The sequence below is a fragment of the Triturus cristatus genome, chromosome 6, assembly GCF_964204655.1.
Source record: "Triturus cristatus chromosome 6, aTriCri1.1, whole genome shotgun sequence".
Classification (NCBI taxonomy): domain Eukaryota; kingdom Metazoa; phylum Chordata; class Amphibia; order Caudata; family Salamandridae; genus Triturus; species Triturus cristatus.
In genome coordinates, this window is record NC_140589.1 from 715,276,272 (window position 1) to 715,509,579 (window position 233,308).

Here is a 233,308-nt window from a genome sequence, read left to right on the forward strand (position 1 = left end):
GAGAGAGAGTGGAAAGAGAGTAGAGAGAGAGACTGACTGACTGAGAGACTGACTGACTGAGAGAGAGACTGACAGAGAGAGACTGACTGAGAGACTGACTGACTGTGAGCGAGAGAGACTGACGGAGAGAGACAGAGAGAGAGACTGACTGTCTGAGAGAGACTGACAGAGAGAGAGAGACTGACTGACTGAGAGAGACTAACAGAGAAAGACTAGGAGAGACTGACTTAGAGAGACTGACTGACTGAGACTGACTGAGAGAGAGACTGACTGACTGAGAGAGACTGACTGAGAGAGAGACTGACTGACAGAGAGAGACTGACTGAAAGAGACTGACTGATAGAGAGAGAGACTGACTGAGGAAGAGAGAGAGAGAGAGAGAGACTGACTGACAGAGAGAGAGACTGACTTAGAGAGACTGACAGAGAGAGAGAATGACTGACAGAGAGAGAGACTGGCTGACAGAGAGAGAGACTGACTGACAGAGACAGAGACTGACTGACTGAGAGAGACTGACTGAGAGAGAGAGAGAGAGAGAGAGAGAGAGAGAGAGTCTGACTGAGAGAGAGACTGATAGAGACTGACAGAGAGAGAGAGACTGACACATAGAGAGAGAGACTGACAGAGTGAGAGACTGACTGACAGAGAGAGAGAGACTGACTGACAGAGACTGACTGGCAGAGAGAGAGAGAGGCTGACTGACTGATCAAGAGACTGACTGAGAAAGACTGACTGACAGAGAGAGAGACTGAAAGAGAGACTGGCTGACAGAGAGAGGCTGACTGACAGAGAGAGACTGGCTAAGAGAGAGACTGACAGAGAGAGAGACTGACTGACTGAGAGAGAGACTGACTGAGAGAGAGAGACTGACAGAGAGACTGACTGACAGAGAGAGACTGACTGACAGAGAGAGAGAGACTGACTGACTAGGAGAGAGAGACTGACAGAGAGAGAGACTGACTGACAAAGAGAGAGACTGAATGATAGAGAGAGACTGACTGACTGACTGAGCGAGAGACTGGCTGACAGAGAGAGACTGACTGAGAGAGCGATTGACTGACTGAGAGAGACTGACTGCCTGACTGAGAGAAAGCCTGAGAGAGGGACTGACTGAGAGAGAGACGGACTGAGCAAGACAGAGAGAGACTGACTGACAGAGAGAGACTGACTGAGAGAGACTGACTGACTGAGAGAGAGACTGACTGACAGAGAGAGACTGACAGAGAGAGAGAGACTGACTGACAAAGAGAGAGACTGAATGACAGAGAGAGACTGACTGACTGACTGAGCGAGAGACTGGCTGACAGAGAGAGACTGACTGAGAGAGCGATTGACTGACTGAGAGAGACTGACTGCCTGACTGAGAGAAAGACTGAGAGAGGGACTGACTGAGAGAGAGACGGACTGAGCAAGACAGAGAGAGACTGACTGACAGAGAGAGACTGACTGAGAGAGACTGATTGACTGAGAGAGAGACTGACTGACAGAGAGACTGACTGACAGAGAGAGAGAGACTGACTGACTGAAAGAGAGAGAGAGACACTGACTGTCAGAGAGAAAGAGACTGTGATGGAATTGGGGTCAAAGTGTGGATGAAGCTATGCAATGCCTCTTAAGATTGCTATTGTCTGCTAATAAAAATGTATTAGCAAAATTTGCTCTTTGCAGTTACATCAGCTTTTGAAATACAGCATTGTTGCATTGCCTAATGTTTTGAAACAGGTTTGATTTTTTTTACTCTAGCCTGACCCCCCCCCCCCCCCCCCCCCCGCTGACCCCACCCCTACCAGTGCGGCCCTTGGCCACAAACCACACTGTAATTTTGGCCCCCGACAGAAAGTTTGTGAGCATTCTTCAACACTGATTAGGTAAAGGTGAAAGTGTACCCACGTTCACATCGTGCAGCTTGCTGCTGCACCTCAACTAAGAAGCTGTTGCCTGAGGTGCTGGAGTCTGAGCACTCCCACAACACAACCCTATTTGTTGTATTGCTGAGAAGCTTCACTGGAGATCGGTATGCACTTTAGTTTTTCGATCGCTGCAGCCGCCATGAGCTTCATAGAAGAGCCACAGGTGATGACCTTGCCTGACTTGCTTTGGCTGAGACATGCTGATAGTAAACCATATGCCACATAACAGACCTGTTGCTACAGACCGCCTGGTCACTGCAAACATTGTGCCTAAACTCACTGAGTGTGAGGTCGGCAGCCGTAAAACAAACCGGGTATACAGAGCTCATTAGACCTCCACCTTACTGAAACTTTCCCAGCATTGTGGTGGTTAAATAAACAAAGTGCATGTTGTATTTACTGGGAGTCTGCTCCTCTGAATATCGCTCAATGGGTTTTAAGAAAATGTTATTTTTGTCATTCTGTGACCTTTTCTTGTTTTCAAAATTAAACGTTCTACACATTAGCCAATAAACAAAATTCTTTCCACAAAGCATAGAGTGCAAAACCATGTTTACCCTAAATTTTATATGAGGGTCCTGATTTTATTCCTTACTAGTACGGCCGCCTCCCCCCCCCACGATTTGGAGACACGAGACCCCCACTTACTGTTGAGTATGTAGAGCCCTTCCATTTCTGGTGCTTTGCAGCGGTAAGATCTTAGAGTTTCTTGTTCCTCAAATGGGTGTAACTTCTGATATTTACATGCTTCCCTCATCTTCGTTGCTTAATTTTGCCAGCGTGAAAGTGTCACTCATAGTCTTTGAATGTCACTCATAATTACAAAAACAATTATGAAAATGTCACACGTAAGCAATCTGAAACCTTGGCAGCTATGTGATGAGGACAAGATAGACTAAGGGTAATGAAGATTACTAGTAAGTAACCGAGGCATTCCAGTACCAGCTCCTAGACTTTCCATGACCACAGAACACGCACAATTGCCCGGTATTTTATACTGATGAAGGGGCCGGCCCCGTATGTTCTAGATCTGTTCTAGAACCGCAAGTCAATGGTACTTTTTCTTAGCATGAAAGTGTGGAGGGGAGAGAAGTTGTTAACAATGTCAATCAATTCAATCACAGTTTCTCTAGACCCATAGTAGCCACAGACCACCAAGTAAGGTTAGTTGATTTATTACAAAGCTAAAAATAACTGTACATACAGACACCTCAAAACAAGGGTGTAGAAATTCATTGCAACCAACATAAAGCTAAATCTGCGAATAAATTTGAGTTGGTGCAAAATACACAAAACCATTAATTCAAGAAATAGGATGCAGAGAATCGAAAAGCATGAGTCCTAGTTCCCCTGCATCGAAGGTTGATGGAAATAAAGCATTAATCTATCCCTTCACTAACACTAACATGACATCCCTACTTAAGCATTCTTCGGGGCAGGATAGGTAAAGGTGTCAGCATGTCGAGTCTTCCTTAGAAGTCTCTCCACTACAATGGATCAAGTAGCATGAAGCTACTGAGACAGAGCTTGTTCTAAGATGCTCTCTCTCCAAAGGCAAAGAAGAAGTGGGTCTCTTTCCCTACTTGCAACGTTCCACTATTACAGGTATCTTCCCAGGATTCCTTCCGGGGCATGCCATCCAATCAGACCACGTTCTCATAGGTTGTTTTCCACAGGACGGCGATGTTCCTGAACAGCAACAAGATGACCTTGATTCCCAGGCCTTACCTGGTGAGACAATACAACAGTTCTCCTTATCGGCATTAACTCCCAATGCATCCTCTTCTCTCCTTGCCTAACTCCTTAAACAAAGACTATTCTAACTAACAAAGGCTCTTCTTCCACCTACAACACAGACGAGAGAAAGAAAAAAATCCACCATAGACATGAAATTCAGCACTGTTAATTCTAATACGAGAGCTTCCGGGAAAATGTATTTCAGGCCTACAAGATTCAGCTAACATTAGAGAAATTGAACATTAACTTTACGAAACTGATTAGAGAATAAGGCATATTCGGTTATTATGCCTACCTAAATGTAAAATGGCACGATTAATACACACATTCAATAATAAATAGTTGTAAGTTGCACAACATGGGTGCTTCTGTTAGTGTTTTCTGCTGGTTATATTTGATTATTTCACATGAATTCTTCACATATTCTATACAGTGGCCTAAATAGATAACGTTATTACATTACAAGGTCCTAACACTTAGGTTAACACAAAGGATTATATGTGGATGTGTTCTACGAGTGTGATTATAATGCATCCCTACAAATGAAAATGACGTTTGCATTACATCACGGACAAAGCCACATAAATGCCAATAGACCCAATTTATGAAATTGCCTCTCCTTCAATAGATGTAATTGGGAGAAACGCAGTCTCCTGATAGTCTTTTTTAATCTCTCACTTTTCTCTTTTAAAACGTTGACATGTATGTGAATGATTGCAATCCTTGCCGTTAATCTGCCTATTGTAAAAGTTTGAGAGGTACACTTTATAGATTCCGTGTTAAGTGGAAAAAGCGTCGTGTCACATTGCAGAAGGACTCATATGAGAGATTCCTAGGCGTTAGCCTTTCAAGAGTCAGAAAAAATAAGATTTTGGGAAAGCAAATACTGCAGAGCAACAAGTGGGATATTTTAAAATCTGCTCCTTGCCATAGCGGCGCGTATTTCAAATGTTCAGCTATGCACAGATGTTTTTAATTTCATAGGACCTCTCGACCTTTTGGGACTCAAACCGCCGTAGTTGTAGAGCGGAAACCTAAACACCACAGACAGCAGTCTGCAAACTCGGGCCTCAGCGAACCTCTCAGCAGACTCTCTCCTCCCATGATTCATTGTGAGAATTTAATGTACATGAATCAGCTGTACGATCGTCACCAAAGAAGGACTACAGTTGCACCGTTATGTTAAGAGGCTAAATTAAACGTAGTGGCGATTCAAAATAAGTTCTCCAGAGACGGCTTTCAAATAACATAAATCATATGTTTTTTGTGTAGTTCAATTGTTTTATATAAAATCAACAATAACGATTCCAACATAAAAATGTAATTCAAATTTATGAAAAAAAATAATGAATGCTATTTAAGGTATTACTCTTCTCTGCAATTGTTTTAGATGTATTTTGTTTATACGTATCGATGTTATAAAACGAAATGGGCTAATTGATACTCCAAGATGGCCGCCATTGCGGTGTGCTTTTGGATAGGGATTTCTCCGTCCGCTCTCTTCCAAGACCCAGTGTGACTGTGGGGTGGGAGGAGGTGTTGACCGCATTGTCGCTGTCAGTACAGCTATCCGCAGGAGTCGAGGCCGCCGAGGTAGAAGCTCTTGGTGCGGGGGAGCGCCGGGCGGCGAAAGAGGGCAATATAAGCCGTGACAACCATGGCTGAGACCATCGCAGATACCCGCCGTCTGATGAGCAAGCCTCAAAACCTGAACGACGCCTATGGCCCACCAAACAACTTCCTGGAGATCGAGGTGGGAAACCCGCAGACCGTAGGGGTTGCCCGGGGCCGCTTCACCACCTATGAAATTCGCCTCAAGGTGAGTAGATGAGCTGCAGGTTGTTAACTTACAGGCGGCTAAAGGAGCACACAGTCAGAGACACAGGATGGCAGGGTAGGACGGGGCATAGGAAGTATGAGATAAATTGGACAGCTCGAGAATGTGTGCATTGAATGAAAAAGGTTTAGTGGTTTGTGAAAGGTGCTACATACAGCCCGCAAGCGGTTGTAGTGATGGATGGTAAGAATGGGGATGCTAAGCTGTTAAATGGTTAAGGCAAAAGGTAGCAAGAATGGTGGCACGGGCAGTAGGGCTGTGCCTCTGGGGCTTCGATGGCGAATGCAATCAGTGAGGTGTGGTTGCACGGACGTTAAATGATGAGGCACTTAATGAAGGTGGAGATGTGCAGACACCCTCGAGAGACCTAAGTTGTTTGCACAGACAGGGTAAAGGAATAATCATAAGGGTGGGAATTGGAACCCAGCAAACATCTATGACGTCTGTAAGGAATTCGGGTGTTACATCTGACATTACAGGCCCTTTTATTTGCGGACAGCACATTGTTTAATTCACATTCTTAGTTCTATACTTTTTTGTCAGATGGTGGTGTTTGTCAAAGACCAAATTGATTTATCGTGGTGAATAATCAAAAGTCCATTAAAATCAATTGCAAAGCCTTTCAGGAATTCCTGAATACTCCGGCATTCCAGAACGGCTTTGCTATTGATTTTGTGTGGCTAAAATCCATTTAATTATTGCGGCCTACTGTTTTAATTAGAAAACTGGGGAGAGAATATATTGTCTTCCAAAGGACTCTCTATCAACCAGCCCGTTCGTTGGCATTAGAGTCTCGCTATGGGCTTAGAAACCATGATCCAAAATACATATTAAGTGTTAGTTAAAATTTGCCAGATGAGGCTCTGTCCGAGGTGAGGGCCGGTAGCTGTGGAAGGCAGGAAGTCCACTCTGCTTCCTGCCACATGACAGTGGGAGTGCTCCCTGCAGGAGATTCCTCAGCGTTCTTCTTTGAGTCAGCACTTTAGTCCTTCGGAAATCAGTACTACAGTGCGCTACGGTAAGCAATTCATGTTGCTTTCTGGCTCAGCAGCGCGCAAATCTTTTTCTAGATGCAGTGTATACATTTCATTGCAACTAGTGTGGTCCATCCTGTGGCTTTCTTGTCAACGACGTACTTTATCCCACCTATCTGCAGAAACGTTTGCACAGACTTGTTAAGGAATGTTTTAGGTTAAGTTCAAATCCCACAGTTCTGTAAAGTGTGCAATGTTGTCAAACATAGCAGATGTTTCACTCGATTACAAAACACGTCATAAATAATTCAGGTGTTTGAGACAGACAGGGGTGTTGATTCGGTAACACATTGCTTTTCCCTATTATTTCACAAATGTTGAAGGTTTCTTTAAATGGAACCTATATTTACTTAATAATTTGAGCCGTTTGCAATTGAAACGAAAAACTTATTTTGTATTAAAAAAACTGATTTTATTGCCTAGTGCCAACTAGGCCTCAGTTACATACTTGTACACATGACTGTTGACTTAATAAGAATCACTGCATGTTTTTATTTCTCATTGACGCTGCACACAGCAAAATGTGCTCTGTTTATTTTGTATGACCTGTTGTACTTGAAGAAACCTCCGTAGGAAGAACCTTTGCTACTTTCCCTGGCCATTCCTGCTGGCACACTGTCTTTAATTCATTCATGATTTGTTTCGATTATGTATCCAGTTGGTTCTGATACCTCCGGATGCCATTAGGTCAGAAGGAGCGAATCAATATTCATGTAGTGGGATAGTGTTAGGATGTTAGTGATATGATGGTTTAAAATGTGATTTCCCTAAATAATTATACTTTAGCTCACACCATGCTGACATTGCTGTTTCTTTCATTTTCTATAGTGGGATTGGCAGTAAAAATCTTCAAATTTTGGTTTGAGCCATATACTTGTGGGTTTTTACTATTGATGTGGTCCGATTGTCTATTGATTAGCTGACGTTTTGGGACTGTTTTTCAGATTTGACTTAATACTGTATTTTGCGTAAGCTATGAGAGCCTCATGGCAAATGATTTATATGCCCATTGCTTGATTCAGTCCGCTGCTGCCTTTTCTTTTTCAATATTTTAAATAAATGTTCTTGGTTTTTGTAAATTAATGATCTTGAACTCACTTTTTGAGTCATTTTTCATTATTGAATGTACTTTGAAATATTGTTTTGAATCTTGTCTTTAGGGACATATTGCCTAATTTATTTCTGAGGACAACACCGTCCCTGAACCCTCACCCGTTCGCTAGATTCTTTTACTATGTTTTTCACCCTTAATAAACAAATCATAATGTTGGAACCTGTAGAGTCTTTCTCAGGCTCCTGAATTGTCCATCTTTTAACTGAACAATTTTAGCGGTAAAGACAAACTACATTGCTGTGAACCACAACATCCTGATCACTAGATTACAGAAATTCAGGATAGAATGTAGGGGACTCGAGCAGCTCATGTAATGTCTTAATGGAAAGACAGCAAGGGTGAAGTTGACAAATTTTAGTCTGTTAGGCCACTTCTTTTGACTCATGGGAGCTAAGCTGTGAAACTGACTACCTCCAGCTCTAAGACAAATTGTTCCCTATCTTGCCTTCAGAAAAACTGGTAAAACCCATCTATTTCAATAAATGCCTACCTTCTTGGATTGTTTTTTCTTGGGGCTTAGCACCAGGAAACCATTGGTATCAGAACGCTTTATAAGAATCTAAATCAAATTATGAAGAAGGAAACGTTAGCCAACCTTGCTAATTAAAAGGGCGAAGGGCCTCTTTATTACATAGTTCTAAGAGGTGGGACTGTAAGCTTTGGGCTGTTTTTTCTCATAGTTTTGTCATTGGGAAGACACAGTAAGTCTAATGACTGCAATGGTTAGGAAAAAGAGCTGAAAACCACTTTAAATAGTAGATTTCTAGCTTGTTTTCCGAGGCTTTGAACTGCCGACATCCATTAAGGGATGTGAAATATCAAGACATTGGCACCAGCCTCGGCAAGTTTTTTTTTTTTTTGGGAGGAGGGGCTGAGGGGGGCGGGGAGTACCTGTTAGGTACTTCTCGGAATGAGGCCCTGCCCCCACCTCGCATGGTTAGGTTTTTGTTCAAGTTGGCAGGTCTGTTGCCTGCATCAAAGCACTTTTGCTCATGAGCTCCGGGATTGTACCACATTACTTCCTCAATAAAGCACTAAGTTGTCCATCCTCAAAAAGTAGCTGATGGCTCGTGTGGTGTTAATTAATTCATGACAAACTTTGCAACATTGTTAAGGGATTTAAAACAACACTTTTTAGGTCTCGGCTGGTGTGGGCTGCGCACATGCGCAGTCTCGCTGGCGAGATGTAAAGTTTTTAGGCCTGTTTCAGTAAAGGGCTTTAAGCCCCGCCCCTCTTTTCCATTGGCTGGCGTCACCGTTTATGCTGAACAGTGGCCAGCCATTGGAAAAAAGCTTGTTGTGACGTTTACTTTCGGCTTTTTCGCCCTTCCCACTTGGACGGGCTCGTCCGCTTTCCGGCTGAAGTAAAAGGTTTCTTATCTTTATGGGGCCATGTGTCTGAAACACATGGCCCCATAAAGACAAGAAACCTTTTACTTCAGAAGGAAAGCAGGCGAGCCTGTCCAAGTTGGCTGGCCGATGCAGCACGGTCCTCTTTCGCTTTCCAGAGAGCTCGTTTAGCACCACGAAGCTTCGCTTGTTCACAAGAGTTCATTGTGAGGTTTACTGCCCAGCTTCAGTTCAGTCTACTTCATCAAGCTACCGGCCCCCTAAAAACTCACCACAGAGCAGACCGTTTTCCACCCTGCTCTCCAATTCCTTCAGGTCGAGTTCGGGCTATATAAAAACAGAAAAACCTTTGTAATGTGACACAGCAGAGTAGCTGATGTTTGTTTAATTTATGATTTTGTATAGTGCTGCCTCTCATTTTGGACGTCGGGACGCAGTTTGAAGATCCAAGCAAAACATTTGTTGTGTACACTAAGGCACATTTTATTTCTGTTTACATATAAATACATATTCCCAGACACCGAGTCAGTGCCTATACAGCTTGGCGTGAAGTGTCATCACTCGCATCAAACGTGCCCTACTATTGACGCGCAATATGTACATAAAAGGGCAGCGTTGTTCTCATTAGCAGCCTACTGTTTCTGGGTGAGTGGCTGGAGACAGCCCCGTGTGAACCTGGACGCACTCAAAAGAATGGCATTGATTGGGTCAGCAGAGTCACGCCCTTTACACGAGGCTGCTCCCAAGTGTTTGTTCACAGACAGTTCCTTAATTTCTGCTGCTGTGAATGTCAGGATGGCTTCACCCCCCCCCCCCACCCCTTCGCAGGCCATAAGATTCGCCAGGCACTGGAAAAGCCGGAAAAGTGGGAGGGGCAAGGGGGGGGTGGTAGGGCGGCTGTATCTTAAATTCAGAGCGTGGAAGGGAATGGTTGTGCCCTTTGTACACAAACATACCAAACACCAGCATTGTATCATACTGTGTTAACAGTTATTACCATAGCGCGCTTCAGCTCCCAGCGAGGCCTCTTGTCGTCGCGTGCTGCTCACCTAGGTGAGAAGATTAGCACAAGAATATAAATACTGGCGCCTCTAGAGGGGAGGGGCAGATGGGGCTTGTGTTTTACTCAAAATGTTTAAGTATGTATGTTGGTATATATGGTTCTATACCTACATATATATTTAGCTATAGATGTATACATACAAAGGCCGGTAGTCGTAAAGGTTTTAAGAAAAATTTCGCTTTCCAGAGAGCGCGTTTAGCACCACGAAGCTTCACTTGTTCACAAGAGTTCATCGTGAGGTTTACTGCCCAGCTTCAGTTCAGTCTACTTCATCAACCTACCGGCCCCCTAAAAACTCACTACAGAGCAGACCGTTTTCCACCCTTCGCAAGCAATACCGCAATTATGTCCCCTGCTCTCAGTAACGAAGGAGCTCCTCTGAACCACAAGTCCGCCGCAGGAGCCCTTCTGCCCCCAAGTGCGGGCTGTGCGTGTACTCGGCGCTGCCCAGGATATCTGAGTTCCAATTTGTGATCCTGAACACATCACTTCATCTCTCTGTGCCACACACCCCATTTCAGCATAAAAACAGGGGATGCGTAGAAACGTGCTAAATACGTACTGTAAAGCGCTGTCAACGCGAACATCCAGATTGTGGTATAATTTTGAATTGAAAGAAATGGCTGTATATTTCAAACATGTTTTTCGAATGCCCCTCGTTGTTTAAAATGTCATAATGTGTATTGAAGCCCTTCCATCTTCGTTTCTATACCGTTGAAACACTGACTGACTTTGTACTGGGATATCTTTTACTTTTCAGACTGTAGATTGTGAAATATCACGCTCTTGTGTTTGATGTTGCAAATTACAAAATGCCACCAAGCTTATGACTTCCACTATTCTAGTGCAAATCAGAATTGCGAAGACCACTGTGTCAGGAAATTCTATTTTCATCGGTGATATATTTTTGGGAAGCACACATTGCACATTGAATGCCTCTAAGCACTATGGTAAATTAGTAAACTTGCAAAGTTCTGGGTTGAAAGTTGACTCTCGTCCTCACAGTAGTGCAAGCTCCTCACTCCGCTCACGTCTGTCAGCCGTTGACAACTAAATAATACTGATCACCAGTGCCCAGTCTTCACACTACCTACCAGTGCCAGCTCTTAACAGCGTCTCCTCGCGCTGTTCACTACTGCAAACTTCTGACACTGTTCACCAGTGCTAGCTGTGTGTGCCCGTCTGCGTGTGCCTACCAGTGTCACCTTCTGAGAGTTCCCACCAGTACCCAGTTTCCCACACTGCCCACGATGGTCAGCAATGTGGTTGCTGATGCGGCCTACACTAGCGCCAGTTTTTCACGTCAGCGCTTTGGAGCCACAACTGTGGTATGACGTGCTATACACATGCTGTTATAGCAAAGAACACTACATTGCCCACCAGTGACAACGTATCGCATTGCCATCACTGAAAAGATTTCTCACCTGTGACAGTTTCTTACATTCCATTCTCGTGCCAGGTTCATTGATTGCCATCTGTGCCAGACACCACCTACTATGCTAGCTTCCCCCAATTTCCAGCAGTGCCAGCTTTACACACTACCAGTGTGGTTTCACACACCGCCCACTTGCACCACCTTCTCTCGCTGCTTAATGGTGCTTACACCTACTGAGGCGTGTGGTGTAGTCAGCCTCCACGAACACAGAATCCTTGTTATCGGTGTTAACACTGCCAATAGCAGTGGCAATTATAATGTGGATTAAAAAAAAAAAGAAGTATGTTAAAGTTAATGGAGAGACTGTGCAAGAGGGAGAGAAAGCTTGTTTGGAGGAGGAAGTGTAAACGCTTTCTTAGCACCTGTAGAGATCCTCATTCTGGTGGGGAGGGGAGGGGGCACTGAACTTTGGTCGTTCATCATTGCAAACGTCATCTTAAAGGACATGTTGGAATAGACAGTGCTGCTTTTTGGAAAATGTAAAACTGACCTGGCACTGTTTGAGATGACATGCAATAGTCAGATTCGAGTTGGGAATCTATAAATGGTTTCTCCTTTATCCAGCTGGTAGAATGTGGGGAATTGCCATCTAATGTAGCGCTACAGATAAAAGTGCCGTTTCTTCCAGTTGCTTCTTGGTGCCTAATAACCTATATTAAAGGTGGACAAGCCTGTCAACGGACGAGATAACTCACACTGCCTGTTATCCTTTGCTCTTAGAAGCCAGCTGTTTTTATGGTCTGGCTATAGTCTGGCTTGACAGCGCAGCTGTTGCCAGACAATTATGTGAGCACTACCAGGAGACCAGGAGAGGGGCTTTGGCTCCACCCACCTGTTCGGTGTCAGGAGTACATCTTTTGATTGGGCTGAAGACTTGTGCTTCCACAAAAATGTGCTTGCCCTCCACACGGCTGGGATTCTCTACTACTCTCTACTACCCACCCTCTACTACTCACCCTCAACTACTCTCTCTCTACTACCCGCGCTCTACTACCCGCGCTCTACTACCCGCGCTCTACTACCCGCGCTCTACTACCCGCGCTCTACTACTCGCGCTCTACTACTCGCGCTCTACTACTCGCGCTCTCGCTCTACTCCTCGCACTCTACTCCTCGCGCTCTACTCCTCGCGCTCTACTCCTCGCGCTCTACTCCTCGCGCTCTACTCCTCGCGCTCTACTCCTCGCGCTCTACTCCTCGCGCTCTACTCCTCGCGCTCTACTCCTCACGCTCTACTCCTCACGCTCTACTCCTCACGCTCTACTCCTCACGCTCTACTACTCGACTCTACTCTCTCTCTCGACTCTACTCTCTCTCTCGACTCTACTCTCTCTCTCGACTCTACTCTCTCTCTCGACTCTACTCTCTCTCTCGACTCTACTCTCTCTCTCGACTCTACTCTCTCTCTCTCTACCTCTCTCTCTCTACGCGCACACATATGCAGATTATACATACACACATCTGCATATCTATATAAATTTAAATGCATGCATACATATATGCATGTTATGTACATCAAAGTTTGAAAAACACTAATAAAAGCAAAGCTAAAAGGCCACCTACTTACAAATAGAATTGCTTTAATTTAAACGAGGGCGAGACCTATTGCATTTTCAATGCTTGTTAATTGTTGCCCACAAGTCCCAATGGCTTTAATGTGAACCAGAATAAAATTATATTTATGCCTGATGCCTTATGTTATAAGTAGGATCTGTGCTTCCCTTTTAAGCAGTTGATTATCTTTATACGTTCCAAATAGCTCACACAATACTCAGTTGTAATCTTTAAGCTGAAGGTGGCCGAAGAAAACCTTACAGTGGTTTACCTTGGAGAGTCCTGAAGGATTCTTTTTCTTAAGGTGGTTTAAGTTACTCAGTGCCCTCGTAACTATGAACAGCTTCTAAATACTTCATACCATGTTAGACCATATCGCTCAGGGTCTGCAAGTTTATGCTTCTAGCTGTTGCATCCTTCAAATCGTTTAGCCTGTGTGACTGTATAAGGAACGACCCAGTCGTGTGTTAATATTCCGTGAATTCCCATATTGCCCTTCTTCTTGTTTATGCTTATTGTGATTACTCTTCTCATTCATGCCGTTTTTACTTCTGTTCCTCCATGTGTGTTACATAGTTCAGAAGGGTGTAGTGCGTCTGGAAATATCGCAGACGGGATTACAACCGTTTCTGCTTCCCCTAATTGCACTGTGTAGTATTAAGTTATTCTCTGTGATTAAAGCACCTTCTTTTAATTCAACAGATAAGAACTGGGCTGGACAGTATTATCTCAGTTGACTGTGGCGTTCTAAACTCTTGTCTCCCACATTACAGCTCCGAAAAGCCTTTGACTGCTTATCCCCACTACCCTGAGAGTTGCTTGCGAATACTACTCTATTCTTTAAACCCAGACCTCTAGTTCTGACATTGCCTACAATGGGCATTTTAGAAGGATAGCTTCTTTTGTGATGTCAGTGGAGGTTTAGTGATCTGTTGTGACATCATGCATCAGATGGCCTCTCTATTGGGAAAAGTGGTGCTAGATTCTATACCGGCTCTTTGGTCTTGAGGTAATCTTTGAAAGTTAATATAATTGTTCATCATCCTCCCATACTCCACATTCCGGCTTTTTCGAAAGTAGACATATTTCACAGGACTGCTGACACAATTTGTGCCTGTGTCAGGCAAAGTGACAAATGTCTTAGTTGGACATTGACAGGAACATAGACTAGAGTGTCACCAGAACAGGTGAAAAACAGGCCCATTTGAGTGCTTAAACAAAAAGAAAAGTAGCGCCTGAAAATAATTAGCCGTGTAAGGACACAAGTAATGTGCATCCATGCTCCAGAGGAGGGACGAACACATGGAGATGAAGGAACTGTGGGAGCTGACGAATAAAAATTAAGCAAATGAGAGTAACAGTGAAGCTAGTCAATGGTAAGCAGTGGACAACCTCTAATCCCCTTTTAAGGTAACAAGAGGTCTCACAAGACACTTTGCATGCGCTTTCTTTGGCTAGACCTAAAAACCGAGGTCTGTTCAGAATTGTAACCCAATAGTGGCAGTGATGAGCCCCCCACTGGCCACGTGAAGGGGTAAGTGAGGTGGTTGGGGTGCAGATACCTCCTACCAATTCAAATTGTATTCACAAATTTGTATCCAAACCCTATTACGGCTCCTAGAGGCCTTCTAAAACTCCTTATGGTGGTATGTACCGCTCAAAGGTGGAAAGGAAAAGACTTCCTTTTGTTATTTAACCCTCACACACTCTATTGGTGTCATGCTTCATCATCGGGTTCACCCTGACTCCTAAAGGTCAGGGTGGGCTCAACCTTATTTAAGGGAGCTCTTAGGAAATGTAGGCCAGGGGGACTTAAAGATAAAAATCCTACTGCACCTCCAAGGTATCCCTTTATTGGTGGTGGTGTAGTGGATATTAAAAAAGGTAAAAACGGGTCTTCTTTGGATGTTCTGGTCCTAAGACCCTAATAGACTGCCAACATGTTTCAGCCCAAAATTGAAAGGCCCAAAATTAGTCCTGGGCTTTAGTCCGGATTCAATGAATATTCCCTCCCTGGAATTGGTCAATAAAGGTATTCTTTGCCTATATATACATGTTGAAGGAGCAGGAAGCTGCAACCTTTGTAATAAAAATGAAAGTGGGGAGAATACTTATCTCCCTTCCTCTGTTATTGGAAAAATCCGCCTGTCAGGAGAAAAGAAGGTGGGAAAACATCACATTATAATAACAATTCCCATGTGAAGAACCTTTATCATTCATAGGTGCTTATGTCCGTCCTACACCATGATCCATATCTGTTAGATCATACTGGCGGAGCCTTAATGGATCCAATTTCCAAAATTACCTTTTTGGTAGTGTGCGACAATTAATAGCTTTCACATTCGTACTTATAAGTGAAAAACGCTTAATCCTAGTACATCGCTTGTCATTTACAAATCACATCATATCGCAATGCCTGATGCACTCTTAAATGAGTATACTCTCGTTTAAAGACCTCATACACTATGTCTGTATTCATGTCCACAACATTCATGTCACACAATCTGCACATGTACATATTTCCTTACTCAATTTGGGGGAAATGCAATTTTCAACGGGATCATGTATGGGTAGCCTTGTAGTCACACTCTATATTACGAGGGTGAGAAATGGAAGTAAAACACTTCCGCGTTAGAATCCGTTTTGCAAAACACATTCCAGATTACCTCTTTCGCTGATGTGCCATGCTCTACTTACTACTCCAAAGGGCCTGCCCCGTAGTTAACCTATTTGGTATGTCGTGATCCCGGCTCCTGCGCCGAGTTGTTTGAAATGCCCCTCTATTTGTATATGACTCACTCGGTTTTGCCGCCGAACAATGGGTGCAGCGTGAGGTGGGCGTCACCTCAGTGCGCTAACAAAGTGTGCAGAAATGCTGGGAACTGTAGTTCTCAGTCGGAATGTTGTTAAATTTTAGAACTCTGTTTGGAATACAATTTCCTCATGCGCGTCTCACATGCGCATGGTTTGATGGAGATAGTAGTTTCTTGGATCTTAGTAGCTCAGGAACTCATTTCAGTTACTGTAACTCACTTAATGTTGCTGCCGTTCAATGGGTACGGCGTGAGTGGCGGGTGCTTGTGATGTGCGTCACACGACACGACGACCAAGGAGTGAGTGGTGGATACACCCAAGGCTATTACCCACAACCATTCCAATGGCAAAATCCCTACAATCAACAGTCCTACCAAGGCCCACCTCAATTCTACGGAATGCCCTTCTACCAACCCAACCAAAATCAACAGTATTTTTTAGGACGAGGCGGAAAGAGGCAGACGTGGAAGAGGCACGAAACAAGGTGTCCAGTGGGACGAGGACACCAGAATGAACACAAGGAGCCAAACAAAGGAGCAAGTCGCGGGCCTGAGCACAAAGTAGATTTGGTGGTTAACCTCACTGAAGAAGTATTAACCACGGCAGAGCATCAGGTACTTAATAAAGGCCTTGGATTCGTTCCCACCACACATATTGATAAGTTCAGAATATGCTGTGAACTTGAAGAATTCTTCTGAAAGATCCGTGTAGAGTTTTTTTAATAATCCAACCAGCTCAAGAGAAGAATACTGGATATACCACACTACGTGAGAAGTCCACCTTTTACCAACCACCATCCCTGATGCCACCTGAAATCATGGCCTTCGAACAAGCAGTCAGTAGAGAAGTTGAGTTACTCCAACCTAACCACAAATCTTATAACCATCTCAGCAAAGTGGAACGCACTGCTTTGGAGTCGCTAAGCAAACGGAAAGAACTTGTAATCCAACTACAGAAAAATCCAGCGAGATCCCACAGTGCGATTACAAAAGAACGATTACCGAAATCACCAAGAATGCGCTGGAAAGAGATTGGATGACAAAAAACAAGAGAGACTAACTTAATAACAAAGAACCTAGAACCTCTTTGTTCTATACTATCCCAAAGATACATAAAGGGAAGACACCACCTCCTGGGAGACCAATAGTATCCGGTATTGGCTTGGTCCTTGTCACAATATTCTTCCTACGACCACTGGTACCGAAAATCATGTCCTACGTCAGGGATACCAAACACTTACTAAACATAATATCAGAAGTCCAATATGACCCAGCAGAAAAGATAATGCTGTGCCTGGACGTAGAAGCTTGTATACAAGCATTCCGCAAGAAGAAAGAATCCAATTTAATTTTTTTTTTTTTAATTAGTTTGATTTTAAACCAACAATGACAGAAACAGCAATACAAGAACAATAGATTGTCAATAATACAGTATATCTCAAGCCGCTTCTCTCAATACCCTCCCCCCCCCCCTCCCCCCACCACCACCGGTGCGCCTGTAGATCTGCACTATGACCAATAAAGTGTTTCTGAAGTTAGTACGATAACCGTATTGAACAACACTAATACGGTACAGGGGATAAATGGCCACTAGAGATTACCATTCGCCACCTTGTTCCTGCATTGGTTCAGTCTTCTTGCTCCAATGCGTTAGTTGGATCCCCCGATCCTCCAAGATTGACCCCTCCTCCGAATCTGTGTCTGGAGCCTGCAGTATTGCAGCTAAGGCCTCCCACGCCATCGCCGCCTCTTGTGCCTTTTTATTATTAGTACGTAGGGCTTGCTGCAACCTAAGTGTACCTTCACTGGGCGCCCATTTGAGTAATTCCGCCTGCCATCTCCCCACACTAGGCCCCCTCCGTGACTTCTAATACATTGTGAGCTCCCTTTTGGCTAAGACGAGGCCCAAGTCGAGGAACCTACTGGTCACTTTCGTTTTAGCGGTATGCGAGAACCAATGCAGTAAACAAGTACCCAGCTCTAGGTCTAATGTACAGTCGGTTATACTACATAATAGTTCCAGCACTTCCTCCCAATATGTTCCCAAGCTCGTACATCCCCACATCGTATGCTGGAACTGAGCCCCTTCCAAACCACACCGCGGACACTGAGCAGCCGCCGCCTCGAAATATTGGTTAAGCTTTGCTGGCGTTAGATATGCTCTATGCACGATGTAAAAATGTATCAATTGAAACCTGGCATTCCTCGTGGTCTTCCAGGCCCTCCTAACCAACTGAGCCCATGTCTTCTCAGGAATTTCCCTGCCAAGGTCCACTTCCCACTTTCCCTGCAACGCTCGCAATGGTTTCAGGTTCTCCGTCCACATACGCCTGTATAGGCACTTAATAGCCTTAAAGGTCCCCGTAGCCATCACCACGTATTGGCACGCCATTGAGGTTCGTGGTTGCGACAGTCCCGTCCTCCAATAGCGTTGTATGGCCGAGAACAAGCGCTGAGTGCAGCAAATAATACCCTAGCGGGAGGTCATATCTGTGCTGTAGGGCCTGGAATGACAACAGGGTTTCGTTTTCGTAGAGGTCTCCTAGCACTTGCAGTCCCAGGTCCTCCCAGTTAGCCAGTGCCGTCCAATCCCCGCCATGTGGGAAGGCCGTGCACATACCCAGCGGTATCTCCGGGGCATATGGGCGGGTGAATCCAGCCTGACGCTGGCTCCGGTTCCAGCACATCCTCAGCATCTGCTCCTCAGCAGTCAGCGGTTCAAGACGCATCTTCTGCTGGAGCACTATGAAGGATAAGATCTAACGCGGGTTCCAACGACCCTCTGGGCCATCCGGGCCCAAAAACTCTCCAGCCACAGCTTGCGTGAACCACTGCAGCTGAGCTGCCAAATAGTACCACTCGAAGTCCGGTACTGCCATACCCCCATCCGCTCTCGGTCGTATCATTGTAGCCATTGCAACCCTTCTCCTGCCCGTCCCCCCAGAGAAACCCGCCAGCCATCAAGCAGAGCTGTCGGAAGATGGAGCCCGGCACCCAGAGCGGCAATGTCCGAAAATAATACAATAAGCACCCCCATCTTCAGGAGCGCCACCCGCCCCGCTACCGATAACGACAACGTACTCAAACGCCAAACTGCCCTTAAGTCCGCGTATAGCCAGACCCAAATTACCCTACAGCAAATCCTCGGGGTGTGATAAATGTTGGTGCCTAAGTAAGGTAGACAGTGGGGCTCCCAGCGAACACCCGCCATCTGGGAAGGGTTCATCTCAGTCGGCACTACCGGAAACAAGCAGGTCTTTGCCCAGTTCACCCTCAGCCCTGAGTACTTTCCAAACATATGGAGCAAGAGCCGCGCGCCCTCCAACGCCGCAGATGTGTTCGCGAGAAATATTAACAAATCATCCGCATAGAGGGCAAAAAATTGCATGTCCCCGCGGAGGTATAAACCAGGGTAATATCTCCCCAACCAGGCCAGAGGCTCAATGGCCAAGGCAAACGACAACGGAGAGAGCGGGCATCCCTGTCGCGTGCCCCGCCCTATCCGGCAGGCCGAGGAGATCGTCACACCCGTCCGCACACGCGCCGTCGCCGATCTATATAGGAGCTCCGTCCACCCTACGAAAGAGTCCCCAAGTCCAAACGCATGAAGGACTCGGTACAAATACGGCCATTCTAGGCTGTCAAACGCCTTTTCAATATCAACAGAGAGAACCGCTGCATCAGGGGTGTCGCCATGGTCCTCTCCTAGAATCCGTAGGAGGCGTCGCACGTTGGTCGCAGTAGTTCGCTTTGGATGAAGCCCACCTGCTCATTATGGACCAAGTGCGTCATATAGGGAAGAAGCCGGGTCGCAAGAATCCTACTTAAAATCTTGTAATCCGTTGTTAACATAGACTACGGGCGATAGGCCGACCTAGACAATGAGTCCTTACCTGGTTTCAGCAGCGGGATAATGATAGCCTCTCGAGTGGAAACTGGCAATTTCCCTAAATCCCAGGCCTCCCGACAGTCCATCTGCCCCCGGGCTTTTTTGCGCGCCATATGTTTTATCGCACTACGTATTTCCCCCACCGCGATCTCCTGTCCCAACATAACCCCCTGGTCCTCCTCAAGGCGCAACAATCTTAACCCAGCTAAGAACTCGCTCAATCCTTCACCCGTATCCCGCAACTTACTTTCATATAGCTCCGCATAGTATGCCAGAAACATCCCATTAATCCCCCGCTGGGTATATTCCGGTGCTCCCGTTGGGGTGGTCAAAGCCAGGATGGCCTTGCCCCTCAGAGCTGGTCTGGCCAGCCACGCCAGGCGGGAGCCCACCTTATCTCTCTCCGCGTGTGCTCGTGCCAAATACACCTTATGATCAAAGCAGCGCAACCGCTCCACTTGCGTCGCCACTCCCTCTCTTGCGGCTAAGATCTCAGCCTGAATTCTCGGGTTCTCAGGGTGGGCCCTTTCCGCCCGACGCAACCGCTGCTCCTCCCTCTCTGTATCCTGCAAAAGCGTTCTCCGCATTCCTGCTGTTTTAGCAATACATAAGGCCCGCACCACCACTTAAATGCATCCCACTCCAGAGCCAGGGTCGATGCAGTCCCCTCTTTCTCGAGGAAATACCCTTGTGCGAAACACCGGGTCTTCCAAAGCCTCCGGGCGTAGACGCCAGGTGGGGATAGCAGGCCGTTCCCGAGACCATGTCAACACCAGGAGCAGCGGGTTATGATCTGATATTGTCTTCGCCAGGTACTCACTATAGCGTACCAATGCATAAACATCTGGGGAGCACAACATTGCATCCAGTCGCACATGTAAGTCATGCAGGGCAGAATAATAAGAGTAGTCCTGTTCCCCTATATGTTGCGCGCGCCACGTGTCTATCAGTCTCCACTCGGCCTGCCAATCCCTCCGGATTCTCGAAAGCTTATGTATGGGTGTCTGGGGTAATGGCGGGTGCGACCTATCCAGCTCAGTATCTGTGACAGAGTTAAAATCACCCCCCAAGAGCACTGAACTGGTCAGGAAGGACGCTAATTTCCCTGATAGCCTAGCAAAATAGGACTTCTGTTCTGCATTAGGGGCATACACACTACATAACGTCACGTCCCTCCCATCCAACCGTCCCATAACGGCCACAAACCTCCCTTTGGGATCCACTAGTTGCTGGGTCGGCTGAAAGGGAGCCCCCGCTCTCACCCAAATCAGTGCACCCTTAGCAAAAGCATAATACGTTGTATAAAAAAGCTGCCCCCTCCAACGGTGCTGCAGTGCCTGGCCTTCAACTCGGTCCATATGGGTTTCTTGGAGAAAAGCTATCTGCACCCCTCTACGCACCAAATAAGCATGAACCCTATGGTGTCTTATCATCGTATGCATCCCCCGTAATACATTTTAACTCTGGTAATGACCCCATTATGGGGATTATCCCTGTTCCACAACTGCACTCCCTGCATTGGCGCACCGGTGGCACTAACTACCCCAAAAACAACCCCCCAAGTCTCCCCAACACCCCTCCCCCAGAACAGGCTCTAAACAGCTTGTACCCAACCGAATAATCCACTAATAGTTCCTATGGTAGCTACCAGATATTTGCTCTAAGTGCGAAACCATGGGGGGAGCCCAACGCCAAGAAGATCTGGTCTATAGCCTCACTGTACTCAGACGCCAAACCCCACTATAAAGGAACCTCCAACCCCCCTGGGAGAGTGGACAGCCACATATCCTGAACGATCCCCCATCTAAGCCTGCCGAATCATTTAATGTCTCCCAATACCCCCCTCTGAGGGCAACAACACCAGGATCAGCCGACCCCTCTTACTAGTCACTTGAGCCACTGCATAAGTTTAGGCATCAATGATCTTGTCCGCTGTCCCCGGTGTGATGTGCGGCAGAGCAACACTCCCTGCATCTGTTCCATCAGAATCCGTCACCGCTGACCCCTTTTCGGAATCTGTCATTCTTAGCAGCGTCGTGCCGCTCGCCTGCGAGATCTGTCACGGCCTGCAGCGCTGCTGACCTCTCTCTCTCCGTGTGAGTTGTGGAAGGCCTCTGTGTCCCAGGGCGTCGTCTTCTGGAGCACCTTGCACGGCGCGGTTGCGGTACCTCCGCTGTCCGTCCCTCAGTACCTCCTGCGTCGCCCGTTTCGGCTCGGTAGGATTCCAACCAGCTCCATGCCTCATCGGGATCATTATGAAAGAACGTTTTGCCATCCAATGATACCCGCAGTCGCGCTGGGAACATCAGGGAGTATTGAATGCCTTCATCCCGGAGGGCCTTCTTGACCGCCAGGAACAAGGCTCGATGGCGCTGTACCTCAAAAGTTTAATCCGGGAATAGTGACACGTTGCTATTGTCCACTCTATGTGGGCCGGCTGTGCGTGCTTTATGTAGCAGAAGGTCCCTGTCCTTTTAGTGGAGCAGGCCAGCCACCACAGGCCTGGGCAGCCTCCCAGGGGTCGGCGGGCAGGCACCCTGTGCGCTCGCTCTAAAGTGTAGAATGGCGTCAGGCCCTCCGGAGCAATCTCAGTGCGTAGCCACTGCTCCAGATAGTCTATCATACTGTCTCCTTCAACTCCTTCCAGAAGGCCCACCACTCGTATGTTGTTCCGCCTATTACGCCCTTTGGCATCTTCTGCCCTCTTCTCCAACACTTGGAGCCTACGAGTGACTCCACCCATTTGAACATCTAGTGCTTTCTGAGATGGTTCTAAGACCACCAACGTAGTCTCGGCCTGCTTTACCCGATCTGCCCGTAGGAACCCCAGTCCCAGCGATACCTGAGCAATTCACCTGTTGAAGCGCTTCCTTTGTGTCCGTGATAGCTTGGAGGATCTGGTCCACCTGTTGTTGCATCAGCCCCTCAGGGTGCGGGTCAACCACGACCTGTGTCCTCTGCTCCGCCGAGTTGCTCTCCGGTTCCGGGTGCGCTCCCCCCTGCCGGCCGCGTGGTTTCCCCATGAATGTGAAGCTTCCTGGTCCCCAGCCCTGGTCACACCACACAGCACCGCTTATGTTCCGGCAACGTGGGTCCCCCGGCAGTCAGGGACGTAAGCACTGCAGGTCACCAGCCCCCGCCGTCCGTCGGTCCCTCGGAGGCACCACACCCGCCCCTACTTCCTGCAGGGGTCCCAACAGAGCAGGCCAGTATCCAGCGAATCTTCCAGCTCCCAAGTGAAGGTGCCCCAGTTCCACTAGATCCACTGCGGCCTGGATCTCATTCCCCGAACCCGATCTGGTCCAGCGAAGCTCCCTATGTCCATGCTCCCAAAAGCCAGCTCACACGTAGTAGGCCCCAACCAACAGTCATCCAGCTAATGACAAGCCCAGCTCTAGGCCACTTCAAAGTGCAGGAGGCGACCGCCCCGGCCTGTCAGCGTTATCGCTCCTCCCAGCTCCACAGATTGTCCAGCCGTCCACGTCCCCAGGCCAAAGGCCTCCAAAGCGCTTCAGCCCGTACCTGGGTCGTCCGCTGGGTAGCTGCGCCACTTCCAGTTCCCACCACTGGTACTGGAGGATGGTCTCAGGTCCCGAATCAACTCTGCTGCAGCAGGTCCCCCAAGCTGAAGCGCTCGGCCAGTCCTCGCTTTAAGCCACTGACCACACTTCAACTGGCCCGAGCGTCATCCCGCAACCCTGCAGCCAGGGTTCCCCAGCACCGCGCGGTGGTCTATTCTGCCTCCTCCAGGCTGTGGGGCAAAGCAGGGCTGCGCTGCAAACCGGTTCGGACCTCCAATCACCAGGCAACAATACCCCCAGTTGCCTGCAGTCGAGTCTAGGGTCCTATCTCACCCCGACATCAGTTCAGCACCACAGGGTCACAGGCGTCGGGACAGCCAGTCACCAGGGCTGTACGGCCGTCCCCGATTCACCTCCGCTGCAGCTCTCGTCACCGCCGCAGGGTGCTCCCGGGACCACCCGCGTGCCGCACCGCTGGGAGCCGCCGCACTTATCGGTCAGCGTGCTAGGAGAGAGCAGGGGCTTGCTGCTGGTGCTCGGCCCTCACCGCTCTCAGGGGGGAAGTGCACACTCCTCTAGGTCACCAGCTCGCACCTCCTCCAGGCCGCTTTCCGTCGATCAAATCCAGAGGACAGCCGCCATTTTTCACATACGCTGATCGGGTCTCCCCCTTCCCGGAGTGTAAACTCTGCATCCGGGGGCAGCGGAGCACCTGGTCTTGCTCGGTGCAGGTCCCCACCTCTGAAGGAACCCCCCCAGGGTCACCGGTGTATCAACCCGGTTCTTGGTGCAGCATAAGCGGTAAGGTCGGCGCGGAGCTCTCCGCTCAAGCGACCGTCTTCATCGGCGTCCAAGCCACGCCCCCCAAGAAGAAAGCATCCAAGTCATCCATACTATTCTGAAGAAAGCAGATTGGCCCTGGGAGGCATCGATTTAAATTTGTCATTGAACTGATGAGAATCACCCTCCCAGAAATTCTTTCAGGTACGAGGACCAACTGTACCTACAGGTCCACGGGACTTCGATGGGCAGTACTTTTGCCCCAAGTATTGCCTGTCTCTACATGGGACACATTGAGGACGAGTACATGAAACCCACAGACCGATACGGACTTCTGCACTTCAGTAGTGCACATCCCCGGTCCTTAAGAGAAAACCTTCCGGTCGGACAATACCTTAGGATATGGAGAAACTGCTAAAATCTGCAGGATTACAATGAAGAGGCCAAGATCCTGACAACCAAACTGGCGGAGAAGTGTTACGCCAGAAGAGTGATCGAACAGGCCAAAAAGAGATCACAAAATACACCTCTGGAGGCACTGTTGGATACAAATGTGAAGAAAGATAACACCGCACTCATCTACGTGACCACTCATAATTCATCCTCTGATGCTATTAAAAAAAATCATCAAGAATAACTGGCGCATCCTGACGTCAAACAAACTAACATTTTAACAGCCCAAGTTTTCGTTTAAGAGGAATAAAAGTATCAGGAATATGCTGGTCCACACTGACAATTGGGAACCAACACAGAATACCCAGATGACCCTATGGAATCACCCACCTGTTCATGGACACTGCCCCTGTGGAAATTGTACAGTGTGCCCTTTCACAAAACCAATTAAGAACATTGACTTGGGCATGCGATCAGAGTGGGTCAACGAGGCCACACTAATTGTAATACCTCCAATGTGGTGGACCTGATCGTGTGCCCTTGCGGATTAAAATATATCGAAATGACATCACGGAAAGTGACGCGCCGCATAGGCGAACATAGGAGTACAATCAGAAGGGCAATCACTGCCACCAAACTAACAGCACATTACTTGGAAAAGAAACACAGCGACAAAGATCTAGAGTGGACTGTGATCGAAAAAGTAAAAGAAGGTCCCAACATTTCCAAAAGACTTCTTAAGCGTGAGCAACGCTGGGTATACAGGCTAGGCACTGACAACCAGGGGTTAAATGATTCTATCCCGTGGAATACATTGAACAGGAACTGAAATAACCGATATGTTGCCAAATACACATAACCTATGCAGTAGTAAATAGACCACACTGTATAGAATGATCTTGCAGGGTGTACCTACATTAGCATCAGAACTAGACAAACTGATCCTATTTCTCTACACATAGCCCAAGCATACAGGACTTATGAGTGAGAATTGTAGCGACACATTTACCTACGCTATTTTATGAGCACAGGTCAAAATCACATATCTGAATGAGATATATAAAAAGCTGATTACTATTTAGCCTACCCAAACTTGATAATCCATTTTTGGTTTTCTAACATAACCGAGAACGTTCATCCCTACACGGGCTAAAATAACCGAAATGAGTTTCAGAGCTACAAGGATTTAAGAAACAACATAGATTTAAGAAACTAGAATCCCCATCAAACCATGCGCATTTTGAAGGTGCTTGTGGGAAATGATATTACTAACCGTGGTCTACAATACTATAACATTCCAAGTGGGAACTTCAGTTCCCAGCATTCCTGCCCACCAATTATAAGCGCACTAATGTGACTCACATCACAAGCGCCCGCCACTCACGCCATACCCATTGAACAGCGGCAACATTAAGTGAGTTACAATAACTGAAATGAGTTCCTGAGCTACTAAGACCCAAGAAACTACTATCTCCATCAAACCATGCGCATGTGAGATGCACATAAGGAAATTGTATTCCAATCAGAGTTCTAAAATATTACAACATTCCGACTGAGAACCACAGTTCCCAGTATCCCTGCACACTTTCTGTTAACGCACTGAGGTGATGCCCACCGGAAGCGCCAGTCACTCACGCCGCACACATTGTTTCGGCGGCAAAACCGAGTGAGTCATATACATATAGAGGGGCATTTCAAACAACTCTGCGCTAGAGCCGGGGATCACGACATACCAAAAAGGTAAACTACGGGACAGGAACTTTGGAGTAGTAACTAAAACGTGGCACATCAGTGAAAGAGGTAATCTGGAATGTGTTTTACTTCCATTTCTCACCCTCATAATATAGAGTTTGACTACAAGGCTACCCATACGTGATCCCGTTGAAAATTGCATTTCCCCCAAATTGAGTAAGGAAGTATGTATATGTGCAGATTGTGTGACATGAATGTTGTAGGCATGAATACAGACACCGTGTATGAGGTCTTTAAACGAGAGTATACTCATTTGAGAGTGACACAGGCATTGCGATATGATGTGATTTGTAAATGGCGAGCGATGTACTAGGATTAAGCGTTTTTCACTTATAAGCACGAATGTGAAAGCTATTAATTGTCGCACACTACCAAAAAGGTAATTTTGGAACATTGGATCCATTAAGGTACCGCCAGTATGATCTAACCGATATGGATCATGGTGTAGGAAGGACATGTGCACCTATGAATGATGAAGGTTCTGCACGTGGGAATTGTTATTATAATGTGATTTTTTTTTTTTCCTACCTTCTTTTCTCCTAACAGGCGGATTTTTCCGATAACAAAGGAATGGAGATAAGTATTCTCCCCACTTTCATTTTTATTATGAAGGTTGCAGATTCCTGCTCCTTCAACGTGTGTGTGTGTGTGTGTGTGTGTGTGTGTGTATATAGGCAAAGAATACCTTTATTGACCAATTCCAGGGAGGGATATTCATTGAGCCCTGGTGAAAGCCCAGGACCAATTTTTGGCCTTTTAATTTTGGGCTGAAACATATTGGCATTCTAATAGGGTCTTAGGACCATAACATCCAAAGAAGACCCGTTTTTACCTTTTTTAATATCCACTACACCACCACCAATAAAGGGATACCTTGGAGGTGTAGCAGGAATTTTATCTTTAAGTCCCCCTGGCCTACATTTCCTAAGAGCTCCCTGAAAAACAGTTAAGCCCATCCTGACCTTTAGGAGTCCGGGGGAACCGATGATGAAGCATGACCCCAATAGGGTGTGTGAGGGTTAAATAAGAAAAATAAATCTTATCCTTTCTGCTTTTGAGCGGTACATACCACCATAAGGAGTTTTAGAAGGCCTCTAGGAGCCATACTAGGGTTTGGATACAAATTTGTGAATACAGTCTGTTCAGAATATCTTGTTTTCAAACGCATAGCAGATTTTTTTTTTAATGAATTTTCACATGTAATTGTCTTAATGCTAATTTCTTTAACACAACGGTTTTACCTAATGATGCTGTCAATTTTTATTCGAAACCTGGCGGCTCAAGCTCATTTTATTGCCGGGCAGAGTTTCAAAGTTGTATTGAGTACAGTTTGGCCAACATGCAGAATCACTAAACAGCAGGAATAAAAAGCAAATTATTAAAAAGAAAAATAACGGGTTTGCGATCAGCTTCTTTACGTAAGCTTAAAAACAAGTTTTGAGCACCTGCAAAAGTCAGCGGAGGATAATCGGGATGACAGAAAAATAGCACCTTGTGCAACGGAAAGAAGGCTGCGCAGTTCATTTTGTTTCTCGAAGTTCTTAAGTATGCAGATGCAGATTAGCAAAAAATGCAATTGTGATCTTTGACATTTGTTATTGGGCGCCTTATGTTTATTTCTGTATATTCTGTGTCAAGGAAACACTACTTAGTATAATTCAGTGTGTATTTATTTGCATTATTATGTCATGTACCATAACTCTCCGTAATGCAGATTTAGATAATGCACCCGAACCCTAAAGTATCTTGTTTTTCTTTTCTACCATAAATAAACTTATTTACGTGATGACCTAAACCTGGCTCTGTTATGCAAACACAGGCGTACCTCTCATGTCCGGTTTTCTAGGATACTGCTTTTTCTTCAGCACTTACACACACTTGGTGTCGGGGGCTTCTACTCCTCACCCTATTCCTCCTCTCGCCCGATGGTTGCCAACTGGGCGAAGGTCATTCAGGATCCCCTTTATCAAGTCCGGCCGACAATATTTTTCATGCTGTCATTTGTAGTTTATATTTAAAATTGAAAAAGCAAAACCGGTTCTAGGCTAGGGTGCAGTATTGTATTGGCGAAAAAAGTCAGAGCAGTGTGAATTTGCTTTAGATGACATTGAGCACTTTGGCGCCTATTGAGAGCTAGATGCTTGAACATGGCATGAGTTCAATATCGTTTGAAAAACTATTGGTAAACCGGAAGGTACCGTCTTTTTACTTAGCCTCTGATTTGGTGAATTTTTGCAAAGAGACGGAGCATCGGCAATGCCAGTAGGCTTGCCAATGTTTTTCCCCTTTAAATAGACACTGCTCTTACAGTGGCCATCTTGTAATGTTTTTTCTCAAAAACAAAATCTTTCAAACATGGCTTAGAGTATGCATGTTTCTTTATTTTTAATTTTTTTTATTCAGTTTTTGTTGTATTTGAAAATAAAATAAACATTACCTCATTTAGTATCAAGCAAAAATACATTACACCTATAGGGAAGCCAATATAATACACCTTCCGCCAGACCATACCAGCCTGGTTTAAATGTCTTGGTGTTTCATGAGGCATACTCAGGTGTGAATGTGGAAGAGGGAAGAGAAAACCAATCCCGTTGTGCATAGTTGGTAAGAGTGAACGGTTCCCAAGTGTCCTTTGGGCGAGCAATGGGATGTATGTCTGTCACATACTTCTCCATCATGTCATAGAAATAGGTTATGTCCTTGAGCTGTTGTGGGCGATGTCCTCGGCATCCATGCCTTTGCCACTCGTCTCCTGGCCAAAATAAGAACCACTGATGCCATTTTGAAGTTCTATGTAAGAGACAGTGTTGCATACATGTTATAGAATGGTTGTTGAAGACATTTAAATTCCTATGAGCTCTTCCTGTAGATATTGTGTAGGCATAGGATGGATTCTTGCTCTACAACAAAGCGATTGCAGGTCCAACCTGTAAATTAGTACCATCCTTTTTATGGGCTGACTTGACAGCGCAGCTGTCGCCGGACACTTATGTGAGCTACACTAGATCGGGATTTTGCTCTGCCAACATGTTGGAGCCACGATTTCATGTTTTGACTGGAAAGAAGTTTTGTGCTAACACAAAAAGTGCTTGCCCTCCACACAGCTGTGATCATTTTGTGTATTTATCCAGCTGCCTGAGCTTGAACTTTTAGGGACACACACATGACATGGTAATACTGTTAACGTTTCTTGGGTAAGTAGATAATGTATGGTGTTTTTCTCTGGCAGCTGTACAGATGGGTGTAGTGCTGTAATATGGCTGTTTAGCTCAGTTTTGACAGTGCAACTGTCATCTGACCTCCTTTTAACGTACACCAATATTAGTTTATATTTCTTTGCCTCCACACTAATTCATATCCATTCCCATGCCATTTACTTGTAATGCTTCACATTAACATAATGCGCAAACAAATGATGAACGGAATGCTGAACAAATCAAACATTCACTCCCAGTCAAGGTATCTTGGTTAAATTCACTGTTATTTTGCTCACCATTCCACCCCAGTTTGGACCCAGCCATATGCAAGTCAGTCTTGACCCTGCTCCTCATGGGAACAGACCAGCCCGAACTGCCAAGCCAGGTCCTCCCTGGATCGCAAACCAGCATCCTGGGACCGGTTTCAGGGTATCACCCCAGTCAGCCAGTCTGTTGCTTCCCTCCCACTAAATAGGAATAGTACCGGTTGAATAGCAGAATTTAAAAAGATGAGCTAAATATCTTGACCATAAATCTTTCTTCAACTTATAACGGTCATTGGAATTTGGTCAGGTCTTTTCGCACCCACACTCTGGGATTATGTATGAAGTTCCTAATCTGAGTTTCACTTGGACAGTATATATCTAATGCCTCATGACTAGAGGAATGGGCAGGGAACTAGGACATACCAACTGAGGAGTAAGCAGTGTATATGTTCAAAAGACAGTTTGTCCACTCCTCACTATTAATCTTACTTTTCCTGGGTTTTACACGGCTTCCACTGGCTGTTGCAATAACCCTCCAGAGGTTGGTTCCATTGTTTCAGGTAGGGCAGCAGCATTAGGACCAGTCATCTCCTGCTTTTTCAGACTGTCTTGAGATCGGTAGAGGCACAGACACATGTTCCTTCACTGTGTTGCTAGGGACTAAGGAATGATTGCATTGCAGTTTATAAAAGGAAACCTCACCACATCGACTTTGGTTTCCATCAGTTCAACTTGTCCAGACTTGATGCGATGGAAATGGTGTTAAAAGCAGGAGCCTTACGGCAGTCTTGAGTGTTGTTTCATCTTGCTGCAGCACCCCATAGTTGCTGGCTGGAAACGTTATTGTGGGATTAAAACAATGCACATTTGGGGAAGAGGTGAGTGGACATAGGACTAAGACAGAAAATTGGCGACTTGGATCGAGAGGTGCAGGATCCCCACTCTGTGAGAGGGATATCAAATTTGGAAAACGCAGGCTGTGGGTCTCATAAAAATGGATGTGTGGTTGTCCAGTGTCCACTTCCGGGCTTAAATAAGGTGTGTCCGTTTGAAGTGCAGGCAAAAACAAGAAGAATATTGTCTGTAGTTGTGCACCCTGTCTATGTCTTGTTTTTATTTTTTGTAGTTCATCATATGTACAGCATTTATTTACCAAAAATATCATAGTTATGCTCCAGTCATTCTATGATCTCCTCTTCCTTTTGTGTACGAAAGATACCTCAAAGAAAAAAATCATGCTGTTTAATTGTGTCCTTAGATTGCTTTAGACGCTTGACTTCTTTCATACAGACTTCTTTCATACATTTATGTTGAATTTTTGTCAACACAAACATAAAACGCATGCAGTGGTGGTAGAAGCGTATAATGATGTAATTTGTGCAATGGGTAAATTAAGCCACACCATATTCTTATGACACCGATAAGCTTGCTGCAACATCCTCAAATTTGTCAAACTGACAATTTGAAGACCGCATATGCCAATCAGCTGCAGGTGCAATGTAAGAGATTCAAATATGGCATGTGAAGGGTTAAACGTCTCTAAAGTCGAGCCTGGTAGTAGTATCTTCTACTTATTTTTGTGTGGGTTTTTATTGTGTTAATGCCCATGACCTTCAATTCTATAATGCGTTAGGTCACTATAAACTAACATTTGAAAAGATTAAAGGCCAGCGGGTCGTTTGCGGCCGCATAAAAAGCATTTTTTAATGTACAAAGCCCAATTTGTTATTCGGTAACCCATTACCGAATTGCAAACTGGGTGTGCGATTCGGTATTAGGAAGGGGCGTGTTTAGGGCAATCCTTCCTAATCCCGAATAGCAATTGTATATGTGAATGTTTTGTGACAGAAATGCGGTCACGGAACATTTGCATTTTACCACCTTTAAAAGTAGGTGGTAACCCATTCGCAAATGGGTAGGGACCACTTCTCCTCTGTGAATTTCTGTAAAAACATTTTTAAGAGCAGCCAGTGGGCCCACAGACCACTGCCTACTCTTAATAAAATGAACAGAACTTTTCATTTTTCTTTTTGAAACGGGCTACATTAAAAAAATGACTTAATTGAAAAGCAATCACTGACATGGACTGGCCACCATCCCTGTGATTGCAATTCTCAATGGTCGCAAACCCGAGACCTACCTCATGAATATTAATGAGGTAGGTCTATAGGCGACCCATTGGGAATCGCAAACTGTGTTAAACACACATTTGTACATGGGTGCTTGCAATTATCGCTATTTGCAAACACTTTCTTATGTACTTCTGGCCCTTCGATTTTTATGTTGTAAACTGCATTTGGTTTACACTGTAGACTTTTTTTTTTTGGCACAAATCATGTCATAAACTGATATAGTCTTACTTTTGTAATTGTTTACTTGTAACGTTTAACTCTCCTAGGTTTCCTGACTATGAAGGAGTAGTACATTCCTGCTTTGGTACAAACAAGCCTGATGATTTGCTTGAGTTGAACACGATCACGTGATCATCCAACATATTTTTGCTGCATTCTTTAGCCTTCTTAAGTGGTGCACCCATATTTTATTAATTTTAACAATATGGGCCTCTGCGGGCAGCACGTGGTGATTCTGTGTTCTCTGCTGTCGGAAGTTCTGTCTTTTTGAAGTTCTGACCACAGGTGGTGCCGCTTTGTGCTTAGAGCAACAGCTGCAAACCACGTGTGCATTAGATGTGTAGAACCGCACAGATGAGAATCTTTGTGCCCTATCAGGCTCTCCCTCTGGTTCACTTGGCAGCTTGTTGTCGTTCCGGCACGGCCCTTCGTGCCCATTTTATTTTATTTTTTTTATTTTTTTTATCTGCATTTCTTTTGAAGATCTAGTTTGTGGGTTTCTTCCTTGTTGTGCATTTTCTTAACCCCATCACTTTTCTCTCTCATTTAGACTGTGCTTACACGTTTTGGCCGTTCGGTTTCTTCTGATAAAAAATTGGCTCGTATATGCGTCCAGGCTTGTTCCTTTTCGTCTTTTTTTTACTCCTACCCTCTTGTTCCCTGGTTAACTACCTGATGGTTGCCATTTTCTGATCATTGTGAGCACCATCCTCAAAAACATGGACTTTGGAGTTTCTTACTTGATATTTTATATACCTGTCCTGGAAGCAAGGCCAAGGTAAGTATCTGGGCTGTTGTTAAGGCACTACTTATGTGCTTGGTAGTCATGATGACACGGTGATTGGTTCCGCACTGCTCAGCTGCTTCCTTGAAGGCTCAGGTAGAGGTTGTATACGGGCGTGCTTTGGCAACTTCTTGCTCTAAGAGTCCCCTTTCCCGTTACAAACTTCGTCGCCTGTCAGCAGTGCTTGTCTGGCCGCTCTTTCGAGCTAACTTGATCCGTGTGACGTTTGCACATGCTGGACGTTAAGGACAGATTAGCCATTATTTAATTATATGGTATGTGCACGTGCCCAGGGCTGTGGTTGTCATCGGAGACACTGGAAGCGCGGGTAGTGTCACGGGGATTTCTCCAGCTTGGAAAGGCGATATTCAATATTAACCATTTTTATATCGCTTCTAGTACTCCACGTGCATTCAAAAGCTGTTTTTTTTTTTTTGCAATGGGTATCGATACCAAACTGCGTGCATTCAAAGGTGGTAGCTATTTTTTAAATGGCTCACGGATTGCCGCTGGCCGCTTCCCACGCAGGGGGACATTAGCAGGTCAGCCTTCTAGTGGCCGCCTGTCGGAGCCTCCCCCCCCGGTTCCACCTATCTCAGGATGCCGCGCCTTGTGAGGGGAGGCCCCCCCTATCATTGGCCCTGCCGGGGGAGGCGGGCGGGGCCAGGCCTACTTATGCCTCCCGCCCCTGCAGTTCGCCCTCTGCTTCCTGTTTGCTCCTTCCCGCGCGAGATCCCACCCTTTCAGCTTACCCTGCGCGGCGTAGGCAGCGCACTACTGGAATGTTATAATGTTTTTTCTTGCGTTGCAGGCGGAGTTACAGGGCGATCTGGAGGCAGAAGGGTACAGTAAGGGTAGCTCTGCGACAGTCGGTACAGTAAGGGTACCCCTGTCCGGCACAGTAAGGGTGCCAGAGCCAAGGTCCGGGAGCCGAAGGAGGTTCTGGGAAGACCGCGACGGCGCCCCGTTAGTCCTTCGGGCGGTTGGGGGGCCTGACCAACCGGGGGTGTGCCATAACACTCTCCACCCCCCGTGAAAAGGGGGCGGGAGTATTAGATCACGTGATTCAAAGGAGGATCTGAAAAGTATGTGCCGCGCTGTCGGGCATCGACCCACCGTGCGTGCTGGCTCGTAAGGCGGGCGGAGCAGCGAGGGGCTGCTTGCCCTGGATCGCCCGTAAGATAACCCACTCTATCGTCATACTTATGTTGTATGAAATAAACCTGCAGCAGTTCTTCACCCATAACAAATGTGTCAGTGTAATCCTTGGGTGACGTCTGTGCATGCGTGTTGAGTGGAGCGGAAGACGGTGCGGTCACTAATATGTATCTAAGACTATGTGGCCAGTGCTTAATTTGTAAGTGAATGAGTGCCGGTGCCCAATTCTCTTAAATCCGCGGCCAGCGCAATTAAATGTCAGCGCGATGAATACCAAAGCCACATGTGTTGTCTTCAATTCACCTCGGGCCTCTTTTTCAGTCCACTAACACACTGGCTATGCCTTTGTTACAATTGCAGGTTCCCGCTTTCTTCCTTTGTGATGGTTTTTCTATCTTTCTCTACCTCCGTTATTCCGCTTTGTGTATTTTCCTTTTTTTGATATCTGCAAATGTCTGATGAAGAAAAATACGTACTGGTCTCCCAAAACAAGTGCTGTGCCTCCTACCGGGAACTACCGACCCAAGTTAAGCCTATGTTTTAGGCAGGCGATGGGGAAGCAGGCCGACCTGTGTAACAAAATTCACCGTTTTCTCTGGGAGAGTTAAGGGTCATCGAGTAATGCCGCTGGTGTGGTGAATCTTGACAGTTGACTTCATTTCTTTGCTACTCAGTAAGTTGCATCAGCTTCTTTGCTATTCAGTGAGTTGCATGGGCAACCGATGACAGGGTCTCAATCGATCAAGCCTCAGACTACCTACCAATACGGCTCGTGGTTTCCCTCAGCAGCCAGAGTTTGCATCAACATCCTGTTGCCCAACCGTCTCAGATGCGCACGCAGCCTAGAATTGGGAAGAACGCTAGAGGCCGACGCATTACCTCAAGCAGTCGAACAGGGACTGACGGTAGAGAAAGCGATTGCTTGTAGAGGTGGTGAGACGGTGCAGTCCAGTGTTGAAGTGCAGTTGAGTTTTGTTTAAAGACGTTTTTATTTTTACCGACTCTGTTTGATTGACGCCTGTGTCAAGCTTGATTGAGAATAAAGAAAACACAACTTTTTTTTTTTGTGCCAGTCAGTCGGAAGAAGCTAGCATAATATATAATGTTTAGTTCTTAGAAGCTAGAGGCTACTTCTACTATAGTGTAGGTAGAATAGTTCACTTGGGTCACTGGGACCTTCCTTGTACTGCATTAAAATGTAGCATATCCTCTTGACTATCTATGTAGTAAGTTGCTCTCTTGGGCCATTTTGGCCCTTTATAGTTATGTAATGGTGCCTGTTACATGGAACAGGAAAGTGTGTGCTTTATGTATGGCGAGAGCGGGGACATAGTGCGACATCGGCTCTTAGCAACGAAAAAATGCAGATGTAGCACTACATCTCAAGCTGTGCAAATACGCTTGCATGCCTGTTCCATGTACATGCTTCCTATGTCAAAATGTTTCTGTCCTGGTAGTGGTATCCAAGTATTTTTATAAGCTATAGAACCGTGTGTGTGTATGCATATATATATATGTCTGCGTGTGTGTGTATATATGCATGTGTGAGTCTCTGTGTGTGTGTATATGTGTATATATATATATATATATATATATAATGTCGCTGCACAAGAACTCTGTCCCATGCATTTTGTTCGGTGAGAGTTTTTCTTCTTTGTGATACCTTTCTGATTGCAGGCTCCGCTGTTTTGGCAGCAGTTCGATTCGCGCATGGTGACTTCTTGCTGGCTAATCTGATCCTTGTGACATTTGCAGGCGCAGGACGGTGATGTCGATGTGCAGCCAGTCCAGTCGCTGGAATGTGCACGTGCCTAGGAGCTATCATCTGTGTAGAATATGTCTATACTATGCTAGTAACAGCCGAGAAAGCCAGTATGGACATTTTTCATTTATGCATTGCTGTTTGTTCCCGGCATACTTATTTTAGTAATGCTGGCTTAATTTATGTCAAATAAAGTATTATATCTACATAGCTCTTTAGTTAAATTAATGTCACAACTATTGCAATGGCGTACGTAAGGGGTAAGAGTAAACCGTTACTTATTGACGGCTGTTGTCAAAGCAAAACTAAGTACCAGAGCTGTGACCTTGTTTTGTGTTATCCGCAAATGTAGCTTTAGAGCACAAGGTGATTAATTTATTAAAGGCCCTTGCTTCCTCTTGGGCCTGATGCCCGAATTACTTCTCAACTACAGCACTCCGTTGTAACACCACGATTGAAGCACCAACTGAGTGTTAAATTGGGGTATTATTTTATAGCATACGTAGACTTATAGAGCCTCATTGTGCATAGCGTGGGATACCGCTGTGTGAAAAATGTGAAATGTTTGTGGAAGTAAAAGTGTCTTTAACTCTGTTGAAAGGTCGGATTGTTTTTGTTTTGTATAGGCAGAGAATGTGTCACTGAGTATTGTCATCTAGAGAAAATGTCTTGCCTCCCAACCTTGTTATAGACAAAATGGTTTGCTTTCCAACCGTGTCTTCTTTTTAGGTCTCGCCTGCGAATGCAGCGCGGAGCGCTGCTTTCGGCGAGATCTATTGTTGCTGACTTGCCTCGGAAGGGGGACAGGAGATGTGCACGCGCAGGCTTTTGGCGGATTTGAGTTGGTGTACGCGCCTACAGCCACGCGGCGTGCACATCTCCTGTCCCTCTTCCCTCGCAAGCCAGCATTTAGTTTCACTTTCTACATATGGAGAATCCCACTCACCCAGTCTGCGGGGGGAATCCTTCTGAACGGCGGCTTCCGGAGCACTCCAGCTCCACTACTGCCAGCACGACGCGGGGCTCTCTCCTTATGCATGGGAGCCCCGCACTGCTATCTGCCGCTCTTCACCCGGGCCCCCTCCTGGGACCCGGGACTTCAGCTCCCACACCGGCTGCACGCGAAAGTAACAGGTACTGCGCATGCGCGGGCAGCCCTCGCCTCCCAGGTCTCCTCCCCAGCCCGGAGCTGCTTTCTGTTTTGCTTGTTTTTTTTGGCAGTGAAGAGGCCCCGGCGACTGCCACGTTTTATCTGTTTACGCACGCAAGGGCGAACGTTAAAGGGAAGGATAGGAAGTGCTTTTTTGCAGGCTCCGGCCAAGCTCGCGCCAGCGACAGGACCCGTGCAACAGGTGATCTCTCCGCGCTCGAGGGTGGCAGTGCAACGCGCTTCTTGTGGTGTTTGTTAATACAAATAAGCTGCTGAGCCGAACTGTAATGAAGCAGATGTCAATGGGATTCGCGCAATTATGTGTTGTGTGTAGCGCTGTATGGAAGCCGTTTTAAATGCTATTCCGAAAAAATCTAGCACTGTACGGCTGCCAGCCACTCAGCCAGGTATATGTGCAGATCGCCAGCGGGAAGCTGGCCTGGCGTGGACGGGAACTAGGAGAGATAGCCGGAGAGGCGTTTGGCTGTGAGAAGGAGGGGAGAACTGGGGTAGAATCGGGTGTCTCAGCCACGCGTCTGACCGTGCCCCATCCCCGGACTTTTTCACAGGGCAGTCACCCATGTGCCGTGCCCACAGGCGAAGGGGCCCGCCGTATTTTTAAATGTAATATTTTGGAGCTCTGCTCGTGGGGTAAATAGGGTTTACGTAAAATGTTTAAGGTCCATCAAGTTCGTTTTTCCCCCTCCTTGTCTGAGAAGTGGGTGAGTGTCTGTGGCGCAAAGCGCACAGTGTTCCCACTTTCTCCAGTATGCTTAGGTAACCGCTGCATGCTTTTTATCACAGCTGCGCGCATGGTGTCAGTGGCTTGCAGTGAGTTTTCAAATAACTCACGTTTTCAGGATGCGGGTTCTTCTTGATCTTTGTCTTATTCCATGCATCCTGACTGCCAGACTCCCCAAAATATGGCATGGCTGTTGCAAATAACGCGTTTTACATTTAGCAACTCAACTTTGTTACAGGATCTGTCAAACTTCAACGGGCGAGTTTGCACGTTATTGTCTCTGGGGGCTTATTTACAATTGAGAGTCAACTCCTAATGGTCGCGAATGGCCTCGTATCTCAGTTAAATACCTCAATTCGAATCTGCCCTAACTCTTGAGAGGTTAATTTTGGCACTGTCAATACTTTCAAGGCAGAAACCATGCACTTTGGCAGCTCAGACGACTACTGAAAAATACAAAGCGGTTGTCTAAAGGAGCGGGGATTGAAGTAGTTAAAACTAATATCTGGGTAACCCCCAGGAGGAGGCTGGGTCGGGGAATCAGCGTCAAAGGAAGGCATCCAGCTGGGGCTTAGTGATGATGAAGACTTTAAAAAAACATTTTTTGTTTTTTTTTTGTGTTGGGAGGTATTCTGTTCATCCTACAATGAAGGCACACATAGGTGCTCGATACAGTTAGTTTAGTTACGGAGAGGTCAGGTGTGCCCGGTTATAGATCGGACTGAGGGGAAGACTGGTGAATTGTCCTCTCACCCTTCATTGACTCGTTTGCTGCCAGCTGTATCCAGTGAACGAATGCACAGGAGCTTCATCTTGTATGCTGGGGCTCTGCATTTATAGCGGCACCCCAATCTGCCTGGGAAAGGGTTTTTTGAAAGTGAAAGATGGTTATGAGAATGGAAGACTCTCTTACATAATTCGGTCACTTGATGGTCTCGAGCAAATTCGATACACCCACTCTGTTCCTCTTTTCTAACATTCTACGCCTTACCTTTCAAAAAGCATTTGCTGCATTATTTTGTTGTTTGTTTGCTTGGGTCCTGTCTCGGTGACTACAAGGATGAGTTCTGATTCACATATGGAAATACACGAGGGAATGACCCCATACCTCGTAAACACACGAGCAATGGACACTAGAAAATTGTATTTAAAATAAATTACGAATGGGAATGTTTGCTACCCTGCACCACAGAGGTATTTAAAAACACATTGCTCAATGACAAACATTTTTGTCTCTGTTGAATGTATGGAGCTCTGTTCAGTTTGTAAAGTTTTTCTGACCCGTGCTTCACGTCGCCAGAATCCTATATTTGCATAATAGTACAAATTACTGATGATCGGAAATTTGAAAAGCTTGTTTACTGTGGTGTTCGGTGCTGACTTCTTGTCTGCTGCATGCAAATAAATCCAGCTAATAATCCAGTAATTTACTTGACACTTCTATTTCCTGTTAAATAGATAGGCTGTTTCTAGATTGATGATATGAAGTTACAAGCCCAGCTGGCACACTGTTTCCAGTTTCCTGTCTCAGATTTCTTTATCAGTACCTCTAGTTGGTAAGGTTTGGAGGTCTGACTGATCTATCACTATCTGAGTTTGATCCCTTTTGGCTCTACAGCACATTGCTCATTGGCTTAGCTTACAAATTGAATACGTTCTACTCCTTCCCTGCCAGTATAGAACCCAAGCTAAGGGCTGTGCACAGTGACTGACCCATCTATTTGCCATATCCCAGTAGCATCCTGTGGGACATATTAGCTTCACAAAAACTTTAACTGATCGCAAAAGACACTGAGCCTTGCAGTTTCTCTCAGAGTATGAAAGCATGGGCATGCACTGGCCATACACTTACCAGGAGGAATCGGATACTACCTGTACTTGCTGTTTGTTTTTTACAGAGTGGGAGGTTAGAAGAAACCGAGGCCTCTGTACATAGAATTATCTGTTTACCAAACATCAGAGAACGCACTGTACCACGCCGTGCTGTAGCACACAGCAGGAGAGGTCTTACCAGCCCATGTTTTGGCAAAATTTACAGTCCTCATAAAATCTTTAGTCTGTAATTCAAAGGCACCAAAAAAGTACAACATACATTAATAAGCATTTGCAATGCAATAGGTCTCGCATTTACGAAGTTTAAGCTACTGACATTGTAAATGACAATGCCTTTTTATGTTTTGAAAAACAAAACATAAATAAAAGGCGTTGCCATTTACAGTGCCAATAGCTCAAACTTGCGTAAATGCGAGACCTATTGCATTGCAAATGCTTGTTTAAGATGCTTCCAGGAGAGAAACATCTGACAATTTCAAAATGCAAGACACTTTATACTAAGGCAGACCTGCTTTGGAAAATATTGGGTCAGTGGAGAGCATTTTAAACTTTAGAAGGTTGAGGCATGCGGAAATCATGCATTGACATGCTCGCTGCAGTTTAGACAGATCAGATGTTGTCATCTCTACACTCTTCAGATGTTTGACTAGATAAAGGAGCAAGATTAAATAGTTCCCTTTAGCAGAAACCAAGCTGGCCACGACTAGAGGAACTAACACCCTCACTCTCTCTAAGCTTCTGTAGTGCTCACGAATTAAAGAATACATTATTATTATTTTTTTTTTTTAAACGAGTGAACTCTGAGTAATATTGTTATTCTTGGTAGAACAATACGTCAAAATTTGTCACAAGTGGGGTTGGAGTTGGCCATTGTCCCAAACCTGCAGGCCAGAGAGAAGCTTGCAAAAGTTGTGGTTGGGAGCCCATTACCAACACTTTGGTTTTTATTAGATTTAATTTCAGACTACAATGCTACATGCACATATTGATGCTATGCATTAATTCTTCAAAGTTCTCTTATTTTGGAGCTATCACTGGAATGTTGGCAGTGAACTGGTTATCAGCATAGCTGTACACTGAGAAACCAACATAAGCACTGCAATGTGAAGACTTACACACCAACATTGTTATCACAAAAAATGCATTTAGTTTACAACTGTATATTGCCTAATGTTTGTATGATAACAGGGTTCCATTCACCATTTCCTTAGTAGTTGCGCATCGTGAGTGCTAGACCTGTTAAGGAGATATTTTGGCAATTATAGCGTAATTTCATTTGGTAGAGATTGGAGTAAGGAGTGGTAAAGGTCTTTTTGCCAACAATTGAATAGGAAATTTGGGTTCACCAGGGTACTCGGACACTGGTAACTGAAGATTTTGAAATTGATTCAGTAATAAACACAAAGTGACACTTTTGGCTAGTTACAGCTTGAGAGGTCAACCTTTATGTTACATAACCACAACGCATCTTGAAGATATCAGATATCTTCTGACCTTAAGAACAAGTAAGCTTTTCTTTTTAAAACTCATTTTATTGAATATGTGACTTGGAAGCATCATTCGACATACAGTTGGGTACATGTGTGCAATAATCCGACTTTCTGTGCCACAACCGATTTTTCTAACATACGTGTTCACTTTCGAGGAAACTTTAATTGTTAATTTCTCCAGTATTCAGTACAATGCATCCTTCAGCTATCTTCCAGTAAGAATACCCTTGGCTGCAATGTACAAATATTCCCCCTGAAGTTGTTACGCCCTCCCCACACCCGTTCCCACTTCTTGGGGCATCCTCTATTCACATAAACTTCCTTTTCGACCACCATGACCCAATCCATATCATTACACCATTCTGTATATGTTGGTGCATTTTGCACTCCCCAGTGTTTGGCAACATTGCGTTTCGCTATCGTCATGCCCAGTGTCACCCAATCTTGAGCTTTACAGTTGAGGCCTGTAGCTTCCCATATGTTAGGGAGGCATCGTTTGGGTTCTGGTGGTACCGGAGCACAGCTGACCCCTGTTATTGTGTTCATGATTCCTTCCCAGTATGTTTTGATGTTCGGGCACTCCCATATTGTATGGAAGAATGTACCTGTGGCCCCACATTGTCGCAAGCAGAGCTGGGTGTCGGCTCTCTCCATTTTGGCTAATGTTACCCTAGATAAATATATCCTGTTGAGCACCTTGAGCTGCACCAGTCACAGTCTAGAGGGTATTCACACGTCCCGTGGGGACTCTAGCGCTTCTTGCCAGTCAGTGTTGTCTACTTCCCCAATGTTTGCCTGCCATTTCTCACAGAGACTCCATGTGGGGTCTGTTTGATTGTTAATTCATTTCTGGTAGGTTAGGGAGATAGCCCTCCGTTTAATACGTTTAATGAGTAACCTATCCTTCAGTGGTGAAGTCTCTGGGAGGGTAGTGTCTGGTGGAATGGTGGCCATGAGTGCGTGTTTAATTTGGAGATAGTGGAACTTTTCAGTTGATGCCATGTCATACTTTTCTTGAAGTTGTGAAAATGAGATAACTTTCCCCTTGACCCAGTGATCACCGACCCTTGAGATTTCTATTAAGTCCCCCTGTTTGAAACCTTTACAGGTGCTCAGTCTGCCTAATTTCTTGGTCTCCTAGAGTGGGGTAAACTGTGTCATCATGTTATACCAACCCAGTTTCCAGAGCACCGTGAGCCATATGTGGACTGTGTGTGCAGTGGGTCCCGAGAGGCATGCCCTGTGAGTCTTGTTATAGAGTGCCCTCATGACCCCTCCTCCTAAAACGTATTGATCCATGCGGAATGCGGGTTCAGTCTGGGGAGAGTGAATCCACTGGTTGAGAACGATGAGCTGGGAGGCCCAATAGTACGCCTGTATGTTTGGGAGTGCTATACCACCATCGTACCATCCTCTGACCAATTTGTTCATGGCTATTCAGGGCAGCTTTCCTTCTCATAGGAGCCTGCGCACTTCAGTCTCTATCGCCCTGAAGTACGATGGGGGGACCAGAAATGGAGTATTCTGCAGGGCATAAAGAAATCTGGGTAGTGCCATAATTTTAAAAAGCGTGCTCATCCTAATAGAGTTAAGGGGAGGGACTGCCAGTGTTTGGTCTCCCTTCGTAATCGTTTCAGGGGATCCTGAAGGTTCTTATTCATAAAATCCTCTGGATTTACTGTGATGAAGCTACCGAGGTATTGGAAGCGTCCACTGCCACTCTCACCTCACAGACCCTGGGCATGACTGGAGGGGGACCGCCCAAGATCTATAGGATGGACTTACTCCAATTAATTGTATATCCAGAGTACCTCCCATAGGTCTTGAAGATGTTCAGTAGTATAGTTAGGGAGCGCATCAGGGATGCCATGTATAGCAGGACGTCATCCGCATATAGTGAAATCTGGTCCTACCACTCCTCCGTCCATCAGAGTCTGCGGATAATGGGATCTTTCCTGATCCAGGCTGCCAGCAGTTCTAGCACTAGGGCAAAGAGAAGCGAGGACAATGGGCATCCCTGTCTTGCACCTCTTCCCAGGGGGAATGTGTCAGAGAGTCTGCCATTCACCGCCACCTGCACCAATGGCTTTATGTATAGTAGCCGTACCCAGGATCCAAAGAACAAGTAAACTTAATGCATTGATTAACAGTAGAGCCCTGAGAGCTGTACCTTTCTACATTATTCACATTTGACTTGATTATGTACCCAAGCCTCTTAGTCTCAAAAGGAATCTGCTCTTCAAGACGGCTTTGGTTTTTTAAGTGGTTGATCATATCTGACTTTGCTCTTTCCAGCGTTCTGAGTAGAAGCCTCTCCTATGTGATCCGTCTCATTGTAATGGCTGATTCAGTTCCTATAACTTGATCGAACTCAAATGAGATTCAGTTGCACATACATTTATGACCATTTTGAAAGGTTGTTGATGGTAAGTCTGGCTTTTTCTCCAAACATGCAGTATCAATAGTTCTGATGTAGTTGTGGGAGTGCAACAGCATAACGATGTGCTTGCTGCTATGGTTTGAAGTTCGAAATATCTAGCAAGGTCTGTGTGAAACACCCGGCTTGTGCATCACTCTGTGGACAGAATTGAGTAATTCTTATTTTATTGATTATTCCTCCCTCTCCTATCAATATTTTTGCAGTGAAAAGGCTCTTGAATGTTCTCTTTTAGTAGAGATGCAGTCTTGCTGGCCATCCTGAGTGCACAGAGTATTTATCCCACAATACATGGACTGCTCTAGATCCTTCCAAATCGTTTGAGCATCTGTTGTCTGGTGGAGTTGAGATAAAGATGATCCTGTACCAAATTCATTAATCCTTTTTGTTTTCCAAATGACTCACCAGTACAGCGCATTCTTGAACAAGATCTTTGGGACAGGTGACTAAGTACTTGTTGTGCAGTATCACTTAACATTAGTATGCGGTTTGTTCAACTAGAACAGCCTGTAGATCAGTTTTTCCCGTCTTGTTGGTGAACAACTCCTCCGTTCACTACTAATTTGTTTCATTGCTCACTTGGGACTTGTTTCTCCAGGTTGATGCCACCTAAAGGCAAGGTTCGATTGTTCAGGTTCTTGACATAGATCACTGCAGAGAAGCTGGCGCTGTTCATCTGAGCTTATCATGATGCAAACTCTGCAAATGTATAACAACCATCTGGGTGGATTCCTAAACTTGAAGCACAGTGCGGATGTTTAATGATAGCGTGGCATGGTTAACGTCTATTGCCACTGGATAATGGTGCTTTAGCAAGTCATCAGCGTCATTCTTAACTAACCCAGGGTGGAGTGTAACTCCAAATTTGTAGACTGATAATGGTATCCACCTATACATGTTTCTGGCTTGGCGTTCTGAAGCAGTGATTAGTGCTTAGGTGATGGCGATCTCTTCTCCATTAAAGTAACCTCTACCAGCTTGAGAGTTAGACACTTGTGAACTGCATTCTTTAATTTAACAGGATATTTTATGTTCTGCAGATTGCACTAACACCCTGGAGGGTATCATGCTGCTAAGAGGAGGAGCCTCTTGTGTGTAGCAGCAGTTTGTTCCATGCTTTAGGAGCAATGTAGCAGAAGGCTCAACTGCCGAATCTGGCTTTCTGTATGCAAGACTGTGCCAAACGCTGCAGAGAGGTCCAGGACCATGAAGACCACAGCATTTCCTCTTTTCCTAAGTCACGCGGAATAATCTTTGGTGGCAATGAGGGCAGTTTCCATGCTGTGATTGTGTCTGAAATCAAACTGAGTGGTGTCAAGACGTTGGTGGACGTTGAGGTATTTGATGAGGTGTCTAGTAATGATTTTCTGTAAGACTTAAAACTAGGAATGGTAGCAGGGGGATTGTTGAAGGGTCCTCAGAGGGTTTCTTCAGCAAAGGGAGAACAATTGCATATTTCCAAGCATCTGGGAAGGTTGTGTAAGAGGTGGAGGAATTCAGAATATGTGTGAGAATGGCCCTAATGTATTGCAGTCCTCTGGAGTAAGCGTGGTTTGATGGGACTCCAGAGTGGATAGACTTCATGGTGGAGGCGGTTTCTTCTGGGGTAAGGACGGGCCATGTGGCTTGCATTAGTCTTTTTGGATACGATCGGGAGGTGTTTTGATTGGTCTGTCTGGTTGGGGTGCGTGCTGAAGTTGCTGTAAATAGCAGTTTCTTTGTTGCTAAAGGAAACAGACCTTATCTGATGTTGGGAGCTGGTGGGCAGCTTTCTCATCTCCTTAATCAAATACACAGTACCTTCGAGACTGGAGTCCACACATAGATGGTGGGGTTCGACTTGAATCTGCACTTGTCAATTTAAGAGTTAGAGCTTTGCTGGTCTTCAGAACTCTAAGTAGTACATTATATGTGACAATTTGACTACAGGGAATTGTTATTGCTTGGTTGAAAAAAACATTCATGTTGGCGTCTCATGCTGCAGTGGAGCCATCAACACTCTTATGGCAATTTTGGTAAGCTCTTTGAGACAGTTAATGCATACATAGGAACGATTATTGGATAGGGGTAGTATACAAGTGCACCATTGTTCCTTTGTTGTAAAATTATTTGAGACCCTCTATCAGCTCTCGTTACAGTTCTTTCTAATAATAATGTTTGTAACTAGTTCGTATGTTAGCTACCCTTGCTATTTAAGAATCCTTGACTGTATAGAGTTGTAAATATAGTTTTTTTTTCTTCTAATAAGCGGATGCAGAGAAAAGCAGCTTCACCCTAAAGAAATGACGCCTTAGAGTTTCAAGGTGTTATGCTTTGCCAGAAAGATGTTAGGAGGTGTGGCTTCGAAGGGCATCATAAACCATGCCTTGTTAAGCCTTCCAAGCTTTGTAATCTAATTCTGTATTGAAGGGTACAGGGGTACCTACAAGGGCCATTTGAAAAGGAAATTAAGGAAAAGGTGTAGTATCCAATTCACAAATAAAAAGTATGCTTGAAAACTGCCTGCATTGTTTGAAGGTACATTTTCACGATTTTGTAACTCTCAAACATTCCCAGTTTTAAGCCCAGACAGCTGTGTACGTAGCAGCTTGTCGGGCCTACTACTGGAAAAGTAATTTGACTTTATTCGATGTTGGTATGCACAGTACAAGCTTTAGGGGATGGCACCTGTGCGCAATTGGACAATTTAGATATTTTACGGCGATAATTGTTTGCTTGCAAAAAAACTCCTTGCCTACTGCCCAAAAAGTTTCAGGTTTAAAGTCCCCATTTCCACCGTGGGAAAGGCTTTGTCGTGTCAAATCTTTGATGATTTTTCAGGGTGGGAAACTGATGGACAGGACTGTATGAATGCTCATAAACTCATGAGTTTGTTGGGTACACAAACTACAAAGGTATTGGAATACTTACAACACCGTGCCTTGGAGTTAATCCTTCGTAATCATACGCTGTTGTGATGTACACTTATGGTTGAGTAAATTGATTAATGCCTCCTAAATATATTTTTGAAAATATGTAGTAAGTATAAACCTGCCGTTTGGCCATGAATGCTGTTGTGAATTGGGCCCAAATGTGTTTGGAAACCCACCCTAGCCAAGTGTTTAAAATTCAGTTTCAGATCCGTTGATCCAGCCAGTCATTGTGTAAATCTTCTAATCCTTGTGTGGTGCATACCAGACAGTTCCTCATCCAGGGCTTTATGACTGAGGAACGTAAACACTATTCAGCATATCTGTGAGTGTAGTCTCAAGTCTAAGATTTAGGGTGAGCTCCCACGTTGCCATGTAGCTCCCTTCTTTCCTTTCACATTACTGAAAGTAATTTCTGAACAGTGCCGGGCTTGAGACATAGATACCAATGATAAGAAACCGAATTTGTAGCTTATGGTTTGTGCACGTGTAAAACATCAGTTTATGATTTTATTTCTTTGGGATTGGATATATGAAGTCGGGCTAGAACGTAGTAGCTGTTTTCTCCCTCCTGTTCCTAAAACCCATACACTTCTAACATACATGTGTGCTAACTGAGACCATACATGACTATGGGTGGATTGCCGTAGACCACAATGTGGAATGTCCAGCACCAAGAACAACCATTCCACCCTATCTCTCGCAACTAAATAAGCTTCTGTTGAAGGTCAAAATACAATGCGAGCTTAGGAATCGGAACATTTTTTTAAACGTTGCAGATCCACTGCAAAAACACAATCCTAATGTGCAAAGCATCAGGGAGGAATTTGAAATAAAATGACATTGTGTAGTAGGCAATGGTTGTAAAGACGGAGATTGTTTAAAAATAGACAAATCTGGCGCCTCGCACAGTCCCTCCACGTGATATGGGTTCCCTTCACACAGTAGCCTGATGACGAGCCAATATTTCACAATTGCAGGCAAAGCAAGTTGCAAACCTTTACAGAGAAGTTGGTTTCTAGCTAGTGTTAGGAGGCTCTGCACAGCTTATTTCCATTGGGAATTTTGCAACGTGCCCAGGACATCTGTTGCAGCCTCACAAGATTTTGTTTTTTAGGGGACAGAAGAAAGAGTAGTAATGGCTCTTAGGCTGTGCTCAGCACAGCCCTGCCCTTTCTCGTGGCCCATCCCCTTACGGACCCCTGCACAACTGACTACACAGTACCTACTGGCTAGAGGCCCCACCCCTCACCAGAGCCGACCCGCCTCTCACACGATAGAGATCTTATGGAAGTTGGCATGCCTGTACACATCAATGATGTGAATTCGAGTTATTCTAGGCTAGATGTCATCAGTAGTGTTGTGAGAAATGTCCTTTTTAGGTCTCGCCTGACCAGCGCTTTAGCGCTGCTCTGGCGAGACTTATAGTAAGCGCGTTTTGGAAGTGCAAACAGTGGCTTTGCAGGCCTCCAACTACAGTGCATGTGACCCGTCCGGGCGCGCGCACCATTTGGAGTCCTGCAACCACTTGTTTGCTTTCACTTTAGCCGTGATTCATCGCACCATTTGGCAGCCTGTGTGCCCGCCCCCACTCCCCCTCCCACTTCGTCAGCTTCAGTGCGCGCTTGTTTTTTTTTTTTACTTTAAGCGCGTGCGGCCAATGCTTGTTTAATGCTTGTTTTTACTGTTTCGGGGGTTAGTTTCTTAATCTTATCTATGACACCATCTACTGTTCGTCGTGAATTATTCTAAAAGCAAAGTGTTGTGGATTGTAACAAGCATGCTGCCACCACTTTCATGTCCGTGAAACCTTTATTTATATTGCGAACAGGAAGAGAGCAGACTGGAAGGAGCCTTAGCTGCATCTGTCCGTTAGTTTTTAGTTGTTTTCAGTTCACTGGCTTCAATCTGCCTGCTTTCATCTTCATCTTGCCCTCTTTTAATACATCATGGCGGTTCTTACTTTTTAAAGTGCATTTTCGGATCTTCTTGGCGCTTTTACTGGCTCGTATCGCAGCGTTTTATTTTAAGTGTGTAGGTTCTTAAATTTTCATGGGACTTTTGCTGTTGCGACATTAGCCCATTGTGTTAGTTGTGTAGAGCGTTAACCTGGAACAAACAGCCCCCGGGGGCCAAGCACTTTGCCAGGGCCGGTTTTGGTTCCCAGTCCGGCCCTGGACTTTAGGATCCTGCTGTCATGCATTTGTATCCCACAGATGCTGCAGACGGATAGATTCCTATCTTTCTCAGTTGGCTTGTTTACGCTTAATTAGCCCGGCCTGGTTTCCTTTCTCAAGTGTCGGGCATCTCACAGAAAGTCACACTTTAGCAGACTTTCAGGCGGCCTTTTTTCACAATACATACGTTTATTCATTACATTATGTTAACCCAGTTAATAAAGCAATGTGCAAGTTATTTTAAAAAAAGATTGTAGCCTATTTTTACAAATTGATTTTGATTTTATTTCACGCTACTAATTCTTGTTGTGTGTAGCTGCAAACATGCGGCTACAGATGTTCTGTTAGACACGTATCTACTGCCGCATTCCTAGTTCTTAATTTGCAACAAAGAAAATATGCACTAAACCTTAATTAGTGTTTTACCTGCTGATGTTTCCGAACTGCTTAATTTGTGACGTAACACATGCTGTGTTCCTAATCAGGTAGCAGCTTTATATTGTGCATATTTTAGAAGTTTCACTAACATCCAGCTAATAAATCCAAAAGTAGGAACGGATATTTTTGGGGACGAGCTTTAATGTCTAATTCTCTCAATAATTGTTAATTGATAACTAACGCTAATTTTGGGGCTTATGTTTGTTGCGTCTGAATTATTTGGCACAAAATCAGTCCAGCTGAGCACGCTACTTATTTTTTATACGTACCCTTATTGTACATTTTTGTGCCGTTGCTCTTATTTGGCGGCTGCTTTCTATAACAATTTTTAGGTGTTACCATGCATAAGAAACAAAATTGAGCCTGTATTATTGGGGAGGGCATGTTCTTGAAAGGCGAAAACTGTAAAATTCAGCACTTTCTGTTCAATACATTTTTAAATTAATTTCTCTCTTTATGTAGGTGTGGTGTACCCAGCTGCGCTTCCTTGTTGTTTTTGGCTTAGCTACAGCCTCGTTAACAATGCTGGTTACAGCTGCTTTCAATAAGCTTAATTTGTAAGGTGATAGGTGCCGGAGCTGTTATTAGGCAGCATTTTTTAATAATTTGTTTTGTGTTACCCTGCCTACGGAACAGCACAGAAAACGTACAGTTTGGAGGGCATATTGTTTACAGGCCAAAAGCTGACACGTTTAGCACTCGTCTTTATTTTACTTTAAAAGGCAAATCCAGCCAGCTGCAGTTCCTTGATTGTGGCTTAGCTACATGCACGCTTTCACAGTCCTGGTTACAGACCCTTTCTTAGAGCTTAATTTGTGAAAATAGAGGTGCTGGGGCTCTTATTGGGCAGCAGCTTTTAAAAAAATGTTTTTGGTGCTAGCCTGCCTAAGAAACAGCACATAAACCGTGCAATTGGAGAGTGCATGTTCTTTGAAGGCAAACAGTGAGAAATTTAGCAGTTGCATATATATTAATTTTAAAGGAGACTTAACACAAAATGCACCTGTGCCCAGCCAGCTGCAGTTCCTTGTTGTTTGTTGTCTGTGAGTGAATGTACATAAAAACATCTGACATTACGTTTATATTAATTTTGAAGACAACTTATCACAAAATACACGTGTTTTAAAATTTTAATCAGTATGCGTTTTTTACTTTGTGGTATAGGAGTTAGCTGTTCCATATGACAACGACAATGCCCATGTTTTACATAGGCAGCAGGCCTCGACTTATTGGCTCGTTGTATAACTTACAATAAAATTCAAACTGTCCCTTTTTTTACACAACCTTATTCCACCAGAAAATGGTGTTGCTTGGGGACGTGAGGAGGCAAAACATGTACTTTTTTCGTAATATGTAACTTTTATTTCCCCAGTTGTGCCTTTTCATCACCATTTCTGGCTTAAAAGCGGCTCTTGTGCAGCCTTTGGAATCTGTGCAGCTTCAGCTGCTTTCACGGTGCTGGTTACATCCGCTTTCCAACGGTTTAATTTGAGATGACAAAGGTGCCGGGGCTTTTATTAGGCATTAGTTTTAGGTGGCAGTTTTCGATAAAATGTTTTTTGTGTTAGTCTGCCTAAGAAAGAGAACAGAAACCGTATTTTATAGGAGGACATGTTGTTTAAAGGCAAAATGCAGCACCAATCAGCACTTAAGTTTTTTTTTACTTTTACAAGCAACTTCCATCACAATGCAAGTGTACCTAGACAGCTGCAGTTCCTTGATTTTGCTGGCTTAGCTTCATCCGCTTGCACGGTGCTGCTTTTCACGTTTTTAGGTGTGCACGTTAAACTTTATATGTGGCTTTTTTCAGTGTCTAAACTTTTGATTACATCGCGTTCACTTTTCTCACCTCAACATTTTTTTTTACTTCTGTGTTTTACACACTGTACGCGTATCTCCCTTCTGTGCAAGCAATCTATATGCATTGTACAACACATTTGTATAAATTGTTCTTTATATGTGTATCACCACTAATGTGTGTCTTACAACTTCCACATGTATCCTATTACAAACGTAGCTTTTACGCCCACCTATATGTAATCCAAACGGCCATATGTGCTTTGTATATTCTTTACATTCTATTGTTCATGAGCGCATTTTACTTCACATATAATGTTTATATGTTCACTTAGCTGAAGTTTATTTTACTTTGTTGTCTATCAGTTAAAGTACATAAAAACTTGAGACAATTACTATTTGCTTGTATATTAATTTTAAAGGGAACTTCCCACAAAATGCACGTGGTCTATGCAGCTGCAGATACGTGTTGTTTAGTGGTGACCTCTGTTGCCTTAACGACTTTAGGATCCTGCTGTCATGCATTTGTATCCCACAGATGCTGCAGAGGAATAGAGTCCTGTCTTTCTCAGTTGGCTTGTTTACGCTTAATTAGCCCGGCCTGGTTTCCTTTCTCAAGTGTCGGGCATCTCAGAGAAAGTCACACTTTAGCAGACTTTCAGGCGGCCTTTTTTTTCACAATACATACATTTATTCATTACATCATATTAAGCTATTAGCTAATAGTACTGTAAATAACAATGCCTTTGAATTATGTTTTAAAACCCAAAACATAAATAAAACGCATTGTCATTTACAATGGCATTGGCTCAAAATCGGATAAATGCGAGACCTATTGCATTGCAAATGCTTGTTTCACTTCGCATTATACTGGGAGGACAATACTTAGAAATACCGATGGTTTGTGCAATTAATGAAATCTATCTGGTCAAAACACTTTGTGGGTTCCTTAATATTGATACGATCTCCTCAAGCTGAAGTATCACACCGGGGTGTTCCACTGAAAACAAATACATTTTGATTGTAATGTGTAGTGGAAACTTTCCATCTTCTGTAGTACCACATAGTTTCCCACTTATCAAATAATACTTCACACCCCCTGCATTGCTTTACAACACACTAGAATTAAAAACCGGTGGCCCTCAGATTGCACACTGGTTGCTGCACTTGTGTATTTTTATGCACAAACATTTCACATGGGATTTCGTTTTAGCTAGTAGGGGCAATTTAAACAACTTGTTTGTTTAGAAGGCAGCATTGGTTCAGATATTGACACCTGGTGTATGTCGCAGTGCTCTCAAAGTTTTATAAACCGTTTGCAGGCTTGAAATCAAAATATAAATGTAGGATTTGATAAATTGGTTTAGCAACCAGTACTAGCAGTGTGTGGACCGTTACATGGGCTCAGACTAAATTAGGTTCCCTGAAGGTCACTTTTACACTTTCATCAGATAGCCCATATCCATCACATAGTGCAGAAATTCAGGGATGGCTTTTTGAAATCTCGGCCATAATTTCCTTCTAAACGTTGTACATTGAAACCTATTACGTGCCATGGATTACTGAATCCACCGCAAGGTGCCATGTGAGGTTTCACAGTGTGATTCGAGCTGTCTGTCTGGTTCATGTTTTAAAAAAAATGTTTAAAAAAGCAATGAAAATCTTCATTGAAAAATTGAAGTAAAAATCTTTGGAAAATTGTAATAAGTTGGAATATTTTGGTTTAGCATTCTGTATATCAAACTGAGTTGTGCATGTCCAGGTTTGCCTAGGGGACTTGGCCACTTCACAATAGTTACGTCATATGCTGGGCAGGCATAATCCTAGCATAGTACACTGATCGGAATAAAAGTACAAATAAACAGGACTACTTGAGAACCCTTGAGTGCACAATCCACACCACTGTTCATGTTTTTTGCAGCCATGAACAATCTTCGAAGTTTCTCTGACTTGCTCCCCTTCCCCAAAACCCGGTTGCATTTCTGGCCCCAGCCCTCCATGTTCAGAATTCAGGTTGGAACACTATTTTCCCATCCTACTATCGATCACAGCATCTGTATGCCATCATTGACTTTGAGGAGATGTAGTGAATACATGGGTTTCTCCACCTTAGACTGGTGAATTATCACATTTTTGTTACATTTATCCCAGCTCCAAGGTGGATATGGTATTGCTCCTGATAATGTTACCTGATGAAAGGGCTTGGCTGGATGACTGTGTCTGCATTGAAAATGTGATTCCCTTCTTTGGCACCGCGGCTAGCCGGTAGTAATCTGTATTCATGGTACAGTACGGCATTTGGTATTAATTTAATGCCATGACAAATTGCAACTCTTCATTTCTGAGCTGATTAAGACAAGTGTGAATGGGCACTGATTTTAAATGACAGCTGCTGTTGTACTGAGGTTTACATATTTTGGATGTTTATTATTCGTTAAGTTGCAGTCTACACACAACATTGTTATTGCCTCTAGAGATGGTGAGCGTACTGAATTATAGTCTAGCCTGGATCATAAAGGTCAGGTATACAGGATTTAATGTACTCAACGAAAGTGCTTTCCACCCCTGCCCCATGGAAAAGAGTCCCTTCCTTCAACCTCATTATAAAACCCAACATGGTTTGTCCCATAAACATTATAGCATACAAGGCATACACCTTTACAAAAAACAAATACACTATAATGCAGTTTTACCTTTTTATGGGCTTTGTTTTCTAGACTGAATTTTTACTGCGCACAAGCAGTGGAAGTCGGCAACGATATGAAATAACTTCTGATGAAAGCACACAAATATGTATGAATTCTTAAGTTTTATAAAACGTTATGTTTCCACTGTCCGTTCTTCCATAGAGTCCAGTGCAGTCAGTTAGTGGCATCATTTCAGGATTAGCATTTTTTGCAAGTGTCAGTTTTTTATACACAGCAACTCTCCTCAAAATCGTGGCAGGTGTTACACTTGATTTGTTGTGTGCCGGAAGCCTCATATACGTGTAAATTGACATCGTAGCCAATCGCAATGCATTGCTGATGATCCAGTATGCAATAGTATTTAATATTGCTTTTCATTTACAGATGCTTGCAGTCAATTCTGGAGCAGCCAGTACCTTTACTGATTTTCCTCTATTGTCTATTTCAGCATTCATTTGCATTGCTTAGTTTTGAATTTGCTTTACTTATTCTCAGACCTGTCCCATAGACTATGACCTCTGTTAACCAACACAACTCCGAGTAGTTAAATTATCACCTTCGATAGTTAGAAACTCAACAGTGCAGAGCGTGGGTGATCAAGCGAACACTTAAACCAGAATAGAACTAATACAAAAAAAAAAAAAAAAATGAGAGCAAGGGACAAGAGGCAGAAAACACATTGTCTTCAATACCGTTCCACGCGGGTTAGCGGTTAGGTTTGGTTTGAAGGTGTTGCGTGAACTGTATGGTTTTCATTGGTGGTTTGTTCCGCCCTTCACATTTAGTTGTAGTGGTGGCATGCTGCTCCGCGGGTCCCTGCTCTCAAACATTATCTTTTGATCTTACTCTGCAGACCTCGTGCTCTTACAAGTGATTTGCTAGGAGGATTGGCACTTTGTCCCTGGGTTATCTAAAAGCATGATGTTAAATGTATCACTATAGTAAATTAATACCTGCAGTATTTAAACAAACCAGAATTTCCAATGCAATAGGTCTCGCATTACTTGATGGTTGAGCCATTAGCGTTGCTAATAATAATGCAACGCCAGTAGTTCAGACTTTCAGTAATGCGAGAGCTATTGCCTTGCAAATCAAGCGTGCTTTAGCTTTAAACATCTTAAGCTAAAGCGCGGGAGCTGCAATTGCTGCAAAAGTAAAGAAATAGTCAAAAACATTTATTTTTTCTATTGCTTTACTTTTGAAGCAAATGTGGCACCCACACATTAGCTTAAGATGTTTAATGCTAAAGTGCGAGTGCTGCCACTGTAACAAAAGTAAAAACAGAAAAAAAGGCATGCTCCAGCATTCTTCGAGCACAACCAACAAAAGAAAGGCGTGGCCACCATTAGTCCAGCTGAGGCGTGCGGCGCTGGTAAGATCATAAAAAAACAGCCTTGCTGGAGAGCTTGTACTGTCTGCAACAGCAGACAGGAGAGAGCCAGCAACAAAAAGAGTGCTCCGAGGCTGAAATTAAAACGCACCGAGTAACACATGTAACGGGGTGTCTTCATGGGAGGTTGCAAGAAGAGAAGAGGCAGTACTAACAAGGGACTACTATGCCTGTTGACCAATGAAAAGCCACAATTTACAAAGGACAGGACCCAAAGGAAAGTGGTCGGAGCTTCATGCCCATATCCTGAATACAGCGTATCTCGAAGAGACAGCACAAGCGCTACCTAGGCGAGACCTAACAAAAAAGCACAAATAGGATCATGAATTGGTTTGGGTTAGTTACCAGCAGGGATGTGCAAAATCTTGTAATATTGTTTAAATCTATTTTTGCAAAATTATGCTTTCAGTAAGAAATGTGGTGTGCCTCTGTTGCTGTGACTCTTTACACCGGAGCGTGCTTCCTGTATAAATTAAAAATCGCACGAGATACTGACAGGATACTCATTTGAGTAGAAAATGTCTCACAGTGAGTCCTTTTATTGTACAAAATGATTCTCCAGCATTCACAAGTTACGTGAACTTGTATAGTGCAAAAATGTGGGGAATTTAACAAATTTAGCAATAACGCAAAATGTGGGAATTTCTCAAGTTTTAACAAATGTAATTAGATTTTGCCCAGACCTTCTCATAAAATGTTGAGTGTCGACTGCTTCACCAAGCCACAAATATCGTACATCCAATCACCTTCGTTTATGCCAAACATTGTGCACCTGATATCTCCATTTTTAAAGTTGAAAAAGTATACATTTTGGGATACATGGAGTCTTTGAAGTAAAGTTACGTATTCATTTTTGATGTGTCACAGATTGCGTACAAGGCTCTTATGCGGATTGTTTTTGTTGCATTTACTTTTGTATAATACCCATTTCTTTCACCTAATCTTTCTATACCTCTGGTTGCTGGTGCCAGCGTGACAGTCTGGGCTCCGCTTTATAAACATGCCTGTGATCACTCTCTCTGCAAGTTTGTCTTCCAACTTGAATGTCAATTGTGGATGCAGGGTGGTATGTAATTTTGCCCGCAGATGCATGCCAAAGGCAAGTCCGCCTGCACTAAGGCCATGTGAATGGTGGGACCAGCTGCACCACTGGACACAGCACTCAGTATCTTCTGTTTGCCTAGTTGTAAGTGATCCTTTCCTTCCACATTACTTAACCTCAAACCTCCAAGCATTTCTTTGCAGCCAGATTTCAGCACAGCTGATATTCCGACAGCTTCTCCTGCTGTTCTGATTAAAAGGGCAATTCTTAACTGTTCTGTAGTCAACTTACAATATGATGAATGGCAACAACCCTGACATGATGGTCACTATGCACTCCTTAAAATTCTCTTCTGGCCCAGATATTTTCCTTGGTCTTTCTCCATCACTTCGTTGTAGAATGATGTTACCATCACTGTAATCAGTCTTGCAAACCTTATAGCAACCCCCTCCCTCACTATTTTAGGCTTTGGTCTGTATAGGCAAGCATGTTCTGTGAGCTTCATCGATTAAAGTATAGACAACCTATGTGCCTCATTTATGGTAATTGATTCCAAACAGTTCCTTTTGGTAGTTTTAATATTTGATGGAACCACATTCAAGGCCAGAAGTTGGTCCCCCCCCCCCCCCCCCTAGAACCAATATATAATTTTCATTCAACGCGGTGTGTGTGCAGTTCCCCCCCCATTAGGCTAGTCAATCCCTCAATTTGATTTTCACATTGGCCCACACTGTGACAAGTTAGCCGCAGTACAGTTTATTCAATTTTTTTTAATTATTTTTTTTTTAACATCAGTCACCTGAAACAGCTGCCACCAAAAACTCCCTTTGGGTCTTCAGAGCGTTGTTCCTGTGCTAATCTATCTCCTGTCACCTTTTAGAAGTTAGCTGCTATCAACATTCCAGTTTCCTCACTGGCACCAATCATTGGTTGTCCCCAGCTTTTGATATTTCTTACCCTACTTTTACTGTGCACCCATCCTTGCTTAAAAGCCTCCGCTCCCTGGTCACAGTGGAGCACCACGCCTTCAAAACAACTTGCAACTCGTTCAGCGCAATTGTGCTTCTGTAGATGGATGTGCTTAGCAGGGTAGCTTTTTACAACACTAAAAGAATACATCAATGCCACACTCACTGCTTATTTCCTTAACTGTATGTGTGCATTGTCTTACAGTTTCAAAACCATCCGTGAGGTAGTCGGTGAACTGTCCGATCTACCTGCAATCTTTATTTTTCACAGAAACTCTTGTTAGGACTTAACCTTGTTGTTTCAGTCTAACATTTGGGGTCAGTCCTTTTAAGGCGTGTCTTTGTCATTCAAGTGCTCTCCTCTCTACCTACGCACAGTGAGTGGCTGTGATTGTTCATTCTTCTCTCTCCAAAGAAACCTTGATACAGAGCATTATGACAAGTAAGTATGATCCCATGATGACCCTAAACTTCTGGGTTAGGTAGCTGACGTTGTTACCCCCGTATTCCCGCATGCTCTTGGCAGCCTCCATCTCCTTGGTTACTGACACTCTTCTCACTGCTCTTAAGTAGGCAGTTGTAGTTATTCTATTTAAAGGATATTCCTGATCCTTCAGTTGTCTGTGAATCCAGACCTCTAGATTTGGTTTCCTTTACAGTCTAAAATGCTAGCAAAGGTGGTCAATGCTCAACTTAGTTTTTTCAGTATTTTCCATCGGCCTTGATCCTGCGCAATTCGTTTTCACTTCTCTCCTTGAGGCGGAAACGTTTTTAGCAGCAGTACTGTACAACAATAGGAGGATTCTGTATCAAGGAGGGGCTTCTGTCTTGATCACCTCAGCGGATGTTTATATTGTGCATCACAAGGTATTTTGTAAAGAGCTACATGACATGGGCATTAGCTGCTACCATTTGACCGGATTAAACCCTTTCTGATTGGACCTTGTCTGAATTCCTCTTTTTGCCAAACATCCTTCCGGTTGGTCATTTGCCTTGTCTCTGTCAATATAGGAGCCACCCGGGCTCCTGCTGACAAATCATTATTGACTCCTACTTGTCCTTTATACTACATATTAATGGCAGAGCCTCTGCATGCTTTGGGCTGCTCAGGACACTGAAAACTAATCTTTATTTGTTTGCCCAAGGAGGGTCGAAGAATGGTAATCCAGGTTACCATTTTATCACTCCTTGATTTCGATTGTTCTGTCCTCTCTGGTCTCGCAGTATATCTAGTTACTAGACTTCTGACTGTGCAACAAAAAACGCACTTTTTCTTTGATAGTACTAGCATACACATTTATTTAGATGTGCCAAAATAGTGTGTTGACTCATGGAGAACATCTAAGTCCGCCACCAGACTCCTGTTGAGATTGGAAATGCAGCCATTACTTATACAGATCTCCATGGTCCGATGTCATCTGGTTCCCTGCAATTTAAGTCATGGATCAACATAGTATTTTACGGCTTGACAGGTGAGCGACATAATTCAGACGAGGCTTCCTGCAATTAGAAAGAGTTCCAGCTTCCCAAAACAGAAGTACAAATTCTCAACTTTTCACCTTGTACAGTGATGCTGCAAAAGATGTGTAATTTAAAGCAGACGTCTCAAAGCAGAAGGAGCTTGCTCGTAAATTTCCTGGGTCAGCACAGGATTAAAGGTGACCTGCACCTGTATTATTAGTGTTGGAGAGGCGCACGGGTCACAGGACACAAGTTTAAATCTGCATATTTCTTTCCATCATCGGTGCAGTATTTTTTTTTCATTTATCGTTCACAAGACTGTTTAAAATCCTGCTGTGCTCCTTTTTCTTAATTTAACCTCTGGCTCATCTGTGAGTTTGCCTCTTTCCAGTTTGCACTGATTTTTACTCTGTAAACATTTTACCTTCAGTGCTTTCTGTCTGTTGTACAGAAATAGCCTGCAGTACCTTATTTCCTGGTTCCAGCTCTACTCCTTTCCATAGTTTGTGAGATGTGAAAGTTTTGTGGTTTTTTTCCACTTTTAGGTTCCTAGATTTAATGTTACGGAGTCAGGTAGTCGCTCCTTCTGTGTGCTGGCGGCATCGCATTGGAACAATCTTCCTCTGTCCACTGCACAAGCCATTCAGCTTATCGCAAAAATCGAAACACCTACTAATTCTAAAATTAATAATTATTTATTTAGAAATGATGTATAAGATTGAGTGCTTGTTTGGGAGTACCCTTAATTAGCTTCTTAAATGAGCAAATACATGACTAGTCTTGCTTATATCGTATCTTGGCTTTAGCATTTTTTATGTGTGTTTTTTCAGTTGATGAAGTAATGATCATCAATGCTCCTCTTGCACCTTGATCTCCAAGGTTTTAGTGCATCACTGTAAAATAATAAGTTAATTCATTGTCACTTCGTAACTCCCTAAATATCAACACCTTAATGTGTTCTCTGGTCCATCTTCTTAGTGATGTTGTAATACTGAGATTGTAATACTTTTGCGATACACTTCAAATGCTAAACTCAATATTAGCATTTCAAATCATAAGACTTCCATTGTTCGACTGGTGCTTGCGAAAGGTAAACTTTTCAAAGTTTACCTTTAATCAGTCCTATGTTAAACGTTGCATAAGCTAGAGATACTCAAGCCCAAACAACAGTACTGCAGGTGTCGTGCTTGTATACCAATTTTAAGGCAGCAATCTTTGTTTACCTAAGTGAGAAAAAAATCTCGAATGCCACATATCAATCGACGTGACTCAGCAACTTGCTTCTCTATGTGTGGATTCCAAGAGAGTGTGTTTGAAACTGCGTATCCTCGTATTTGTGTCTTTGACCTAGTTCAAGCATTTGATCATACAGGATCAATTAAAAATAATAATTTTTGTGAAGTTTGGAGAAAATGAGCGCATTGCTTTCTTTGTTAACGTTAGCTGGGATCCCCAAATTTTAATCGATAGCTACTGCTATTCAGATTCTTCACTGGCTCCCGTTGAATACCGCATTCAGTTTAAGGCTCTCTGTGCCGCCTACAAGGTACTCCACGACACAGGTCCCCACCACCTGAAGTATAATTTCACATGGTACGAGTCCCAACAGAAACCTTCCTATTGTTTCTAAGACGTGGATTGTTCCCAGATTCAATCTAGCCAACTGGGGTGGAAGATGTTTACTTACTTGTACAGCTAAGGCTTGGAACCAACTGCTCTTATGCATCAGGTCCTCTACAAGTCTGCTATCCTTCAGGAAAGAGCTAAAAACTTCGCTTGTCAAGAATTAGACCTTGTCTTTTTCTCTTCAAAACCAGAGCTAGTGCCAGGACACCTCCGGGTAATCAAGCGCTCTATAAATATATTTAACATAACAATGTCCCACTTTGATTGTTTGCACAAAGCTTATTAGTTTTCCTTTGAAGACTAATTTGAGCTTAGTCTAAAAGTGCAATGTTGCATTCACAAAACATAATGGAAAGGTTACGAGTTCCCAACCCTCGGTCAAAAACGAATGATCTTAGATAAACCTTCATGCAAGCTTGCTAGGAACAAGGGGAAAAGGTGCAGGGTCAGAACACACCTCTGTCTTAGCCTACTCTCAACCGGACTATGATGCATATGTGCATACGTTTGTTTCCACTACTACCCTTTGCACTTGTACGTAGATGTTTGCTAGCAGCTCAACAAGGCATGCTGTTGAAGAGAAATGCCCCAGAATATTACTAATACCGCTTAACTTGTGTTTTTTTTTTTGTCCTTTATATATTTTTATGTGAAAATCTGAACAGTTCATGGTATTATTCATTGTTGAGGAGTTATCAGGTCTAGAATATATTAGCACTCAGGGAGACTAAGTAATATTGTGACTTACTGAGCCTCTCCAAGAAATCAACCATTCTAAATCTGTCTGCACAAAAGCAGTTAATGACTGTTAGTCATTTGTTAAACTTGTATTGTGTCCTAGAATTCCACACAATTACGGTTTATGGACTGAGAATTGACCAGCTAGTCTAGACAAATGGTTTAATTGCTTTTCTAAAACATTACATTAATTGCAATGGCATATGCTTGTTATGTTCTGGATGCAAAATGTATTGTGTGAGAGAGTAATAAAACAGATGCCTGCAAAAAATGTAGTCCAAGGTAGAAAATGAGGATCCCTCCACCCTTGTTGATTTCTCTGGAATATCTCCAGCTATTTGCCCATTTTATCAGGCAATATTCTGGCCCAATAGAAAAGCAAGATTACTCTACCATCTTTGTTTATTACATTCCTATTTATTCCAGCAAGTCCCAGGTCTGAACAGTTGATATTATCTCTAATTGCTGCGTAGTTGGATATAGTAACAAAGCCATAAAAGTCCAAAGTTATGACCATATGGTTTTCTGAATTTTAAAATGTTGCCCAAACCATTGTAAGTGGAGTTGTGCTGTCTGTCTTGAGAAACTTATACATTGGATCGTAATAGTTTTTAGTGGGTGGACTTATCCACAATTGAACACTATCTGTTCTTGCATCAAGCCATTCCATAGACTGACTAATGTTATCATTGGGCCAAGTAATAGCAATATGAAACGCCCTCCTCTGGAAATGCCTTTAAAAATGGTACTGCTGGGGGGTGCAGTATTTCCTAAAGGAAAAAAATAGCAAGTTACCATGACCTCTGGAGCCATATAATTTATCGATTAGGGAACAACACTTTGCCAGAAATTGTATAGAAAACATGAAAACATTGAAAGTCCGCAGCAGCAAACGCAACAGCCTAGTAGATGTGCATACTGTTAAACTTAGTTGGGAACATTAAACCTCCTGTAACTCACCCAAACTTAAAATTGCCTCTTAAAGGATGTCCGTTTTAGGGCTGTTATGACTGCTGGTGCCACCCACTGTTCTGACACGAGCACTATATTGCGTTTTAATTTGATGTGTCCTACACTTTATTTCCTCACATAAAGTACATTTGCGGTTGGTTCATTTAAGTTAGAATATGTTCAAAGAAATAGTGGCGAAGTGAATCGACTTGGCAGATCCCTTGGGGGGACTAGGAGTAGTGGAGAGGTATATGTGCCCCTCTTAAACACCTTTGTGGGGATGTTGTGAGGTTGTGTTTTATGCCAATGTGAATATACCTGTCGGAACCCATAGTGGGTTCGATTTTGTGTTTTATGCCAATGTGACTATACCTATGTCAGAACCCATAGTGGGTTTGGATTTTTTGAAGTGTGTAGATAGTTTTTACAGTGACTAATGCGTTTGATGTTAATCCACAGCATGTAGACATTACAATAGGTTGTGTACTTTGTTGTTCTGTTTTTCCTTAGACCAAATCCCATGAACCTGCATCAAAACTGAGTGAGCAAATGACAAGCTCGGCAAATGATGCGTTAACCAGTTTTTAGCGCATGCCCCCCATCTGCCAAATTTTAACCACTTTAATGTGTACTACCCCATTTCAAGCTCAGTGAACCGTAGTTGAGGCACAAGTCTTGAGAGTTGCTGCTCAGAAGAATCCTTCTGCGTTCGCTGTTGTAGCCTTATCAGCACCAACCTTTCTTCTCCTGAAATCCTCCAACTTTTTTAGGTCGAGGACTCCCGGTCTGCCGAAAGGCAGAACCGGAAGTCGGAGATTTAATGACTTGGAGAAGAGGGGCTTGAACCAGCCCCTCTTCTCCCCTGTTCTCCATTGGCTGGCCTCGTAAATGCTGGCCAGCCACTGGAGAAGAGGTCAGTCACTCTGATTAGGCCCCGTCCTTTTCGGATCGGGGGGCGTGTTTTTTGCGAGAAGTCTCAAGGAGGACACAACAGCAAAACACGCCCCCGAATCTGAAAAGGACGCTGCGTTTCTCCGAGGCATTTCTGCTCTGCCTCGGAGAAAGGCGGTGGTGTCTTCCGGTGCCCTCGGCTTGTTTCCACATGTACGCGCGCTGATCAGCTGTAAATTTTGCGCTGATCAGATCCGAGCAAGTGTCTGCGCCGGCAATTTGCGCACATGTAAATGATACGAGTGCCGCCATTGGATGTTGAGCGCTAGCCGGGCACCTGCCTATTAAAGCATGAATGATATCTCCTCTGCACCTATAGCGCTTCTTTCTAAAGCATTGCCCCTTCTCCTCGAGCCCAGCCCACGCACCCCCTTTCCCCACTGGCTGCTGAGGGTCCATGTCAGGGAAAGGCTCCACCCGTGTTCTTACCCTTTGCCAGACGCCACTAATGACCCTACTACCTCCTTCCTGACAGTTTTCAAACCCAATCTTGCGACAGACATTGTGGCATGACTGCACGGGATACTTGGAATGAATCCCCGTGCTCCTTCTCTGCCCCCCCGCCCGCGCCTTGGGGCCATCCCACCAAATAAAAAAACACAAGAATGCTACGTTCTTCAGTATTCTTAACACCACCCGGCCGCATCGACACCCCCTGGACTGAGTGGAAATAAACTACCAGGTGCACGAAACGCAACTACGCACGACGCACCCATGCAGGGAACGCGCGTCCTAAGCATCTGAAGAATCAGATTCTTTCCATTTCTACACCCAGCCCTCCACAGCGCCCTGAGTTTAAAGCATGCCCTTCGATGCGCCTCCTTTGGCGTGAAATCGCCCTTTACTAAAGCAGCGCGCTGACGGCAAGGCGCGCAGTTACAGGCGCTATACCTGATGTATACCTGAAGTTTCCTTTAGGAGCACCGAGTGCGTGAGGTGTCCGTAGAGGGCTGCGCGGCTCTCTCAGCCGTCTCCGACTGATAAGATGGGCTAAGAGCCCTCACCGACCCATAGCCGCGAGCGGTAACCCCCTGCCTGCTACTGCTAGTGTTTACACGGTCCGGAGTGTGTGGGCGGCCTTGGACCTCAACAAGACAGGCTCAACGATGTGCAGATTATGGGTGCTTAAATTAGCAGGTCCTTGACGTTGTTTTTGTTGCCGAGAGATGGGTCGCATTTAATGCTACACGTAGACTGTTGCATTTTACTCCCACACCATTTGTGTGATTGTATTGTGGACCCCGAGATACTCATCGTTTTGTGTATCTCCAAATTAGGCAGACAAGTCAGTTTATTTCATACAAGAATCTTCATTTTCACTCCCTCCACCGCCGTGTTTGTTTGGCAGGTGTCTACTACGTTAGATGCTCAGTTTACCTCTTGATTTTAGGTTTAGTCAGTCGGGGTGTGGAGTGAGATTGGTGCAAGCACACGGTTGCATTTTTCTCCGTGGTTGATGGAAGCGTGTGCTTTTTGTTTTGCTTCGCAGTGGGCTGGCTGGCTCGCCAGACGTGGTTTGCAGGCCAGCAGTGCGTCGTGTTTATTGATCGCCCCACCCCCAGTGTTCAGTGAAGGGGGCTCTGCAGACCAGGTCTGCAGCTTCCTACCTGAATTTTTGGTAATTGTGCTTGGGGAGGGAGTGGGGGCGCACATATATCCCCCGGGGTGTGGCGTTTCTCGCCCGTGCCCTTTTATTCTGTGTATTTGCTGTTACGAATGCAGCGAAATCGAGGAGCACCCTGTTCTAACGTTTTGTATAAACGATGATGCGGGCATCTGGGAGCCAGTGTTTTCTCTCCCAGACCGACAGTTCAGGTGCACGCTGGAGTGCTGGCCATAAATGCCGTAGTGTCCCGAGCAGTGGGACGCCAGACAGGGCGTGAGCAATGCCAATGGCTCTAACTTTAACAATGCCGAGACCGTTGCATTGTAAATGCTTGTTAGTTTTAGCATACGTGAGTGCTTTCTCTAAACGTTACTTAATTTTACATCCATTTCAGTCACCCTGGACCAGTAGAGTAAGTTATGAACCTGTCCGAATTTAAGGAGATTGGAGAGGTTTTATAAAGTTTTTAGTAGTATAAGAACTACCCATTGAAGGTGAAATCTTATTTTTTAAAGGTTACAGCTAGACCGTATTTGAATTGGGCTAGGTAACCCTCTTTAGAAAGATAGGCATTTAAACCTTCCCCGGAGTTCTTGGCATATCACTTTAGTTTGTTCCGATGGTCCCTCCTTTGTTCACCAAATGCCTCTCAAGTACTTCACTAAGGGAGTACAAGAAATGTTGGTTGTTTCTGACCTTCAGCTGCAACTACTGTTCTGTGCCTGCTTCATACTGCACAACAATAGCTACTGCCCACCTTTGTCTATTTTTTTCAATATAAAATACTCCAGATACTACCTCGAGGAATGACGGTGCATATTGAAAACCGTATGATTCATCGCACTATTGCATTTATTATATTTTCCCAAATAACGTATCATTGCCCCTGGTGCAGAACATGTTTGAGGACATCCTAAAATTAAATATTCAGGATTTATTAACTTCATGCTGATTTTTTTCCCCTTTGAAATTCGTCTGCTACTTCAAATGAACTCTTCAGTATTCTTACCAATCACTCAACTCTGTGCCTAGTAACAAGACTTGTTGGCTGCAAATTACGGGAGGAGGAGTAGCAATCTTCCATGTTGAGGAGCGCATGCCTTTGAATGCCTCTTGTCTAGGAGAACAATAATTACTATTTCTATGAACTGTTGTATTGTTGTGGCAGTGCTGACAATCAGAACCATTGACTGCACAGAGTGTTTAATGTCACTGTCTATTCAGACTTTTTGTTAGCTCATTACTTTTCCTGCAAGAGAATATGTTTCATGTATTTGACTAGTTTATATAGTGCCAATTGATTGACCAAATTACCCCAGAGCTCTTGACAAAATGCATTAATGCAGTCGAAGCTAGAGTGCATTAACCCTTCCAGCGCAAACGGTGTTTGTGCATCTTTATGCAGATATTTTTACAAAATGTTGCAATGTTATTCAAACCAGTTTTCCGCCTTTGCCGAAGTCAAGCAAATTGGGATTTTTTTTTTTTAGCACACCCGTGGTTTTTAATAGTTTCAATGCCATGTACGTAACTGTGCACATACTAAGGAAAATATGAATACTTTGTAGGTCTGGCATGACAATGCAGCGGTCTTTATACATTATATGATCAACAGGAAAAAAAGATGTAAAAAGCACTTCAGAGAGAATATATTTGGCTCAACCTTCATGATCATCTTCTGTACCTCTGCTGAAAAAGAGTGCTTGTATTGCAGTGTGCGGTTAATGGAGTAAGCCTGAATTGGTTATGGGGATGTGTCAGTAATCAAGGCTGTAGGTCATTATCTGCTTATTATGATAATATGACCAAGGTAGTAGGCCTGAATTATTTATTGTGAAAATCTTATGTCAAGGCCAATAGGCCTTTTTGAGTGGATTGTTATTGCACTGTTTTAAAGCCTGTAAACAAGAATTGTGTAACGTGGACCAAAATAGATTACAGTTCTAGGGAAGGGGTTTGGTTACCCCTTCTGATAAACCTCGTTTTTGGAATTTTATTGGTGCTTACGCCTTCCTCTGTTGTTCAGCTCTCTGCAAACGATGGCCACAAGAATAAGAGCAGAGAGAAAGCAAAACTAAGAGAGGGTGGGGTTGTTCCTCTACCTACGTTGACCCTTCTCTCTATAAGCATTTTTGATTGAAAAATAGTTGTTTTGATCTGCCTAAGAAATAGTTCAATTTCTCATAACTGATGTGGACTATGTTAATCCGACCTAAGGTCAAATATAGTCGGAAGGGACTTTGCATGGTGCAACTCTGTGATCAATATATCAGGGATGGTTTTCATATTGTGATCTCCCTGACTAATACAATAAGAAAGTGTACTTACTATATTCTGAACTCCTTCCTAAACACCACATGCATGGGCTTTACATTGTGATTCTTCTGACAAATGCAGGAGGAGGATTTATATTGTCAAATCTGAAAAATGCAGTTATAAGGAGTTTCATGTTGTCAATTCTCTGAGAAATGCAATAGGAAGGTGTTTAGTATAGAGTTCACTCTATTAAATCTGGCCACAGTTGATGCTTGGTGTTTATGGACAAAGAGTTTAAATTCATGTTATTTCGTATGCCTAAATGTCTGATTGGCACTATATAGGCAGAGACCACATTGTCATGTTTATGTTAATGATAACCTGTTAGCTGCTGATGCTTTTCATGTTCCAGTGCATAGCCCTTTTTTAATATATGGGACACTTTGCACTTAAACCTTCGTAACATTATTGTTTTATCTTTTTTGTGACTTTTTTTTTCTAAAAATGGAATCCCTGCTAGTTTTTGTGTAATTTTCATCTTTAGTGCTGTGGACATGCCATTCTCATCCACAGTACTGTATGAGTCCTGCTGCCCTCCTCTGCTTTAAAGAGGTTAAAGTCGATAGGCTTAATTTGAATTTTTTAAATGTGGTGATAAAGGAAGTAGGCCTCTCATAATATAGTGCAGCCAAGGAATACAAGAGATATGATCCAGACCCAAACAGTTCCTTAATACAGAGTTATTAAAATCAAGTTAATCTTTCAGCCAAATCGAGAGCCACGGGAGCAGAGGACAAACTCCTAGCAAATCTAAAATGTGTCGCAAACCAAATTCCTCATAGATGATTTTGGAGCGGAATACATTTGTCAACCTGTAATAAACACCTCAGAAATGTCTTTTCTGCCATTTGAATGGAAGTGTAGGACTTCTATCTCCAGATGTCACACCCAAAACTAATAGTGGGAATGCATTAAGTTTTGTGTATAGCCATAATAGACTCAACCTGGGTACGCCCCAGGCGTCGGGAAAAGTCACCCACACTGTGCACGACTAGTAAAGGGCAAGATGCTATTATCTATCGGGGAATGCCAGTTAAATTAAGAATACAGCAGAATACCCAGATAACTAAACAGTTCTAATGCAATTGATGCAGTACCCATTTTTAAGGGCTGGGGTCACAGCACAACTATTGAATATATCCTAGTGTCTGCTAGGGAATCGCACAGTACATTTCACTCATTAAACATTCAAGCTTCCAGAGTTGACCTTCCCGGGGGGCCTCAAGCTCCAGCGTCCTCAGTGTGGGCTCCTGCCGACACGAGACACTGGGGGCAGGAAGGGTCGATGGAATCCAGCAGTCTATCAAAGTACGACTGTACAGTGGGCGGCGTAGGTGGGTCAGTAGACACTCCCTCTGCTGAATTGCCGTCTGAATCGTCATCCCCATCAGTGTCATGGCTGTGCAGTTTATTAATCAAACTGCCTGGTCTCTTGATCCCGCTCTGCATTGTTGTCTATGCTGACTCTTCGGAGCCTGCACTCCTCAGCCACTGTCCGCTCTAGGAGATCTGCCAGCCATTTGGTCCATACGGTCACCTTATTTTTGAGTTGGGCATAGCTCTTGGGATAGTTATGTTTTAAAGGGGGGGACTTTAATCATTACAAGAACTTATGGTGTTGAAGCAGGGGGCAAGTGAATGGCCTCCTTCGACATATTGTTGAGATAAAGATTCCTTGGTGTCTATCATAAAGGGCGGGGAACGGTGACACCAAGCTGAGGGCTGCCTGCAGCACGCTGTAGGAGGTCGATAAACAAAGTATTGTGAGGTGAATGACTGTTCCCTCTATGGGTCGTTGGCTGAGAATCTGGTCGCTTTTGGTCAGGGATGGGGGGAAAATTCCATTAGAGGCTCCTTAAGAAGGCAAGAGTGCCCAGCTTTGTTACAAGTAACAGGAGGGTCTCCTGGTGTAGGGATCGATGGAGCCCCTAAGTGGCGAGTTATACAAGCTACTTGACGGGCATAAGGCCGCAGATCTATATGTTGCAGGCCACTCTCAATTTTGTCCATAACTCATGAATTATGGTCCATAGTCCTTTCCTCCCTCCCTTGGGCATTTAAAGCGCCTAAAGCTGCTGTTATTGACGTTTCCAATCCTTGTAAATTTGCGGGACACTTGCATGCTATTGTTGGTACTGGTTCTGAGGAGTTCGTTTTTTTACTTTTTCCTCTAATTTACTGTCTAAGGTGGTACTACTGAGAGATACAGGGCCTCTGCTTAATGCTTTTCAGCCGACTCCAACTGACCCAATATATTCAGGCCCACAATTTGTTGGATGAGACGCAGTTTGGCTTTAGGAAGAGTCATAGTACAGAAACAGTGCTCCTCAAGCCACGGAGGAAATAAGGTCTGTGTTGGATAAGAGTGGTGCAGCGGTGTTGGTCCTTTTGGACCGATCAGCAGCCTTTGATACGGTTGATCATGGTCTCCTGATCAACTGTGTCTCCTCCTTAGGCATCAGGGACAAGTCCAAAGATCTGTTGGCGTCTTTCCTATCCAACAGAGCCCAATCAGTTAAGCTGGGAGTTTTTGAATCCCCTCATTTTTCTCTTCCACGTGGAGTCCCACAGGGCTCCTCCATCAGTCCTACTCTTTTTAATATTTATGTGACTGACCTGGCACGAGTGATCAAATCGGCTGGCTTAAGTCTTACATCTTATGCAGACAATACTCAAATTGTTTTCGTCATCCATAAGGATGTAGACAGTCTTGTCTAATTTTCATGATGGTATGTAGGCGGTGAGTACCTGGATGGCCAACCACTTCCTCAAATTAAATTCCTCGAAGACCGAGGTGATTGTGTTTGGTAACCTCTCTCCAGCATGAACCGCTCGTTGGTGGCCAGACAATCTTGGACTACTTCCTGTCCCAGTTACCAAGGCACGTAAGCTTGTCATCAAGTATGACCCCAATGGGGTCATTCTTGATGACAAGCTTACGTATAAATACCATGTCAACCCAGTAGTCTGCTAGTCTTTTTACATCTTCAGAATGGTTAAACTGTTTCCTTTTATCCCCATTTAAGCCAGGAAAACTATTTTATCAGCCTTTGCTCTGTCCAAGGTAGACTGTTGTGATGGTCTACTGATTTATGCTCAGCAATCAATGTTGAACAAACCGCAGCTAATTCAGAATGCTGCTGCTAGACTGTTGTATGGCACACCGAAATTTCATTCTGTGTCGGAAGTGATCAGACAACTGCACTGGCTGCCTATCCGAAATGGAATAAAATTTAAGGCGCTGTGCATTGCCTATAAAGCCACAAATAACATAGGGGCCGAATTTTTGAAGAAATCGTTGAAGATTTACGCCCCGAACAGGTCACTGCGCTCGGCCGGCGCGCATCTATTGGTTGTTCCCGGAACATATAGAACCAAGTGGGGTGACAGAAGCTTTGTGACGCTACTGCTAAGCTATGGAATTCTCTTCCTGGTCAGGTAAGCTTTACCTTCATTTTTATGTTAAGGAAATAATTAAAAACTTGCCTTTTTAATAATTAGGTCTTTTTTAACTGTCTTCTTTCACTCTGTTCTGCTCAGGAGTAGCTAGCGCTGAGACACCTTTGTTGGTATTTGTGCGCTCTATAAATAGTTATAACATAACATGTGTAGAGACTGGATTTTACATTCCGAATTCGCAGACAATAGTAAGTGCTTTTATGTTGTAAATTCATACAAACACTATAGGAAGGAGCTATACATTGTGAACTATCTGTCACGTGCAGTAGGAACAGGAATTGGAACTATTGAATGTCGGGAGCTCCTTTGAGAACAGTGGAGCAGCAGCGGTCTATATAAGCTGGTATAGGCCTGCTGCCCTCAACATTTTAATATTCTAATGTCCTCTGCCTTTCTCTTCACCCTGCCTCTCCAAAATCTATAGATTTGGCAGGGGAAGAGAAAGACCGAGGATGTGCAGCAGGACGAAAATAGCTTTCACCTTTCTCTCTTCCTGTAGCTCAGTGTCACTGGGACTTCAGAAGAAGGGAGGGGTGAATGCTGCTCGGGCTCCTGGGTCTCCCTGGCTTGGCTGAACTAAAAAAAAACAGTTTAGCCAAGCAGGGGCGAACCAGAGACTGACTTCAACTTGCTTTCTTAGCTTTTGCTGTGAATGCTCAACCGATAACAGCCTTTGCCCTGCACGTGGCTTTTTATGGTTGAATATTCACAGCAACCGCTGGGAAAGAAAGGCTTCGGAGCCGAGGGGGATACTAACCCCCTCAAACTCCGATGCCTTTGTTTTCTCTATTAGGACGTTATACCCTCATAGGATGGAATATTCTAATAGCTTTATAGCCCGCTGTAGCTGGGCTATACCGGCCATTAAAGGCCCGCTCCCTTGTTAAAGGCCCTCGCCTTCAGCTCTTGCCTTTAACGCCAGAGCGGGCCTTTAATGGCTGGTATAGCCTGCTTCAACAGGCTATAAAGCTATATTGTATTGTGAACTCTGACAAATGGAACAGTAAGTGGTTTTACATGTTGAACTCTGGCATATACAACAAGAAGAGTTTTACATTGTGAACTCAATGGCAGACACCATAGCAAGGTGCTAGACGATATTTAACTATCTGACAAATATAATGTGTAGCGCATATACATTATGACCTCTCTGGCAAAAACAACGGGAAGGGGTTTTGATACATATTGCAATTTCTTTGTCTTGCACTGGAAACTGTTTGATGTCTTCAGGAGGAGATACAGGATGTATGTCAATGTTATCTTCAGGTCTTCCTAAAATGTTTGATGGGTCCCTCTACCCAAAGACCATATGTTTTTTTTTATGTTCATGCTAAAACCATCAGGCTTGCTTTATTTATTAAATGCTGTGTCAAAGGCAAAAGGCCTTTCTTTACATTAATAACGACTAAATAAAACTTATAAGCTAAACCTTTTTTATTGTGAAAAGCTTCATATTTTCCATTAGGCCTTTCTATTACTGTTTTTAGGGTCGAGTCTGTGAGAGCATGCACTAGCACATGCGTCTCGCTGGCGAGACACTGTTGGGTTCAAAGAAAAGGCTTGGAGCCGACCCATCGATTACCATTTGTTAGCTTCACGTCACTCTTCTTTCAAGCCTCCTTAATTGGCCACTGCAGGCGAAACGCCATTTCCTGTCATTTCTATGGAGCAGGGACCAAGCACAGATTGATTCAAGTTAATCTGTTCCCATCCGCTGCTACTGACTGATTGAGGAACTATATCTCCCCCCTCCCCCCACTCCTCTTGCCTGCTACTCCCTCCATAGAGCTTGTGCTTTTTTCCTTATTTTTTTCTTGCTTGTAATTAAAGAGCATGAGTTGGCTTCTTATGGCTTCAGTATGTCTCCATCTGGTTATGTAGAGCATGTCCCAAATACTGATGGTTCCCTTGATTACAGTTCTTCAGCGCTGCTTGCGCTTTGCGCTCGGATTTAGTTAATTTGCTGCCCCCTGTCCTCCATCCCTCCCCATCCTTGCTGCTTGCCTGTACCAGCATCATCTTCTACCCTCCTTGCTTGCCCGTCCCGCCCACCAAAAAAAGCTATCTCCGCTTACTCGTTAATACAAATGTGTATTAATTTGGATAGAAAATCTGTTTACTTATTTATCCACTACTTTCTAGTTCGGAGGAGGAGGGCAGAATCAATGCTGCTGCTCCTAATAAGATTAGGCTGTAATTAAAATTACCTTTTGACATCTAGAATTCTCTGTTGGCCTTTTCAGTGGGTCCATATCAATTTTCTCGTCCCATCTAATTTGCGTGTGAAGCTGGAGACAACTTTTAAACACATCACAGACGCGCACATAAACTGATCTCACAGACACACTCGGAAACAGGCACACACCCACAGGCTCACTGGCAGACTGAAAGAAGCACACAACCAAAGGTTCAAACAAGCACACACAGAAAACCACTATCACAGATGCAAATGATGCAGCGGAAGCGGTGGGGGGATTTTATTATCATTAGGGCTCCCGGTTTTATGATATTTATATTTGTCATTTCCGTCTGTATCCATATTTATTTTTTGCTAATTTTGCCTGTATTTATCCATATTTTTTTTAGGGTTTGTGAAGAAATGAAGCTGAAATGTGTATATTTCTGCATTTATTTAACCAGTTAAAGTGCTCTCGTGCCAGAATGCCTGACAGGTTTCAATTGTATATACACACTCGGATGGTAAAATATGCACTTGTAAGAAAATATGTAAATTTTAGTATCAAGGTTGTGCAAATCTACTGCTGTTTAAGGCTCTTTACTAAAATCCCTATATTTTTTTAATCCCCTTGCCTGTCAATCTGCACAGCTATTGGCCTGGCAGTCATGATTGACAGCATTTAGAATCACTCAAAATAACCCAATTTCCGTTTTTAGCAACATTTAAAAATAAATACAGACAGGAAAATAAATGGTTTTCTGTCTGTATTTATCTGTAAAAATCTGTAAAAACGGAAAACAGGGAGCCTTAATTATCATTCAACCTAAACCAACCTTTACAATAATAGTGGAAACGCAACTCTAATGACGGGCCCGTAAGTCATTATCATTCCTTGTAACAATATCAAAGGTCCTCAGACGGATCTTTGGTAGAGCTAAAAGAGACTAAGTAATGAAAATTGGAGAGCTATTCCCTCATGTGGATTATAATGAAGAAACAGCTATATAACAATATTAATCATAAATTTATTAGAAATAAACCAGAACACCTAAAATAATGACAAACCCTAATCTTTCTATTATTTCACTTTGTTATTTTCGGGAATGGTCAATCACAAGTACAAACTGTAAATCATCTTTTAGTTCTCTGTTACCGATTAAATCACCACAAACATTACAAGATAGATGATTCAATTTCATCGAACAAATTAGGTATAGAGGAGGGAGTGGGAGAGAAAGAAAATATTCAGTAAATACAGTTTTTGATGGATACTTCTGCCTGTGGATTGCTCACCTTTAGAATAACCCCTGCTCCAGCATTCCGCGGGAAAATTCTTTCCTAGCTCTCCCACGTCGACGAGGACGTCACAATGAACAGGCTCCGCTCGCGGCACCGTATGACGTCATCGGAGCCACAAAAGGACCTCGTTGGCGTGCTGACGTCAGTTCCCTTTTTTCCGCGCCGTTGACGCTTAACGTTTTTTTCAGGGCTCTCCATTTTCATCGAGGAAAACTTTGTATCTCTTAAATTGTTTCATAATGACTACTTCCAGGAAGACTGGTTTCAAACCCTGCAGAGAGTGTGGCGGGCACATGTCGATTACGGACCCGCATGATGACTGCCTTTGGTGCTTATCTTCGGACCACGACGTCGAGGAATGTAGAAGCTGCAGGAAAATGAATCCGAAGACGATTAAAGAACGTGAAGCCAAGTTGTTTATGGCGAAAGCCAAGAAGGAGAAGAGCGGTAGGAAGAGAGCGAAGTCTTCGTCTTCTCACACTTCGAGGTCGTAGAAGCACAAGAAATCCAAGAGAAGACATACCTCTCGTGATCGTTCTTCGAAGGCCAGGGTCTCGAGGTCGCCTACTCCGGCTGAGCGACCTCGGAGAAGGGACTTTATCTCTCCACCTCCTTCTCCTCAAGTGACGCCAGTACCATATCCGGCTGCGGCGTTGCTGGTTTCAGAGGCTTCTTCGCTACATGAAGATTCACCGGCTCCAATGACGTCACCGGCGGCGGCTGGGTCCTCTCCAGGCCGTGTAGCTTCACTTGAGCGGGCGCCGTCCCCGGCTCCGCAGGCTCCAGTACGACCTCAGGTGACTGCCCTACAGGAGGAAGTGAATATAGATAAAGATAAACAATCAATTAGGTACACTGTTGTTTAATCACAATGTGCCTGTGGATTCTGTTTGTCAAAGAACATTGCATCATTTATTCAAAAATTATTTGTGCCCCAACAGGTGAGGGTGAAGGGACAAGGGGGGGGGGTGGGAGGGTGGGTGTCACTGAATTTGCGTGCACGGAATTATCAACAGAAAATACTAATAACTGGCTTCAACACAGAGCCAAAACTAAATGCAACAGATGTCTACAATTTCTACAGAGCCATGCTTAAATAGTCTTCGTGAATATCTTCTGGTTACGGCATAAGCTGGCAGATATGCAGGTTGTCGACATTTCGACCCCAAAATTTTCTAGGTGTCAATTAAACCTTAATGGGGGTCTTCCTCAGGACAAGGGTGACGTGGGGGTGCAGGCTTCCTAAAGTATTAGATAAAAACGAGGATTCATTACTAAGGACACATGAAAGTGAATTAAAAAAGAATGCGCAAGAGACAAAAGGTTTACCGTGAAAGGTTTGTCACAGTGAGTTAAGCATGAACAAATGGGCTCGTGAGCTCCATATTGAAGAGCACGGATGAGGCAAAAAATTAAACCTATAACCAGCAAAAAACACCAGGCTCCAAAACTCGGAAAAGCAATAAGCAGTGAGACAAGACACGAACTACTGGTGTTAACTTACTGGGGCAGGAAGAAATCACTCGTCCCTGTGAAGTGAATAATCACTAGAGAGCCGCCATCGTCTGTCAGCTACATACGTTCTAGGAATACATAAAATGGGGACCCATCATTTGTAAACCAAACACCCTACTGTTTAACCCCGAGTCATGCTGTTAAGTCTTTCCTCACTGCTAGTCCCCATTACAAACATGCATCCAGCGTGGGACTACGTGCACGCGCTATGCACCCTGTGTCTCAGCATAAAACCGGCCCTGACCTACATACGGCCCTCTGCCCCTGAACGGTCACGGCATTTGGGGTTCTCAGGACGTTTGAGCTGATCGGCTGACAAGTCACCGCCTGCAGGTATTTTCAGCGCGGCAACCGAGCTGTTGCTTTTTTCATTTTGTATCTCGTTTAGTTAAACAGTTGGGTGTTTGGTTTACAAACGATGAGTCCCCATTTTATGTATTCCTAGATCGTATGTAGCTGACCGACGTTGGCGGCTTTCTAGTGATTATTCACTTCACAGGGACGAGTGATTTCTTCCTGCCCCAGTAAGTTTAACCCCAGTAGTTTGTGTCTTGTCTCACTGCTTAATGCTTTTCCGAGGTTTCTGAGCCCGGTGTTTTTTGCTTGTTACAGATTACATTTTTTGCCTCATCCGTTCTCTTCAATATGGAGCTCACGCGCCCATTTGTCCATGATTAACTCACCGTGACGAACCTTTCACGGTAAACATTTTGTCTCTTGTGCATTCTTTTTTAATTCACTTCCATGTGTCCTTAGTAATGAATCTTCGTTTTTATCTAATACCTTAGGAAGCCTGCCCCCCACGTCACCCTTGTCTTGAGGAATCACCCCCATTAAGGTTTAATTGACACCTAGAACATTTTGGGGTCGAAACGTCGACCACCTGCATATCTGCCAGCTATGCCGTAACCAGAAGATATTCATGAAGGCTTTTTAAGCATGGCTCTGTAGAAATTGTGGACATTTGTTGCATTTAGTTTTGGCTCTGTGTTGAAGCCAGTTATTAGTATTTTATGTTGATAAGGGTCATATGACCTGCACTGTGTTCCTTTCACATTCCTTGCACGCAAATTCACTGACACCCCCCCCTTGTCCCTTCCCCCTCACCTGTTGGAGCACAAATGTTTTTTGAATAAATGATGCAATGTTCTTTGACAAACAGAATCCACAGGCACATTGTGATTAAACAACAGTGTACCTAATTGATTGTTTGACTTTATCTAGGTTTCCTTTAACTCTTGCACCAACTTTTTTTCCTATTTTTAATGAATGTGTACTGGGACCCCTTCTCTAATGTACCGCTATACACCCAGGTCCCAGCGACACTAATTGGGTATACCCTTCTCTGTAATCTCCCCTACAGGAAGGCACGGATCCACATCCTCCTTTTCCTGCCCCTGGGGCTGACTCTTCGCATTTTCTCAATGCGATGTTTGGTTTATTTACCAGAGCCTCGACTCCATCTGGCACGTCTTCAGGCCCCGTGGGTCCTTTGGCTTTTAACCTGGATGTTCCTCAGTTCTATCCCCAGGCTCCTTTCATACCGTTTTTGCAGTTGACTCCGGCTTGGCATTTCCCGGCGCCGAGATCGTCGACGCCGGCTCCCTGGACACCTTAAGCTGCTGAGTCGGCTCCACCTCAAATTCGATCGACGTCGAAGTTAAAAGTCCAGGCTTCTCCATCGACGCCGTTGGTGTCTTATCTGGCGCCGCATGTGGCTCCACTGATGCCGTTGCCTAAGCAGCGCTCCAGGGGAGAGGCTCAGAGATTGCTTGAGGAGGAGGAGGAGTATTTACAAGATCAGGAGGAAGGAGAAATTGTGGACTCTGTGGATGAGTTTGAAGGCCTTCAAGAAGCTAGTGGCCTAGATACTTCCCCTGAGTATGACTTACCATCTGCAAGTGGATGTGTTGTACAGGACGTTGCACCTTACCATGTGGTTATAAGGAAGGCAGCTGATTTGTTGGGCCTTAAACTTGCCTCTGCGGAGATAAAGTCTAACATACTAACGGAAGTTTTAAATACTTCATCAACTAATGAGCCTTTACTTCCTTTTACAGATGCCTTAACAGATCCAATTCTGGAGGAGTGGCAAAAGCCTTTGTCTGCTCCGGCTGTATATCTCGTCCTATCTCGAGAAGGAACAGGCCTGCCCCTGGTGATCCGACTTTTTTGTCATCTCATCCGACACCGGAGAGTTTAGTTGTCCAAGCTTCTTGCTCAAAGCAGTCTTCTAGTGCTTTTCCTACCATTTTGGGTGATAGAGACTCGAAGAAGATGGAGCAAGCTGCGAAGAAGGTGTTCTCTTTTGCAAGTATGGCTCTAAAGTCAAGTAATACAAGTTGCCTTCTTGGACGAAACATTGATGCATTGATGGACTATGTTGTTCAATTGGCTCCTATGTTGCCTGAGGAGGATCGTGCCAACTTCTTGGAAGTCCTCTCCGATTCGCAGGCCGCAGCACGTCGAGTGATTCAGTCAGGCATGGACACTGCTGACTCTGTGGCTCGTGTAATGGGGTCTTCTGTGGCTATAAGGAGACAGGCATGGCTCAGGTCTTCTGGTTTTTCAGCTGATATTCAGGCGACTTTGCTGGATTTGCTCTTTGATGGGTCAAGGCTCTTTGGTTCAAAGGCAGATTCGGCCTTGGAACGTTTCAAAGAAAGTAGGGCTACCGCAAGATCTTTAGGCCTCCAGGTGCAGTCTAGAGGTTATGGTTACAAAAGATATCGGGGATTTGGAAGATCTGCTTCCTTTCGTGGCCGCCAACAATTTCAGCAGAGCCAACAACAGCAGAATCCCTTGTACAAATCATACAGAGGGAAAAATAAGAGAGGCCTCAGGGGTGCAATTCGACAACAGACTTCCTTCTCTTCCTCTACCTCCCCTCCCGCCACCGTTGGTACATCAGGCAAGCAGTTCTAGATCCCCCATCTTAGAACATGTTGGTCCAGTTGGAGGTCGGGTGTCCCACTTTCTACAAGATTGGAGACTGATCACATCAGATCGTTGGTTCTTGAATCTTGTAGAGAATGGGTACGCCCTCCCATTTTTGGAGTTTCCTCCTCTTTACCCTCCTCGCCAGGGTGGTTGTTCAGAAGACCACTTGCTGCTTTTGCAGCAGGAGATTCTTGCATTACTCCAAAAAGGTGCGATAGAGGTGGTTCCGGAGCAGAAAAGGGGTCAGGGTTGCTACTTCCGATAATTCCTGATCCCCAAAAAGGATGGTCGCTTGAGACCAATCTTGAACCTTTACCTCAGGCAGGAAAAGTTCAAAATGTTGACCTTGGCTCAGGTTCTCCTTGTGCTGCAACAGGAATACTGGATGGTGTCCATCGATTTGCAGGATGCGTATTTTCATCTTCCCATCCTGGTCGCATCGGAAGTATCTCTGGTTCACGGTGGGATCGCAACATTACAAGTTTGCAGTTCTTCCGTTCGGTCTTACTTCCGCTCCTTGAGTCTTTACAAAGGTGATGGTGGTGGTTACGGCTTATCTCGGAAGATCAGGGGTTCCTGTTTTCCCCTACTTGGACGACCGGCTGTTGAAAGCGGAGTCTCCACAGTTGGTTTCGCGCCACTTGCAAGTGACAACTCATCTGTTGTTCAAATTGGGTTTTTCGTTAAATGTACACAAATCTCACCTGGTGCCTTCTCAGCGCAGCCTGTTAATAGGGTCAATATTGGACACTTCTGTGTGGCGAGCATACCCGCCTCCGCAGAGGATTCTCGACATACAGGAAATAATTCCTTTATTTCACGATGGAGCGGTTGTTCCAGTCCTAAAGGTTCTTGGCCTGCTCGGTCTGTTCGCTTCCTGCATTCTGTTGGTCAACCATGCACGCTGACACATGAGGGCACTCCAGTGGTGCCTCCGCAGGCAGTGGTATCAGCACAACGGAGATCTTGGGGAGAATATCAGAATCTCCAGAGAAGCTGCAGCGGAGCTGTCTTGGTGGAGTGTGCAGGGTAACCTGTCTCAAGGAAAGCCCTTTCAGCCTCCTCCGCCGGTGGCCACAGTGATCACGGATGCCTCCACTCTAGGGTGGGGTGCTCATCTGGGGGATCTGGGGGATCTGGAGGTCAAAGGTCTTTGGTGTCCAGAGGAAAGGTTGCTTCACATCAACCTTCTGGAATTGCGGGCGATTCGTTTGGCACTGAAGGCTTTTCTCCCTTCCCTTCGCGGTCAGTCGGTTCAGGTCCTGATGGACAACACTACCGCGATGTGGTACATCAACAAACAGGGAGGTGTAGGGGTCATATCGCCTCTGTCGAGAGGATCTGCGACTCTGGTCCTGGGCTCAGGGCCAACAGATTTGTGCGTTTGCAAATCATCTGGCCGGTGTGCTGAATGTTCGCGCGGACTGTCTTAGTCGCCGTTACTCGGCCGATCACGAGTGGCGGCTTTATCCGGAGGTGGTCCATCGCATCCTTCAGATGTGGGGATCTCCTTGGTTGGACCTGTTGCCACTCACGAGAACGCGCACTGGCCGTTATTTTGCAGTCTCCAGTATCCCATTCAGGGATCTTTGGGGGAGGCGTTTCAGATAGATTGGAGCTTGCAACTCCTTTACGTGTTTTCTCTCATACCCTTGATTCCTCGGGTTCTGAGGAAGATTCGCCAAGACTAAGCCCAAGTTATATTGATCGCCCCGGATTGGCCAAGAAGGGTGTGGTACACAGACCTACTTCACCTCTCGTCGCACCCTCTGCTCCGTCTCCCTCTCAGGGCAGACCTCCTCTCGCAGTCGCTGGGGCAGGTTCTACACCCCCACCTCCAGAGCTTGCACCTTCATGCCTGGAGATTGAACGGGGCAACCTGAGTTCTTTCTCTCTCCCGCCAGAGATAGTGGATGTTATTTTATCATCCAGGCGACACTCCACTAAATCTGTTTACTATTCCAGATGGTCCAGATTTGTTAAGTGGTGCAGAGAGAGAGACATTGACCCTTTTGAAGGCCCGCTTGTCCAATATTTTGGAGTTTTCTCTTTCTTTAGCACAGCAAGGTTGTGCTGTAGCCACTGTTAAGGGCTATTTATCGGCTTTGTCGGACTTTTTATGTTTCTCGGACCAGCCATCTTTATTTAAGTCCCCCATTGTCATGAGGCTCATTGAGGGCCTTACAAATAAGTTTCCTCCCGCACCTTTCATTATGCCTCAGTGGGATTTGAATCTCGTACTCACTTTTTTAATGGGTTCTCCATTTGAGCCTCTTCACTCTTGCCCGTTGAGGCTTCTTTCTTTTAAAACGGTTTTCTTGATTGCCATTACCTCGACTAGGAGGGTAAGTGAGCTTCAAGCTCTGTTCGAAACCGCCTTTCCTGACCATTCATGCGGATAAGTTGGTTCTAAGGACCAGGGCTGCTTTCCTTCCCATGGTGGTTACCCCTTTTCATATGGGACAATCCATCACTTTACCCACCTTTTATCCTCCCTCTCACCCTTCCAAGGAGGAAGAGAGACTGCATCGGTTGGACTCCAAGAGGGTTGTCCGCTTTTATTTGGATCGGACTAGAGATCTGAGGCTGGACGATCAGCTCTTCGTGGGCTATGTTGGGAAAATGAAAGGCAAGGCAGTGCACAAGAGGACACTTTCCAGGTGGATTATCTTGTGCATCAAGATTTGCTACACCCTGGCTAAGAAGGAACTGCCTGAAGGTATCGGAGCTCATCCCACCAGAGCGAAGTCTACTTCTTCTGCTTTGGCTAGAGGTGTTCCTGTTCTTGATATCTGTAAGGCAGCAACTTGGGCCTCCCTCCACACCTTTGCAAAGCATTACTGCTTGGACTCTGAGGTTAGGAGGGATGGCCATTTTGCTCGCTCTTTTTTGCAGGATTTTTTGGTCTAGTCTGGTGGACACCCTCCTCCGGGTGAGGTATGGCTTTGGGAATCTACTCAAAAGGTGAGGAATCCACAGGCAGAAGAATCCATCAGAAGAACAAGTTACTTAACTTCGGTAACGCTTTTTCTGGTGGATACAATATCTGCCTGTGGATTCCTCACTCTCCCACCCGCCTCCCCGTTGTCCACCTGTATCTACCAAAAAATATTTTATTTTAATGTCTTGATCATGTTTATATTTTAATAATGAGAAATGCTTATTCTGTTGCTATTTCTCTATACCTTTATTGATTATGCATTTGTGAATATATATATATATATATATATATATATATATATATTTGGTATGCTATGTTTGCATTTGAAAATATGTCGGTCCGTTCGTTTGCCTCGGTAAAAATGGGTGGAACTGACGTCCGCACGCAGACTAGGTCCTTTTGTGGCTCCGATGACGTCATATGGTGCCGCGAGCGGAGCCTGTCCATTGTGACTTCCTTGTCGATGTGAGAGAGCTAGGAAAGAATTTTCCCGTGGAATGCTGGCGCAGGGGGTATTCAAATGGTGAGGAATTCACAGGCAGATATTGTATCCTCCAGAAAAAGCATTACAGAAGGTAGGTAACTTGTTCTTTCTCATCAACATGAGGGTAAAGTAATGCACAGCGTGCATTTAGTTTGAAAAGCAAACCCCACGGCCGTTAGGATATAGCATGGGCAGCACCATCAGCCGATGATGTGCAAAGTCTCTACGAAAGTTCTCAGGTTTCCAGTCAAGTACTCCAGCCAGAGTTCTCAGGAATCAGGACGACATATAGCAAACCACAAATGCACGACAAGTCCCCAGTCTGTGAGCAAGCCGACAATCATTTTCCCATCAGCATCTTTTTAGTAGAATTCCTACTTTGTTTCGTCTAAAAATTTTCTATTCTAACCCTCTTCAAGCCTTTCTATTGGTCAGTACTACAGTGAGGTAAAATCTCCTGACGATGATTTTACAATTTTCTCTAAACAATCTTTGTCTAAAGTTACACAATTTCCTAGAGAGGAAGAGTCAAAACTACAGTTTCAATTATACATACTTCTTGCAACTGTTTCACTTCTGACTTTCTACAAACTTCACCTAGATAGGAAAAAATGCTACTGGTTTCTAGGCCTGGGGGTAGTTCGCGGAGTTTTGCTATGCGGAATTCTACGAAGTTACAAAAAAACTCTGCGAAGTTCCGCGAGTAGCGGAGTGCAGTGCGAACAACACATCGCGAAGTGGGGTTTTCTGCACTCCGCGAGCTTCGCGGAGTGCAGAAAACTCTGCGAATGGAGCGAAGTTCACTGCCCAGGCCTACTGTTTTCTACATTTCTAAGGAAACATTTGCAACTTTTACAAGGACATTGGGAAAAGGAGCACCTTAGCACATCCCCTAACAAATGCATTTACTGAGGCCTACATTTTCCAGCAAAAGAAAAAGAAAAGGAGAAATCAATTTTCTAAGGCCTACATAGCTTTCATGAAGAATAAAAAGCTTTTTCTCGTGTTTGCAGTTGCTTATTCCTGCAGTTCAGGAGAGATAAAAACATTTCAATTAGACAGACAATAGTAATTTCTCTCTCATTCTTTGATTGTTTCATTTTCCCTTAATGTTAATTCCACTACTTGTATGTATTCCGACTTTCAAATACGTGCACATTTGGCACATTTCTCTGTCGTACTTTTAAAATTCGCACGTTAGTAATTTATTTTAAAAACACACTCATGGGTGGATTTTCTTGAGCAGATTTTATTTGCAAAAATCGTGCTCCATCACAAACAAAAACCCTGGCTCACACGGACTCACAGGGAAAGATTAACATGCATAAGCACATAGTAGGACAGAAATGCACACTTGAATATCGGCTAACAAGTACACACTCGAACACACATACTCCCAAACATTCATAGAAACAAAAAAAAATGTGCGTAACTGTATACGCTCACAAACGAGATTGCTTACTCAGTCATAGAAACACACATGTGAAACAGTGGCTCACATGTTTACGCACCCAAACAAAAACAATAACAGACAGAATTATCAGCAATAACCAACAGACACACACAACATTAACTAACATCCATTTGGCTCACACACGCAGGACACAGACAATTGACTTGCATGCAAAGGCATACACAGAAATACCCATACATGCTGTGTGCAGCCCATCTATTCTAGGGGCCTTCTGTTTACGTGCAATAGGCTGACGACACACAGCAGAATTTACCTGGCAGGAGATGAGGAAAGACCCTAATTCCCTGATACCATACACTCCTCTCATAATAGTAGTTAGCCTCCTCGTCCTTGTTTTTAAGAGTGCTAATAATGCTAATCAACTGGTTTCTAACTGCTCCAGAACCGCGGGGTGAGATAATGGGATATGCCCAAAATCACAGACTAGTCACACGTGGTTGACGGGGTTATACTTTTGATCTCTTTTATTTGTTAAATATGTCATGCCAGTTCATGTTCAATGAGACCTTTAATAGATTTATGTTGATAGATGTGGTGGTTGGTTGTGGTCGTTTTCTATCTGCTTGAAAGGTCGCAGCTATTTCTATGTAATATACAGCCTGTGCTTGTATTATACAGGATATGTTTGTAGCAGTTTGATAGAGCTTTGTCTAAGTAAATTTATTATTGAAATCTATTTTCACATATGATGTATTTGTCCTTTTTCACAGTCCTTACTACTGTGATTTGGCAGTCCGATAAGAAACGGGCACTCTAGATTTACCCGAATTGCATATATTAACCTTGAAGGATGAAACCCAAAGCCAGCCCTGCTGAAATGTTAACGCACATGCCCAGTCATGGTTTGTACAGTCGTCAAACCTGTGTCGTGGCAGGTACAATCAGTCCGTTCTGGCTTCTCAGGCGTCCTCTCGAATGGGAAAGTGAAACTACAGTCTTGCACATTTAGTGTTATTAAAAAAACTATCTTCGCATCATGGGGGTGTGGTTGCGGCGGCGGGGAAAGTTGTGCAGTTTTGAAATCGGAGGTTAGATATGTTCGTAGCTTTTACACATTGTCTTCTATGTCATGCAGATTTGATGTGATTGTAAAGTATTTGAAGGAATATTTGCTCTGTGTTATATCCTTCCCATTAGGCGTCTGGTACAGAAACCGCATCATAGAAATTCATAATCCAACCGAGTCTCCAGCGTAATTTTTTATTCCTTAATCTGAGTAATTTTAGCTACTATTAAAGCGCAGTTCGGTTATTTTTGGGCGCTATAAAAGTGCTCTGCTATACCATTGGTTTTGTTGTTGTTACTAATATTATCCATAGTTCCAGTGTGATTTAAGGAGGTTAGCATCGATTATCTGCCTTTTCAGCTAATCCGGGGAGAAGGAGGCCACTATGGCTGGTGAGTTCAAAGTACCACCAAAAACCACAGTTGGCATACACAGTCCTCCCGCCTTCCCATAACACTCGCTCCCTCTCTGGAACCCCTCTCTCAAGGTGCCCCGGCTTTTGCATTTACATTTTGCAATCCATTTTAGGTCTGGCATTAGCCAAGACCTTTTGAATTTACTAATACAATATTTAATTTATGAGGGCTTCTAACTTGCTTTCTTTATCCATTGCTCTATTATTGTCATTTACATTTTTGTAAGTCATTGGCTAGCTTCGCTTTGAGTGACAGTTTCTTCTCTTTCTCTCTCTCTCTCACACACACACACACACACACACACACACACACACACACACACACTCACTCACTCACTCACTCACTCACTCACTCACTCACTCACTCACTCACTCACTCACTCACTCACCCCCTGCTACGGCGGCCTATAAGGCTATGGTAACTCCCCTTCCCCCTTCTGGATTATGGAAGGCTCGGTGGTGGTTCAGTTGGTCGTGACTGCTAGGTTAAGTTGGCTGAACGTTGATAGCCAGCGTTTTTAACTATTTGCAACTGCACAACGTTCTGCTTTATGAAACCGTTCAAGAGGGGGACATTTTGGTTAATAGCAGTGCTTAATTTGGGCCGGAGCTTTCTGGTGCTGAGCACCGGCACTTAATTGGTTTCCGGTGCTCGGCACCGGCACCTGATTGTCAAGACCACACTTAGGGCAGTCTGCCACAAGGTGGCGCTGCTCATATAATTTAGAGTTGAGAAGAATAACAGTTGTGTAGGAAAACAATATACATTAAAAAATTACTAATACCTGCCTCCCCAGCCATTCCTTTAGCTTTGGGGACCTGGAATGAGCTGAAATGTCGCATGCACATGCAAGAGAGATGGTTAGTAGTTGTTTTGGCAGAGATGACCGGGGCGATGGGTGGTGCAAGCTGCAGTGGCCTCCTGGTTAGAGCCCTGGCACCTCATATTTTACAAAATAAGCACTGGTTAATAGTGATTAATCTCGTTATGGTTCTCTCACATTACTTGATACATTGAGCTTCAGATGCTTACTCTAAAGTATATGGTAGGGACTTTGCTCTTATTTTGAAGCCCCGTTTTGAGTGTATAGTGTTGAAAATCCTTCAAAATGTAAAAACTACACTAAAACTGGCCAGTTTAAAGTTCTGCCAGTTTTTCTTTTTTTGTTCGGCTAATGTTCTATTAGCAATATAATTAACAATGTTTAAAAAAAATCACAGATGGGTCTGGAAGTGCCACAATAATTTATAGAAGAGCAGCTATCTTTCGCTGCCATAACCTTTGGATGCAAGTAACTAACTACCTGTAGACAAAAAAATCCTCTACAGGCAACAACTTTGAAAATAAATAAAAGGAGGTTTTATCCACGCTTCCCAATTTTTATTACTGAACGTGTTATCAATGAACGTGTATTGTAAGTGGAAACAAATATTACATTGAATCAGACAAATTGTGTAACTCGTCAAACACGTATCAGTGCAAGACCTATGGCTCTTTGTGAGACTAATTCATTTTTAGCGATGGTGATTTATAAATGTTTCAGCGTCTTATTGCATATTATGATTTTTGGTATTTATAACTCGATGAAATGCATTTAGTCTACTCTTTGAGCTAATTAGTAAAACAAAAATTAATTTGAGAATCGTGCTTGTTATATTAAGTTACATTTCGTTTTCCTTTGTGAGTTTTGGCGTTCTTTTGCCCTCCGGTCATTGAAATGTGGTCTGTTTTCTTACACGTTACATTAAACTGTTTTATGAAACTGGAGTACAATCCACATACTTTAAACTTCACTTTGCTTAGGGGAAAATAAATGTTTATTCCTACATTATAAAATTGTGCTCTATTAGTAGCTATCTCTTGTATTGTCTTTTGTAAAGTTACTAAGTTTTGAGATGTAACATAATAGCTAACTTTAATAATTACTATTATGAAATTACTTTGACCATTGCACATTTCTTTCTGTTTTGTATGTTTAGACGATCATTCGATTTTTTTTCCCTGTTTCATTTTCCAAACTTTTTTTGGGGGGGGTAAGAGGTTGTTGTTGGGTGTCAATATGCAGCTGCCGCCAGTGTTAACATATCTATTTTCAGCTTGGTTTGTTAAGATTCATGTAAAATGTGGAGAGTATTGAATAAGAGTATCACAAGGGCCGAGCTTCATCGGCTACAGAATGCCCCTGCCTCGTCCTTGATTAATTTTTTTTATACCAACTGATTTTAGCATAAATGTGTGAAAGTGCCCTCAAGATGCTGTTGTGCCTTAAGTAAGTGCTGCCCTAATTTTGAGTTGATTTTTAAGAAGCTGTAATGTGGTTGGGGCTTGATTGTACGTCCTATATGCTCGTCTGTAGGCCTGGTCTTTATTGCATCTCTTCTGGAGTTGAAAGCGCCATACTGTGGATTTGTTAACCTGCTTTAGTGTTGCTAAATGACTAAGAATGTACTTCTGCTTAGGAATGTCTTGGCACTGTCAGCCCTGTAGTGGTGTCCTGCTGCTGGTACATCTAAAAATTGAGGAATTAGTAGTCCATGCCAGTGCCATGATATGGTTTCTTTAATGGGAGGGTCTTTCTTGCTGCTGTGAGCAGTACATTTGGTCATATTTTAGGACTACTCAGAAATTTGCCCACAATTACCTTTTCAGGTTGATGTCATTATATGAGCACCATGGATCATCATTGCAGTTCTTGTTGGATGCTAATAACAGTTCTTTCGCCATATTGTGCATTAACTAATTTCAAAGCAAGCAAGTGCGTTGTTCCACGAAAGTACATTTTTTGGCTACATTTACACGAATACTAGTATAGAGAAGTAATTTCCTGCCTATTAACACTAACGAATCTCAAGATAGATTTTGTCTGGTATGGAGTTGAAAATGTATTTGCAAATACATATGGTCATGTCTTTTGTTTTAATGTAAAAGCTCCAGATATTCTGGCAGCAGTGGGTGTGACATTTCTAGCTGGTGTGGACATTACATCAGTTGGGAGTGAACAGTCCAGTCCATGTGCGCAGAACCAAAAACTCAGTCTAAACTTGCCTATGGCGATCTATGAGTGTTAGGAGAAAAGAGGGAAACATAATGAAGGGCTGCAAATAATAACCACATCTTGTAATACAAATGCTGGAAATAATAGCAAGGACCCTGTGGACAAAGAAGAAAAGATTGTAAAGGAGAATGCACAAAGAACTGGTAATGCTCACCTCAAACCATAAACATCTAAAGATGGGTGTATTTTCCAGCTGCAAAGGCGAGCCAAGCACAAAATGGAGGATGGGGGCTAGTGTGCTGCACCTTAGGATAGCCTGAATTTTCTTTTTAAGAGTCCATTTAAAACAGTGAGAGGTGAAGAAATTCATAAACATTTGAGCACCTGGACAAGACTACAGTCCAACATGGGCTTGCGATTGTTTCTTTCCCCTCCATCCACCTTATTGTTCACAATCGATGGGTTTCTAGGTTTCTAGTCCTACACCTGAATTCTTAATGCAGAGTATATGGCCAAAAACAAGTTAGTGTGCCACTATGTCCATCTACTGTAAAGTGAAGGGTTTAGGGAGCCTCTTCATTGGATGCAAGTTGGAAAAGACCTGGTGAAATTAAAACAAGGATATGTTTGACTGCACTAAATGTCAGTTTTTTTTTTGTTTTTTTTATAAATTTTTATTGAGCAAGATTCAGCACAGAAAATACATGGATACATATTCAATCAAGAAAGTCTTGTTATACAATCAAGTACACAATACAGCCAGCAAAAGAAAAGAAAAAAAAAGAGAAAAAGAACATCAACCAAGTCAGGGGGGGGAAAAATCATTAAGCCTCTGATTTAAGTACCATTGAGAGATAGGAGCCCATATCTGGGTCCCAAGAAGTCTAGATTTATTACCTCTAAAACTATATATTGAAAGCTCCTGTTTATATATTGCTAAAAAGCGGCTAAGCCACATCTGAAAGGTAGGTGGTTCAGGATCCTTCCATCGAGCCGCAAGAGTAATTCGGAGGATAGCAGTGCCCAAGAAGAGTACCCGTTGTTCTTCGATACTATGGCCAAGAGAATCATCATGACCCATTAAGTACAGAGTTACTGATTCTCGGATGTCACGTCCAAAAACCTGAGCCCAAAATCCCATAATTTCAGTCTTTAATACAGCTAGTTTAGAACAATCCGCGAACATGTGTATTAAATTCGCTTGAGGTTGGCTGCATCTAGGGCAGTAATCATTAGCCCGGAAACCCCAAGAAAATAACTTTGCAGGGGTAAAATTAAGGTTATAAAGAACTTTATAATATTGAGCTTTGAGGTTCAAAGCAATAAAAAATTTAGAGGAAAGGGCCAGACAGAGGTCGATATCAATGTTTGGATTAGATAACCTTATAGCCCAGGCCTGCTCAACCCGCTCTAGATCGTCGGCAGTGTTTTGGATAAGCAGTTGGTAGAAAGTACCGATTCTAGATGAGCTTTTTCCAATAATTGAAAAAAGATTGATATTATCCCGTTTAATTCTGGGGGTACAATTGCGAATACTTGTAAGAACCTGGAAGTACTTCAAAAAGTCCGTGTTGGGAATAGAGTATTTCTGCTGCAGCCATCCGAATGACAAAGTGATTTCCTGACCAAGAAAGTCATCCACTGTATTAATGCCCAAGGATTCCCACCTCCGAGAGGTGGAGTCGTTAAGAGTAATAGAAATAATGGCACTACGCCATAAGGGAGTATATTTTGTGAATTTTGGAATATCTAGATGTTTAGATACTGATTTCCATACCTTCCAGGCATCTGTAATTATCTTTAACTTGATTTTTTTATAATATGAAGGTTCGACCTGCCTTAAAAATAGGCCTTGACATTTAGTCCCAAGGCTCAGCTCATAGATGGATGGAATATAAGATTCCGTAGTGAGTGGAGTAGTTGTTTTACAGCTCAGTAAAGGGCCCATCTGATGTAGTAGAGTTGCCCATAAGTAAAATGTTAAACTGGGGATAGCTAGCCCACCCCTCTCCTGAGGTAGAGTCAAAAATGGTAGGGCTCTTCTAATTTTTCCAAAACTCCACATAAACTTAGACATGGAGGAATCAATGATCTTGAGGAAACTACCTCCTGGCAAAATCGGAATTGCTCGAAACAGATAGAGTATCCTTGGAAAGATATTCATTTTTAGATAGTTAGCCCTACCAATTATAGAGAGATGTAAATTATCTACTCTCCTAAGGTCAGTCTTTATTTTATTAATCAAGGGCGAGTAATTAATATGGTCAATTTGCCCTATATCAGCAGAGAGGCAGACACCTAGATAAGTAGCTTGCTTCACTTTAAGGGGACTATCCCAAGCCGTGTTACTTGTACAAAGAATCATAGTTTTATCCCTGTTAAGGGAATAGCCTGAAAAGGAGCCAAAGGACTGGGTAATTAATTCAATTTCATGGACTGCATCAGCAGGATTTGTTGTTAAAACAGCCAAGTCATCGGCATACGCCAAAACTTTGGTTGAGTACACTCCAATATCCACTGGTCGGATACGGGGAGAAGAAAGCAATTTTACAATTAAAGGATTAATATAAAGGGCAAATAATAACGGGGAACAGGGGCACCCCTGCCTCGTCCCCCTCTGTATCTTAATAGAGTCCGACTCAACACCACAAATGGAAATCTTTGCCTTAGGGTCTACATATAGAGCCTTTATAGCACCTATAAACTTATTCCCAAAGTTATTAGATTCCAAGATACTCCAGAGAAAACTCCAAGAGACACGATCAAATGCCTTCTCGGCATCGAGGAGGATCATCGACATCTGCCCCCCCGTGGATCCCATGATGTCAAATAGGGTAATAACCCTCCGGGTGTGGTCCGTGGTACCCCTACCGGGGATAAACCCGTGCTGCCACGGGGAGACAAGATGCTCGACGATCCCACTCAGCCGATAGGCTAGGATCTTGGCATAAAGTTTTGAGTCGGAGTTTATTAAACTTATAGGTCTATAAGAGGATGGAAGATGCAGGGGTTTGCCTTTTTTCGCAAAAATTGCTATATTTGTATGTTTCCAGGATTCAGGTGGTATTGAATGATACTGAACCCCCAGAAACAGATCCAATAAGTAGGGGAGTATTTGTTTGCCTAGCACCTTATACAAATCGAGCGGGATTTTGTCAGGACCTGCTGCTTTACCGTTTGCAAGATCAGAGAGTGCAATCTCCAACTCGATAATTGAGATTTCCCTTTCGAAATCTTCTTTGATAGTCTCATCAATCGATGGAATGAAATCTTGGTCCGATAGCCAGTTATTAAAAAGTGTTTTTATAGCGTCATCAGTATATAAGTTATCATTATGATATAGCTTCTGGTAATATTTTCGGAATACCTCCATGATGTCGAGTGAGGAGGAAAATTCTTGGCCCTCATATTCAATTCGCTTGATCTTATTCTGAGCTAGTCTTTGGCGTGTACGAAGGGCTAAATATCTACCAACATTCTCTCCTTATTCGTATAGTTTGTTTTTATTAACTTCATATAGTTCAGCGGCTTTTCGGGTTAAAGTGCTATTAATTTCGGCTTTTAGCACTAATATTTTTTGGAGAGTATCAAGAGTTGGAAGTCCCAGTTGAATTTGCGCAGCATGATGAGTCTCAAGTTTAGACAATGCAAACATTAGATTCCCATTAATATTGTCCTCCGCCTTTTTGTGCCTAGCCACAAACGAAATAGTTTCCCCCCCTTAGTGCTGCTTTAAAACAGTCCCATACAATCAGTCTAGGAGCGCTAAACTGATTGTAATCGAAAAACTCCTGAGCCCATGATGTTATATGGGCTATATATTGGGGATTAACAAGAAGTTTTCTATCAAAGGACCATTGCGCTCTTGGCTTCTCATAGCTTGGTAAGTCAAAGGTAAGGGTAAGTGCGTTATGGTCCGAGATAGTTTTAGGAGACTTAGTTATATCGAACAGAAACTGTTCCTCTAATGAAGACATAACATAATCAATTCGAACATACTTATTATGTGGGTATGAAAAATAAGTGAATCCCTCGTCATTTCTCTTCCTCAACGTCCAAATATCAAATAGATTGTAACTATCCATCAAACGGCAGAGGGCAGTATATACCCTTGGCTTGCGTCCTTTATAGTTTAAGGGTGATTGAGTATCAAAACACCTCCCTGCGGCAATATTAAAGTCTCCGCATATAATTAGCGGGCCAAGCCAAGAGGCCAGTTCTAACTCAAGATCTACAAACAATTGGGGGTCATCAATATTTGAGCCATAAATTACGCAAATTATAAGACCGGAATTGAGTTGGACTATAGCCCATCTTCCGTGTTTATCGGCCAATGTACGAGTAGGGTTACCTATTAAAGGCTTTGCAAGAATAGCAACTCCTCGTGTTTTAGAGGTTTGTGATGTAGCTATGATAACGTTGAATCCCGGAATATTTAGCAAATCTTTATTGCAATCTGCGATATGCGTTTCCTGTAAGCAAAGTATATCAACAGGGTCTAGACGCAATAATTGATATAATTGTGCCCTTTTATTTTTGTCATTAAGGCCTGCGATATTCCAACTACGAAGTTTTAGTCTCCCCATCTAGAAAAAAGAATCCTAGTCCTAGCCGTCGGAGAACAGTAAATTATGTGAGAACAGAAAACAAAACAGGATTCATAATCTACATCTCTCTTGTTACTACAATACATTATGTACTCCATATAAAAAAAAATCGACATTAACTTATTTGTGCAAAATTGCTCATTTTTATGCTTTTCAACCCGCCCCTCCCACCCACCCTCCCCAAACACCAACCACAGAGGCATTTAGACTCAAAGTGTCTATGATGATGGAGAGATATTCCCTAACCAGTACCAATAAAGAATAAACTTAAACGGTAAAAGCCAATGAGACTGAATAGGTGCAGAACTATGAGTTGGGAAACAGAAAAGCAAGAACGAGCAAAAGAGCAGGTAAAGGCATTTCCTAACGTTTCCTAGTAAGCAAGAAGATTAAAAGTTTAAGGTTTCAGGTCAAACTATCCAAAAACTCCTTGGCTTTAATTTCTGATGAAAAAAATTTGGTCTGGCCGCTATGGATAACTTTGAGCTTAGCAGGATTATTAAGATATGCCTGAGCTTTTTTTTCCTGAAAAGGTTTAATCAATTGGCGAAGACGCCATCTCCTCTCTACCGTGGTGTGGCAAAAATCAGGCCTCACAAAATAAATAGTGTCTCTGCTACGCCGAGCTTCGGGTCTTGCTTTTCGGCGATGACCTGACGGAGCAAAAAATGTCCAAAGTACACCAGAACTGCACGGGGGTACCCCCCTTGTGATAGGGCCCTTGTAGTGAATGGGATTCTGTGGACACGTTGAATTTCCAGGTCCCAGTTCCAGGATGCAAGCTCAGGGAGTGTATCCTTGAATAGCTGGATAATAAAAGAGCGTATGTCATTGCCTTCAATTTTTTCAGGAATTCCTAGTACACGGAGGTTGTTACGGCGAAGGCGATTTTCCATGTCCTCCAGCTTCCATCTAACGTCTTTCAGTTCAGCTTCATGGGCTTCCACTTTCTCCTGAGTCACCACAGCTTCCGCTTCATTTATTAGTATTCGGCCTTCAACCTCCGTCAGTCTTGAATTAAATGCTGCGACATTTTTAGAGAGTTTTCGGACTACGCCCTGTACCTTATGCAGGGCTAATTGTGCCCTGCGGCCATCTCTTGAGGTCTGATCCCGATGGGAGGCAATAGCCTGCAATACTGTATCCATCACCGAGGTCAGTGTAGTACTTTGCGAATCGGTGGCGGACAGCTCAGGGTGGCCAATGGAGGTACGATCCTGTGGAATTGAAACTGTTGCTGGTGAATAATCCCAGGTGAGCCCGGAAGCGCCGTACTGACTCCTTTTCTTCCTGAGGACTGTTCTTCTGCTTTCCCTTAACTGGTTTGGATCATGATCGCTTTCCGTTAAGCTGGTGTCGAAGCCAGTGTTGACTTCTGAGTCCAGGTCGGAATCTAATGGCCACCTCTGATCTTCCGGGCCTTCAGATATCGAATAAAAATCCGATGGGTCTCTATCTGTGTCGAGTGAGTCAGAAGCAGCACGGCGCCTACAAGCTTTCCCTCTAGGATCCAGAGACCCTTGCAGTATAGATCCCGGAGAGATTGACGCGAGATCCTTCAAAGGTAAACTAATAGCATCCCCTGGTTTAGAGGAGGAAAGGAGCACCGGTGGTTGGGTTGTAACTATGGCTGGAGCTTCACCTGCAGACCCATCATTGGCAACATCAGTCGAGCCGAATACATCCTCAGCAGCAATTTGAAGAGGCGCTGAGCCATTGTCAATCATATCCAAGTTAGATCTTTCCGATAAAACAGATGAAGATGTAGCAACATCAATCACGGAAGAAGGAATAGAGATAGGGATGGAAACGGCAGAAAATGGAGAGTCCGCAGAGGGGGGACATAAACCTTGTACATCCCTACCTTCATTACCATCCCGATTTTCAGTCCTTTGAGCTCTCGGCGCTTGGGGGTGAATAATTTCCTGGGCCCCTGGGCTAGCCGATGCACACTCTGCCGGCTCGCCATCATTCAGCTTCCTCGCTGCTTTCTCTCGCTGAACTTGCACGTGAGCGCCACCTCCTGGCAGCAACTCCGAGTCCGGTGAAGCCGCTTCAGTGGGAGCCGGCGATCGAGTGAGGAAAGGAGCCCTGGGAGTTTTTTGTAGGAGCTCCAACACTGAGGGGGCTGGGGTGGGCGGCAATCTCTTCGACGACCCAGCCAGCACAGGTAGACTATCCAGACCACCGAGCCCATCCAAATCAGGCGCTTCTCCACGCTTAAGCGCCAGCTCCCGGTCTCTGAGAGCCTGCTTCGCCGCTCGGGTTTTAGAGACGGCTGTTGCGGCATTCTTTGGTGCCATTGCCTCGCTACACTCTGACCCAGCAGCGTCTGGAGAGAAGGAGGCGCTTCGTACACTCTCTACAGCAACCGGGAAGCCGACGGCAACGGGACCAGCAGCAAAGGCTCCAGCCAGCCGCGAACGCCCGAAAGCTCTCAATACCACGAAGCCGATTAGCGATGCCAGAGCATGCAGGTGAGAGCGAGGGCGACTTATCGGGGCTACAGTTTCAACCTGTGGGGGTGTAATAAGTAACCCAAGCCTCTTCATTTGCTCCTTCATTTGCTCACAATAATCCGCCTTTTCATATTCCGTTTCATACCAAAGAGAAAAGCACCCTACAGTCCATGAAAATATCGGTACTGGTCAGGAAAGCGTCTCACAGCGGTCAGGGCACCGCCGCCATCTTGCCTCGAGAAATGTCAAAGTTTGAAGGGAAAATAAATGAGTAGTTGGAAGAGAAAAGGGCAAGTTAAAAATCTACTTGTAACCTCCAATGTGGGGCTGTAGGGAAGATGAGGACGAATGGCGTCCTAGAATTGATGCAACCAAAAATCCAATATAAGCTGGCAAAGCCCATTATAGGTACTGCCGTGGAGCCATTCAAAAAATTAATTGAAGGCTAAACTCTCAATTGAATGTCCATTAACTAATTTTAGATTAAACCAGGGCGTCTTATTCATAAAACCACATTAGGTGTCGGTGATGAAAAAAGTCTGAAAAAGTGGTGCTATAGGTTACATATAGTGCCGCTTTTTATTGAGTTTATTTACCCATTGAACACATATTTGAGAGATGGAAAAAAGTGCACAAAATTATTGGGGAAGCATGAGAGAAATTAACAAACAAGAAGACTGAAAAAAGATCCTATACATTGACTAAGATTATACATTTACTAATGAATGAACCATAGTTCATATAAGTGGAAATAAAATAACAGACATGCCTTATGCCTGTCTACTAAACATAAAATAGAAATGACCAGGAAAAACTTTTGGTAAGAAATCTGATGTATAGTGATTATGCGATTGAAACGTAATAGAGTAGTTATGGTGCAAAAACCTGGAAACTCGAAGTACAGGGTCATTTGTGACACAAAGGCGACCTTTCCCCCTGCCCCTCTAAAAGAGAGAAATCAAACAGCATCTTGATTGATATGATGAAAACAAATTCCTCTGGCACAGGCGATAGGGAAAAGCAAAATCCAAATGTGCCATAGGTCAGAAAAAAGATGTCCCACAAACCCCTGAATGAGTAGCCTATGTGCTGTTCTTCTAATCGATGCCACGCCGATGCCAGTGAATTTAATCTTCCACTAAAAATGGGAGTCTGTCACAAAGCAGTGTGGCAATAAAAATCCTCAAAACCACCATCAAGGGGTTCAAGAATGTAGTGAAGTCCAGAGTGCATTAATCGTTATGGAAGAACACTGGAGAATACCTTTTCCTCGGCAGGATCTGAAATTACTCATCTTGGGTAGAACTGGTATACAGCTGAAACACTGCATTATTGTAGGAAGCTGAAAGTGTTGTCTTATCAGCCTTAAAAATAAGAAGCGGGACTGGATGAACGCTTAAAACTGTGTTTTTCATTGTATTCGTCTGGCAGAAATCAAGCAAAGCTCAAAATCTACCCAAATATAGAGGCAACTGCACAAGGTACAGAAGTGATGCACAAAAAAACCAAATGGCACAATTAATAATGCAGAAAAGAGAAGGAGGGACAGAAAACTCAATTATTGAGTGGAACATTGTCGTAGTTCTATCATTACTTAATCACATGAAAATTCTCTATGATCTGGCTACAAGAGACCATATCAATGGAAACCCTACAGCTCATAGAATTCAAGATTGGTAAATGAGAATTCCTCCCTCAGAAAAGAGCTTTCTGCTGCCATTCATCTAATTTTCCGAGTTATATATACCTCAAAGGCCCAGATTGTATGCACCCGTATTACAAATAGTCACGGCATGAGGGTGATGGAAGATAAATTGGAGGAGCTCCTATCCCTTCTGGAACCGAACACAAGGAGTTGCCTGACTTAATAAAGAGTGACATGAATATGTACAAAGAAAGTGCACAGGGCGCTGTAGCAGAAATAGAGTATTTTCGAAGCAGTAAGGGCAGGGCATGAGACTTTCAGTTGTGTAACACTTGTGTGGAGTAAAGAACAGATTCGGGGAAACAATTGCAGATATTCTCCGCAGCTCTAAATCCATAGTCAACCTCCACAGTGCACCCCACCCCAAATTACCTCAGCCCTCCTAGAGCATTGAAACTGCCATTCAGTCTTATTCGCCCTCACCGCTGAAAGAAAATCTGAGTATCCCTAAGCCTTGTCTGCTTGGACTGTGGCATTATTAGAACAAGTTAACCAGGAATATTTAAGAAGCACCACCAGAAGCTCAACATTCCACCTCAAAGAAGTAAACCTATAACTGTGCCTCATTTGAGCCGGCGGCTTCCAGTGCTTGGCACCGGCACTTAATTGTCCGGCACCTATGACAGTCTGCCACACAGGGGCGCTCTTTATTTTATTTAGAGATGTGCGAAACAACAGTTGTTTATAAATTCAATATTCATTACAAATTACTAATACCCACCGTCCAAACCATTCTAATAGCTTTAGGGACCTGAAGTAGTCTGAACTGAATTGTCATACTTGTAGGAGTGTGATAGTTGTTGTGTTTGTATTGTCATTGGCAGCGCTGGTAGGGGCAATAGGTGGTGCAAGCTGCAGGGGCCTCCTAACGAAGCCCCTGTCACTTTTTGTACTACAGATTAAGCACTGAGCTGTAAAGTGTACTTTCTGAACTGCTGATACCTCATTTGCAGCGCACACATTGTAAAACTGCCCAACCGATTTAAAATCTAGTTTATAATTCACATAATACGATTAAACCATTTGCAAATAGAAAAGGAAAGGCCCTACCTAAAGATCGTTTGTTTCTGTTGCATTTTAATATCCCATGCGAAAGAAACAAAGTCCTGTTGTCTTCAGTCAAGATTTCAAACGTTGGCTGATTTTACTGCGTCACTCCTAAATTCTGGCCTCACACGTTTCTCTCTCGGGATAGAAGGTTAAAACCAGCATTGAAAATGCAATAGGTTTCGCCTTTGATCAAGTTAGCCATTTGCTTCGCTAATGGTATTGTATAACAAAGCAAATGGCTTTAACTTAATAAAAGGCGAGACCTATTGCATTTTTAATGCTTGTTTTAATCCGCATTTGCAATACGATAGGTCGCGCCTTTGGGACCTTGTAATTATTTAGCCATACAGTACATCCGTGCTTTAGCCTATAAAAGGCAACGTAACCCAACATCAAAGTAACATAACCTCATATCGCAACTTAACAAAACATAACACATGAACCTGTAAAGCTTCCGCCACCCTGTGAGATATTTTGGCTATGTTACTGTTTACTGCTAACTCTACTCAATGGTTTACTGTTAATCTACTCAATACATATAATTGTATCGACCTTGGAAGGATGAGAGGCTGAGTGGACCAGCCAAGATTTGGACATGAGGTGAGGACAAACCATATATATAGCTGCATGCACACAACTATAATATGTATGTGCACAAACGTACAGACACCCACAAAAATATAGACCCATAAGTTGTAAAGAATAATGGTAAGAAAGAACTCGCGTTTCGAGACGTTAAAACAACCCACCTTTGCAAACCCAGAGGCGATCCAGCACCCTCGCAGCTTGTTTTAGAAGTGCTCGAAATCTGAATGGTTGCTTATTGATGTCTCTCTCAGCCCTGGGTGCCTCATACCTGCCAAAATCAGTGACATCAAAGTACTAAGCTTGAAGGGTGCCCCTCACGCTGCCCTACTCAGATACCATCGACTTCTGGGGGTATCACTTACTGCCAGAATGAGTGTGTACAGCGCTCCGCTGCCAAGTGTCTAGGCTTGCGCTGTCGAAATACCACACATACACATGACTGGAGAGCGTGGAAGGAAACACACAAACACATGCATGATCAAACATGTGGGTGCAATTTACTATAACTGAAGAAATGCACGTTTTAAATTCATGCAAATAAACTAAATCAGATAAAAGGGTGGTGCTATATGGACAATGGGGCTACTTAAGAAAAGTCAGAGGGCAGCTAACTACAGAAAAAGTCAAACGATAGTTCGCTGTTGTCAAACCTAGAACTTTTGATCTCACTTGTGGAGTCAGCATGCCCCTCCCCCACACATACCGCATTACCTTCAATTTGTCCCAAAAATATGGAAATTATATTCCAATAGAACCTTTTGAAATCCTAAATTTCCCTTGTCAAGATTGTATTCGTGTTTTTTGCCAAGAATGGAAGGACTCACACAAGCAGGGAAGTATATTGTCTAACAACACGCTTGGAAGCAATGTTTATTTTTGCTATCAGAATTTCGCAAAATCTACAGAACACAAACCAGTAAGAGCAGTATTGTAATTGCCACTCTGCAAATAAATGAGTCTTAAAACGGATTTATTTAGGCCTACTCTGGAGAGGAGGCTTGCTGGTTTGTGTGCATTTCTGGCATGGAAGTGTGTTATTCTGACTATATCTTGTTTTATAGGCTACAGCTAATTTTAAGAATCTCCCAATAAACTAAAGAAGCTTTAGTCCTCGATATGTTGCTAATGTCCTTATGATGGAATGTAACATCGTGCCCTTGGGTTGCCCGTTTTCAGCCAAAACAAATGCAAGTGGCCTGTTTAACAGCTGCGTGAAGAGGCTCGCGACAAGACCTGCGTGTTTTCCTTTTCCGTCATAAAACGTGGGCTGAAAGGCAGAAGGCCGGCAGAGAATGAATGTAGCATACAGTCTAAAGGCAATGCTACAACGGTGATTAAAAAGAAAAGCTAAAAGTCTCGCATTGTCCACAGCCTCACTGCGTGCAACCCATCCTGTAAAGAGCTGACCGGCCTAGCCTGTCAGCTCCATCAACCTCTCCAAAGGCTAAAGCGCAGTGCTGTATCCCAGTCCATGAAATATTACCACAGATCAGACCAGCGGCGTCTCTGGGCAGATTTGACATTCCTGAGGCCGGGTGCCAGAAGAATCCAGGGGGAGCGGGAGGAGTGCTATAGACTTTTAACCGATGCACATCTTCATAAAGGCAAAGGGAAGAGGAACCGGGAAGCATGTAAAAATCGCATAATATCCAAACGTTTTGCATAGCCGTAGCCTTACTCAATCAAGTGAGCACTCCTTGCGCACCCAGCCCCAAAAGATAGGTGTACTGTGGAGGGGGGGGGAAGGGGGGGAAGGGTGCCACCCACCGTCACCACCCCCATAGCATAGTAAGAAGCCCCCCCTGATTTAAGGACTCCTGGCCGAACCATCGACACCCCCAGGGGCGAGAGGGCTGTGCTAATATTTACAGAGGGACCCCGAGCAACCGTTCCACAACAGCCCTTACCACCCACAAGAGGTGGGGACAGGCATCCGCAGGCCAAATGCCAACCGTCGTTACCACTTATAGCGCGGGCGTAGGAGCTGCGGTCGGTAGGAGGTGGGGTACCCGCACCAACCACCCTTGCCATGCTCCAGGTGGGGGCTATGCGTGAGGGCACGGATATGGTGGTTAGAAAGCTGTAGCTGCCTCACGCCTACATGCCACAAACACAGATCTGCAGACCGTATCGCTAGTGTCATGACAACATGCCCCAAACCTATATGGGCACACTTAACTACTGGAGTGCATCATAGAACAGAGACAGGCTTCTTCCTTCACCCGTGCCCTGGGCAGGATGGCGAAGGATGCTCTGTCCAGCGGTGCCCGTAAGAGCGACAGGAGCAAGAAACCATGTCTCCAGTTGCCCTAAGTACAGAGGTTATCATTCAAGTTTTTGTGTAGTCAGCCGTGAGCTGCTAATAATTTTTTTTTTTTTAAACGGAAATGCTGTGCCACTGATGTTTTTTCTGAAGACCCCTCCGCCATAGCTACGGAAAGCCAGTTTTGTGAATACCAAAGCGCCCTACTTATGATTCTACCTCATACCTCTTGCTTCCACGACAATTCTCAACGGCCCGGCGTACACGGTACAAGGCCAATTGCCGCCACAAACAAAGTTGCCCCTGCAGGGCTCACGAGGACATCCGATGACCGCGGCGTGCGCCCACCTTGCCCCCTCTCCCGGAACCGTGCTCTTGTGCAGCATGCCCCCTATCCTAACAGAAAAAAGCCTCACACCCGCCCTCCTTATGGAGATGCCAACAAGCCTTGGGTGTCTGACGGTGGTCAGCCCCCCTTAAACACAAAAAAAGGGGGTGGGTGGGGGGCAGAGGGGGGATTCGGGAGAGCTTGTTAATAACCTTAGACTGAGGTGGGCAAAACCACCAAACGCCACTGAGGACTAACGGCCTTGTCCTTCGAACCCAACCCTACAGCAAAACGCAGTACAAACGACGGCGTGTTCAAAGGTTGAACAACCTAACAAGACTGCAAGCCTGGCGTCCTCAATGGAAAAAAAAAGTGCCCACTGTCCTTTAAAGGAAAGAGTGTAAATCTGCTGGTAAAAGATCCATTCCCGGTGGGCAGGTCCAAATGGGGAAGGGTGGTAACCAGGAGGTACTAAAAAGCCTTCTGAACAATCAGTATACCCCGTTTAGCATAATTGGTGACGTCAAATGACACACACCAATGAAAATTACGGCCGGAACCGAAAGTGAAATTCGCAAACTGTATCCATTCCAAAAGCCTTGCATGGCGATGCAGCGCATGCACGCTGCTAACGCCAGCCGAGACCTAAAACAGTACTGGACCATTTCAAATTAAATGTGTTTCTCTCTTTAAAAAAAAATTGGACTGTAACATCGTGCTGGCGGGTGGAGGTCTTTCGGTTCTGTCCGTGAGTGGGTTCGCTTCGTCCTGTGTATGGGGTGGGCGGGTGGGGGGGGGGGGGGGAGGCTTCTACGGTATGCTGGTGGGATATTGTTCGTTTTTAACTTGTGTTGTAATTTGGTGACCTGAGTTCAGTATGCTACAGGTCAGGCGTGGAGTAGTTAGGAGTGGGCTTGCTGGCCTCACACAGTTTGAAGCTCTGTTATACAGCTGTGCTGCACTACCTATGTACAGCCACTATGAAAGTTTGTGTGTAGCTGATAAAAATGTCCACTTATTTTAAATTGCGATTAAAAAACAGTGTTTAAGAAACGGTGACGCAGAGTTCAAACGCCTGTATTACTAAGTTAGATGCCATTCATAAACATAAGCCTTCAGTACATTTATAAAATAGTTTAATAAAGAATCAAGTGGGGAACAGCAAAAAAAACTTATATTGCAACAAATGTTAGTTTAGCTGGCCTACTTGCTGTGCTCAGAGGTTCTAAATGGGAGTCCGGCGTTAAACCAGCATGACTGGATCCTTGCAATATTTTCAGGATTTCCACTCCCCCTGGAAATGGAGTTCAATTTAGATTAGTTGTATGTAAATGTATGTTATGTGCATATCCTAAATGCCTGACATGGATCCGGCCCTCCTGGTTTACATAGAAGCCTCTTGATATAAAGGGATACCTACTTGGTCTTTTTTGTCCGAAAGGGCCTCATTTTTTTTTTGTTTTACAGAATTTTTTTATATTGAACGAACTTGACCCAAAGGTATCGGGTATCAGAGCGCTTTACATAGCCCTAGTTGGTATACATGAGGACACATCCATTTTTATTAAGCGGGGGAGATTAAGTGATTTGCCCAGAATCACAGGATGTTCAGAGTCATTGCTGAGACTATAACCCCGTTCCCCAGATTCGAGGTTGAACGCCCTAGCTGTTAGGCCAACTCCTCTCCCCTCAGGAAGTCCTTCATAGCCTGAACTGTCCGTAATAGATCCTTGCATCCTGTAATAGTGCCACTACAAAGGTTTGTGACCAAAAGACTTCTTTCTGTGAAAACTTATTTAACAATATCAAGAAACCCTTTCTTGAAAAAACAAGCGTTGGCAAAGCCTGTAGGTCTAGCCTGTGAGCGTAATGGATTTGGCAATGTTTTGCAACCATGCTGTACAGCACCACAGCTCCTTTGCAGTGTGGCTAAAACTAATTTTGAAAAGTGCTGTGATGCAGCCTGGGCCACTGTGCTTCTTTTGAAGTGCATTAGCACTGGATGCATCATAGCCCTCTTTTCATTGTTATTATTTTTAGCCATGCCGATGAGCAGCAGCAGCTATAAATCATTGCCAAAGCAGTCAATGCACATGCTGTACAGCATGAATAAAAGCAATGGCAGGGGCAGTAGTCTCAAAGGCAAGACCTATTGGCTTTGCCAATGCTTGTTTGGTATTGGCGCAACTCCACCTGTGAGTTTGAGCAAATTAGTTCATCTCCCCATGCAGAAAAAAGGAAAAACATATGACGTTTGGCCAAAAAAATCCTATCGCATAAAGAAAGCAATTGCGCCCATGTCTTATTGAAAACACATTTGGAAGCAGATCATGGGTTGTCATAAAAACATCCATTTCAAAGGTGAAGAGGGCTTCTTTGAAGTAGCTTCAAATGACAAGAAGTTCCATAAGGAGGGAAGAAGAAAAAACAAAAGTAGTAGCTCAATCACAGTGTGATCAGCGGAAGAACAACAATCAAGCTGAAGCAATCAGTACTTGGTCCATGCTTCAGCTGAGAGAAGAGGATATGAAGCCACCACTTGCTGGCCTATTAGAAGGCAGCAAGTAAGAGTGACAATGAAGCCAAGGAATGTAAAGCATACAATCTCTTACAAGCAAGAGTGCATGCAATGTCGCTGGTTAGGCCTAAGTACCAAGACGACCAGAACCTTTTTTTGGTGGTATGGGGAGGTTGATGCCATACCTCCTATCCCAATACTACTTGTACAGAGGTACATAAGGAATCTGGGATAAGGACTGTAATGTAAGTAATGGTGATGAAGGTAAAAGCATGGAGCACTCCATTGTCTTCAGTGGAGCTCCAAACATTGCAATGTTCTAATATATATTAATGCTTTTTGATGGCAGACTAGTATTAGGATTCTTCTGTGATCGGAGGTAAATCTACTCTGCAATCCTCTTTTATGGTCTGTAAAAATTAATCCGCGTCAGAGTTTGCTAGTTCCTGCCCTTTTCATCTAAAGCCATTTTGTTGATTTCTGGCATGTGTTGCTTAGTTTAAACGCCTCTCGGTTAGATGCTTGTTTTATGGCCATTCTTGCCATAGTTTTTGTTATTTGAAGTTGTTGACTTGCAAACTGGCTTTCTCTTTTATAGTGTAATTGTCTTTCGTTAGACATTCATATCCTCAGGGCTATAAATACATAATTACACGCGAAACCAGCCTAATTAACAGTAGTTGAGGAAGAAGAATAGCTCATTCACAACGCAAGCATAAGAAACGTGGAGGGAATCAAGAATTCACAAATAAAAAATAAATTCCGTTTAAGTACTGGCCACAATGTGATGCATGGAATGGGGACACAAAGGAGGGGAGTTTGGACAACTAAGGGCTCTTAAATTCCGCCGGTAATCGTATATTTACATGAAAAGTCCTTCCATCAACAGACTGTAGTCGAAGATATTTGGAAAGCACAGGCTAAGAGTTTTGATGACCCGATTGGAAAGCAGACTGTCATAGGGTACCCTTTGCCATAACCGTGAGGGCTTTTTTCCCCGATCAGTTATTCTGTCCCCATGGTGACAGCTGCAGTGCTTAATTTGTGTTAAAAAAAAATACATAAGCACGTCGAACAGAAGTTGGATCTATTTTTTGTCTGTGTCAGAGAAATGTAATGTTGCCCAGCCATGCGTGCAGTTTAATTTTGGGACAGGAACACAGGCTGTAATGACCCTACCGTGACGCAGTGTGGCTATCCAAAAGGAAATAATCCATTGTGAGTGTTTTACCGATGACACTTTTAACGGGTTTGATATAAGGCGTAGGGAGATTCGTGAAGTCCTGCAGTAAAATCATGCAGAATGTGAAATATTCCTACGAAACTGTAATCCGTAATTAGGGATGTGCAGACTGGTGTATGCGCTGTGGTAAAAGATCAATAAGGCAAAGGGGACTTTGTGGTCTTCGTTGCTGTCACTGGAGTTGTAGAGACCTCGCTGGCCCAAGCACCGTTTTAAAAGTTTTAAAAGACAGCGAGTATCGTGACCTCTCGAGATGAGCCCAATAACATGAGTCTCGTTTGGTTATGTGCAGACAATGTCCATAGCAGACCGAAGTAGACAGTAACGATACCATGCGGTTTGCATTTTTTTGTTGCTGTACAACGGGAAAAGTCCACGCAATTCTGAGAAAGGATTATGGTGCGTGTAACGCAGTTTTAAGATAAGTCTCGGGCTGCACGCTGGCCTGTTGAATGTTTCCTGCAGAGGGCAGTGTGGTACCTTCGTGAAGGGACGGAGTTTGGCCACAAGTTCAATTTAGTCGTCATTATTCTCAAGGTCGGAGTTGTCGACCGGGGTCCTGTCATAGCGCTTTAAATGAGTAGGTACTGTCAGGTGACTATTACCTGGCCTCCTTTAATTTGACTGGCAGAGCACACGCACTTCTGCGTAGGCATCATACTTCTTATGGTAGACTATTAACACTTTTACGTAGCAGACAGGTACTGAGTCCAAGTATACTTCGTGCCGGTGGTTGATAGCGGGCTCCACAGCACTTCATTTAGGGAGACGATTCTTTGCTAGCGTAGGCGTCCGGGGGTGCTACAGCCCCCCCCCCCCAAAAAAAAATAAGCATGCTGGAGTTCAGAAAGTGAATGAACAATAAACATGCCTTTACATTTTATTTTTATCTTGTTGCATTTGCAAAGCGTTCAAAAAGATAAGGGTTAAATGTCAGGTTATGTCTTCTGACAAATTGCTGCTTATGTTTGCAATAGGGATATTGGGGTTTACTTTTCTAATGACTGCAAAGTGAAAAGATTTTATAAAGTGACATGTGACCATCTTGCTGTGGTATAGGGAGTATAAACGTAAAGGCAGTAGGATGCCCATTTTTTTCTAACTTTCAATAAGATTTAAATATCTGTAAATGAACTGTACAATTATTTCACGATACACTACCAGCAAGGAAAGCTCAAATGAGGCACAGTTTTAATTGTGAAGCGTGGGGTAACAAAGATTTTAATATGATCAAAACTAATCGAGACACTTGGTGATGTGCAAATGATGAGTATTCACTGAAACCCGTTTTCCACTATTATCATTTATGCTTTATATATGGTGTTATCAATAAAACTGTACATCTGTGCAAATGTAGTGATCATTTCAATTGAAAACGTGCTCTCTGTAAATGTCAGTGCGCGAATACACCATTCTTTAGTAATCTATTTACGAAAGTGCCCTCCATATGACTCACCGCCCTCCCCACAAACTACACCCTTACCTCTATCCTGCTGAATGGGTGTGACCGATTTGTTACACTTGTTCTTTGTGTGACTCTTGATTTTTCACAACACCTATGACTGGTGATGTAACACTGATGGCAGCACCCCAGCTCTGAAAAATGTTCCTGCACCAGTGTTTTTTGCAACATATTTGCTAATCTAAACCAAGCAGAAGCTTTCAATAAACTAGAGTTTAAGTGCTGTTGCTGACAGTTTTAGTGTTCTCCAGTAACCTTTGCCAACCTGCTTTTAGTTATGTCACTCGGAGCTTTTCAGAAATGTAAAGCAATAGCCAAAAGAAATGGAACCGTGTAGACAAATGTAAAACCCATTTCATAATGCCACAGTTCTCACTACCAAAAAGAATCAATCAAGCATGACCTCTACACTGTGATGGAATTCATTGCATTTCTGTTCCAGACTTTAAAGCTAAAGTAAGCTTCCCTGAAGCACTTTTAACAGATCTAACTCTGGCCGCAACAGTGCACACTTTCTATACTCACTGAACAGGTGTGTCGCTTGCAATCACAGTGCAATATTCTCTAACACAAAGAACAGTGGGCATAGTGCTTATTTGTGCAGTGACCCTATTATTTCAATGTGTTCTCAGGGAAAGCTGAGACAAATCTCCCTTTACGGAGGTGGTATTGTAAGAAACCAGGGTCTGGTATCACACTCCGCTGTGGAAGGTGTCAGTGATGGGATAAGACAGCACTTTTGAGTGGAAGTGGGGGGCACCAGTGGTGAAAGCGAGCAGCAGCACCTAAAGAAAACTTTGGGCACCTATATTTATTTGTTTGTTTATTTTTGTAAATTAGGCCATTGTTTATTATGAAGTACACTTTAAAATGTTTACAACATTAAAGTAGAGTTGGAATTGTTGCAGAAATAAGGTCGTGTTTTTTATTATTACCCATGACAATTTCAAAAATGTTGAATTTTAAAAGTACTTTTTTACATGCATTCTTTAATTTATCTGACTGTACCCTAATAACCCCTTATTGCTTCCCATTAATGAACCAGTAAAACCCTGAACTACCCCTTAACCCCTTTGCCGTGGCAGGAATTCCGCCGCGGCGCTGGGGGGGTTTGGGGGCAGGTGCGGTGGCGCTGTGCTCGTGACGGAACCACTCCGTCACGAGCCACGGTTGAGCTGTGCTCATGATGGAGTGGTTCCGTCACGTCTCCGCCCACTGCGCAAATCGCCCGCACAGGCGGGGAATTAGCGCCGCGTGGGCGGAACGGCCGCAGCATGACGGAACCACTCCGTCATGAGCACACGGCACCCGTGGCTCATGACGGAGTGGTTCCGTCATGAGCACGGAAAGGGTTAATTCTATTCTTTCCTAAACCGTTACTACCTCCATAATGCTACCGTTCCCTGAATCCTAAAGCCCCTTACTATCGCTATGTTTCCCTGGACCCCAAAAAACCCCTTGCTTCCACTGAATGCTACATGGTACCCTAAAAAAACTCTTACTGCCCTTAAAAAAAATGTTACTACCCTTAAACCCCTTAATGCAGTGGCCCTGAGTGAAGGGGTGGGCTGCTGCTCTGACTCAGTAGAATTGAGGCAGAATGTGTACTTGGCATAATTAGCAAAGAGATGTCGGAGGCCTGAAGTCTGATTCCTGGGTTGCCACAGAGCACCACAGTTCTGTAGCATTTGTTCCAGTTCTAGGCATTGGCAAGTATTTTTCTTTAAATCCTGACACATTCTTATTTAAAGCTTCAGAGCTGTTATGTCCTTTTCCTCTGCAACTAGTCCTCAGTGTCATTTTTAGACTGGACCATGTGCACAGGCTTCCAGTTTCGAGCTACAATAAGATGTTTGCCTTGCCTCAATTTCTTTGTATTTATTTTTTTACGTTGCTTAACAAATAATCCTTAACATGGCCAATTGCTAGGCACTCATATTAAAAAGGCACGACTTGGCCTGTTTTTTTGTTCCCGGTGGCTTCTGCCAGAGGCACAGGTTGGACCGGCCCCAGTACCTGGTGTGGCACGTAAGCCAATGAAAGCCCAACTGGTGATTTGTATGCTGGTTCTTACAGTCCGCATTTCCCATTATAGGGATGGTCCTTCTTGCTTCAGCATGCTGAGGATGACCTTTGACATGGAGGCGGTTACCAGCTACTGATTTAAATGCCACAGGAAGTAGAAAAGCCATCAGCAGAAAGCTCAAATTAGATTCGACAGGAAGTTCAAGCTACCACAGGTGCAAGCCGTGCCCACGTTTGCAGTATCCAGCACAATACCCAGAGGTGTGGCAAAGGCTCTAAGAGCTCCTGAGAGTGAACTGTGTAGAATGAGGTGACCGTAATCACAATTGTGTCAAAAGTTCAAAAGGGAAAATAGAGGGTAAGTTGAGCTGAATTGGCACATCTACCCCGGCTTTGTAGCTGAAGGCTCGATAAGTTGTTTTGGAGATTAACTTTATAGACTTCCGCACCAAGAAGTATGAAAATTCTAAGAGGACTCTTTTCACAGGCTTGATCTTCACATGTTGAATGGAAGAGAGCAGCTAATCCCCTCTCTGAGGTAATTTGAGAGCAGAGAATTTGAAATGCAAAATATCACCTGGCGAAAACATGTTGTATGGGCCCGTCTTTGTCTTAAGACACTTCCCGAGACTTCATGTGTGAATGAGGAAGGCTGATTTCGGGTAAAAAGCCAATGGGTGAAATTAGATCGAAATAATCCAGTACGTGTATTCGTGTGATTGATTCATCGTCCTGCGCGCTTGGTGAGCTCATGTATTCACTAGCGAGGATTAGACTACTCTCCCCCACTGAATGCCAGTGTCTGTAAGTATAAGTTTGACTTTTATCATAATGCGCCCTTGTTCGGCGCCATTTTGCTCTCAGTTATTCATACAATGGTCAAACGTGGTTTCCTGTGAAAGAAAATTCGAGCTTTTTCAACTCCCGTGAGATTAGGTTTCTTGAGTGAAACTGCATCTTGAGTTGTGCTCAGTAGCCCTCGAAGGAGCCACAAACAAGCGACCCGAGTACCATGGAGCAAGGTGCGTTTTGCGGGTACACTGAAGACATTGCGTGAATTCTCAGCACTGCTACTGAACAGCAGTGTGTGGTTTACCACACATGGTGAGGTTTTCACTCTCCTCTCGCATCACTGCTGCGCAGAGAGGGCTTTTTTGGTTTTGGCTGTTAATAAAGAGAGACTTTTATCTGCCATAATTGGAGATAAATACATAGGCCCCAAGTTGGAAAACTTGAAGTCGTTTCCTTCTTGTATCCCTAGAACGCTGTAGTATTCCCACATAGCTCAGTAGTTTAGAGCATGCACTGAGAAGCGTACAGTTTCAAGGCATTGTAAATTCACTCAGCCTTTCACCCTTCATAAGATCCATTGAGTTAAGGCATTAACATCCGCTGTCAGCCCAATTCAGGTGATGGTACGTGCCTTACTTGGAGATAAGTATAATAAAACAATATTGTGGGTTAGATTTGCCATTTACAGTATGATTTCAGTGATGAGGTGGCTTGTATGACCTCTTTTGCATGCTGTACACAGTCCACCTTACAGCGGTGCTTATTGGGTGGTACCATTGCTGCAGCAAAAGTTCCTGTCAGGTAGTTCTCCAAAACAGACCACTCTCGTGGTTTGGTCACTATTTCAGCCAATTTATAATAAAGCGAAGCTTACTAGTAAAAAGGTTCAGTGTTTTTCTCCAGAGTAGCAGTCTTTTGGTTAAGATGTGGATCATGTCTCTGGAATAATTCATGTTAACCTTGTTGTGTCTTTCACATCGACATGCTCCGATTAGCACAGATAATGGAAAACACCACTTTGCATATGGTGCACCATAGAGTAGCAGTTACATTTCTGCTTAGAAAATAAAATTGGTAGTCTCGCCAAAATCCCAGGTTTCTTGCTCTAGATCTGCCATTGCATTTAAGAAAATTAACTTTTTGTACAGTGCTGAATGCTAGGTGACATTACAGCAATCTTTTCAGATGTTCACCTGCACTAAAAGGCGCATTGTAATTGTCAATTGTATTTATATAGCTCTTACTACGCTTGACGAGGCTTTGATGCGCTTTGCGGGCAAGTAACATGCGACTCTGGAGCCCAGGATAAGAGGTGAATAGTTCATAAGTTAGTAATTTTTTTCTATGTGCATTAGTAGTGTTGGGTTTGTGCCCTTGATTTCATGTGTGTTTAGCAGAGTTCAGAGCAGGAATTGTATGATGGGGGCGTACATTTGAAAGGAGAAGTAGTAGATCGTTTTTTGTAAGTAAAGGTGGTGTGTGCCTGTTGGTTGGGTAAAAAAGGAGGGGAGAATTTGAGAAGGATGTTTGGTGGCCACATAGATTGAAAGGTTTGGGACAAGTTCGAGAGAGGAGGGATGGAACAAACGATAAAAGGATTTTCTTAAATCAAAAATTGAAATTAACGTAGACATACACGTATGCACATGACACTTGGTAAGGTTGTAGTGGCTCGAGAGGTAGCCCTATATAAATTACCCTTGTGTACACTGCAGCAGTAATATTTAACATGGTCCGATGTGTACAGTTATCTTGTGGATATGTATTAAAAAAAATAACAATTTTCATGGCTACTTTTTTTTTTTTAAAGATTGGGGGGAGGGGATGGTTTAATTTTAACTAAAAAAAAAAATAAAAAAAGTTAATTTACCTTTGCCGGCCCGGTCCGGTTGCAAGTCGTCCCTGCTTCTCTGCTCCACACAGGAAGCAGGCAGCCTCCCTCCCCTCCCCATAGCCAATCACAACGCTGCAATGCCAACGGACTCACAGCAGGAATCCTCCCTGGGGAGCCTGACGCGTTTCGAACATCTTGTTCTGTAGTAGGGGATCTCTGCGTATAGTCATAGTCTAGTGAATAGTCGCGCCCATGTGCATGGACCCCGGAGCAATAAAAAATAATCTCTAAAGGTGACAAATCATGCAGACCTGCATACACCTTTAAGAGAGAATTTAATTTAAAGACAGATAATGCAGCCTATACCCACAGGCTACACTGTCCAGTACTTCAACTAGAATTCCACCAACATCCACAAACAGCACTGCCTGTCCAGCTTTTCTCCACATAGGAAAAAACCCTACCTCTACCAGCAAAAGCCTCTGGAATGATAGAGAGGAAGGAGTGGACAGACAAGCCCCATAGGCTGCCATTATGTGGCTTAAAACAGGATACTGTGCCTTTAAGAAAACTTTCCAGGTTTCCAGAACTTTCCCCAGTATCCCAGAATGCCCAGCAGGTCCCATTTACTTTCAGTTCTTTTTTCCGGCTCCTGCTAGCAGGACCCTGGAGCATTGAGCTCTCCCCTTTTCGAGGGTTTATTGTAGTTTTTTGTCAATTTTTGTCACTTTTTCAAGTGCTTAGTGGCTGGTACTGTCAACATGCCTGGCTTGTTCGACAAGTGCCCGGAATGTGGTAGAAAGAAGGCTAAAACTGATCCACATGAGGTGTGTATAGGTTGCCTTCCCCAGTCCCACGTGCCTGAAGGCTGTGATATCTGCCACTCGTTCTCTGCCAGGACCCTGAGGGACAGAATGAAAATCAGGCTTCAAATCCTGGAGGAGAGAAGGCTGAAGGCACCAGGTGGGTCTGGAGGGGCTGATTTGGCCCATACTGAGGCCTCTGGGGGGCTCCCCAGGGGCAGGAAGACCAGTAAGCGTTCCCACTCCCCGTCGACGTCAAGGGCGTCGACGGCGGTGTCTAGGAGGATGACCACCATCTGTTCGCCGTCTCCCCAGGGCTCTGGGGAGAAGCAGCGTCGGTGGTCGACGTCGAGGGACCTGAATAGGCCGCCGTCGACTACATCGGCGTCTTCGGCGACGACGCCGTCTACGGCGCCTTCCAGCAGTCGGCGTCGAGATCGGGCCCGGCGTCTGCGCTCGCCGTCGGGGGGAGATCGCCGTTCGCCGTCGGTGAAGAGGAGACGGTCGACGTCGCCGTCGAGGCGCAGATCGCCGTCGAGGCACCGATCGCCGTCGAGGCACCGATCGCCGTCGAGGCGAAGGTCGCCGTCGAGGCGAAGGTCGCCGGCGAAGGTCGCCGTCGAGGCGAAGGTCGCCGGCGAAGGTCGCCGTCGAGGCGAGGGTCGCCGGCGAAGGTCGCCGTCGAGGCGAGGGTTGCCGTCGAGGCGAAGATCGACGTCGAGGAAGAGAGTCATCGGGATCGGTGTACTCTGTGGTGTCTACGCCTCCTCGGATGCCTACGCCTCCTACACCTCCGCCTCCACCACCTCCGCCAACACCACCACCTCCACCACCACCACTGCCTCCACCGCCGCCTCCGCATCCGCGGCCACTGCCTCCGCCGCCCCCACCTCGGTCGTTGCCACGCACTCCATTGGGACCGCCGGCGGTTCCCCCGCGGTCGGTTTCCCTTCCGAGGTACCCGACTCCGCCGCAGGGGACTCCGAAGCCACAACGCCCGCGGTCGCCGGGACCGGCTAGACCGGCGGGCAGACCGAAGCTCTCTCAGGAGGAGAAGATCAAGGAGCCATGGACGGTCATCGTCGGACTCAGGACGACGCCTTAGGAGGCACAGGTCCAGGTCGCACACGCGATCCTCGACCAGAGATTTTTCCCCGACGCGGTCGGACTCGCCGGGGACTAGGGTGTCTCCGGTGGACGATTTGGTCTCTTTCCAAGAGGTGCTGTTGAGAGGGGCAGCAAAGTTGGGTATCACGGTGACGGTTCCAGCACCCACGACGTCTGTGATATTCGAGACACTTCATAAGAAACATCTGTCTCGCCCTCTACTGCCCCTGGTACCAGCACTGGTGGAACCCGCGTTGGAGCTGTTCCTCACTCCCGCGGTGACCAAGGCCGCCCCCGCCAGGCTCATGAAAAAGTATAGGGCCCCGGAATCGGACCCTACCTTTTTGAGGGTGGACCTGAAGCCGGATTCGGTCATTGTGACGGCGGCGAGGAAACAACACGCGACCGCCCCTTCATCGACGGTTCCGCCTGACAAAGAGAGCCGCTGGCTGGATTCTGCGGGCAGGAAGGTGTGTGGTACCGCCGCCACCACCATGTAGGTGGCGAGTGCAGGGGCTTTGTTGGGCCGTTACGACCGGGCCCTGTGGGAGTCCCTGCAGCAGTATGCGGACCTGCTGCCCCGAGACAGGAAGGAGGACTTCTTGGAAACAGTGCGTGAAGGCATGCTGGTTTTTAATCAGGTGATCGGTGCGGCGGCGGATGTCTCCTTGTTGGCCGCCCACGCCTACTGCCATGGCGTCCACCAGAGGCGGCATTCGTGGCTGCGCCTGACGTCCCTCAAACCAGAGGCGCAGCACAGAGTGGCCAACCTGCCCTTCTCGGGGGAAACCCTGTTCGGAAAACATGCGGATGATGAGATGGCCCGCATAAAGGCGGAGGCGGAAACCATGACGGCAGTCGGGTTGGAGAAGGCCGAGAAGAAGAAACGCCCGTTCCAGAGGCGGTTCGGGTCTTCGGGCAGAGGGCGTGGGCAGAGTTCGGGACAGCAGCAGCACCAACAGCAGCAGTTCCGGAAGCCCTTCCAGAAACGCCAGAGGGGTAGAGGAGGCCAGCAGGCGACTACCACTACCAAGGGCCCGGCCGGGTCTCGGCCCTGAGCGGCTACTTCCCCCTCAACCGTTACCCACTCCAGTGGTGGGAAGCATTCAACTTTTTCCGGCAGAGTGGAGAAAAATTACTCAGGACAAGTGGGTGCTGAATATTGTTTGCAATGGATACAATCTTCGGTTTATCAGCCCGCCTCCAGCGATTCCGCCGGTCAGCTCTCGGTTCCAGCTGAGAGAGCTCCAGGCGGAGGCAGACATCTTGTTGAGAAAGAAGGCGGTAGAAGAGGTACCTCTGTCTCAAAGGGGAAGAGGTCTGTACTCTCGGTTCTTCCTCATTCGCAAGAAGGACAAGAACGAGTTCAGGCCCATTCTGTATTTGCGACAGGCAAACAAATGGATTCGCAGAGAAGTTTCGCATGCTATCGTTGCACCAGATTTACTCTCAGCTGCAACGGGGAGACTGGCTCTGTGCCATAGATCTACAGGATGCGTACTTCCATGTGCCCATAGCAAGGAAGCACAGGAAGTTCCGGCGATTCCAAGTCGGCGCCTATCACTATCAATACACAGTACTGCCATTCGGGCTAAAGTCTGCGCCCAGGACCTTCTCGAAGTGCATGGCGGTGGTGGCGGCACATCTGCGAAGGAACAAGGTGTTTGTCTACCCGTATCTGGACGATTGGCTGATCAAGGCTTCATCCTTCTCGGAAGCGCAAGATCACTTCCGATGGACGTGCGCTCTCTTGCACAAGCTGGGGTTACACGTCAACATGTCCAAATCGGTCCCGACCCCGGTCCAGTGCATACAGTACCTGGGAGCCTCCATCGATACGAGGTCAGCAAGCGTGTCTCCTTCGGAGGAGAGACTGTTATCACTCCTTCGGAAGGCTCAGGACCTCAGGACTGCTCCATCGACGACAGTGAGGAAGGTGTCTTCTCTACTGGGATCGATGGCCTCCTGTATCTTCCTCACGCCTCACGCTCGGCTACACATGAGACCACTGCAGGAGTGCTTCGAGGATCAGTGGGATCAGAGGACAGGCTCTTGGGACGACAAGATACGACTGTTGCTACATGCTCTTCAGTCTCTGAAGTGGTGGTGTTCGGCAGAAAACCTCCTCAAGGGGGTTCCCTTCCACAAGGACATTCCCACGACGAGTGTCGTGACGGATGCGTCTCTCCAGGGCTGGGGAGTGCATTCCGGGGACTTGCAGATTCAAGGAAAGTGGTCTGCTTTGGAATCGACGTACCACATCAATTTCCTGGAACTCAGATCTGTCTTCCTGGCACTGAAGGCCTTCCTTCCGTCCTTCCAGACCAACTCGCTGCTGATACAGACGGACAATACAACCACGATGTATTACCTCAACAAGCAGGGGGGGTCGAGATCGCACACTGTCGCAGGAGGCGCAGGCGATCTGGCGCTGGCTGCTGGCCCGAGGACTGACTATTACGGCCACGCATCTGCCAGGGGTGCAGAATGCTCAGGCGGACGCCTTGAGCAGGCTGATTCAGGAAAACCACGAATGGGTCATAAACGACGAAGTACTAGGAGAAGTCTTCGCAAGGTGGGGGACTCCAGACGTAGATCTGTTCGCCACCGCCGAAAACAGCAAATGCCGAGACTTCGCATCCAGGTACTACCAACGGGGGACGCTGGGGAATGCGCTATGGATCGATTGGTCGAACAGCTTTCTGTACGCTTTTCCACCCATTCCCCTGATTCCGGCAGTGCTCATCAAGCTGTCCCAGTCCAGGGCGCGGATGATCCTGATCGCCCCGGAGTGGCCCAGGCAGTGGTGGTTCACGGACCTACTTCACCGGTCTCTCTTTCCTCACATGCGGTTGCCGTGCAGGTCGGACCTTCTCACGAAGTTCGGGGGGGCGGAGGGTGCACCCCAACCTCTCGTCTTTGAGTTTGGCGGCATGGCTCCTGAAATAGTGCAATATGGCCATCTGAATTTACCAGACGATTGTATGGACATACTGAAGGAGTCTAAACGACCTTCCACTAGGACATCCTATGCTTACAAGTGGAAGAGGTTTGTATCTGGTGTAAGTCCAAGAACTTTGATCCGACGACATGTAAGGAAGATGTCATCCTTCCGTACCTTTTACATCTGGCGCAGTCTGGCCTTAATTTCCATTCCATTAAGGTTCATCTGGCTGCTTTGACTGCTTACAGAAAATGCCCTTCACAGACTTCCTTCTTTCAGATCCCTGTGGTCAAGGATTTTTTGGAAGGCTTGAAGAAAGTGTTTCCTCCCGTCAGACTTCCCTCGCCTTCCTGGGACTTGAATGTGGTGCTGTCCAGACTGATGAAGGAGCCTTTTGAACCCATTCACAAGGCTTCGTTGCAGCACCTATCCTGGAAGGCGGCGTTCCTAGTGGCCATTACATCGGCCCGCAGGGTGAGTGAACTTCAGGCATTATGTTGTCAAGAACCTTATACTGTGTTTCATGCTGCTAAGGTTGTGATGCGTACTCACCCTAAATTTCTTCCTAAGGTTATCTCTGACTTTCATGTCAACCAGACTATAACTTTACCTACGTTCTTTCAGAATCCCTCTTCGCCAGCGGAAAGGTCTCTCCATTCCCTGGATGTTCGGAGGGTGTTGAAATTTTATCTGGATAAGACCAAGGATATTCGTAGGTCTGACCAATTGTTTGTTAATTATGGCTCAGTCAGGACTGGTCTTGCGACCTCTAAGCAGTCCATTTCTCGGTGGATTGTGTCCTGCCTACAATTGTGTTATCAAAAGGCTAATAAGACCTTAGGGGGTAAACCTAAGGCTCATTCCACCAGGGGCAAAGCTGCCACGACGGCTTTGCTGCGTAATGTTCCGATTGCGGAAATCTGCAAGGCGGCCACTTGGAAGTCGGTCCATACCTTTGCTGCGCATTACTGTCTGGACACGGATGCCAGGGCAGATGCTCAGGTTGGGCAGGCTTCGCTGCGGAATTTGTTCGCACAGTAGTGGTAGTGTCTTGTGTGTTCTCCACCGCTTTTGTTGTGTGGGGATGGGCTTGCCATTCTATTCACTAGATTATGACTATACACAGAGATCCCCTACTACAGAAGGAGTAGTTTCTTTTCTGTAACTCCAGTTCTGTAGTAGGGGTATCTGTTATAGTCGTAAGCGCCCGCCCTCCTCCCCGGTGGAGAGATAATTATTCATATGTAGAATGATACAGGTCTGGCGTGCTACGCCTTCAAAAAGAACTGAAAGTAAATGGGACCTGCTGGGCATTCTGGGATACTGGGGAAAGTTCTGGAAACCTGGAAAGTTTTCTTAAAGGCACAGTATCCTGTTTTAAGCCACATAATGGCAGCCTATGGGGCTTATCTGTCCACTCCTTCCTCTCTATCATTCCAGAGGCTTTTGCTGGTAGAGGCAGGGGTTTTTCCTATGTGGAGAAAAGCTGGACAGGCAGTGCTGTTTGTGGATGTTGGTGGAATTTTAGTTGAAGTACTGGACAGTGTAGCCTGTGGGTATAGGCTGCATTATCTGTCTTTAAATTAAATTCTCTCTTAAAGGTGTATGCAGGTCTACATGATTTGTCACCTTTAGAGATAATTTTTTATTGCTCCGGGGTCCACGCACATGGGCGGGACTATTCACTAGATTATGACTATAACAGAGATACCCCTACTACAGAACTGGAGTTACAGAAAAGTAACTACTCCTTCTTAATCATAGGCAAATCACAAACGGAGCAGCCACAGCATTGTTTTTCAATTTCACCAACATCCCGCCCCAATGGGTGTGTACCAACGTGCCTTCTGGAGGTTGAAGTTCTGCAATGACAAATAAAAACCCAAGTGGGTGTTGCTGGCATCCAAAGTTATTAATAATCCCCAGCAATGAGTAAAACCTTAGCTGAAAGTTCAGAGCACACTGCCCATGTAGTACAACAATCAGGGGACCTCACCGCTCTGTCGGCAGCCTCGGGATGTTGGTGAAATTGAAAAACTACTCTGCAATGCTGTGGCTGCTCCGTTTGTGATTTGCCTATGATTAAGAACGAGATGTTTGAAACGCGTCAGGCTCCCCAGGGAGGATTCCTGCTGTGAGTCCGTGTAACCTGCAAGTCTTCAATAAAGTGGTGAACTTACCGTGTGTGCAGTTTCATGCAGGGCAACCTTTTCTTCTCATAAACAGCGGCTAGGCTCAGCCGCGAGACTGCACTGTCGCGAGGAAATGCGGATTTGTGGCGACTTTGTAATGAGGTTGCCGACAGAGAGGTGAGGTCCCCTGATTGTTGTACTACATGGGCAGTGTGCTCGGAACTTTCTGCTAAGGTTTTACTCATTGCTGGGGATTATTAATAACTTTGGATGCCAGCAACACCCACTTGGGTTTTTATTTGTCATTGCAGAACTTCAACCTCCAGAAGGCACTTTGGTACACGCCCATTGGGGCGGGATGTTGGTGAAATTGAAAAACTACTCTGCAATGCTGTGGCTGCTCCGTTTGTGATTTGCCTATGATTAAGAACGAGATGTTCGAAACACGTTAGGCTCCCCAGGGAGGATTCCTGCTGTGAGTCCGTGTAACCTGCAAGTCTTCAATAAAGTGGTGAACTTAGTGTGTGCAGTTTCATGCAGGGCAACCTTTTCTTTATATATATATATATATATTCACTTAAAAAACCATAGGTTTCACACATGTTATAGTTAGCTGTACATTTCACTCGTAAAAATCCAATGAAATTCCACGTTATAGTTAGATCAGGTAACTATAACTTGCGCGCCCACAATAAACTGCTGATGACGTCACATATTACATCACTCATGACATGGTCAGTGACATCACTCATGACATCAATGATGACATCTGAAATTACACATTGTGGATTGCGGTCGCGCAAGTTATAGTTACCTGATTTAACTATAACGTGGAATTTCATTGGTTTTTTACGAGTGAAATGTACAGCTAACTATAACATGTGTGAAACCTATGGTTTTTTAAATGAATTTGCAAGGTTTTGTAAATGATAATTCCTAACTATAACGTGTGTGAAACCTATGGTTTTTTTCAGTGAATTTGTACGGTTTTTTAAATACTAAGTTATGTATTTATTTTTTATTTTTTTTTCTGGTTTTTCACTATGCGCACACCCTGCGCGCACGGTGCGCTTCGCGCACCGAGCGCCCACATTGCGCAGTCCATGCCGTGTGCGCCTCGCCTTTTTTTACGCAGTAACATTTGTTTTTTTCTCCCGTGTGGGTCCTTTAAATTATTTAATAAATGTGATTGTTACTTCTTTATTTATTTTATTATTTCTTTTTTGCCGTGCGCGTACGGTAAGCTTACCGTACGCGTACCCCGCGATTTTTTTTTAAAATTGTTAAATTTATTTTTCGTACTTTTGGGTCCTTCTTGGACCCCCTGACAAACACCAGGGGGTCTGCAACTCTCTTCGTTGCCCCCGTTTCACGCTCCCCACCTTTGTTTCTCAGTGCGAGAGACAGAAAATGGCGGCCGACACTTCCTGATTTCGACCGATTCGAATGTTTACAGTCATGTAACCACCAATCTGAATTGAGCTCGCGCACGGCACCGTACGCGTACGGTAAGCTTACGGTAAGCGCACAGAGCGCGCTTACAGATATATATATTGATTTAAATGCTATTTTCTCAGGACCTACTGAACAGATTTACACCAGACCTACAAAAGGCACTTCCTTGACCTGAGGACTACCTCTCTGCCAAATTTCAAGTAATTCTGTTCAGCCGTTCGGGCTGTAGCTGTGTCTAAAGGTCCTATGGAAAAATGCATGGGGAAAACGCGTTTTGGGACCCCCCTTTTTTCTCAGCCCCCGCTTGACGAATCCCCCCGAGACTTTCAGGGTAGGAGCGGAGCGTAGCGCCCCATTAGTTTTGAAAATTTCGCAAGGATTCGTCGACCGGCGCCAAAGTTATTCCAAATAGAATGTTGCGGATTTCCTATGGAAACAGGGTCCTAACTATAACTACCTACTGGCGACCGCCAGTAGGAAATATAATATATATATATATATATATATATATATATATATATATATATATTTCTGTGTTATGCTGTATATACGTGTAATCAGTTTGCGAGAAGACTGATTCGCCAACACATTTTCCAGCGATGGGAGCGTGGGCGGTGCCTGCGGGAAAGACGTGGATTTAGCGCGGCAGGTGGCTCTAAGCTGATAATACATAAGTGTGTCTGATGCCGTGGGCTCCCTAGCCTTGCACATCTGCTGAAGAGTAAGGAATGCACCGTCTGGATAGAGATCTGCACCCTTCACCAGTGCGTGTGCCGCGGCTCGTAGCGTAACTGCTTTGTCTACTAGTGGAGTTAGGAGCGGGTTTCCCCCTAGCGGCATAGATGGTGCATATAATACCTCAAGTTTTGCCCTCTTAGCTATCTCGGTCCATGCCCATCTTAGTGTTTCTACCGTGTCAATTTCTAAATGGGGTCTTTTGTAAGGCTGGTATAACGTCGTGTTCAGCGGGGTGGGAGCCACTCTATCGATTTCTATCGCTACATGTGGTTGGAAGGGCGTGGGGTGCTGCCAAAAAAACAAATATTGTGCCTGCGCGCTATAAGCATATAGTTCGAAGTCAGGGGCTTCTAGACCCCCCTGGGCAAAAGGTAGTGTCAGCCGCTTCCAGGATGCCCTCGGTTGCTTACCCACCCATACCAAGTCCAGTACGTGCGATCTTAGCTTCCTGAACAAACGTGTGTTTAGCGGCATTGGGATGTTCACGAACAAATATAAAAGCTTAGGTAAGATCAGCATTTTAATAATAGCTATTCTCCCCAATAATGACAACGGAAGAAGTTTCCATTTCTGTATTTTGCACTCTATCCAGTCCATCACCCTCCCGTAATTAGCCAGCCATATATCTTGCACCGATCTGCTCACCCGTATTCCTAAATATTTGACTTCCTCACCTGCCCACTGAATAGGGTATTCTGTGTCAAACTGGGTGGTGCCGTCAGTGAGCGGAAATACCACGGACTTGGTCCAGTTCACCTGTATACCTGCAAGTCCACCGTAACGAACAATCTCACGCATGACTTCCACAAAGTTTTGCCTCGGATTTGTGAGATAGATTATCATATCCTCTGCATACATTGAGATCAGCAGTCCCCTGGACGTGAACTCCATGCTTCTTTGTGTGTGGTGTTGGCGGAGCCGTGCCGCCAGTGGTTCTGTGACAATGGTGAACAACAGTGGCGACAATGGGCATCCCTGTCTCGTCCCCCTGGTTATGGCAATGGGTGCCAACACCTGCCCATTCACACATATCCGTGTCGTCGGGCTCGTATACAACAGCTGTATTTGTTTAATAAACAAGTGGCTAAACCCCATGCGGGGCAGCAAAACAAAAAGGAATCGCCATTCCAATGAATCGAATGCCTTCGTGGCGTCCAGCAATGCAGCAATTGCCTGAACATGTGGGGCCAGATAGTACAGTATCCCAAACAACGTTCGCAAATTGTGGGCAGTCGATCGGCCTGGTATAAAAGCAGACTGGTCTGGCAGTACTATCTGCGGCAGCATGGGCTGCAACCTATTGGCCAAGAGTTTTGCATAGATTTTAGCATCCAAATTTATGAGGGAGAGCGGGCGATATGATTTCGGCATTCTGGGGTCTTTGTCGGGTTTCAGCAATGTTATAATAGTGGCCTCTCTGAGGGTAGAGGGAAGAGTGCCTGTTTCCATGGCCTCCAGATACACTTGCAACAGGCGTGGCACCAGAATGTATGAGTACTCTTTATAAAAGGCTGCAGTAAGCCCGTCCGCTCCTGGAGCCTTCCCAGCTGGCATACTACTTATTACTTGTCTTACATCCTCCACTGTTATGGGGAGCTCCATGTACTGCCTAGCACTGTTGCTGAACCATGCCAATGCCATGGTGTCCAGGTAGTCCACTATATCTGCATGGGAAGGGTTAGATTTAGATGCATAAAGTTTTTCGTAGTATCGGGACAACGTAGTTAAAATTTCCTGCGTTGACGTAACCAGCTCACCATCTTCCGTGGTTATTTCTGTTATATAATCCACCCCCCTAGGTGGTCTAAGTAGGCCCGCTAGTGTTTTCCCTGCTCTATCTCCCTCTCCATATCGCCTTGCCTGTGCAGATTTAAATAGGTATGCAGTTTCTCCCTCCTCTTCTGCCTGATATTCCGACAGTCGAGACAGGATTTTCGCCATAGTAGTAGGATCGGGGGAGCAGGCCTGCAATCGCTCCAGTTCTCCAATCTCCCGCTCCAATCTCCCCAATGTGGTACGTATGTCTTTGAGTACCCCTGTCTTGAGTGCTATGCAGTCACCCCGTATCATAGCTTTAAACGCTTCCCAAATTGTGCCTGATCAGTCAACAGTACCTTCATTCAGTGCAAAGTATTCTTCTATTTTCCTCCTTGGCTCTTCTCTGAAAACCTGATCCTGTAACATCGCAGAGGGAAATCTCCAACTAAACGGAGCTATATATGGGCCTGGCACTCTAAATGTCAGCTGGACAGGTGCATGGTCTGAGAAGGTACGTGGTAAATGTTCAGTCTCTGCTACCCATGTGTGTAGATCTATAGACAACAACCAGAAATGTAACCTCGACCATGCGCCCTTATGATGTCGCACAGGTGCCCTCTCTAAGTGTGGGGTGCAACATCCTCCAAGAGTCTACTAGGTGCATATCTGTTATGTCATGCAGCATCGCCATTGCTCTCGGGTGATGCTCGCGTGACGCACCCTGCCTATCTGCCACGTCCGAGAGGACCGCATTAAAGTCGCCCCCCCATATGACTGAAGTGTGGTTAAGTGTTTGCATCATATGCCCTATACGCTGGAAAAAATGTGGGTCTACCACTGTGCGATCGGTATTCCACTGTAGTCCTCTACGCAACAGTATGGCCACCCCCCTTGAGTAGCCTCCGGCCACCACCTCCCCCCATCTTTAGTGTCTAAGCATACTCGCAGTATTGTCCGTCAGATGCGTTTCTTGCAGCAGACATATGTCCACACTGTGCCTAGCAAGGTAAGAATGAACCAGTCTCGCCTTCCTTCGATCATTTAGACCTCTGATATTCCAAGTAATACATTTTAAATGTGACATCGTAGCATCAAGGAATCAACATTTCTACACCACACATCAGACACCGGGCTAGCAGAACACCTCTGCAAATTACCTTCAGCCTAGCACTGTTTTTACCTGCATCCAGGCTGCGTCTACATATGTACGTGTGCTCTATCAACCACCAACATCGACCTCCGTGTGCAGAAAGCATTTGGCAGATACCCAAAACATAACTGTCCCGTTCCCCACTTCCCCACCCACACCAACCCCCCAAACAGGTTGTGTTGTTCCCCCCCCCCCCCCCCCCCCCCCATTACCCATAACTGGAAACAGTAGCCCCATAAGAGAAGCCCAAAGGGAATCATCCCGCGGGGAACGCAGGTCCGCCGGCATGACACCCCTGCACTTATGGCAGGGTGGCCGAGCTTATCACTGATTGGCCCAAGTCGCGGCGCCATAATGATTATACATCTGTGACAATATGTACATTGATATGGCCGCAGCAATTCCAGAAAATGTAATGTCCCAGCCTATTGGAGTCTACAGTCAATGAGTGCCGCTATAAGTTCAATCATTATATTACAATAACGCAAATGTGTGGACTTATCTGCCTAAACGGTGCATCCCTCCTGTGCATTCAGTCATTGTCGCTCAGGTTGTTTGCCTCGCTCGAATCCCCCAGCTTCGGCTTATGTCTCTGTTCCTTGGCCAACTGTTTAGCATACGACAGAGCAGCCTGCGCGTCAGTAACAAAATCTGGCCTGCCAGGGCCCTGTACCCTTAACTTGGCTGGATATATCAGCGAGTACTTAGTTCCAATCTGCTGAAAGATATTTTTGGCCGGCATGAACTCTTTTCGGGCCAGCTGAACCTGCAATGTGAAGTCCGGGTTCATGGCACTGTTGTTCCCATCGTATTGCACGTCTCCTTTCTCCCGTGCTGCTCGAAGGATCTCATCCCTATCTCTGTAGTTTAGGACTCTCGCCAGAATAGGTCTTGGCGGTGCTCCTGGTTGTGGCTTTGGGCCTAGGATTCTGTGAGCCCGCTCAATGAGGAACATGGGGGACAAGTCAGTGCCAAACAGCTCCTTCATCATGGTTTCTACATAACGTTCCATGTTCTGGATATCTGTTGTTTCTGATACTCCGGTAATTCGTACGTTGTTCCTCCTTGACCTTGCCTCCAAATCCTCGTTCTTTAATCGAATTACCTTCAGCACTCCATCCATTTCACGTAGTTGTTTGGCCAGTTCCGTCTGCCCTTCTTCCGTCTCCGTGACTCTAGTCTCCAACACTCCCACTCGACCTTCCTGCTTATCCATCCTCTGTGTCATTCGGTCCATACGCTCTGCTAGGGAGTCCATTTTGGAATCTAGGCCTTGCACACTTGCCTTAAATTCCTGAAACATAGAGCGAATGTCGTCTGCTGGTGGCACCTAGGCCGCTCCCTCCTCCACCGGACTCTGTTTGTCGCTTTGGTGGCATTCTTGTCAAAAGTGAGCCTGGGCTGCCTGGTACCATTTTTCCCCATCTTGGCCAGCTTCTATCCCCCCTCCAAGAGCAACCGATGCAGGCCTCCCGCCCGTCTGCTCGAAAAGCCGCTGTCGAGTGCACTCGTCAGCCACCAGTCGCCTCCACGAAGGGGCAAGGCACGGCCTCAGACGCCACCTCACGTTATCAACCACTCTAGGAATCAGCAGGGCACACAGGCACCCCCCCCCGTCGCGGCGACACCACAGGGCGTCCGCAATGCTTCTCCACTGCGCCCTCGTAGCTCTCCCCACTGTTAATAGGTCACTTAGCGACTGCCATCCGCCAGCCAACACGGCTACTCCTTATACTGTCAATCGGGCGCCTGCAGCCCACAGCTACTGCTATATGCGGCAATGTCCGATCCTTTTGTGTCCCAGCGCCTCCTGTGACACTTCTCTTCAGACCCGGCATCCGCAACCCTGCCTAACAACTATGTAGGCCTATCCAACATCTGAGCAGCCAGTAGCTGGAATCCGCGATTTTCCCCTTCTCCGCAGTCTGCTATGCCACTCGCGCTGTATTGCTTGCGCTACCATACCCACTCAGCAGATTACCGGTACCTCTCAGCTCTACCGCCGTGTGCCACCTCCGTAATCCTTGTCGGATGTATGCAGCAATATCCCCAGACGCTCTGCACTAGCCCAGCTGTCCACTGTCCCCGCGCAGTGCTTGTGCGCTCTTCAGGACGCACTAACGGCCACTGATCTGCATCGTTGCGGTTTTTATAATTTATTATTATTTTTTTTTTATTCTTTTCATTTATTTATTTTGTTGTTTTCTTTTTTCCCCCCAGACAAGCCACATTCCTTGCGCACACGTTTGTTGCAGCGGGGGGTGGTGTCCTTTCACCCCCGCGCTCCGATCAGGCCGTTACCGATGTTCCCAGGCCGCCCACACAGTTCTGCACGGCGCGGCCCTCGTGCGCTCCGCTTTCACCGGCTGCCCTCTTCTTCTTTGGGATCCGAACTACAGCGCCTCTTCTGAGTCCCGGTACCGATCAGGCACAGCCTCCCGCTTGCGTCACTCGGCCGGCCTCCGGTACCTGTAATTACTCCATCCGCAGGGCCGCGACACCTCTTTCTCGTGGCCGCGCCGCCTGACCGCTACTTGGGATCGCAACCTCACCCGAGGTCCCGGCTTCCAGGTTTTCAGGCGCGCGTAGGCCTCACTCTCGTCGCCGTTGCTGCTTCCGTCCGCCAAACTCGTTAATTTCCTCCTGGTCTGTCGCTGCACCCAACCGACATGAAGACGACTTTCAGCACCCGCCTAGGGCAGTATTGGCGGATTATATTCAGGATTAATGCAGCTTGGCCGGCGGAGCCGCTCTAATGTGCGGCCATTACGCAGCTCGGCGCAGCCACGCCCCATTTATGTGATTCTTTAGCGTTCTATTTTTCAGTATAAACCATGGGAAAAGATTGGCTGGTCAGAGGCTGCTAATGCACCTATATCTCTCAATAACATACGATTACATAAAACCGGTTCCTGCCACGTTTCTTTACCAATGTACTACCAGTACACAACGCATGGATGGTAGCTGTCTGTTCTCAGGCTTTTTCTCTATTCGGGTAATTACACTTGTTTAGCTTTTCTTGTGTTAGCGGGTGGGGTGAATTATGAAAGAGGACACATAATGACTGAACACATCACACGTGTATGTAAAGAGCTAGCCTGTTCCCAGAGTTTCACGGACCATGCATAAATTTGATATAGTAGTGCATGTACGTAGAGGTGCACATTTGGTATTACCGCCCAAGAGAATTCTGTTGTACCTCTTATAAAGCAACTGCTTAAAAGGGCACACATTTAATTACAGTGGCGAAAATTATGAGGGAACGGTAAAATATTCTGACCAGACTTTGTTTTCTTCCTGTTGCATCTGTACCAAAACCTTTGGGAATTGTGGGAGTTTCGTTTCACTTGCCTGTCAAAACAAGCTCTCTGCATTGTGCAAATCCAGCCGCTTGTTTATAATTGCATCGCACTTACACTTTAAGTGAAAGCGCAATGCAAAAATAAACACGCGGCTGCCTTTTGCGGCCCGTCATGGGACGTGAACGGCTCTTTAGAGGGCGGACAGAAGATGTGCAGGCGGGGACTGGCTTTACTGGCGGCGAAAAAAAAGTCCCCAGTGTATTACGCCGCCAGTAAAGCATCCAATCCCAGCATGCACATGTTCTGACTCATTTGTCTCCCTGCGTGCACGCTGGAATCGTATCGATTCCAAAAGGTCTCGGCATGGCAGAGCAGCGCATGCGCTGCTTTCGCCAGGCCGAGACCTAAAAATGTACATGAGTACAGATCTGCATCATGGAGTCAGTCCGAGTTTACACCCAGTTGAAAATCTATATCCAAAACTTTTGCAATGTTCAGATACTTGTAGATATTTGTGACGTTCTTAGCTTTCTAGGAGTACTACTGTAATTCCTTTCGAATCCTATAAAAGTCTGATATTTACTGAAAACAGGAGAACACCTATGGTGGTCGACTTATGACATTTCCAACCCAATCCAGGCCATGCCACACCGGTGTGCAGAAGCACCCTCAGTAATCTTGCTTTTATCTATGAATTAACCAGGTGTATTATTCAAGTTAATTCTCGTAAAATGTAATTGGAGCTTTTAGAAACTTTCGTGGGAATATTTCTCATTTATTTAGTTTATCATGAAAGGTATTTTTGTGGCCTGTTCAGTTGCAGCAACCATGTACTGTATGAAAAGAGATCTTATTGACCTACAGTATATGAAGTGGTTGTAAAGGATAACCTTTTAAAAATGTTTCGTAGAATGGCAATTAGAAGACTTTGTTATATTTAACTGTTTAATTAGAATTTTGAAGGCAAAGGTCATTTTAAACAATTTCCTAGAAACCAATTCTTCAAAGAATGTCATATTTTTCGAAATTCTTTCATGTTTTAGTAAGGTGTAAAATGCACTTTCCTTCAAAATAGGGTCGCCATTGTTTTTTTTCTACAAGGATTGTGTTTTCTTTTTCACTTTATTCTTTCTCCAGTTCCCGTGTTCTGTTACTGAGAGAGGTTTCACGTTTTTAGGACTTACTTTTTAAAGCGCAGGTCCCAAAATGGACCTTCTGCTTACAGTATACTTAAGGTGGTCTTTAGGTCCCCTCCTTTCAACTATTGGCTTTCTTCGACCATCCTCTTTCAGCTATTGGTTTGATAATTAGTGGAGCATTCATCTCTCACCTAAAGCTGTTGGCTGTTTGTGTGTACCCTTCTACATGCAGCCTTGTGATTTGTATTGGGCTAGATGCAGAACTATTTAACCAATATATTTCTTATTGTCTGCCCCTTGTTTGTTTTCTTCTAATGTGCAAATGTTGTATGCCCTAGCACATTAAAATCCAGACGTATTGGTTTTGCCTATGTATGTTTAGAAAAACGTAAGTTCTTGGGGGAAAGAAATGTTACCCCCTGAGCCTACCATCTCTCTTGCCTGTTCTTTTCCTCTCCCACATTCATTCTCACAACTCGCTTTCCTTTCTTCTCCCATCCTTTCTTCTTTTTTTTGTTTTTTTTTGTTGGGAAGGCATTCTTAGCACCACACCCTCATTCACCCATTTGTTAATTTAGTTTGCTTGTTTTTTGGGGAGCCCCTTAGCCTCATTACTACTCTTAATCATTTCCCTGCCCCAACCTAATTTTTATTTGTCTCCCTACCTCCTTTTTTTTTTTTTCATCTAACGTTAAACATTTCTTTTCTAACTGGGACGATTCTTCTCTATGGTTACATAATTTCCTTTATATTTCTAGTTTAGTTAATAATTTGTATTTGTTTATTTTTTTTGGCCAAATATCACTTATATTATTTTCTTTTCACTTGAATAGGTTTTCAGGTTTTTTTTAAAAATTGAGTAACCTAATTTATTTTATAACACCAGGCTTTAAAAAAAAAAGTTTTATTGATTTTGTTTTGATAACATAACATTTTTGCACATATGATGGACAACCACCTTGTAAACTCCTCAGATCATTCATTGTACATGTACACACCAGTTATCGCTGAAAACATTTGCTTCTCTGCCGCTTACATGTTATTAGACCCCCCTCTCCTTCTCTTTCTTCCAGCGTGTCTATGGTTCATCCCCATCTATGGCTTGCATGGACATGGCTAATAGATACAACCCTTAGTGTCTCGTCCAGTTGCCCCATACCTTATGGAACTTGCCAGGGCATCCTCTACTCTTGTATGTTACCCTCTCCGCCGCCATGTATTGATCAATTCCTGTCTTCCTTTCCTGTAGTGTTGGTGTGCCCTGTGTACCCCAGTATCGTGCTGTCTCTTTTTGCAAACACTAGTCCCAGGGCACTGAACAGTAGCTGTGGTCTCGGTACATCCACCTTGCTGTTTATTCCTAATAGGATACATTTGGGTTCTAGAGGGAGGGAGACCTGCATCACCTCACTGAGCTCTTCTACAATCTTTTCCAAATAAATCTGTATCCTGGGGGAGCCTCATAGCATGTGATAGAAATCCCCCTTTTCGTATTGGCATCTCAGGCAGTTTGGATTTTCGGCTAGTTCTATTCTATGGAGTTTGGCCCTATTGTAGTAGATCCAATAAATAGAACACCAGTCTTGATCTATTTAGACATAAATATTGAACAACATGTAAAAATAATATAGCAAATTCATTTCCCAGTTAATTAAGACAGAACAAAGCAAATTATACAAAATTGTAGGCTTACTCATCAATGAAAAGGCTGGCCCAAATATTCCTAAGGCGTCGGCGGCTTTTAAACCCTTTGGTCTTAAGAATAGCTGCTTCTAGTTAATAAATTTGGCTATACCTGGACCACCATTCTAAAGCAGTAGGTGGTATAGGATCAATCCAGGCTCTGGCAATGCATAGCTGGGTGGTGACAATCGCCGACTCCTGCAGAATCTCTAGGGTTGATGATGCCTTTATAAGCTATCATAACATCTTTCTTGGTTAAATGCACATCATACCAAAGATGAAGCTAGAGATGTTTGGAAATTGCAGACCAACAGTTTTTAAGCAAGGAACCTTAAACATCTGAACAATAGCAGCAGAATAAGTGTTGCACCTGGAACAGCTAGTTCTATCCTCAAATAGTGTCCCTGCCCGTCTGCAAATCTTCTATGGAGTATAGTAATGCATGCATATAGTTTTAATTGTTGCATTTTAAGATTAACAGAAAAAACGGATCGATTCACGATGTCAAATGCATCAGTGATGTCACCTACTGAAATGTTCTTGCCGAGCTGTTTACTCCACTTTGCTGCAAGCAAAAGCTGCTCATCCTCCCAATATGCAGTCATAATTTTGTAAATTATTCTGATTGATAATTTACCTAGAGTTGTATAGAAATATTTCAAAATATCTAAGCCGCCCGAATCGGCTAGGTTTACCTGCCTACGTAGTAAATTGCAAAGTATACAGCCCAGTTGTGTCAAAAAGCTGGCTCAGAGATTTTAAACCTAATGTAAACTGCAGCTTGTTCACTGTGTCGTGGTAGATGGGTGGAATATCAGGATTGCCCCACACCAGAGTTTACAGATATATATATGGCAGGGCATATTTAATACAGATTTCCCCCAAGATCCGATGAATATCGTTAATATACTTGAACCGCACCCGTTTTAAAATAATTTGGGTCTGACGGTCTGCAGAGAAGTAACCTAAAGCCAGAGCCAGTTGGTAACCCATTACAAGAGAATTAGGATCATTATATGTAAGTAGATTCTGATTATGCGTTCCTATAGCTGCCCAGAAATATAGCTTAAAATCAGGAAGTAGCAGACTGCTGTGATTAGCTGATAATTTTATAAGGTGTATCGCCTGCTTGGCTCTTTTATAGCCCCCATATAAAACTGACCTCCTCGAGTTGCTTAAAGACTGAGTCAGGCACTCGCAGCAGAATAGAGCAAAAAGATAAATTTAGGAAGAATGTTTATTTTAACAATATTGCATCACCCTTTTAGACTAAGTGGGAGATGGCTCCATGATCCCAATTTAAGACTAGCAAACTTCAAGAAGGATTCATATTTCAGCTCCACTATGCGATCTGTATTGGCACAGATCTTAACCCCAAGGTAAGTAGCTACTGGAGTGATACAGGGCATTCAGAATAATAGCAAAGCAAGATCTGAGTCTTGGCAGGGTCAAACTTTTAGCCAGACACAATTCCAAATCTATCTGCCTCATCTTATATTTAGCCGATATCTTTGAGGGGGTCTGAAAAATGCACTACCATATCTTCTGCATAAGCAATAAACTTCTAACCCATTAAAAACGACCGGCTGAATCAGAAGATTAGAAATAAGCCTTTGGAGGTAGGGCTCCATATAAACGGTAAATAGTAATGGCTATAGTGGGCGACCCTGACGCGTGTCCCTGTATATGTGGAAAAGTGATGAGCTATAACAGTTCATGATCAGTCTGGCCACTGGATCTTTATACAAAGACCTAACCCGAGATATAAATTGTTGTCCAATTCCAACTGCAGACGAGACTGACTAAAGAGAGGGCCAGTTGACACGATCAAATGCCTTTTCGGCATCCGATAAAATCATGCCCACCCTACTACCAGTAATTGTAGCTACATCGAACAGTCTGACAGCAATATTTGTATGGCTGGTATCCCTAACGGGAACGAATCCATGCTGCTGTGGAGAGACAATGTGTTACAAAAGCGGGGCCAGCCTGACCGCTAAAAGTTTGGCAAATATTTTTGCTTCTGGATTGATAGGAGAAATAGGTCGATATCATCCCCTTTCCCGAGGAGGCTTATCCTTCCTAAGAAAAACAGCTATATTGGTGGACTTTCAAGACTCCAGAGCCGTTTCTCGCTCGATTAATATAAGATATTGACCTCCTAAATAGAGGAAGAAGTGTTTCACTAAATATCGTATAGAACTCCAGGGGAATAGTATCTTCACCTGCTGCCTTGCCAGAAGGAAAGCATTTTATTAGATACTCTAATTCCTAAATAGTGATATCCTCCTCCATACCTAAAGTCTGATGTTAGTCCAGTCATGGTAGGCTGCCTTCTGTATATACTCATTAATAGCTGACTGTGAGGTTTGTGATGGCTGACCATACATTTCTATATAGAAATCACTAAGCTGGCTTGTATGCCATAATGGAGGGGACCCTTCTTATCATTAATGCATTTGATAGTTTTTTTGTGCCTCCTTTCGGCAATCCGAAATACCAGCCCTCGACCGATCGGTTACTCATATTGGAGAGTCTTGTTGTTTTGAGACTTGATCATGATTTTCTCACTGAGACCTCTGTCAATGAGTTTCACCAGTTCCAAATATATAGAGTGCTCGGTCATTTTTTTAAAATTTTTATTCCTAGCGTCCAGTACGTGTTTAACCTCTAACTCTGATAGCTGGGCACGCAACTTAGAGACCTTACCCTTTTCAGTCTTATTAGCCTCTAAAACAAATTGTGTAATTACCCCGCTGATAAAAGCCTTCATAGTGTCCCATATAATATGTAACGGGTGGTGTCCTGATTGTCCGCTATAAACTCTCTCAATTCATTCGTTAGCCAAGCTCTAACGGCAGAATTAGACAGAAGTGACAGAGGAAAAGTAAAATGCTCTTCCTGAAGAGTTCCGGGCAGCCGTTTTGCTCACAGGACCAAATTGTGGTCCGAAGTGATCTCGGGGCTTACCTCCATAGCAGCCCATTGAAACAGCTGTTGAGGCAGAACAATTAGTCCTGTTCTAGAGTATTGCCTGTGTGGGACTGAGTAGTACATGTAGCCGTGGATCGTAGGGTAAAGTGTCTCCATGTACAAATAAGCACATAATTGTTGGTATTAGCACATAAGGAACATACAGAACTGTTGTTTTGTGTGTGTTGGGGGCGGATAGATGATTATCTGTATGAGTATGAAGGGGAGGGTACGTGTTGCAAGCAAAGTTTACAACCATTCCAATAATAGCCAGTAGTTTCATAAAATGTTTTTCACTTGCATATTGCTCGGATGCCGCTGGTAGGACTTTGCATCGCAATGTCCTGAGGCATTACGAACTATGCGGTTAGCTCATCAGTGTAGCACATTGCTGTCATGTCTATGGTTTCATAGCGCTCCATACTCCTATGTTTGGCCGGCAATGTGGATCGAAATGGCCATGAAACGGCAGCGGATTATAACAAGCATTTGCAATGCAATAGGTCTCGCATTTACGCGAGTTTAAGCTTTTGGCATTGTAAATGACAATGCCTATTATTTTAAATAAAAGGCATTCTCATTTACAATGCCAATAGCTTAAACCTGCGTAAATGGGAGACCTATTGCATTGCAAATGCTTGTTTATTTATGCATCACAGGTCATTTCAATATTGTGTTTGTCAGGATGTGTTACGGCCATTCTATTCTGTGTGTGTTTTAGTGTGTTTGATGGGGTGGTACGTGACAATACTGTTAATTTAGAAAGCTTTCAAAATGTGGCTTTGGTGCCATGATGAGTTGATAGTAGTGAAAGGGGGGGGGGGTTGTAAATAGCGTGCTTTGTTAGTATGACTATTAATAATTAAATTGAAAAAATGAAGTGTTTTGTGTAGTTAGCTGCAGAACGCTATTAAATGTCCAGGGAAAGCCTAGGTTTGTATTATCTTAGGTGTGTTGGTTACATGTCATAAATACTCTTTAATGTATTGTATGCTTGTTGTGTACTATATGTGGTTTTAGACCTTTTAGTCCTACTATTAAAGTGTGTATAGGTGCTCTACATATTCAGTAAGCATCCCTTACATCCAAGTTCTAAAGCTAATGTGAAATTTCACAAAATTGTAGTTCAGCCTTTAAGCTTCAAACATATTGTGATCTTTGGAATATGGTCTCGGTGGTGACATATAGTAGACATTCACAAGAGTTGGATCAAACTTATCACTGTAGCAATCCAGTGGTTATCAGCCCCTAGTCTTCTTTGGATTACAAAAGTCTACCCTCCATCACCAGGGTTTGTTTTTTAGGTCTCGCCTAGGCAGCACTAGCACTGTCTCTGCGAGATATGCTGTATTCAGGATATGGGCATAAAGCTCCGCCTACCTTCCGCCCATCTTTTTAATTGGCTCTTGCTCTGTCCTTTGTAAATGGTGGCTTTTCAGTGGTCATTAGGCTTAGTAGTCCCTCCTTAGTACCGCCTTGTCTCTTCTTTTAACCTCTCATGAGGACACGCTCTGTTACATGTGTTGTTGCGCTCTAGGTTTTAATTACTGCCTCAAGGCACTATTTTCTTAAAGGCCTTCAAACAGGACACTCACTTGGTCCTAAACTAGGTTGGCAGTGGTTACTTTACTCGCTAGCACATCTCACATTTATATTAGACCTTCTATAAATGTCCCTTCATCAGCTCCACACACAGTACAACCTAATCAAGAATTAATATAATAATTATTTTGTCACATTTCAAAGCTACTAATTGTATATATGGATGTTGCTATTTGAATGTACTCGTGGTACTGTCTTACATGCAATTCATTATGGGCAGGGTGGGTTTACCATATCTTCTGCAGGGTGCAATACCATATGTAACCAAAGGTTTATGATGCCCACTAGGGACCTCTAGGAGGAGCTTGCAGTACTGCACCTAGACGAGCAGTGCAGGTGCCTTTCTCACTAGGGACTTCTAGGAGCAGCTTGAGGTACTGCTCCTAGACATGCAGTGCTGGTGCCTTGCTCACTAGGCACCTCTAGGAGCAGCTTGCGGTACTGCACGAAGACATACAATGCTGGTTCCTGGCTTTCTACGCAAACATTTGCAATGCACTAGGTCTCACATTACTGAAAGTATGAGCTATTGGCGTTGCATTAATATTTGCAGCGCCAGTACCTCAAACTATCAGGAATGCGAGACCTATTGCATTGCAAATGCTTGTTGTTTATTTATTTGGTGGCAGCCTACCAGTCAGCGCAACTGTCTGGGGTCGCAGACTACCAGTGCTGTCTGGTTTGCTAAAGACATCTTGGGGACATTCCAAAAGCTGACCTAGGAATGCATTCCGCCTGTTGCTTACCATTGAATTTGTGGTTTGTTACTCACCTTTTCTGTCTTTCTATTTACTGGCTTTATTAGCTTTAGCAGGCCTAAAAAAATAATAAAAATGTTACTAGACCTGCAGGTATAGTAATTTAAATAATCTACTTGACCAAGTTATAATGCGCTTGACCCATAAACTGGTTTCAAATTATGTGATCCTGTGCAAATATTTTAATTCACTGAGCCCCCGTTTTCTTCTGTATCCCATATGAGCGCACCTTCAAATACACGAGTTCAGCATGTTTGCTAGATTTAATAGACTAAACTTTTGCTCCATATGCAATCCAAATCTGGCCACATATAGGATACACAAGACCGCTGACTTGCCTCTTAGTTAAGTAACTGAATTGTCATCAGTGCAGTGGCAGGAATGTTTCTCAAATCTTGTTTAAAAACTATCACTTTACTAAATACCTGAAGTATGAAGTGGTAGCACACTTGTATGTGCAATCAGCAGATTTTCTATTGAATTGGCCACAACATTTCCAACTGACATGTGGTCTTAGTCATAAAACGATGTAGTGTATATTGTTTGGAAATCGAGTGTCTGCAAATATGTCATTTGCAAATCACCAAGTAAAGTGTGGTGATTTGTTTTGCTCCTACTTAAATCTTTGTTTTCATCACAATTCTAAATTACAAAAAAGTTGTTTCGTAATTCCTGATATATTTCGAAATACTTGTGCTATTCATTTACAAGCTGTTTAAATATTGAGTTAGAAAAAAACTGACATCTTTCAGCCTTATGTTCCACAATGATTGTCCGACAGCTCACTTGACAAAAACCTCCAGGAGACGAAACCATTAGTAAAAAGAAAAACTGACATTTGATCTCTGTCCTTAACCCCTTCAGTGCCCATGACGAGCTGGACTCGTCATGGGCTGCGGTGGCGCTGTGCCCATGACGAGTCCAGCTCGTCATGAACTCCGCCCGCTAATGCAAGGCGCGGCACTGGGCGGGGAAAGGGGCGGGCATGCAAGGGGTTAAACAGCAAATGTGTCAAAATAAAAAACAAGATTTAAAGGCGTCTTTATTGCTTCTTCACTTTCTGAGTGAACAGAAAACACCTGTTCTTTCCAACTTAAGTTCACTTAGAGGAGTAGGCACTAAAAATAGCTCGACCTTATAAAATCTGACTGGCCATAGCAAGTGGGTTAGTAGATTTTTCGTGGTCTGTTTAGGCTGGCCAGCTTGAGTTTGTCTCTCTTGTTGCCCTAACCTTGTTTACTGAATTGTTCCACAAACTCGCTTTCTTTAAACAGGCCTTTAAATCTCGTTCTTATCTTGTCACATTTGCGGTGCATTTAAAGGCAGAGGTCAAATGTCAAGCTCTGTGGGAGCTTGGTGTTAACTTTTCTTTCTCTGACTTCAAAGTAAGACAATTTATGTGGCAATCTTGCTGAGTATCATCCATGTAAGGGGAGAGGGTGTGATTTAAAAAAAAAATATATTTGTTTTCTCCGTAGCAAACAACAAAAAAATTAACTGTGTTGATGTTTCAGAATATATCAGAATTAGTACAAATTAAGCACTTTTTTATTTTGTAATTCTCAAGTGTGGTGGAAGCAAATATTTGCATATGATAAAAAAAAAATCTATTCACTACATCATGACATTTACACACATCGATTGTGTGCAGTAAGACCGTATTTTTGTGCAAATGTAATGGTCATCTCAGTAAAAAGTGTGTTTTCTTTAATGGCAGTGTGTTACCACACCATGCATACTCCACTCTATGCCCTTCCACTCTATGCAACACAATTCCATTCTACATCCCTCCACGACGTGCCACACCACTCTACGCTCCTACTCTCTAAGACACTCTACAACACGCCACTTGTCTCCACATCACTTCTTTCTACGCCACTCACTCCACGACACAATACCACACCCCTCCACACCATTTATCCCACTCCACTCCAGTCTGTCCCTCTCCAGTGTACTCCAGTTTGCCCCACTATACTACACTTCATTGCAATCTACTCTGGTCTCTCCGCCACTCTGGTCTCTCCGCCACTCTGGTCTCTCCGCCACTCTGGTCTCTCCGCCACTCTGGTCTCTCCGCCACTCTGGTCTCTCCGCCACTCTGGTCTCTCCGCCACTCTGGTCTCTCCGCCACTCTGGTCTCTCCGCCACTCTGGTCTCTCCGCCACTCTGGTCTCTCCGCCACTCTGATCCACTCTAACCCAGTCCATCCCACTCTAACCCAGTCCATCCCACTCTAACCCAGTCCATCCCACTCTAACCCAGGCCACTCTGGTCAAATCTACTGCAGTCTGCCCCAATCCACCCCACTCCAATCTACCCCTATCAAATCCACTCCAATTACCCCAACTACACTCCAAACTACCCCACTCCATTCCAATTTACCCTACTCCATTCTAAACTCCAATCTATCCAACTCATCGCCACTCTAATCTACCCCATTGCAGTGCAGTCTACCCCACCCCACCCGACTGCAATCTACCACACACCACCACCCTCAACTCCACTTCACTACAATCTGTCCCACCACAGTCTACTACATTCCACCCCAATCTACCCACTCTAATCTACTCCACTCCATCCCACTGCAGTCTACCCCACAGAACCCCACTCCAATCCATCCCACACTACCCCACTCCAAAGTACCCACCCCAATCATCCCTCTTCAGTCTATCCCACCCCATTCCAGTCTGCCCTCCTGCAATCCACCCAAGCTACCCCACTCCACCTTAATCTACCTCACTTCACCCTAGTCTACTCCACTCCAATCTACCCCACTCCACCCCCAAAAAATCTCACTTCACTCCAGTCTCAACACCACTCCACGGCAGAATCGTGACAGCAGGTGACGCTGCTAGTTGTGCTGCCAAAAGCCTCACGCATTCTTTACGTTATTTTAAAGTGGAACTTTGTCGCTAATTTTAGTAACGTCCTTAAAACCCTGTATTTTGTTACCTGTATAAACGCTTCATGTTTTAAAATGTGCACTTTGCACCCGATCGCCTCACCTGTGCCGGACAACCCCTTCGCCCCGGTCCGACGCGGCTTGTGCCGTTGCGCGGAGGGCTTCCTGGGAGTCCCAACAGGGCAGGCACTGATGGTAGGGGTTAGCGCACTAGCTCTCTGTGCCCCCTTCACTACTTAATTGAATGCTCAAATGCACGCGCTGCGGGCGCGCCAAAGGCAAGCCCGTCTGCGCCCGCCCGCGGCCGGCAGGGGCTAGGGGTGACCTGCTATGCCCAAATTAGCTCTTACTCAGCTACTGAGCTGAGAGACTTACAGGCAAACTGGCCCATTGACCCCCACATGATCTCCATCCTACGCGCCACAGGGATCCTCAATCCCAGGTACCTGACATCTGAACCCCCTGTCTCACCACCCAAAGAGCGCCCGCCTGCCAAACTCGAAGGAACATATGACCCTATTATCCCCCAGCTCCAGGAAAACACGATCCTGGCGTTTAACTACTTAAACACTCGCTCGTTGGTTAAACACCAACTGGAAGTATTCCAGCTACTTGACCTCAACAAACCGGACATACTTCTTCTCTCAGAAACTTGGCTCACCGCCGACTCCGTTCCTGACATCCTGGCAGCAATACCCACGGGGTATTACATACTTCAGGCCAACAGAACTGCGGGGAATCCTGTCGGCGGAGTCGCCGCCATTATTCATCATAAACTCCGATTTACCTCCCTGACAGTTGCTTGCATACCGTCAGTGGACAGCCTTATTCTAAGATTTGACTCTCTCTATTTCCCTTTTATCTGTGCTCTTTTCTACAGACCCCCCCAATACATGCCCTCTTTCCCTCAGTTGGTTGGTGAACTGATCTCCCAACTAGTCATCAATAATGCTAAAGTCATTATTATAGGGGACTTTAACTACTGGCCCTCTGACACAAAGGAGAGTACCAGCTCCTTAGAATTTACGGACCTCCTGTCCGGCATGTACATACAGCCATTCACGTCAAGGGCCACATCCTGGATCAGGTATGGACCTCCAAGTTGACAATCCCAATACCCTCCATCTCCTCTTGCCTGTGGTCAGACCACCACATCATTTCCTTTTCCTTGCACTGCACTCCCCCTACAAAACCCCCTCTCCTGGGCAACCATTTGGCCATAAAGTGGAACTGGGCCAACATCGACGAATTTTGCTCCCTACTAAAAACCTCCCTCCCGGCTGACCAGGGCACCCTAAACAATCAGGCCGCCACCATCAAGCACTGGCTCGAATCAGCCAGCAACATCGTTGCCCCCTTCAAACGTTCTAAACTTAAACGTCCCCACGACGCCCAAAGCTGGTTCTCTGATGAGCTGAAAATAAAGAAACTAGCTCTCAGACAGGCCGAGCGCAGTTGGAGACGCGACTATACCTCGGATAAAAAGACCATCTATATGAGCCTCTTAAATGACTATAAAAAATCCATCATTCTGGCCAAAACTACGTACTTCTCGTCAAAAATCATCAACTCAGCCACCAGGACCAAAGATATCTTCGCCATAGTCGACAAACTATCACTGCCGGACAGAGTAATTGCTAAACCACTCCCCTCCCAATCGTTATGTGATTCCCTTAATATGTATTTTATTGAGAAAATTGCTACCATCAAGAACAGTACCCCCCCCCCCTTCCATGAACCCTCGGCTCATGTGCAATAACTCCCAGGTGCTGAACGAAATACCTCCAATGTCTAAAGAGGAATTCCTCGACCTATTAAAAAGTCTGGTCTGGATCCCCTACAGACTGCTGTCCCCGCACATCCTACAAAAAGCCTTTTCTTCTTGCCCTGACCCTCCACTAGCGCTTCTTAACAATTCTCTGAGACTAGGCATTGTCCCAGACTCCTTTAAAATCGCCAAAGTCGTCCCCATCCTTAAAAAGCCCAACGCCGACCCCCTGATACTTAGTAACTTTCGACCGATCTCCTCACTCCCCTACCTCAGTAAGATCCTAGAAGCTCATGTCACTAAATGTCTCAGTTCCTTCGTGGAACACTCGCTGTTCCTCGATCCTCAGCAGGCGGGATTCAGACCAGCTCACTCTACTGAACTGGTCATCCTCGCAGTCATGGACGAACTCAGGAAGGGGGCCGACCACAACATCTCTCAGGCCCTCATCCTTCTGGATCTGTCGGCGGCTTTTGACACGGTCGATCACGATCTCCTGATTGACTGTGTCGGCAGCGCCGGGATCCAGGGAACCGCCCTGAAATGGATCTCCTCCTTCCTGGATGGCCACTCCCAGGCAGTCTGTCTTGCCACTTTCTCGGCCAAAAGGGTCAGGCTGACATGCGGGGTCCCTCAGGGGTCTTCTCTCTCCCCCCTCCTTTTCAACCTATACATGTTTCCCCTGATACGCTCCCTGCGCGACTGTGTGGTGGCCACTTTCAACTACGCCAACGACCTCAGTTGGTGTTTAAAATCGACTCCTCTACCACCTCAGTCTCAAACTTCCAGGCTACCTTGTACCTCATCATCAATTGGATGAATGCCAATCAACTGAAGCTCAACCCTGATAAAACTGAACTGATCCTAACGGGCGGTACTTCCAATCCCTGGAATACCAACTTCTGGCCCCCTCTTTTAGGCAATCCAGCTCACCCAGCGGAATTGGTGAAAAGCCTAGGGGTCGTCATAAGCAAAGATCTATCTATGAAAACTCAGATTAGTACAGTCGTATCATCTTGCTTCTTTCATCTACGCAGAATCGGAAAAATTTCTAGATTCTTAACCACCGAGGCCCTCACCCTGGTTCTTCTGGCCCTGGTCATATCTCGTATCGACTACGCCAACTCACTCTACGTTGGCATCCCGGCCTATCCGATTCGCCGCCTACAATTGGTTCAGAACCAGGCAGCCAGGCTCATCTTTCATCAACCTAGACATCAACATGTCCGCCCCCTGATGAAGAGCCTTCATTGGCTTCCGGTGGCCTACCGCTGCGCATTCAAACTTGGTTGCACTATCTTCAAAGCCCTGGCCGGTCAAGGCCCGGCCTTCATCTTCTCTATGATACTCCGCTATACTCCCTCACGCGCACTTCGCTCCTCCCACTTGAACCTGCTTGTTGTCACCCTCTTTAAGCGGAAAAAACACGGTGGCCTCAGATTCTCTCTCTTGGCCCCTCAATTTTGGAATTCCCTCCCCACCGAGCTCAGATGTGTAACCCTGTACACACGATTTAGATCCCTCCTTAAAACCCTTCTATTCTCTCAGGCATACAAGTAATCCTCTGTCTTCTGTCATTTCCCTTTGCACTAGCGCCATGAAACCTCTGGGTGTAAGAGCGCTTTATAAATAATTTTAACATAACAACTCCAATGTATCCAACTCAACTCCACTCCACCCCACTCTACCCCACTACACTCTTTCCCCCAAACTGCCCCACTCCAGTCTACCTACACCATTCCACCCGATCTAGCCCACTCCACTGTACCCAATCTTCCACACTCCATTCCACTCTACCCAAATCTACTCCACTCCCACCTACTGCAATATATCCCACCCCACTCTACCCCGATCTACCCCATTCTAGTCTACCCCAATCTACTCTACTCCAGTTTAATCTACCCCACTCCAATCTACCACACAAATCTACCTAACTTCCCCACTCCAATCTACTCCAATCCACCCCACTCTACCCTCACTTGCTCTACACCAGTCTACCTCACTCTGCTCTTCGACAATCTATCCCACTTCGGTCTACCCCAGTCTATCCAACCCCACCCACTCCATGGCACTAACTTTTAGCCATGCTGAAGCATAGGTTCTGCTTAGTAAACAAATGCTTACACGAGGTATGATGTATCCTATAGTGTTTGACAGGTGTTATTTTGTTCAGTAACATTTTTGAGTGAGAACAAATGCGACATAGAAGTATGAAACAAATGATTTTATTGGAAAATAACATCTGACAAACATTAGTTGATGATACTTTAAGTGTTTGAACCTTTAGGAGACTAAAATAGATGTTATGTAAAGTTATTTTTATTGAGCATTTCCGCATCCGTGCATCAATTGATCCAGTTGCATGCTGCCATCAGCAATCAGACAATGAACATCAAAGAGTTTAAAAAAAATAACTACATTGCTAACCTCTCAGTATAGTTATATGTGGGGCGTCTTATTTTGAGACAGTTTACATGGAATTTGATTGTTTCATATATCCCATATGGCTAAGCTTGACTCGTATGCTCTGCTGAGTCTATCAGCATCCAACAGGGCTCTGCAGGGGACCTCTCCTGCACTTTACATTGCAACGTTTAGTTTGTTGCCAGTGGAAGCCCCATACCAGGCAATCATTTTCAGATAACCTCCATTTTGAGGGCTATTACCATTCCGTGGATTCACAGTTTTCTGGGTTACTTTTTTTAAAAAAAAATTTAATAAATTGAATTGAACCATGTTTTCTGAAAGAGGACTACTTCTTTGACGGTGTATGAGCTGTACATGCAGAGACATCGCACATGATTCTAAGACCCTTTGTAAAGTATACGTTTTCATCGATAAAGTACAAGTGAAATCCCACGTCCGGCTAGTTTATCCCCTTGCATAAATTCTTTGACCAACCCACTTTTCTTAATCTTCATTCTTTGCAGAATGTTCTGACCTAATTACAAGATTGATTGAACTCTTCTAGTCAACATATTGTACAGGGAGGTGACGCAGACACCAGAGGGCTTATGCTTGGGAATTAAGTAAGAAAATGGCATTTTATAGTTATCTGAGGGGAAAAGAACCAACCTCTCTTCTTTTCCCCACGTTCTACGGTTGCCGTTTTCTTTAGTTAATAATGCTGTCCCAATAGAGGAACAATAAAACCACCCGGAGTTCATCTGCACCGTTCTGGGATGGCTCCTTGGAGACGTGCCTGCCATCTCCTGAAAGAGACACAATCCTCTTGATGGGGGTCTACTCAGTGGGTCATATTCACGAGTAAATCCTTTCTTCCTCAGGTCATACAACGCCATAGTCTCTCTGCCACTATTCACATATTATGTTTTAAGTTTGAAAAGGGCCATTTGTGATGTGTTCGGATCTCTACCTAGTTTGGTTATAGCCTAATTTACTTTAATTGCGGATTTCAGTTCCTCTTCTGTGAGCTTCACAGAGTTCTGTCCATTGATTTAAATGGAAATATAGAAGTGCAGGTACTCACTATTTAGAGTACCTGTTTGCACTTAAGAAGTGCCATGACTCTCTTATTAAATGTATAGTTGCAGTGCTGAGAAGTTCTCTCTCAAATCTAAGAAGTGTAGTTACTGAGTATCGAACAGTACCGGCCCATTTAAAGCACCGGGCCAGCCTCTCCACACCCCAGCACAGCTCCTCAGTACACATGCATCTTGAGCGTCTGTGAAACTCCCTCTGCTCACCTCCAGTCTCAGCCCTAAGAGCTCTGCAAATCACTTTCATTCCCAGTCTTGAGAGCGCTTTGAAAATAAACCTTTATTTATAGCACTTCAGTTACAATCTCAGGCCCCAGTTTTCTGTGCCGGTCCACATGCTCCGCCTTGAAACACTTACACAACATTCTGATACACCTCCGTTGCGCACATTTACACTGCGCACACAGGTTTAAAAAGCATCATATCTCTGCTGGAACGCCTCACATATTTTGCCGGGACAAATCTCCGACACCACGCTTCCAGTCATAGCAAGCACATTTTCCCACAAATGCACGTCTGCCGTCACAGTTGGTTGGAAACGCACCATCACACCAAACACCAGTGTAATTTGTATACATTATTTTTGTAATTGCATTATTTGGCCTAAAGAAATTTATCTTTAAGCAAGCTTTTGCACAGCCAGTAAGTCCGGTTCACTGTGCAGGCAGCATTTCTGCTGGTCTGTTTGCGTGCCTTGGTACACTGAAGCGAGACAGATTGGCTTTGCTAATTCTCCTCTCTCTCTTCACAATTTCTTTCTAAACTGGAATATGGAGCCAACGCTGCCATCAAGTTTCCATACGATTCACATCCACAAAATCCCAACGGGCTGAATCCAGTTCCATAGCGGTGCCATGGTAGAATCGAAACTATTTTAAATCAAGAAAATTCTTCAGGAATGTGCTGCCAAATCTGGCATTAAACCTGTCGTTAGATTTTACAAACACATGCAATAGTGTTGTGTGTACAGAAGCTTACATGACAGTGTTGTGGACGTTCAACATACAATAGGGTAATAAAAAAGCCCCAAATGTTACTTTAAACTTGGAGGACTGGAGTAAGGGGACTGGGCACCCCAAATTACATAGGAACTGCTGTAGAAACACGGTTTCATCCGCCATCGTGTACAGTGATGTGTTGCTTTTCTGTCAGCTAATCACATATATACCCACATTCTTCAACTAGACATTCGCAGGCGTTTCTCATGTTGTGAGTTTTCCTCTTGCCTATGAAACACAGTCTCACTCTCTATCTCGTTCTCTTTCCCCCTCTTTCCCTCTCTTTCGGTCTCCCTCTTTCCCTCTCTTTCTGTCTCCCTCTTTCTCTCTCCTTCTCTCTCCTTCTCTCTCTCTCCTTCTCTCTCTCTCTCTCTCTCTCTCACTCTCTCTCTCTCTCTCTCTCTCTCTCTCTTTCTCTCTCTCTCTCTCCCTTTCCCTCCCTTTCCCTCACTTTCTCTTTCCCTCTCATTTGTTGTTTTTATCTCTTAATCACAAAATGCACTTGTGTGTGTGTGAGGAGGGGGGTAACTAATTTGACTAGTTTGTTCATTTGTTCATGTGTTGATCATAATTCAAAACGATTTCTTGTTGGACTCAAGTGAGTGCCCTGAGGGGATTTGAGGGGTGGGGGCCCCTTGTGGAAATCCATTTTGAGTTTGGTGTCACTGTGACTCCCCTGAAATGATTTTCAGGAAGAACTTGGTCTTGTTGCTTCACCATTCCACCACTACCTGCAGCTTAGGCATAGGCTGATGCCTTATTTTTTAGCAGAAGATATTAACATCAACTGTGATGGAAAGTCAATCGTGGAACTGGATTTAGTCTGGTCACCAGTGATCATTTCACAACAGTAGGTGTTGGCCGAGGCACATAATCTCCTGTACTGGAAGATGGAGCTTGACTTTTGTAGGGTGTTGAACCAACTGATTTATGAAGCCAGAGGGTGCCCAAGCAAGCACCAGAAGGTGTAAGGAGCATTGATGACATAGCTTGGGGTCATTATATAAAGGTGAAAGTTGTAAACTGCTGGAAAGCCTGATGGGACCGTAACCTGGGATCTGGAACCTGTTGCTTTCAGGATGTACAGATAATATTGGAAATAACTTACGTTGGCCATTCGAATTAATGCACTGTTGTGTTGGTAGTTTTTGTTTTTTATATTTCTTTTCTTGAAAAGGCAATACATTGGTTGATATAAAAACTGTTTTATATGGCTTATAGTAATAAAGCATTTTTATCCTTTTCAGACAAACCTTCCTATTTTCAAATTAAAGGAATCCTGTGTTCGAAGAAGATACAGTGACTTTGAATGGTTGAGAGGGGAACTTGAAAGAGAAAGCAAGGTACGGAAAATACAACCTCGTAATGTTTGTTTCAGCTGCTATCACACAGTAGTACTGTTAAAGAAATTGCAGTGTCCAGTCAAACCTCGCTTCACTTTACTTTGGGCTCAAGCTTTGCAATCATTCAAAAAGATATTGATTTTTCTCCAGCATTCGATCTTTCGTAGATTCTCATGATAAAATCGGTTTCTTTTGTCAGACTGGGAATTCTTGGGAACTGCAGTGAACAGTGTCAAAATGGCCATAGTCTCCAAAGCACATCCACTTCATTTGAAACACCCCAAACTTAGGCATTGAAATTGAGGTGCTGGACTTTCTATTTCCCTTAGAGGCCACCATAGTTGAGATTTCTACTGCATGTTGTGTGTGAGGGAGTCCTCAGGAGGAGCGTTGTTCTTACCTAGCTTTGACCTAGCGATCAGGAATGAGTCCTAGATGAGGAGGAAGGTGAAGTCATGGAAGATGGGCATGAACAGAACAGTAATCACCAAGATAAAGAAGATAGAAAGGACTTAATTCTATCCAAAGAAGATGATGTGATCCTTCCACAACCAAGCTCTTCCCCGGACGACATTGTTTTGCTCTAGCAGAAGTAGCAGCAAAGAGGTTTGTGCTTTCTATGTCCTCTGTGTAGCAGCTTTGCTTCGTGTACGACATTAAAGGTCAGCCCAGAAAGGCCATTAAGTCAATCCCTATACTAGATCATATCTGGAACGACAAACCCAACCTCATAAAGACACCGACCATAGTAGAAACAGTGGTGGTACCATGCCTCAGAAAGAAATAGAGTTCCTGAGTCAGCACTGGCATGTTTAATTGTTCATACTAGCCAGATTCCATTATTGCTACTTGGGGGTGGTCAAGAATCCTATAACCCTGAACTCAACTCCTCTGGGTAAATCTTAGAAATGGGGAGATAATGTAGGCTGCACAGTTACATCCAGGCTGATGACATCCGTCGAAGCACCAAATACCTTGGCCATCCCAGGCTGCTATAATTGCCAAATGTGGCATGACATGTATCGCCCTTCATAGACCTAATTCCTGAGGACAGGAAAGAAGAGGCTAAAGCCATTGTGAAGGAAGAGTGTGATGCATCAGCGTCCATTATAGATTTCCGTCCGATTGGGAGAGTGGTGGTACTAAGTAGACCAGATTGGCTCTGGTGCATGTTATTTCATTCAGAAGTGAAAACTAGGATCCTCAACATGCCTTTCGACAGGCACACCATGCTTGGCAAGTCGAATTGTATAAAAAGAGATAACGAAAAGGTATGCCCTGACAAGCCAAATGTGACCAGGCTACTACTCGAACAGGAACTAACATCAGGGCTGACACAATCTGACTCAGCTGCGCCCTTCTTCCCTTTCGCATTCCCAGGAATAATCAAAGGCAAGCCTGACTTATGAACACTGACTCCAAATCCCTGCTCACTTCAATAAATCCTGTAGTATGAAGAATTTTCTGTTTTGCTCTAGCTTGTAAGTAGGTTACCACAGATCGATCGGTGCTCCAAATAGTACAGTCAAAACACCCTTGAATTTCTAGAAAAGTCTGCCAATCATCCACACAAGTAAATGCACCATCCGCACTTGCAAGAAATGCAACAAGAAATTCTGCTCATCTTGAAAGGAGTAAAGAAGGTGCCAAATATCCAGTGGAATCTGTGCTTCTTTTCCAGAGTCTTTCTGTTCAGGAAGTAACCTGGAGTGGAGACCAGTTCTAGATCTACGAAAATAGAAAGTTTGTAAAGAATTCATCCTTTTGGATGGGTACCTTGAAGGAAGTCTTTCTGGTACTTCAGGAACGGTAGTTGGTCTCCCTTGATCGCAAGGATGCTTACTTTTGTGTTGCAATACACCCGAACCATGAGCAATATCACCGATGGTAGAACAGCACTGCAAATTCAATGCATTTCCTTTCAGATTAAAGTTGTCTCCTCGATTTATTAATGAAGTGTCCCCTGTGGCTGCTGCCTTAAGCAGCGAAGGGCACCAGCTGCAGAAGTAAATAAAACGTGAACGACTGGTTCGTCAAGTCATCATCACATTAAGAGGCGCGATCCTTAACTTCTTATATCAGCCATTTCCATTAGTTGGGTCAAACACTGAAATTACAAAAATTGTCGATTCATCCTGCAAAGAAATTCAGTTTCTGGGAGAAATCCTTGACACCCCGCTCAGACAAGAGTTTCCATCAGCAAAGCAAGTAGCTAAACCTCAAACATTGGTGAAGACATTCTGTTCTATAGAGATAATCCCTTCTTTGCTGTGATCATGCATCGGTTTTGTGCCTTTATGCAGATTGCGGATGAGGCTGATACAACAAGAACTGTATCAGCAGTGCAGACAAGTGATAGGATGTTGGAAAAATATACAACAAGTATGACTATGGTTCAAACAGGCTCTGCTGCATTGAAGATTCTCAAGCAATCTCCATGCAGGCCTTCCGTTCCAGCCCATCACAAACTATTTCAGCGGCTACATCAATGGAAGGATGTGGTTCCCAGATGCTGGAGCCCCCTTGGAACTAGAGGGGCATTAGAATAGGCTTACAAGCATTCCTGCTGAAACTGGCAGGTCAAGCTGTACTGATCAGGACAGATAAAATGACCTAAATGTACTGCATCAACAAACAGGGAGGTCGTCTTCTCTTTCGTAGCAGGGACAGATGATGTGGGACTTGGCCATAGCAAACTAGGAGAATATTGCATTGAAGAATACGTCTGAAGTCCAGTATAACCAGGAAGACTTACTCAGTCATGCCCAGTCAGACTGCCAGGAGTGAAAGGTCTCCAGGTTCAGCTGCAGCACGTCTTTCAGAAATGTGGTCCTAGAACTCTAAACCTATTTGCTGCCCTACAGTAACAGAAATGTGAGTGCTATGCCAGCAGGTACTGGCAACAGGGATCAATAGCAATGCATTCTCAAATTGGTTGACTGTCTTCACTTACACGTTTCTGCTTTTCCCCTTATTCCTACTGCTCTGAATATGATTGCACCAGTGTGGCTATGCCAGTTCTGGTACAGCGACCTGTTGAGACTTTGTCAACCAGTACAGTTCAATATCCCATCCCAAGCTCCTTTCCAGACACAGCGGACATGTTCTCTACCACGACCTGAAGTTACTTAGCCTGACAGTTTGGTTCCTGGCCGCTTAAATGTAAATGTAAATGTTGTAGACTTGTAAAGCGCACAGCTACCCCAGCAACGGGGCGTCCGGCGCTGTAGACCGCTGGGGAACCCATCCTGGCTATCCCTGTGAGATGGTCCCTTTCTGGGTATCTCCAAGGTGAAACCAGGCATCCCTGGCGTCTGTGGGGGGCCGTTGTAGAGATTAGGCAAGCTTAATGCCCAGAGTTGCCGAGTGTGTTCCTGGTTAGAGTAGGTACCGAGGCGAGAATTATCGAGTCCGTTTTGACCCTGGTCCACGACCCTGCCGCGTCGGGAATTGAACCCTGGTCCCTGGCCGATTCTCTGCTTGCGGGTCTGCCGCCTCTAAGTAGTGAGCCACACCTCTCCACTAGCTTAGACTTTGATCATCTGGATATCCCTGACTCTAGAGCAATATTAGCGCAAGCTTGAGCACCTCCTACATCAGAGATTTATAACACCCTTCTGGGTGTGGTGCAAGGACAAAGGACTTAAACCTGTATCAATGAAACCACATCAAGTACCACTGTATTTGCTAAACCCTGCCCAGAACAGTCTGACAGACTCATTGGTAAGAGTTCATTTTGCCATGATCTTCAAATTTAGGAGAGCTGAGAATGCATCCTTATTTTCCCAAAGAGTCATCCAAATTTTTTATAAAGGGCCTTTTTCAGGCTTTCCCTTTCTTCAAACGCCCTCCTGTGCCATGAGAGTTAAATACAGCAATTAGTCAGTTGATGCTACTTCCTTTTGAGCTGGTCCATAGGGCACTTCTGAAATACAGCCCTTGGAAAACAGGGCTGTTGCTGTCATTTGCTGCAGCAAGGAGAGTTGGCGAGGTACAAGAATTCACCATAAAAGAGCAATATCTTTGTTTTTACAAAGGACACAAGTCATTTAGCCCACCAGCCCCAGGTTTATACCCAAGGTCGCATTGGATTTTCACCTAGATGAACCTGTCCTCCTTAATTCCTAGTTTGCCAGTCATCTACGTCAGCGGAAAGACCTTTGCATTCTACCCTAGTATGCCTTTTCTCCACTAGAGTAGCCATACTCCAAGCAAACTTAATCATGTCCAAAACCCGCACCTTGGACATGGTCTTATCACTTGTCTTCGAAGTAGTAAATGGTCTTTCCACAGCTACTTGGTTGACTTACTATTCTGTTACACACCCACTTGAAATCTGTGAGTCCCCAAACTCCGCCTTCGAGCCACACCCAAACCACTGTGCATCACCTCCAAATGTCAATCTTTCTGCTCTCTAGGCCCTCTCCATTTGTGCCTTTTCCTCTCTGAAAGACATGAAAAAAGCACTGAAATGTCAATTGCTTGAACTTGAGAGAAGAGGGTGATAGCTCCCCACCATGCTAAAAATATGTATAAAACGTATAACTTAATTTCAGTGTTTCCCCTGTAATCATTTATTTCATACTCTTAGGACCCTTTAACATGTTTTAAGTTTAAGCCGTAGTGAATATTTTGTCATTCTCAAGCTCAACCACTAACCTGGCTCAGTTAACTTATGCAACTGTTTTGTCTAACCTAATCTGACTATTCACAACGGTGGTGGTGGTGGTGCAGCGGCTAGGGCGGCTGACTCCGGAACACAGGGGCTCATGGGTCGATCCCCGGTGCTGGCGGCAGGTTAGCCAAACACATTGTGACTCTGGGCAATAGCACGCTGAATCTTCCCGTTAGCCCCTAGCGCAGGGACACCTCTCCGGAGGTAGCTGTGCACTTTACAAATGCTGGTTTTTCATTTCATTTTCATTCAATCCTTGTTGATTTACGTACAGTGATCAATGCTATGTAAAACATTTCAGAAAAAATATACTGCTCCAGTCAAAAAGTCACCAGGCACGCAGCAAACCTCTTCTAAATATGGTCTGACAGAGCCCCACAGCCGCTCTTGAAGATTAATAGTAGCCTGTCTAAAACCCTTATTCAAATTTCTTAAACTCCAAATAGTATTAGTCAATCCACAGGATATTCAGACTTTAGCAGATTTTTTCTAGAGACTCTTCTCTCCTTATAGGAAGCATGCAATTATGGACTGTCAGCGCTGTCATAGGTGTAAACTTTCCCCTATTGAGCATTTAATGACTGACACCAATTGCTCCTATTGCCACCACGAGGTCATTGCACAACTTGGGATGTTTTCTAGCTAAACCTGTATTAATGGGGTATGTCAATGGTATTCTCTACTAGATCTGTGTTCAGTCTGTGCGGTGTCTTTATGATGCCTTGAAAGACCAGAAGCATTAGGTTGAGAATAAAGGACTAAGAGATTCCTAAGTTATTAGCCTTGCAGTCAAATTCATGAGCACATGTTTATGATCCCTACCTTGGAGTTCCCTTGGAGTTTGAAGCCATGCACGTGATGGTCCTTCAAGTCTCATTTAATTCCATTTAGTTACAAATGTTTGTCTTCTTCATAAAATGTTTTCCGTTTGAAAGGGTAATCAAAGATTGAAACTGTTCTCCCAGGTAGGTTGAAATATCTTTTGAAGGTGTGTTCTAGAGCACATTATACAGAAAGTGAAGGCTGAGCTCAGTTGGCCCACAGCTTCCCAGCAGCTCTCTGTAGAAACATCTTGCAGTTATATAGCCTTTTTTGTGTACAGTATTTCTCCCTCAATCTGCCCCATTGTATTTGGTCAACCTATTGACAGTTATTTTGTACTGAAAATGGCAGTACTTCTAGTAGGTAAAACAAAAGGGATGAGAAAGGTGGAGGCGTAAGAACAGTGTGTTGTATTGAAGTAACATTTTTTTTCCATTTAGGTGGTGGTGCCACCTCTACCTGGGAAGGCTTTTTTCCGGCAACTTCCTTTTAGAGGGGACGATGGAATATTTGATGATGCATTTATAGAAGAAAGGAAGCAAGGACTTGAGCAGTTTATAAATAAGTAAGTAAGGACTTGTCAGTTAATCACTGAAAGTGCCACATATCACATTTCTGCCAGTTCCAAGCACTGAATGTGCCATTCTTTAAAGTACATGCTTTTATTTTTTTAGCATAATTTTGCCATGTTAATCATATCTATATCGGCTCAGACCTGTCGCGTCATGCCCCTGTTGTAGCCAACAACAAGCTGATTTTTTCCACATGGTATGACTTTGCCCTGTTGTTACATGCTTTTGGGACTCCGTGGTGGGGGAACTCACTGAGGTCCTTGGCTCGGAGGTTCCCCATAACCCACTGAATGTGCTCCTGGGGGTTACTGAGGGGTTGGCTGGATCCAGAGTAGACAAACTCTTCCTGAACACAGCCATAATGGTGGCCAAGAGGGACATTGCGGCTAACTGGTTGAACCCGGTTGCGCCCACCATGACACGATGGTGCAGGGGGGTGGATTGGTGCGCAGCACAGGAAAAGCCCTTGTACGAGGCTGGGGGATGCCCAGCGAAGTACCGCAAAGTATGGGGCAAATGGGTGGGGGTGCTAGACAATTGACATTCCGCCTGGGCGTCTGTGGCCCAGCGGAGAGAGTTTACTCTGCCCTCTTTAATGTTCTATGCATTTCAAGGACGTATTCGATGCTATAATGACGCCATGTTTCTGCTGTGCACTAATGTCTCTGTTTGCTGCTGGTCTTCTGTTTTCTTTTTGGTTGTTTTCACCAAAATCAATCAAATTTGGTTATTAAAAAAAAAAAATCATATCTATATGAGGACATCGGAGAAGAGTGTAGGTAGTGTAAAGCATTAAAATGTACAAATCATTAAACTTCATTACAAAAAATCCTACCAAAACACATTAGCACTCATAAACCTCAAACACAATGCACAACACGATACATCGTCAAATAGCATTAAAGCAGGAGTACTCAATATTCTAAGTCATAATTACTTACACATTGCCCATTGTTTCCCGTGGGTGGTGTGTGGGGTTTCCAAGGTAGGAATGCCCAGGAAGTTTGTTAACATCCATAAAAATACACCTTGGCGAGTATACTGATTAATTTTTCAGTCTAGGAATAAATCTCTTTGTCATGAAAAGGGAAATAGAGCACATCCCACAAATGTCAGAGGATGAATTATGAGAGGTTTCTCTATGGGGAATAATATTTTTATTGTGGAGAAAGAAGCAAAAGCAAGTGTGTAATAGTTTTTTTTCTGCATGCAAAAATATTTGTCTGTGTGTATGTTCACACATGTAAAAATAGAATTCATGATTTGCTTCTACTTGCATTCCTGGACACCTGAGATTCTCATAGGTTTCCCTGCATTACCTCAAAATGTTTTGTGAATTCAAAATAGTTGCGGAGCTCCACCCTTGCAAGGTCTAAAATGTTTCTCAGGAATCGGACCGTTAATGTTACATTAAGAATGGGCCGGTGTCTCAATTATTAGTTTCTAGGCATCTAGTGAAGGGTCAGATAGTGATGTGTGAGGTGAGCCTGCTGTGACGACCCGTAGAGTTGCCCTACAATTTACTTTTGAGGTTTGCGATTTTTGATCCTGCTCTCCTAAAAAAAAGTCTAAGGAAATGGTGGCAAACGTGAAGGGAATTCCAGAGAACACCATGAAAACTGAACACAGTTGCTTAAATTTTTATTAGAATCTTTCTGTCATGAAATTGGAATATCCGTCACATGAACCTGAAACACGCAATACATTTTCAGAAACCATGGATAGACCTCCTTGCTTTTTATTTTATGAAAATCTGAGTCCATATCATCATCCTCATCATCTTAATTTTTCTCTCAGATCACTGGAGGGCCCCCACATGCTCTTTTTATTTGATGGATAACCACAGATGCCTCACCTTTTAAATTTCTCCCATATGCCATGCTTGGTCCCAAAACCTTTCTAGCAATTGTTCCACCACGCCAATAGGTAGCGCCATTGGACTCTGCATCATCCGTCCCATCTCTGGAAGGGACAGCATGAGTCTGAATAAGGGCAGCTCCTAACCTACCCACCCCCAACCCCCCGCTTCTCTGTTGCACTGAAGTTAGTTTGATTTTTCCTTTCATAGTGAGGATCTGGAGCTAATCTTCAGAACATTTGTCAATTGTTTAGATCAGCCTCAAAACTATTTTGCTGATAGTGTGCTAGGGATGTCTCTATGCCCTCCAAAACTACAGGCTTCAAGCTGTGCATGCAGGAAACAGGTGTCACGGAGGGTGGCACTCCAAATTGCAGGCCCACTACAAGGCTCGATCCTAGTTCACATCAGTCCCTGGTTAAGCCTAAGATGAAGTGCATGGACAAGACGGAGAGCAAACACAAGAAGTCCAGATGGGAGTCCTCCTCATTCTCCACCCCTCATTGCTCCAACTCCAGATAGGGCTTGTACATTTGGCACTCAAAGGCACTGACTCCTTGCCTGTTGTCTTATTCTAACCCCATTCCACAGTAGAAGCTGGTAAATTTCCCGGACCATCCTCGATTTCACCGCAGGCAGAGGCCTTCAAGGAGGCAACACTGCAGCAGTTCCAAATGATTCCAATTCCCTGCGGGGAGTGCCTTTGCTCCACAAATCCACTGGGTCTCTCTGTTGGACTGTGGTTGGTGGGGCCTTCTCTGGCCTGTCCCCCGTCTCCAAAGACTTGTGAAATGGACAGAATGCAGCAAAGTGCATCTTGCAGGCCGTACTTGATACCACAGACCATGTACGTTGTATTATTAGGTCTAGCATGGTTGCTTTTGAATGGATCCCATAGATTTGTTAGGGGGCATACAAACATACCTCATGGACATGCCTTGTGATGGCTCGAAGATATTTAGATACAAGGTGGACTGACCTCTGGATGAATTCAAAGGTAGCTGTGCTACGGCTCGCTCCTTGAACAGGCTAGCTCCGATACAGCAAACCCATGAACAATACCAGATGTTTATGGGTTACTTCAGGGGCCTGGCGTACCACCAGAGTTGGTCATCTCAGCCCGTGCCCATCCCACCCCATTTGTGGTACCAGGGAGAGTGACGGAAAGTGCCATTTCCATTGTTTTCTGGTACCTAAAAAGGTTAGGCTGAGGCCTATTTTGGATCTTTAGATACTGAACGCTTTCCCTCTGAAGGACAAATTCAGGATTCTAACCTTGTCCCAGGTGCAGTCTACTCTACATCATGGGGACTAGATGGTTTCCTTAAACTTGCCGGATATATACTTCCATGGGCCCACCCTGCTGTTCCCCAGTTGATTCCTCTGATTTGCCATGGGGAAGGAACACTTTCAGTTCCAAATTCTGGTAAGTGGGCTCACTTCGACACCACTCCCCCCCCCCCTCCCCCCCCCCCCTTCAATATCTAGACAAAGGTGATGATGGTTATTGCAGCTCATGTTCACAATTCGAGTGGTCATCTTCCTGTACTTCAACAGCTGGCTGTTGAAGGCAGGCTTGGAACAGTCAGTTGTGGACGACCTGCAAATAACTATGTTGCAACTTTCGTACCCTGGGTTTCTCATCCTAGAGAGGAAATTCCATCAACGGCCTGTGCAGAGTATTACTTTTATAAGAGCAGTTCTGAACACAGGGACGTTCAAAGACTTTCCTTTCCTGATGTGAGTCTGGGACATTCAGGATATGATCCTAATGTTTCAGGCTCGGTCCTGGGTTCCAGTCCAGAGTGTTAAGAGGCTTTTTGGTCTCCTGGCCTTGTGTCTTCTTTTGGCGCCTCATGCCCATTGGCACGTGTGGGTTCTTCTGTGGATCCTTTGTCCTCAAAGGACTCAACACTGGAGGTGCCTCACGAACTATTTCCACATGTCTGACAAGGCTCCTGGGACTGTCATTGGAGGACGCAGGAAGCAATCATGACACGTAGCATGCTGTATTCCCTTCTCCACCCAGAGCTCACAGTGGTGACGGATCTGTGCTAGGGAGGTGACCTGGACAAGATGGAGATTAGAGACTCTGTCTCCCTTGGTGCAGACCTCACCACATCAGCATTATGGAGCTCTGTGCTATCCAGTGGTCTGTCAAGGCACTTCTGAAATGGATGCTCTGTGCATGGTCTGGCAAGCACTGCACCACAAGCGCTATCACCATCACCATTGGTTGAAGGTGCTGGGCTAGGAAGCACTGAAAATGTGGCACTGGAAGGACTTTCAAGGGATCTAAACTGCATGTCAATCAGAAGGCAGGGCGCACAAGCTCAGCAGACTCTATATACAAGTGGCTTCTGCATCCGGAGGTAGGTCAAGCTGTCTTCATCAAGTGGCCAGTGCCATGAGCAGGTATTTTCGCTACCACAAAGAACGCTCACTGTTGAGCCATTTGCGCTATATTATTTCTGTCTCAAGGCTCACTTGCTGATCTGTTATGCCTTCCCTGAACACAACCCCCTCTGTACATTGATTCCCACGTACTATCGCTTCTTTCTCAATTTTTGAAGAAGGTTAGGAGTGACCTGGCTCAAACGATCTTGATAGCCTCAAAATGGTGCTCTGAACGTCTGAGTCAGAGCATTTACTCTTCATTCTGCAGAAGGAATTACTATCCAGTAATATAACAGGATCTTGACACATCTCTACAGTGCATATTTCCATGCATGAAGAATGAGAGGTATTAGTTGAATGATTTTGACTTGCTCGTAGAACTAGTGGATGTCATATTGGTGGTGTGATGTCCATCCACTAAATTGATCTAATTTGGATATTGGGCAACGTTTGCGGCATGGTGCAAGGACCGCGTGGTCGATCTGTTGCATTCTACACTTTCAGATATATTTCTATTTGCCCTGTCTTTGGGGCAGCAAGGCCTTACCATGGTTACTGTTCTAGGTTATTTGTCTGCCTTTCTCATTTCACCCAATTATCCTTCCCTATTTAAGGCATTAGTCGCAGTGTTGTTTTTTTAAAGGGCCAACACATTTTTACTCCTGCACCTTTTGTTATGCCTGAGTGGTCTCTTTCTAACTTTCTTAGTCTGCTCACCCTTTCTTAATAACTTTAATTTTGCAGTATTTTATAAACCTTTATGCAGAATATTCCATTGACATGTTCAGCATATAACTACAGATTGTGATAATTCACTCCAAGTAAGATATATATGTAGATGGTACACAGACATATACCTTTGTTCTGGTTTGCCTCACATATACCTCATTATTGCATGATAATGGATCGAGGGGTCACAACCATAAGCAAACAATGTGAGATGACTTCAACTTATTGGCTGTCCAAGGAGGTTCATCATGAGAGAGTAAATAGGTGAAGTGAAAGTCAAATATCTTGGGCTCGAGGTGCGAGGGGGGGTGTGCATGCATAGGTGTCCATGTTGTCATTGCTGGAAATGAGACCTGTAGTCCAGTCTTTATTGCTAGGAATAGGGCCCTTTCCCCATCTCATAGCTACCCTGCTTTTTAGGTCTCGCTTAGCGAATGCAGCGCATGTGCTGCTTTCGCCTTGGCGAGACCTATTGTTGTGGGTTTTGCTAGCGAAGGGAGACAAACCATGTGCGCGCATGGACAGGCGATGTGCACGCGCATGGCGTCTCCTCGCTGCTTCACACGCTCTCATCGTCGTGCTTGTTTTTACTTGTTGGAAATGTGAGTCTACAGTAAAATATAGAAAAAGGATCCAGTGGAATAAGATCACCTCGAAAGGTATTGCCTGGCTGTGCACTTTTTCACACTTTTCACTCAGGACATGGGATATTGTGTTTTGGGTTCAGGGCCTCGTTGGCCGTTCCGCTGGACCGTTTCCCTCTTCCCCGATAGACTACAGGCTGGGGGAAAGAAGGGGGGGGGGGGGGTGCAAGGACCAGCCGTGCCACCATGGCGCCATTCAAGTCTCAGCCTCCTGCACTGCAGGGCTGGTATTGGCGTCCAGTCCTGCCCTGGTTACTGGGGATTCACCCATACTTCTTGAACTGTCTCTGCTCACGCCATGGCGATGGCATAGTCAAGCTTAAAAACCAGGAAACATTACTTTACTTCTCAGTTGGAAGAATGGAGGTGTTCCTTTGTGACGTGTACTTCTCAGTTGGAAGAATGGAGGTGTTCCTTTGTGACATAGCTAAAGACAAGATGGCATTTCGACCCATTGGCTCGCACTGTCCCTTCATGAACAAGAATTATACTCTCACTAGACATGCATGAAGAGTTCCCTTGGTGTGGGAACAAGGAAGGCAGATCATGCAATGGTACTGTCCTAAATCCCCCGCTTTCCATCCTTTCTGCTTTGCCCACTGCTGACTGCCCACACTCACTACCCACACTCCTCTGGCCACTACTTACTGCCCACTACTCACTGCCCCCAATCACTGCCCACTACACACAACTCACTGCCCACTACTCACTGCACACCGCTTTCTGCTCCTTGACATTCCTGGCCTGGCTTCTGTGGTGTCTGGAGTCCAGGCTAGTGAGCTGGGGTGAGACTGGTTGATGTGAGAAAAAGAACTGCACAAGGCCCTCATTATAAGTAGCCACCTAATTCCAACAGGGCTGGTAGCAGCAGTTACCGGCCCCATCAGGGTTATGAGATCTGCAGAAACTGCGCAGATCTCATAACTTTCACCAGATTTCAGAATGTGAGAGCAGCCAAAATCTCCCAGTGTAAGCCTGGCCCAACATGAGAAATTACTGAGGGAACCTGATCTAGAGTTACCAATGCCTCATGGACGGCAATTCACCGAAATGCCAAGGGTTACAGAAGTGACATCACACTCCATTTTACCTTCACACATACTTACACACACACATTCACTCATTCACACTCGCTCTCTTACATAAGCACACTCTCACCCACATGCATGCTCACCACATACATTTAAAGACATGTTTACATACCTCAGCTGCTAGACAGGGTCATATCCCAGATAACTGTACTCCATTTTTAGGTCGAGCCTGGGCAGCACATGCGCTGCACTGCAAGGCATGCATGTATTAGAGTATGGACTTGTAGCTCCGCCACACTCCACCCATATTTTTCATTGGCTTGTGTCATTGCCCTTTGTGAATGCTGGCTTCTGATTTGTTAATAGGCTTATTAGTACCTCCTTAGTACCGCATTGTCTTAATTTGTAACTTCCCATGATGACTGGCCTCTTTACTTCGGTTGTTACATGGTATGTCTTATTTAGTCTGTAAGCACTATTTTCTTTAATGAGTTTCTCCTACTGCAGGCACAAAATGCTTTCCTGTAACATTCAGTGCGCCATGCACGTTTTCACTTTCCAAGCAGCCGGGACAATGGTGGCCACTTCTTTGAAGTGAAATAGGTCTCGCATTTACAAGAGTTTGAGCTATTTGCATTGTAAATGACAATGCCTTTTGTTTATGGCTTAATTATCAAAACAGATAAATAAAAGGCTCTGTCATTTACAATGCCAATAGCTTAAACTCTTGCAAATGCGAGACCTATTGCATTGCAAATGCTCGTTACTTTTTGCCAGCACCATGAACCGTTGTGAGTGTTTGGGGATATCCTTGACATAGCCCAGTAGTGCTATGAGTAGTGGGGCAAAGGGAATGCAAATCATTTCTTAGAGAATTGAAAAAAATGAAATACCCGGTGGTATAGATATGCAGGCAAGTCTAGGCCAAATGGTACTAGTCAGCAACCAGGCACTGGTAGCGGGAGAAGTCCGGGTTTGTGATGAGACCATTGTGTGGGGTAGTCAGAAATATCATATATTGTATGTAAGTATTTAGCATAGAGCAGTGTGTGCCGGCTATTAAGCAAGAGTTTTTTGAGTGGTAAACCGTAATTGCATATTGCACTATTCATATCCCGTTCCCACTTTGTTCATGCTATGGTTATTGGCCCTGCCAATGCCTCCATAGTTGCTTCGTATAGTCTCGTAATTAAACACTTGGGAGAAATGGAGGCAAAGCCTCTGTTAAGGCAGGGAATGTGGGTGGAGTTTCTGCTAAGCAGTGAAGCGGATGGCAGCATTGTTTTTGAAATTTCTATATAGAAATGTATCTAGGAAGTAAATACCACCCTTCTGCTTTAGTTGCTGTATTGTCAAATGTTTCCCTTTGGTGTCAAGCAACTGTGTCCATGTGTATGGTCGGGCGACTAAAATTCCTATCGGAGACAGTGATTAAAGGTGTATTACACATCATATCTCGCTCAATAGTGTGGGATAGGAGGTGAAAAGCAGGATGTATCCTTTGGAAAAAGTACTTAGCTAGAGCCACTAAGTAGTAGCATTCTGCATTAGGAGCAGTCATCCTCCATATGGAAAAAGGCAATGTTAGCAAATTATCCAAGACTGCTTGTTAGCCCATGTGAAGTCTAGTAAAATTGAATGAATCGTGGCCAAGAAGGCTTTTGTGTAAGCTAAATGAATATTCAGAAACGCTTAAAGCAACTTGGGTAGAAAAATAATTTTGAGGACAGCAATTTGTCCTGCTAGTGAAAGTGGTGGTGGGGGGGGGGGGGGCGGCGCACCCCACAATATCTGCTTGATTCTTGGAGTTGTTAAATCTTAATTGTCCTGCCGTACTTGGTTTGGATTAGGATGTATCTTTTTATTCCCAAGTAGTGTGTCGGGCATCGCACCACTTGAGTGGGAAATCATTAGTGGGCTGGCTTTCTCGGAACCATTAACGATTTATGCCAGTTTATTTAGAGGACCTAGTCTTGCCCAAATTTGAGTGCATAAGAACAGGGTTGAGATTTGTTCAGCTGGATTTGGAACAAAAAGTGTATCATCTACGTATAATGACCTTAAGTAGCCATTCCATGCAACATAGAGCTCTCAATGACTGTTCTTCTCTTTCAAGTTAAACAACGTTATTCAAATACCAAAAGTATCCATAACAGTGCAAAAATACATGCAGTAAAATACATATGAAAATATATACACAGTAAAAACAGTTAATAAAAACTGACTAAAATACTGTCTCTAATCAAATAACAGACAAGGGATACATCAAGCATTATAGCTAGTCTACTCACTATTCATAGATCCACGAGCTTGTACTGCTGTTCTCAGAAATGCACCTAGATGAATTATCACTTCATCATCCATGAGTTGAAAAAGTACGTTTGGGACTACTCTGAGATTGCTAATATGGCGCTTTTTTAGAAAGGGAAGCAGAAAGTGTCTTGAGTACATAGCGTAATATCAACAGAAATGTTTTAAATGCATTAAGCAATATCATCACAGGAACAGTAATAGTGATCGTAATAGTGATATTATGATACAAGTGCAGATCTCTCTCACATGCTCATATGTAGTATACCCCCCAAGCAATTGTTGTAATCCATACACCACTATAATCCCTATAGAAGAGGTTATACAAAGGGAGCTAAATAATCCGCTACAGCTACAGCAACTGCTGCAACAACTTCGACAACTCCAAGAACTCCAGCCACAGTTGAATCTAGCGCTTCTACAAGTACTACAGGCACTCATTGAAGTTCCATTTTTGATTACTGATATGGCGGCCCAGGGTGAGGTAACACTAAGAGGACTAGAAGGTGCTCTGACCATGGAAGCTATATCATTACAACAACAACAAATCCAACGAAACGGAACTGAAAGTGAAAAGGAAGCTGCAACTGGTGGGGGAAAACCAATTTTAGATGATGACCATGGGGAACATGGAGACCAGAACCTTAGTTGTCCAGAAATTCTAGGGGGGCTGGAAAGCACTCAAAGCACAATGAATTCACAAGATTCACCGAAAAACGTTGAAGTGCAGAGACGGCCCGAAACTAGAGGTTTCAGAGCCAAGGAGAACGAAGAAACAAAATTTGAGCGTAAAGAAAGAGCATTAAAAAAAAAAGACGACAATAAAAACAAAAACATGGACAAGAAACAGAATAAAGGACAAGAGAAAGACAAGGAGAAGGAGCAGGAAAAAGAGAGGGAGGAGTTGAAAGAGAGCAAGAAAGGGAGTGGGGGTAGAAAAGGAGAAAGAGAGAGAGAGAAAAAGATATGGAAAACAACGATAACAACGAGAACCTAGAATTAATGGTAAAAAAAGCAAAAAGACTACAAACAATCAAAAGCTTAAAAGCAATGACAAAAACTACCGGATCGCAGGATTTTTTTCAGCCTAGGATCTTCAATATATTCAGTCCACTGACCAGAGAAGTAAGGAGCGAATTAGTAAAAACAGATAAACAACATGCCACACAGGAAAGTGATGGGAAACAACCCATTGATACGAGTAGAAATTACGGTGATGATTCTGGACTGCTCCTAGTACGGCCCAATATAAAGGAAAAGACTATGCGGGTCATGGACTCTGGCACCCAGTTCCATGACCAGACACATGACTTAATCCCGAGAAACTCAGGGGCTAAAGCAGCCAGAACACGAACAGCGAAAAATGAGCAAATAGATCAAACAGACAAAATTAATTCAACCAAACATAGTGAGAATACATCTAAGGCCCTGAAGGAAAACACGGTCGACAACCCCCTATCCCTCTCCCTCCGTATACCAACACCGGACTCGGAGAAACCTACTCCACTCGAAAACGACGCACTCTCAGAGTCGGACTCAGACCTGTATGAAACAGGTTTGTCTATTTCTAGTGAATCCTGCAAGACAACCGATACAAGTGAAGATCAAATATCGGATCCCGGTAGTTCAGATGGCTCGGATCTTTTAGAATCGGACAAACCAACAACTCCTTCTGGGCAAGGTCTGAACTCAAGGTCAAGACTAGAAAAAAGGAGGGCGAAATTCAAAAAACAGGGTCAATTCATATATGAAGAAACTACAGAGCCGGGGAACAACACGGAACAACCTGGCACAAGAACTAAACTTGTTCGAAAAAGCCCTACTACAAAACTAAGGCGGAGATCAGAACACAAACAACTTTATGAAAACCAAAAGCAAACTGGTTATAGAACAGATACAAGCTTATTGGCAGAACCCTCATTAACCGCAGTGTTAAGTTCCATTAAGAGTCTCCATCAAGATACAAAAATGGATAGCCAAAGGAACCATTCTGCTATCCAAAAGCTACAAGGAGCAATTCAAAAAGTAGACAATACTTGCACTGAAATTTCTGAGAGAATGGCCACAATAGAAGCACGTACTGAAAACCTTGAGTCCGATGTTGCCCAGCTTCAAAAACATGAAAAAGATCAAGAGTCAGTTATAAAAGACTTACTGATAAAGATCGAAGATCAAGAAAATCGAGCCAGAAGAAATAACTTGCGCTTCCTCGGAATTCCTGAAGGCAAGGAGGACAATGATCCAAGGGGCTTTATGATAAATCTTCTGAAAACAGCCTTTCCGGAACTACAAACTTGGGAAATGGAAAAAGAAATCCAACGCGCCCACCGATTTCCTATGATGCTCCCTAAACATTTGCATTAGCCTCCTCAATATCCAAGGGCTATTCTGGTTTACTTCGGGAATTTCTTTTTGCGAGAAGCTATCTACGATCTGGCAAGACCTACAAAAAAGAGAGAATACAAGGGCTTCTCGTTCTTTACTAGACCAGACTATGCTCACGCGACTGTCGAGCGAAGATGGAGGCTGCGACAATTATTGAACAAACTGGGGCAACTGTTTTTCTGCAAAATCCGGCACGGCTGACAATCTTTAATGGCATAACAAGAAGCTTCACAAGCGAAATTCAAGCAGAGGTCTACTTAAAAGAAATAACCAAGATAGGAAAACATAAGGACAAATAGTTTAAAAACTTCTATCAGCAAAGAAAATTACAATCAAAACCTGGAAACTTGACTATAGGAATTCTCCTTCCTAATGTCATTTACCAATTATACCAGGCTGGTACACAGAGGGCGCTGAAACGTGCTGATCTAGCTGACGCACACACCTGGGTACTTGCTGACCCAGGACGCCTCATTGGGTGGTAAGGGGGGGGGGAGGAGGGTGGGTACCATGGGGGATGAGGGGTACTGGGGTGGGGGGGCTTGTGGACCAAGGTTGAACCAAGAGTGGAATGTAATGGACCACAACCAGGGGGAAAAATAGAGACCAAGCTATACAGTAAACAAGAGGGCATATCTACAGAAATACTGAAATATATCTTTAATGAATAGGATAAGAATTATTACATTGAATATATGCGGCCTAAATGATCTAAAAAAAAAAAGACAAAAAGTTGCTTTCGGCTTACAAACAATGGAACCAAATATCATATTCTTACAAGAAACCCATATTGAAGGAGGACCACTATATATCTTAAAAATACTAGGGTATAAACTTATAATCGCTTCTACACAAGCTACTAGAACTAAAGGGGTTGCAATCTTAGCTGAAGGGGGAGATCTTCAATTTACCAAGACAATCTCCGACAAATTTGGTAGGTGGGCCATCGCGGAATGTCTATATAATAATGGAGAAAATAGGATGACTATCTGTACTGTATATGGCAATGTAGGTGATGACCCTGAAACCTTGAGCTACATTACCAACGAGCTGGCACATTGGCCATTACCCTTAATTATTTGCGGCGACTTTAATTTAAACCTTCCGGGGGAATGGTCAACAAATCCGACATTTATATATCAAGGGAGAAAACCCAGGGTCTTCAGTGCATTTAAGGATCTGTGTACACTGCATGGGCTGATTGATACCTGGCACATGAACCACCCAGGTGATCATGGATTTACCTTTTATTCCTTCCCCCACTCACGCCATGCACGCCTTGACTATTTCCTTATCTCCAACTCCCTGAAGAATAGGTGCACAATCAATAAATTGCCCAGGATACTCTCTGATCACAACCCGTTAGTACTGAATCTGGTATGCAATAGAAGCATCCCCACACTGAGGATTTGGACGTTTGAAAGGGCCTTTCTAAATAACGAGGACTATAATAACCACATGAGGGATTGGATCATGGCTTTCTTGGGAGTAAATATCGGTAGTGCTCCGATAGAGATAGTCTGGGACGCATTGAAAGCTGGGATTAGAGGAGAAACTCTACAGTGTTCTGTAAGGTCCAACAGAGAAGGAAAGGCTCAACTTGATAGACTACAACAGAACCTGAGTACGACAGAGGCGGAATTAGCCAAAGCAACACTAAGTGGCCAGGTAACTGACGAACTAGAACGGGTGGCTGTGGCAAGAAACCGGATTTCAGAAGTGTTTATTGAGAAAGCCATTAGTAAAGCTACGAACTATATAAAAAAAAAAAAATAAAAAAAAAAAAGTATTAACTTAGCGAATAAGTTGGACACCACCTAGCTGTTCGTACAAGAGAAGAACAGACATTCAATACAATAAATAGTATTAAAGACTTAGATGGAGGGGTGAGAACGGAAGCCTCTGAGATTAGAAGGGCGTTTGAGAGATTTTACGAAGACCTATATAAAGAGCCTAATAGGGAACAGGAGAACATGGATGAATACTTGGAGCAATATGAGGGATCCTGTCTTAACGAGGAGGAACAGGCTAATCTAAATAGCTCCCCTACGTGGGATGAAATTCAACTGGCACTGAAATCTTTAGCTAACGGAAAAGCCGCTGGGCTAGATGGAATCCCCTCAGAATTTTATGTGAAATTTGCAATTCAACTCAGAATAATTATGCTTGAATTATTTGTTTCCATTTTTAGTGGCGGGAAATAACCTCCCTCTTGGTCAACAGCGAAAATCATGGTTTTTCCGAAAAAAATAAAGATCCCATGGAAATGGGTTCTTATAAACCCATCACATTGATAAACGGGGACTCGAAAATTTATTCAAATGTACTGGCTGCCCGATTAGCTCCTATCATCCATAAAGTAGTGTCTCCTCGTCAACACAGCTTTATCCCAGGGAGATCAACATCAGACCATGTACAACGGGTGATATCGCTCTTTGATTTCACAGAAAAAACAGGAGACCCTATGGCTCTAATATTATTGGACGCAGAAAAAGCCTTTGATAGGGTCTCCTGGAGGTTCCTTTGGGAAGCTATGGCAAGGTGTGGACTCACATCACAATTTATTAAAGCCATGCAAGGACTATATGTTGACCCAGGAGCCAGCGTTATGATCAATGGGACACTCTCTGAGAGATTTAAGATCACTAGGGGAACAAGACAGGGGTGCCCATGCTCTCCTCTTCTCTTTGCAGTCTATATAGACTCGTTTATACGGAAATTAGAAAATCATCCATTAGTGACCCCGATAACGTCATTTAATAATGACACAAAAACCCTTGCGTACGCTGACGACATAGCCTTAGTCACTTGCAATCCTATCCAAGCAATGGCAGCGATAGAAGAGGAAGCGCATAGTTTTGGTAAGATCTCCGGATAGAAGCTGAACTCAACCAAAACACAGATAGTCTTTAATGACAAGCTTAAGATGGATGACTACAGAGTAACGGATCATGCTGTCTACCTAGGAGTTGATATAACCGCTAGCGTAGATAGAACAGTGAGCTTAAACTTAGACCCACTGGTTAAACATACCAAGAAAGAACTAACCCGACTTGACAATCTACATCTTACTATTGGCGGCAGAGGCAATGTTATAAAAATGCTATTTTTACGTAGATTTCTGTATTTCTTTCGCACAATATGCCTGGAGTTTACTCCCCAACAGTTTAAAAACATAGAGAACACCTTTTCTAGATTTATTTGGGGATGTAAGAGACCTCGCCGAGCACTCAAATGGCTTATGCTGCCCAAAGAAAGAGGCGGACTCGGAATGCCAAATCTTAAATTATACTATTGGGCTACGGTAATTAGATATTGTACCGTGCTTTTATCAATAGAAGAGGGCCATAACTCCGATAGGACCACTCCACAAGAATTGATCCTAGGGACAGGCTGTGAGGGTTGTCTTTGGCGACACAGGAACGACAACTATTTTAAGAAAGTAAAACTCAAGACCATCTTTAACATGTATAAAGTTTGGATTAATGTAAAAAAACTGTTAGGACTGGTCCGTTTCTCATGTTACACCCCAATTAAGCTTAACAATGACCTACCCGCACTATTCCACGATACTTGTATGTCGAGATGGATCGAGAATGGCATTCAGCAATTAGGCTGTTTTTATAACTCTAGTGGCCTAAAAACTTTCTCGGACCTCCAGTTTGAATATTTCATCAGCAATAGGGATTTTTTTAAATATCTACAGATCAGGGATTTTCTGCAAAAAAAAACAGGGGGACGTGACAAATTTCAAAATAATATCGTATTAGATACTATATGCAGACCAAATACCCCTAAAATTGGGGTCATCTATGAACTTCTTAGGGACAATCTCCCTGATGACCTGGGAAAATATCTAATGGGATGGCAGACCTCTCTTGCAATCCAACCGAATATTCCTTTGCGAGCGTACGAATTATCACAGGTTTGTTTAATGTCTATAAATCTCCAGGCACAATTTTATAAAACTTTTTGCTCCCTTTATTATACACCATATAAGATTGCAAAATGGGCAGTAGGAAAGGGAACAACCTGTCCACGTTGTTCGATGGGTGCTGCTGACACTATTCACATGTTTGCCTCATGCGGCAAACTATCAGGTTTGATAAAGGAAATCTCTGACTTCCTTTCAGAAATTCTTCAAGCTAGAATATCTATCACTCTGGAGGAAATTGTGTTAGGAGTATCTGAAAACCAAAGACCTAATCATATGCAGGGCCTTATTTTTGTGGCCATGGCTGTCCTCCGACTCTGCATAGCTTCAGCGTGGCTGGATGCTACTTCACCGGTCTTTGCACAATGGAGGAATAGATTACTAGCAATTTGTACCCTGGAAGTAGCCATATACAAAACCAAAGGGTGGAGAAAAAAGAGAAGAGGGATGCAGATCTGGGGTCCGCTCTTGCACTGGCAACTAGATCACACCTAAAATGCTTGGTCTATAATATGGGTTCAATTGGGAGAATATTCATTGTAACTATACAGATTTTGAAAGCACATGATGTATTATTTTACAGATTTACCGAGTTGTTTTTCTCTCTAGTGGATGGGTATGATTTGAAGTAATACCTTGGTCCAAAGGTGGGGGTGGGGGGGCTTATGTAAATAATTATAAAATTTTGTGAAAATTGCTAATAAAAACATTTAAAAAAAAAAAGAAATTTTAAATGCAGCATCGTTTAACCAGACTTTCCATCACAGGGGCATGGCAGAGAATCAATATTGGTGTTGAAATCCAATAGAAAATATAACATATATTTCAGTGTGGCGCCCTATAACGAAATAGTAAGCCCCATTCTCTGCGCCCATTGGTTTTGTCATATATTCCACAATCTGACTTATGTGTGCAGAGTTCATATAAACTGCCACACTAGTCTTCTGCTTCTCTTTTAGCATTCTTTCAGTGTCCGCTAACTCCTACAGGGCTTTTTAAAAAAAAATTAATGTTAAGGTGCGTCTCCGGGTCTGTAAAAACCTGCTGAAAGTTGATCGAACGCAGGCTAGATTCCACACTGATGTGCCAGGGGATCCCGGAGCCTTTGTCGCAGCTCAGGCAGTCCTTAATAATATCTCTGGTGAAGCTTGCCTCTTTATTTTTCCATACAGCCATCCATAGTAAGGGTGACCGGTCTCTAAGGTAGTCTTCTATGTATGGATGCCTAATTCTCTCTGACAGATTAATTGAGATGATGAAGTGGGTGCCATTAAGACCCTTATGCAAAACCTATTCTCTTCAGTCTGGACAATATTACATTTATGGATGCCCCTTATTTCGTCCCCATACGTTGCAGTGGGTATACATTGTTGTTAGACCTGTCAGCCCTTTGGGTGGTCCCTCCTCATCATTATTTATTTTGTCCCACTTTTGCCTCAAACCCTGTTTGAATTTTTCCTTTTTGGGAACCACCAGACTTTTTCGTGTTGCTGCAGATTCAGGGAGCCATTTTAGCTACCCCTGAAACTTCTGTCTGAGGGCCTGGAGCACAAAATGGTGGCCATCTGTGACATCACCAGCACCCACTGGAACCTACTAGCACCTTCCAGAACATTCCAGAACCCTGTGACCGTTGGAGGCGGTTTAGAATGTTGGGAAGCTAAGACAGAGAGTTGGCAGTTGGAGCTGGCAGTTGGCACCTGACTGGTGAAGAGTGAGCAGCAGAAACCTGAAGGAGGAAGGAGTGAGGCAGCAGGGGTGGAAACTTGTGCCTGGAGTGGGGTCCATAAACCCACCCGTGATACTAGTCCCTACTGACTGAGCCCAGCCTGGAGCCCTGTGTGGGAAGAAGCAAGGAAAACCCTCCTAAGGACCTGGACAGCAGGAACAGGCCTTAGAAGTCAAGGAAGCAAGTACCTGACCTGTTTATTGGTTTCCCTGGAGCCGGACGTCGAGTAGCCTGGAGACCTGGAGCCTGAGGTGGAGAAGCGGCGCTGACTGGAGAAGCAGACGTCGTGCCCAGAGCCGCCAGAGATCGTGAGAGGGCGCCGACGGAGGACGTGAGGTGTACCAGAGGTCGAGGTGGAAGTTAACCAAGGTCGAGTGAGCGGTGTCAACGGGGGAGTGAAGTCCGCCCTCCGGAGTCGCCGGAGACCGAGGTGAAGTGTACCGGAGGTCGGGAGTGAGGATCGCACTCCGGAGTCGCCGGAACCTGAGAGAATCGTGCCGGAGGTCGGGAGTGGAGGTCGCACTCCGGAGTCGCCGGAAACCTGAGGAGAGGAGCACCGGAGGTCGGTAGTGAGGATCGCACTCCGGAGTCGCCGGAAGTCGACATCGAGCCAAGGCCTGCCGACGTCATCGAAGCTGAGGTCGCCATCGGACCGGAGCCGCCCGAAGTCGACATCGAGCCAAGACTGCCCGACGCCATCGAAACGGAGGTCGAGATCGAGCCGAGGCCGCCGACATCGAACCGGAGCCGCCTACCGGCGTCGTCAGGAACTGACATTGTGCCGAGGCCGCCGACGTCGAACCGGATCCGCCGCACGGCATCGACACGACTCCAGCGGCGTCGGAACATCAGAAAAAGGGCAGTAAGTGGAATAGAGGGCGCCAAAGGCCCTGTGGAATCCTAAGAGACTACTCTAGGGGTTAGAGAGGTGCTGGAACCAGCTGGACTGTGCCAGGGGTGAGCTGGGACTAATCTAGAGGGGTTGTGTAGAGTGAGAGAGCCAGGTCTCTGGTATTCCCCCCTTGATCTACCTCAGTTTAGGCCTCAGCCTTGTCCAAGCCAGGGAGTAGACACCCTCAAGCCTTCCACATCCCCACAAGCTGTGCCTGGGCCAAATCAGCCCTTAGGAATTCAAATGTGATCTGATTCTATGAGTGTCACTGTCAGCTTTTAATTATTTATTTGGGCCACTGTATTTATTGTATTTAACCTATTTATTGTTTCACTGTATTTATTGGTCCACAGTATTTATTGATGCACAATATTTATTGGTTTACAGTATTTATTGCCTCAGAATATTTAATTGCCTGTATGAATTGCACTTATATTTATGCCTTTAATATTTATGTTCACCCCTATTTATTGAATCATTAAGCCAGTATTTATTTGACCTGCACTATTTAAAAAGTTTGTATATTGTGATTGTGTTATTATTTATCTAATCAGCAACTAAGAGAAAAAAGAAGATAAAGATATTTTCATAATTTTTACGGTGTAGAGTCGTTTTTGGAACGGATGCACGCATGGTTATTGTTTGGGTATGTCGTATGCTTAGCACGGTGCCTGATTCCTGACCACTCGAGCCAAGCTACCACAGTGTGTCCGGAAGACCACCACCACCCTTTCAGAGTGGGAGTGTGGTTTTCCAACAATTGTGTTTTATAGATTTGCAATAAGGGGCGGTAGAGCACCCCCCTCTTCTGGGCTGAGGTAAGCTATATAGAGTACCAATCGCCTTTGAGAGTTTTATCCTACAGTGCGTAATATGTGGTACCCAGGATCCCATTGCAGCAAATTTTCGGCCTAAGTATGAAAAAGTGCTAGTGGAATTTAGGGTGCCATTACCTATTAAAGTGGACAAACAACATTTTTTAGGTCTGCAGGGTATGATATAACATTTAATAAAATTGTTCTGCAGGTCAAGTGTGGCCATAAAATCTACTGATCCATGAATTAAAGGCGCAGGGCTCTTGGTGTACGTGCCATCGGGGCAACATCATCGGCGTACAGGAGTACTTTATCAGTTAAAGCACTTGATGGAAACACCGTACACGGTTGGGTCCCAGGATTTTGTGTGAGGTAGTAGTGAGCAGAACAAAGAAATGCTCAGATAATGTTCTGTGAAGAATACTAGCACCCAAACGTAAATATCACCTGTTGTGACCAGTGGTCCATCCGGGCATGTGAGTCATGTACTGTGGAGTAGAAGGATTATTCTTGTCTAGAGGGGTGTAGGGGTCGACATACACTAACTTGCTTATATTATTACATTAATCAAAAATATGTATCCAGACCTAGAGCCATATGGTCGACTGCTTTTATTGTGAAATTTTGGGAACGAAGCTGGCATGATTAGCCAGTTTCTAGTACGAACTGTAACAGCCGCAGGCACATACAGTACAATTAAATATACCAATGCAACTAATGTATACATTACGCTGTCAGTTTCTACACAAAACTTACCAGTAAATCATTCCACTTACTTTTTTGCCCATTGTAATGAGGCAAACCAAGTGTTCGTTTTTAGGTCTCGCATGGCGTAGGCTGCGCGCATGCACAGTCTCGCTGGCAAGATTTAATGAGATGTGGTATTTTCTGTAAGGGGCATTAAGCCCCGCCCCTCTTTTCCATTGCCTGCCGTCACCGAGTATGCTAATCGGTGGCCAGCCATTGGAAAAGAGTTCCTTGTGACGTTGTTGCTCGGCTTTCTGAGCCGTCCCATTTGGACGACCTAGCCTGCTTTGCGTTGGTCGCAAAAGGTTTCTTATCTTTATGGGGCCAAACACATGGCCCCATAAAGACAAGAAACCTTTTAGCAGGCGAGAAAGCCGAGCAAATACGTCATGGCATAGAACAGACACCATTTTACACCGACACTGTGATTACTGGTGACTTTGTGCACGATCAGCCAAAAAAACAGCTAGAGCGCTACAAGGCTATTGACATGGCATGCGCTATGTACTAATACTGTCAGCAAAGAGCATGGCGGTGCCATCCTACGATTCGAGGTGCAGGTTCTCACTGTGCTGAAGTTTGTTCCTCCAATGGACACTGTAGTCCAATAAACTCGCTGTCTGTTGTAGAAGGAGCGTTCATCAAACTATGCCCAATAAAGCGCCAAGAAGCGACTGTGCTCTTGTTACCCTCTACAAATGGATTGCCAACCGGTGGGAGTCCACAACCTGTGCTCGCTGCGCCACCAGTATGCACGGATTTCTTAGCATAGTTTAAAATTGCAACGAAGGATTGAAACGTTGAGGTGTTTATTTTTTTTATTCAAGTTTAACATGTATCTTAGATTTGCATGCCGTCATCCAGCCTGTAAGTACACTCTGTGCATGAACAAGCGCCGCCGCCCGTGCAGTCCTCTCCGGTAACCGGATGTCCTGTTAACTGCAGGGTTTGTGTTCGCACTGAGTCTGCAGTGGGAAGGCTTGAGGTGGGAGGTTTTGTAACGTGATAGGAAGTGTTTGTGGGAGCGAAAGCGGTGGCCGCAGCAGCTGACAATGTTACCCTTTTGTATGAGCAGGTCTCCTGATGCACTTCATAACAGAGCAACAAAGTGTGACTACGTGTCGCGTCTGGGTGGGGCCAAGCCCTGGTGTACGAGATGGTGAAGATGGTGATGCTGCCGTCCAGGCAGGCAAACGTGGGGTCCCCACGGGCATGAGATCACGCAATAGTCCGGGACGCATGCAGTCACTTCTTCGAGTGCAGAGTTTATTAATTTTTTATTTTTTATTAAAAAGAATGCACATTTTACACAGTTTCTGATTCGAATATTGAGTATATTTGGTTAAGGGTAACAGAAGACTCCTTATCTGTAGTGACACCATTTATGAGTCATAGGCATTAATTTAACAGTGCATTTTGGGAGCTGTAGTCCCAGTTCCCAACTGGCCTAGCGGTGCAGATTACAATGCTTTTGAGAATGAAAAACTGGATGGAATATGATCTCACCATTGGCACGGTGTACGGGGCGGGCATTAGTTTAACGCAATGCATTCTGGAAGCTGTAGTCCGTGGTTCACAGCAAGTGCCAGTTGGATTGCAGTTCAAGGTGACCGTAATTGTCTGAATAAAGAGAACCTGTAATCCAAAGAGATAAGTGAGTAAGCACATGTGATCCGAAGAGGTGCGGGTAAGAAGGCAACTTTGTCGATGGACGGACGGGGAAATCTGGATTATCCAAAGGCCTTTAGCTGTGAATGTGAAATGCCCCCTCGAGTGGGCACACACCATCCCGTGTTGAAATAAAATCCTCTAAATGTACTCATTCGTTTCGGCAAAAGCAGAATGACCTTTTTGACCGGAAATCCCCCAAAAGGTCAGTTGTGGTCCATCGTGTTGGGTAGATATGATGGAATAGAGAAGCGGAAGAAAAGTGAGGTTTTCAGCAAATAAGCTGTTTTGTGAAAGGGAGGGGGAGGTATACTCTGGAAAGAAAACCCGATTTGTGCAGTCTTGCAAAGATTAGTGACCGGATGGGCCGGTTTACACTTCTGGTGCTGTCATTCATTCTTCTTTTGTTCCCGACTCGGCAGATGGCTTCTCAGGGTACTTCTGAATCCAGTGAGCGGGGCAGACTCTGATATCCGGGAGCACAGGGGAGGGATGTGCGGTTGCAGTAAAATCCAGCATGTTATTTACACGTGTGAATTATGAAGCGGTAATTTTGGCAAGTATCTGACCAATTCACTGAGATTGCTCTCTGTCTTTATATGTGGCATCTAGCGACGACTTAGACTGTTAAGGTACTATATAAATGCATTCACTGAATCCTGTAATGTATTAGAAAAGAAATGGGTTGTGGCTACTGCCTGTGCCCTCACTGCCCTGCCTGAGAACCAGTGGCGTTTGGCTGAACCCTCGGTGCACGGGATCACACAGGCACTCTGTGTCAGCCTGGTGTCCGCACATGGCCGGAGTGTCATTGTTCATCATTCCCACAAATAAATATGGGGGAGCGCACTTCACTCCCGTGGGGTTCAGTATTTCTGTTGCAAGTTCATCGCCTCAGCCAAACTACACACAATGTATGCCACAGCGAGTCCAAGGCCAGTGCCCTGCGCAGGTAGCTATTCCCTTCGGAGAATTACCACACAGCGCTGCTCGGATACGGTGGGGGATGCGAGACCCATCTAGTGACAAACACTGTTAAAGCGCCACTTTAATAAAGCACCGCTTCAATTCGTGCGCCTAAATGCAGAGCTTTCAGTACAGCGGTCGATGTTATGCGCTTTCTTGCTGGTATAGATCGGTACCTTGGTGGAGAGAGAGGGGGGTAGGATTACGGAGTTTTCCAAACCACGGAATCGACACTATAATACTGGTGCTCTCCCACTTTGGTCTCAATATCACAACAGCCTAATGAGGGTTGTGATATATAACTATTGGTACCACGCATTTTTAGGGTGCTGTACGCGTGGTCACCATTGATACCTCCTTGAGGCTGTGACCACCACCAAAAAAGTGTAGGTAGCTTAAATTTCGGTCCTGAAAAATTGCCAATTAATGAATTACCAGGCAAGAAACATGTTGACCCTTTTAGCACATTAACTCATACACTTAAAGGTGAGAATGTGCGTTTCACTTTGGTTTTAATCAGGATAGTCACCACGCTTTATTAAAATAGTTCTGAGTGGATCACCTATTCCTGTTTTATCTCACTCATTTCACACCTTGCACGCACCTACACTAGCTAGTAGCAGGAACCCCTTACACACCTCACCCATCGGCATTGGAAAAAAAGATCTCCGTTAAGAAGGCCCCATTTGGGTGCCTGATCGGGCATTGCACCGCCGGCCCGATAAGGAGCAAGACCCGATGATGAAGCAAGACACCCGCTTGTTGGATGTGTGAGGGTCTCCTTTCCACAAGGAGTGATTTTCTCTCCTGCGTACTTCAACACCTTCACCTTGGCACCTTTTTGTTTTTCTACCACACCCTGCGACACCACTAGGAACTGCATACCTATTCTGTTTCATGGTATGGATCGGTTGTCAGGTGAACCAGTGACCACAACCTCATCTCTGAGGCAGATTCCATCATTAAAGTGTCAGATGTTTTAGAATCTGGCTAGAGTTTGCAAGCATAGTAAACCTAATATATGATGCTCCTGAAATGTGTAGGCTGCTCCTCCACCAAAAGCGTCAACACTAGAATACAAAAAAATAAAAAAAAAATAATTGAGACACACCAAGGGCATTGTAGGGTTTACTGCGGGACCCTGCTAGGAAATTAAGTAGTCTTCTAGCGGTCACAGCTGGGGGCAGAGGTGTACAGCCCTCCTGCTAGGGACAGAGGGTCTTGGAACAAGCTGGGCTACTTCGAATAAAATGCACAAGATTAGAAAGCTGCAAAATATCAAAATGTTCTTATAGTGGCCATTCATTGAAATAAAAAAACTCTACTGTCATTTTAGCCAGTCTTGCATCATCAGAGGTCACCAACCATAAGGGTTCTGGACCGTCTGTTTCCCTGATGCTCTTTTAGCTTGTTAAAGCTATTGTGACATCACTCAGTAGATGTCCCATTAAATTCAGTTCTTGGACATATGCTAGCCAAGTTCAGGAAGAGTGACCAAAGGCCGGAATTAAAGACTGGCCCTCCTACATAGTTTGGACCACAGTCCCTCATGGATCTGAATCTGCCAACAGCCTGGTCAGGGAGAAGTGGGACCCATGCCCTGTATTCAACACTGCCATGCCTTCATTTGGGGAAACTCGCGTGTTGTGCGTAGGAAAGGAAAGGTTTCCTAGAAACAGCAAGGAGGCAAAGCTCACTCTCATCCTGAATAAAATATAGGAAACAGCAAAAACATGTATTATCCAAATACGGGTCTCTGATACTAGAGAGAGGGGTTCCCGAGCCAAACTGCAAAGAGTGCCTTGGTGCAAGCAAGGAAATACAAGCATTACAAATGCAATAGGTCTCGCCTTTTATTAACTTAAAGCCATTTGCTTTGCTATACAATACCATTAGCAAAGCAAATGGCTTTAACTTAATCAAAGGCGAGACCTATTGTATTTTCAATGCTTGTTTAGAAATGTTTGCAGATGACTTCTACTATACTGTTTGGTTTCTGGCTAGTGTGCAGATGCAGTGAGCCCCACCTCACTGTTTACTTATCATGTCGATCTCTTCCCAAAACGTAATGGCTGCATTTTTATGCCCATAATGGAAAGTATTATACAAATACTTGCTGAATACATATTTTCATTTTAAATAATAGTTACCTTAACCCAGTCATAATCCCAGTACCTGCTGCTACCAGCGTGAACGGTGGTGACACCAACACCATTTAGTAGAGCGGATGACAAAGTAAGAATTAATATTAAAAATATACACACAATTTCAAAAGATAGACCGTGTCAGGTGGTGGATCATTGCAAATTAATTTTATTTAAGTTTTCTAATGATGATGAACATCTTGCATCATCACATCTTACATCTAGCTAATTTCCCGTTCTATTTTGACCGTGTTCTCCACCAGATGTGTGCCTCCTAGTGGCTAAAGTAAATGCTGCAAATACTTCAGTATATAAAAAGAACAAGGGCACCCAAAGGAGATCAATCAGGGACCTTTGGTAATGATTTGTTACAGGAGACAGTGGTCCCTGAAATTTTTTTAATTTAGATAAAATGAATATACCCTCAATCAATGCTATATTTGCGCCAGTGTCCAGCCGGACAGGGCATCTTTAATAAGAGATATTTGCGACAGAAATAAACAGAATGCAAGTCAAATAACAGTGGGATACAAGCCTGTATCCAAGAACTTACATGCCAAGTAAACCGTGAGAAACAAAAAGGCTCAGGCAGTTTTTGGTTGTTTCAATTAGTGAATACTCTGATAGCGAAACAACTAATATACAAGGGGTCACCTTCACTGAAATTTATATACAGAAATTATTTATGTGTAAGGCTGACAACTGTGTCGACGGCGTTTCGATCAGGACAAACAGATACAATTGCCCGAATAAAGTTGCCTAGTAAAACACTCGGTTAACGTACAGTTCGTACAACGGACAGGTGGCCTCGCGGTTATAATTAAAAACCAGTACGGTGCGTGGCACCCAGTGATGCTTGCCGGGGATTGAAGGTCGTAGACCGTAAGAATGGAAAAGTTGCGGATCGAGAATCGTTCAGATCCGTGGTAGTAGACAATGCTCAAGTGAGTACTGGTTTTTAATTATAACCGCGAGGCCACCTGTCCTTAATAATGGCGGTTTCCCACATTAATCTAGTAGGGTCTGAGCTCATACCGCTAGTGAGTGGGATACTAAGGCTGATCCAAGTTGGTATCTAGTATAGTATTAAAATCTTCTCCCCCAAGAGAGCCCTTAGCTTCCACATCGATTACCTTAAGAAGGGGAATGGGGAGAGGAGTTGGCCTAACGTCTGGGCGGTCGACCTCGAATCTGGGGAACTGGGTTCAAGTCTCGGCAAGGACGCTGAACATCCTGTGATTCTGGGCAAATCACTTCATCTCCCCGTGCCTAACAAAAAATGAATGTGTCCTCATGTAATGCAACTGGTGCTATGTAAAGTGCTCTGATACCCGATTCGGGTCAAGTTCGCGCTATAAAGAAATTCTGTTAAAACATTTTTTTCTAAAAAGAGCACCGAGAGGTCAAACAATTTTGTAAGGTTTTGTGGAGGAAGAGGAGGTGGGTAAAGGAATAGATCCTTATCCAGGACCTTTGTTTTCTGCATGAGCATGTGCTATGACTTGGCTAAAAAGAAACCTCCCTAGGGCCTCTGAGCTCATTCTACTATATTGAAGGCTGCCATAGCGGCTTAGCCAGGCATTCTACAATGCTGAACATCTACTAGGTGTCCATCCTCGCCTTCACCAGGCATTTCTGCTCTCATTGACAAGTTTATTGAGGTTGCCTGATTTGCCGCCGATCCTGCAGGAGTTCCTGGTGCGAAGTCCACTCCTCTGACACGCCACCTTTCGGGAGGTACTGCTCTGGGATCTATTTTAATCTGCAGTTAGAAGTATCAATCAGATGTACAAGTGATTAACTTTGGGTAGCTCTCTAGTGGTTTTGCTATTTAGCTGCAGATCCTTCATCACCCACCCTTCTCCCTATTCTGTAGAGGAACTTCTAGTTTTTAAGAAGATCACCTATTAATTCTGCACAGTTTCCCAATTCACAATCTGTTACTGACACTTCGCATCTAAGGGTGGGGAATGCTGAAACTGATGTCAATGCCCAGGGATGGTTCCTGTGTATGACTCAATGTTGTCACTTCTAGAGGCAGAGTGAGTTTACTGTGGAATCTGATGGTGTCCCCTATCTGCACACAGTAGTAATTTCTGGAAAGGTTTCTTTATCTATCCTAGTGCCAGGGGGTGAGGAATCTGAGGTTAGATAGTGTATCCTCCAGGATGTGCAATCCCCAAAGGTAAGTAACTTGTTGTTTTTGCAGCTTTAATTAGGGCCGTCTGAAACTTTCCCACTTGTTTTAAGAACTAGTTCATTATAGTCACCTTAATTTTCTCAAAACGGTTAATAAACCCTCTGCATCCTCCGCAAGACCTTCAAATGTATTCCCCAGAATCCAGAAAGATCGTCACCCACACACTCATAACCAGCAGACTGGACTAAGGGAACGCCCTCCACACTGGAATTAACAAATCTCTACTCAAACTCCTGACAATCCAGAAAGCCACAGCTAGACTTCTCCTCAGCATCCCACAACAACACCACATCACCCAACACCTATGAAAACTCCAGTGGCTCCCCATCGAAAAGAGAGTGACCTTCAAGCTCCTCACTCACGCTTACAAATCCCTCCACAACATCAGACCCCAATACCTCAACAAAAAAATCTCCTTCTACGCACCCAAGAGGAGCCTCCGATCTGCCGATCTTGCCCTAGCTGTAATCCTACGCATCTGCAGAGCCAGAGCGAGGGGGTGATCCTTCTACATCGCAGCCAAGACTTGGAACGAACTCCCACTCAACATCAGACGAGCCCCACACTGCAAGCATTCAAGAAGAACCTCAAGATCTGGCTCTTCGGATGAAACGGAGCAGCGCGAACCCCTACCTCTCCCTCTCCCTCTCCCTCCCCCACCCCCTCCACCAGCACCTAGAGACACTCACGGGTGAGTAGTGCGTTTCACAAATGTCTGCATGATTGGTAAGTACATAGCAGTGCTGCATTACGATCATTCTCATAGCACACAGCTCTTTCTTTATTGCTTTAAATCCATCTTTTGTAGTATTGATAGCCTTAAGAAGTTCCCATCGAGTTAAGTGCAACCATCGAGCTGTTGCTTCCACCTGAACAAACAGCAGAATGCTCCCAAATAACAGTTGCCCGTCGTTAAACAGACCGACACTCTGGGAACATCATTCAAGTGCTTGTATCATAATACTCTAGTTTTCTCTCTTTGATTATGATGTAGCAAGGTCGTTGGACAGCTCATGGGGGTGTTTGTGCAAAGCTGACACATTAATTGCAGGAATTACCAAAACCGGAGTGAGCAGGGTCACAATAGAGCAGATTACACCCCAGTTTGGTAGTAACTGGGCATACATCAGTTCTCCCCACTACCAATAATAGTCCATGAGCGACAGCGTTATTGTCAATATTATCTGTTGTAGTCTCAAACCAATATTTTGGCCTACATTAACAATTCCATTTCCTCTGAAGCATAAAGAAACAGAAGTTAGTCTCATGACTGTCTGAGGACTTATTGTGCTATCTGTCGAAGTCTAACGTGAAATGTTTTCGTTCCAGATGTGTGCACTACCTTTCGCATCCTGACTAACATCAGTTCCATTCCATAAAGATATAACCCTACAGAAATATTCAACATCAGAATGCCATTGGTCATGGGCAAAGACTGACCCGGTGACTCGAAGTCCTGGCCACCAACACAATTTGGCGGGTGTAAAGGATTTACTAAATAAAAATACTTAATCTAAGATCAGATTGGATCCAAATGAAGTGGTAGGACGACCTGTCTTATTAATGCGTGATATCTCCTCCTTGATGTCCGGTCTGTGAGAATGTGTAACACTTCCGCTAAAGAGTCATATTTCGTGGCTTTAACTAAGAAACGTAATACTTTAATGTGTCAATTGCATTTGAGCCTTAATACTACCCAAGTAAAGATATAATAAACATTGAGCTGTACTCGGGGTACTTCTTTCTTTGAGTGCAGCCTCTTTGATCCAGTAGCATGAGGAATTGGGGAACACACAAAACAAGATTCATTAGGGTTTTCTGAACCTATGTCTGAAATAAGCTGATACCACATATTATCTGCCAGCTGAGTATGGCCATTATTGGCCAGGTGATTATTATTAAAGAGTTCTCTTTGAATATGTAAAATATTAGAACTAAAGGGTATGTTGCTATACAGAAGTAGAAAATATAGAATCAAGAGAAAAAAAGAAACACGAAAACAAAAAGACATCTTTCGTACTGTCTTTATAAAACAAAATAGTTCAAAGGCAAGCATGGCGGGGTGTATTTTTACGATGACAATCCTCTCCCCGCCCCCTGTTCCATTTACATTGGTAATGAGGTTTGGCGAGATGCTGGGCTTAGACGAACATGGATGCAGTGAAACCAGGGTATCTTGCCATCTACCTTGAGGGCGGTGGGGAGGGTGGTCACCATATACGGCCCGTCGAATCATCATCCCCTCCATTTTTTCACACACATTTTCACAAAAACGCCTCCTAAGTGCATAACTGGGAGGTCGACCTCAGTGGTGGTGCGCTTCTCCTTCTCTTTAGTTACCTGTTTAGAGATGAACTTAGCAGCTTTCATTAGTTCACAAAAATACATATGCATCTCATCATTTAGGATCTCTGCAGAGATTTCTCCCTGTACATTACTTCTAGTAGCAGTGACTTGTGTATTCATAGATCTCCCTGTCACTATCTGATTGGGTGTCCAGTGCTGGTCAGAACTAGGTATATACCTAAGGGAAAAGAGTTCTAATGGTAGGCAATACAACCACTTATTGGGCAGTGTAGCACATAACTTACTGATCTTACTCTTCAAGAGCTTGTTCAGGCACTCGACAATACCATTCCTTTGAGGATGGTACAGAGGATAATTTGTGTTTTATCCCTAACTATGTTGTGAAGTGAGTAAATATGTTTTGACAAAATGGGTGCCGTTGTCAGATCTTATCCCTTCTGGAATTCCCCATCGTGGAATTACTTCACGAAGTAGAAATGTGGCGCTTATTGAGCATCACAATGGACGAATGGAATGGCTTCAATCCATCAGGAAAAAGGGCAGACCACAACTATGAGGTACCTGTAGTTACTGCACCTATCAATCATATCCACAAAGTCTATATGAGGGGCTTTAAAAGGACCTTGGGGCTGTGTAATGGTAGAATGTATCACTTTCAGTGTAGGATTGGGAGAAAATTGCTGACGGACAATGCAGTTATGAAGATGCATGGTAGGTATGTTGTACAAATTAGAAAACAAACCAGTTTTGTTGTACTTGCATAGACAAGTGATCTCTTGAAGTATGAGCTGGTAAATGCAACTGATCAAGAACTCTCCTCAGTAAAGCCTGTGGCATCACTGGTTTGCCTGTAGATAGATGTCTATACATTAGATCCCCTGATTAGGTGCATACCCTGTCCTGCCATAAGTGTTTTTCCTGTAGAGGAGCAGCTTCCTGCAGTTATGCAGATGCTAACACGCGGTTTCAGCATAATGAGGCAAGTCATTGTAGTAGGATTGGATTCAAACTTGAGCGGTGAGGCAGTCTAAGGCACCTAAACAGGGAAATGTTGTTAACCTAGTGGCGCAGTTGGGGGTATGTGTCTAGCTCCATCTTTAGCTGCCCAATCTGCTAGTGCCTTACCCCAAGACACAAAATCCTGTCCACTTGTATGTGTTGCACATTTCACAACTGCAACTGCCGGTGGTAACGCAAGGGCCTCTATTGGAGCCTCTAGGAGGTTCTTATGCACAGCAGGAAGTACGTCTGACTTGGGGAAACCCTCTCCTGCTCCATCTCATAATGCTGGAATGCACATTTGTTTATCATATAAGCTGAATCTGACTAGATTGTAATGACTTTTCCTTCTTCTTGCTGAAGGGCTGCTGATAGGGATATTAATGTTGCTGCTTGAGCAGAATAATGTGCTGGTAATGTCAACTACTCTACCATATGGAGTGTATCAGAGGAATCAGGCTGTTGTGCTTGGACTAAAGCTGCACTTGTATGTCTAATTCCTGCATCCTGGTCACTAGTAGAAGAACATTCAACAAAATAGACAATGCTTTTTGGTATAGGATCTTCTGTTGCTTGACTAGGTTCATTGGGAGTACTGGTTATACAGTCATGCTCATCATTCTCCGAGTCTAATATTGGATGGACAAAGAATGTTGCAGGATTCACCGCATGACACTTAAGAACCTTCAAAGATAATAATGACAATCACCTCATATCATGACACACTCTGTGTAGTTGGAGTGATCGTAGCCTTCTGAATAATAGCAAATACTGAATGCTCTGCATAGAGTGCCATAGGTGCCCCTATAACGATGGGGGTGCTCGTCTTCACTGCAAAGGCTGCAGTGGCGAGAGCCTACTCACAGGGATAGTGTCCTTTAATCACTGAATCCAGTAGTCCATTAAAACATGCAAAGGGTTAGTTTCCTAAATGATATTTCTGTATAAGAACAGCTGTAATCACTTGACCTTTGCAATGGCTCAATAAATAAAACTCCTTGGTATGGTTGGGAGTTACCAAAACTGGAGTATTTGTTGTTTGTCTTGTATTTCTGGAAAGTCTCCATTATCTCTGGTGTCCATGTTATCTTGTCATTTCTGTCTTTTGCTTCTTTGATAGAAGCTAGCAAGTGTGTTGTTAATCTGCTATAATCTAAAACTCATTGTCTCACATAATACAGAGACCAAGAAACTCCTGCATTCCTTCGCCAGTTTCTGGCTCAGTCATTTGGCAAATGGATGCTGCTTTTTCAGGGGTTCCTGGTCTACCAGAGGCTGACAACAATTGTCCTAAATATTGGACTTCCTCCTGACCATACCAAATATTCTCTCTCTCTACTTTGTAACCTCTCTGGGCAAAAGTAACTAGAAGAGGTATACTATCCATTCTACACTGCTGCTCTGTGGGGCTACAAATTAGGATGTCATCAACACACTGCAACAGAGTGCTGTCGCACTGGAAATCTGACAAGTCATTGTTTACCATTCGGTTAAAAACACTAGGGGACTCATAATACCCTTGGGGCAAACAAGAGTACAGATACTGAGTCCCGTAATAAGAGACCGCTGTCAAATAATGGCTGTCTGGATGGGGAGGGATGCTAAAAAATGTATTCTTCAGATCAATAACAGAAAAATACTTGTCAGAATGATAGAAGGGTCGGGAACAAGTGGAAATTCTGGTACCACTACATCATTCAGGGGGTGCAGGTCTTGAACCATGCGCCAAGTGTTACCGTTAGACTTTTTGACTGGGTAAATCAGTGTGTTACAAGGAGACACTTCAGGGTATATTACTCCATGTTCTAGCAATGGCTGTGTAGTAGGGGCGATGTTCTCATCTGCTTCTTTAGACAGGGTATTCTGCGTCACTCAGGGTAAGATGGCACCTTCCTTTAATGTAATTCGGAATGGTGTAGCAATACAAATAAGGACTACATCATGGGGACACTTAGTCCATAACGTCTGTTACGTAGGACAGATCTGTTTCCCTAACCAAATCAAAAGCTCTACCTAGTATGGGTGTCCTCACTTCTAATACCATCCTTATTGGTATGTCAGTTTAAAAAACTACAACTGTTTTCTTGGGATCATCATCAAACAGTTGGTTATCCAGTATCTCCCTAACCATTTTCTTTGGCACAATGAAGATAACACATGCCCATAAAACATTATTATGGTCACTGGCTATCAGAGCACCATAGGTTGGTGTCACCTCTAAAGCCTCGATTTGCAATATTAGTTCAGTATTAGGCATCTGAGAGTTTTGTCCTTGTCGTCGAAAAAGGAATTCTTTAGGTAACGAAACCTCCTTTCCCAGTAACTCTAGTGCCTCTGCTATAATTGTATATACCACTGTAGTGAATGCCTCCATATCCCCAGGTTGTGCTCTAATTTGATCCCTGGTAGAGGATTCTACTGCTAGTGCCATGATCCTGGAGGCGTGCCAGATGGAATAAACGGACTGGGGAAATGCCAGATGGAATAAACAGGCAGTCCAGCCCTGGCCATTTCTCCTTCATCTTGCACCAACAGTGTTCAGAGTGGCTGAGGGATAGAAAACCTAGAGGCAAGAGATGAGGTGCTTGGCTTGCAATGCCCTGCTGGGAATGAGTTAATACCCGAGGAGTGGAAGGAGCATGGGTTGGAGTCTGTTGGCAGAGCAGTCAAGGTCCTTGGAGTTGCTGACCCGCTCACTCAAGCTGGCAGCACTCTGTCCAAAAGTTCTATGACCTCGACCACACCTCTTGCAATCCTAAGCTATATCAAATAACCCTCAAACAACATGCAATATAAAAATGAAGAAAGGAGCACTTGGATGGAAACTCGGGGGGTGGAACAAATCATGGTGCCATCAGAATAAAAATGAATAGTCCTATTTAATTTGGCAACCAGATCTCTTCCTAATAAATTAGCTGGGGCAGCTGGAGTAAACATTCATCCCTGTACCTTGCTCCTACTTCCATCTCCACTGGTTTAGTAAAATGAACCCTTATTACTTCTATAACACAAAAATATCCTTGGTCTAAATGCGCACACAAAGAAGCTGATTATCAGGTATATGTCTTCGCTAGTCTCCTCCGGCCGCTGCTTCTGTACCGCAGCGGGGTACCGACGGAGAGAGCGGGACCCCCTTCCCTGAGCTGTTGCCAGATTGAGGTGCGCCTATCTATCCTATACCTTCGGATAGTTCGAGTGATACCCTAACAACACATAGTATTGCTGGTTCTGTATACATATTTTTCGTTTTCCACTTTATTAGCAGCAGCAATTTATCTTTCTTGTGGTCCTGAAGAAAGCCTAGGTACTTGCTTGGATCGCCTTGGCTGAAACATGTCGACCGTTTGTTAAACCGAGCAGTTTATAATTTACACTGCCTGTTGACTGCTTTTTAACCCTACCAGTGTGTACAAGTAAATAAAGGTTTTGTTTTGTTCACACTAGGCAGTTTTAATTCACTATCACTACTCACGTTTTCACCTTTTTGCTCTGCGTCCTCACCCGACCACACTTCATACATATGGGATTTTAGCATCCTCAGTAGTGTAGTGCCACTTTCGAAACCTCCTTGAGCTCCTTCCTCACAGTGAGGAGGTTGTAGCCCTCAGTGGGACTAGGTGTCCCACTGGGAGGAGAAACCCATATGATGAAGCATGCCACCATAGTTCGTGAGGGTATTCGTCCTAAAAGGGATCTCTCCCCCGAAGAGACTAGCGAAGACATATACCTGATAATCAGCAGCTTCTTTGTGTGCGTATTTAGACCCAAGGATATTTTTGTGTTATAATTGTATTGGATAAGGGGATGTTTTTCCTTGTGGGTCTTTAAACTCCCTCCCTTGGACCCTCTCCTCCTGTCTTTTTGTTGTATTACCCGTATTACTTCCCCAGAGAATCCTTGTGTGTCCATTGATCTGTTAGAAATCGGAAGGTGTACCTCTCTAATACAGGATCTGGTTGCTCCTGTACCTATGAGGAATGCATACCTTTTGTAACTGATAGCTACCATCCCTGTGAGTTCCTCATCTGGCATGTGCGTCACTGGCAATACTGGATGCATGGAAGTACTCTGTAGGCAACTTCATTGCGTGTATCATTCCACAGAATTCTTCTGGAAAGGATCCCCCCCTCTCACAACTACACCTCCTTGTCCACTGCTCCTTTGTTTGCCAAATTCTGCTGCACTAACTTGGCTTCTGCTTTCCGTTGCCTCCTGGTTTTTCCTTTCTCATGCTTTTACTTGCAAAAATGGATTATGTGCACTTGTGTTTCTGTCCAGGGCTTGGCTTCTAATGCCACTATATATCCGTGCGATCCTGTACATCAGAGGGTAACCCTTTTTTCATTATGTTATAAAACAATATGGCATTTCCTCCCCTGACCTACTTCCTGGGTCCATTTTTCTTTCATCCTATTAAGGAACTGAGCTGAATCCTCATTTGGCTGGATTGACTGAGCCTTGATCGATCCAATGTCGGATTTATCAGGATACATTTTTCTCAGCTGATTACAAACAATTGTTTTAACCAAATTAAATGCAGACCCATCATATCTAGTGTTGGTGAGAGTAACATTTCTCACTCCAGCTTTTTCTCTTATAAAAGACCTAAGCAGACTCTTTATGTCCCCTACTGCTAAGGTGATGCCTGCAGTTTGTTTTTCAAAAGCTCTAATAAATTTCCCTGCTTCCTCTGTAAGCAGAAGCAACAATTTTCTTGTTCATGGCCAAGGAACATAATGAGGTGCCCAAGGTCCCTTGCATATCAAGGGCGTCTGATGTAAAAGAGTGGTAGAACGCTGGGGATTGTGCTATGGAGGATATGTCTGCCGTATACACAAACATTTCTGCATGCAGGCATAATCCCAGTCTAGATCTCCCTCACCATAAAGCATGCAGTCCTCAATGTTTGACATATCGTGTGGATGAAAGTACCCTTCTTGTGGCCATTGACTAATTAGTGAAGCTAACTGCTCAGTCCAATCTACTAAATTATCTACATATGGGACAACAGTACACCAGCTATTCTCTCCTACAGCAACTATTTCACTAGGGATGAGATCTGTGTTCAAAATGGATTGCACACTCATTTGTTGCACTTATCTATCATGTAGTGTCAGTCCTCCCATAGCCTCACAAGATCCCATCCTAGGGTCTGGCTGGCCATGGGTTCCCTGAAACTGCAACCGCTTAAGCTCCTAACTCTAGAAAGCATATCTGCCCGTCTTCTTGAATATCAATATGGTTAGGTAATCCTCTTGCACTTTTTAGGTGCTCCAAATTGATAAGGGGTCTTTCCTGAATATTAACCCCCCTTTGGGGGTTGAATCATTTCACCCATACTATCCCCACGCTTATGCAGAGATTGTCCTATTTGTTATTCTCACTAAACCTCCCTGAATTTGTCCTATAAAGTCATTGTGATATCCCGCTCTGCTCACTTCACCTGCATCTCTCCACCTATCTATCTACATTGGAGAGACAGATAAAGAGAATATTTAACAAATTACTTTAGGTAGAGAATAGTCCCAGACTGCGTATAGTCTATCATGGGTGAGTCCATTGCGTTTTGGAATATAAGGGAGGATCGACATAAGGCCACTACGAAGATGATGAGAACAAGAATTGGAGCCATTATGATGGCTCTAGTAGTAAGAATCAAAGTATTTGTAATGCGGATAGAGCAAGAGAGATTGTCCTGGAGCAAGAGAGATTGTCCTGGAGCATGACAGATGGCACGGATTTTTGCAGATTTCTTGATATGAATTCAAGGAAATATGAAGAATCTGTGTTCCAAACTGGCAAACCCAGCTCCGCTTCAGTGGCAGCTTTGGCCACTGGACCTTTTAGTCCCTTACTGCCTCAACAACATCCTTTGCTTCTCCACCTCCTGTACAAGACCCTTCTGATGGATACTTCTGCCTGTGGATTCCTCACCTTTTAAATACCCCCTGCGCCAGCATTCCGCGGGAAAATTCTTTCCTAGCTCTCCCAAGTCGACGATGACGTCACAATGGACAGGCTCCGCTCGCGGCACAGTATGACGTCATCGGAGCCACAAAAGGACCTCGTCGGCGTGCTGACGTCCGTTCCCTTTTTCCCGCGCCGATAACGCTTAAGGGTTTTTCAGGGCTCTCCATTTTCATCGTGGAAAACTTTGTATCTCTTAAATTGTTTCAGATGGCTACTTCCAGGAAGACCGGATTCAAACCCTGCAGAGTGTGACGGGCATATGTCAATTACGGACCCGCATGATGACTGCCTTTGGTGCTTATCATCGGACCACGATGTCGACGAATGCAGAAGCTGCAGGAAAATTAATCCATAGGCGATTAAAGAGCGTGAAGCCAAGTTGTTTATGGCCAAAGCCAAGAAGAAGAGAGGAAGGAAGAGGGCGAAGTCTTCGTCTTCTCACACTTCGAGGTCGAAGTAGCACAAGAAATCCAAGAGAAGACATACCTCTTGTCCTCGTACTTCGAAGGCCTGGGTTTCGAGATCGAGGTCGCCTACTCCGGCTGGGCGACCCCGGAGAAGGGACTTTATCTCTCCACCTCCTTCTCCTCAGGCGACGCCAGTACCATCTCCGGCGGCGACGTCGTCGGTTTCAGATGCTTCTACGCAACATGAAGATTCACCGGCTCCAGCGATGGCGCCGGGTGGGTCCTCTCCAGGTCGTGTGGCTTCACCTGTGCGGGCGCTGTCCCCTGCTCCGCAGGCTCCAGTGCGACCTCAGGTGATTCCCCTTCAGGAAGGTGCGGATCCATATCCTCCTTTTCCTGCTCCTGGGGCTGACTCTTCGCATTTTCTCAATGCGATGTTTGGCTTGTTTACCAGAGCCTCGACTCCATCTGGCACACCTTCAGGCCCCGTGGGTCCTTTGGCTTTCAACCTGGGTGTTCCTCAGTTCTATCCCCAGGCTCCTTTCATCCCTTTTTTGCCATCGACTCCGGCTAGGCATTTCCCGGCGCCAAAATAGTCCACTCCGGCTCCCCGGACTCCTTCAGCTGCTGAGTCGGCTCCACCTCGAATTCGATCGGCGTCGAGGTTCGAAGTCGAGGCTCCTCCATCGACGCCGTTGGTTTCTTCTCTGGCACCGCGTGTGGCTCCACCGACGCCGTTGCCTAAGCAACGCTCCAGTAGAGAGGCTCAGAGATTGCTTGAGGAGGAGGAGGAGTATTTACAAGATCAGGAGGAAGGAGAAATTGTGGACTTGGTGGATGAGTTTGAAGGCCTTCAGGAAGCTAGTGGCCTAGATACTTCCCCTGAGTATGACTTGCCATCTGCAAGTGGATGTGTTGTACAGGACGTTGCACCTTAACCATGTGGTTGTAAGGAAGGCGGCTGATGTATTGGGCCTTTAACTTCCCTCTACGGAGATAAAGTCCAACGTACTAACAGAAGTTTTAAATACTTCTTCATCATCTTCTGAGCCTTTGCTTCCTTTTGCAGATGCCTTAACAGATCCGATTCCTGAGGTGTGGCAGAAGCCTTTGTCTGCTCCGCCTGTATCTCGTTATATCTCGAAGATACAGGCCTGCTCCTGGTGATCCGGCTTTTTTGTCATCACATCCGACACCGGAGAGTTTAGTTGTCCAAGCTTCTTGCTCAAAGCAGTCTTCTAGTGCTTTTCCTACCATTTTGGGTGATAGGGATTCGAAGAAGATGGAGCAAGCTGCGAAGAAGGTGTTCTCTTCTGCAAGTATGGCTCTAAAGTCAACTAATGCAACTTGCCTTCTTGGAAGATGCATTCATGCATTGATGGACTCTGTTGTACAATTGGCTCCTAAGTTGCCTGAGGAGGTTCGTGCCAACTTCTTGTTAGTCCTTTCAGATTCGCAGGCCGCAGCACGTCAAGTGATTGTCAGGCATGGACACTGCTGACTCTGGCTTGTGTGATGGGGTCTTCTGTGGCTACAAGGAGACAGGCATGGCTCAGGTCTTCTGGTTTTTCAGCTGATATTCAGGCGACTCTGCTGGATTTGCCCTTTGATGGGTCAAAGCTCTTTGGTTCAAAGGCGGATTCAGCCTTGGAACGTTTCAAAGACAGAGCTACTGCAAGATCTTTAGGCCTCCAGGTGCAGTCTAGAGGTTATGGTTACAAAAGATATTGGGGCTTTGGGAGATCTGCTTCCTTTCGTGGCCGCCAACTCAGCAGAGCCAACAACAGCAGAATCCCTTGTACAAATCATACTGAGGGAAGAATAAGAGGCCTCAGGGGTGCAAATAGACAACAGACCTCCTCCTCCTCCTCTTCCTCTACCTCCCCTCCCGCCACCGTTGGTATATCAAGAAAGCAGTTCTAGATCCCCCATCTTAGAACATGTTGGTCCAGTTGGAGGTCGGGTGTCCCACTTTCTACAAGATTGGAGACTGATCACATCAGATCGTTGGGTCTTGAATCTTGTAGAGAATGGGTACGCCCTCCCATTTTTTGAGCTTCCTCCTCCTTACCCTCCTCGCCAGGGTGGGTGTTCAGAAGACCACTTGCTGCTTTTGCAGCTGGAGGTTCTTGCATTACTTCAAAAAGGTGCGATAGAGGTGGTTCCGGAGCACGAAAGGGGTCAGGGTTGCTACTCCCGGTATTTCCTGATCCCCAAAAAGGATGGTCGATTAAGGCCAATCTTGGACCTCAGGATTTTTAACTTTAATCTCAGACTGGAGAAGTTCAAAATGTTGACCTTGGCTCAGGTTCTCCTTGCGCTGCAACAGGAAGACTGGATGGTGTCCATCGATCTGCAGGATGCGTATTTTCATCTTCCCATCCTGAGGTCGCATCGGAAGTATCTCCGGTTCACGGTCGTTTCGCAACTCTATCAGTTTGCGGTTCTTCCGTTCGGTCTCACTTCGCGCCTCAAGTCTTTACAAAGGTGATGGCGGTGGTAGCGGCTCATCTCAGGTGGTCAGGGGTTCCTGTTTTCCCCTACCTGGACGACTGGCTGTTGAAAGCGGAGTCTCCAGAGTTGGTTTCGTGCCACTTGCAAGTGACGACTCATCTGTTGTTCAGATTGGGTTTTACGATAAATGTACCCAAATCTCACCTGGTGCTTTCTCAGCGCAGCCTGTTCATAGGGGCAATACTGGACACTTCTTTGTGTCGAGCATTCCCTCCTCCACAGAGGATTCTCGACATTCAGGAAATGATTCCTTTATTTCACGATGGAGCGGTTGTTCCAGTCCTGAAGGTTCTTCGCCTGCTCGGTCTGTTCGCTTCCTGCATTCTGTTGGTCAACCATGCACGCTGGCACATGAGGGCACTCCAGTGGTGCCTCCGCAGGCAGTGGTATCAGCACAACGGGGATCTCGGGGAGAATATCAGAATCTCCAGGGAAGCTGCAGCGGAGCTGTCTTGGTGGGGTGTGCAGGGCAACCTGTCTCAAGGAAAGCCCTTTCAGCCTCCTCCGCCGGTGGCCACAGTGATCATGGATGCTTCCACTCTAGGGTGGGGTGCTCATCTGGGGGATCTGGAGGTCAAGGGTCTTTGGTCTCCAGAAGAAAGGTTGCTTCACATCAACCTTCTGGAATTGCGGGTGATTCGTTTGGCACTGAAGGCTTTCCTCCCTTCCCTTCGTGGTCAGTCAGTTCAGGTCCTGACGCACAACACTACCGCGATGTGGTACATCAACAAGCAGGGAGGTGTAGGGTCGTATCGCCTCTGTCGAGAGGCTCTGCGACTCTGGTCCTGGTCTCAGGGCCCTCAGATGTGTGTGTTTGCAAATCATCTCGCCGGTGTGCTGAATGTTCGTGCGGACAGTCTCAGTCGCGTTACTTGGCCCATCACGAGTGGCGGCTTCATCCGGAGGTGGTCCATAGCATCTTCCATATGTGAGGGTCTCCTCGGTTGGACCGGTTTGCCACCCTCGAACGCACACTGCCCGTTGTTCTGCAGTCTCCAGTATCCGATGCAAGGAGCACTGGGGGACGTGTTTCAATTGGATTGGAGCTCACATCTCCTTTACGCGTTTCCTCCCATACCCTTGATTCCTCGGCTTCCGAGGAAGATTCGCCAAGACCGGGCCCAAGTTATATTGATCGCCCCGGATTGGCCAAGAAGGGTGTGGTACACAGATCTTCTTCACCTCTCGTCGCACCCTCCGCTCCGTCTCCCTCTCAGGGCAGACCTCTCCTCGCAGGGGCAGGTTCTACACCCCCACCTCCAGATCTTGCACCTTCATGCCTGGAGATTGAACGGGGCAACCTGAGTTCATTCTCTCTCCAGCCAGAGATAGTGGACGTTATTTTATCATCTAGGCGACACTCCACTAAATCAGTTTACTATTCCAGATGGTCCAGATTTGTTAAGTGGTGCAGAGTGAGAGACATTGACCCTTTTGAAGCCCCGCTTGTCTAATATTTTGGAGTTTTCTCTTTCTTTAGCACAGCAAGGTTGTGCTGTAGCCACTGTTAAGGGCTATTTATCGGCTTTGTCGGACTTTTTATATTTGCCGGAGCAGCCGTCTTTATTTAAGTCCCCCATTGTCATGAGGTTCATTAAAGGCCTTACGAATAAGTTTCCTCCCACACCTTTCATTATGCCCCAGTGGGATTTGAATCTCGTTCTCACTTTTTTAATGGGTTCTCCGTTTAAGCCTCTCCACTCTTGCCTGTTGAGGCTTCTTTCTTTTAAGACGGTTTTCTTGATTGCCATTACCTCGGCTAGGAGAGTAAGTGAGCTTCAAGCTCTTAGTTCGAAACCTCCTTTCCTGACCATTCATGCGGATAAGTTGATTCTAAGGACCAGGGCTGCTTTCCTTCCCAAGGTGGTTTCCCCTTTTCATATGGGACAATCCATCACTTTACCCACCTTTTATCCTCCCCCCTCACCCTTCCAAGGAGGAAGAGAGACTGCATTGGTTGGACCCTAAGAGGGTTGTCCGCTTTTATTTGGATCGGACTAGAGCTCTGAGGCTGGACAATCAGCTCTTCGTGGGCTATGTTGGGAAAATGAACGGCAAGGCAGTGCACAAGAGGACGCTTTCAAGGTGGATTATCTTGTGCATCAAGATTTGCTAGGCCCTGGCCAAGAAGGAACTGCCTCAAGGTATTAGAGCTCGTTCCACCAGAGCTAAGTCTACTTCTTCTGCTTTGGCTAGAGTTGTTCCTGTTCTTGATATCTGTAAGACAGCAAGTTGGGCCTCCCTCCTCACCTTTGCACAGCATTACTACTTGGACTCTGAGGTTGGGAGGGATGGCCATTTTGCTCGCTCTGTTTTGCAAGATTTTTTGGTCTAGTCAGGTGGACACCCTCCTCCGGGAGAGGTACGGCTTTGGGAATCTATTCAAAAGGTGAGGAATCCACAGGCAGAAGTATCCATCAGAAGAACAAGTTACTTGCCTTCGGTAACGCTTTTTCTGGTGGATACTATATCTGCCTGTGGATTCCTCACGCTCCCACCCGCCTCCCCGTTGTCCACCTGTTTCTACCCAAAAATATTTTATTTTAATATGTCTTAATCATGTTTATATTTTAATAATGAGTAATGCTTATTCAGTTGCAATTTCTCTATGCCATTATTGATTATGCATTTGTGAATTTATATATATTATATATTTGGTATGCTATGTTTGCATTTGAAAATGTGTCGGTCCGCCCGTTTGCCTCAGTGGCACGGAAAAAATGGGTGGAACTGACGTCAGCACACCGACTAGGTCCTTTTGTGACTCCGATGACGTCATACGGTGCTGCGAGCGGAGCCTGTCCATTGTGACGTCCTCGTCGATGTGGGAGAGCTAGGAAAGAATTTTCCCGCGGAATGCTGGTACAGGGGGTATTCAAAAGGTGAGGCATCCACAGGCAGATATAGTATCCACCAGAAAAAGCGTTACCGAAGGTAAGTAACTTGTTCTTCACTACCTCATTAATTCCTGCTAATATGACAATCAGTCACACAAGGCAATGGGAAAGAGGGGTCATCTCAGTCTGAATCCACAACGTATACTGTTTCCAAATTTCATGGAGAAATAGCAGCGTAGATGTTTGCCTTCCAATTACTTTGATGGGACAACATTGATTGTATGACCATAAAGAGCAAGCTAGGAAATTAATTGAAGAAATTACTATTTTAGACATTCGTATCTTTGACTTTAACTGGCAGGAATGAGTTGCATTCATGAAATCACTAACCACTGTTTCCGCTGTAGATCCATGTTTCGAAAAGAAATATTGTGCTTCAGATAAAGCCTCTGCCTGTCTCACGGGTCATCCTTGCACATATTCAGTCATTGATGCAACTGCTCAGTGGTGGTCATGTAACCCAATCCTAGCTACATCCACTCTTCCTGACAGGAAGGGAAAATGTATTGAAACCCTAGGCAAGAGTGAGCTCAATGGCTGCATCATTCATTAAGGCAGTGAACACTATGCCCGTTTTAGACCTCTTTGACAAATAAGAAGTTATATCTCCCGGTTCCTGGAACCTCTTCCGAAAGACAAGAGAGGTATCAAAAGTCATCTTGAGACTGGGAGATAATGCCTGTCTAGTAGGAGCAGCAGTTTTTCATTAGTAAGGTTGACCGAAGAGTATTTATCTTTGCCCAGAAGTGCAAGGAAAGCCCGCCCTGGATATGCCTTTTTGGCTGTCACACACTTGATGGGGCATCAGCCATTTAAGGCATAAAGACTGCTATTTACTCAGCACACTCAGTTTTGATGCTTCAGTTTTTCTTGCTCTCTTGATTTCGAATTGCATCTGCAGCAAATTGCAGATCTACTGAGAAGGCTCCCAACACTGTATCCCCACAAAGGTAGTTTGACCAATACCATTAGTCCTTGAACAATCAAGGATGCTCGAGGGCAGAGAGACGTAATCATAGCAAAAGTCTGCAAAAAATACTAGGAACATTTTACCCATGGTGTCAGGATATGCATAAGCACACCTGATGCTCTTGCGCTCTTGGACAATGCTACTTTCCATCCAGTGGAGGAGGAGTCCAGGAAGAGACTTCAGATTTTGCTTCGAAATGGGAGAACATTAATCCAGATCATTGGGTTTTCAGATAGTTCATAAGGATATACCCTACAACCACCATGCCACCCACAAGTCTGACCACATTTTCACCACCTGGACCAGCTTCCCCAGGAAATATTTGTTTTCTCAAATCAGGGCTTCTGCTTTGTTACTACTGGGCCCTCTTTGCAGGGTCACTCGTAACTTTATACCTTCACTTTCTTCCTGTGTTGAGCCCATTGTTTTGGCATTAGGAGTCCGAGCACTTTACTACTGCTAACCAGTGCTTGTGCTTCCTCCTTCAACATGGTAAAATTGGACAACACCTAATTGGCACATTTAATTTACTTGTAAGTCCTTAGTAAAGTGTTACTAATTGTACCCAGGGCATGTAAATTTAAATGCAACAGGCGGGTCTACAGCACCCTTTGTGCCAGCCACTATTGTAGCCTTTTCTAAACATGTCTCAGCCTCCCTCTGCAAGCCTGCAGTGCAGCTTTGAACTGCCAGTTTGATCTTGCAAACGTAACCTTTTGCTAGGCCTAAACCTTCCTTTTTCATACTTCTAAGTCACCCCTAGGGTAGGCCGTAAAGGCTCATATGGAAGAGTACATTGTATTTAAAAAGTAGGATATGTGTACTTATGTTTTACATGTCCTGGCAGTGAAAAGTTCCTTAAAGTAGTTTCCCACTGTAATAAGGCCCCCCTACTCCCTTTGACTAACACTGGGTTACCTTATTAAATTTAATAAGCGCTAACTTTGGATTGGGAGCAGATGGGGATATGCTGTTTAGACTTGAATTGTAATTTGAAATCCTCTTTAATGTTAAAGTTGGATTTTAAGTCACAAATCAGAAAGTGCCACTTTTAAAAAGTTGGCATTTTCTTGGCTGAACCCTTTGTGCCTTCGGTCAGTGTCCACGGTCACATGAATGTGAATGGCTCTGCTGTTGGAGTTTGTGTATTGCTTCCAGACAGTAACACAAAGGGGACTTATCTGTGGACAGGATGGACCATCCTGGCAGGGTGGCTATGGTAGGAGTTGTCCCCAGCCTCACTTATACTTCAAAGAGCTTTGCCTCCTGCACCCACAAAGGAATCTGACACCAGATCTGTCTACCTTTTGTTACCCCCCTAGTCTTTTTAGGGCCTGCCAAGGGAAGAGCAGCTTTCCAGAACCAGAGGGGAAGGTAGGACAGGGTTTGCCCCCCCCCCCCGCCCCCCCCCCCCCACACACACAAAGGCTAGCAGCAGGTATACATATTGGACCTCCAGAGCCACTCTTTGGAGCACTCCTGAACCTGTGAACATTACAGAAGAATGGCTGCTGTGGTGCCCTACTTCTTGAGTACTGCCTTGCTCTCTGACAAGGAAGAGTGGACCTGCTAACCTGAGTGACTCCAGGGTCAGTTGGATGACCTCCTGCATGAGCTACTGGGACACAACAGACTCCAAATGCCTCCCTGCAACTGCCCAGCTGACCTGCTGCACTGGTCCTGCACTGCACCTGCCTGAGGCCGCCCGGCTTCTGCTGGAGTGAGTCCTTGATCCCCAACAGGTTCCTCCCCTGTTGACTGCCCTTTGCGCTACAGCAACCACCATCCGTGGCGCTCTCCTTTCTCCTCTGCGAACAAAGCGCTTTCCTCTGGACTTTTAGAAGTTACATTTTTCACCTGGACTAAACTGGTCCCTGTACCCGAACTGCGCTCCATTGCAGTCGGCCTGACCTTGTGACTTTTCCCTGGTCTAGTATGACCAGATGTCCGTTGAGTGTGCTTTGTGCCTTTGGTGCTATTTTCACTTACAACCTTAAATCTGAATATCTCTGGTTCTACTGATTGGCTTTTTTTTGTTCTGTTGTAATTTTATTGCTTAAAATCTACTCTATTTGCCAAATTGGTTTGGGGTTTTTCTTGCGTTCTGTTTAGACTATATTATGGTTTGTGTGCTGCATAAGTACTTTACACATTATCTCCAAGTTAAACCTGTCTGCTTTGTACCAAGCTACCAGGGGCTAAGCAGAGGTTAATTTAGTGACTTTTGTGGTTCACCCTGACCAGGATTGTGGTTGTTGCCAGAGTGGGGCTTCCACACCACTCATCCAATAACCCACTTTCTTACATTGGTCAATAAAAAGACAGGCTTCTTCAGACCAATTTTAGATTTTCTGGATTTGAACAAGTCCCTGAAATGCACTCCTTCAGAATAATCATGCTACAGAAGGTCCTCCTCTCCTTATTCCGAGAAGGGACTTGCTGATGTCCATGGACCTTCAGGATGCTATCTTCCTCACCCCTATTTATCAGAACCACAGGCAATCTCTGAAATTTTCTGTGGCTGGGCATCATTACTAGTTCAAGCCGTTCCATTTAGTTTTTTGTCAGCCCCAGACGTTTTTACCAAATGTCTTCTGCCTGTGTCCCAACATATTCGGGAGAAAGGCTGTCATGTATTTCCATAAGTAGAGTTCTTGTCCATAAAATGATCAGCAGCGAGAGCGGCAGAAGAGTGAATGAATGCCTGTCTGAAACTCTTCCTTTGCTTGGCTATCACGCTGAATGAGGCAAAATCTTCTCTAGTACCTGCAACCATCCCAACTTACCTACTAGCATTCCTAGACCTTTCTCGAGGAAAGGCGCTCCCATCACTAGATTAAGTTGAAAAACTGGTAGTCCTAGCCACACCTATATCCGGCCACTTTGTCATTCTAGTGTTGCAATCCATATCACTTCTAGTACTTGCCATCCTGCATTCTTAAAATTGCGCATTGTATACCTTGGTTCCTGTTCGCTGCACTGCGTCGCTATGACCTGGGTGATGCCTTGCTGAACCTGGTTAAGTTATTATACATGTGTCCCACAGCAAGGGTCAAGACGGGTCCATATGTTTCGGGGAGTGTCCCTGTGGAACGAGGTACGAGACAGGGTTGTCCACTCTCCCCTTGTTGTTCGCGCCTGCTATCAACCCGCTAGTGGAGGCACTTCGTTCAACGCAAGCTGACTGGGGGATACCACTTGGAGACAGTATACATGCTTTCTCTTTGTATGCTGATGACCTATTGATTTAGCTCAGAGATGTGGGGCAAGTACATCGAGCGATTGAGACCACGCTACTCAAGTTCGCTTCAGTATCAGATTTAAAGGTCAACTGGGAAAAATCATGCTTATATCCATTCGCAAAATCTACCCCGATCCACACCTGGTCATCAATGGCAGGGGAGTCCACTGGCAGACCGAAGCGTTTCGATATCTGGGGGTCCTGATTTATAGGGACTCGCAGGACCTCCTAGAGGGGAACCTGACCCAAGCTGTTACAGCGCTATGAGGGCAGATGTTGTAGTCTACCCTACCGCTGGCGGTCATGGGTAGAATTGCGCTGCTAAAAATGGTGGTGCTACCGCGCCTTCTTTATTACTTCACAAACCTGCCATTGCATCTCAAGCCGCTGTTCTTCAAAACCTGTGGCACTTCATATGGCATGGGACACGAAGCAGAGTGTCACTAGCTAGAATGTACCCGTCGACTGGCCAGGGTGGTCGCTCACTACCTCATATGGAACAGTACTACTTGGCTGCGCAACTTCAATGGGTGACGCGCTGGATTGCAGCGCGCCAGCTGACGGACACAGCGACGCAGAACCCTGAGCTCACTCACACCCAGGTTGTGACACTGTTTCACCCGGGCCGGACAGGTCGTGTACCTACACAGGTCCTGGTACGAGTGGCGTATCATTGTTATCGGCGCAGTATTTACATCACGCGCCACATCACGCCGTACTCGCCATCCCTTCCAATACTGGGTACCCCCCAGGAGGCTCCGGGCAATAACCAACCCAGAACGCACGCACTGGGAAGACGCTGGGGTGCAGACTCTGACAGATTTATATGCTTATGGGCTGCACCTTTCCTTCGTAGATGTGGCCGAAGCCACAGGCTTGCCGCAGGTCCAATTCCTGTTGCATGCCACCTTGGTGCGTTCACTTAACGCACTATGGGGCGATATCACGCAGGAACCTGATACCCACTTAAGTAAAAAATATCTGCATGAGCTAGGCATGGGCCGGTATTTAGCAAAGTGGTTTGCAGAGTCTCTCCGCACACACACAACGCCACAACTGCTATCCCACCAAGCCCGATGGGACGCAGACATGCAGCAGCCCGCCACGGACCGGGACTGGGAAAGTATTCTCGAGAGCCTGGTACCCATACCTCGGAACGTCCGATTCCGACTCATCCAGTATTGCATCGTTCCCAGGGCCTATTTTACACTGGAGCGTATTAATAGGTATTTTGGCAAAACGGATGCCAAGTGCGCAAGGTGTGATGAAGTGGGGACAGAGCTAAAGCATATGTTGTGGTCTTGTGCTACCATTCATGCGTACTGGGGTGTGGTCACCAGCTGCTTGGCTCGGTGTACGGAGCAGGTGTTGGACTGGATGTGGGAGCAGTGTGTCTTGGGATTGTACCCTAGATCCAAGAAACACAAGGTGACTTCCAGGTACATAGATCTGGGACTCCTAGTGGCCCAAATGTCTGCTCACGCGCTGTTGGACGTCTCCTACCCCCCGGCAGCAGAAGCTTGGTACCAGTCCCTGCTATGTTGGGCGCAGGCGGAAAGTGTGGCTCTTCGCTGGGAAGATGCTAGAGGACTGCGCAAACAACCGATAGCAGCGGCGTGGGATGCAATACTCCGACTTTCGTGTAGCTTGGCGCAGCCATCAGCAGTCGCTACTGGGTACACCCACGAGTGTCAATGGGCAAGATAGTGGAAAGGATCCATAGGATAGGGTGCACAGGGTGTTTTTCAGAACCGTGCCCAATCACTCCATATAGGCCCACGAATGTCTTCTCTGTTCCCCCTTCCCAGCATATAATTGGCCCCCAAGCATCAGGGTTGTATCATCTGAGCTATAGTTTATTATATAAATGGTCGGAAATGGGAAACTGGGTACCCACGGTGTACTGTTGTAATGACATGTTGGGTCCGGTACGGAGGCAAGGTGGGGGTTGCGGGTGTGACACATGCGGAAATGTGTAATGCTGCTGAAAATGTGCTAGGTGTAGGATGTAATGTTACATGGTATGTTAGATTAGCAAGTTGTAAGGGCTCAAAATATGCTATGGTGCTTCATTAGTCCATGTAACAGGCAGACTGTAACAGTTGTAACTGACTAGAGTTTAATTGCCATTAAGTGATCTGTTTCTGTAACGCTCTGAACTGTATTACTCACAAATATCAAATGATGCATTGTACACTGCATATTTCTGGAAAACAATAAAAACAAAGATAAAAGAAACGGGCATTATTGTGGTGGAGAATCTCATAGTACCCTTCAAAGGACCGTCCTTTTCATTGTCTGCAACATTAGATAATGTTAATAGATGGGAATGATGTGCCCCCTCTCCCCCCCCATGCTCGGTTTGGCCACAAGGATGTTGAAAAGAGACTAGATAGAAATGTTTTCAAATTTGTAGCCATTTGCTTGGGGCCTGCAAGCATTGCTTACACTTCTAAGGAACACACCGGTCCTGATTTAATTCAGATGGACGACACCTCATCCATGCATTACAGTGTGTAGCAAGCTGGAACAAGATCTCAAATTGTTTCCTTAGACAGTTCAAATGTTATGAGACTCCATTAGCATCAACCTGAAGATGGAACAATTACCCAGACTGCGCACTTAGTCGAGCTCCTGTGGAGAGCCGCGAGCAAGAGCAACTTCACTATCAAGTACAATTGTTCAGCTACTGGGGTCACCTTCCGATAGATCTGTTTGCAACTGAAGAGAAGATTCAATGGTTTCTCTTTACCAGCAAGTAAGTGTTTTTGATGAGTCGGTCCAACATCTTTACGTATTTTTTAGTGCTTTCCCTTAGTTCAGACGATTTTCAACATAGTGAGGAAAGAGCTGTGCAAAATGATAACAATTGCTCCGGCATTGGCAAGAATGTACCGATAGTGTGAACTGCTACTACTTTGCTAGTTCCGCCTTGATTCTACAAAGTCCATTCACTGCTTTTTCCCAGGCAAGAGGGACACATATCTCAAATTTACAATCTCAAGTTCCTGATCGTCCAAGGCCTGTCTTTTGATTACAAAGACTTGCCTTACCTCTGGAAGGTAGACCGTGCTAAACCAAAATTTCAAGGTGTTCCGCTGACGTCCCATGAATTTGAGGATTAAATATAAGATTCTTTCAAATAAGCATAAGGCATACTGTGATTAAAGCCCAGTCTACTTACAGAAACTGGAACCATCCTATATCCTAATCAAAGCCATATGTCTAGTCATTAAAAGCTCATTTAATAATAAGACTACCCAGGTAGGCAGAGCCCACGGAGTACAGTCCCCTAGGCTGTGGAATATTATTTCCAACCTCAGGCATTTCAAGAAACAAATGAAAATGGAATCATTCAGATTGGCATTTGAATGAACATCTAAATAAAGTCAGTGAATGAACAATACTGAATAGATCACCCTCTCTCTCACCCAGTTGGACTCTTACTTCCTTTAAGTGCTTGTCTTGGGGTGCATCCTAGTCTAACATTCTGTGCCCACCATGCCACCTTGTATTAGATACAGCCATATGCAAACCAGACTTGATCTTGCTGCACTATAAATAGTCTTGCCCAAAACCGCAAAGCCAGGTCCTCTCTGAACACAAGCAACCCAAGACTGGGTTCACCCTAGTTGGGGCTCCTCATTCATATACAGCTTCCTTCCAGTGGCACAGTGAGCATGGGATCAGCACCTGAGCATTTTTGTCACACTTAGGCTAATGGGCTGGACTGTTCCTATTGGAGCAAGACCACGGCTGCTTTGCAAATGGCTGGGTTATATTTTGTCTGAGTTACTGGTAAAAAACTGTTAGGGCCAGGCCAACAGTGCCAAATAGATAATGTCATCCACCTCCCATTGCTGCACTTTGCATGGGGCCCAATCTTGAGCCAGTGTCATGACCTAATCCAGTAAGACAAAGATGACATCAGTGACATTCGATACCAGGCGCTTCATGGGTTACCCTACAAGCATTCTCCTGACACTATACAGAGTAATGCAAAATTTGTCCAGGAAGTTCAACGAATCCTCTGTGCATGGATCTGATCTGATAGGTGTCAGTCAGTTGTTCTCCGGTGCTCCTGGTTCTCTCAACTTGTTAATAATGGGGAAGAGCCTGAGTGTAATATTAGGATGAAGGGGTGTTTATTATGGCTCCTATTTTTTTAGTCTGTTAGCTCTTCCTATGTATGATTTGATTTTTAATTTTATATAGCCCTTGATTGTCCTGAGGCATCTTGGCGTTGCTTCACACATTGGACGGAAATATGCTAGCACTAGTTGTTAAAGAGCCCGGTTTGGAAAGCTTTTCTGTAGGACCAAAGATTGGGGCTGTCCTTCAGTGTCAATGGAAGGGAGTTCCACAGTTTGGCCGTTCCAGCAATAAAGCCTCTCCCTCCCTATGATGCTCTTTTCATTCTGGGCATCACCAAAAATGTGGCGGCAGATGATGTTCAGTTTCATAATGGAGTATACCAGGTGAAATTATCTGTTAAAAAATCTGGGCCAACATTATGTAATGCCTTGAAGACTATGCTCAATGATTTGAACTTGATTCTTTTTGCAATTGGAAGCAAGTGTCGTCTGAACACTACTTGGGTTACTGATTGATATTTGGGTATGCCTAGAAGTCGTCGTGCAGGAGCATTTTGCAGCATCTGTAGTTTCTGGAGAAATCTTTTTTGTATGTTTAGGAATAAAGCTTTCCCATAATCCAGTCTGAATAGAGCTAATGCACTTACGACTTTCTCCTGAAGGTCGGGTGGAATAAATGGACATATCGTCCTGATCATTTTTAAGATAAAAAAAATTGATGACACCAGGGTGTTGACCTGGTTTCAAAAATCAGTTTGTCTAAGACAATGCCGAGGTTCCTCACTTTTCGGATGGGCAAAAGTAATGGTTCCATTTCGTTAGGCCACTAGCTGGGTGACCAGAAAGAGGTGTCACTGCCCAAGAGAAGAACCTCAATTTTTCCATAATTAAGTTTTATGCAGTGTACCTTTATGTAGATGTCGATCTGATCCAGGCAAGTGTTGAAACGCCCAGCTGTTTCTTCAGGGTTCCTGGATATCAACACCCTTCCGCTGTCCACTCAGCCAATTTTCAGGAAACTCCAGCTGAGTCATTTCTGTTTTACATTGAAGTTAACTGAAAGGGGTGCATTCGCATGGGAGTGCGTTGTAATGGGTAGCAAAGTTCTGTATTAAAACATCTATTGAAGCAGGTTCCAGTACCTTCACTTGGTGACAGGTATACCACCTGGATGATATTTACAAAGAGCGTAAGGATTAAGAGTGGAAAATTCATCATAAAGATAACTTCATCCCTTTCTCAAGAAAAGCATATCCTAGAAACTGAGAAGTCCGCTATCTGCAGTAAAGTGATCGAGGCTTCAGGTTCCATTTCTTCATGCAGGCTAATCTTTTAAAGCAGTGACTGATATGGAAAGTTACCATTTTAAACAAATCATCAAGTAATTCTGTGATTGAAAAGATTGTGCATTAATATTGCAGACATCCTTGCCTAAGAAGTTGAATGAAATTAACATATTTTGGTTTTGACCTGAGTTTTGTATCTTTTTTTAAATCTAATTTATGCAAATTGAAGCTCAAATTGCAGTATTTAGGGGAAAAAAGTGTTAATTGTATAGTTGATTCTGATTTTAAGGTTTGCTGCTTCAAGTGAACAATACATCTTACAATGAACTTGCAATTACTTTGGGTTGATTGCAGGTGGTAGCATTATCAACATTTCTTGTATGAAAGTACACTTCTTTTTTTTTAGCTGTCATTTTTCAGAATATGAATTAACATTTAGGATGTTGTGCCACGACAAGAGATGTAGAATTTAGAAAGTTTGATCTCTTCTTGCCTGTGATATATCTCTGTGCAACATGGTTCCATTGAGTGAATTATTTTCACAAGGAGGAGGATTTGGAGCTGCCCCAAATAAGTACAGCATTACAAATTTTCACCCCTTTCCTTTTACCTAATGCATTTTCCCTGTGCATTCCCCTTACAGGCAACACTTGCCACTTCCATAATCTATTCCGGCATGTGTGTTGGTAACTGTAATCACAAAAATCATACCACCTTCCCCAAAATGGAACTTGCTGTGTCTCAGTTGCTAACACTTTTTTTCAGATGCAACATACTTGATAAAAGACATTGTATCGGACAGCTTAATTTATAAACATTTGATTGTTTTTTTTTTCTATTTTCATTTCGTCTACAAAGTAGTAACTGAGACTACATTTAAATTAAAAAAAAATTATTTTGTTCTCCCTTCAGCATTGTCTTTTAGTGTAAACAGTGTGAATCATCAACAGCCGAGATGTCTTGAGACCTATATATATTACAGCAGTATACATGTATACAACCAATTTTATTTTCTACAAGCAAAGCAGTAAATTGTCCAAATGAAAACTTCCGATAACCACCATATAATGTTGATTAGTACATTTAGTACCAGCAATTACAACTACCCCGGCTTGCATCCATAGTAGAATACCCTAAGCTAGACCACAGAATCTATTCCATTAATGGTAATTTGAAACTTCAATATCAAGTAAAGATTAACAATCGATTTTTAGGTCTCGGCTAGCGATGGCTGCGCTTGCGAAGTCTCGCTCGCGAGACATAATGACTTGGGAGAAGAGGGGCTTGAACCCGCCCCTCTTCTTCCCTGTTCTCCATTGGCTGGCCTAGTAAATGCTGGCCAGCCATTGGAGAAGAGGTCCCGTCACTCTAATCCTGCCCCGTCCTTTTCGGATCGGGGGGCGTGTTTTTTGCGAGAAGTCTCAGGGAGGAGACAACAGCAAAACACGCCCCCAAATCCGAAAAGGACACTCCCTTTCTCCGAGGCATTTTCTGCTGTGCCTCGGAGAAAGGCGGTGGTGTCCCGGCGTTGCTCCCTCACCTGATCTCCTTCGTCATCAACGATTACCAGCCCGGAGGCTGCATCGTCTCGCACCTGGACCCCATCCACATCTTCGAAAGGCCCATCGTTTCTGTGTCCGTCTTCAGCGACTCGGCGCTGTGCTTCGGCTGCAAGTTCCAGTTCAAGCCGATCCGGGTGTCCGAGCCAGTGGTGTTTTTGCCTGTGCGGAGGGGTAGCGTCACCATCCTCAGGTAAAATCGTCATCGCGAGAGTTCATGTAGTCGGGTGAGTCCATTCCGCTAGTGGTGTATGTGTTAAGTCTTCCTATTCGCCTTTGGATACACTTCACGCCTGTAATACTGTAAGCGGTCACTGAAGGGAGTGATGTTATGAAATATTTACATACAACTTGATATTTGCGGCTGCCAGTGCCCCTTCAGAAGATTTAAGTTACAATGGCGCTTTAACTCCCCTTTTTTTATTTATGGACCCTGCCCTAAACTTTGCGTAATCACGCCACAGGCCTCTTCCTGGCGAGCACCAGATTTATCCGACATGGGCGGAACCTTTGGTAATAGACAGAGAAGAAATATTGAGCTGTCACGTCGCAGCTGGTCAAGTGCCATTGGCAAGTGACTTCAACGCAACACCCATGTTGGATTGTACAATTTACTGAGTGAGCCGTGCAGTCTACAATTTGGCATTAAGTTAATTATCTATAGAAACAGCGAATGTTGTTTTAGTTGTAAAAAATAATTGAGTTGTGCTGAGTTCAATAGATATTTTAAGTCGGAAAGCTCCAATCTAACTTTTTTGTCTTCGCTTTTGTCAGCAAGAAACCTACTATGTGCCCTCAGTGTTGGTGTTTTTCATTACTTGTGAAGGCATCTCACATAATCACACGTAGGACCCTCATGTTGCCCTGTTCCATGCGTGAATATTTCATCCAAGCCAGTTGTTTTCTTTGCATGCTTGAATAAACAAGCATTTACAATGCAATGGTCTCGGCATTGGTAAAGTTAGAGCTATTGGCATTGCTCATGACATTATTTTTGTTTATGTTTTTGTTTTTAAAACATGTAAAGAAACGGCATTGTCATGAGCAATGCCAATAGCTCTAACTTTACCAATGCCGAGACCATTGCATTGTAAATGCTTGTTACTTTATTTACTATTACTTGGTGGCCATGTGTTACTACATCATGGCAGTTACAAGTGAAACCAGGGATGCCAAACAAGAATTTCCAGAAACATTAACTTAAACTATGGGCTGCAAAATATCAGCCTTACATAAATATCTCCCTATAAAAATCTTGACCTGTGCTAATTTCCTAGATCTAGTCACCCACACTTCCTAGATGTATTAGGTCTCAGTAAGTTAGTGTTCTAGCTGTCAGACACATGCTTGATTCTGGAATACGGTGAGAGTCAAAACGTTTGTCGGAGATATTTATCTAAGATCGAGACTTTGGTAGCTTTAAGTTTTGAAGGATATGTTATTTGCAAATGATAGTTTGGTTGTCTGTTTAAACATGCTTCACAGCATTGGGTAGTCTTATCCGTTTTAGTTCAATGGACATCTTGTTGACAATCGCCACTCTACCTTGGTCTGTATTCCCCCACCCCGCTCCCTTATATGGTATTTCTTAAATATTTTTAGGATGGGGACCTATTTTCCGAGTCCTGTAAAGGTCATCATGACATTTCTGTTTATGTTGCGGTTAGCCAATCAGAGTCCTCGCTCTGAGAAAGCCCCCTCAGGCAATCAGAAGTCTTGATTTTTTTAAATTTCAGACCAGTGATCCAGGTATCTATTCATTTTGAAACTTTATTTTTCAAAAACTACTGAACAGAATTTCATCTAACTTTAAAAAAAAAAAAAAAGAAAAAAAGGTTTTCCGGGAAAAGGTCTAGATTTCTGCCAAATTTGGAATAAAATTATTATAAGGATATCCCATTAGTTAGTTTTAGACGTACTATCTGCACTTATTATTTTCTGGATCCTTTTTTGTGTTTTTGTATTGTCTTCCTCACCCTATTGCTCCTCCTCTAGCGTTGGTCTTCGCAGCGGTGTTGCAGCAGCCCTATGATGAAGCATGCCACACTTCATTGTGGTGAGGGCAGTTTTTACAAAGTATTGCACTTTGCTGCACTTTGTACTTTATCTATCTTCTATGTTACTCTTAACTATGTTAGTCAACTATGTTCTGCTGTAGCTTTACCTTAAAGTTCTAATAAAGAATTAGTGCTAATCGTGAAAAAATGTAAGGCACAACTGAGCACCATGTTACTCTAAGTTGGGTTTAGAGCCTATCCTAAGGAACAAGTGTAAAGAGATGAGCATTGATAACGCAAATGTGAAACTGGAGTTTTAAAAACTAATGTGAGCAGATATCCAAGGTGTAGTCATTAATGGCACAGTATCATTTAAAGGGTTAGAAATAGCTGACAGACTTCCACACCTCTGTATAACATTCCCTTTCCATATCTGTTTCCTCAGACTACTCTTTTTTTTTTGTTTATTGCTTATGAAACCTGAGTTTTCAATTGTAATACTTACTAGATTTTTTGAGAGGCAGTAAGTAATTTGGAGGCACATCTATTGTTAATTTTAAAGTGAATAGTGTGTTAACCCGCCAAAAGAATTGTGGGTTGGACATTTCCTTTTATGTGTTGCATCTTCACTTTTTCTCTTTAAATCACCTTTGCTTTGCTTCTGGTTGCATAGAGTTGCAGTGGCTTCAACATAATGGTTATTGTGAGTAAAATGTAAGTAAAGGGAAAAGTATTGTAATTGGTTAAGCTTAATTATTTATTAAGCCACAAAGTTTTGCTGCATGGTCCTCGTTGTGAAAGAAGAGAACACCACGATCTTGGACTGACCATTTTCTGATCCTTTTTGATATCAAGGTAGGAATTCGAATTGGACCGAATGGTGCAGGGAAATAGCCTGAGACTATGATGGGCCCATGGAGAAGAATGGATATAAAGGAGATTGTTATCCAGCTATAACAATCTTTCGCCCATTTAACGATTAACATCAGTTGACATGATTTTAGAATCTTGCAATGGTTGGACAGCCATGGTAATAGAGAGGATGGTACCAATGAAGTCAACTCGTTTTCAGAATGGACCAACTGCACCGTGGTATAGTGAGCAACTAAGAATACCCAAGAGAGAGTGTAAGAAAGCGGAGAAACGCTGGAAATCTAACTATGCACCAGAGGCATAGACTTAACTTAACAGAGCTCAAAGAGTATATAGAAGATTAATTATGGTGGCAAAAGTCCGCTATTTCTCATGAGATGCTCTCTGCTACTAATACATAAAAGAAATTTTTTGACATCACACACACTCTAATAAAGCCTGCCTAGTGTGATCCCCTTTATAACTCATAGGCAAAATATGTGTTTGATGCACTGAGCTCCTGAGGCGGAAGCCGGGAGCGAGACTTGTTGTTTTTTAACCTGATTTTAACCTTACTTGTATGTCACTTGAATACTTGATGTAAAAACTTACCTGCTCAGCTCCTGAACAGTTCGCGCAACGGATCTAGCGTTGCCGCGGTACCTCAACTGTAAACACTTATTTCCGCCATTCCGGCGAGCCCGGAGGCCACGCCCCTTTCTCAGAGGCCACGCCCCCGCCTCCGTCCTACCTACCCATAAACTATGTGCATCTTCCGGACGCGCAGCGGACGAGCGCAGCGGGCACGCCGTCTGCGCGCCGAAGGCGCGCCAAAGGTAAGCCCGTCTGCGGCCGACCGGGCCCAGGGGCTCTCCACCATGCCCAGATTGTTCAATACTCTCCTGCGCAGCTCTACAATCTCCAAGGACCGTGGCCTTTGGATGACTCTGTGATTTTGTACATCGGCAGACTGGGATTGACGGCCTCGTGCCCTCTCCTTTCTCTCCCGTCCTTACCCTCCCTTCCCCCTCTCCCCCCTGATCCAGCTCCCGTCCCCCCTGCCCCTCCTATACCTACCACCCTATCCGTTTATTATCTTAACACCAGGTCAGCAGTTAAGCACTATCACAAATTTTTTGTCTTATTGGACTCTCACAAACCAGATCTCCTATTTCTTACAGAGACTTGGTTTTGTGACAACTCCCTTCCTTGTTTGTTAGCTGCCCTTCCTGTCGCATATTACGCTTTGCACGCCGACTGCCCCTTTGGAAAACCGGGAGGCGGCGTCGCTCTGATCGCCCGTAGAGATCTCTCCTTTCAGTCTTTAACGTTTTCCTCCATTGGATCGTCAGACTTTTTTTTTAACATATTTTATTGATTTTATTAAACGAACAACCAGCACAGTTGTCCAGAGATTATGGTGCAAGTACATCCCCCAGGGTACACATTGTGCTGATTTCCCGCCCCCAACCCCTAGTCCGCAAACATCAGACTCCCACACCCACCCCACCCACCCCGTGTCAACACGTAGTCCCATCCGGCTCCGGGATGACATCATTACTATTATCCTAATATGTTTGTACACAGTCACCCCACACCTTATATTTATCTCTCCTGTCTCAACAGGCGTTCTATGGGATCCCCTGAATCGTCTGGAGTAAGTTGTGGCAGGTCCACACCCCTGTATATGGCCCATTTCCCCCATATCTTCCCATGTTTCCGGGGGCAGCCACGCGCCACAAAGACCGCAATCTCCGCCATCATACATTGGTCCATGGCTTTCTTCCACTTGCCTAGACGGGGCGGGGAGGTCCCCTTCCAGCTCTGCGCTATATCCCGCTTCGCCAACACGAGCCCCAGAAACAGTAAATGTCGTTTAGATCTGTTCCCCCCGATGTCCTCGGTGCTATGTAGTAGTGTGAGTCTTGGCTCGAGTGGGAGCTCCCAGGCCAGAACGTTCCCCAAACACCCAAGGACCTTGCGCCAATAGGGTTGTATCGCTACGCAGAGCCATACTGTATGTAAGAACGTGCCTTCGGTCGCGCCACAACGTAAACATATCAGGGACTGAATCATCCCCATTTTCCACAATCGCGTTCTAGTGTAGTAGACCCTGTGTAGGTATTTATATTGGATCAGGCGATATCTAGTGGAAACTGTTGTATAGCGGGGGCTCGCCAGTGCCTCCGCCCAATCATCATCAGTAAGGTCAGGGAGATCGGCCTGCCATCGCTCACGTGTCTTATGGAGATTGTGTTGCGCGCGTGTTGTAAGGGTTTGATAGATTTGTCGGATCTTATGAGGGCCTAGGTCCCCCGTCAAAAGGCGACTCTCTAGGGGGTGATATTCTGGTAGGGACGTCAGTGAACGCACCACCGGCATCAACGCATGTCGAAGCTGTAAGTATCGGTAGAACTGGGATTTGTGTAGGTCAAATTCGGTTTGTAGTTGTTGGAAGGATTTAATCGTGGGCCCTCGCATAACATCCCCCAACGTGGAGATTCCTATTGTATCCCACTCCCGGAATCCCTCCAGGGCCGCCACCGGCCGGATGAAGGCGCCGCGCCATAGGGGTGTCATCCCGGTAAGTTTTCCCCACCAGCCCATCATACGCACCACGCGCCGCCAGATCTGAATCACCGTACCGCATGCCGGAGGATGACCGGCTACTGAAGAGGAGTCATATAGTAAGTGTAGCAGCCGCGTGTGAGGGAGAGTTAAACGCTCCACCGCATACGCCGGATCTTGGAGCGACCCATACCACCAGTCGTTGACCACTAGCAGCTGGGATGCCCAGTAATAGGCGCGCATATCCGCCGCTGCTATTCCCCCGCAGTATGTAGATTGTACACAGGTCGCCAGGGCCACCCGCACGGCGCCCCCTTGCCAGAGGAACCTGTTCAGCAGGGCGTTTACTTGCGTGAACCACGTCTGCGGGATCGGGTATGGGTAATTCTGGAGGCGATAAAGCATGCGGGGCAGTGAAATCATCTTAAAGATCGCCGATTGGCCATAGAGGGAGAGGGGTAGTTGCGACCATATCGTTGTGTCGTCCCGCACCGCCGGGAGAAGAAGGGCTATATTCCGAGCCCATGCCGCATCTTGATCTCGGGTCACGTAGACCCCGAGGTATTTAAACCAGTCGGTAGCTACAGTCACCTGGTTTGCCCAAGCCATGCGTCCTAGGTCCCCGCACACCGGGAATAAAATAGATTTAGAAGGATTAGCGCACAGACCAGACGTCTCACCGAAGAGGCGGAGGATCTGAAGGACCCTAGGCCCCGAGACCCGTGGGTCAGCCATGTAAAATAGTACGTCATCCGCGTACAGGGCTATTTTGTCTGTGTAGTCCGGGGTCCATGACAACCCACGCATCACTGCGTCCCTCCTCACCCATTCGGCTAGTGGCTCTATAGCAAGCGCGAATAACAGTGGGGATAGTGGGCATCCTTGTCGGGTGCCACGAAGGAGCGGGAACGAGGCCGACCGATGACCAGCCACCCGGACCGACGCTGTGAGACCCGTGTATAGGAGCTTGATATACGTCCGGAATCGGGGACCAAAGTTTACTGCCTCGAGGAGGCGGAAAAGGTATTCCCAACTAAGGGAGTCGAACGCCTTGTCTATATCGGCCAGCAGTACCGCGACCGGGCAGCCTAGCTTATGGGCTTCTGCTATCGCATTATGCAACCGTCGGATATTATGCCTCGTTGCCCAATGCGGCATAAAGCCTGATTGGTCCGGGTGGATCCGCTCTAGTATGTATGTTCGTAGACGATCGGCCAAGACCTTTCCCAGTAGTTTAGGTTCAAAATTCAATAATGATATGGGACGATACGACCCCGGATCCTCAGAGGGTCTGCCCGGCTTCAGAAACACGACTAGTTCGGCATGTCGCCAATCAGGCGGTAGCAGTTGAGTCTCCTCGGCCTCTTGTACAACCTGGAGCAGATAGGGGCCTAGCGTCGGCATAAGGGGCCGCAGAAAGTCTCTGGGGGAATCCGTTCGGTCCGGGGGCCTGACCCGGGCGGGTAGCCATCAGCGCCGCGCGGAGCTCGTCTAACGTAATGGGCTCCTCCAGTTTATCCCGTGCCTCGTCAGACAGTTGGCGAGGAGGGATGTCCCGAAAGAAGGCGTCGATTAAAGGCGGGGCGATCACTTCCCGTGCCGCGTATAAATCTGAGTAGAATGTGGCAAACACTTGTGCGACCGCCGCAGGGGCAGAATGGGGCGTTCCGTTTGCAATGAGTGTAACCGTCGCTGGGTAGCGAGCATTTTGCGGCGAACCGCTGCCCCCCCCCCCCCCGCACGCACCCGCTGCTGTAGTTGCGCCTGACTGTCTTCTAACGCCTTTATCTGTTTGAGGGCCTTAGTTTTCGCCGCCACTCGGAAACTTATATCAGCCCCACGAAGCACCGGCTTCCATGCCTCCCACAGCACCCCAGCCGATTGAACAGTACCTACATTGTGCTCAAAGTAGTCGGTGAGAGTGTCCGTCACTAGTTTTTGGTGGTCCCGGTCTTTTAGGGACCAAGGGGAGAGCCTCCAGCGAAAATCAGGTTTATGTGTGTTGAGGGCCAACGTGAACTGTACTGGGGAATGATCTGAGAGACCTCTGGAGAGAATCGCTGATGAATGGATCCGGGAAGCATGTGTGCACGGCAGAAAGACATAGTCGAGGCGAGCCATTGTGGGGTGAACGTGGGACGCATATGTGTACCCATCTTCTCCGGGATGTAGAGCTCGCCAAACATCTAACCAACCCAGGGCCTGGGCTAGTGTAAATAGTTTGGTGTGTGTAGGTGACGGAGCCCCCTCTCCGGCGCGCCATCTATCGCCGGCTGCCATCGTTTCATTCCAGTCACCACCCAGAATCGTCAATCCCGGAGGGAGCTCGCCCCATACCCTAGTTATGGTGTCTACAAACGACTGACTCATGGGCGGGGGTGCATATACGCTTCCGATGGTAATTTGCTCTCCATATAGCATCCCGGATCGTCAGACTTTTTAGTCGTCTGCTCACCGTCTTTCAGAGTCCCACTTACCTGCTTATTTATGTACCGTCCCCCCCAACCCTCTCAACTTTTTATCCCCGGTTTCCAAGATCTACTGGCCACCTTAGCGGGCAACAACTCCTCCATTTTGGTTCTAGGAGATTTTAACTTTTGGCCCTCTGACCCCGCAGAATGCTCGACCTCTAAAGAATTCTCGGACGCCCTTTGCTCCCTTAACTTTGACTCCCACGTTCACTTCCCCCACCCACATTCAGGGCCACATCCTTGATAAGATTTGGTCTCTTAATTGTCCTATTGCTTCCTTGTCCATCTCCCCCTGCACCTGGTCCGATCACTTATTGATATCCTTTTCCCTACACCTTAGCCCAGTCACTAAGCACTCTCTCCCCAAAAACATCTGGGAACGTTCTTGGAGCCAGGTGGATGTGGCCGCCCTTTCCGCCACACTCTCCGCATCCAGTCCGGATCTACACAGTCTGTCATCTTCCGCACAAGCCGACTCTATGAACTCCTGGCTCCTGTCAGGCTGCGACTCGGTCGCCCCCCTCAGGCAGGTGTCCTCCAGACGTCTGAACTACGCAAACCGTTGGTTCAATGAGGAACTCAAAGCCCTTAAACTCATTGTGCGCCATGCCGAGCGGGCCTGGAGGCGAGACTACTGCCCTAACCTCAAAACCCAGTATACCACCCTCCTGTCCCAATACAAAAAATCTATTTTGGCTACAAAGACTGTCTACTTCTCTTCAAAAATTCTGGCTGCTGAAAATCAGACCAGAGAAATTTTCTCCATTGTTCACGACCTTGCCTACTCCGACAGAGCCACCCTTAAACCCTCTCCCTCCCAGGACTTATGCGACTCTCTTAACACTTATTTCCTGGATAAAATCTCAAACATCAAAGCAAACATCCCTCCCTCCTCCCCTTCCTTTGTCGACCCCCAGTGTCCGTCAGTCGGGGCACGCCTTGACTCCCTCCCCCTTTTGACAGAGGAGGCTTTTCTCTCCCTCCTCCCTATGGTCAAATCAGGCTCACCTCTGGACCCCTGCCCTGCCCACATCCTTAGGCACATCTACTCTGTTTGTGTGCAGCCCCCTCTCAAACTTCTCAACAGTTCACTGTCCCAGGGCATTGTTATTCAATCTCTAAAAACGGCCACCATTGTTCCTATCCTTAAAAAACCGGGCGCTGACCCCTCTGCTCTTGTCAACTACCGCCCCATCTCATTATTGCCCTTTCTGGGGAAGGTACTGGAGCGCCACATTACCAGAACGCTCAGTACCTTTGTGGAGGAGAACGGGATATTAGCCCTCCGCCAGGCTGGATTCCACCCCGCACACTCCACGGAGTCCGTGGTGCTATCGGTCCTTGACAACCTCAGAGAGGGCATGGACACCAACCACCCCCAGGCCTTGGTCCTCCTCGACCTCTCCCCCGCTTTTAACACGGTTGATTATTCCATCCTACTCTCTCGTGCCAGAGCGGCGGGGATTGGAGGCTCGGCCTTGGTCTGGCTGTCCTTCCTGAGGGACCGCACCCAGGCAGTACGCCTGGGCGACTTCTCGGCGGTCTTCCGGAAAGTACAATGCGGGGTCCCCCAGGGCTCCCCCCTGTTATTTAATTTGTACATTGCCCCTCTCATTTTTGCCCTCCAGCAAATGGAGGTCTCCGTCTACAACTACGCGGATGACCTGCAGCTTATTTTTACCCATCCCCAGAGTCTATGGTGAAGTTCCAGTCTGTTATGATCTTTATCTGGGACTGGATGAATTACAACCGCCTGAAGTTAAATGCAGACAAAACCGAGCTGGTTCTGACAGGTGGTTGCTCCAGTCCCTGGACCTCTCTCTTCTGGCCCCCCTCCCTAGGTTCCCCCCCTTCTTCCTCCTCTGTGAGAACTCTGGGGATCAAGCTGAATGACCAACTCACCCTGCACTCCCAGGTTAGTTCTGTGGTTTCCTCTTCCTTTTTTTCACTTCGCACCATCCGTAAAGTTTCCCGTTTCTTTTCTTTTTCTGCCCTAAAACTTTGTCCTGGCGATGGTAATCTCCCGCATAGACTACGGCAACGCTCTATATTGTAGCATGCCCGCCTACAGTATGCGACGACTACAGCTGGTCCAACACCAGGCCGCCCGCCTGGTCTACAACCTGGCCAAATTCCACCATGTCACGCCGCTTCTCAAGTCCTTGCACTGGCTCCCTATTCGAGAACGACCCCAGTTCAAGATGGGATGTATCACCTTTCAGGCTCGAGTCGGCGCAGCCCCTGCCTTAATCTCCTCTGAAATCAAAGCCTACGCCCCGTCCGGGAACTACGTTCATCCTCCCAACATCTATTGACAGTTCCCCGCTTTAGGCGCAAAAAGTGGGGGGCACGAACATGCTCCACACTTGCCCCTGCCTTCTGAAACTCTCTTCCCATCCACCTTAGATCTTCCACTCAGTACTCGCATTTCCGAAAGGCGCTCAAAACCTTCCTTTTTTGAAAAGCCTTCTCATTATAACTATCATATTCTCCCCCTCCTCCCGGATCTCCTTATCCTCCCGGGTCTAGTACCTCAAAGAGCCATGAAACCGCCAGGTGTACGTGCGCTCTACAAATGTTTTAAACTCAAACTCATGTGTGATGATCTAGCAGTTTTTTTAGAGCAAAATTGCAGACATTATGCAAAGCCTATTAATGCCTGAAAAGTGGGCAGAATAACAGCCCTCCCTTAATCTGGATCAGCAGTGTTATATTCCTAAGGTTTGTAGCAAAGCAGCTTATTTCTTACATTGTCCTCACAAATAACATTTTCAGCTGTCACCTTTTGCACATATTTGCATGCATGACCATGTTGGATTAGTTTCCCTGAAGCTAAACTTGTTTATACGTCTAGCTTCGCGCAACATTATGACAATGCCCTGAACATCATGTACAAGGTCTCCTTTTGCACTGTGTACAAATGTCATCACTATCTTCATCCACAGAGCCACAGGGCTACCTACTTATCCATAACATCTCTAATCTATACGCACTCTCAAGGCTGCTTTCTAATATAAAAGATGAGCATCCTGATAGATCAGTAGAAGAGGCACTTCCGCTGACACCGAGTTCCTTGCATGCTGAGAAATCACCACACAGCGGTCTGACATCTCATGAGGGGTATCCTGTTCGTGACCAAGATGGGGGTCCTTCACTTGATCCCATTAGGTAATGGAGTTGGATCGTCCCTTGGGGAGGATTCTTGGCTTAACACCTACACACACTTTAGGTAGACTTAGAGTAGGGTTTGCATAGTAGGAGTACGCTCAATTACTGCCTTGTTTTATATGATTGCATATATACATTGTTTTAGCACCATGGTAGAACTATATCTACTATTTACGCTTTTAGTGCTTGTAATCACATTTATCTACTTCTGTCTACTAATTATTGCAGCACACGTATTTTTTGCAAGAATAACATTGGTTCAATAAATACAACTGAAATCGTCCTACTGTGTATTCTATTTATATTTAAGTTCCCACAGAAATCTTTTGCAAGGTGCTTTGAAAGATTCTGTTGAATCCCAACATTAGGTACTCATTGTACTGCAGAGGGCTGAAACTCTTGTTGCCTTTCAATTATGTCTATTTTTGTAAATTTTATTATCTTCACTATGCTTTATCCCTATTCACTGAAAGTCATGCATGACATGTATTGTATTTTAATTGCATTTATATAGCGCTTACAACCGCTGGCGAGGCGTCCAAGCGCTTTTTCAGCGAGTAGCGCGCTACTCCGGAACCCAAGAAAGATTAGTGTTGAATGAGTATAGTGAAATATGAAAGTAATTTGAGTGGTGAATAGGTTAGTCAGTTATTTGAATTCAGACGGCTAGCGGAGGGATAGAAGAGGGGAAAAGGTTTGCATTTATATAGGGCTTGTTACCCCTGATGGGGTGTTGAAGAGCTTTTTTTTTTTACGAGTAGCACGCTACTCTGGAACCCATAAAAGATCAGTGGTGAATTAGTATAGTGAAATATGAAAGTAATTTGAGTGGTGGGTATTAGTTATTTGGATTGAGAAGGATAGCGGAGGGATAGAAGAGGGGAAAAAAGGTTTGCATTTATATGGCGCTTGTTACCCCTAATGGGATGTTGAAGCACTTTCTTGGCGAGTAGCACGTTACTCCGGAACACATAAGGATTAGTGGTGAACTAGTATAGTGAAATATGAAAGTAATTTGAGTGGTGGGTATTAGTTATTTGGATTGAGAAGGATAGCGGAGGGATAGAGGAGAGAAAAAGGTTTGCATTTATATAGTGCTTGTTACCCTTGTTGGGGTGTTGAAGTGCTCTTTTGGCAAGTAGCACGGTACTCCGGAACCCATTAAAGGATTAGTGGTGAATTAGTATGGTGAAATATGAAAGTAATTTAGTGGTGGATATTAGTCAGTTATTTGGATTGAGAAGGATAGCTGAGGGATAGAAGAGGGACAAAGGGTTGCATTTATATAGTGCTTGCTACCCCTAATGAGGTGTTGAAGCGCTTTTTTCGGTGAGTAGCACGCTACTCGGAACACAAAGGATTTTTGGTGAATTAGTATAGTGAAATATGAAATTTGATAAGTGGACATGTTAGTCTGTTATTTTGATTGAAAAGGATAGTGGAGGGAAGGAAGAGTGAAGGATTTAGAGATTTTTTGTGTGTTTTTTTGTGAATAAACGGATTTAACAAAAATATATATATTTTGGAAAATTATGCTTGTTGGGTTTCCGCTAATTTCCCCCTGTGGTCAGTTGACCTGAGCCTTTCTCAGGGCTTAGCCTCAAGTATACTTTGCAGTTTGCTCAGTCTGCATAAGTCTGGGACAGTCTTCGTTAAAGAGTAGAAAAGAGTTTGTGGAGCAGTCTATACAATCGCTTGTACAGTGTATTAAAACATTTTTAAAAAACTTGCTGGAGTATATATATTAGTTCTACATTATGTCAATTTTTTTACTGTGTACCACATTTGGATGTATACACAAGAAAAACTTAAATGTTTATCCCATAAAAATTTATGCTAAGATTTGATTGTATAAAAATAGAATTGATGGACTGATGACTTGCAAAATGCTTTGAAAATGTACATTTTTACGTAGTTACATTTGTGCACTGAATTTGATTGTTGAAAATCCTCTTTCTCTAATTGACCTTTGTTTTGTATTCCTATATCGTTTGCATAGCTTTAAAAAAGTGAACACCCAATGAATCCGTGAAACGTGTTGGCGGTTGATTCAGTTGACTTTTTTTTTTTTTTAAACAAATGTTATTGTCATGCCACAAATATCCTGCAGAGCCCTGAAACCCAGAGAACATCTGCCACATATACGATACGATACAAAAAGAGCATTGACTTTTATGCTTTACAGATTATAAGGCAACATATATTAACAACAAAAGAACAAAAATAAAAATAACCCCCCCCCCACCTCCCCCCCCCCTCCCCCCAATGCACTGTCAAAATACCCTTCCCCAGCAATCGCAGCTCATCCCTCATAGTGAGAAACAAAATCACAAAGAGGTATAGAGGAAGGCCCCGGCCAGGCCGAGCCACTCCCGAACTACTCTGTAACATACCTCCTATTCCGTTGACTTTTTGATTTGATAAACTGTAAAGAAAAAATATTGGACTGACCCTTTGACATTTTATTTTACCATAGGGGCTCCAAATCACTATTTACTGAATTATTACACATCTTTGTGGCGCTGAGAGTGCAACAGCGTGAGAGCACATACGCACTAGAATTTTGCTGTAGTAACTTCAATATATGTTTAGTGAGTAGAGATTAACTGTCAAGGAACCAATTAGCATGCAGCATTTTAATATTTTACAGCTCTGATTTACTGAAGGGTAGGACTGGCAATACTGGCGTGACCATTGGGGTTACGTTATCTTTTTTGTGATGAGAACTCAGTGGTTTTTTTTATCTCGTTCTATTAGAAATTGTAGCTCTATCCGTTACTGTATTTTCAGGTTTTGGTTAAAAGGATGGATGTTCGAGCAAAATTGTTTTGTAAATTGATGTACATAATCCTCTCTGGTTGTTTATCTCTCTATGGTGTATGCCTTCCTCAACAAAGCTGGACCTCATCTAATGTACTTTTGTTCTTTTGTACAGGGTTGCTGGTCACCCATTGGCACAAAATGAAAGATGCCTTCATATGTTTTTACAAGATGAAGTAATAGATAAAAACTACACACCGTCCAAAATAAGACACGCCTGAGCGCTACAAGAACACAATGAAATAACTTTAATTGTCAGTTATTGAAAAGCTCTCTTTAAAAGAAGGTGATCTCATTTTTGCATGTTGCAGAAACGATGGTAAAGTAAGCATCTAGGATACTAACAGTAAATATATTGCTGAGACTCTGCTTTTATTTTCTGACATTCAAAAAAAAATGTTCATTTGGTTTCCTTTGCCAATTATGTATCGGAAATCAATTTTTATGATAATTGTTATTAAAATGGCATCAGCTCAGTTCTGCACTTATACTGCTATGTAACCACAATCATGTTTTCTTTCACTATGTAATGGTGTAATACACTAAAGTTACTGACATGGCCTTATGTGAATCTGCACAGTTCTATTGTAATGGATGTGCTTCTTGTATCCAATCACTAGCTAACCAGTATATCTACCACCCCAAAATAATGTTTTGATATAGAACGGCCTATGTTCTGATTTGTGCTATCGCATTTTGTTTTAATTACACCCCATGTGCAGGATAAACACGCTTGCAGTTGTTTTTTGGCTGTAAGACACTTTATATTGGAAGGTGATGGGGGTAATGTCTTTTTATTATGTACAAAAATATGGAATTTATATACTAAAACATTTGTCCAAAATATACCGCTGTTTTCAAATAAAAATGAAAAACCCAAGACGTTGATGTATGAGTAGTATATTGTTTTATTTTTCATATATAGTATAAGAACCTGCATTGCCTGTTCTCGCACCAGACAAGGTGTTTAATTTGTTTCTAATTTCCCTTTGGGGAGTTATAAGGAGCCCAAATAGGGGGACAGCCATTATGCTTTCAGTTATAGTTTTGGGTAACTACCTCTGTGGTGCTCAGCTCACAGTATTTAATTCTCCCTCCCTCGTGTTGCATTGCTAGATGAAAGTATGTGGATGCATGGCTAAATGCACCCTCTGAATAGACAGAAGCTATCCTTTTTGTTTTTCCTGAACTCATACTATGTGAGTAGCCTGTGTTGCAATCAACTGCGTGAGAAAAATGTACTTTGTTATATTATTTCTATAATGCAGTGTTTGACAAATATTTATCCTGTTAGATCTTAATACAGACATTGTCTGTTGTTGTGATTAATCCAGCTGAGGTTTCCTACTGTGGAAATGTCATTCCCTAACCAGTCAGTCAGTCAGTCAAAATTACTTTATTCGGCTCATATCAAGAACCATAAAAGTGCAAAACATCACATATATATACAATAAATAACATTTAAAATAGACATTTACACATAATTTTAAAACACTACTTGACCTAGTCTTATTTTAAGTTTAGTCAAAATTCACAATTAATTTAAACAACACTATGTCCACTTGATTTTTTTCCTTAATCTCATCGCAATAGCCAAAAAATTTGCTATATTAAAAATCTCCCAAGTAGTACCTAGCAGCTGAAGATACAAAAGAGCAGGTTTGACTTGTCTAAATCCTTTGTTCTTAATGAGTGGGATGATGAACTTTTTGCGGAGAGGGGACAAATGTTTACAAAAGAAAAGAAAGTGAGCAGTATCCTTGAGGGAGAATCTGTCGCAAGAACAGATCTCCAGGTCCCTGTCCTTCATCCAACCATCAGAATCAGTGAGCAAAAGATGGTATTTGTTCAGTCTAAACCTTGTCAATAAAAAGCGATGATTCATGTTATTCACTATGGTCAAATAGGGTTCTATGCTGCCTGTAGTTATTAATAACTGATGGGCCTTTACTGTGGGTTTTGTTAACTCCTTTTCTTCTCTAGCTAAAGTGGTTCTAAGCTTGTATGTATCTTTTACCCATTTAAAGTCTCCCTTTGATATATTGTTAGGAGTATCAAATAAGTCTGGGCGACCTATATCGTCACTTAGGTTCTTGACATAGCGCAGCCAGGGAATAGCCTTTCCGTACTCGAGCGATAAGCAATCTATTATAATTTCACGATTTAGCTCAAGTTCCGGATTTTGCCAGATTGATAACCATTTTAATAGGAGGGCTAGTGCTATCCGGTCAGTTAAATAACCAACCCCACATTCTTGATGTACAATGTAACCAGAGGTTGCCTGGGGAAGTGATAGGATGGATTTTAGGAACTTATCCTCTACCACCTGAAGTTCCTTCACATTTTTAAATCCCCACAGGTCCGCACCATACATAGCTATAGAGATACATTTAGCTGCATAAATGTTCAATATAGCTTGCATGGGTTTCACCCCCAGTTTGCGAGCAAAGTCTAACACCCCTATGATTGATCTGGCAAAGGCATTTCGTTTTGCAGCTAATTGAGGAACCCAAGATGACTTATCATCGAAAATAACCCCCAGGTAAGGAAAACTGGTGATTCTAGATAAGACGTGGCCCTCACAGAGCATAGTCTTGGTTTTCTTGGGTTTACAACCTACAGTCATAACGTGAGATTTTGCAAAATTCACGCTTAAATCAAGTCTTTTCATAAAATCGGCAAATGTGTCTAAAAGACTTTGAAGCCCAACTGCTGTACGCGCTAACAGTGCAGCATCGTCTGCATATAATAATGCTGGAATATGGTGCTTCCCTGCCCTAGGAATATCCTTACATGACTCAGTTAAGGCAGTGGCTAGGTCGTTGATATAAAGTGTAAAAAGCAGGGGGGCTAAAATACAGCCCTGCCTGACACCATTTGAGATTCCGATCTTGCCTGTGCAGTTACCCAATCGGTCGAATCTAACAGTAGCAGAGAGATCTCTATGAAGATCTGCTAAAAAATAGACAATGTTTTCATCTACTCCCTGCTTGAGAAGAAGTTCCCACAGTTTCGACCGGTTCACTCGATCGAAGGCCGAGGATAAGTCCATAAAGGCAAGGTATAACGTCCCTTTCTTAGCTATGGTGTATTTACCTATTAAAAGGTAAAGATTCAAGCTTTGGTCTATGGTGCCCCGGCCCTTACGAAACCCATATTGTAGGCACGAAAGGGTGTTGGTATCCTCCAACCATTCTGTTAATTTACCCAAGACTACTCGGCCCAGGACTTTTACTGCGGAATCAATGAGTGAGATAGGGCGGTAACAACATGGGTCCCCTCTATTACCCTTTTTAAAAATAGGTATGATCACGGACTCGGACCAGGTGTCCGGAATGCCTGCGACACAGACCCTATTAAAAATATTCGTTAAAACTGTAGACCAAGTCTCAATATCTGATTTAAAAAGGTTCGATGGGACGCCATCGGGTCCTGGAGCCTTATTGCTCGTCATCTTGCCGATGGCCTCAACCACCTCGCCCTTGGTTACGAATAAAGTATATTGTTTCACAGTGGGAAGAGGGGGATTCAATCCACCATTCATACCCACTTCGTAGACTGATTTGAAGTGAGAATACCACTGGTGTACCCCAATGCCGCAATCTAATTGATTATTACAGGGATCACGAAAGAAGGGTTTATTGATGACAGACCAGAACTTTGCACTATAACGAAGGACGTCAACGGAAGAAAGTTCTTCCCACGCGTCCTCCCGGATCTCCTTTTTCCTGGTTTCCAGGGTTTTAGTATATTCTTTCCTGAGTTGGGCTATGTTAGACCGATTCAGAGGGTTACTGCTCAAGGCCGCCCTCAACTTTCTGTTGGCCAATGAACAGTTTTTGTCAAACCAACCCAACTCTGTCTTGTCCGTTGTTTTAACTGGACACCGAAGATCTGCTGAGATCTGGGAGCAGATTACGGAATACGCCCCTAGTACTTCCACGTTCCCTGCTTCTGGGTCAAGGCACATGGTCAACTCGGGGCCAACCTTCTTTTTCAGATTAGCAAAAAAATCATCAGGAATTATTTTGTTCCATCTGATCCTGCGATCCTGATCTGTGGAGCGAATGTGAGATTTGTCCGTTCTATCAGGGGCCGTAACAGGTTGTGAAGAGAGATCGGACAAAATGAGGACCACAGGATTATGGTCACTAAAATATGTCCAGGCTGCTGAATATTCCATAGTCCTGTCCTTCAGTGCTGTGCTGATGAAAATATAATCAATCACAGAGTATTTCCCGTTCCCTTTGAATGTTGGGGTATTCTCATCCACCATGGCGGGAAGTAGCAAGCCATGGTCAGCAAGGATTACTTCCAACAGAGCACCCTGAAGTGAGTGCTCAAAGTGGGCCTCCTGTGATTCTATTGGAACTAGGGGATCCGTCAAAGGACATTTCTCTGGGCATCTATGGATATTAAAATCGCCCATGATAATGATGGGACAAATTATCTCGGTTTCCTCCTTAAATTTAACCAAAAAACAATTTAATGCGGTTAGGTGATCAACCGTGGTATCTCTGTGGTAAGAATTATAAAAATTAACAATTAAAAAATTACTACCCCCGTTGAGAGAAATTTGGACTGCCAGACAATTGCATGAACCTGTATCAAGTTGAGTCAGCGAGCCAGAGATGCTAGCAGAAATCAAGGTAACCAACCCCCCCTTAGCCCTCCCCATATTAGACGGTACAGCAGAAGCAAAAAAGCTTTTATATCCATCTATACACAGGGTGTTATCCGTATCCCAAGTCTCTTGGAGACAGATTACTTCGCCTGAGCAGATGAGATCTCTCCAGGCTGGGTCATCTGACTTATTTCTCAGCCCAGCTATGTTCCAGGTGACCAATTTAGTTAAAGGACCCGTGGGTCCGTGACTAGGGCCATTGACTATCAATGGCACTATATCTGGAACTGCCGGCTGAGTTTCAGGCACTATAGTTAATTCTTGCTGCCCTAGTCACTCATTTTCGTCCAAGGTGGATAGGGCAGAGTATCTATTAGAGATAGGGACAGCATAATCAAGGGGGGCACGACGCTTTGGGAAGTTATTGGTTATCCTCATATCAAAAGCTGGGGGATAGAAAAAACCCAAAGGGAGGACATTAACATAATCATGGTGAATTCTAGCAGAACCTGCCTGCCTCAAAATGTCCTCAACCAACCTGGGGGATCTGAAACTTATGACAATACAGTCACCATCAAAACACTTGTTAATCTTACCCACCCAAGGAACTCGTCTTATCATCAAAAAATTACTATGTAAGTGTTGCCCCAAAACAGTTTTGTTCGATAAGTAGTGGAGGGCTTTGTTTTTTAATGAAGACCAGTGTTCCCTATTCCCATCCACAAGCTTTGGGACATTGGCTAAGATGATAGAGTAGGGGCAGGCCTCTGGTGGTAAGTGTAGAGTCGAATCCCTCCCTAGGGGCCGATCAGGAGAAAAGAGCCTCCCCCTTGCGTTCTGCTTATGCGTTTCCCTACCCTGAGCTATTTCTGCAACAGTTGGAGGTCGGGATGAGGTAATAGGACCTATAGCCGGGGTGGTGCAGGGAAATGTTGGTTGTTGGTGTATAGTGATCATAGAATCCAACATATTATCAACTGTGGCTGTACACGCAATTAGAGAATCAACTACCGCGGAGCTTGGCTCAACGTTTAAGACCTTAGTTTGAAGGTGTAACTCGATTTTAGTAATGCGATCCTCTATTCGTTTCAATGTAGCCATTAGCGGTACAGTCAGTAACTTAAGACGGGCATCGATGATTGTCGCTATTTCTAGCCCTATACTTTTATTACCAATATCGGGGCCCTGAGTTATACAGTTATTTATTTCCCCACACGTTGACTCACCAGCTAAATGGGGGACACTAGGATTACCCTGAGCCAACCCCTGAGTGAAATTGCTCTTTCTAGGGATTTTTGCCTGTTTCCGTGCTCCCATGTGGTTATTTGCCTTTCTTTTACCAGCCATGATTTTGCCCCCGTATGATGGCTGATTTGAAATGCCTCTTGATTGTCTTGTTCTAACAGCCACAGGAGAGGGGGCAGAACTCGAATTAGATAGCAAGGCAGGTGTAACTATGGAAGTCTTCACGGTACCTGACCCATTTTGGGACATACGAGAATTGGCAACATCGGGGGGTGCACCAACAGCAATGGTCGTGGGAGGGGTACAAGACACAGCTAGCCTAGGTGGTTCAAGTGATAGTCTACGTTCCACTGACGCAATTTCTTTAACAATTGCAGATTCAGCATGTTTCAAGTAGCTGTCAAGAGTCCCCAAACCCACGGTCCTTTTGCATGTCTTAGAATTCATTTTCTACTGAGATAATGTACAATAACGTGCCGTGGGAAACACAACCAACCCCCTGAAATCACCACTTCAATAATAACAGTGAAACTGACTCAGTGTTACCCACTTCGTTCGGTCCGTTCTCAATTGTCAGATGGTGTCCCAATGTCACACGCCAAAGAGACAGGTCCCAGCCAAGCCTCACTCGGCCTCTGAGGGCCTAAGAGGGCCCGCCCTTTGCCCGGGCTTAGCCCGGCGCCGCCCGCGCGCGTCCCGCGACGCGGGAGGAGCGCCGGAGCTTTATACGCGCTCGTGCGCGTGTGCGGCGCTAGGCAGTGTGGGTAATGAGGTCTCCAGCCGCAAGGGCAGCGATGGCGGCGGCAGGAGACACACAGCAGCACAGGAGCCCAGGGCGCGACAGAGCCGCCAGCAATGAGGGAGCAGTTCCGCGGCAATCCAAACCAGCAGGTAGGCAGCGAATCTCCAGTTCTCTGGTTTCAAGGTTCCCGCTCTGCAAGGTGAGCCCTAACCAAATTTTGTGTGACTGTCATTTGGAGGGTGTGGCTTATCTGTATGTAATTTTTAAAACCTTGCAAAACACTCCTATATCCCCTGTTTGTTGCCCAATCTTTGTTCTGCTTTCAATTTCACGGGAGCCATCCTGTTGCCCTAATTGTTTCCCCTCATTTTAGAATCCAGCTTTCCTACAGTTTTGTTACGTGGCTCAGGTTTAATTATTTACATCTCTTTACCTTCATCTATTCCGTTACTACACTTGTATACCACTACAGGGTAATATGGCAAATGCAAGGGAAGGAGCTGAACAGGCCAAAGGTTGAGACATTCTGTCTACCTCTATCAATTGACTGAAGTGTTCCTGTTTTGGTGTGCGCATGTGTGTAATCACTGAGCATTTCGATAGGGCAGCAACTACTAGGATGCACAATGACCAGAGGGTACCCTTTGATTTGTTGTAGTGGTAGATGCTTGCAGTTATACCATAATAAACTCCTGTCAGGTCTGCTAATACAGTATGCAGGATATCATGAACTCAACATTTCACTGATAAATACGCACTTTTGACAGAAAAAGCACACAGGATATCATAAAAGGAAGTGGGAGGCTGACTTGGCTAGATCTATTTACCAAGACCATTGGGAAGGATGTGTTCCCTTTAAGAAATGAGGAATCAATAAAATTGATTAAAATACACTAAATATATCATATGAAAATAGTACTATCTATTTCAGAAAGGAAGCATCTCGGGGCAGTCCTCTCCAGTGTGATCTGCTGTGCCCAATCTGCCACATCATTTTTAGCAGGAAGAAGACTACTGGCATCAGTGTGGGTTTAATGTGCGGGTTTAATGTGCTGAGAAGTTTGATACCAAACTTCTCAGTCTTCAGTGGAGCCATCATGGTGCTGTGGAGTTCGTATTGACAGTCCATTACAGTGCCGGGCACATGGCTCATGCACCTGTACCCACCCCACTGGCATAGGGCACCCAGCTAGAGGGGTGGCTGATGTATGCCAGGGCAGTGTGTGTTGTGGGCATGGCACACAGGGATGTGTGCCATGTCGACTCTGTCTTGTTCTGTACCCAGACACTCAGCCTGCAAGGACAGTGTGTGAGTGTGTCAGGGTACAGGGCCTCTAAGGGTAGCACAATAAGTGCTGCAGCCCTTAGGGGCCTTCCCTGGTCACAAGGCCCAGGGTACCTAGGGTACCATTTACCAGGGGCTGACATGTGGCATGGGTTTACCAATTTGGGTTTAGGTTTCAGCACAGTTTTTAGGGAAGGAACATAGGCCCTGGGCACCTGATTGGCAGGAGCCCAGGGCACACTCAGTCAAAGTACATTCAGCAATTCAGCAAAAAGTGGGGGCATACCATGCAAGAAAGATGGCACAGATTGGCAGGAGCCCAGGGCACACTCAGTCAAAGTACATTCAGCAATTCAGCAAAAAGTGGGGGCATACCATGCAAGAAAGATGGCACTTTCTCACAGTGATTGGTTGAGTGATGTGGAATAGGATTAGATGGTGGTCAGACCAGTCGACGGGCAGGATGTGATCGATTGTGATTGTGTCACTGTGGGCGATAATGGCATCAAGGATTGCTCCTGAACAGTGCTGGGTGAGGTTGTTGCTGTGAAGCAGCTCATTCAGGTTTTGGATTAAGTTGAGTTTTTCATTCCAATATAGGTTCAGGTCGCCCAGAATTAGGTTGTTGGCGTCTCGGAGTGAGCAATAAGCAATCAGGTCGGATAGGTGTTCGGTGAATGTGGTGGTGTTGCCTGGGGGATGATTTAGGAGATGGCATTAAAATGTCTTGTTGTCGCTTGTGCTAATGTTGGCGGATAGGCATTCAAAGGTGTTATAGTTGTGTCAATTTCCGTAACAGACATGTTGTGAATGATTGCTATATCCCTGCCTCTATGGTCTTTTCGATCTTTGTTGATGATTGCAAAGCCAGGGGACACGAGTGTCCATGATTGGTGGTGAGCATTAATTTAGCCACGTCTCGGTGATGAAGGCTATGTCTATGTCATGGGTGAGGATGGATTCTGCTAGCTCTGTGGCATGTTTAGTGGCTGATCTGCAGTTGATGAGCATGCAGTTGGTGGTGTGTCCCTCTTTTATGGCCCTGGGGATGTTGGTGAGGGAGGGTGGGGGTCTTGGGGGTTTCAGAGGGGAGTGCTCTCTTCTGAATCCAGTGATCACCTGAACTTTGGGTTGAGGGGTGGCCGTAGGTGGGGTGACATGTATATATACGTGTGTGTGTGTGTGTGTGTGTATATATATCTATCTATCTATCTCTATATATATATATATATATATATATATATATATATATATATATATATATATATATATATCCAAATTAGCAGGAAACCCATTTGAAAAAGGCCAGAGGAAGATGCAAATATTCTCATTGATTTTAATGGCAGCATGCAAGCAGATGACTGGACAGCAACATACATCCAAAGTAGTTTTTATGCCAGACGCGTTTCGGGAATTTCGTCAGTCCCTTCTTCTGTGGCAATGTTCTGAGAAGATGAAAGCACTGCTGCATTACGCACGTTTTCATTAAGTACGCCTGCCCCCATGGGCGTGGCCGCCTGCACGGCCTTCTGGATGTTGTAGTGCGATGCCTGTAGTCCCCAGTGGGCGTGGTGTTCATTTTCACGAAAAGTAAGCAAAATCATATCCCAAGTGGGTAGGTGCATGTGGCGGCCGTCATCTGCCCCGCTTTGTTGCTGTCATGAGTGTGCGGACCCCACCCTGCAAAGGAGACTGTCAAGAATTCCTGTCATGCGAGGGGAGGAAAACGGTAACCAGCGAAAACGGACTACATCTCCCAGGATGCTTAGCGGTTGAGAGGTTATGTAAACAGGAGAACTGTTACATAACTCAAGGAAAACACGCCCTTATGTAAACAGGAGAGCTGTTACATAACTCAAGGAAAACACGCTCTTATGTAAACAGGAGAGCTGTTACATAACTCAAGGAAAACACGCCCTATAAAGGGAGGAACCGGGAGGTACAACGCTGTCGGATATTGTGTTTACACCAACGTACCTGCTTAGTGAAGAGCAGTGTTCCGGAGTGGTGCTCCAGTAAGGCAAGAACGGAGGTAGGTCGAGTCGTTACTCCCTGGGCCGTGTCTTGCCCCATCGTCACCTGTGAAGGACCCGGAAGCTCTACCGGATAACCATTGAGCTTCGCTTTTTGACTCGGCTGAGTCAAAGCGCAGTGGCGCTTTTGCTGGTTGGAGTCGTAACTCCCAGCCCGACCAGAGATACAGGGACTGCCAGCTGTAACGCACACCAGGAGGTGTTTGCCGCGTTACAGACTCGGAAGTCCACAGGATCGATCGAGCGGCTGCTCTCGGTTCAGTCTTTGCTTGTGATTGGGGTATCGGTGACGCATCACCAGGAGGTGACTCCGCGTCCCGGTGCAGTCTGAGGAAGAGGTTGAGCGGCTGCTCCCTTCAGGTAGAGACCCCGGCTGGGTGTTTCCCTGACTCCTTGATTCTCCCCAACACTCTTCGTGCCCCTCACAGCCTACCGATTGGCATTGTCGGCCATTTCATTTCTGCCCTCTGTTGGCATACGCCGGGATCGGCGTATATGCAGAGGACGGTTAGGACCATCCGTGCTGTGGGCTGGTAACGTACTTAGCCTGGAGGATTCCAGTGACTATAACCTTTGTTTATTCCTTGTATTATTTTTGCCTTCATTAAAATAACTAAACCTTCACAAGTGGTTGCGTTCTCATTATCGTGTCTGTTAAACGATCCTGAGACGTTCAGGGTGTTACAGAGTCAGCCCTATCTTCCTTCCTACTGTTAAGATACCGGTTGGCACCTTTTCGGATCCGCATTCACACGGTGGGCCTTGTTTCACGACCGGGAAACAGCCGTTAATAAATCCACCTTAGCAGGAAACCCATTTGAAAAAGGCCACAGGAAGATGCAAATATTCTCATTGATTTTAATGGCAGCATGCAAGCAGATGACTGGACAGCAACATACATCCAAAGTAGTTCTTATGCCAGACGCGTTTCGGGAATTTCGTCAGTCCCTTCTTCTGTGGCAATGTTCTGAGAAGATGAAAGCACTGCTGCATTACGCACGTTTTCATTAAGTACACCTGCCCCCATGGGCGTGGCCGCCTGCACGGCCTTCTGGATGTTGTAGTGCGATGCCTGTAGTCCCCAGTGGGCGTGCTGTTCATTTTCACGAAAAGTAAGCAAAATCATATCCCAAGTGGGTGGGTGCATGTGGCGGCCGTCATCTGCCCCGCTTTGTTGCTGTCATGATGAGTGAGCCCACCCCACCCTGCAAAGGAGTCAGCCCTATCTTCCTTCCCACTGTTAAGATACCGGTTGGCACCTTTTCGGATCCGCATTCACACGGTGGGCCTTGTTTCACGACCGGGAAACAGCCGTTAATAAATCCAACTTAGCAGGAAACCATCCAGAAGGCCGTGCAGGCGGCCACGCCCATGGGGGCAGGTGTACTTAATGAAAACGTGCGTAATGCAGCAGTGCTTTCATCTGCTCAGAACATTGCCACAGAAGAAGGGACTGACAATTCCCGAAACGCGTCTGGCATAAGAACTACCTTGGATGTATGTTGCTGTCCAGTCATCTGCTTGCATGCTGCCATTAAAATCAATGAGAATATTTGCATCTTCCTGTGGCCTTTTTCAAATGGGTTTCCTGCTAAGTTGGATATATATATATATATATATCTACTGGCGGTCGCCAGTAGATAGTTATAGTTAGGATCGTGTTTCCATAGGAAATCCGCAACATTCTATTTGGAATAACTTTGGCGCCGATTGACGAATCCTCGCGAAATTTTCAAAATAGGTGGGGCGCTCCGCTCCTACCCTGAAAGTCTCGGGGGGGATTCGTCAAGCGGGGGCTCAGAAAAAAGAGGGGTCCCAAAATGCGTTTTTCCCATGCAATTTTCCATAGGGACCTTTAGTCCAAGGTACAGCCCAAACGGCTGAACAGAATTACTTGAAATTTGGCAAAGAGGTAGTCCTCAGGTCAGGGATGTGCCTTTTGCAGGTCTGGTGTCAATCTGTTCAGTAGTTCCTGAGAAAATCAAAAGTAAAATCATATATATATGTGGGCGGAGCCTAACCACACATCTCATCCTGAGATCTGATTGGCTGTCAGCACTTCATCCAAGAAGTGTTGGCAGCCATCTTGGGACCAATATACATGATAGCACCTCATTAAAAAGCATTGCAGTTAATAGAAGGTTTTAAGACTTTAGTTACATTATAAATCATTTGTTGATGGTACCATACTCATTTTAGGAATTGTGGTATGTTCTAAGGTGATTTCACCATGTGAAAAAGCCTTCTGCTGGGATATCATGATTGAGAGAAAAATATTTTCTCATGCTTTTCCCACAGAGGTTTGGAAGGTGATCTATAAGCTAAACTGGGAGCTTATTTTCTGTAAATTCACATTATCTTTCTCAGTCATGTGAGAATGAAGTCTGACATTCTCAGTAAAACATGTACATCCAACAAGGGCAGAGACTGTCAGTTGATTCCTTTGTGTTCTACTGCAGCTTCCCAGAGTGTTCCAAAGAACAACTAGAGCGCTAACAGTCCTACTTATGATAAACATATGGCACACCTGAAGCCATCTTGCTTGGATTAAAGTGGTAACTCTTAAAACATTTAATTTAAAAAGGAACAAAATGAGGGGGTTCATTTTTCCATAAACAGTATGATTAGTGCTGCAGAAAGAAAAATTAGGGCACATTTTGAGTGACTTCTCAAATCCTCTTCTATTTCATTAAAAAATTCTGACATGCAGACTGAAACATGCACTTTCAATACCAGCAGCAGTTTCCCCTGGTGAGCAGTAGCTTTACTACAGTGATCTAATGAGCAAAAAGAGTGCTAACATTCTGAATTTATGGCAAATGTGTGACACATCTGAATGCCTTCTTGATGGAATCAAAGTAAAAAAACTGAAAGTATTTCCTACTGAGGAGACTGCAGTAAATGAGGAAATTAGGAAACTTCATAACAAATAAGTCTCCCAAGATGGCCACCAGACACTAAAGAGCCCAAATGTAGCCCAAATATCACCCAGATGTAGCCCAAGTATAGCCCAATGACAGAATGTCCCAGAATGTTCTTAAAAACAACTAGAGCGCTTACTGTCTTCATTATGACAAAAGTATGGCACACCTGAAGCCATCTTGATTGGAATAAACTGGTAACACTTAAAACATTTAATTCAAAAAGGAACACATAGAAATTATGATTAATGCTGAAGAAAGAAAATGAGGGCACATTTTGACTTCTCAAATCCTCTTCTATTTCAGGCTGAAACATGCACTTTTAATACCAGCAGCAGTTTTCCCTGGTGAGCAGTAGTTTTACTACAGTGATCTAATGAGCAACTAGAGTGCTAACATTCAGAATGTATGGCAAAAGTGTGACATATCTGAATACCTTCATGATGGAATCAAAGTAAAAAACTGAAAGCATTTCCTACTGAGGAGACTGCAGTACATGAGGAAATTAGGAAACTTCATAACAAATATATCCCCCAAGATGGCCACCGGAGACAAAAGAGCCCAAATGTAGCCCAAAATCACCCAGATGTAGCCCAAATATAGCCCAATGACAGAAGTGTGCAAAACACTTATTATTTTGTGTTTTTGCAGTGTTATATAGTGCAGACTTGTCAGGTATTGGAGTGCTTTACATGAGCATTGGTTACATCACACAAGAACAAATTCATTTTGGTTGTAGACATGGGGAGACTAAGTGATTTGACCAGAATCACAGAATGTCGAGCTGAAGCAGAAACTCCAACCTGGTTCCCCAGTTGCAAAGTCTTCAGTTCTGGACGTAACACCACATCCTCTCCCCTAAGTGCAACATTTAATCAAGTGGTCAACTGGATAAAAAAACATAAAGATAACAAATAATTTAAAAGTGCTTTGTCGCTATTTGAAAACTCAGAAAATATGTCCTTATTTTAGTCTTTTAGAGCACTAACCATAATTTTGATGCCAATAAGACGCTCTCATATATGTAATTTCTAAAGGAAATGCACTAGGTATTACAGTTTTGATTACATCAAGATGATTTCAGGCGTTTCACACTTTTGTAATAAATATAGAATGTTAGCAATCTAGTTGTTCATTAGGATACTGTTGAGAGGCAGAGGCCAGGGGCACGGACTCTGAAAATTGAAGGCAGGTAGGAGGGTGCAAAGGCAACAATTTAACCACACTGAGCAGGCAGGAAGGGCCGTGGCAGCACAACAGACTATGGAGGGCAGTGGAATGGGGGGCAGGGGCAACAAACCAACAATACAGGACTTGCAAGAGAGGCTGTGGCAATGTAATAGACCATTGTGGGCAGAAGGAAGAGGCAATGGTAGTACAACCATTCATACCAACAGACCCGATTCAGCCAGGAAACGTCCAATGTTTTTAAGCTCAAATGGGCTTTATTTGATCTGTCTCCTGTCTACAATCTCCTCTTTTTCAATGTAACTCAAAGGGGAAAATCAATACCCCAGTTTTTTTTCAAAATCTCCCTCTTACCAAGTTCAAAATGTTCGCAAGTATGGTACATTGGATCATGGAAGGAAATGGGGTAGGGACATGGACTTGGATAACAGAGGACAGGAGGGACATGGAGAGGTGCACCAAACTGACCCTGCAGGGCAGGCATCAGGGTTTGCAGCAGCACAATACACAACACAGGGCATGCGGGACGGGAGTGCAGCACAACAATCCATAGAAAGCAAGAGGGAGGGGACAGGACCATGCACATGGACAAGAGAGAACAGAGGGGCAAGAGGCAATGGTAGCTAGCTGACCATAATGGACAGACAGGAGAGAAAGCTGCAGCATAACAGACCATAAAGGGCAGGAGGGACGGATCAGGGGCATTACAATGGAACAGACAAGCCAGGAGGGAGGGAGTAGGGGTCTGCACATGTAAACAGAGGGCTGGGGGCAAGGGGGCAGGGCAGGAGCAGCAAGATAGCCATGGAGGTCAGGCAGGATGGGCACTAGAAGCAAGACACACCATGAAGAGCAACAGTGAGACTGTGATGGCATACACACAGACCATGGAGGGAAGGTGGGAGGGGGTCAGGGGCAGCTAACTGACCACACAGGGAAGGTGGGAGGGGCCATGGCAGCACAGAAAACCATGCATGGCAAGTGGGAGGGTTAGTGGCAGCACAATGGCTATGATGGGCAAGAAGGAGGGTGCAGGGGCATGCACAAAGGACGATGGAGGATAGAAGGGAGGGTCAGGACCTGTGCACAGACAAGAAAGTTCAGGGGAAGGGGCCTCACAACAGACCGCACGGGGCAGGCAGGAGGAGCAGTTGCAGCACAACAGACCAGGGAGGGCAGAAGGGTGTGGCGGTACAATGGACCATGTAGGACAGGAGGAAGAGGATAGGGGCATGGCATGTGGACAGGCAGGGACAGGTTACAGTTATCTGACAATGCTAGGCAGGTGGGAGGGGAGTGGCAGCTCAACAGAACACTCGGAGTAGATAGGAGTGGCAGGTCCATGGAACATGGTGGGCAGAAAAGGATGGAGCAGGGGCATGCACAAAGACATCGGAGGGCAGGGGGAAGGAGAATAGGGGCAGCAAGCTAAGCACAGAGTTTAAGCAGGAGGTCAATGATGGGGCATAGAATTGGGCAATGGAGGGCAGGAGGAGTGGACTGGTACATCATACTAAATTGAGGGCAGTGGCAGCACATCAGACCATGCATGGCAGGAGGGAGGAGGCTAGTCCATGGATTCAGACAACAGAGGATAGGGAGGAGGTGGATGGGGCAGCAAGCTAACTGTTCAGAGAAGGCGGGTATTAGGAACTTTATTGTTTTTAAAACGTGTGTCTGTGCGAACTACTTAAAATATGAACAAGTATGCAGAATAATCTCACTTTTATTCAGGAAGAAGAGGACGTTTGTGACTGTGACTCCGGGCTCACTTGGCAGAAACACCCCCTGACCCTCCACCCCCTATCGCAAAATGTAATGCCCGTGAAAAGGGTAGGTGAACACAGTGTTATATAGAACATAGTCCTGAGAGCACGATTGAAAATGAAAACTAGATATAGTGTATGGTATAAACTATGCACCAAAAAGTGTGATATAAGATGAACCGGGCGTGAAATATAATATGCAATACAGTGTGCGCAATGACAGATTCATTGGAGAGCGCGAGATAGCACAGGCACTAGCGCGTGCTATGTGATATGCGCCTTGGAGTGTAATATGCACAGGGCAGTTTTGTGTAACCTAACTAGTCTCTAAAGTTGTACTATAAAATATGTCCTGGGGAGTGTAACGTTGCATATGCACTGTGACAAAGATATGGATCCCAGATTGTAATATGTATGGCATAGCACTGTGCGTTATAACATAGGCATCGAGGAAGGCACGTTAGATAGGGCAATATAACCAGTGCGAAAACAAGTGTGGCATGACATATTCACGGGGTGTTGTTACAGTGCACATGGGCTAGAGAGTGTCATAGCATATGCACTAGCTGGAGGAATACAACACAGAGGTGTGAGGCAATCGGCGGGCACTGGTGGGTGTAACACAGCATTGGGCTCTGCCAGGAGCGCGCTGTGACTCTCAAGTGATGTTCGTCCCCTTTCCAGAGAGTAAAATAAAAAGTATTACACATCCGGCAGTGGATGTGTGTTTTATTAACCGTGAGGGGGGTTTCTTGCATAGTTTTGGTCGAATTTTTGTCGAATCCCCTTTGAATGGCTTGGTGTGCATGTGTATTAAATGT

The 233,308-nt window shown here is 44.8% G+C and overlaps 1 protein-coding gene across 1 annotated transcript; it reads left to right on the top strand.

The window, feature by feature from the left end:
* The first annotated feature begins 5,089 nt into the window (after positions 1 to 5,089).
* On the top strand, positions 5,090 to 217,563 carry SNX3 (sorting nexin 3). The gene is made up of 4 exons (XM_085611206.1): positions 5,090 to 5,466; positions 143,950 to 144,045; positions 149,983 to 150,107; positions 216,799 to 217,563. The coding sequence occupies exons 1-4, from the start codon at positions 5,305 to 5,307 to the stop codon at positions 216,902 to 216,904; spliced, it is 489 nt and encodes a 162-aa protein (XP_085467332.1). The 5' UTR covers positions 5,090 to 5,304; the 3' UTR covers positions 216,905 to 217,563.
* The last annotated feature ends 15,745 nt before the right edge of the window (positions 217,564 to 233,308 follow it).

Coding starts and splice junctions, on each gene's coding strand:
- SNX3 (XM_085611206.1), top strand. CDS start 5,305: ATGGCTGAGACCATCGCAGATACCCGCCGTCTGATGAGCAAGCCTCAA. Junction 144,046..149,982: donor AACTTGAAAGAGAAAGCAAG/GTACGGAAAATA, acceptor TTTTCCATTTAG/GTGGTGGTGCCACCTCTACC. Junction 150,108..216,798: donor CTTGAGCAGTTTATAAATAA/GTAAGTAAGGAC, acceptor TCTTTTGTACAG/GGTTGCTGGTCACCCATTGG.